At 42.7% G+C, this 288,358-nt stretch overlaps 5 protein-coding genes and 1 long non-coding RNA gene across 17 annotated transcripts; 3 read left to right on the forward strand and 3 right to left on the reverse strand.

Moving 5' to 3' along the window:
- Nucleotides 1-14,318: 14,318 nt before the first annotated feature.
- On the forward strand, nucleotides 14,319-73,723 carry RAB6B (RAB6B, member RAS oncogene family). The gene is made up of 8 exons (XM_082718992.1): nucleotides 14,319-14,763; nucleotides 41,033-41,091; nucleotides 61,579-61,632; nucleotides 61,830-61,935; nucleotides 63,565-63,676; nucleotides 64,665-64,758; nucleotides 67,595-67,661; nucleotides 69,243-73,723. Exons 1-8 carry the CDS (start codon nucleotides 14,694-14,696, stop codon nucleotides 69,305-69,307), a joined length of 627 nt encoding a protein of 208 aa, XP_082575118.1. The 5' UTR covers nucleotides 14,319-14,693; the 3' UTR covers nucleotides 69,308-73,723.
- A 3,052-nt stretch (nucleotides 73,724-76,775) lies between these two features.
- Nucleotides 76,776-99,733, reverse strand: SRPRB (SRP receptor subunit beta). The gene is made up of 7 exons (XM_082718961.1): nucleotides 99,493-99,733; nucleotides 98,624-98,718; nucleotides 97,712-97,789; nucleotides 94,315-94,397; nucleotides 88,710-88,846; nucleotides 87,500-87,554; nucleotides 76,776-78,034 (listed from the first exon to the last, which is right to left on the reverse strand). The coding sequence occupies exons 1-7, from the start codon at nucleotides 99,644-99,646 to the stop codon at nucleotides 77,821-77,823; spliced, it is 816 nt and encodes a 271-aa protein (XP_082575087.1). The 5' UTR covers nucleotides 99,647-99,733; the 3' UTR covers nucleotides 76,776-77,820.
- On the forward strand, nucleotides 98,725-99,954 carry LOC309858541. The gene is made up of 2 exons (XR_014308236.1): nucleotides 98,725-99,365; nucleotides 99,763-99,954. It is a non-coding gene; the product is annotated as an uncharacterized lncRNA (long non-coding RNA).
- Nucleotides 99,955-103,157: 3,203 nt separating this feature from the next.
- TF (transferrin) lies at nucleotides 103,158-132,367 on the reverse strand. Its single transcript, XM_082718950.1, has 17 exons — nucleotides 132,218-132,367; nucleotides 130,105-130,277; nucleotides 123,316-123,424; nucleotides 122,395-122,571; nucleotides 121,567-121,714; nucleotides 120,710-120,765; nucleotides 119,991-120,172; nucleotides 119,046-119,223; nucleotides 117,661-117,815; nucleotides 115,978-116,068; nucleotides 115,344-115,382; nucleotides 113,835-113,993; nucleotides 110,909-111,053; nucleotides 109,537-109,601; nucleotides 106,272-106,456; nucleotides 104,907-105,096; nucleotides 103,158-103,357 (listed from the first exon to the last, which is right to left on the reverse strand). The coding sequence occupies exons 1-17, from the start codon at nucleotides 132,258-132,260 to the stop codon at nucleotides 103,323-103,325; spliced, it is 2,130 nt and encodes a 709-aa protein (XP_082575076.1). The 5' UTR covers nucleotides 132,261-132,367; the 3' UTR covers nucleotides 103,158-103,322.
- Nucleotides 132,368-158,799: 26,432 nt separating this feature from the next.
- On the reverse strand, nucleotides 158,800-202,885 carry LOC309858465 (inhibitor of carbonic anhydrase-like). The gene is made up of 17 exons (XM_082718993.1): nucleotides 202,653-202,885; nucleotides 190,139-190,311; nucleotides 186,533-186,641; nucleotides 185,228-185,389; nucleotides 184,252-184,411; nucleotides 183,436-183,491; nucleotides 180,230-180,408; nucleotides 178,717-178,888; nucleotides 177,696-177,838; nucleotides 175,654-175,744; nucleotides 174,381-174,422; nucleotides 171,430-171,585; nucleotides 168,257-168,398; nucleotides 163,305-163,369; nucleotides 162,598-162,782; nucleotides 160,720-160,906; nucleotides 158,800-159,274 (listed from the first exon to the last, which is right to left on the reverse strand). The coding sequence occupies exons 1-17, from the start codon at nucleotides 202,693-202,695 to the stop codon at nucleotides 159,240-159,242; spliced, it is 2,100 nt and encodes a 699-aa protein (XP_082575119.1). The 5' UTR covers nucleotides 202,696-202,885; the 3' UTR covers nucleotides 158,800-159,239.
- A 13,177-nt stretch (nucleotides 202,886-216,062) lies between these two features.
- TOPBP1 (DNA topoisomerase II binding protein 1) lies at nucleotides 216,063-278,682 on the forward strand. Of its 12 annotated transcripts, none has more exons than XM_082719019.1 (29): nucleotides 216,081-216,284; nucleotides 216,901-216,991; nucleotides 218,760-218,894; nucleotides 219,409-219,573; nucleotides 221,231-221,374; nucleotides 222,222-222,403; nucleotides 223,471-223,667; nucleotides 225,441-225,620; nucleotides 226,308-226,477; nucleotides 229,491-229,654; nucleotides 229,802-230,049; nucleotides 238,002-238,318; nucleotides 239,000-239,172; nucleotides 244,359-244,570; nucleotides 245,836-246,122; nucleotides 253,052-253,225; nucleotides 253,317-253,426; nucleotides 258,322-258,445; nucleotides 259,028-259,174; nucleotides 259,293-259,395; nucleotides 261,561-261,753; nucleotides 263,111-263,331; nucleotides 264,358-264,524; nucleotides 264,759-264,867; nucleotides 266,418-266,581; nucleotides 267,369-267,506; nucleotides 269,847-269,936; nucleotides 270,115-270,276; nucleotides 277,949-278,682. In XM_082719019.1, exons 4-29 carry the CDS (start codon nucleotides 219,547-219,549, stop codon nucleotides 278,090-278,092), a joined length of 4,347 nt encoding a protein of 1,448 aa, XP_082575145.1. In that variant the 5' UTR covers nucleotides 216,081-216,284; nucleotides 216,901-216,991; nucleotides 218,760-218,894; nucleotides 219,409-219,546; the 3' UTR covers nucleotides 278,093-278,682. The 12 variants fall into 12 exon arrangements, with proteins under 12 accessions (XP_082575136.1, XP_082575140.1, XP_082575145.1 ...); XM_082719011.1 differs by having other exon boundaries at nucleotides 278,522-278,682; XM_082719020.1 differs by having other exon boundaries at nucleotides 226,323-226,477.
- Nucleotides 278,683-288,358: the final 9,676 nt, after the last annotated feature.

Consider the following 288,358-nt stretch of genomic DNA (forward strand, 5'->3'; position numbering starts at 1 on the left):
TACAGACGGTACTAGAAACCTCTACCATCAGGGGTGACCCTGGGTGACGCTGTGCTCTTGCACCTTTAAGCCAGCTTTGTCAGGCTGTTGGGAAGGGGCAATCATTTTCCAAAGGAGGCAGCTTCCATGCTGGCTCTGAAAGGGGATGGGATGATTTCTAGGCAAGGCCCAGCCCACAGGCAGTTTGCAGAGAGGTGGGGAGGTGGGGAAGGAAGCAGAGGAAGAGGAGCTGGGGCGGCAGCTGAGAGAGAGGCAGGTCCCAGGAAGGTTCTCTTGAGATGGGAGAGATCTCCTAGGGAGACTGAGAAGCCAAAGAGAAGTACAGCTGTCTGAGCAACCCTGGGAAGGAAGAGGGGTGAGCTGACGTGCCCTGGAGGAACCACAGCCCGAACTTCCACCGGCCCTGGAAGGTCAGTATGGCTAATCCTATCCTCAGAATGGAAAAAAATGAGGCCACCTTCTAGCTGTCACTTGTGCCTCCATTTGTTCACTTAGTACCTAATGCAGATGAGAACCAGAGATGACAAACACATGGTCCCTAGCCTTCAGGGGCTTATTAGGAGCCAGAATAAGACTGGCTCCTAAGAGGGCAAAGTTCAAGTGCTATGCCGCTCATTTGGTTGAGAGATCAGAGAAGGGGGTTGATCCAGGTCTTGAAGGATGAACTGGATCTCAAGAGACTACAAGGTGCAAAGACCTTCCAGGCAACGGGAAGGAAGCAGGAAAACCTGGGCAAGCTCTGAGAAACCATGGGCCACAGGACCCACGAAGAAGATCAGACATAAGACCTGGAGAGGCAGCTGGATCCAGGCTTAGAGGCTCTTGGAGGGTCTTGGAGGCTGGCTTACGGCAGGCTGTGAGTGGTAAGGCCAGCCAAGTCCTGGCTCCTCTGTCAGGGCCTGGGAGAAGAGCCTCAGAGCCCCAGCCAACCAATCCCAGGAAGGTGCTCCTAGCTCAGGGTCTCCTTCTGGAGTCTACACTGGAAAGGGGCACCTGAGTGGGCCATGCAATACCCACAGGGGGCTGCCTTACCGTACTCCCAGCACACACCAGCCCTGCCGCACACTCAGGGAGCCTCTACATTGTGCGCTTGAAGGAGCACCCATTTGCAGCCTCACCCTTGGTCAGTGCTCCAAAGCCGCCCCAGCCGAGGGTGGGGTGAAAGCTGCTCTGTGTCCATCCTTTCCCTCCCACCTCCTCCCTCTGACCATCTGGGCCCTGGAGCCCATGGAGCTGGGATTTGAAAGGCTTCATCTCCGGGCCAAATAAAGCAACTCATTTAAGTCCCCCATCGTTGCCAACCCCTTTATCTTTACTCTGCTGTCCATCAGTGTGAGATATAGGAGGTATCCCCCTTTTACAGACATCCAATCCTTAGAAGTGACCTCAGAAGTCCCAGATAGGGACTAACATTTGTTTAAACCTTGGTCCACATTACACCTCACTACCCCTAGTTTACAGAAGAGGAACAGGGATGGCTGGATGTGACAGAAGCTCTCCTTTGTGTCCACACTGGGAAAGGACCCAGGCCAATTTCACACTGTTTCTGTCTGGCTCCTTGACCCAAGGAGCCTCTCCGGACACATTGAGATTTCAGAAGGACTCTTGAACCTCAGGGCTCCGACAACTCAGACGCCGTCCCAAGTGCGGTAGAGAGGCGAGCACCCTGAATCATCACTGCAGCCCTGTAGTATGCCACCATTCTGCCCTTTCACAGACGAGGAGCCTGAGGCGCGGCGCACAGCGGTCTCGGTTGCATTTCTCTTCTTTGCCGTAAGGGGGCGCGCGCTGGACAGGCGGGCGCTGGGATCCGCTGAGAACGGGGCCCCGCCGGGCCGCGCTAGCCCTCAGAGTAGCGGTTGGCCACCAGAGGGCGCGCCCGTCCCTGGGCCCGGGCCCTACCAGGAGCCCCGTGGAGGCACCACGCCCGGTGAACGCAAGGGACGCGCCGCCCGGACGGCTCAGCGCGGCGATCCCGCACTCCGCCCGGCTTCTGGCCGCGCAGCTGCCCCCGCCCGGGCGCCCTTGGTCCTCACGCCCTCACGCCCACCCCAGTCCCGCACCGCCTACCCTGGCGCCCCGGAGTGGCCTGGGATCTGGGCACCAGCTCACAGCTCATGGCTGTAAGGAGATGTCCCTTTCTCCCGCTCGGCGACAAAGCACCATTTAGTCTGTTCATCTGTATTTTCAGCACGAATGTGTGGTGAACACATTAAAGAACACGGAAAGCAAAGGGAAAGATTCCGGGAAGCACCAAAGGGCGCAGGCGGCTTCCTGATGCTCTCTGACCTGATGTGAGCAGAGCGGGCACCCAGCCAGCCCGCAATGTGGAGTCCACAGCGTCACCCTCTGGGGACCACCGTTCCGCGGCTGCGGGGGCTCAGGTCCCCCTGACCCCTGTTTGCTCGCGTCCCCAGAGCACATTCGAGGGCCTGGCCCTGAAATGGGAGCGGGCGTCAGAGAGAAAGCTGTGTCTGTGTCCTGGGCATCGCCACCTGGAGAGTAATCCAATGGCCCATCCTGTAGAATCAGACATCCAGCAAGCACTGGGCACCAGCCTGTGGTGTGAACAAGACAAACAGAACCCCTTCCCCCCGGGGAATTTACAATTCAGGAAGCAAGAGAGACATAACCAAGAAGGCACGCAAATTGCATGGCAATTGCTAATAATCTGTTACAGGTGCAGCAGTGCCGTGAAGTACAGACAAATGGATACCTGCATTGGAATGCAGGGGGAAGAGCAGGTCCATGGGGCTTCCACAAAGCTCAGAGAGGCCAGTTGCTTGGGGTGGGGGGTGAAAGTGGGGGTGGGGGTGGTAGGGGGCAAGAGTAGAGGCCGTGAACTCCAGCTGAACTTTGAAGGCTAGGGCAAGTTTGTTGAGCAAGGCCTCAGAACGGGTTTATTCTGGGCAGAGTGGGCTGCAGGAGTGAAGGTTCACAGGTAAGAAAGCTGGGGTATGTTTGCCTGGAAAGCAGGGGCTGGGAGTGCACATTACAAGTTGCCGGAGCATAATGGGTGGTCATTGGACCACGCACACCCCCTTTAGCAACTGGATGCTGTCTGTGGGTAATGGGAAGGCATTGACAGCTTAACAGAGGCAAGATGCAACCAGGTTTCTGGGTTATTTAATAAAAGGCCGCTGGGGCTGCAGGTATACTTGGAAAGGGGAACCTGGCTGGCAAGGTGGTTTCTACGGAAAGAGGCCTCCTTCTTGTCGTTATGGCTGCTGGGGGAACCGGTGCTGGAAAAGATCAGGGCTGGGATGCTCTCGTGGGTCCAGAGTTGAGGGAAAGGCCTGTGAGCAGCAGAGCATCCCCGGCCCCACAGGCTCGCCGCAGCCCCGCTGTGTGCTGACCCCAGGGCTGGAGCTGATGCCAGGGCCAGAATGCACCTTGTTAGAAAGCAGATGTTGGGAATCGACGGTGTCTGGGTTCTGATAGGCCCACAGGACATTCCCGTTTTCAAGTTTGCTGCGAACGTGGGGAGTGTTTGAATTTTGGATTTTCTCTTGAAAAAACCTCTGGGCGCCAGCACTCCTGCCAGATGACAAGGGGTTGGAGCTGAGTACAGAGCACTCCTTTAGATGGTCCCTGTACTCCTAGGGTGGCTGTGGGGCCCACATCACCGGCTGTGGGTATTTCAATTTCCACGCATAAACACGCCCTGAAAGAGTCCAGGTGAGCCACTGAAAATCCAGGAGCCTGGCGGAAACCGCCTGAAGGGAGGCGCTTGAGAAATAAGGAGGCGGCGGAGGACTGCCGGCCGGGGGCGCTAGAGAGCGGCGTCCGAACTGAACTCCCCGTCTCTCTGGCCGAACCTCTTCTCCCTGACTCTCCCACCGCACTTCATGGCACCCCAGCCTTCTGGCTGATTGGACCCAAGGTTTGGAGACAGAAGAAAATAAAGGGGGAAAGCTTAGGCACTGTGGAGGCACGAGGAGAGGGGTCTGTGGTTCCAGCCATGTCCTGCTTCTGGAATCATGGTGGGTCCATGGTTTGGGAAGAATTCATTGAGCTTTCTGTACCTCGTGTCTTCCAGTTTGCAGAATGAAGTGCCTACAGGTCACGCATGTATCTCAGTTGGGCACCGCCGTAGCCCCACCATCAACCCCGATGGGGGCGAGGGGGGGGACACACAGAGTCGTCCTTAAAATCAAACTCACTTCAGATTTGATTTTCCCAAGGTTGCTTGAATTGGTGGTTCTGAGTACATTTTAGATTTACACGCATGGTTTTATTGTAAAATATTTTGCCATCTTTTTAAGTATTAGAAGTCTTTGTATTAAAATGCCCGCAAATGGAAAGCCTTTTCCATTATAAAACTTTTGCCAATTTACTTTTATATTTATAAATTTTTTTTTAACGAGGGCCGGTAGTACCATGTTGCAAGTTACCACCTGCCCTGTGATTTATTTCAGACGCAGATGGCTTTGAGCCAAAAGTCTGATTGTTTTAACTTAATAAAATAAATGATTTTTTTTTAATTCCCCACTTGCTCAGTCTGCACTGTCTGATAGGGCAAAAAAATTATGTGAGAAGAAATAGGATTATCAGTTTTAACATTCAGCATAAATTGTAATAACATTTTAATCTTTATTGTTTGAAATTCATCTGGAACTTAAAATGTTATAATTAATTGCTTTCTACCCCCAAAATATCTGCATATATTTGTTCTCTCTTGTCAGAGCACAATATTTACTTGTTAAATGGAAGCTTAATTATTAATAGTTTAATTTTATACCCACAAGCTACCTATTTCAAGAGCAAAGTTGTTTTTTTTTATAAAGTCCGTTCTCTACCCATAAATTTTTAAAACTTATTTAATATGCTTACACACATCTTGGAGTTTTAAAATCACACTCTTTCCCTTGGCTTTCTATAGGATTGCAAAAATGGGCCCCCTGGGGCTATAAGGACACTTGGGGGACAGGCAGGAAGAACGAAATGTTCATTAAGCCTTTGGTTGTTAAGATAATGAATCAGGAATCCACAGATTGCTGTACTGTTTATTTGAATACCCTTGGAATATTATTCAGCATCTCTGGGTAGATAACCTCATATGGCCGTGATTCATATGTGCTGAGTGAGAATCCCTAGAGACACACCCTCCTGTCACCTCCCACTTCACCGTGTTGGTGGGGAGCATCTTTCCCACTTAAACAATGGAACAACCCAATCCAGTGCCAGAAGAGCCTCTCAACCCACATGACTTAGTCAAGCATGGAGATCTTCGGGGGTGGAAAGCCAAAGGTGACTTCCAGAGAGGGGGTTACACACCCTGACACATACACAGTAAGCCCCTCCTTTTCACTCTGGCTCCTATATTGTGGGTCTTATCGTTGAAATGTGAATGATGCCCCCATACAAATGCCCTGTGCACAGTGAAGAAAAGGAAAGAGACAATGTGGTTGGAACTGAGTCTTGTTGAAACAAGTTGGAGCCAGATGCATGAGAGCCCTAGACTGGCCATTTGTGGATCAGCACAGCCCCTTTTGCCTTCCTGTTCTTACCAAGGATTCCAAACGGCAAAAACTCAATCTGGCCAGCACAGGTGTCTTCTCTGACTGAGGCTTTATCCTCTCTGCAGAGAGGCCTCACAAAGGGAGGCCTGAGGAAAGCCGGACCCTCTGCCTTGGCCTGGGACAGCGATGGAAACCTCCCAGGTGGGGGATTCACAATTCAGATCTGAGTACGGTGGCGGTGTCGCATTCCCAGCTTTGAGATGGAAACCTGTTTGAGGGAAGAGAAACTTTCCTAGCTTTCTTAATCTTATCACCTATGGTAAGCTGAATGTTAGCCTCCAAGGATATGTCCATACCCAAGTCCCTTGGAAGGTGTGAATGTTACTTTATATGGCAAAGACTTTGCCAGTGTCATTTAAGGATCTTAAAATGGGGAGCTATCCTGGATAATCTTGGCAGACCCTAAATACCATCACAAGTGTCCGTATAAGAGGGAGACAGAAGATCACACACAGAAGAGAAGGCAATGGGAAGAAGCAAGGAATCACTCTCCCCTAGAATCTTCACATAGCATAGCCCTAACAAGGTCTTCATGTCAACCCAGTGATCCTACTTTCAGACTTCTGGCCTCTAGAACTGTAAGAATAATTTTCTGTTCTCCTCTGTTCATCAGAACAAAGCCTGACCAAAGTGGTTGTCATTTGTTACAGCAGCCGTAGTAAGCTAGTATAAGACCTCTCAGCTAGAACCTTAAATTCACCTCGTGACCAAGTTTCTAAAATTTTGGTCCTCAACCCAATGGCTGGCGAGCTGGCATTTCCTTTCTATATGTGATTAAATGATTATACAGCAAAATCAGCCCCTCCTAGCTGCGCACTGGCAGGGAAGTATATCCTTAACATCCCACGAGATAAAGCTCCATGCCAGGGAGGCCAGGCGTCCTGTCCATCTGGCCGTGATTCCATAATTGCCCTAAAAGAGACTCTATGTGGGGTGCCTGGGTGGCTCAGTCGGTTGAGCGTCTGCCTTTGGCTCAGTTCATGATCCCCAGGTCCTGGGATGGAGCCCTGCCTCTGGCTCCCTGCTCAGTGCGAAGCCTGCTTTTCCCTCAGCTTGTGCTCTCATTCTTTTTGACCAATAAATAAAATCTTTAAAAAGGACTCTATGTTTTATTTTAGAATACATATGCTACAAATTCTTGCCTAATTATTTTTAAGGAAGAAATCTTACCTTTAATTTTGTATTCCCCAGGGGGCTCTCCTTAGTTTATAAACTCTCAGATTAATTATAAACAAGGTCGGAGGGGACATAGTCAAGAATTACTTGTCAAGTGGTTGTGAGCAAATCAATTTCCTACCACCAATACAGTTTGCAACTCAAGGCAAACATTCATAATTTTTTACAAGCATCTTGATAACTACTTTTCTCTACTGAACATACAAAAAAATAACACTTTTCCCTACCAAATACACAGAATAAGAATTGCAGTTTCTAAGGCCCAAGGAGAGGTTACATTCCAAAGAAAATTAATGGTAATTCTAGAGGTAGACGGCTGAAGATTACAGTGCGCTCCTGCAAATAAACTACTTAAGGTAATGATGACAAGACTAGAATAAGCAAGTGATTTAAAAAAATTTTTCTTTTCTATATGAAAGAAAACCAGTATAAGTTTTGTAAAAAGAATGCACACTTATTATAAATTATTCAAGCACCACATAGGGGTTAAAAAAATTCAAATGCCACTGTTCATAAATAATGAGCATTTACATTAGGAGGACCTTTTCATGTGGGTGTTCCAGAAAGGCTAGATAGATATACTGAAAGGTTTTGATAAATATGTGATTACTTTATATATGCTACTTGCAATATTATTACATTTAACTTCATTTGTATTTAAAACTGGAAGAAGAAATCAAAAGGAATCTAAAAGATTATATCTAATTATTATGTTAATAATATCTAATAGATAAAATTATATAATTATATATAACATACAATAGTTATATACATATTAGCTATATTAGATACTAGAGATTTTTTTACTAGGTATGGTTTTAGATATTAGATATATTTTTCTTAGGTATATTAGATATGAGATTTTTTTAAAGATCTTTTTATAATCACAAAAACAGATTTAGGGGAAAAACACATTGAAACTTCAGTAATTGTTTTTACATTCCGTACTTCGATTTAGGCATCATCCTTTGACTCCCTGCAATGAAAAATGAGGACCTCAGATCCAGAGCCTTCCTTTCCCTTCCCCCACATCTTCACTTATTGTGACATTAATATTCTTACATAAATAGTGCTTATATTTTAGTTCATAACTATAATTTGTAAAATGTTTTCTATTAATAGTTAAATGTTTTCTACTAATAGTTAATAGTTATCGTTGAAATGTGAATGATGCCCCCATACAAATGCCCTGTGCACAGTGAAGAAAAGGAAAGAGACAATGTGGTCGGAACTGACTCTTGTTGAAACAAGTTGGAGCCAGAAGCATGAGAGCCCTAGACTGGCCATTTGTGGATCAGCACAGCCCCTTTTGCCTTCCTGTTCTTACCAAGGATTCCAAACGGCAAAAACTCAATCTGGCCATAGTTAAATGTTTCCAAATCTCACCACAGCTTCTCTACTCTTGAAATCTTCCTTTTGATTTACAGAAATTTAACTTCAAGTAAAATCTTTATCCCCTCTCAGCTAGTGATATTTCTCAAATGTTTTTGTTTTCAAAAATACTTTTATTCAACAAAACTTCCCCTTAAATTTTTTACTCTAAATTGCAGCTTATGTTTTCTTGAAAATTTAAAAATTTTCCCAAGGCTTCAAGAAAGTAAAAGATTTTACTCAATGTAACACAGCTAGTGTGCAAAGTCAGAATGCAAATGAAGGCCCAATTTCAAATCTCACCCTGTTGTCATCTATCCATTATCCACTGCTCCCATTCGGCTATACGTTTGCTCATTATCCATCATTACTCACCTGTGTAGCCCTGTATCCATTTATCCATTTATCCATTATTTCACTCACACATACATGATACAAACTTACATACATACATAGCCATTCATCCATCCAGACATTCCACTGACTTCATCTGTCAATCAACTCATCATCCTCCCATGCACCTATCTATCCATTTATCCATACTAATTTACTCCAATATCCATCCATCCACCTATACATGGATACATAAATAGATACATCCATTGGTCCAGACATTCTTCTATCTCTCTACTCACCCATGGAGCCACCCTTTCCCAAATCAGTCCATTCCATCTCCCATGGATCCTTTTATCCTTTCTATGAATTCATCTGCTCGTCCAACCAGTGTATCTATATCCATATCCATAGAATAGGGAGTTGTCTCCTTCTAAGATTCTCTTTTGCTCTTGTTCCATTTCCCAGCCATCAAGAGAAGACCACAGCATTCCACCAGCACAATAAGGAGGACTGTGGGTCCCTAACTCTCTCTCACGCATACGAAAATCCTTGCAACAGAGATTGTGGGTTATGGTACCCTATTAAATATGGAGCCCTTCAGTAATCTCCCCAATAACTGAAACTTCTAATGTTCATACAGTAACGAATCCTCTCTTTATTGAAGAGTCCTTGGCGAAGATTACAACCTCAGACCATGAGGCAGAGTTTTTGCCCATATGTGGAATCCTTTAGATCTCCTCTATCATTGTCCTGATGTTTTCATCGCTGTCTCAACCTTCCATGGGTCCACCTGCTGCACAGATCCCTCGCCATCCACATGCAGTCACTGAACATGACTTGCTGTTTCTACCTAGTTTAACCTCACTTTCCCCACCCCCAGTGTCGGTGCAGCAGCCTGGATGCACCATTTGGTGGACCTCAGTAAGAACTGAACATGAGAGAAGCTCAGTGCCTCAGATGAGTGATTCACAGTTAGAATGATTAGATTGAGGCTATTCGTGACAAAGACAAGTCAAAACAAATCAAGAGAAAAGAGTATAGAAATAAAAACAAATTCTAAAGGCTCTCTTGCAGAGTGTCTTGAAAAGCAGAGATAAAGGAACTGTAACCAAACTTCGAGTAGAAAAAGAAAAAGGAGCAGGAGGAAGAAGAGGGCATTAATGACGGTGACAAAGAGTTCCAGGAGGAAGAGGAGGAGGGAGAAAGAAAGAGAGATAGTAGTGTCCTACAATCTAGAGAACTAGCCTTAGCTTCTGGTTGCTTCCAAAATAATTAGCAACAAAGAAATGACAGAGATGAGATAGAGAAACAACATAAGGACCGTGACTGGTTGCTGGGGAGAGTAAAGCTAGGGTGAACTCGTGTGAAAAGTTGATAGCAGTCTCAGGTGGGTGTAGCAGGTACAGAGATGGGCAGAGAAGACTGGGGACGGGGGACTCTCCTTTCTGCTCATTCCTCTCTCCCGTATTTCCCAGGGAAAGTGACTAGTGGCCTCTGCCACTGTAAGAAAGAGATCAGTGGGTATAGCCTGGCTGCCTGGGAATGTCAGAGTCATATCAGAGCCACGCCCAAGGTGAGATTCTGACAAAAACACACACAGGCTGACTAGGTGGCTGGGCATTTACTCTTCTGTCCCAATGTCCTCAAAATCCTCATGGATGGCAGATGACCATCAGTGGATGATCGCCTTGTGAATGGTGACTGATGGGTCAAAAGAGCTTGTCTTCTTTCAGTGCTGCTTTTTTCAAATAATTTAAAGAGGAATCCTGACTAGAGAACTTTCTCTGTGAAAAGAAAGCAAAAGGGATGCTAAGTAGCGACTCTGGAGTACCTGAGACTCTCCATCCTAGGGCTCATCCCCACTCTCCTTCATACTCACTGGAGGGAAAAAAGCAGACCTCAATCTTACTCTCCACCCACCCACCCCCGCCATTATCTGACCAGGCAGCTGATAACCACAAGAGAAACCTGAGTTCACAAGTCAGAGTCAGCGGAGACCTGGGGAGTAAAACCACTAAAAACATACATAACAAACAACACAATGCAGACCACAGACAGATCAACAGCCCAAGATAAGTATACAAAATATAACAAAGACTTTCAGAGACATGAGAGAATATTGCTAAAATTAAGAAGGAAGAAGGGATGCCTGGGAGGCGCAGTTGGTTAAATGTCCAACTCTCAATTTCAGCTCAGGTCGTGATCTCAGGGATGGAGCCCCTCATCGGACTCCATGCCCAGCGGGGAGCCTGCTTCTCCCTCTGCCTCTGCTCCTCCCTATGGCTCATTCTCATAAATAAGTAAACAAACAAACAAACAAACCTTAAAAAAAAAAAGAAAAGAAGGAACAAGAAGAACAAGAAGCAATCAAAGAAGACAAACCTGTGCCTCTTCTGATAGAAGAATAGGAAATTCATTCAGGGCAGCAAGACAAACAGGCACAGTTTTTAAAAACATACTTAAAGATAATGGAGAGAGAACAAGGTAGTAAAGAAGTGGCAGGGGAGCTTGGAGATCTTGGAGAAAATGGGAATTCAGGAAAGTATGCTCAGCATTTAGACTGCTTCTGCCCTGGAAGCATTTAATGATTCTGGACAAGTCAGCAATATTTGTAATAAGCAAACACTCGAAACAACCAAAATGTCCCTCTCCAATAGAGGGATAACTAACCGGTACATTCACACAGTGCAATAGTGCACGGCAGTAAAACGAGTCAGCTTCGACATTCAACACCCTGGGCACACGGTGGAGCAGAAGGAGAGTCAGAGGAGAATTCTTCCCAGAGGAGAATTAAAAGACCTTGTGAGGGACCCTTGTGGCAACAGAGATGGATCGGTGACAACACCCTAGCTGTGTCATTGTATTACGGTTTTGCAAGATGTTACCACTGGAGGAATCTGGATAAATGATACTCAGGATCTGTCTTCTTTCTTACAACTACTTGTGAATCTAGAACGACCTCAAAATAAAAAGTTTAATTTTAAAAATGTATATATATAATAGCAAAGGGATAAGACTAGCCAAGACTTTCTCAAAGAAATAACAAATATAGGGGAAGAAGGAGAAGCAGGTGACCTGAGGACAATCTTTGGAAAACAGTTTGTCTTAAAATCAAACATACTTGGTTCTATACCTCAATGCATCTACTTGATACATATCTTGGAAAAACTTCTCCCAGGTGCATCAGGAAGGACATAAAGAATGTTCATAGCAGCATTTGCAGTAGCACAAAGAAAACTCTGGGCATTTTCTGATGTTCATTTCCTGGTTTCCCTAATGTATGATGGCAACGGGAGATGGTATCACTGTGAATCTAAAATTATTTTAAATAAAAAAGGTTTTTATCTGGACACATTTTACTGGAAATGGTACAAAAACTGGAGCATACACTCTAATGTTCACGAAATAGCAGTGAAGACAAAAGAACCTCTGCTATATGCGTTGACAGACACATCTTAGGAACATAATGTTAAGAAAAGTCATAAGAGAGACTATATAGTTTGATACCTTACATGAAGTTCAAAAGACGCAAACAAAACAAACTATTGTTGAAGGATACATCCAAATGTGATAATGCCCAAAGAAAAGCCAGAGTTGTGCATTTCTGCCTTGAGGAGGGAGGAAGGGAAAAGGACGCAGGGGAGGGAAGTAGCTGGAGACCTCAGAAGTATTGTAGCATTTGATTTCTCCAGCTGGGTGGAATGCCCAATGGGCGTTCACAATGATAGGTTTTCTTTATAACTTACATATACATTGTACATATGCAATAAAAAACTTTAACTAAAAAAAATAAAAGAACACAAAGATACTATGTGGAAGTAACTCATTCTGGTAGGATTGCCAAACTGAGTGCCATAGTGGCCATGTTCCACAATGTTTTACCACTGGAAGAAAGCCTGTCTCCTCTAGGGCAGGTTATGGACAAGACCCCAAATAAGGGGAGACAAATAATGATAAAAGATGGAGAAGGAGGGGGACATGGGGCAGAGCAGACTCGGACTTTCAAGCACAATGACCACATTCTGTGAATAATACCAGTCTCAGCTCCAGCGACAAGAGCCAACCTGTCTTCTGTGCTTAAAGTGGGTGGAACTGGGTTTTCGTCTTTGAACTGAAGACCTGAGAGTCCCAGACGCATCCTGGCCCATAGTCAGCCCAGCTGGGTCTGACTTTGAGCTTCTAGGTGTGCAGAGGGGCGTGGGTCCCATCTATCCCTCGCCTCCTGTCATACCACCAAGACCAGGTGATCAGAGAAGGTATAGGACTTGCCCAGGCTTACCTAAACGATGGTCCTTTTTCTGTCACATTTCAGTGGCTTTGTCTTGACACTGACAATGTCCTCAGCACAGGCTGTGAGGGTGCAGGAAGACAGCCCCAGGTGGCAGTTTGCCTGTAACTCCTCTGGAATTTCAGTGGAAAGGGGGCTCAGGGGGAGGAAGGGGGGGCAGCATGGGAGCCTCCTCTCCTTCTAGAGCTTCCTTCAGCCCCAAGCTGGATGCAGTCACCCGAGAAGGCAAGAACCCCCAGAGCAGGAGAGTGGGAGTTTCAAGGGTGCCCCCGAGCCGGATGCCAGACACAGTGGGGTAGATATCCCAGAGTGCTGGCCTCCAATCCCTGGAGCTCCCAAGCAAGGGAGGCTCTGAGAAATAGAACAGTTGTTTTGATTTGCATTTTAGACATTCATTCAAACATTCAAAACTATTTACTAAGTTCTCAGGTCCCTGAGATTGTGCAGTGGACCTTCAACAGCTGCTGTCATGGAACTCACCTTCTAGTTTTCAAACAAGCAGTGAGAGAGGGACTTAAGATAAAAAAATCAGGGAGATAGGGAGATACCCCAGTCAAGCCATGGACAGCAGAAAGAGGATAACCACTGTCCTTTGGTAGTCTCTGGGGGTTGAGTTTGCTTCTCACTCTTCTCTCTCTGTGTACATGTACATGCCCATGCACACACACACACACACACACACACAGCTTGTTCCCAAATAAATAAATGTTCTTCGAACCGCTATAAAGAAGGAGACCATGTGGCACTAGGACGGTAAGAGGCAGTTTTGTGAAACCTCCATCAATGGGAATGCCTTACCATTGGGCTGTCCTGGGAGTGATCACAACACCTGAGCTTCTTGCTCTCACCCACTCACAACTGGTCCCATGTGCCTCAGTGGGCCAGCTGAATGCAGAGGGGAATGGGAAGCAACCCGGCCGTCCTCTGGGAGCTAATTATTCAGACACAACTAATTGCCAGGGCAAGCAGTGGCCTTGTCAGCCTGGTGGCCCCAGAGTCAGGAACTCCAGAGCACTGTCCAGAGATGGCCACGCTGATATTCAGGTATCCCACGGGACAGCAGATTTAGGATAAAATTATCTGTGGAGGCGGTTGGCTTGAGATTGGTGCACCTTTTCTGGTCCTCCTCTCTTGCTGGCGAGGTCTAACGGGACACCTATGACCTCACAGAGGCGCCCAGAGGAGGGACCTGGATCTAGAGAAGGGAGGGAGGGTTAGAGGCGCCATGGGGTCACAGTCAATTCAGTCTATCCCATACATGATCCACCACACCCTTGGTCTCCCCCATCCTCCCTTCCTTTCGGTCTTCTGGGTGGGGGAGCGTGCATCGGCGTCCCGGGAGGTGGAGGAAGGGACCGGCATCTAGGTTTTAAAAGACCAGAAACAAATGTCCCCTGACAATTTCGTGTCATTTCTCTGGATTTAAAGGAGGGGTCGAGGGAGTAGGAAAGACAGACGTAGACGGGCAGCGAGAGACGGCCGGGTCCGGGGGTCCCTCGGAGGCCGGGCCAGACGCTTCCCTACTGCCAAGTGCGGGTTCCGGGTGGGCGGGCGGACGCCCCCTGCCCCGCAGCGGCGCGAGCCCCGCATGACATCAGAGGCTGGGGAGCGCGCAGAGCGCAGGCGCCGGCGAGGAGGGAGACGGGAGGGGGGCCGCGGCGCGCGGCTCGGGAGAGCGCTCCTCCGCCCCGCGCGCCGTCCCTGCGCCCCGCTCCGCCCGCGCCTCGCTGTCCGCGCCGCGCCTCGGGCGTCCAGAGCGCGCCCCTCGCACAGCAGCGAGCGCCGCCCGCAGCAGCCCAGCCCCAGCCTTCTCCTCCGCCGCCGCCGCCGGACACGCAGCCGCAGGCCGGGGCCGGGACGCAGCTGGGGAGTCAGGGACGCGCGCAGCCAGCCCTTCCCCCTCCGGCTCCCGCACCGCCGGCCGCCTCCCCTCGCCCTCCTCCTCCCTCCCTGTTCCTTCGCTTCTCCTCCTCCTCCTGCACGGCCCGGCTGCCAGCACCATGTCCGCAGGGGGAGATTTTGGGAACCCACTGAGAAAATTCAAGTTGGTGTTCCTGGGGGAGCAGAGCGGTAAGTACCCCGCTTATTCTCTTGGCTTGGCGCTGAGTCGACCCCCGCCGGCACATCCTCCGCCCCGCCGGGGCCCCGGCCCCGGCCCGGAAAGGCCCCTCCAAGCCAGGGTGGAGGGGAGGGACGGGGATGTGGGGGTCGGGACCGGCTCGGGCGGGGCGGGGCGGGGCCGGGGGAGGGCTGGAGGGGGCGCTGGGCCCTAGGTGGGGGTGAGGGTGGGAGGTGGGGTGCGGGGCTAGAGCCGCTGCGGGGCCAGCGCGGCGGGGAGGCCGGAGGGCGGCGGCTCGCTCAGCCGCGCCGGCCGGGGCGTGAAGGAGCTGGGCTCGCCCGCTCCCTCGCAATGCGGCACCGGCTGCGGGCGACCGCGCAGGTGGCCAGGAGCCGGCGGGGGCCGGGGGAGGACGGGCGCCGCTCTTCGGAGAATGAGGCGGGGCCGGCGTCTCGCCGGAGGGCTCCCTGCGGACCCTGCCCGGACCCATGTTGAATGACAGGCACGTCCAGGCCCTGGAGCAGAGGGCCGTGGGGGAAGGCCGGCACCTGTCTCCTGTGGAAAGAGCGGGCGCAGGCTGCAAGGGAACAGGGTGCCTACCTCCCCCTGGCCTACGTCGGATTGAGCACGGAAGGTTCTAGACGCTGCCCGGTGCCAGCGTGTGCGAGCGTCTTTCGGGCTCAGGGTCTGGGCGAGGACGGCCAGGGTTCCCTGGTGCGAGGCAGATTTGGGGGATGGTACAGGGGTGCCTCGCACCGAGAGGCGGCGAAGCCTGGAGCTGGGCAGAGAAAGGACCAGGCGACACGCCCTGCCTGGCTTCCCAGCACCCCTCCTGAGAGCGCTGATGGCAGAGGAGTCTTCCCACCCCCACCACCTAGCTCACCGCCCGTCTTGGGGGAGGGGAGGTCACCGTGGCAGCCGGCCAGGGGCGGGCGAGGGGGAGGGGGAGACAGACGGCTTCCTTGCCGCCCAGCAGCCTCCCTGGGGGAAGCATCTCTGAAACCCGGGATGGGCCCAAGGCGGGAGGACCAGATTGAAGAGCGTGGACCCCTCTGACACCTGTAGGAAGGAGTGGTTCTCAGAGCATCTCTCCAGAGGCCTCTCACCTGGGGCTGCAGAGAGACCTCCTGGGCCTTGCCAGCTTACCTCAGGAACAAGGTGGCTACTGGGGATGGGATCCCCAGCGCTAGCTCTGCAGACCAGTCCAGTTCACCTGGTTTGGTGCCTATCTGTACTAGGGGCCAAGACACAAGCAACCTTAGGAGAACCTGATGGGCTCAGGGAACAGTGCTCACCTAGTGTGGGTACAAGTGGGTTGTGAAGTTCACATGGCAGTCTCCTGTGTTGCTGCTAATTCCCTGGGATGGATGGATCAGAGAAGGATGTCAGAAGGTCAGGTCCTAACAGGGGGATGGATCCTGGGACCAGGCTGGGTATTTCAGAACAAGATCAATTCAGCCAGCCAGCCCTGTGTCCTGGACTCTGAGCTTCTGATTCTTATAGAGTCCAGCTTCAGAGCTCACTATTTCCCATGCCTGAAAGGATTTCAGGAGTGTGTATCTCAGTGCTAATCTTACCTGGCCTGGAGCCCTGGGCTAGAAGCCTAATCAGGCAGCCTGGGAGTTGAATTCCTATCTGTGTTTCCTTGAGCAGATTTCCAGGCCTTTCTGAGCCTCAGTTTCTGTCTCTGTGAAATGGTTGTTTGAGGTTCTTATACTCCTTTATGTTCCCCCAGTGCCTCTCAAAGGGCCTTGGCCTTAGGGTCTCAGGAAACATTCATTTATTCTAAGTCTGAACATGCTTCAGTAAAGCACCAGGGCTTTGATGAGGAGAATGTCTCTTGTGAGTTTGAGTGAAAACTCTGGACTCCCTCAGAATCTCTGATAGGCTGAGGCCCCTGAGGATCCATGCCAACCCTCTCTGTTCCTAAATCACAGAAATGAGAGCTTAAGGCCTCAGAGATGGAGCTCCCACCTTACATGTATAGATTAGAGGTCTGAGGCACAGGGATGGGAAGGATTTGTGGAGAGTCCCACAAAAAGTGCTGTGAGTTCCCAGCACTTCTGGGGCTGGAACCCCATCTCCTGTTCCCAATCATTAATATGTCATTGGGAATTAAGATGACCTTGAATCAGGGAAATGAAGAATGGGGAAGTCTTCCTGAATCAAGGTCACTCTCTGACCAGACTTGTGGCTGTGACCTGGTGGGAATGCTGGGCTATTTGGGTTGGGGGCAGGGTTTGTGGGCCCTTGGAACACAAGTCATTAGAGACAAACAATCTGCCATCAGTGTGATTGGTTATTGGACCTGGTCCCTTCTGACTGGGAGCCCTAGGGCCCTGAGAAGCCTTCTCCTACTTGAGTGTATAGTGGGTTGTATACCTTCCCCTGGCTTCTATCCACGGAAGTCAGCACTTATATCCAGACCCATGTGACTCTAGAAGGCTCGGTCAAGCTCAGCTGGCCCATGTGTCTTTTGGGGCCCCTGAGTTAGGTGGGGGACATATGCCTGAGCCTGGGGGTGGGGGGATTGGGGAACTGCCTTTGTAGACACTGCTTCTGTTTTGTCTGCACTAAAGTTTTGTGTGTGTTGGTCCTTTGTGTCACTGCAGCCTGTGTATTGCAGGGAGCTTCTGAAGTCTGGCCCTCCCTCTACCCTGGCTCTCCCTCCCTATGTGACCTTGAAGGTCCGTCACCTTCTGTACCTCGGACATATGGGCCAGCTGAGCTTGACCGAACCTTCTAGAGCCACATGGGTCTGGATATAAGTGCTGACTTCCCTGGATAGAAGCCAGGGGAAGGGCCTGGAGGGATGTGGCCTTCTCATGTTTCTTGTGCCTGGTATAGTGGTGGCACCTCCCTAGGCTAGTAGGTAAAGATAGTTGGACTCCAAAAAGGTGTCCCTGAGCTGAAGCCCAGTGATACAGAGGACACCCTGAAATAGATAATCCCAGGAGGGCATGAAGCCTTCAGAAATACCAGGGCTTGGGACGCCTGGGTGGCTCAGTTGGTTAAGCAGCTGCCTTCCGCTCAGGTCATGATCCCAGTGTCCTGGGATCGAGTCCCACATAGGGCTCCTTGCTCGGCAGGGAGCCTGCTTCTCCCTCTGCCTCTGCCTGCCATTCTGTCTGCCTGTGCTCGCTCCCCCCGCCCCCCGATAAATAAATAAAATCTTTGAAGAAAAAAAAAAAATACCAGGGCCTGGTTTGAGTGGGAAGCCCTTAAGGAACCACTCTAGAGAGAACACCTGTAGCCTGTGAGAAGACCCCCCTCCTGGCAGCAGAATTACTGCTGTCTCCTAGACCATGGAATACAGGCTGGCTGGCAATGTCAGACTAGCAGGGGTGGGATTGTGGAGAGGACGGTGGACCCAGAATGAAGGGACTCCTTCCAGTAGGCAGGCGGTACAGTCCTGCTGGTGTTCAGATGGCTGTCCCAGGTCTGCTGGCCATGCTCTTGTGCTGGTGGCAGTAGTAGGGCAGGCACTCTGATACCCACGGTGACCCTTGATAACATCCAGACCAGATGGGCCGGTGTATGAGGACGGAGAGGAGGCCTGGGGGATACACGTCTTCCTCTGAAGTTCTGATGGTGTTCTGTGGGGGGTTAGGCTTCCCTCAGTGCATGTGAATGTGTCTTAGGGACTAAGGATGTGGACAGACCTGTGGGTGTTCCGGCCCCTTCTGACCTCCCTTCCCTGAGACTCCTCCAGCCAAAGCAGGAAGATTGAGGGACCACGACAAGTTCGGTCTGGTTTTCCAGGCTGAGGCCACATGACTGCGTCTCCCTCTGACATGCATCCTCCTTGTCCTGTCCCTGACAGTTGTGCTGCCGGAGGGGCCATCACAGGGAGCACAATGTGAATGGCGTCCCCAGAGTTGTGCAACACAGTGATTCTGCACATGGCTGCCTTTGGCCACTCAGTCATTTGTTCACTCATCTCTCTCTCTCTCCCTACCTCCCTCTCTCCCTTTCTCCTTCCATCATCCATTTATTCATTTAGTCAGGTCTTTGAGTATATCCCTGCCTCCCAGGACTTATGATCCACTGGGGAGTGCAGACATCTGTGGCTGTAATTACAGTAAAGGTCTCGGCATGCTCTGACAGGAAGAACAGCTGCCATGGAAGAGCCTAGCAGGGCGTCCCACCCACCTTTGTGGGCAGGTGTCAGAGATGGCTTCCAAGGCTTCAGAGGAGATGCTTCTGTAGGCAGCCAGCTGCTACTCCTTCGGTGGGCTGAGTGTAGGGAGTAGGTCTAATAAGGGGCCCACCCTCTCCAGGGGGCTTGGTCTGTCTTCCCCCTGCTGTGGAGAAAAAAGGGGTGGGGTGGGGAGCAGGAGGACAAGGGTATCTGGCTTGTTAGTGCTGAGTGGGGGCTTTCCCCCACAGTCATCTCAGTCCTGCGGTTAAGGAGTGGTCAGTCCTCCTCTCCCCTACCTCCCGCCCAGAGGGTTCCCTCTGCCCCACTCAAGGCATGGGTCAGCCTGTCCATTACCATCCACCGCACACCACTCCTAATCACACAGGGAGCCCTTTGCTGGCCTGGGCATTGTACCTAAGGCCCATCTCAGAAGTCTGCTCCCCGCCACCTCCCAGACCCACTTGCTCTGCTGTGGCCAGCCCACCTGGGCACACACCGTGGCATAGCTTTGGTTTCTTTCTGAGCATTTTTTAAAAACTATCACATCGTGCCCCATGACCTCTCTGTTGTCTCAGTCACTCTGGGTTTTCAAATGTTTATTAGCTTTCTTTCAGATACAAAACCTCTAACTGAATTTTAAGCCCCTTAAAGGTGAACTTGAGCATCTAAGAGGACCAAGTCTTAGCTCCTTTCCCCTCTTCCCATCTGCAAAGGGTTCATGCTCATTAAATATCTGCATTTAGAAATGATGAGATTATCCTCACTAGATGATAGGTACTGATAGTCCATTAAAAGTGAGGGGAGTCAAGGTAGCTTTGAAACCGGATTCTTCTTCCTGACACCTGCTGCTTTCTCAAGCCTAAAGATCTTTACTAGCAACACTTACGAATCTTTCACTGGAGTTTGGAGCATTGAGCCTTGGTTGTGCCCAATACAGTTCATCTCACAAAAGCTGAACTTCTCAGGGTACCCCCCATCCCCACCACCCTCTCTAAAGAAATATGAGAAGGCAGCAAGACCGCCGAGGTGGGAAGGAAGGGACATGCCCAAACCAGAGGTTGCCAGAGTTCACTTGGAGATCTGGGGTAAATCATCAGGTGGTTCTGTGCTTTAGCTTTTTGGTCTTGTTTTCTCTCCTCCCAATTTTTTTCCTCCCCTCTCAGTGGCTGGAATGATGGGGAGAAGCGTGGGTGTTGTGTATGGACCCAGCATGTTGGCTTTGTTTCTTTAAAGAGGTGTGCATGAGATGAGAGAGTCAGATGAGACCCCAAGGTGAGAATTAACCTGTTTTGGGTATAAGATAAGCATGGTGCCCTCGATGCTGAGAGTCAGAGACAAGAGAACTAACCAGAAGAGAAAAATGAGAGTGTTTGCATGTGTTCTGGTTCTGCAAATGTAATAGTACCATCCTGTGCCTGATCTGATTATCCTGATCATTTTTAGCTCCCAAATTAAAATACAGCAAAATAACCTTATCATCCTTTTGTTACTTATAACATCCCTGAAGTCAGTCCACGAATATTTACCCTTATAGGTGTTACCCTGACCTTGCAGACTCACATGGGGCAGACCTGAGAGTGGTAATTTCTGTGTCCATCCAGGCAGCAGCGTCTCTCCACCCCCCACCCTTTGTGTCTTCCACTGTTGCTGAATGAATGAACCATTGAATGTGCAAGGCTGTTTGGTCTCAGTGTAAATCACTTAGAGAAATTGTTGGGCAGAACCATTGATCAAGGTGAGAGGAGGGTGAACAGCAAAATCCATAGACATCCAGAGTGGACTGCTTGAAAAACTGTGCTGGGCATTTTCTCAATTGTCTGTCTGTCCTCCTTTTCCATTTATCAGCACAGAATAGAGAAGATGGGGGAGGTTGTCAGGGAGAAGTACCAGATACCCTCTGAGATGAGCAGCTTTGGTTAGAGCCAAAAAGACAGGCACCAGGCAGAGTTTCTGCTTCATGGGACAGGGAAGGAGAGGATAAAGATTTATAGTGTCTATGGACTCCTAGGAGGAGTTTCTTACTGTATCTTAGGGCTTGAAGCTTCCAATTTTCCTATTTGTTTCCATAACTATTGGTCTAAACTAAGTGGAATCTTCCTAAAAAGTAAATGTTCACTGCTGTGAATACTTTATCGTTTTAGTGAAGTGATTTATTTTTAGTAAAAAAGCGTATTTATCCTGGGTTCTTGGTAACAAGACCAGTGGGAGCCCAGGTGACATGACCACGTGTCCTGGGCAGGCCCAAGGGACAGGCCAGGGTACAGGAGAAAACAGATGATACCCTGCACCTAAGGGCAGAAGAGAGCCTTAAAAGCCACGGTTACTTCCAGGAAATGCACTGGAGGACTGGCAGTCTGATGCCCTGGCAGGTGCTGTGGGTAGTGAGCCAGGGAGAGAGGAAGACTTGAGTTGTGTGCATTCTGTGCTAGAGACCACAGGTTTCTTCCAGGGCCTGGGTGGACAATTGGTGAAGGGACATGATGGCTTACTAGGATTTCCCCAGAGAAGGGGGCTTCCAGTATTGGGTTAACCGGCTCACCCAGGTTCCCCTGTGGCTGTAGATGAGGTGAGGGCAAGTCACAGAGGCTGGCCTTGAACTGGGACTTGATTCTGAGGGGAGTGGGGAGCTGGTGGAGGGTCCTCAGCTGGGAAGTGTCACAGTCACATCTACACCAAGGAAGGATTCTTCATTCTAACAGCTTAGAGAGGATGATGGATGGGAAGGGGTCCAGAACAAGTCTTCCTTTCCTGGTAAATGGAGCTGACTCTGCAGGGTTTCTGTGTTCTTCCTCCCGGTAGCAGTTAGGAATACTTGCTATTCCCTAGGCTCCACACAGGGTACTTTCTCCCTAGTATCTTGTGATAGATGTGAAAATTTTCCTGATATGCAGATCAGGAGACAGAGGCTCAGAGAGAGCTGGTCATGGCCTCAGACTCACTGCTAGTATGGCAGCATTGAAGTTGAACCCAAGTCACTATGAGAAACCCATAGTGATCTGTTGGACCTCATGCCTCAAAGGCAGGTTCAGACCCTGTTGTGGGGAAGAGAGGACAGAAGAACACCGAGGCTTTAGAGACTTGAAGTCTGCAATAAGTGTGTCCTGGGGAATTACATGCCAAGATCTTTGCTGAAGATTGGCCAGTGGATCACAGCATGGGGGTGAGTGGGAAGAGGCCTCTGATTCCCCTCGGCTGGAGAGAGACACTGGGGCAGGGAGGAGGACAGGGGGATTGCTCTAAGAAGTAAGCAGGATCTCGGTGTGGGAGTCTGCTGGAGCTGGATTGCATATCAGACCCTCCATTCTTACACAGAATGAACTGCTGATTTGGGGTGGTTTGAAAGGAGTTAGTTGTGTAGAGTGTGGGGCGGCTAAGGCCTTCCCAGGTCAGCCCTGCATTGCCGTATGGAGGTAGATGCCATCCCTGTTCTAGCGGAGAATTCCTACGCAGGGAAGAACCAAGTGGCTGGCTTTCCCCTGGTCTGGGGTCACCCCTCTCCTGGCCTCATTCTCCCCCAGGCCTGGAGATATCAGGGCCCTGGAGACTCTGTTCCCGTTCGGGGGTCAGCCAGCAGCAGTCTCTAGTTGGATAAGCCCCAGCCATTCTCTGGCTTTCTTGATATATCCTCAGAGGGTACTGGGCTGGGTGACCATTCAGGCCCATGGAGCTCTAACTCGGGTCCTGGAATTCAGCGCCAGCATGGGGTATGATGCCAAGCCAGTAACACTCCCAGCTGGGAGACAGCACTGCTGGCTAGAAAGGTGAGAGGGACTGCAGAGAGGAAGGCATGTAATCACGGCCGCTGCTAACTGTCTCCCCCAGAACTTCCCTGGCCAGGCCCCAGTGCAGCGTCCTCTCCAGCCTGCTACCTCCTCTCCTGGGAGGCCTTCCTGGCCCTCCTCCCTGGTGTGCCCCCAGGGTGCTGTGGCTCATCCCCTCTGATGGTGTGTTTGACTCAGGTTGCCAGGCAACAGGGATGGTGCTGTCCTGCCCTTCCCGCTGGCAAGCGGTTATTCCTAACTGTACAGAGAGGACCTTTTATTGAGATAACAGAAAAGGGGACAGCTCCCAGGTACTCCTACTCCAGGACACCTCTTTCTGCAGTCAGTGGGTGGGTGGTAAGCAGGGAGGGCTGGGAAATGGCTAGCGCCACGTGGAGTGTATGCAGTGTCCCTACCCGGCCAGCCCCAGCGCCTGCTCCAGCCCCATCACCTACATACTCCCTGTTCCTGTTCCCTGCACTTCCGCCCATTCTCTGGGTGGGGCTGGGACGGAATAGGACCACCTAGCTGATTTCCCTCACCAGACAGCAGGGGTTGCAAGAAGATCAATACATCCATGCATGGCTCATGGTAAATACTCAAGTCATAGGTAATTTTGTTAATGAAACAGTGATCACAGTCCCTCCTTTTGTAGATGAATGAGAAAGAAAGAAGTAGGGGTGGAGGTTTTGAGAATCACTGATGGGTCATTTTTGTGTAGTGAGCTGCAGAGCCCACACTGATCTGATCTGATCACACTGTGATCTGATGAGTGGAGCTGCATACCCATTTTATAGATGAAGGAAGTGTGTCTCTGAGAGGGAACAGCTTTTTCACAGATTGAAGGGCTCAGACTGGAGAGCTCTGACTGTGCCCTTTGCATGAGAGACAGGTCCCTCTGAGGATGGTGTGCTAATTCAGAGAGACACGGAGAGAATGTTCTGTTCTGACCCTGTTGATGAGCGAGGAGTAAACACTGCGCAGACTGAAGAGCGTAAAGCGAAGCATTTCAAACAAGTGTTTCTTGTTTGTTTCAGCATCCGGTGAAGGGAGCGGGCTAGGGGGAAAGAATGGAGAAGGGAGAGCCGTGGAAGCATTGCGACGGGGGGCGGGGGGTGCTGGCACTCCCCCAGACACGGACGGATCTAGGTGTGTGGTCACAGGGCTCCTGGAGCAGCACCAAGGCAATGGGAGAACCAGGGTGGTTTGCTCTAGGTGACGGCACCTTCTAGCCCAGGTGCTGTCCAAACAGAATGAAAGGCTGGAGGTTCCCACGGAGGCACTGATGTGTACTGGCACAGGAGTGCAGGGACCTGTGTTTGGGTCTAGGACAAGGTGAGCAGCGGGGACTGCACCTGTGGAGGGCTGCTGACCTCCAGCATGGCAGAGCAGGGATGGAGAGGGGCTCTCACCTTGTCTGGTGCAATGAGAGAGGATGCTCAGCAGTCGTGCCCCAGTGCTGTGCTTTGACGAGCAGTGTCAGCCTTGTCTCTCCCTCTCTGAGGCGGGTTGGCTCTGCCCTACTGGGACCCTGCAGTTCCCAGACTGGGTGGCTGTGAGCAGGGTCAAGTGTTAGGAGCAGGAGGTCTTTGTTTAGTTCTGCTCTTCCCTGCGTAGAGCACCTCTGAGAAGGGCTTCTTTTTAGGAAGGAAAAAAGGCCCCCCTCCCCCCAAATTAGCTGAATTTTTAGAATATTAACAGATCCTACCTGTAGCACCAGGAACCAGAAGTTCTCTGATTCTGATTCATTAGGTCCCTCCTTTCCTCCCCCACAGCCAGCCAGTGTGCCGCAGGCTGCTGCCCAGATCAGAGTCTGAAATGCAAGCCTGAGGAAGTGCCAGGCCAACCACCCAACTTGGTTCTCGCCCACCTACATCAGAAGAGGGCAGAATTCCCCAGGCGGGGCCAGATCCCAGCTCCCTCCTGCCTCCATCGTGCCACAGAAGGGCTACTCTAAACCAGGGTTCTAGTTTGGATGGTGTCAGCACGTCTGTCCACCTTGGCTTGGGAGGGCTGGATGTGGTGTGTGAGAACTGGGCAGAGCAGTGTGCAAATGCCCAGTGCAGTAGACACATCAGGGGTCCAGCCTTCCTCCCCTCTACCCCCACCCAAAGCCTCTCTCCGGGGCTGGTAGCTTCTTTCCTGAGGCAGGGAGGCCCATGAGGTTCTGTTGTAGACGACCAGCCTGTCACCACTGTGGGAGAGGAAGCAGAGGCTGAGTGAAGGGTAGAGATGGTATCTCTTAGGAACATATGAATGTGAGATAGTGTGTCACATGCCACCTCAGGTGACCCCGAGTGAGTCGTGATCTGGCATAGCCCCTCCCCTCGAGTGCGCATGGAAACTGAGACTTGCTTCTACCCAGTATGGTATGGTAGAACTGGTGGATGTCCCTCCCATGGTTGTTCCTGTAGAAGAGTCCTCTTGCTGGCCTTGAAGAAGCAAGCTGTCTTGTGTGAGAGGGCCTGGAAGGGGTTTTGTGGCATGGAACAGTGAGTGGGCCTCTAGCAGTTAAGGGTAGCCTCTGGCCGGCAGCCCCAACAAAATGGGGGCCTAAGCCCTCCAGCCACAAGGAACTGAATTCTGGGTCAGCAGTCACAGGAGCTTAGAAGAGCTTGGACGCCAGGTGCCAGAAAAACGTGCTGCTACCACGCTGATACCATGATTACAGCCTTGTTAAGACCTTGAGTAGAGGACCCACATAAGCCGTGTCCAGACTTGTGGCCACAAAAACCGTGAGATAATCAGCAGTTGTTGTTTTAATCCACTAAGGTTGTGGTATTACATGATAACCAATAACTAATACGATGGGGTAACGTTTTTCCAGGAAGGAGACACCTTAGAGATGCCCTAGTTTTGCAGACAAGGATTTGGAGCATCCAGGGTGGGGCCAGGACCAGCTCCAGGTTAAGCCGCTGGCTCAGGCCACCCAAAGGGAGTGAGGGAGGCCCCTGGGACTGGGGCTCTGGTTCTTGCTCTGCTGTTGCTTTCTTCATGTGGCCTTGAACAAACCCTCCTGCTCCCTGAACCTCCATTTTCCCCACCACATGCTGGATCATGTCACATGTCAGGGCTGGGTCAGACTTTCTCTACCTACCTTCTTGCCCTGATGTGGTATTTTGCAGCCACTCTGATCTGTAAGCCTTCTGGGACCAGGCTTTTGCATCTTCATGCAGTTTACTCCCTGCTGCTCCTTGGCACTTTTTGTGTTGCATGTTTCCACTGGGACTTCAGGAGGCAGGATCTCCTTGTCCTGAGCACACTTCCATAAGCCTTACAGGCTCAGAGAAACCTTTGAAGAGATCTGGCTGTGAACCAGAAGAGATCTGGCTGTAAACCAGGAGAGAAAATGTGTGACCATGGCCCTGGTGCTATGTGATTCTGAGCAAGTGGCCCCTCTTTTCTAACCTCACATCTCCTCAGCTCAATGAGGGACTTGGGCAAGATTAACTCTAGAGTCCTTGATGGCTCACAGCACTTCTGGTGCAGCTTTTTAGAGGGCTTAATAGAGAACCAGAACTTGTGGGATAGGAACTGGATGAGCCTGGCTACCATCTCCTTGTCCTGGGACCCAGACATCCAAGTCCAGAGGGCACACCTCAGGATTAACTCCACTCCCTCCCTCTGCCTGGCCCTCAGGTCATCCCAGGGCCCCGTCAGCAGTTGTCCCTGGTTCACAGGGGCTGGAGACATAGTGTTCTTCTCTCCCTACTGGATGACCCTGTGTCCAGTCCCAGGCCCAGGGCCCTGGAGATCTAGAGCACCTTCTCTACCTCAGTAACAATGATGCCGATATCTCGACTTCACCAGGAGTGAACCCTGAGTAGGTGACCTTGAGTCCCTCATGAGAGCTTCTTTTGTTGACTGAAGGGCAAGTTCTGTATATCCATTCTTCCCTTTCCAGCTGGCTCTAGAGGTGCAGGGGCTGGGATTCTGCCTGTTGCCTCCTTATCAAAGCAGCAAGGTGAGCCTCTGTGTGAGGCTGTGTGAGGGTGTACACAGGAGAGGAGGAGAAGCTGGGGCCAGGAAGAATGCCAAGAATAGTTCTCTGTGCTCATGGACACCCATGGATGTCAGCCCAGGGTCCTCTGAGGGGCCTGGGCATCTGGGAAGGTGCCCTGCCCACATTAGCCTGCAATCTAGACACCACTCTCACCTCCTGAGTGAGCTTGCTCTCTTGACCAGACCATAGCAGTGCTCCCATGGATGGGTAGGTGTGGGTCCACCGTCTCAGGGCCACTCTGACTGGACCTCAGCTGACAGCCTTGGAAGCATAAGCCATGCCTCTCAGCACTGCCTGCTCATTCTCACTACCCCACTCTTCTCTCTCTGTTAGTGAGGCTTTTACTGTCAATGACACCAGCAGTTTGCTTCGGGAAGAAGGGATAAACATGAGCACAAATACGGCTTTGCCAGACTCTGTGCTGTGGATGGGCCAAGAGTTCCTATCAGTTCAATAAACGACCAGATTGCTTTAACACCGGCCTTGTCAAAAGATCGTCTGGTGGTGGGAATTTAGCTTGTGTTCCCTCTTTCTCTCAAACAGACATACATATCCTCACTATGAATCAGTTTTTCACAGCATGAGTGCAGCTACTCAGGCATGCGGACACGACTAGCCTGTGTATGGTCTGAATGGAGTTGGACTGAGCCTCGGGTCATTCTGTCCACCCTGGGCTGGCTCTCCAGGGAAGCCATGGCAGAGGCTAACTGTGTGCTGTGGGTGGGGGCTCCTGATCCGAGCAGGGAGTGGAGGGTGGCTAGTACTCAAAGCTAGCAGGTGCTGGTGCGGCTGTTGGGACCTGGAGGGGAAACTGCACCTTTTTTGAAGCTGACAGGAGTCTCTGAGATGACTCAGTGAGGCAGAGAAGGTACAGACAGTATGTGCACTAGTTGTGGTTGGGACAATCTCTATAGTCCACAAAAGCTGTGTGGTCAGATCTCAAGTGGTTGTCAAGAAGATCCCACAGATGCTGTCTCAGTTTCACAGCTAAGACACCAGGAGAATCAGGGAGTTTCGATGCACACTAAGGCTTCTGGTGCCTGATGGATTGAGCATGGCTCTGTGTCTGTGTGTGTGTGTGCGTGTGTGTATTTGCATGCATCTCCACGCACATGCATGCAAAAACAAGTGGTGGTTTCACACAGGCTCTGCCCACTGAGCTGATCTGTCCAGGCTTGCTCAGTCCCCTGGCCCATGGTTAGAAAGGCTCCTGGTTTTCTGTAAAAGACTAAGTTGATGCCAAGTCCAGTTATATTCTGGTTTCTTAGGAAAACTTCATGTTTACCAGAATGTTTAATAAATCAGAACAAGCCATTTCCTGAATGTGCCAGGAATCTGAGAGACATGGATGTGTGCACATATGCATGTTGTTTAAAAAAAAAAATCACCATATTTCTTTCTTCCTTTAACTTTTTATCTTGAAATAATTTTAGGCCTTTAGAAAAGGTACAAGAATAGTGCAAAGACTTCCATGTGTGTTTCACTCAGAATGTTAACTTTTCACTGCTCTCATAGAATTCATAATGTGAGAGGTGAGGATAGGCATTTCTACCTACATTTTATATATGAGGAAGCTGAGCCCCAGAGAGGATAGTAACTAACCTGAGATCACATAGCAAAGAAGTGGCAGAGCCAGGACTCAAATCCAGATCCGCCAGACTTTAAGTGCATGTAATATGTGTGATGTAAGCATGATTATGCAGGTGTCCTGTTCTTCTGCCCAGAGAACTTACTTTCTTGTGTTACAGGTCTCCTAGCAGAAATTGTTTTGGCATTTGATTCCTTTTTGTCACCTTCATTTTTAAAAAGATTTTTGCTGGGTATAGAATTCTGTGTTGACAGTACTTTTCTTTCAGTACTTGAAAAATGTCATTTCATTTTCTTCTTGCTTGTGTGGTTTTTGAGAAGGAAACATAAATTTTTTTCTTCCATGTTTTCTTAGGTCTGTGATCCAACATATTGTTATTTTTGTTTACAAAGTCAATGATCTCTTAAAGATTTTTATTTTTTTTAAATATTTTATTTTTAAGTAATCTCTACACCCAGTGCACAACCCTAAGATCAAGAGTCACATGCTCCACCAGCATGCCAACTGAGCCAACCAGGTGCCTCCAAAGACTTTTTAAATAATATGAAAGAAATATTTAATTCAAATAATATGAAAGAAATATTTAACCACATATTAACAATTCCTCATGTTCATCATTCTTTAGTGTAGATCCACATTTCCATCTGGTGTCATTTCACTTTCTCCTGGAGGACTTCTTTTAATGTTCCTCATTGTGAGGGTCTGCGGGTGATGAAATCTGTCAGTGTCTGAATGTTTGAAAAAATTTTTATTTTATCTTTGGTTTTGACAGATGTTAGATAATATATATCTGAGAGTTATGGTGTTTTAGGTTGATAAATTTTTCTTTTTCAGTACTTTACGGATATTGCTCCATTGTCTTCCTGCTTGCATTGTTTCTGAGGAGAAATTGCTGTCTTCTCATCTTTGTTTCTATGTACATAATGTATCTTTTTTCTCTTACTACATTTATGATTTTCTCCTTATCACTGGTTCTGGCAAATGGATTGTTATGTGCATTGGTATGGTTTCTTTCGTGTTTCCTTTGCCTGGAACTCATTGAAATTTTTGGATCTGTGTGTTTATAGTTTTCCTCAAATTTCAAATATTTTCAGTAATTATTTCTTCAAATATTTTTCTCTGTCACTGCTCCCCTACACTGCTCCTTTGTGGACTTTAATTACATATATATTTGTCCATCTAACATCATTCCACAGCTCACTGGGGCTCCAACCCCTTATTTCTATTCTTTTTTGTCTTTGTTTCATTTTAGATATCATCATGTCTTCAAATTCATTGATCCGTTCTTCTGCACTTAATCTGGGAGTAATCTCTTGTTAATCTTAGCTGGTGTATTTTTAAATCTCATACCTCTAGAAGTTTGATTTGTGTCAGTAAATGTCTTCTACATCTTTACTTAACTTTTTGAACATATGAAATAGAGTTATAGCAATTTTTAAATGTCTTTGTCTGCTGATTCTAACATCTGCATCAGTTTGGGACTGGTTTGATTGTTTTTTTCTTCCTCATTGGAGATCTATTTTATTGGGTCTTTGCATGCCTAGTAATTTTTAATTAGGTTTCAGATATTGTGAGTTTTACCCTGGTGTGTATTGGATAGTTTTTGTATTCCTATAAATATTCTTAAGATTTGTTAGCTGGGACTAGAGGGGTGCTCACCAGAGTGGGGCTAATTATTGCCTACTTCTGAGGCATAGCCCAGTGTCCTGTAAATGATGAGGCTTTGCACTCTAGCTGGTAGAAACAGGTACTACCCCCAGGCCTGCGTGGATGCCAGGCAATTTCCTTTAATTCATTTGAGTGGTTCTTTCCCCAGCCTTGAGTGGTTTCCTTATATGCATTTGCTGATCCATCCTTAGCTGAAGACTGAGGATGGCCTGGAATTCTCTTTCTCTCTATGCATCTCCCTTCTCTCCAGCACTCTGTCCTATGAACTCTAGCTGCCTTGTTTTCTCTGGACTTCTGAGCATGATCTCCTCAACTCAAGGAGTCCACCTGGCTCCATCCTTCCTGTGCCATGGCCTGAAATGTCCTCAGAACAACAATTTGAGGGCAGTTGTGGGGCTCATGTCATTTGTTCTGTGTTTTTCAGGTTTTACTATTCTTCATTGCAGGGTCTTGGAAATCATTGTTTCATATATATTGTCTGTTTTCTTATTGTTTCAAGTGAGATGATAAATCTGGTCCCTTTTATTCCATCTTGACCACAAGCCAAAGTCCTGGGCCTTTGGTTTTCATTTAACCATTTACTCATAGGAAACACTGGTTTGGACTCATGACTGTGAACAGTGATTTGGGCAGGTGGTGTCGTTGGGGCTGGTAGCACCCTTGCTTTTCATCAGTGATGTTCATCCTGTTGATTATATTAGCATGTAATTCAACGGGCCACATGATTTCTGCCCTTCAGACTCTTTTCAATAACTTTCTGTTGTCCAGCTTGTATAAAAAGTTTAGTATTAACAACTAGTTTGATTAATCTCATGAATATCATGAATGTTACCATTGGTCATGATTTTTGTTTGTTTTTATTTTTTTGGTTTTTGAGATTTTCTTTCTTTCCTCCCTCCCTCCCTCCCTCCCTCCCACTCCTTCCCTCCCTCCTCCTTCTTTCTTTCTTTCTTTCTTTCCTTTGCCTGCCAGGGTGCTCAGATAATTTCTTAGTCTGACTTCTGGAGCTGTTAAGATGTTATAATATGTACTTTTGTAAACAAACTCTTTGCTCTAGCCTTCTCTTTTTAGCTTACTTGTCTTTTGCCTTATATCCCTCTCAGAATTCTCAGTTGCAAGCAAGAGACATCTGCTTTTACTATCCAGCTGATTTGAGCAGAGCAGACAATGAATGTGAGCAGTGATTGGGAAGTTCAGAGTCACTGGGAGGGTCAAAGGACCAGGCCTAGAGCAGCAGCCTGAGTCACACCAGGACTGATCCAGGAGGAGGCACTGTTCCTGTGCTGGGTACTGGTATAAGCTGATGCTGAACCTCACATCAGGGCTGCCTCTATATGCAGAACCAGGAGGGAGTCTCCCCCACTCCCAGAGATTTATGTTGGCCATTTCTAGGGGGGTCTCATGTGAGGGTCCCATAGGAGAGCCAAGTCAGGTGCCTATAATACAGCTCCAAGAAAGGCCCTTTACTGGGGAGGATGGTTTCGGACCTTCTTAGATGTAAGAGGGGTGTTCAAAAAGATTGGGAGGCTATTCAGTATTGTTACTGATAGGTAACTACTATATCCTGATACTATTTTAAGCAGATATATTTTCAAAAATAACCAATAACACTTTTGGAGGAAAAAAGTCAGGGAGAAGGGGGTAAGCCAGGCTATCCAATAAGCATAGGCACTTCTCACACGCAGCAGTCACATGCAGATAGCACAGCCTCTCCCTTTGTGCCAATGCCCCCTCCCTGGATCCAGTGCCCCAGCCCTCTCTCCAGACAAGACAGCCAGAGAACAGCCCCTTTTTGGGCTTTCAGGGCTCCAGGCCAATTGGGGCGGCAGTGGGGATGGGATGAAATGTTTGAAGGTTGGCAAAAACCAAGGTCAGAGAGACTCTGGCCTAACAGGAGAGGAGCTCATGTTGGTGCTTTCATTAGGCTGTATTTCAGGCTTGGTAAGCATTTGTCACCAGCCCCAGAGCAGAAGCAGACCTGTAAGACCATCTAGCCCAACCTCCCTGGAATAATGACCTCTTAGCCTAGTGAATGGCAGAGCTGAGATGTATGTTGGTAGGGGGCCAAGGGAGGGGATGGCACCCCATGCCCCTGATGCAGAGTAGGCTCTCCTAGGATCCCTGTGCTTGCACATGGGAGACAGGGATGGATGGAGGACACTGGGAAAGAGAGAGGGGCAGGAACAAGTCATGTTCCCAACTGGAAGAGGAGAGAAGAACTCAGCCAAGCCAGCCCCAGTCATTGTCCTGCCGACCCCTCCTCCCACTCCTTTCTCCCTCCTCTGTTCTGTCTTCCCTGGGTCCCTCAGTGAGGCCCAGGTGGCTGAGCGTCCTCTGTCAGAGGGAATTAACACACTTAATTAAAGTGTCCAATGAAGAGCTTTGCATATTTCTTAATTACTGTCTGAGTCTTTGGGGGGATGGTTTGAAATGGGATTTTTCACATTTCCTCATTTAGCCTACAGTGAGCCAGCTGGCCCCTTAGGGCTCAGGTAGGAGCCAGCAAAACCCTGGTCTAGAGCTGCCTTTCTGAATGTGGGGTGGCAGGGTGGATATGGCATGGGGAGCCTGGCCCCTAGCCCTCCAGTCTTATCAACCTTGCAGGGAGGTTAGAGTCGACCTTTCTGTTTTGTGAAAACAGTACAAAAGGAAATGAGGGTTAGACAGATGTAGCTTGGCGTCTCACTGGTTCCTCTCATCACTGTAGGACGCAGGCGTTGTGCACCCATGGGCAGGCCAAATGGGGGTACTTTGTGGGCATGGGGATGCAGGGGAACAATGGAGTCCTCTCTCCAGGCCCCTGCAGAACAAAGATACTGGCCCAGGATGGCCCGGGCTCCTTCCTAGCTGCAGGGCAAGGACTGAGCCCTTCAGCAGACAGGCCGTCCCCAGCACGCATACAGCTTGTGTTCTGGAAACTGAGCTGATGGAATACCTGAGTCACCTGGGTCTAACATAGGAACGGGTTATTGGCCTCAGCTGTGGGGAAGTAGATTTGCCTTTTCAGTCCCGAGGGCCACCTTCTGACAGCTACAGACATTCTCTAACCTGGGCCTGGCTGTGGGCCAAGGATACAGAGACCCTTTCCCTGGCCTGCGGACTGCTCTGCTAAAAACACAGGTATCAAAGAAGTGGGCAGCCTTTCAGGGTGGCCTAGAAATGGCAGGGGGCTCTTCCAGGTCTTTCCTGCCTCCTACTCGGCCTAGCTCTCTGGTCCCACAGAATGCCAGGCAGAACCCCACCATCCAGCAGCATCCCGTAGCTGATGTGGGTGGTAAATGTGAGTGTGTGGCCTAGGACAGATTATGGGCCAAGCTTCTGGCTCAGTGAAAGGGCTAACCTGTGGGCAGTTCCTGCTCTGCCAGGTCTTGCCAGACCTTCCATGAAGTCTCCAGCTAATTTCTTGTGCTCTCCCTCATGTTCTGCCCCATTTCTGGTCCTCACAGCAATCTCTCCACCACATCCACACCTGCCATGGAGATAACAGGTGGAGATAACAGGGGCCCTTCATGCAGGGAGACAGTGTTAGAGCAAAAGTCTGGGGGCTCAAGATCCACTCAACTATCAGCCTATGACCGGGGCACAAACCAAGCCCGGGGGCCCTCATTGCTGCTGACCCCAAGGTCCTGGGAGGTTTTGGCTTCACATGATCTCCATGGAGAAGTGTGGGTGACAGCTGTATGAAAAGGATACCTCAGCCTCACATCCCCAGCTCTATCCAGCCCCTCCCCTGAGGACCCTGTTCCACCTGATGCCCTGTCCCCACCAATTAATACCCAGCTCAAATGGCCACCTCTTTCAGGCGATGACTGCAGTTCTCCAACTGAGTGGCCTTGTCTTCTGGTCGGCTCTCAACCATCCCTCCGAAGTTGCTTGGCCCATTAGGAATCTGCACCTGAACAGTTCCCCCACTGGAGCAGGGCACGGGAGAGAGCAGAGGTGCACCTTTCTTGCTGGGAATTCTGTGCCACCCATGGACCTGGCAGAGTAAGCCCCCAGTGTGTGTGTGTGTTGAGTGGGTAGAGAGGCCTCTGCAGCTACTTAGAAGCCACCCAAATGTATGAAGGTCTACTTATCTGGGACCTGCCACTGAGATGGGGACTGGAGCCTATGGGAGGCTGGTGGAGTGAGGTCCAGTTGTGTGCTGGTAGCTGATTGTGAAAGGCCAGCATTCAGTCTACATTGCACTGGTGGAATTTCAGGGCATGTGGGACTGAGCTCATCTGGACACGTTTGCAAAACCTCTGGATCCACAGTACACACTTGGGTGAGAAAACAACTATTTTATGATAATGACAATCACGAATAATAAGTTTAGATTCTCAGCTCATGAGACTGAAAAATTATTACTAATCATTTGTTAATGGTTTTCTTTCTGGATTAATGCTGTCATTTGTGCTTTGGCCTGACAATTAAAAAAAAAAATCTTTAATGGGTGACCTGAATCCAGGTGACTTGACTCCTCATCCAGTTTACTTAGGCTTAAAGAATGGCTCCATTGTCTGCTGGTCACAAAGCCAGGTGACAGAGAGGTGTCCCAGGCTCTCCTGTGCATCTGACCTGTCACTAGGTCCTGCTGTCCCTAGCTCTGTTCTTCCCAGCGCAGCTGTCTCTGCTTTCACTGAGATCTGCTGTCTTTTGCTGGACTGCTCTTCCCAGTCTGGCCCCGTAAGCCATTCTACCCAAAGTGCTGTTAAGTTTTCTTCCTGAAGCACAGCTCTTTTGCTCTGATTACATAATGCTGTTTTATATAAACACCCCAAAACTTAGTACCATAAGACAATATGGATATTTACTTTACTCAGGAATTTGTATCGTTTGGGCAGCTCCTGGCAGGGAAGGTGTGTTTCTGTTTCACTGACCATCAGCTGATGGCTCTGAGGCTGTGGGCTGGTGTCACTGGATGGCTCCCTCACCCACAGATCTGCTGCTGGTGGGGGGCCTCCATTTCTTGCCAGGTGGACGTCTCTGTGTGGTCCTCCCTCAGGTAGGCTGCCTTGGACTTCCTCACAGCATGGTGGCTGTGTTGAAGGGACAGCTTCCAGAGCATGAGAGAGCAGAAGCATTCCAGACAGAGGCTGTGCCACCTTTCCTAAACCAGCCTGGAGAGTCACAGTGCCATTTCTGCCATACTCACAGGCCCACCCAAGTTCACCCCTAGACAGAGTGTCGGTGGCACCTTGTACAAAGAGCATGGGGATGGGGAATATTTGGTGAGCCGTCATGGAAGCTAGGAACGGCAACCCCTGTTCCCACCGCCTCTCTACTTGAGACCTTTCAGCTGGATATAGTATTCTGGGCTGCATGTTTTTCTCGTTTAGTGCTCTAAAAATATCATGCCAGCTCTTTCTGGCCTGCCAGGTCTCTGTGGATAAGTCAGCTGCCAATCTAATATTTTTACCATTGTATGTTACAGACTTCTTTTCCCGGGCTGCTTTCAGGATTTTCTCTTTGTCACTGAGACTTGTAAATTTTACTATTAGGTGACGGGGTGTGGGCCTATTCTTATTGATTTTGAGGGGCGTTCTCTGAACCTCCTGAATTTTGATGCTCATTCCCTTTGCCATATTGGGGAAATTCTCCCCAATAATTCTCTCCAGTATACCTTCTGCTCCCCTCTCTCTTTCTTCTTCTTCTGGAATCCCAATTATTCTAATGTTGTTTCGTCTTATGGTGTCACTTATCTCTCGAATTCTCCCCTCGTGGTCCAGTAGCTGTTTGTCCCTCTTTTGCTCAGCTTCTTTATTCTCTGTCATTTGGTCTTCTATATCACTAATTCTTTCTTCTGCCTCATTTATCCTAGCAGTTAGAGCCTCCATTTTTGATTGCACCTCATTAATAGCTTTTTTGATTTCAACTTGGTTAGATTTTAGTTCTTTTATTTCTCCAGAAAGGGCTTTTATATCTCTCGAGAGGGTTTCTCTAATATCTTCCATGCCTTTTTCGAGCCCGGCTAGAACCTTGAGAATTGTCATTCTGAACTCTAGATCTGACATATTACCGATGTCTGTATTGATTAGGTCCCTAGCCTTCGGTACTGCCTCTTGTTCTTTTTTTTGTGTTGAATTTTTACGTCTTGTCATTTTGGCCAGATAAGAGTAAATGAAGGGGCAAGTAAAATACTAAAAGGGTGGCAACAACCCCAGGAAAATATGCTTTAACCAAATTAGAAGAGATCCAAAATCGTGAGTGGGGAGAAAGGGGATAAAAAAAGGTTCAAAAAGGAAGAAAGAAAAAAAAAGAACAAAGAAAAGAAAAAAAAAAAAAAGAAAAGAAAAAAATTTTTAAAAAAGAAAACACCTGAGAAAAATGTAAAAAAGAAAAAATATATATATTAGATAAACTAGTAAAAAATCGTTAAAAAAGAAAAAGGTAACAGTTAAAAAAAAAAAAAAATTTACCCGAAGGCGAGAAGAAAAAAAAAAAAATGAAAAAGAAAAAATTAAATTAACTGCAAGACTAAAAAAAATCACAGGAAAAAAGCCATGAGTTCCGTGCTTGGCTTTCTCCTCTTCTGGAATTCTGCTGCTCTCCTTGGTATTGAAACCGCACTCCTTGGTAGGTGAACTTGGTTGAGACCTTTCAGAAGCTGCTGCCGCCCTTGGGAGAGAATCCATCCTTTTGGTGTGTTCCCTGCCCTGCGGGTCTTGCCGCTCTCCGCCTTCCCTTCCTTCCTTCCCTCCACAGCTGGGCCCAGAGATAGATTTTGGTTTAAATCAACCCACTGGCCACAAAGAGCTTCCTTGAACAGTATTTGTCACTTGTGCCTCTCCTCACACAGGGTCGGGCTCCATTATCCCTGAGATAAAACTCAGATGTGAAGACCTCACAGTGTGTCCCCCATGGCTCCTAGACACATTTCTGCTCCCCTTGATCTATTGCCTCCCTTGTCACATGAGTTTTGTGTCTCTGCCTCTCTGCCTTGCCTCACACTGTTCTCTCCACCTGTTACACCCATTCTCCCTCACCCTCCTACAGCTCGGCAACTGCCCTGCCTGTGGCCTTCCCGACTGCCCAGCCACCTGGGCCCGTTTTTAGCAATCTCCTGCTTTGCTGCCAGTCAGGACTTTTCATAAACCAGCACAACGTCGTGCTTGGGGTGTGGACGGTGGCAGCAGATCTTGCTCCAGAGCTTACCAGCTCTGTGACTTTGCGGCAGTATCTAACCCACTGGACCATGATCGGGGTTCACTGAGGGAACCTAAGTTAGGCAGCACATTTCTTGTCTGGCACTGAGTAGAAACCTAGTTAGAGAGTTGGTCTCCTTTGTAAAGACTCCTGGCAAATGCTCAGTAATGAATTTTCTCACCCTCATTTGGTTGAAAGAGGAAAAATGCATCTCCCTGCTTAATCATGTGGGACTAAACTACCAGAAGATACTGCTGAGCCATGAGCAGAGAGAAGAGCTCAGTAACGATATGCCTGGTTATTGAATATAATCCTGCCAGTGGAGCTGAATCTTTGTCCTCAGAATCAGCTCTGCGTTGCTGCAGTGGTGTCCGTGAGCTGCTGTTGGGAGGCGTGTGGGACAGTGTGACCTTGAGAACAGAGCTGCGAGGGGAAGCCAGCAACCAGAGGCGGCAGGAGCTGGTTGGAGGCACAATGTGGCTGCCCCTTGCAGGCCTCCCCCGCCTTTGGCGCAGTGGTAGTGCCCAGTCAGGTGACGCTGCGGCTGTCCTGCCACCCTTCACCGGGAGAGTGAGAGAATAGGCTGCTGAGGAGGTGGGTGATGCAAGCTCTCCGTTTGCAGGGTCCCGAAACTTCCACCCAGGGCAGGGGTGGAGGGTCTGAGCCACATTATCCAGGCAGCTGTGGGCAGAGTACGGGTGGTCTGGGGCGAGCTCTGAGGCAGTGAAGAGGGTAAGCTTCTGCTCTGAGAAATGAGGAAGATGGACCTGGAGGAACAGAAGGAAATAATTCCCTTTGGCAACAAATCAGTAATGAACCTGTCATTCAGTCCAGGCCTGAGGCCAAGTGCTGGTTCCCAGGTGTTCAAGCTCACTCACCCTCACATGCTGAGCCCACCTCGTGTCTCTCACTTCCCAGTCTCTGACCTTTCAGATTGGGTCAAGCAAGACCCCAGGGGGGCAAAGCCCCCACCTCTATCTGGTCCTAGGAAAAAGGAGCCTTGGCTTGGTGGGGCCATTTCCAGAATCCTGTGACATCCATGGTGGTGGTAGCAGTGACCTGGAAATATCCCAAGACCCAGTGTGACCCCCAAGATGCTGAGGCAGGTTAGGGAGAGGAGCTTGTATCCTGCCCCAGCCTGGCCTCACTCAGTCTGGCTCTGGGCAAGTAGTTGTCAACTCATTTCCCCACGTGTGAAAATGAGGTTGATGTGAGCACCTGCTTTGGAGTTGAGACCTAAACCGTGTTAAGGACTTGGTGTGGGGTTGCTGCAGGCACAGAATTCCTGCAAGCTTCCAGCGGGGAGGGGTCTCGCGTCCTTTGCTCACTGCCGTGAGGTAAATCTGTGCCAGATGCATGCCTGGAGCACACTCCAAATACGGGAGGGGCTGCCCGTCATGGTTATGGGGGAACGCCAGGAAGCTCTGGCAGGACTCCACACCTGAAATTTCCTCCTGCACAACCCCAGGGAACAGCTTATTGTCTCGGGGCATTCTTCTGCCACCTGGCAGTCACCCAGCCAGCCAGCTCCCCAACAGCGTGTGGCTGCTGTCTCGAGATGGGTAACTTGGCCTTTGGAGCCCTAGCAGGGATTTCTAAGTTCCCAGCCACGCCATGGAACCTCCCGCTCTTCTAGTGACTTTCTGCCATTGCATGCTCTCCTCCCTGCCTGCATGGCTGCCCTAGGGAAAACCCAGGGCAGGAAGAGAGCTGGTGTCATCCTTCCTTCTCCCCGTCCTGCTCCCTGATGCTCACCCCTTTCCCCCAAGATGCGAGATGTGGTGTGTCACCACCTGGGGAAATTACTAGTACGCCCTGCGACCCCTCTCTTCCTGAGGAGGTTGTAACTTTCCACTGTCTCTTAGAAAAGGTGGGTGCTGTGTTCTCTTTGATTTTTGTCTGCCTCTTGCTGGCTCCGGGTTTTACTCTGTGGTCCCCTGAGCCCTCTCCAGCCAGGCCTTTCTGTGCGGGAAACCTCCATTTCTCACCTTCATGTGAAAGGTAAGGGGAGATTTAAAGCAACTAGGATGCACCTAACCAGATTCATACCTTTCAGGTTCCAAGTTAGATTAGAAGACATCATGGGTCTGTTACTGCTCACGCCAGAGATATTTGGGATAGAAATGTGGCTCTTGTGACGCCAGCTGGGATATGAGCTGGCACTACCAACTAGAGCTGGCCTCAGATCCCCGGTTCAAGGGCATGGCCCTGGGAGACTTCCCCTCGCTCCAGATGCCAGCCACAAGTGGGCTTCCCAAGAACACCACACTGACCAGCTGGCCGCAGAGCCTCCTCAGGTTCCATAATTTATCAGAGCAACTCAGAGAACTCCAGAAAGTGTTCTACTTACGACTATAGTTTGATTACATAAAGGATGCAAATCAGAAACAGCCAAATGAAGAGACTATGATGGGCAAGGTCAAGCCAGTGGCTGTGATAGTGGTTTTTTTTAATCTGATATTCTGGAAATTATCTCAATACCTCCATTGCCTGCTGCCTCCTTCCACTTTTAAGCATTTCTTATGTGCCCAGCACTCCTCTGTTTTAATTCTTAACACTGCTCTTTGAAGTCTTTGATGTTATTGTACCCACTTTAAAATGAGGAACTGAGGTCCATAGGAGCATGGCCACTTCAAAATGACACAGCTAAATAGCACCCCAGCTAGGATTTGAATCCAGCTAATCACTTCTGGGTCAAAGATGGGGCCATCTAAATCTGCCCCAGTCTGTCAGACATGCCTTCTGGCTAGAAGACGATACCTTTCCTTTAGAAATGTTGGCTGTTGGAAGATGGTTGCTTGTCTCTTACATGGTGTAGTACTAAGACTTCAAAACTGGCAAAGGACCCTTCCCGGAGGAGCCGAGTTGGGTTGCCCTGCTCCATCCAGGCAGTGAGCAGCCCCCCACCAGTCCCAGCCCAAGGACATCCCACCAAAGAATCAGGGAGAGGCAGAATAGAGAACCTTCAGGAGCTGATTTTCTTGCTTTCCCTGCCAGGGTCATCTATCTCCAGCAGCCCAGAGCAGGAGGGGCTCTGAGCCAAGCTCAGCTGGGCTAGCCCCCCACCCAAGTCTCCCAGGCCCATGGCAGAGACGTGATGGGACAGTGTAGAGAAGTAGTCTGTGTTGGGTCTGACCCAACAGCTGTTCCTTTGTCACCCTTCCTCCCCTCCCAGATAATGAGAAATGCAACCATAGGTATTTCTGCCACTGCCAGGCCCCAGGGGACCTGCACAGGGTTAGGTCAGAAGCCCAGCCCTGCAGTTTGGGAAATTAGCAGCATTTGTGGAATTCCCAAGAGCCTTACTTGATTTCTCTCAGCCTTGCCAGTGGTTCTTGTTTGGAGGGTGTTACTGCCCCTCAGAGGGCTTCTGTAAATGTGGGAGGGGGGTCTTGGATTGACACGTGACTAGGGATCCTGCCAGAATTTACCTGGCAGGGTCCAAGGATGTTAAACATCCTGTGAGGAGCTAGACCCTCAGGCACACACTACAAAAACCAGTCCTGCCCTTGAGCCACTAGGGGGGTAGTCCATTTACTTCCGCTGCCCCTCCAATTCCTTGGAAAGCCATCCTCCTTACCAGTCCCCAGGCTGAGTGAATGGGGGAAGAGAGCATGCCTCCATCCCAGCTTGTGGCCAGTGGCAAGGATATATTTCCAGGTGGACGTGGGCCCAAGTGAGCAGGGCATCTTGTCTTGCACCAGCTTGCTCTGATTCTTCATATATGGCTTCTGGGGGTCAAAGAAGACCTGGGTGTGGGCGGTGAGACTTCTCCAGGCAGGGGAGGCTTCCTGCTTGGTGCTGGCAGGAACTCCCCTACAGCCCACCTGGTAGAGCCTTGGCCACCTCACCATGGGACACCCATGTGGGACATTTCCTCCTTTCTTCTAGGCTTTTTTGGTTCCTTATCCATTTGCTTCACATGGTATGTGTTTAGAGGAGTCTAGCATACCTGCTCCAGCTGAACCCCTCTCTTCTTCTTGTTTTGCAGTCGGGAAGACGTCTCTGATCACGCGGTTCATGTATGACAGCTTCGACAACACGTACCAGGTGAGGTCCTGGGTGCCCCTGCCTCCCCAGCGTGTCTGCAGCCGGGATGACCACCTAGACCCCATGCCAACATCTGTTTTGTCTCGGAAGAGCTTCCCCTCTGTGTGCTGGGCCCAGCCCACTAAAGACCCAGAGCCCTTTTGAAAGTCCAGACCTTGATAAAGGAAACACTTCCAAGAGGAAAATTCTAGAAACAGAGAGGACACGTTTCAGTCTCTGTTCTCTTGCTCCCCATGGACAGGTCTAAACCACCACACTGTTTCGTTACTTAGAGTGTCATCATGTAGAGGAGAGTGGATAGGCAAGATGTGAATTGAGGGAGATGAAAATTAGAGCAGTAAGAGAACTTGCTCCTCAAGCATGGTTATGTTGACTCACCCCTGCACACAGAGGCATGTGTGCACAGTGGCTGAGGTACTTCCTTCCTAGAGAGGCTGGTTGTGATGGGGTTGCACTGCTCTGTGAGGGCAGGAGGCTGGGCAGAGTGACCTCTGTAGCTCCTGGCTCTTGAGAATGGTCTGGGGCCAACCAGCCCAAAGACTGAGCTCCTAGGATTCACTGACATTGCACTCTGCTGGCATTACTGGTGAGTCTGGAGGATCATGCAGATAAAGGAAGTTTCCCCTGCAACTCTAGCTTTTTGTGAAATGCACAAAATTGAAAATATTTCAACTATGTTTAGGGGGAAAAAATATATTTTCTTTCTTAACCAAAGGACAAGTAATCATTTTATAAGCCAGTGGGTTCTGTAAGCTATGAGTTCCAAGAGATGTTAGCTGATGTCACTTGAGTGGGAAAGGTAGGAATGAAGGTTTGGTGCTTATACAGTTATAGGGAACACTGGTATACAAAAGTCAGTCGACTTTCCTGCTGCAGGACTTCTCAAGGCTTTTACTACATCGATAGATGGTTTTGATTTGCTGAAAGAGGGATATAGTGTGCAGGATCTCCCAGCGGTGTTTGATCATGGGATCCTTTTGTTCCCGAGTCCTCAGAGGACACGTATTTATAGCACAAACTGGGGACTGCTGTGCTAAGAGGTCCCTCTGCTTCCCCAGACTTACACAGGATATGGAGCGCAGCTCAAGGCAAATGACAGTTCTGTGTCTGCTCCTTAGACTCTCTGTCTCCCTCAGGACCAGTCATCGTCTTTGCCTCAAATACACTCTTCTCTGCCTGCTTTAATTCCCTGCTTTTCCTCTGCTGTGTCTAAAACACCAGATAACTAATGGCCTTGGGAAGAGTTGACAGAGGATAAGAACATGCGGCTCTCAGAGGGGTCCCTCAGTTCTCTGCAAAACCCTGGGCAGTGGCTTTAGAATGTCTGTCTTGGCCATACTTTGTGTTCTTTCCAGGCCAGGGCTTCCCAGAGGCCCCCATAAGGGAGTTCTGCCACATCAGTCTTCCCTTGAGATTACAGTTCTAACACACTTCAGTTCTGAAGTCTAACTGGAGATGCATTTATGTGTGTGTGTGTGTGTGTGTGTGTGTGTGTGTGTGTTTGTGTGTGTATGTTTGTATGCAAATGACCTGGCAGATCTTATTTTGATTATTTGATTTTTTAAAAATTCTAAGTTATTGATAATGCCTCTCATTGGTGTCCCACTGAAAACAACGGGACTCTTGGCTGGCTGCTGTTCTTGGTGCTGGGTAGCAGCAACTATGGCCCCAGGGCCTTTGCAGTGACTGTGATTCTCGTGTGCATGGACCAAGGCCTCAACTCCTCCCCAAGCCCTTTGAGTTTCTCAGAATCTCCTCCTACCTCCTCTCCGGTGGCCTCTCCTTTGGCCTGCTGCTTGGCCTGCACCCGTTGGTCCCATGGTTCTCTCTGCTTGCTGCTCCCCACATGAGCCACAGTCACACCTCCACACTTTGGCTCTAGTGTCACCTCAGCTGGAATGGCCTTCCCCCTCTGCTTCTCTGCTGTGAGAAAGTCTTCTGGCTCATCAAGACTCTGAGCACTTGTTTGCTCTGTGGGTGGGGCCCTCCCCCCTCCCTCTACTCTGGAGCCCTCTGGCCCCAGCACCTTGTCTTCAGGCCTCCTTTAGTCTCCCAGTTCACAGGAACTCCTGTGTGCTCTGGCTCCTTGGACGGGCTCTGCGTTTGACTGAGGTCAGCACCCCTCAGATCTGCCCCTGCATTCGTAGGCCCAGCACAGAGTCTGGACATCGCTGGTGTCGAGTGCCTGCTGGCACCAGAGCGGCTCGGAGGAGCACTCTCTGCCTTGGTTTTCAGACCCCACCAGGCCAGGAGGCCACAGAGGCCAGATGTCTTAGCATGAAGGAGAAAAAGCCCAAAGGGAAGCAAGACCTTGCCCACCGTAGGCTTTTTTGACTTTTGTTATTGCAGCAGATAGAATTTCTTTCCCAATGCTCTTTACGATGATAATTAGGCTGGGAGGCCAGGGATCCAGTTCTGTGCATACACAGGCCATTTTAATGAACTCTCTGGAGAAAGAGGGGGAAATGGTATTGTTTATTTTGTTTATCTTAAGATGGTGGCAGAGACATTTGGGAAGTAGACAAGATCCCCAGGGGCTCTGGGAAATGTTGCTAGTTGTCCCTGGCCTCTCCCCACCAACCCCCTCAAACTTCCTCTCCATCAGCTGGCAGAGCCCCCTACCTCCCCATTAGCTGAGACATTCAGTTCCCAGGATAGAATCATCCCTCCCTCACTCCCATCCTTTTATAATTCTCTGGCTCTGTCTCTCATCCCCTGTGTTTCTCATTCACTCATTCTGACAGCAGGTGTTTCTCTAGTGCCTTCTCTGTGTCTGGAGGGACAGTGGGAGACCATGGCCTGGCCGCAGAATCTGGTCCTGCTCTCAGCAGGGGGACAGGGAGTAGGGGGTTCAACCTCATCCTGAGTGGCAGTGCATGAGGCCTCCTCCTCCCTCAGTCTGGTGCTGGACAAGCCTGAGGCCCTGAGGGGCTGGCCTGAGGACTTGTGAGGACCAGGGGCATGCAGAGCTGGGTTTCCTTGTTCTACCCCTTGGAGGGGGCCTGTCTGCCTAGCAGGCCTTGGGGGGATGCCACCTTGTCAGCTGGTGGGCCTCAGGAGACGGGGTCTCCTGCCACTCCTGCCTGGCACAGCCCCTTGTTCTCTTGACACATTTGCTAACCAGCCTCTCACCACCCCTGCCATCCCCCCATCGAAATCCACTTACCTGATTAAGCCCCAAATCAAGACTTACAGCCTGGTGAGATGAACTCTGCAGTAATTCTCTTGTACAGAACCCCAACTAAATAACTGCTTTCAAAAGTTGTTGTAGAAGACACCTGCTGCTGCCTGTACTGTGATAAGACTTGACCCTCTGCCTTGACCTGCAGGCCTGGTTCTTGGGCTGCCTTTTGGAAACCTGAACTAGCGGCGTGATGAGAGGTTTCCTGCCCCTGCAGCGGCCACTGGGAGGGGAGACCAAGATTTGGGAACAGTACTCTTCTGGGGTTTCTCATAGGTCCCTCAGAGGCTCTCTGTCTTGGCTGTACCTTAACATCACCTACGGCGGAGATGGCCCGGAGATCCATAGGCTGGCTCAGGCAGTAGTGGTTTTCAATCTCTGAGGTGACTGAGATGACCTTCTAGCCAAGGCCTGAGCCAGCAGCCCGTCCCTAGACCTCCCACCGCAGCACAACTTAGGAGGTGGCTGACCTAAGCGGCTGTTCCTAGGAAAGGGTCCCGGCCTATTGGAGCTTACTCAGCTGCCCCAGGAGCACAGGACCCTTCCTGGAGGACTGAGAGGCTTTGCCCATGCTGGGTCACTCCGGGGATTTCACAGAGCCTCTGGGAAAGGAACTGAACAGCAGTGACTGCTGTGCCGGCACAGGCCGAGGGATGCCCGAGGAGCCCCTCACTCCTCAGCCATCTGCACTGTTGTTACCAGCCGCTCTGCCTGAGGCTTTTCTCTCACCTCTGGGCTCTGGATTTGTTTCCAGGGCTGCCAGAGCAAATGACCACATACTGAGTAGTTTTAAACAATAGAATTTAATTTCTCACTGTCCTGGAGGCTGGAAGTCTAGAGCCACACTCCCTCTGAAGTTCTCCCCCCAGCATCCTGCAGCTGTAGGCTGCAGACCCTGTTGTCAGGCTGTGAAGCTCCAGTCCCTGCCTCCGTCTTCATGCCGTCTTCTCTCTGGGCCTCTGTATGTCCTCTCCTCTTCCTGAAAAGACACCACTCATTAGACTGAGAGGCCTCTTCTAAATGCGGGGTGGTTTTTCATCTTGAGATTCTTAACTGCTTACATCTGCAAAGACCGTATTTCCAAATAAGGTCCCATTCTGAGGTTCCAGGTGGATATAAATTTGGGGTGGGACATTCTTCAGCCCACTACGGCACCTCCCAGTCTGATCTTAGTGGGGACCAGACCTTCTGGCCTGGGCCTCGGCTCCATCTGGAGCTTCAGACAAATCAGGGGTTGGTGGCTGTTCTGGTGGGCACAGAAGGTCCTGCAGGGGAGCGTGGGACAGTTGGACTGTAGCTGTGCTGGAGGGAGGAATGATTATGTGCTGAAGGAGAAGCCTTTGTGGAAATCCCAAGTGTGATGATCCATCACTGTGTGTGTGTGTGTGTGTGTGTGTGTGTGTGTGTGGTGGGGAGGGGTCTGCCTATGGCAGTGGAGGATAAGAGTAGGGCCTTTGTGTGGGTTATTGGCAGGCTGCATTTTGATGTTCATGGACCTTACGCACTTTTGCCTTTATGGGTACTTTGGTCCTTCCTTTGTTAAATATATATATACATATATACGTATATATGAAATTATATTTTACAGCTGTTGTTGAGAACATATAATCCCAACTAGATTCATTATTATATATTTTTATTATGTTCACTTTTCTCTTGATTTTTAAAGAAATTAAAAGTCAAAAATATTTTTATGGTCCCCTAAAAAGTACCCTGTGCCCTAGGATCTGAGCCTGCCCTGCCTCGTGGATACATGTGCCTGGATGCTTGGGCCTGGGGAAGGCCCTGGAGGCTCAGAGGGACTTGGGCTCAAGAGGCAGGAAACTGAGAGCTATTGAGGGTTCCTACTGTGGGCACTGATGGGATCAAAGATTTCAGAGTTTGCAGGAGACAGATGCAGAGCGCTGGGCTGGGGCAGGGTTGATGGATGCAGGTGGGGCTCACACAGACTTGGATGCTACTGTGTGGGGCAGAGCAGGGAGGAGTGTGACGGAGCAGTTATGCAGGGCCACATGGGAGGTGAGTGAGGGGCCTGGGCCAAGCACAGAAACACCAAGGGCAGCGGAAGGCATGAATGAAACAGAGAGGGTCGGTGGATGCAGAAGAGGGAGGGGCTGAAATGGGCCCTAGGTTTCTGTCTAGATACCTGGGAAAACCGTCAGTGCCATCAGCTCCAAGAAAAACGAAGAGGTGAGTGGGAAGGAATAATGGAACAGCCAAGGGAAATGTTCGAAAATGACCATTACATTGGACAGACCCTTGAATGGTTGCGTGGAAGCTGGATTCCCAAAGCCCTAAGAACTGATGAGTTGTGGATTGGAGTGTAGAAAGGAGGTGGGGGACCAGGCTGAGGGACCTCTCTTCACAGAATCTAAGATGCCACCCATCCACATGGGGTGTTCCAGGAACTGCCCAGCACCTGGGGAAGACAGGGATAGGATCTTCTGCCCATGGTAGAGGTGGTCCGAGTGGGGTCACACACCGAGGAGACTGATGCAGTACATTCCCTCTTACCTTAGCTCACTCTTTCTCCTCCAGAATGATGCTGCATACTGAGGAGGTCTGGGGTAAGAGCCCAGCTCTGTCACTTAGCTCAGAGACTCTCGGCTGGCATCCTACTTTCTCAGTATTGCAGTCTCTTTTAACCTGGAAATTATTTGGATAAGATTTAACCCCTATACGACCTAGACCAGTTGCCTCTAACTTTAGCGGTAAGAATGTGGATCATTTGTATTTCGACCATAGCTCATCACATGGGTCTTAAAGTCTAGATGATGGAAAACCACAGGCCGACAGTACCGTTGGCCTAGATGTGTGTCATGGTATACTCTGTAGGGAAGCAGAACAGCACAAAACCTCACCAACAACAGCAACGGCTCTACCTCCAGCTAGGTCGATAGTGACAAGATGGCGCTAACAACACCTCCCTAATGGAGTGCCTGGCTAGGACATCGTGCCCCCATCCCCACCGTCCCTGTGCTTACCCCCGGGGAGGGATTGGCAGCTCTGCCAGATGCTGCTGTGCTTCTGGCAGAAGCTGGACCTCAAGTCCTCACTTAAGTCTAGCAAGCTGATGATTTTATTATGTTCGTAGAGTGGGGTTCCATCTTTGGAAACACTAAGTTCTGTGGTCAAAATGGGAGGCAACAGTCCTATACAGCAAAATGTTCTGAATGCCAGGCTGCTTGGCAAGATGTCCATGCCTTCGGAGACCCGCTGGGGTGCCACCAGTCACCCACGTGCTCCATCTGGAAATGATCTGGTTCTGGACTGAGGGTACACCTGCCCTGGCTCTGAACTCTTGTCTTCCCTGCCCTCCTCTCTCCTCTTCCTGCCTCTCTTCCATTGAGCATATACAAATTAGGAATGTGGTCCCCTCCTAGTACGGAACGCTGACTAATGGTGGCTTGAGAAGAGGGGTTGAAGTTGTCCAGGTGCACGCAGTCATGGGGAGGACTTGCAGGGGCACTGCTGCACAAGTGTGCTGTAGTCCCTGGGCTCTGGTTCCCACTCTGGTGCTCCTTCTGCTCTGTGGGTTCTCATCTGCATGCAGGCTGGCTGTTGCTGCTCCAGACATCACCTCTGCATTCAGGGCAGAAAAGGAAAGCAAGTGCTTCCCTGGAATGCCCTTGCTCTCTAGCAGACTGCAGCTTCAGTCTTATTGGCCAGAATTGGGTCACCCGACCACCCTTAGCCTCTGGAGAGGCTGGGAGAGCAGAAGATCTCCATGACCTTCTTTAGGCAAGTAGAGGAATAAGAGGTGACTGGTAGGTATTGGTGAGTCCACCAGCAGTGCCTGTTATGCTTTATAAGTTAAAGGGGCTCATGATGCCATTCTCTGCCCCAGATGTCAGCAGTCTGTCCTGTTCACTTTGTAGGTGACCCTTAGATGGGTCTTAGACACCCTCAAAAGTCCACCACTTGGAGCATCTTTCACCCTGTTAAGGAGAGGGCTTTTGTGCTTGGACCCTTTTGTGGCCCTCAGGCCACACATCCCTGGCCATCTGCATGGCTTTGAAGGGATTGACTGATTCTGATGAAATTTAACCCCTATATAAGTCAGAAGGTACATACTGTTTGGTTGACCTTTCAGACTACAGGAGATAAAAGACCAATTGATATAGATACTTAAATTGGGTGGTGACAGGCACAAGCTACTCTCCACTGGGAGGACAGTGGCCCCCAGACTGTGCAGACTCTGAGGCTGAAGTGGCTGAAAGAAGCCAGGTACCTGTGCCGTGGCCTCCTGAGTCAGCGTCTACTCCCTCAGAGCACAGTGCTGAGCTGCTGGCAAGGACAGACCCTGACCAGCATGTTTTCCAGAGGCTACCGCCTCCTTCCCCCACAGCACCCACTTGCCAGTCTGAATCCGTAGTTCTGCCAGCCTCATTTGCATGCTAATTTGCATGACTCTACCCTATACTCTCATCTGATGGTTGGTACAGAGCACAGACAGCAGCTTCATTGTCAAGGGCTTGTCATGCCCAGCTGCTTTCTGCCACTTGTGGATGCTTCCCCAGCCATGGGCCAAGGCCTGGCCAACGCTAGAAAAAGACACACACACACTCCTTTTCAAGATTTCTCTTCCTGAGAAGAGTCTTGAGTCAATTTATGCAAATCACCATGCAGATTTCCACTGCAGACTTTATTACTGTGTCTTGCCAGAACGTGGATGCTAAATTATATTTCATCATAGAAGCATACAACAAAAAAGATGTCAACAACTGCCTTAGGAAACATCTCTTTTCTTGGGGATCCACTGGGCCAGTGGCTGTCTTGTGCAGAGGGAGATGTACAACGGACCATCATTCTGCATGGTGTCTGAGCCCCCGCTGACACTGTGTAATACCACCTTCTTCTGAAGTTGTAGACGCAGCTGGGAAATCTGTGTTTGCTAAGATTTCTCATAGTTTGTGTACAATGAAATGCCTGCCATTTTTCATAAGTAGTGCATTTTGTAAGCATGATACTACAGGAATAAATAGTGGAGTCCAGAGCACAGCCCATCCTCCTGGGGGACAGGCAGCAGGCAGCACAGCTGAGGACTCACAGCTGAGTCCATGGGGATCATGGACTGACAGGAGAGCCCCTGAAATCAAGCCTGCCGCTCATGTGTCTTGATATCCTCTTTGCATTCCTGTGGCATAGTTACCAGCAAGACTAATTTATTTATAAGAGGAAATGAACAACAGAGAATGCATACGTTGACTCAGACTTCATGACAAGCTGGAAGAGAGATGTGGTCTCCTTTAGAATCCAGTCAGCCTTTCCTACAGGGAACACTAGTTTATTAATAAGGGATGTTAATAAGGATTGTAAGCACAAAGTTTTCTAGAGCAAGGGAGCTTGGGAAATGTTGGGTTCCGTGTAATTGTTCATGTTTCTTCAGTGCAGGACTTCTCAGAAACTTTACTGTGCCAGCATGTTTTATGGCTCTCCACTAGGAGTTAGAACATGCAGCCTTTCTCAGAAACACTTGATTACAGTTTACCTTTGTCCTGTAGGTTACCGCTTGGGGATGTATTTCCAAGAGCCAAGTCTGAGAAACGTGGGAGGGAGGGTCTTCTCCATGGCAGGTTTTTACAGCTTCTCTCAGAAATGCTCTGGTCAGTTGGTCAGCCTTCATTTTTGTATATGCAGAGTACCTGTGTGTAGTCTAACTCATGTGATCTGCAGTCCTTCAAGGAGGCTATGATAATCCCCGTTTTAGAGAGAAGAAGTTCCCAATCCAGTGTTTTTCCCAGCCCATCACAGAGCACTGGCAGAGGTCACTGAAAACAGCACATGATCCCACCAGGTCCGTTTAGCTGCAGCTTCTGGAACTGGTCATGGTCAGCCCAGGGAGGCACCGAAGGAAGCCTACGTTTGCTGGCAGAAATCTACCCTTGCCCCCTCCCCAAGAGCCTATGAAGGCTCCTGATCATTCCAGCCTCTGAGCCTCCTGGCAGCACAAGGTCTGTGGGCATATCGTGGATCTGGGCTTTACCTTCAAAGCAGAAGTGACTCTCCCCATCCCAACTCACCCACACAAGCACACCACACCCATTCCTACCCGCATACACATACTTATACCTGCAAATGAATACGTAGTTGCATGGGCACGTGTGTATCTCCATTGTGCAAGGGTCTACCCACACATGCACACGTTCCCATCAACACACACCACCCTCTGTGACATGTGCTGGCCTTCAAGAGGGAGTGTGGGTTGTGGCAGGTAAGAGGGAATCACAGAGGATTCTGCCTGGGTAGCTAATTGTTCTGTTTGCTTGGTGTCCCCCATCATCCTGTCAGATAATTTCTGTTGTTCTGTTTTTACACTCACTGTTCCAGCTGCCATGTGCTGTCAAACCTATCAGTGATTTTAAGATTTCAGATACTTATTTTTCAATTCTAAGTTTGTATTTGGTTCTCTTTTATCGTTTCTCTTTCTCTGCTGAGATTTTCTTAAAATCTGCGCCTTGAGCATATTTCTCTATATACTTGAGCATAATTATATTAGCTACTTTAAACTCTGCTACTTTAAACTCTGCTACAGTATCTGGGTCACCTCAATGTTGGTCTCCACCTGTTCTCTTTTTCCTTGAATATGGTTTGCACTAAAGATGCTGAGTACATCAATATTTATCATCTACATTGTAATTTAGACTGTGGATTATGTTTCTTCCTTCGGAAGAGTATTGGTTGGACACAATTTCTCCATTTTCTTCCGTGTAGTAGGCACCACGTTTTAAAGTTTTATCAGATTTGTTTGCTTTGTTTTGTTTTCAGTTTTAGGTAGGCTGCTTGAGGTCTGCTTGGGTCAGTCAGAGATTTGGGCAGCTTTCACATGTAGAATTTGGAGTGCCCTCTCTGTGACTTTCTCATGTTTAGGATTTCCCACATTTTCTGGCTGTTGTGGTAGCTTTGGGATTTGACTTGTTTCTCAAATAGCAAGACTGTGGGTGTCTTGCCAAGTTTTAGTGACCCCTGGGCTCCAGCCAGGGCTGCCCTCAGTCATAAAAGCAGGAATCTCACCCAGGGCTGTTCCCTTTTTTAAAGTTGACTCCCCTCCAGTTTCTACCTGCTTTTGGTCCCTTTGCGGTGCCTTCAGAGAGTTGTTGGTTGTATTCTGTTCAGAGTTTATGATAGCAGTCTGCAAGAGGCTTGGTCTGATAGGAGCTCTGCCGTGACAGAAATCAGAACTCTCCCATTCCCTCCATCTGGGGCTTTTCTCCCCACATTTCCCATCCTCCATACACCCCCATTTTCACCTGCTGGAAAGTTTGTATTCACTCGAGGACTTGTATAGTTCAGAATCAGGGTCCCCTTTCTCTTAGAGTCCTTCTTACGGTACTGGTCCTTTCCATCTGTCAAGGACCACAGTTCTGTGTGCTGTAATCTTAGCTCCTCTACAGGGTTGGAAGTTCAAAGCTTAATCTGAAACTCTAAATAAGCATTAACCATGGCGAAGAGCATTCCGGGGGAGGGAATGGGTCTTCATGGGCAGGAATGGGGGCTCGTTCTGCTCTGGGCCTAACAATTAGTAGGCATTCGAGGATGAGAAAGTGAATGAGTTATTATTTACTCACAGTGTTTGCCAGAAAGGAGCTGCCCAGGGCCTGAGAGAGACGGGCTCCAGCTGGTGGTGGTGTGGGGCCAACTGCTTGTGCCTTGTGTCTGGGAAAATAGATGATGCCAGGGAGCTAGAGATTTTCTGGTAACCAAGGCCCAGTAAAGGCCATCTTAAAAGTTCTTGTTTTTGCTCCCTCCTTAGAGAGCCGCCTTTTGTAGTTCTCGTTAAAATGCAAATGAAGTTCCTCTTAAGTGGGCTCTGCTGAGCTATTATGGCTAATGACCATAAGAGTCTGACAATAAGAAGCCAGACACGATGTGACCCCCATGCAAACCCAGTGACAGCTTCAGGGCACAGTGACAGCTTCAGAAATGAAGGGATTTCAGGAAGCAGAGAGAGTACAGCCAAGTAGTCAAAAGCAGAGGCTTTGCAGTCACGGAGACCTGCGTTCAAATCCTGCTTCTGCCACACAGGGCACCTGTGTGACCTCGGTTTCTGGGTGAGCCTTGGTTTCCTCATGAACAGCACCGTCTGCATACATGGGCATCTCCCTCTGTCTCTCACTCCAGGAAGGGAATGTGCCCCTCCTTCTGGATACCGCAGGCTGATTACAGCCCAAGCTCAGAGACTAGGCAGTTGTTTGCAAAACTTCCCTGCACAAATGAATTACCGTAGGCTTATTTGGAATCCTGGTCTCTGAAGCAAGTGACCCATGCACTACATGTTGAATCCCTGGCCAGTAGGAGAGACTGACTGGTATGAGATCTTCCCTATTTCCTATAGCAACTGTTAAATGAGAGGCCCTGGGGCCAACCTGAGGGTGCAGAAAGTGACTTGCAGAACAGGACTTGCAGAGGAACTGAATCTGAATAGGTTTTAGCCACATGGAAGAACATTCCGAGGAGGGAACAGTACGAGATAACACTAAGAAATACAAAGTGACTTGTGTGTGTGGTGTCTTGACCAGAGCATGGTCAGTAAAGTATAAAGTAACAGCTGGACACGAGAGGAAGTGAGGGCAGGCCCTGAACTGTTTGTAGACCAAGTGAAGCATTTAGACTGTTTCCTAGGGACAGGGGGAGGGAAGTGATCAGATTTATGTTTTAGAAAGCTAACCCTCATGCTGGATGACAGATTAGTTATAAGGGGGAGGGCCTGAGGGCAGAGAGACCAGTTAGAAAGCTGTTGAGGTTATTCAGGTAGAGAAGTTGGAGGTCTGAACCAGGGCAGTGCTAGGGGGATGCTGAGAACAGAGAGGCGAAATGCTCCGGGGTGAAGCCATCAGCTCAGTGATTCTTCTGACATGAGGGAGCAGACGAGAGAGCAGGCAACCAGCAGGGACTCGGGAAGACTCGCTTGGCTTGGATACCTGGGGTGGTAGCGGTGCTGTTCATGGAGGGAGGAGAATTGAAGCTGGTTTGGAGGGAGATGGTGGGCTCTGTGTGGGACACACTGTGACTAGGGAGATGTCTAGTGAACAGCTGGATGCCTGGACTTGGGGTGCAGGACAGAGGTAAGGCCCAGGATGTGGACTGAAGCTGGGAGAGTAATGAGGTCCCCTGACACAGAACAGGGAACGACAAGCAACATGTTAGAGAAAGGAACAAGTTCCTAGGAGAGATCAATGAGGAACAGCAGTTAGAGAGGCAGGGAAGCCAGAAACAAGTAGTATCATGAAATGCAAAGGAAGGAGGTGTGCCAAGGAAAAGGACTGGTCATCAGGGTTAAAGGCATCAAACAGAGCTTCGCCTGTAAGTGTCCTTACAGTTTGGAGATGAAATGGCTCCTGGCAACCATAGCAAGAGCAGCTCCAGTAGGCAGAGGACAGAAGCCATGCCACCCTAGTCAAGCAGCAGGTGGGAGGGGAGGAAGGGGAGCCTGGGTTTGGGGTCCTTTTCCAGAAAGCATATCACTTGAAGAGTAGCTAGAGAAACATTTAGTGACAGGGACGTGAGATTTCTGAGAACACTTCTTGAACAAAGGCAAAGAGTGAGTAGTGCATGAAAGATTGAAAATACAGAAAGGAGATGGCTGACAGAACATCATCTGGGAGGAGGGGGCCAGGGACAAGGGGACCCGCAGGGAGAGGCTGGCTTTGAACAGGAGGAACAAACACTCAGAGTCCAGAGGGATGTGGGGTAGGGCTGGACACTTGTAGACAACTTTGCAAATACCCTTTTCAGTTCTGGTTCTGCCATTGGCAGCTGTTGACCTTGAGCAAGTAACTTAGCACCTCTCACTCTCACTCAGGTGTCTTAGCAGTGGCGTTTGCATACTGAGGAATGTAGCTCATAACAGAGGTTATCAGGAATACATGAAGTAGGGCATGTCAAGTGCTCTGCACGATAGCTGGCAAAGGCTAAGTACTCGGATGTTTCATCATCGTACCATGTTTACCCCTGTTATTGTACTAAAGGTAAACAAAAGGAATTGAAGTGCTTTATAAATAATGTTGAAAAGTAGGACTTGAGGCCATTTCTGAGAAGGAGCCACACTGAGGACAGAAGAAGAGGGGAGAATGTTATGAACTGTTGCTGATATGGGTGGAAGTTAGGTGGTGATCAAAGACAAGTCACCTGTTTTTATATTTACCCATAGATTTACCATTTGTGGTACTCTTCTATTCCTTCTTTAAAGATGCAAATGTTCGTCTGTGACATTTCCCTTTAGCCTAAAGTATTTCTCATAATTAAGACTCACTGGTGACAGATTATCACAGCTTTCCCTTATCTGAAAATGTTTTGTTTTTCATTTCTGAACAAAAGTGACACTGGCTGTGGAATCGTAGGCTGACATAATGGTGGCGGAGATACTATTTCTTTTGGAACTTGATTCTTTTCCATTGTCTTCTGTCCTCAATTGTTTCTGATGAGAAGTCAACCATCATTCTCGGCATTATTCCTTTGTACAAATGTGTCTTTCTGTTTTCTTGCTGCTGTCAAGGTTTTCTCTGTATCTTTGGTTTCAGTAATTTGACTATGACATGCCCATGTGTGGTTTTCTTTGTATTTATCGTGTTTTAGGCTCACTGAGCTTCTTGGTACCATGGGTTGATGTTTCTAACCAAATTGGAGAAAATTTTAACTTATTTTTTCAAAAATCTTTTTGCTTATTCTGTCTATTCTCATTATGAGGCACCAATTGCATGTATAGCAGATCACTTGATACTGTTTAGCTGTTCAGGAGACTTCATTTTTATTGTATCTTTTTTCTCACTGTGTTCCAGTTTGAACAGCTCATTTTAGCTTGTCTTCAAGTTCATTGACCTTTCTTCTGCAGCATTCGAGCTGCTGTTACAGAAATCCGGTGCGTTTTTATTTCAGGTACTGTATTTTGTAGTGTTGAGATTTTCAGTTTTTGTTTTTAGAATTTCCATGTATCTCTTGAAATTCATCATTCATCTTTTCCTTTGTATTTTTAAAATATATATAACAAGCATTCTGAAGCCCTTCTCTGCACATCCAGCATCTGGTTCATTTGGGAGTCTGTTTTCTTGATTATGACTTGAATTTCCTCCTCTTCACTTGCCTAAACCTTGTTTTATTGCATAGCGGACATTGTAAAAACAGGCATACCTTGGAGATACCTGCAGGTTTGGTTCCAGACCATGACAGTATGAAGCAAATGAATTTTTTGGTTTCCCAGTGCATATAAAAGTTATGTTCATACCACACTGTCATCTATTAAACATATAATAACATTATGACTAAAAAATAACATACATAACTTAATTTCAAAAACTTTATTGTTTTAAAATGGTAACCATCATCTGAGCTTTCAGCAAGTTGTAATCATTTTGCAGGTGGAGGATCTTGCCTCACTTTTGGTTGCTGCTGACTGATCAGGATGGTGATTGTTGAAGGTTGGGGTGGCTCTTAAAATAAGACAAGGAAGTTTGTCATAGCAGTTGACTCACTGATAAACAATTTCTCTAGCATGTGATGCTGTTTGATAGCATTTTGCCCACAGTAGAACTTATTTCACAGTTGCAGTCTGTGCCCTCAAACCCTCCTGCTGCTCTATCGGCTCAGTTTAGTGGTATTCTCAGTCCCTGGTCATCACTTCAACAATCTCCACAGCATCTTCACCAGGAGTAGATGCCATCTTAAGAAACCCCTTTCTTGGGGCACCTGGGTGGCTCAGTGGGTTAAGCCTCTGCCTTCGGCTCAGGTCATGATCCCAGGGGCCTGGGATCGAGTCCCACATTGGGCTCTCTGCTCAGCAGGGAGCCTGCTTCTCCTCATCTCTCTCTCTGTCTGTCTCTCTGCCTATTTGTGATCTCTCTCTCTGTCAAATAAATAAATAAAATCTTTAAAAAAAAAAAAAAAAGAAAGAAACCCCTTTCTTTGCTCATCCATGAGAAGCAACTCCTCATCCGTTCAAGTTTTTCGTGAGACTGCAGCAAGTCAGTCCTGTCTTCAGGCTTCATTTCTAGATCTCATGCTATTTCTACCACATTGGCAGTTAGCTTCCTCCACTGAAGTCTTGAATCCTTCAGAGTCATCCATGAGTGCTGGAATCAACTTCCAACCTCTTGTTAATGTTTATATTTTGACCTCTTCCCATGAATCACAAGTGTTCTTAATGGCATCTAGAATGGTAAATCCTTTCCAGAAGGTTTCAATTTACTTTGCCCAGATCCATCAGAGGAATCACTATCTGTGGCAGCTAAAGCCTTACAGAATGTATTTCTTAAGTAACAAGACTTTAAAGTCAGAATTACAACTTGGTCCATGGGCTGCAGGATGGATGTTGTGTTAGCAGGCACAAAAACAACATTAATCTCATTGTACATCTCTATCAGAGCTCTTGGATGACTGGGTGCATTGTTAATCAGCAATAATATTTTGAAAGGAATCCTTTTTGCTGAGCAGTAGGTCTCAACATTTAATATTAGTATTAGTATTACAATATTTAGTAAACCACGTTGTAAATAGGTGTGTCATCCATATTTTTTTGTTCCATTTATAGAGCACAGGCAGAGTAGATTTAGCATAATTCTTTAGGACCCTAGGATTTTGGAATGGTAAATGAGTACTGGCTTCAACTTAAAGTGACCATGTGCACTGGCCCCTAACGAGAGAGTCAGCCTATCTTTTGGAGCTTAGAAGTCAGGCACTGACTCTAGCTACGAAAGTCCTAGCGGCACTTGGGTGGCTCAGTTGATTAAGCATCTGCCTTCAGCTCAGATCATGATCTCAGGGTCTTGGGATAGAGCCCCACATTGGGCTCTCTGCTCAGTGGGGAGCCTGCTTCTCCTTCTCCCCCTGCCCGTCCCCCTCACTTGTGCTCTCTCTCTCTCAAATCAATCAGCCAGTCAGTAGTTAGCTAGATGACCCTAGATGGTATCTTTGCATAAGGCTGCTTCGTCTACCTTAAACATCTGTTACTTAGCGCAGCCACCTTTGCAAGTTATCTTAGCTCAAGCTTCTGGATCTCTTGCTGCAGCTTCTACATCAGCACTGGCTGCTTCCCCTTGCACTTTGATGTATGGAGACGGCTGCTTCCCTTAAACCTCTGCTAACTTCAGACTTTTCTTCTGCAGCTTCCTTATCTCTCTTAGCCTTCATAGAATTGAAGAGAATTAGGGCTTATCTCCATATTTTACTTTGTCTTAAGGGAATGTTGTGGCTGGTCTGATCTTCTATTCAGACCACTAACATTTTCTCTGTATCAGCATTAAGGTTGTTTCATTTTCTTATGGCCCGTCTGTTCACTGGAGTAGCACTTCTAGTTTCCTTCAAGAACTTTTCCTTCGTTTACAACTTGACTAACAGTGTGGTGCAAGAGGCTTACCTTTTAACCTATTTCAGCTTTTGACATCCTTTCTAACTAAGCTGAATAATTTATAGCTTTTGATTTAAAGTGAGAGATGTGCAACTCTGCCTTAGAGGCAATGACTGCAGGTCATTAATTGGCCTGATTTCCATATTCTTGTATCTCAGGGGATAGGGAAGCCTGAGGAGAGGGAGAGATGGAAGAATGGCCAATTGCCGTGGAGTAGTCAAAATACACACAACATTTATCAGTTAAGTTCACTGTCTTATATGGGTGCAGTTCATGGCATTCCAAAACAATTATAATAGTAACACCAAAGATCACTCATCACAAGAGTACCAGAAAAAATGTAATAATGATACAAATTTTGAAATATGAGAATTATCAAAATGTGACACAAAGACATAAAGTGAGCAACCGTTATTGCAAAAATTGCCCCAGTAGACTTGCTCTACACAGAGTTCCCAGAGACCTGCAATTTATGAAAAACTGTTTTCTGCAAAGTACAATAAAGTGAAACATAGTAAAATGAAGTGTGCTTGTAATAAGTTATAGAGATTCCTAGGTTCTGTTACTTTCTTCTGAAGAGTGTTGAGTTTTATTTTAATAGGCAATTAAATTATAGACAGCTAATCTTTTGGGGGGGGATAAGGGGGCAGGGATTATCTGCCATGTTTAAATTTTGTTAAGATAGGTCACTTTCGGTTTTTCCCTCAGTCTTCTGGTGTGACCCTTAGTCCTGAGATGATAACCTTCCTCCCAAAGCCAGCCCTTGTGGTTTTCCCATGGAAAGCCTGAGGTGTTTACCAAGTCCTTCTAACTTAAATGATTAGGAAGTTAACCTCAGGGGAAAAAATTGGTTAGATGTTGGATTGTACCTTGTTCTCTTTCCTTCCTTCAGAGATTGTAACTCTCCATTTTCTGTCAGCTTTTGATTAGTCTTCAGTGCTTAAAAGTTATTTCTTGTATTTCTCCACAGTTTTGGAATAGTTATCTGTGGGAGGGTTAGTTTGATAGAAACTACACAGCCATTATTTAAACTAAACATAGGAATACATTTTGGGGCCAAGCTGATGGTTCAGTCATTCCCAGGGACAATGTCTATGTTTTAGCAAGAATCTGTACAGCCATGGGAAGGTCTGCTGTGGCTCAGTGGCCTAACTTGCTAGGGACAGAGTGGTCCAATTAAGGAATCAGAAGTCTCTATGATGTGGAAGAAGCATGAAAGTGGGACGAAAGCGGGGAGAGAGCTGAAGAGGGAGGAGGTTGGCATCTTCCAGACTGTTTCCTCAGTACCACTCATGTGGTCAGGCTTTTGTGAGGAGCGACGGAGATAAAGTGTGTGGGTGTCCAATAATGGCATTTATGATTGTGGAGGCCACTGAGTTGAGCTTTGCTAAGGCTTGGTCCAAATGGCGTAATTCTTGTCATGTCATCTGATGACTTCTCAGCCCTCCATGGAAGTAGATGTGGCTTGTGCCCTCATGAAGTAGATTGGGGTTTTCATTGTTACACTGTCCTCAAGAATATCACTATGTCCATGCTGCTTACCTTTGAGGGATATGTTTCTCCATGGTTCTTTGCTCTTTTGGATAGACTGTTGTTAGTCTGTGTTAAAAGCAATCAAAATAATAGTAGCTAAAGCAAAATAGAAGTTCTGTTCACTCTCACCCAAGTGTGGGTGTAAGCAGTCTAGAGCATTGAGGTGGCTCTCCTGGGTCAGGGACTCAGGCTTCCTCCATCTGGTTGCTCTGTCATCACTCCTATATCACCTTCATCTGGATGGGCCAGTATGACTCACCACCATCTCTCTACCTGTCTTCATTCTAAGCCACAGGAAAGGGAAAGAGGGCAGCTGTGAGCATGTCACTACATTCCATCACCCCATGAAGGACCCATCCCAGGAGATGCATACATCACCTTTACATCCCACTGACGAGACTTTAGCCACCTACCTGCAAAGAAAGCTGGGAAATATCACCTTTATTTGGGGCAGCCATTGACCCATCTACACATCTAGAATCCTATTACAGTGGAAAAGGAGACTGCATGTGGAGGACAGCCAGCAGTCCCTGCCACCAGTCCTTGAGGTCATAACACCCAGTCTTCAGCTCCCGGATCACTTTACTGAAGGATCTTGGCACTCCCTGGGGAGCCCAGGGAGCACTGATGAAGTGAGAGATTTCCACCTGGTCTGCACATTTCTCCTTAAGGGTATACGAAGATGAGGACTGTTGCACTTCATTCATTAGTGATTGTTAACATGACTTAAGGAACAAGGCTGGGTCCACAAGCCACTTGTCAATTCCAGACTTGTTGCCCAGTGACTACACCACATAGGAAAGGTGTGCCAAGCTGGGGCAGAAAAAGCCCAAGTGTTGCGAAGCTTTTGGTGCCAACCCTTCCAGCTCTGCCCCTGACTTGTAAAGTCACACTAGGTGTGTATCCTCTAACTTCCCTGATCTTTCATCTCCAGAGGGGTTGGATTACATTATGTCTAAGGTGCGTGCCTAGCACTCATGTTCTAGAATTGTGAGATGCCTCAACACTCCACAACTTTGCATTAAAGCAGGTTTCTAGGTGGATATAGCTCCTTTAACTCCTTTGTGGAATGAGTTGGAGGTCCCAAAGTGCATGTATGCTTGCAGACAACCTGGGACCTGTGGACGTGGATATTTCTATTTCCTCAGGCTTCCCTGGGTTGTGGTTTTTGTAATCAGAAGTCGCTGCACAATTTCCCATACAATTAAGCTTATTTTTAGTCTTTTATTTTTGTTTTAAAATACTCTAGTTCTACCTCTAGAACTATTATACTTTCATTGTAGAAGATGTGGAAAATAGAGGAAGTTAAAATGAGGGAAGAAAAAAAAAAAATTGCCCATAATGTCATTATTCACACTGGTGTTATTAAGGCTTTAGTGTATGCCCTTCATTTTAGTATCTAAGAAAATATGAAGAATACTTCTACTTCAGTTCGTCACATTGGGGTCACACTATACATGATGTTTACAACCTTCACTTGATAACCTAATTCCTCAAATCCTTAAATATTTTTCAAGAACATGATTTTAAATGGCTGCTAAGAATTCTAATCTCATGGGTGTGCCACACTGTACTGAATCAGTGCCCTGGGCTCTCAGTCCATGTCTGAGTCTTCGTTACTAGGAACTGCATAGCAGTGTCATCTCCATTTCACACCAACAGCATTGAGCTTCTATCATAGATGCTGTGGGGCAGGTGAGCCCAGAGAGGTTGGGTGGCCTGCCCAAGTGAGTGGTGGGTCCTGGCCATCTGGCCACAAGGCTGATGGCACCTTGCCCAGCTGCCTCTGCCCAAGGCCAGGAAAGAGCACAAAGTTGTGGCATAGTTTGTGTTGGGGACAGTCGGCTCCTAATATGTTGGTTTGGGTAGGAAAGAGTGCACTTTCCCAGGAAGATGCTGCTCCAGGTGGGTTGTGATGGCCCTGAGGAAGGCCAGCTGCTCTCTGCTGCCCACACAGCAGCAAGCTGCCCTGATCCTCACTCTGTCCCTGCCTACTGGAGGCAGAGGTGAACCCAAGTCTGGGTGCCTGAATCTCAGGAGCCTCGAGGGGAGGCTGTGATTGTGGGAGGCAGGTGAGACCGCCCAGCCCATTCTCCTTGAGGACCCCACCTGAGCAGGGCAGGAGATACACCTGCCAGTGGCCTTGACTCTGAGGAAGCCTCTTCACCTGGCTCTTGTCGCCTTCTCAAAGCACTTTTGTCACTCCCTGAAAACCCGTCCTCATCCTTACTTAACTCCAACCTGCTTCCTCTGAGAGACATGACTGGATTCACTGTTGAGTATGAGCAGCAGGCAGGGACAGCAGAGCAGGACCTGCCTTAGGCTTGGCACGGGTATCCCCTCTCTTGCTGGCTGTCACTGTCTGGATCACTGAGCTTTTGCCCCTTTGCCTGAGACCTTTCCATTTTAACCTTTCCTTGTTTTTCTCTAATAGGCAACCATTGGGATTGACTTCTTGTCAAAAACCATGTACTTGGAAGATCGTACGGTGAGTGCCTGACTTTAGAACCAGAAGCACAGGGAGGGCTCCTTTGGACTTAACCATCTGGAGCCTTTAGCCGGGCACCACCGAGAGGGCTCGTGCCTACCACAGAGCTTGCAGTGCCCACATCACAGAGCCGGGGCCTTCCCCCGGCCCCACCCCACCATGAGGATTACCCTGACCCCCTGCTCTCCTTATGACAGGTGCGGCTGCAGCTCTGGGACACAGCCGGCCAGGAGAGGTTCCGTAGCCTGATTCCCAGCTACATCCGGGATTCCACCGTTGCTGTGGTGGTGTATGACATCACAAGTGAGTTTGGGCCTCAGGTGCCAGAGGGAGGGTGGCTCACAGAGGCTCCAGGGGGTGTGTGTGTGTGTGTGTGCGCGCACGTACATGCACATGTATATGCTGTGTATGCTTGTCTTCTCACTACAGGAAGACAGGTGCTTGCTGTAGGGGGTGAGCTGCCTTCCAACACCAGCATGGGTTCCAGCCTCACCATCCTCCTGGGACAGGCATGGGTGTATGGGATTGAGCTGGCCCTGCCCAGAGCGGGGGGGCAGGGAGGGGTGCTGTGTGTAGAGGTGAGCAGAGATGAGGCTGGCCTGCTCCCACCCCTCTGTGCCCCCTTTGGCCCTGATGGCCAGAAAGACCCTTATGGAGCGACTTGTGTGTGTGCATGTGTCAGGTTGGGGGAAGACACTGGTCTCTGGGCCAGCCATGACCCAGCAGCCATGGTTTTGTCAGGTGACATGCCAGCTCCTCATAGGCTCTCCTGGGAGGGGAGGCCGAGCGGGTCGGAGAGCCGAGGGTGGGCTGCGCTTCCCACACAGTGTAGCTCTTCTGGCTGGGACAGCTGTTCCTGAGAGAACTGCACAGCCTTGAGGAAGACTTATGGTGGGGGGAGGGAGAGGGCCTGGTGAGAAGCCTCAGCTGTGCGGACAGGTGTTAACAGAGCACACCTGGTTAGCCCTTGTGCTGTGCCTACACCTGTGCAGGGAGGACACCCTGGGTGTTGTCCACAGCACTGAAATCACATGGGGAAGCACGTGTACCCCACTACTTTAAGCCCACTGCCCCAGGCTCTGCCCATCTCCTCTCTCCATGCTTCCCTCTGACCACACACCCCCTCCACCTTGAGTACAGGTGGGAGCTGGGTCCTTCAGCCTGGGTTTGTGCAGCCTGATGTGAGCAGGAGGGAGAGCAGGCTGGGGGAAATGGAGGCTTCCTGGGACAGGCTTCCTCCCCCTTCTCAGGTGCATGGGCTGCTGAGTAGTGGGCATTGCCCTTGCGGCCACTCCCCAAGGTCTGTCACTCACATCTTCTGACTGAGGAGAGGGCTGCCCTGAAATGGACTTACCTCTCATGGCTTTTGTCTCTCCTGGGGCCACCTTCCCCTCCTCTTACAGATCGAGGGTTCTCTTCAGAACTCACCTTTCCCAGTGCCACCCCCCTCAGTGGGAGACCACTGTATAGGCCCTTCTCCCCCAGGAGCTGCTCTGGTTCCCCACCAACACACACACATGCACACCTGTTTCTGAGCTCAGCCAAGTCCAGTTGGCCTGGCTGCCAAGCACCATTTCTCACACTCCACTCTGCCCCATGAAGTCAGGTCTGATTCTCAGGTGGGCCCCTAAAACCACTAGTCCATGCAGCAAATCATGACAGTGACCTTCCAACAGGGTGACCCCCACAACCTGGGATCGTTCAGCAACATGAGGGTCTTTCAGGGCCCTGGGGCAGCAGCTGCCCAGACACACATGCTCCCCCCGCCCCCCCACTCACCTCCCCACTGCTAGAAGGTCCGCACTCACCGGTCTGGGTGTGAGGGTGCACAGTCTCCTCCCTCCTGCTCCTGGTCTCATGCTCCCTCCCACCTCTGCCCTCTACTGCTCAGGGTGACTCTCCCTCTATTGTCTCCCCACTTTCCACCTCTAGATCTCAACTCCTTCCAGCAGACCTCTAAGTGGATCGATGACGTCAGGACAGAGAGGGGCAGCGACGTCATCATCATGCTGGTGGGCAACAAGACGGACCTGGCTGACAAGAGGTAGGTGTGCAAGGTGCAGGGTGCTGGCGGGCCCAGCCTGCAGTCCCCTGCAGCTCCTCCTAGAGAAGGAGTTCTGGGATGCAGGAATGTTGAGTCTGTGCTTCTGACCTGTCGCCGTGCATCTGAGAAGGGTCCCCTAGGGACACTGGAGGCTTTGCGAACGCCTGGCAGACCCTTGCCCATGGCAGTGGCTCAGCTCTGAGGCCCCACCTTCCATGGTCTGCAGGGGCACTGCTCTGCGAGAGGGCTGCACAATGGCTCGGGGTCTGGGGCCCAGCCATGGCCACGGCACAGCTGCAGATGTCAGTCCTTCGGGCCCCCATTGGCTTCTGCTTCTGCTTTGTGTCTCTGTCCCCATGAAGTGCCCGTGCCCGTGAATGGGCAGAATTTCCTGTCTGTCACTGAGTCTCCAGTGTGCAGATATGGCTGACTCAGGTGCCGCTTGCACCCATTCGTTCACTCACATCAGGGGACCCAGCTTGGTCAGCTAAAGCAACAGGTTCTGGACCGCTGGCCTTCTGAAGTGTCCTCTGACCATCTACACGAATATCCGACTCCAAGCCTGCTTCATTTGAGGTCTGTCCTTGAAGTAAGGGAAATGGGACTCACAGCCCAGTTCTACTGCTAAGTGTGTCTCCATACAACCTGCAGGCAGTCGCTTTTAACCTCACTGTCCTGTGGAGATGGGGACTGATGACACCACCCAAGGGGCGCTGTGTGGCTGGAAGAGCTTTCTAGACATAGATGCACACAACTGTTAGGATGGTTTACTGCCTGCTGCAGGGCCTGCTCCTGAGCTGAGAGGCACCATGGAAGGCAAACCTGACAGGGCTGGGGCAGGCTGGTGTACTGCTGTGGCCCCGTGTCCTTTGTCCTGTACCCAAGACCTCCTCATCTGGACCTTAGTCCTGGACCTAGGCCTCCTCATCTCATGCTGCTCCCTCTGCCTCTACCAGGGACTCATTTTCCCCTCTCCCCTTACTCACAGGCAGATAACCATCGAGGAGGGGGAGCAGCGCGCCAAAGAACTGAGTGTCATGTTCATTGAGACCAGCGCCAAGACCGGCTACAACGTGAAGCAGGTAGGACGCACCTGGTGCTAATCTGGCCGAGGGACCATGTGTGGCTTCTGGCCTGGTCCTTCATGGGCCCAGCTCCAGCTTGCCCTGAGGGACTAGTGCAGATTGGGGCAAGCAATCAGAGCACCCTGAACCCCACCTAATGGGAAACAAGCTAACTTCTAGCGTTGGGAAAGCACGAGAGAGGGCAAGAGCACTCACTCTGGGGGCTGGGGGGTGTTTGGACCATGTCCTCGTTACATCACACAGCAACCAGTCACGGGCCTTATAACGTGCCGGGCATCCAGCCACCAACTTCCAGGAGAGAGAAGCAGCATCTCTCTAGCATCTTACCTCACTTGGGATGGGGGTGTGGGAATTTCAGTCCAACCAGCGTTTGTGGGTTCATGCCTGGGGACTAGCAAGTGCTCAGAGCTGTGGAGGGCCAGGCAGGCTTAGAGAAAGGAGCCCACCCTGGTGCGACTGGAGTTTACAGGGGGAGAAGCCTGGGGAATCACCACAGTCAGAGAAGCCGTGGAGGAGATTATGGCCAACCCTCGCAGCCAGGGGCTTCCCTAGGTCCGTGGACCCCCAGGGACGGGAGTCCACAGCTCAGGGGCCTTGCATAGGAGAGAACTGCCCCTCCATCTTCATGCACCTCTGCGGCTCTTCAGCACCTCCTTCAGCCAGGAACGTGGGCAGCAGGATGCTGCTGGCTTGGGCAGAGCACAGACCCCAGCCGTTATCTTGTCCCCTTGCGGGGTTACGGGTCTCTTGGTGTTTACACGCATTGCTGCTCCAGTTCATGGGGGTGATTAGACCTGCTGCCAGAAGAATGCTGGTGCATAACCAACTGGTGTCTTTAGAGATTTTTCAAGTGCCTTTCAGTTCTGAATGGGTTTCTCTATACTCCTGTGTCACTGACGTCACCCACTTATGAGGAGACCGTAGGCTCAGCAGACTGCCAGGGAAGTCTCTGGTTCACAAGAGCTTAGGAGCCCCTGCCTTCAATGAAGAGAGTGGGGGGCTGTTCCAGACCAGGGTAGCATGCAAGCAGAGGTGCGGCGGGAGGGGTGCTGTGGCCTGGGGAAGGGATTCTGAGTGCAGAGCCTGGCTTGGCGGGGTGTCTCTTCCGCCCAACCGGCCCCAGCAGCACCTGGGAGCACTACACAAGCTGCCCATCAGCTCTTGGCCTGGAGATAATGGTAGTTCACCCAACAGGGGCAGCGCCCATGGCACTGGGGAAGGTGGCAGAAGAGCAGAGAGACAGATGAGGGGCCCTCTAGTCCCCAGGCCTCAGTGCCTTCCTCCCCAGTTAGAGCGCCCTCAGTGTGGCTCTGCTCACTTCCATGCCCTTCCCAGTGCCACTGAGGTGTCTCTTGGAGCAGGAGCTACCTGTCCCTGGAGGCATGTCGGAGGCAGTGGGTTGCTGCTCTCTGTGGCCCTCTCTGTGGAAAGTCCTGGGATGTGGGGAAGCAGTGGGCAGCAGTCCATAAGGCAGGCAGCTTCTGCCCTAGTGGTCGGAGGCAGGGAGACGCCAATGCCTCCCTTTTCAGAATGCTCTGGAGCCCAGGTGATGGTCTAAGCACGAATTACATGTGGTTAGGTCAAACTCTGTGGTTCTGAGGAGTCCTCATGCAGTGTAGACTCCTGGATTCCAAGCCTGATCATAGCTGCTCCTGGAGCCCCACCTGTGACCCCAAGAGTTTCCTTCTAATTGGCAGGTTGGCCACTGGCAGAGGCTGTGACCATTTTGACAGATAGGCAGGACATTGCCACCTGGGGCAAGGCCATGAAGGAATTACCAGGCCTCTGCAGCCTGGCTCACTTCTTCCCGCCCCACTTCAGAACAGCCTCTGCATCCTGCCCAGAGGGTCCCATACCCTCCCAGGCCCACCAGTGACTTCCCCACCTAGATCCTCACCACCTTTGGCCCTGCCATTTAGCCTGGGTGCTCCCACAAAGCTGGGCTCTAGGGTGAGACCATGAACAAGACGCACTCTCCTTATAGAGCTCACTGAGTCCCCAGAGCTGGCTTTTATGGGGGGAGAAGTGAGAGCGGGGAGTATTCAGAATCTTCTGGTGCCTTATACTAGTGTTTTGTACTTGACACCTCCTAGGTTCCATGTCTTCCCTGACATCCCTGCCTACCCCCTCCCCAGTGTGCATGCCCACATGTGCGCACGCACACACGCACACACACACCACACGGTTCTCCCTGTGCACTTACACAAACTCACACAGACACCGCACATTCACATGCACATTTCCACTTATACATCTCTACACACCACATACACATCACACTAATACCCATACCGAAACAAACCCACAGCATCACGAATTCACATGCTGTATGCTTATTCTCTTGGAAGTCTCTCTTTCCGACATGACTGTGTGGCCCTGGCTCCCAGCACCCTGCTGTGGACTTGCAGGACCCTTCTGAGCAGAGGGTCATTTGTTTCAAGGGCAGGTCCAAACTGGGGGACCAGGTGGGGGCAACCAAACTCAGGCAGTGGGACAGAAACCTGCCTAAGGCTTGCCTCACAGGGCCTAGAGCATTTTCTGCACTGGGTTAGGTCCCTTACAGTCAGCATGACCCACACTCAGCCCCTAGTGACCCATGAACCTGGTGACCTCAGCCGTTGCCTGAGATGCCTGTCAGGGCCCAAACCTATGACAGGCCCTAGGGGCAAGGGAGAAAGGAGTTTGGTATAGCCCCTGCCCTCCAGGGCACAGTTAGTGGGACAGACAAGAGAACACGGCCCTGGGTCAGGATTAGAAGAGGTGAGATGGTGGAGACAGTGTGGGGCAGGAAGGATGGGGCCAGGGGCTCATCCTGTGTCTCCTCCCTCTCTAGCTCTTCCGACGTGTGGCATCAGCTCTGCCTGGAATGGAGAATGTCCAGGAGAAAAGCAAAGAAGGGAGTATCCTTTTTCCTTTGATAAGTGAGTGAAAGATGTGCTAGAGAAGCCATTTATCCATTGACGTATTCACTTAGTACTTCAGAACAGTGAGCGAGCCCTTGCCTGGTCTCCAGCCCATCTTTCTCTGCTGAGAGGTATGGTGTGGGCCCGCCTCTGGACCGGGACAAGGCTGAACTCCAAGGGCTTTAAGACCTCATCCAGTTCAAACAGTCTAAGCTTCTACTTCCAAAACAATGCTGGGGCTGGGGTGGTGGGGGGGCGGTGCAGGGCTGTGGACCAGATGGATGTGAATGTCTTTGCAGGGTGGGGAGTGAGAAATAGTAACTGCCCAGGTTCGCAGTGAGCATCACTTTGTATTCCATGGGTACCAGTAGACTCTCCACTGTGTGGAAGGATTCTATACACCCAGAACATGGTTTAGCCTAGTCTGCATGAGACCTTCTCCCCAGCAGAAACCCCCTTCCTGTGTCCTGCCTACTTCCTCAACCCGGCCCTGCACAGCCCTGGAATGCCCACTACCCTGTGGGACAGGGTCTGCACGCCACTCGCACAGCCCACCCCCAAACCTCAGACCAGACCCCGAAGCAGAAATGGAGGTTCAGAGAGGTAGTCCGATGGGCCCAGTGGAAGGAAGTAGGAAGGCAGGCAGTTTATTCTCTGCCATGTTGCCAAAAAAAATGTTCATGTATATATACATGAGGTAAAAATGTTATGTAGGTGTAGGGAAAATAAAAATAGGGAAAGTCAGAGAAAGTCATATTCAAAATATATGTCTTGGCCAGAGAGTGGCAAGGAGAGAAAAGGGGGTCTTTAGGAGAAGTGTGGCTCTTTATAGTACATAGGCCTGAAACAGGGGCCACGTAAACATCCCTAGGATGGCCACAGCAGGTCCCACAGCAGCACTTCCTACACTTCCACCCTGTCGGCTGCCCTGGGGGTTCCTTCAGCAAGCCCGCTGCCCTGTCAGCCTGCTGAGGGCGCGGGGGCTACCTGGCTCTGCATTTTGAAGCCATTCTTTGGGTGGTTCTGATGGGTGCTCCTCCCGCCCACAGTCTCAGGGCACCAGTGGGATGGGCTGGAGGCCTTTCCTGGGGCTGTACCTTCCCCCAACAGCATCCTCAGAGTCTAAGTGACACTCTGACTAGAGCTCGAGGGGTTAGTGTGTCTGCGACTGGCTAGGCCAAGGCCCACCTCGCCCTGGGCTGAGATGTGGGATTCATACCTGACCAGCAGGCTGTCCACTTCAGTGCACTTGAAGATGGAAGGGGTTGCTGACAAGGCTGAGGCACTGGTTACCAAGAAGGCTTCTGAGGAAGGGCCCGTGGTGCTGGTGTTTGTGCAGTCATCCCACAGCCCAAGACCAGCTTTGCTTCAGGAGGATGAGGGGGAGGGCTTGTGGGAAGAAGAGGGGTGGAGGCTGGTGACACTGCATCCTTCCTCCCCAGGCCCAGCAAAGACAGGAGTCCTTAGGTATTTTGTGGAAGGACGGAGGATCTGCACAGGGCAGCTGAGGGGTGCCCAGGGACAGGAGCCAGGTGGCAGCTTCTCATCAGTCATCTTCCTTAGCGCAGCCTCCCGCAGTGATTGACATCAAGCTGGACAAACCCCAGGAGCCCCCAGCCAGTGAGGGCGGCTGCTCCTGCTAATGCAGCCTGACCTGCCGGCTTCCTTTGACACTACTCGCTTGTTGTGTTGCTTCCTATTGGTTAGCTTCCTAAGGGGGGTGGGAAATGAGCTTATCAAGATGGGAGGATTTTTCTTTTCTCTCTGTCTCTAGGAGTAGGGTGGGGTGGGGAGGGAGGCTGGGCATCAGGGATCACGTCACTCTTAACAGCTGTTACTTAAACAACTATTTTTTGGTTTGGTTGTAATATATTGTACTTTATTAAGATTGCCAAAAACTGTTAAAATTTAAAAAAAAATTTAAATCATGTGTATACAACTTTTTGCCAGATAAAAATGTAGTCATTTTTATTTAAAAGATGTGCTTTTTGTTTTTGTATATTTGTAAACTTACAGAGAACCTTTTCCACACACCTCCTCCTTCCTGCCCTCTTTGAATGGTCATCACCTCTGCCCTCCTTCCACCCTAGCCCGATAAATTACAATTAATGGGGCAACTTAATTAGGCTCCAGTCCCAAGCCCCACCCACCAAACAGGCCCTACCTGGTTAAATCAAACAGTGAACAAAATAGCCTCTGAAGAGGCAACTTTTAACTCTGTCCTCCTCCTGTGGCCAGAGTGGGACATCAGCCATGGCCCTGAGCTGAAATTAAGGCCTTGTGGATGGCAGGGAGCCCAGCCAGAGGCCTCACTGGAATTACTCCTGCCTCCCCCCATCCCTTCCCTGATAAGCCTTGAAGGCATGGAGGGCAGTTGCCTTGCATCCTGTGCCCTCTGTGGCCCACTCAGTGACTGGCAGAGCAAAAGGTCATCGGAAGGAAGGATGGGGTGCTGTTGGCAACTGTGGGCTTGTACAGGTCTATCTGTGGTTCATAGCCTTGGGGCACCATGTGTGTTTCTGAAAATGTTCTAACCAACCTTCCCAGTAGTCAGCACCCGTGTCTGGGTTGAGTCTAAGGAAACAGCAAAGAGAAATTCAGTGTGTATTGCCCTGAAGCCCTCGGCCTTGCACGCCAGGGAAGCTTGAGCCTATATCGCATGGTGTATGTCTGTGACTGGGGAAGGGGGTGTGGATTCCGGTACCACGACCTTGAAGATGCATGTTCAGATTCTTGGTTGCTAATACCATTGAGCACTGTTCTGGAAAAGCTGACTTGCCCCACTGGCATCAAGCAGTTGTAGTCATTGTGCATGTACCTGAGGATATTGCAGCCGCGCTCTGGTTGCCTGAGGGTGCTGCTGATGTGGGGTTTCCAGAAGGCTGCCCAGAGAGCCATCCTTGCCATTTTGACTCATTTCTGAGAAGGGCTTAGTCCTGAGGGCCTATAAAATCTCTGAAGAGAATTCTAAGGGAATGCAACCCATTTGGCCAGCATTCCAAATAGATCCAGGTTTACTGAACCTGACCCTGCGTAGAGCCAGGCCATAGGAAGCAACTCTGGCTGAAGCCCATAAACCCTGCCCTCCCAAGCTGGCATGGCCTCTGCCTCCAGGCTGCTGTTGGGCATGTCCTAGGTGAGCTAAACGACCATCTGGGAGTGGGAGGGGGGAATTCCTCCACAAAACAGGACTCTAACAAGTTATTGCAGTGAATTTTGGAACTTCTCAGAAACTAATCCAAAATGGCAGCCAATAAGTGGACAGGACTCACTGGTATTTGTCCAGTGGGCCTGTCACACACTCTCAGCTTAAGGAGATTGTGTATGTCGGAGCTGATCTTTAGAGAGGAATTTATCTTCAGGTGAAGAAGAGAAGTAGGATTCTCACTGAGCTCCTCTTCCAGAAGGCAAAGACTGATGTACGAACGTAATTCCAGTGTCATGTGTTTAGTTTTTATATGTGTGTACATAATTATATATAGAGATAGACTTGTGTATACACCTTCCACACACACATTCTCACAGAGATACATGTGCTCAGTGTATATTCTTGTTTTTCCTGCTCTCAAGTTGGAACTTGCATTGTGATAACAGTTTTGGAAATTCAAAAGTACTGCAACGTGTTGAAATAAGAAATATTTACTATTGTCAAAAAACTTGTGATTGTCTTGCCATCAATAAACTAATGCATATAGATGTGTTCAACTACAGGCAAAAATAGCCATGGGAATATGTGCACCATTTTTCTCTATACTTATATGCATAGGTGTGCATGCCCCTGTGGGCCAGTACCCCCAACCACGGCACCCCCGCAAGTGGTGCTTGTTGAAAGAGTGCTTACTTACCTTGTGAGAATTTATAAGAGTCCACAATATAGCATCCGGCCTGGTCGGCAGTGAGGGCCATTGCTTTTGGCCTCTGGGACAGTCCCATTTGCTGGGATCTGCATTGGGTCCCAGTAAATGAATGAATGGTGGATTTTAGTTTTCTTGGTACTAAAGAGTAGCTTTTCTGAAACATTCCTGTAAAAACAAAGCAGAAACTCAGTTCCCTTCTCATGTGCACACATAGTTAAGGCACCACGAACATTTTTCTACCATCATAGCCTGGGAACAGTAAGAGATGCAGTAGATAGATGTCACATGGCTTGACGTGGCCTTGGTGAGCCCTGCCTTCCTAGCATATACACAAGGTCCTCTCTTGAGTCCAGGCTCTCCCCAGCCCTGTGGGCTTCAGGCAAGGGCAGTTGTCTCTCTTGCCATCCTATCTTAGTGGTGCCATGCCATTCCGGGACCCTCCTTCTCTCAGGCCTAATTTCCACCCCTCCCTTCCTGGGCTGTTGAGGCAGCCAGATCTCTTGCATAGAAGTGGGCTGGTTCCCTGGCTCTCATTTTGAGCAGGTACCATCACTGTTCTCTTGCTTGTAGGTAGTATCTTGACTTGGAGTTAAGGTCCAGTAATAAAATGGTCAGGTTCCCTTGAAGAAAAGGGGATGAAACTGCCTCCACATCCCCAGCAAGTGGTACAGCCCTGCCAAATCCAGATGGGCTAGCCTGAGGCAAAGCCGTCGTTCAGTCCCTCTTCCTAAGGACTAGCCCTCACCTGGGAGATGGCCAGAGTCCTCCTCTTCAGGCTTTTTTTTTCCCTTGGAGTGGGGGCAGTCTCAAAAGTTGTCAGTTAAGCTCCTATTTCCACAGGTATTTGAAAAAGAGTGTAAGATGCAAGAAGCAGATAGCGTATTTATAAGTGCACACACATGCCAGAAGAAAGGTGTGATGGCAGCAGCTTAAGTGTGAGAACTGCCGCGTGGAGGCCACGGTTAGCAAGCTGGGCGGTTAGGAGCAAGTCCCTCTTGGTCAGAGGCCTCTCTGCCATCATTGTCCCCGCTCTCCTGTCAACATCCTCAAACATTCTGGAACACTCCTTGGTCTGCGGAGCAATGGCCAGGTCAGTTCGAGAATCTCAGGCAACAGAAACAAGAATGAAAATGGCAGTTAAATGTACAGACCTCTTTTGAGTGCAACGTCTTTGGCCTCCTGATGGCAAGCCGGTGCTGGGAGCGCCTGCCCTCAAGTATCAGGTGTGACACCAGGCACCGCTGGCTTCGGTGTCCTGCAGGCAGAGCAGCCTCATTCCTTCACATGGCAGAAGGCAGGTGAGGATGTTAGGATGTGAGAACAGGTAGCCAAGGGTTAAGTCCCATCCTAGCCACGTGAGGGGCAGCAACAGGTTTTGGTGCAGCAACCAAGCAGGGCCATATGCTAATTTCCAAACTACCTCTCCCCCGATCACGTGAGGCATCACCACCTCGCTATAGCAGCATGACACGGAGCTCTTGCAACCCTTCCTGTCTCACAGGCAGGAAGACCAAGGCAGAGATGGGCCACTTGCTTTTGGTCATCCAGCAAGCCAGAAGCCATCAGAGCCAAGGTGTTTCTGTTCTCTATCTATCATCAACCTGTGTGTGCAGATGTGATGGTGCACTTACACGTAAAGGGCTGCCGGGCACGGGTGCTCCTCAGACCACCTCTACTCTGGTTAGGACTCTGGCCAGCATAGCTGAGTGAGCTGGGAAAGAATGCATGTCCATTTCACACTCCTGATTGCCAAGAAGGGCCAGTCCCCAAGTCCACTCTGATTGTCATGGGCACCCAAACACCAGGGCACCCTCTGAGTTTTTGTTTGAAATGAACTATCTAGGTGTTCCGAAACCTTGGGCTCTCACGTGTAAACTCTCTGGCGCCAGACCCCTGCGTGGGTGACATTCCCCGGAGGGCATGGCTCATCCTTGCAGTGGGGTTGGGAAGCTTCCTTCCAGCAGGAAGCTTCCAGATGCGGAAGGCCAGCCTGCATCGTGTGGTGTGTCAACTTGTCCTCTCACTTTCCCTCACCCATCCCTGGAAAGCGATTGGCCATGAGGAGCACAGAGGGTGGCATTTCCATCTTTTACTGGCTCAGCAGACATAAATGGCCACACTGACTTTACATAAAACTGTGTAAAATGTGGAAGACTCAGCATGTTGATCAAACAATAAACTGTCCTGATTCTCAACACAAAACCTCTTGTCCAGTGTTTCTAAGTGGTGCAGTCATATATGGGGGGCTAGTTGGGGAGGGGGGCACTGTGCCAAACCAGATTTCTTCACATGCTTGCTCCACAAACCCTGGTCTCCCGTCTGGGGGTCTACCACCCAATGCCCTTTGCTTCTTCCTCTTCTTCACCTGGGCCCTTCACATCCTCAGACACACTAATGAGGCGAAAGCCTCACTCATTTCCATCATCTCCACTGTCTGAAGGCTAATGGAAAGGGAAGCCCCAGGCTGAACTGAGACTCAGGGCTGTGTAATAACTTCTTTAATCCCTGGTCCCCACTTGCCACGGCTGGGGGTTTTGAAGGGTGGGGGCAGGGACTGAATCTTTCTCCCTTCTGGTGATGTCCAGAAAGCCATTAAGGTGAGCCTAATCATCCATCCTGGTGTGATACCAAGCAGCCACATACCCCCTCCTGCTTTTCCCCACACTGATTAGAGAACATCCCTGAGAGGCCCCTTCAGGTATCAGTCATTTCCAGGCTAAAAGATGCCCTGAAATCCTCAACAACTGTGAGACCAATCCAGAGAGGACACAAAGGCCAAGATCAGGCCCAGAACTGCTCTGGCCTGAGAATGCTGGGAATCCTGGAGCTATGGAGTAAGCTAAGTTCACCAGGTCTCATTTTTTTGAGTTCAACCTCACTACGTATTTTTCCCTTTTGAAGGTTCTAAAGTTTCTGGAACACCCTCCTATCTGCCATCTCAGAGAAGCCACCTCTAAATTAGGAGAGACAGGAAATGGATGCTCTGTCCGCTAATCCTCACTTCTCTGGCTGCCAGATGTAAAATGAGGTAGAGGGGTCCAGGGGATAGCAAGGGGGAGAGGCTTGACAGCCGAAGTGCACACGCTTGTACAAACCAGACTGAAGCCAGAGGCAAGCTCTTCCAAGCCCGCAACCATTTCCCAGGATTACTGTGTTCAGGATAACAGGACTTGAGATAGCAAGGGGAGGAAAAATGTAGGACACAGCATCAACATAACCGTCCAGCAGCCCCGGCCCTTGCCAGAAGAACGGAGCACCCTGACATTCCCCACACAAATATGAAGATGACAGAGGGTTGGTGATGACCTGTCCGAAGGATGCTGCTCGAGGTGGCTTTCCTTATCACTGTAGCTGCATTGTGTCCAGTGAGCAAGAGTGGAGAAAGCAGCTTTGATAATCCTATGCTTAACTGTATTTAGAAATACCAAAGTACACCAATACACACATATACCCAAAATACCACAAACACACACACATTTCAGTTGAAACACAATAATCTCAAGTCAATGCCTCACACCTAAGAGGACCCCAGGGGGACACGAATCCCAGGAGGTGCTGAGACAGAAGCCATGGGAAAAAGTAAGTGTCACTCCCTACTAAGAACTGCTGTTGCTGACTCGGACTCCAGCAAACGGGCAGGTTACTGGCAGTGGCGGGGCTACCAAGGCCCCAGACCCCTCGGAAAAGGGCTTGAAAAAAGAGCTGGAATAAACAGTAAGGCCAACAGTACCCCGGCCCCTCAGTCTGCACGTGTTCCACACCCCATGGAAGACCCCATTCCAGAAGCAATGGTGTGCCCACGGCATATTCATCACAGCCACCCCCCACACACACACACATAATGGCACCTCCCCTGCATCCTGCACCTCTCCCTTAGCAAGGAATGGGGTTATTTGTATCAGGTGGCAGCTGGCCTGTGAGCAGGTGTCAGGGCCCATACACATCCAGTGGCTCAGACACTGTTGTGTTCCCAAGAAAGAGCTGTTTCAAGCCACAGTGGTCTCATCTTTGACCCATAGCTGTGCCGCGTCTGCCAGTCCCCATGGCTGAACGGCTTCAGGGCCACAAGAGGATACCACGATTAGAGAACACCACATGGGACCTCTTGGAACCCCTTCCCAGCACCCAAGAACTGGTCTCCACAATCTCCCCCTGGCCCAAATGCACACGAATGGGATAACGAGAGCACAGGAGTAGGAAGCAGGATGAGAGCACCTGGGACGGACTCTGACACACCTGCTTGCTTACTTCCCACCCTGTGAGAAAAACTAAACAGGACATGTGGCCCCAAGGACTTAAAAATCCAGCTTCTTGAAGGCACGTATGGCACTCACTCCAGGGCAGGTGAGTATGTAGGGCGCTCCTAGGAGCTCCTGTCTGCTGGGCACCACACATCATTCTGATGCCCACTGGCATCTGAGAATCACTGCTTGAGAGAGAACTTGACTTTTTTGGTGTATTGCTTCCTCCAGTAAAGCAAACAATTTATTAGCCAGGAAAACAAAACGAAGCTGAGCACACATGCCTCTTAATGGAAGCATCAAGCCTCTGATTTTTATTCACACAAGCACCTACTGTGACTATGTGAACGTGTCACATGCATCACATTCTCTGTTGATTTCTGGTTCATTATTCTTACCTATTTCCTTAAATTACTGCTGGCTAAAAAGGACAAAAACCAAGAATCCAAAGGATGGTAAGAACACAAGTAGCAATAAGGCTTTCAAATAAGAACTCTGCGTGGGTCAAAGCCCACTGTCTTCTCCATTTCTGCCCGCACTTCCTCCACAAGTGAGCAGCAAGGCGTAGGATCCAGGGCTGGGGGCAGAGGGGAGCTGGAGGGCTCTCACGCAGAGCTGGGATGACCCACAGGCAGGCAGGAAGGCAGAGGCTTGGGCTGTAGTGCACAGACAAGGGGACTGCACTCCCTGGGATGGTTTCAGCCCCATGCTTCTATCTGACTCTCCCTGACCCCTCACAGCCAGGTGAGGTGCCCCTGTTGTGCGCCTGCCGAGCCCTGACACCTCTCCTGTCCTGGCTCTGACCACACTGTTCTGGGACCAGCTTCTCCCTCACCTCAGCTACTCCTGTCTCCTCTGAAGCTTTAGTGTGGCTTGTCCCTGAGTGTGTGAAGTAGGGACAGCAGTTTGTCCCTGTGTATGCTGCAATCCTCAGGCCCTGGAAATAATGGAGCTCAGCCTGTACCCTAACACATGCTCCCAGTTGTACTCACTCTACCATTCCACTCAATTGCTCTGAGCCAGACATGTTGTTTATTTACCAAGAAACGCATTAATAATTTATAAAAGCCATTAAAAAAAGTTAACATTTAAGAAGACAACAAAGAATACCACTTTGAAAAAGCTGACTTTTCTTTCAACGATGAGTGAATATGCACTTTAAAAAACTATGGAGAACTTTTTAAATTCGTGTGGGTTCCACAGCATTCTAGCTCCTAGTATAAAATAGGGGCTGGTCAAAGAGTATAGAAACGTAGCCCCAGAGCCCTCAGCCATCCAAAAAACCACACACAGCTTCTAAATCTTTATATACTCCTCAGTTAAGGGACGCCACGAGAGCACATCAGATGCTCGCCATGTGGGGATTTAGCATTTATAGTTCTATCATCTGGGAATGACTCCAGGGGTTCAGGGCAAGTTTTTAAAACCTGAGTGCTGTGAGGGTGGAGTGTAGACAAGTCACCACGTTGATGAAGAACAGACCCACTGTCAACACAGCCTTGCTGTTTCCTACCTGTCTTCTTCATATGTCGGGAAACCGCATGGTAACTACACACACACACCTCGGAGAAGTCACAAAGGACTAGATGACGTACTGCCCATGAACATCAAGGGCAAATGGAATCAACTGGTTCCATACACAGACAGGTTTGTTTTCAGGAAAAGGGACTAACACACAGAAGCAGAGGATAAGAAACTTTTCAGATGATAACCGTACTCTCATGATAATATCCTCTCTATGTGGATCCACTTGTTATGGTCACAAAGACCTTGACCCTAGGTCAAGCATTTGCTAAAGGGACATGACATAAACCTTAACCAAGGGAAGAAACACAGGGAGGTAAGTGATTAGAAAACACTGAGGGAGAACTAAACTGAAAAACAAAAATTCCAAGTTACTTTCAACAATAATTTGTTTCCAGAACAAGAAAATGTTTCTAATTACATTTCGTACCCATTCTTTATCAACTTCTTTATCATCTCCAGGCTACCAAACCCTTTTCCAAAACTGTGGGCCACACATATTCACATTAATGTCCTGAGCTCTGGCCCTGCCCCTCAGGCGATTTTCGCCAGCCATTTCTCCAGGTCCTGGATGTCTGCGGAGCCCGTGTCCCCTCTTCCACCCTTGGCACTGCACTCTAGGAACTCCACTTTGAGGGGCAACTGTGAGAACTCAAATTCTTTGCCTTTCTTTCCCAGCTGAGCTGGGGCAGTGCTGGAACTGTCCAGTGTGCTGGGGGCAGCAGAACGGGTGACTCGTAAAGTGTTGCTGTGAGATGAAAGAAAAATGAGTCAGGAAGAGAGCAACAGCATTTATATAGCAACTAAAGGCCTTAGGAAGCCACACACATTCCTAAACATTTCAGCACTCATTTAAGTACCTGACATACAACTGTCAATTACACTATTAAGACTTCGATTAACCCCTTGCATTCAGAAATTGCTCTCAGACAAAAGAGGCAGGGGTCTAGCCAGACTTGGCTTGATAAGAGCAGATCGCTCATGTGCCCAGGTCATACCAACCTTCTCTCAACCCAGGGCAACCTTATCCCCTTCCTCTAACATCATCTGCATGATGCCATTTTTGAACATATTTTTTAAATACATGCTATAAATGTTAAAGTAACTTAAGTCTCTGAAAGTTAAGTGTGGGAAAATACAGTATTTATGTTTATCACGAGTCTATGTGGATACAGAGCTTAGTAAATCTACAAACTCCAGATTCTCATATCCAGTTTGGGCACAATTACTATTCTCCAACCTCTTTACCCAGGAAAACCTTCCCAAACTTAAGTTGTCTTACTGCCACCTGCTGGCCCCAAAAAAGAGTGCACAGCAATGCTCCCGCGTATACTTCTCCCGCCCTTTCTGCAATCCAGAAGCCTTGGAAAACAGGCTCCCAATGTGCTTTCTTGGAGCTGTAAGACTGCATGAAAATTCGTGAAGAATCTCCAGGAAAAACTGATACCTTGGTTTAGAAACACACACACACACGGTAAAAGTACTTTAAAAAATAATTAATACAAAATTCAAGATACTAAATTCAAGATTAATAGGGAGGAGCCGCTAGAGCCTTCTAATAAGCAAGGTGGTGGGTCCATGGGTATTCATTTTAATATTCTTTAAATTCAATTTATGTGTCATGTATCCCTTTATATGTAAGATATTTTACAATTAAAAAAAAAAAAAAAACTTAAGAAGGATAAAAGGCCAAACATCACCTATATTCAGCTCTTACCATAAGGCCATGTGAACATAGCCTTTTCAGAAGTTTTTCAGAAGACTATGAAATGCTTCAATGCTGACAGGGCCGAATTCTCACATTAATTAAAAATCAGACTCCTGGGGCACCTGGTTGGCTCAGTTCTAAGAGCATGAGACTCTTGATCTTGGGGTCATAAGTTTGAGCCCCAAAATGGGTGTAGAGATTACTAATAAAAATAAACTTTAAAGATCAAATCAAATCTGATTTCTAATTTAACTGATGTTCACCTTCCCAACTTTTAACATTTTTACCTCACTACCTTATAATATAGCATTTCTGTCTGTATTGCTTTTCTATGGCTCTTTAGAGTGAAAAGCAAATGGACTAAAGAAAATAAATTTTTTGAACCTAGGAAGACTTGGACTATACCAGAAGAAAAAGCCAAAATGGATACACAAACATTATGATCACTTTCCCCCCCAATTCCCAACAATTGCACCAGAATTTCTGGAAAAACCAAATCATCTAATTGTTCTAATTTCCTTAGCCTAACAACAAGCAATTTATAGTCTTAAGAGAGTGACCATCAGAAGTAAGGGAAAAATGATAAACATGCGATTTCAGAAGGGACAGAAACCACTGACACTGACATCAGCAAGATGGCAGAATAGGGGTTTCCAGCACAAGTCTTCTCACAGAACCATCAATTTGAATAAGCACACACATGCATGAGAGAGCAGGCATCTGGGTCCAAGATTACAACTGGGTGTTACACAGAAATAAGAAAGGATGGATTCGGGCGCCTGGGTGGCTCAGAGAGTTAAGCCTCTGCCTTCAGCTCGGGACATGATCTCAGGGTCCTGGGATCGAGTCCCACATCGGGCTCTCTGCTCAGCGGGGAGCCTGCTTCCTCCTCCCTCTCTCTCTGCCTGCCTCTCTACCTGCTTGTGATCTCTGTCTGTCAAATAAATAAATAAAATCTTAAAAAAAAAAAAAAAAAGAAAGGATGGATTCAAAGAGGATAGGAAGGACAGTTTCACATTACCCACGTTACTTTTCCTGCAAGCACGGAGAAATATGCTTCACTTGGGAGAAGGCCAGTGAAGTAAGCACTCACTAAGCCACAGAACTCAGCACCAGGCTGACCGCCCCAATGGCCCCAATCTACTCCTATGGGCCCAAGCTCCAGGACCACCCCAATGGACCCCAGCACCAGACCTGCCCCAGTAGACCAGGCACCTGGCCAGGCCACGCAAGTGGACCCTGGTGCCGGGCCCACTTCCATGAACCCAGACAGTAGACCCACATACCCATGGACCTAGGAGCCAGGCCAGTCTGCCAAAGCACTCCAGCAGCAAGCTGGAGTTCAAAGGAACAAAATAAAGAACCAATAACTGACCTTAAAGAAATGGAGATCTATGGAATTCCTGACAAAGAATTCAAAATAATCATTTGAAAGTTCACTGAGCTATAAGAAGAGAACAGACAACTCAACAAAATGAGAAAAGTAATATATGAATAAAAATAAGAAGCTCAGGGCACCTGGCTAGCTCAGCTGGTAAAGCAGGAGACTCTTGATCTCAGGTTGTGAGTTCAAGCCCAACGTTGGGCATGGAGTCTACTTAAAAAAAAAAAAAAAAAAGAAGAAGCAACAACAGCAGCAGCTCAACAAAGAGATGCCATAAAAAGTTTTTATGATACTCTAGAGCTAAAGAACACAATTGACTGATGTGAAAAATTCAGAGATCTTTAACAGCAGCCTTGATTAAGACAAAGAAAGAACCAGAGAGCCTGAGGCAGGTAATTTGAAGTTACCTAATGAGAAGAACAAAAAGAAAAAAAAGAGTAAAAGGAGACTAAATAACTTATATCACTAAAGGAATCAAATACATGCATTATGGCAGTCCAAAAGGAGCAGAGAAAGACAAACAGAAAACTTATTTTTAAAGAAATAATACAGAAAACCCTAAATCTAGAAAGGGAAATGAACAGGTAGATCCATTAAGCCCAAAGAACCCTACATAGATTAAACATAAAGAGAGCTTCACCAAAACACACTATAATCAAACTAACAAAAAAACAAAGACAAGAGAATTTTGAAAACAGCAAGAGAAAAGACAACGGTTACAAACAAGGGAAACCCCGTAAGACTAAATTTCTTAGCCTTAGCAGAAAGGCTGTATGATAGTACAGAATGGAATGATATATTCAAAGTGCTGAAAGAAAAAAAAGAAAAAAATACTGAAAGAAAAAAAACTGCTACCAACAATACCATACCCAGCAAAACTGTCCATCAGACATGAAGGAGACAAAGTTTCCCAGACACACAAAATCTGAAGGAGTTCATAACCACTAGACCTGCCTTGGAAGAAATGCTGAAGGCAGTTCTTAAAGGTGAAACAAAAGGACACTAACTAACAACATGAAAACATAGGAAAGTATAAAACTCACTATGACAAATTCAGAATACTCTAATACTATAACAGTGACACATAAATCACTTAAGTCTTAAGTCTACCATGAAAGCTAGAGACAAAAGTATTAAAGATAACTATGGCTACAGTAATTTATTAATGGATACACAATATAAAAAATGAATGGTGGAGGGGTGCCAGGGTGGCTCAGTCGTTAAGTGTCTGCTTTCAGCTCAGGTTATGATCCCAGGGCCCTGGGATCGAGCACCTCAACGGGTCCCCTGCTCTGCGGGAAGCCTGCTTCTCCTTCTCCCACTCCCCCTGCTTGTGTTCCTCTCTCCGTCAAATAAACAAATAAAATCTTTTTAAAAAAAGACGTGAACTGTGGATAAAAATGTGAATTGTGGAATCAATAGTATAAAATGAAGGGAAGAAGTTAATGCATGCAATTTTTGCATGCAGTAAAGCTGTTATCAGCTTAAAATAAGATTACCAATACTATGTTTTATAAAAGTCTCATTATAATCACAAAGAAAAAACCCATGATACACAAAATAAAGAGAAAGGAATCTGAGTATAACACCACAAACAAATCATTAATAAATGTAAATGGTTTAAATTCTCTAATCAAAACTGAGTGGATGAATGTATTAAAAAACAAAATCAAGATTGAACTATATGCTGTCTCCAGGACACATTTTAGATTAAAGGTTCTAAGTGAAGGGATAGAAAAAGACATTCCATGCAAATGACAACCAAAAGGGCAGGCCTGGCTATAACTGTTACATCAAAACAGACTTTAAGTTAAAAACTGTCACAAGAGAAAAGCAGGTCATTATATAAAAATAAAGGGGTCAATTCATCAAAAGGATATTGTAACCATATATGCTCCTAACATCAGAGAATCTAAATACATAAAGCAAATATCAATAGAACTAAAGGGAGAAGTAGATATCAACACAGTAATAGGAGGGGATTTAAATACCACTCTTCCAATAATGAATAGATCATCCAGACAAAAATCAATAAAACAACATATTTGAACAAGACTATATACCAAATATTCCTAACAGAACATTCCAGCCAACATTTGCAGAATGCTTTCTTTTTAAGTGTACATAGAACAGTTCTCCAGCATAGATAACATGTTAGGTGACAAAACAAGTTAACAAATTTAAGACCGAAATCACGTCATGTATCTTTTCTGACCACAATGATATGAACCTAGGATTCAATAACAGAAGGAATACTGGAAAATTCACAAATATGTGGGGAATTAATAACACATTTCTGAACAACTAAAAGGTCAAGGAAGAATCCAGAGGCAAATAAAAAAATATTGAAATGAATGAAAATGGAAACCCAACACACCAAAACTTACAGGATGCAGCAAAAGGCAGTTCTAAGAGGGAAGTTTATAGCAATAAATATCTAGTCTAGGAGAAAAGAAAGATCTAGATAAACAAACTAAGTTTACACCCCCAGAAACTAGAAAAAGAAAATACTAACCCTGAAGCTAGCAGAAGGATGGAAAAAATAAACATCAGGGCAAAAACAAATGAAATACAGACTAGAAAACAATAGAAAATATCAATGAAACTAAGAGGAGTTTTTTGAAAGATAAAATTGATAAACCTTTAGCAAGGAGAAGACTAAAATTAATAAAATCAGAAATGAAAGGGGTAATTACTCAACAGACATACAAAGGATAAGAGTCCATTAACAAATTAGACAACCTAGAAGAAATGGATAAATTCCTAGAAACACACAACATACCAAAACTGAATCTTGAAAAAACAAAATCTGAACAGACCAATAATGAGGAAGGAGACTGAATCAATAATCAAAAACAACCAGCAAAGAACAGGTGAAGACGTGATGGCTCACTGGTGAATTCTACCAAACATTTAAAGAAGAATCAACACCAATTCTTCTCAAACTCTTCCTAATTAAAGAGGAGGTAACACTTCCAAACTCATTTTAGCTAGCCTTCCCCTGATAGCCAAGACAGATAAGGATACTACAAGAAAAGTATAGGCCAAAATACCTAATGAACATAGGTACAAAAATCCTCAACAAAATACTGGCAAACCAAATTCAACAGTACAAACATTAAATGGATTGTACACTAAGATCAAATGGGATTTACTCAAGATGGAAGGACAGTTCAACATATACAAACCAATAGAGGTGATACACCACATTAACAGGATGAAGGATAAAAATCATACAATCATCTCAATAAAGAAAAATCACTTGACAAAAATCAACATCCTTTCATGATTAAAATGCAATGAAATAGGCACAAAAGGAATATAGCTCAAAATAATAAAGGTCATATATGACAAGTCCACAGAAAATATCATATTCAACAGTGAAAAGCTGAAAGCTTTTCCTCTAAGATCAACACAAGGATGTCCACTCTCATCACGTGTATTCAGCATAGTACTGTAAGTCCTAGAGACAGCAATTATACAAAGAAAGAAATAAAAAGCATGAAAATCAAAAAGAAGATTCTCTCTGTTCACAGATGACTTAATCTTATATATATAAATCCCTAAATCACCATCAAAGAAAAAGAACTACTAAAAAATTTAGTAAAGTTGCAGGATACAAAATCAACATACAAAAATCAGTTATGTTTCTATACCCTAATGATCTATCAGAGAAATTAGGAATTACCAATCCTGTTTACAAAGCATCAAAAATAAAATACTTAAGCATAAATGTAAACCCTAAAGTAGGCAAATGATCTATATACTGAAAACTATAAGACATCTGTGAAAGAAACTGAAGACATGAATAAAGGAAAAGATATCTTTGTTCCTCAATTAGAATAATTAAATATTGTTAAAATGTCTGTATGATGCAAAGTCCTCTACAGATGCAGTGCAATATCAGTATTCCAATGGAATAATTTTTTGCAGAAATAGAAGAAACAATGATAGAATTCATATGGAACCACAAAAAGACCCATAATAGTAAAAGTAATCTTGAGTAAAGACAAAAAAGATGAAAGCATCACACTTGCAGGTTTCAAATTATATAAAAAAGCTATAGTAATCAAAACAGTATGATACTGACATAAGAAGACACACAGACCAGTAGAATATAGTGGAGGGGCCAAAAAATAAACCCACACATACAGTCAGTAAACCTTTGATAAGGATGACAAGAATATACAATGGGTAAAGGATAGTCTTTTTAATAAATGGTCCTAGGAAAACTGGATTATCTATAAGCAAATGAATAAAATTGGACCTTTATCTTATATTGTACACAAAAATCAACTCAAAATGAATTAAAGACTTATACATAAGACCTTAAGCCACAAAAACCCAAGAAGGAAAACCAAAGGAAAAGCTCAGTGACCCTGGTTGTGGCAGTGAGTTTTTGGATATGACACCAAAAGCATACGCAACAGAAGGAAACATAAATGTGATTGCTAATTTAAATAACTTCTGCAGAGCAAAAGAAACAATCTGTAAAATAAAAGGATAACCTGGAATTGGAGAATACCTGCAAACCATGTATCTGATAAGGGTTAATATCCAAAATATATAAGAAACTCCTACCAGTCACTAACAAAAAAAAAATAATAATCCAATTGAAAAATGGACAAAGGATAGACATTTCTGAACAGACGTTTCTCCAAAGAGGACACAAATGCCAATAAGTACATGAAAAGGTACACAACATAACTAATCATTAGGGAAATGCAAATCAGAAGCACCATGAGATATACCCTCACACCTGAGATAGTGACTAACATTAAAACAAAACAAACAAGTTAAGTTGTAGAGATGCAGACAAAAGGCAATCCTGGTACACTGTTGGTGGGAATGTAAATTGATACAGCCACTATGAAAACACCATGAAGATTCCTCAAAAAATTACAAATAAAACTACCATATGATCCAGCAATTCCATTTCTGGGTATTTATCTAAAGGAATTAAAATCAGGTTCTTGAAGAGGTAATTGCACTCTCATGTTCATTGGAGCATTACTACAAGAGGCAATATATGGAAGCAACCTAAATGTCCATCAAAGGATAAATGGATAAAGAAAATGTGGAACATACATGCAATGAATATTATTTAGCCCTGAAAAGGAGGAAATCCTACTATTTATAACAACATGGATAAACCTACTATGCTAAGTGATATAACAAACCCAATTAAGACAAATAATATATAATCACACTTACATATGAAATCTAAAACAAACACATAGAAGCAGGGTAGAATGGTGATTACTGGAGTGGGGGGAGAGGGAGAAATGGGGAGCCTTTGGTTATTAGGTCAAAAGTTATAAAGTTTCAGTTATACAGGGGTGTCTGGGTGGCTCAGTCAGTTAAGCGTCTGCCTTCGGCTAAGGGCATGATCCCAGCCCATGTTGGGCTCTCAGCTCGTGCAGGGAGGGAAGCCTACTTCTCCCTCTCCCTCTGTCCCTCCCCCCACTCTCTCTCTCAAATAAATATTTTTTTAAAAAAAGGTTCACTTATGCAAATAAGTATATACTAGAGATCTATATAGCATAGTGTGTACAGCTAACAATACTGCACTGTATACTTAAAATCTGCCAATACTATAGATCTTAAGTATTCTCATGAAACACTGTTTCTCTCACTTACCCTCATACAAACACAAACAATAAAGAGAGCAGGAGGAAACTACAAAATAATGGTATTTTTAGGGTCTCGATGGTGGTGATGGCTTCAAAAGTGGATACTTATCCACAAATGCATGGAGTTGTACACATTAAATATGCACGGCTTTTTACATATCAATTGCCCCCCATAAAAGTGTTTAAAAAAATCTTTTTTGATATTCAACTTGAAAGCAGGAGGTCTTTGATAAATCTGACTGAACCACTAACTTTACTCTTCTATTCATATATTAAAAAGTTTAAAGCATATGGAATTAAATAGATCATTCTCAGTTAAAAGAAAAAAGAAACACAGAAAATGACAGACCAGGTCTGATAAAATTTTTCTGTAAAAAACCATAAATTAAATGTTTTGGGCTTGTGGGTGACATTTAGTTTCTGTCACATATTTTTCTACTTTTCCTGTTTTTTTAACCTGCCCTTTAAAAATGTTAACCTATTTCTTGTTTGCACACCCTGAGCAGGAGTTTGTCAACCCTAAGCTCCTGAGTACAGGAACCACATCACAGTTCCCCCTACAGCCACATCCTGAAAGCAGGGCTTGCCATATACTAGATATTAAATGTATAAATGAGTAAGTAAATCCTGGTGGGGAAAAAAATGTGCTCGAAGTTGAATATTTTTTAAGATTTTATTTATTTGAGAGAGAGTGCATGAGCAGGGGGCAGGGCAGAGGGAGAAGCAGGCTCCCTGGAGAGCAGGGAGCCTGATATAGGGACTCTATCCCAGGACCCTGGCATCATGACCTGCTCCAAAGGCAGACACTTACCTGACTGAGGCAACCAGGTGCCCCTCAAAGTTGAATTTACACACACACACACACACACACACACACACACACACACACAAAAGTCTACATAACAGCAGCAAAAAAAAATTACTTGCTTCATATAATATTGATGGTAGCTCCCGGGTAAGCAAGCTGTAGCTAGCTCTTATAAACTGGGAGAGTATAGACATGCTAGTAGATTTCTTAAAATTCAAAAAGTTACAGCTCACTTTACAAATTTTTAAACACTAAAATAAGCTAAATGATATTGCAATGTAGCTAGAAAATGATAAAATAAGCTATAAAATAGTATAATAGATTTTTAAATTCTTTTAAAGCATTCCTTATTTTGTCAACAAAAATTTCCATGGCTTTCAAATTTTTTAGTTTCTAAAACCTTTCATATCTACTATAAATGAACTAGAAACAGTGGGAAAATAAATTGAGCTTATGGTCTCAATAAACCTGAGATTTTCTTTCCATGAATTTTTAAAGCATCCATAAAATCCCACCGATGCCTTTTAGAATTCCATTAATTTTGTCAATTATTTAACAAATATATGTCACACTATTCTTTGGGCTATGATAATTATATACAACCAAAGACCTTAAGCAATATATTCAAATTTCCTAAGTGTTAAAATCTACATTAATCAATATGACTTATTCATACTTACAGTTCTTTCTCAAGCTGCTGCTGAATTAACTTTGCGGATTTTGCCATTGTAATGTCTGTAAAGAAATAAAGACATTGTTATAGTTTAAACCGGAAAGGGTCTTTTCCCAAGACCTCTTGCACATATGGAAAATTCCAATTTAAACCAGTAAGTTTCTACCCTCCCCCCCCTTTTTTTTTCCTAAAGAGCTTTTTACCATTAGTAGCTTAACTACTAAAATAAGCTTTCTAATTTTCAGGTATGGGTTTTCCTATAATAATGCTTACAAATATATTAAGTTCATATCCCTAAAATTGACTAGTTCATGAAAGTTTCTACATCTTACAGACCTTTTAAATCAAAATATATGTAAGTCCAGCTAGCGTATCAGAGAGAAAACCTAAGAGCTTTTTGATTGTAAATAGAAACATCCTACTTGTCATATAAAAGTAAACTAAGCACATTTCCAGCTGATACTAAGATACTAAGTCACTTAATTGCTCCTTGGTAAGAGAGGAACACCCTCTTTGCTGGTTTGGCTTCCAGCAAAAGCCAAATAAATATCACCTTCTCTCCTACACCAAAGAAAAGAAACCAAGAGGCCAGTAATGATCCTAACACCACTTCCTGATTAGGCATTGTTAGGGTTATAACTACCTGATCACTTCTGACAAATGCTGTAGAATCAGAATTTTAATCTGAAAGAAGACTATAAAATCAACTAGTTTATCTTATGCTAGAGATAATGAAACTGAAGCCTCAGATTACTGGGTGTGATAGAAAATGTTTAATGGTTATGAGGTTAAAGAAAACACAACTTGTGCAAACAAAAACCCTCCTTGATAAAATGTGCTGGAAGGTAAATGTGTCTGAAAAGACAGACGGTCCCCTGGCCCTCCACAATTGTGTGTGATAGGACATACTGTCAATCTGACAAACTTAACTTGGTAAATAAAGTAAAATGATTTATAATTTTGTGAAATGTAAAACACTGTATCAAAGAAAAACTGGTAACAGACACTCCTTAGAACAGACTGGTAAAACTAACAAAATTAATAAAAATTTTTTTAAAAACCTAATAAAAATGCAGGTATATAAACAACTTTTAGATTTAAAATCCTTCATAGTTCCTTAACAATCATCTCTCATCCTCAATAATAACAAATGTATTAGCTCTTAATAGCAATCCCAGAAAAATCTCAATTATTATTGCTGGAAAACATGATGGCACCTTGCTTATTGCAGGCGATTAAGAATGATGGTGTGTTCTTCAGACTCATACTGTCGATGAGGACTTGATACAGAAACTCTGCCACATCTTTCACCTCTCGCTGGAAGGCTGCACTGTCCACAACAAACACAACAGCCCTGGAAGGAGGAGAAAGAAAAACCAGCATGTAAGCAAGCAGGAGTACAGCATTATACTGAAAAGTTATATCCTTAATTTCATCCAATTCAATCCTAATTAGTAACACACAGCAGGCTCAAATGCAAGTGTGCACACATGTAATCATACCATACAAATACTCATTTAACAAAGGACTACTGAGGAGATGCCAAGTGTGTGCATTTTTGGTTAACTATGTATTTCTGATGACTGTACAGTTTGAAATTTTTTTATCAAGTTTTATAAAAATGCAAAAACAACAACAAAAAACAAAGGACTACTTAGTGTTAATGTATTATCAATAAATAATCCAAAAAGTTAAAAAAGGAAATCATGCCTGCCCCCCAAAGACCAGGAAATTGAAGGAGCAGGAGGCTGGCTGAGGACAAAGCAAAAGCTGGTGCCTTGCACCCCTCCTTCACCCGCTCCCCTCCATATGTGTAGCATTCCTCAGGCACCCCTGACTGACATAAAACGATAAATAGTTAACTTGCAGAGATCACAGTCCGGCAAGGTAGGAGTCTCCCTTGGTTTGCAAATGTCCTTGAGATTTACAACAAAGAAGTTACCTTATCAATAGCCCTAATGTCACCCTCCCCTCCATGAAAAACCGAAGGAGGCGGAGGTAGAAGGAAAAGTAAATAAAGTTAAATTTCTTCTAAACCTAAATCTCATTAACAAGGATGCTTCATAGCAGGAATGTAACATTCCACCAGGAGACTCCCAATTGTCTTTACTTGATAGTAACCAGGCCTTCAATATCCTGATAGTGCTTTTTTCCGCATGCGTGGGCTAACCGGCCAGTTCTGCTTCTGTAAGATTGCTTTGTCTGCTTTCGCACGCGGGTCCCCTGACCCAATCCACTGACGCCAAGTATGCCTGTTCAAACTATCAATCAATCAGCTCAGCCCCACCCGAAACTTGTTTGTACCTGTCTATAAAAACCCTGTACCAACCCAGCTCTGGACCTCTCCGCATTATCGGCAAAGAGCCGCGCAGAGGTCCAGGTTCGAACCTGCAAGAACCTGCAATAAACGACCCTTGCTGATTGGCTTTGACTCACGTCTCTGGTGGTCTTTTAAGGTGGGGGTAATATTCAATTGGCATTTCAAAATCATCATATACAAAACTATGTCATAAAATGCTAAAACAGACCTATGCACCAACGGGAACAAACAAGAACATTTACATGAGAATAGGTCAAGATGACTTAATGGAGGATGTCAACAACTGGGCTGAATTTTAGCCAGACAAAAAAACTGGGACACAGACTGCCTGGAAAGTAGTATGTGCAGAGCACAATGGAGTGGAACATCGTGGCCTACAGAGCTCAAGGTAGGCTGGTACACAAACCTCCAGAGTTTGTGCCCTTCTATTACAAAGAATATTGGTGCTTCATGGAAGACAGATAAATCTAAGAGGGTAACCAAACTAGAAGCACAGTGACCGGGCAGGGCCCAACCTAAGGCAGCAACAGTGAGAATCCTCATGTGGCACAAGTAAAGAGGTATCAAAGCTAAAGCAAAACAGTCCAGGAGAAAGAGCAGATAACAGACCAGGGTTTGAATGCTCAGCAATAGCTGGAAACGAGCAATGGCCAACATGCAGTCAGGGAGCTGGAGCTGAACCCTCTGCACAAAGCCTACAACTTAAAAGCTGTCTAGTGGAGGTGTGGGAAAATAATGCAAAAGGAACTGAAATACCAGGCATCCTGTGCCACACAGATTGGGGGTCAGGGGTATGAATTTACTCTTTCGCGGCATAAGATGCAGAAAGATTTATATAAAAACGGGGCCAGATTCGATGAACTCCAAGAGCCCCCAACAGAAGGAAATATGAACCCATTCTGGAGAGAGGCTTTCATATCCTATAGCAATAAAAAACAGCACCCACAACAACAAAATATTAGAAACACAATACCATTTATATTATCATCCCCCCCAAAATGAAACTTTGGTATAAATATAATAAAATATATACAAGATCTATATGAGGAAACTACAAAACTGATCAACAAAATGAAAGCAGAACTAGATAAACAGAGATATTCCACCATCACAGATAGGAAGACTAAACAGTTTCAAAATGTCAGTTCTTCCCAACTTGATCTATAGATTCCAATGAAATCCAATCAAAACCTTAGTAACTTCCGGCAGATGTTGACAGACTGATTCTGTAATTTATATGGTAAGGCAAAGGACCCAGAATAGCCAACACAATACTGAAGAGCAAAGCTGGAGGACTGACACTGCCTGACTTACTATGAAGCTTTAGTAATCAAGAAAGCATGGTCCTGATCAGTAGAGATCAGCAGAACAAAGTCCAGAAAGAGACACCTACTATGGTCCCCGACTTAAAACAGTTCAACTTAAAACTTTTTACCTTACAATGGTGCAAAAGCAATATACATTCAACAGAAACCATATTTCGGATTTTGAATTTTAATCTTTTCCTGGGCTAGCAATATGGAGTACAATCTCATGATACTGGGCAGCAGCACTGAGCCACCATTTCCAGTCAGGCACTGGATCAAGAGAGTAAATGGTAAACAACCATTCTGATTTTTACTTTTAGTATAGTATTCAACAAGTTACATGGATATATTCAACACTGTATTATAAAACAGACTTTGTGTTAGATGATTTTGCCCAACTGTAGGCCAGTGTTAAGTGTTCTGAACACATTTAAGGTAGGCTAGGCTAAGCTCTGACATTCAGTAGGTATATTAAATGTATTTTCAACTGGAGATATTTTCAACTTACTATAGGTTTATTAGAATGTAACCTCATCGTTGAGTAAGATCTGTACAACAGAACAAGATATCTTTTCAAATGATGCTGGGACAGCTAAACACCCACGTGTAAAAAAAATGAATACATACAATGAACAGATACAGACCATATCCTTTTCACAAGAATTAACTCAAAATGGATCACATATCTAAATGTAAGCCACAAAATCATAAAAATCCTGAGAGAGAACACAGGAGAATATCTAGACATCTTGGGTCTGGCAATGATTTTTTAGATACAACACTAAAGGCATAACTCATGGGGAAAAGAGTATAAACTGAACTTTATTAAAGATCAAAATTTCTGCTCTACAAAAGTCACCAGCAAAAGAATGAAGATGAATCAAAGACTGGGAGGAAATATTTGCAAAACATATTTCTGATAAAGAACTTTATCCAAAATATACAAGGAACTCTTAAAACTCAACAATAGAAAACAACCCAATGAAAAAATGGGTCAAAGATCTTTAGACACCTCGCCAAACAAGATCTATAGACAGCAAATAAGTATATGAAGAGATGATCCACATCCTATCAATGTCATCAGGGAAATGCAACTTAAAGCAGTTACATATCACTATGGATCTACTACAACGGCTGAAATCAAGAACTCTGACAACATTAAATGCCGGGTAGGATGCAGAGCAACTCTCATCCATTGGAGTATGAGGAACACTCATACATTGCTGGTGGGAGTGCAAAATGGTATAGCTACTTTGGAAGACAGTTTGGCAATTTCTCACAAAACTAAACATATTTCTTACCATATGGCTCCACAACTGCAATCCTTGATATTCACCCAAAAACTTATGTCCACACAAAAACCTGCACACGGATGTTTACAGCAGCTTTATTCAGAATTGCCAAAACTTGGAAGAAACCAAGAAGTCCTTAATAGGTGAGGGGCGCCTGGGTGGTTCAGTGGTTTAAGCCTCTGCCTTCAGCTCGGGTCATGATCTCAGGGTCCTGGGATCGAGCCCCACATTGGGCTCTCTGCTCAGCGGGGAGCCTGCTTCCCCCTCTCTCTCTGCCTGCCTTCTGCCTACTTGTGATCTCTATCAAATAAATATATAAAAATCTAAAAAAAAAAGAAGTCCTTAATAGGTGAATGAACAAATAAACTGTGATACCTCCAGACAATGACATATTATCCAGCACTAAAAAGAAATGAGCTATTGAACAATGAAAAAACATGGAAGTAACTTGAATGCATATTAGTAAGTAAAAGAAGCCAACCTGAAAGGCTACCTACTGTATGATTCCAAATATTCTGAAAAAAAGTACCATGTGGGGACCATCAAAATATTTAAGTAGCTGTCAGGGTTAGGGAACAGAGGGATGAATTAGCAGAATGCAGAGGATTTTTAGGGCAGTGAAAATACTCTGTGTGAAACTATAAATGGTGAATATGTCATTATACATTTGTTCAAATGTGTAGAAATATACACCAAGAGTGAATCCTAATGTAAAACAAAGACTCAGAATGATTACGATGTGTAGGTGTAGGAGTTTATCAGTTGTAACAAATTACTCTGGAGAAGGATGCTTATAACAGGAAAGGCTATGCATGTGTGTGGAGTGCAGAGTAATATAGGAAGTCTTTGGACCTGTTGCTCAATTTTGCTGTGAACCTAAAGCTGCTCAAAAAAATAATCTTTTTTTTTTTTTTTTTTTTTTTAATTTGCAGAACAGACAGATTGCTCATCACCACCATCTTGTGGGCAAGGAAGCAACAACAAAATAAAAGTCAAGACATCTTCAAAACTAAGGAAAGAAACAACTGCCTCATTCCATCAAACCTAAGATTCCACCAATTAAAAGACACATTATTATTTCAAGTACTACTAAGAAAGGGAAAATACTACCAAGTAAACTATGACACAAACAACTATAACTAGCATTCTAATTTCACAGGCATTAAAATATTTTAATATCAATTAAATGTGGTATATTGATTTTCCTCTTAAGTTCTTATCAGTGTTAGAGACAAAACAAGAAACAAGTATCTTCAACTGCAGCACAAGAATTTTAAGAGTAACATTAGGACAATAGTAAAAGAAATATAAAAATTTGTTCTCTACTTTTGAGACACTAAATTTAGGTAATTTAAGAACAGAAATATATAATGTTGGATTTAAATAACTTCTAGGATTTCACCTAGACTTCCAATTCATTTTGCAGATTTTAATAGTTCCACACATTAAAATTTGTCCTCAAAGTAAATGAAAAATTTACTAATATGGTGAGGGTTAACACTTTCTGAACACTCTTAAGAAATACTTTTAGGACTGCCTGGGTGGCTCAGTGGGTTAAAGCCTCTGCCTTCAGCTCAGGTCATGATCTCAGGGTGCTGGGATCGAGTCCCGCATCGGGCTCTCTGCTAGGCCGAGAGACAGAGAGCCTGTCTCTGCGTAGCAGAGAGCCTGCTTCCTCCTCTCTCTCTCTACTTGTGATCTCTCTCTGTCAAATATATAAAATCTTTAAAAAAAAAGAAATACTTTCAAACATTATCTCATAAAATCTTCATAAAATCCTAGTACAGGTGGGCTTGCAAACCAGAAATGGTTGACTCCAGGGTCCATGCTCTTTTCCCCACCAGTGCAAGTATGGGTGGCACTGATAAGAGATTCAGGCAAGTTCACTCCAAATCCTACTTACCTGGCTGAAGCCTTAAAGCGCTCTAAGAACTGAAGTCTCAAGCTCTCATGGCCTGGGAGATCAATCAAGGTCAGGCTAGTGGCCTAAGGATGGCAGCAATAACATTAAGTCAGTGTTTTGGTCCTGGCTCACATTCACAACATAAACTTCTCATATGAGATTTCAGGTACCAGAACAGCATCCATTTTTATCAATGAATCAAAAAAATGTTCACCATAATTAATTAATGAATCAAACAAATGTTCACAAAGCATCCTGTATTTATAAATCATTAGTAGAGGCTCCGGGGATTTAACAGTGAGCAAAAACAAATATAATCCCTATTCCAACAGGGTTTATAATATAATCAGAAATATCAACATAATGTAAAATTACAAATAAATATAAAATTATAACTTTGATAAATGTTCCCAGGGTATGTGAGAAAATGACCCTCTCTGGGGGAGTCATGGAAGTGTAGTCCACCTGAGCCTGGGGAAATACATTAGTATGAATAAAAACAAAAACATGTGAAAACAGCAGTAAATATTCACAAACTAAATGATGTGACAGGAGATCTATACTTTATTATATACCATGTTACCATTACGGGACCTTTGTAAAAACAAAACATTCCTTTACATGTTCCACTATAATTTAACTTTTGAATATCTGACAACTAGACACACCATTTATTTGTTCCAACTGTCAATATTTCATGTCAATCATTCAAACAGTGAGGTGTTCTGCCCATACTGAGCTGACTCATTAAGCACCCACCTAAGAGCTATTCATTTCAGGCCTTGAGCTCAGGTTCAGTGTGGATGTAGCTGTGCTCAGTAAGACTCTGATATAACCCTGGTGCAATTACCAGGCTTCCGAACATTTCTCAGATGCTCTACCTCATCCATAGCCAGCCTTAACCACTGTTCAGCAGGAGGGAGTCAGTATCATGCACTGATCTCACATAATTATAGTTGGATTCATTATGAGCCATCATGTAGTCTGTGCAGTCTTTTATGGGTAAAAATATGATGTACGGTAGTTTTTAAAAAAATCCTGACAAAAGTCTAGGGACATTTCATTATCACCACTATACCACCACAAGCAATTCAAAAGACACAATATTGGACACATTACTAACTTGAGAGAGACAGACTACATCCAAAACATATGGGGGGTTGGGAGGAGGTAATAAAGAAGGGAGGAATGCTCTATATTTTCTTTTTTCTTTTTTAGAAAGAGCACACATGAGTAGGCAGGGGGCGGGGTCAGAGGGAAAGGTAGAAAATCTCAAGCAGTCTCCATGCCTAGCAGAAAGCCATACGTAGGCCTCAATCTCATAACCCTAAAATCATGACCTGAGTGGAAATCAAGAGTCAGCTGCTTAACCAACTGAGCCACCCACAAACTGTTACATTTTCAGTAACAATATGCAAGTTTTATATATAATGCTAAGTTTTCCAAAAGGAAAAAAGTAAAAAGATACAAAGTTAATTTAATAATATATATTATTGGGGTGCCTTGGTGGCTCAGTGGGTTAAGCCTCTGCCTTCGGCTCAGGACATGATCCCAGGGTCCTGGGATCGAGCCCCACATTGGACTCTCTGCTCAGCAGGGAGCCTGCTTCCTCCTCTCTCTTTCTACCTGCCTCTCTGCCTACTTGTGATCTCTGTCAAATAAATAAATAAAATCTTTAAATATATATATATATATATATATATTATTTAACCCAACATATCTAAAGTATCTTTTAAACAAGTAAAAAAAAAAAAAAATCAAGAAATTGTTGATACTTTACTTTTTCATCCCAAGTTCAAGATCTGGTGTATACTTTACATTTACAGAAACCCTCAATTTGGACTAGTCACATTTCAGATGCTCAATATGTCTCACACAGCCAATGGCTATTCCATTGTAAAGTAAGGGTCTAAAGTATGCCCAGGAATATCCTACTTAAAAAAATCTGGCACAAGTCCTCCAAGAATTAAAGATCTCCCAAAACTGACCTTTCAAAATCTAAACTCTTGGGAGTTTAAAAAGGACTGGGCTAAAAAAAGTACCAGGAAAGATCTCTTAACCATTCTCATTCATTCGTCTATACACCTACCCCTCCAACCAGCCCCCAGCCTTTCTTCCACTCACCAAATACTTATTCATTACAATAGACTTGGCAGTCACTATCCATACTCTGGAGCTAAATAGGTATATAAAAAGTTCTTCTCATGATTTCCTTACTGGCATTTTTAAAATATACTCATGTATACTCTTTAGGATGTCCACTGCAACACTGTAAAAGCAAAAGATTGTAACAACAAACTAAATGTTTGTTAACAGAGTTCTTAAACAAGAACTTAATTGAATAGTGCAGCCACATAATGGAATACTATGTGGCTCACAAATCAACCAGGTGGTACTATGTGTACAAATGAGGGAGAAAAACAAAACAACACAACTGTATTAGTCATATTGTTAAAAAAATAAAATAAAATAAAATATGGAGCACCTGGGTGGTTCAGTGGACTGAGCACCCAACTCTTGGTTTTAGCTAAGATCCTGATCTCAGGGTCCTGGGATCCAAACCCAGGTCAGGCTCCATGCTCAGCAAGAAGTCTGCTGGAGATTCTCCCCTCACCTCTCCCTCTTCCCCTCTCCTGGCTTGTGCATGGGTGTTTTCTCTCTCTCTCTCTCTCACACTCTCTCTTGCTCTCTAAAATAAATAAATATTTTTTTAAAAAATTAAAATTAAAATTAAAAATTAAAAAATAAAATAAAAAACCTAAAAACAGTGGGCAGAACAAAGAGTTAAGAAAGAAAATAATTGGGATGCCGGCTGGTTCAGCTGGTAGAGCAGGCAACTCTTGATCTCGGCTTTGTGGGATCAAGCCCTGTGTTGGGTGAAGAAGTTACTTAAAAATAAAATCTTAAGAAAAAAAATTAAGAGATATATAGATAGGTTTGCATATGCACAGACCATCTGAAGAGCCCATAGGAAAATAGTCAGTTATTACCTCTAAGGAGAAGACCTAGTAGGGACAGGAAAGGCAAAATTACTTTTCACTGAATATTCCTTTTAACCTTTTGAATTTTTGTCCCATATACATATATTACCACTTCAAAATATAAAGGGAAAGGTTTAATGCTCACCCTCTAGAACTCACGGTAAAGTTGGAAAGAAGACATAGAAACAAAAACTAGTAAAATGATAAAACATCAGTGTGTATGAAGTACAACAAAACAGGGGATGGCAAGATTGCTTGGATGACCAAAAGCAGAATTTGTCACATGAACTCTATCTATCCATAAAAATAAGCTACGAATGGTACCTAAACCATCAGACTAATTCATATAACAAATATCCTTCCCTGATGCACCAAAGTAAAATTGTCAGACTCCCAACATTCTACAAACCCCTTACCCTGGTATTGTTGACTCTGTACACAGCAGAGCTGTCGGTGATAGATGTCTGAGTGTCTCTGTAAAGGCCAGTTAACAACTGTAAAAAAAAAAAAAAAAAAAAAAAAAAAACAATTTGAGGGAGATCAGAGTAAATATATAAATAGCAAACCTAAAGAGAGTAACTCTCCAGTTGGTCAGGTCAAATAAATGAATGTTGCTTGCAACAACTGTTTTTCCCTTGTAGAAAAATCTAATTCATTGCATCTATATTCCCTGCTCCACGATGGGAGAAAAAAAAAAAAAACCAGAAATAAAAAACCTAGTTTCAAATCCTTACTGGCCAAATTCACCAAATGTCCATTTTTAATCATCACAAATGATTACAAGTTATATTTCTGTAGTAGAAAGGAAATAATTTATCTTCTCAAAAGGAAGAATAATAAGAAAACCTCTGCTACTCTCCATAATGAAAAATTGTTTAAAATAGTAGGTTAAATATTAGTGAAAAGATGGCTCAGTGGCCCAATATGTCAAAGAATCAACCTTTTAAAAAACTTCCTTGACAAGTTCTCAGACGAGTTTGTTAAACAAGATTATACACCCTATACAGATCACTGTCTTCTCTCTCTTCAGCTGTTCTGGCATCCTTGGACACCACAGGAAAGTAGTTCCATAAAACTATATAACTTTTGAGATAAATACTAAATGTTAGTAACTGGCAAGTCAAGAAAACAGAAACGGTCAAGAAATCCCAGTTTATGAATTTTTCAAGAGCCTGTTCAACTTTTTCAAGTCTTTCCAAGTGAATCAAGAATTAACACCCCAAATTGTATCAGCTTCCTTTCCAGAATGAACTACGACCACACAGGAATAACGATATGGCCTAACATTTCCTATTAACTTTAGAAGAGGTGTAAATCAAAGCATTTACTCTGACAAAGAGCAATGTTTTCCCAGAGTCGCACAGGCCAACAAAAAGAACAGCTCTTTGACTGCTCCTTCTGCTCCGGATGAACTTCCAGAACACTGCGGAATAGAGAAAAACAACCAAAATTATGCCCTGATCATCAACAGTACACCTGTATTGTTGGGGTAGGGAAATAACAGAAGTTAATCACAGAACACCTCATTCTTTTATTGTTTTCACCATCACTATAATCATTACTATTGTTAGTGTTACGGGTGGGAGAGTCCGAGCTGAGTGAACAGAGGTCTGGGTTCTTGGATTCCCATAAATGTGATGTTGTGCCCCCAGGCTTTCAATGTGTAACCCACTTATCAATGTCCTTGCCTCCACCTCCTAACTAACCGCCTACTCTATCATTAGGGACTCCTCTAAGTGCCAGCCACTATCAACTGTCAACCCTTCGGTGTCTGCGTCTGTGTTGTGGACTTCTCAAGTGCAATCTTGACTTACTGTGTATCCCCAGCGCCCAGCATGCAAATTTGGAGTGAAGAACGCGTGAGTCTTGGTAGTAAGAGCAAAGAAGTGGGCGGGGGCGGAGGGGTCCGGGAGGAGGGAAGGACCGCGCGCTCAGGCGTAACAGGGTCCACAAAGAAAGAATAACCCGCGCCCCCAAGGACCAGGACGTCACTGCAAGTGTCGCAGGGAATCTTCTTTAATGGAACGTTACTCCCCGTGCTTCAGGAAGCAAGGCAGGCTGGTATAAGAGGTGAGTCTCCCTTCTAAATGCCTCCCAGGTGCCTCCGCCGCCCCGCAGCCGCGGTCTGCACAAGCCCAGTCCAAACTCGGAATCCCGCCGGCCGTACACCCGTCAAAACCACCCACCGCCTCTTTACCCAGCGTCAGCAGCACCGCGAGAATCGCCACCACGGCTGACAGCAGCGTTGGGTCCCTCTGCTGCAGCTCCTGCCGCAAGTAGTCTAGGTGGGGCTGGAAGGCTCCCCCGACACTGCCGCCATTCGCCACCCGCCGGGTGTCCGCGGAAGCCATGGCTGAGCTGCGTGGTCTCCAGCGCCGCGAAAGCGACGTGGCCCTAGACTCTGCGCAGGCGTCCGAAGCGGAGCATCACGGGAGTGGTAGTCCTCAATTTATATTTCCTCTTTCAGGGGCGGGGATTCCGAAGGTCCTGATGGGAGTTGCAGTTCTCTTGCGCGCTGTTTCCACCGAACCAGCGGCGTTTCGCGGAATTTCACGAGGGACCTTCTTATCCCTTAAGATAGGAGTTGAATATCGCCTCCCTCTTCATGGGTATGGACGAAATGATGGATGAATAAAATGAATGGCTTAAGAAATCTTTACTGAGAATTTCCAGTCTCTCCCTTCCCGAGGTGAGTCTTGTGAGGAACTCAAGGATTACACAAATATTTCATCTGAGTATAATGTGGCATGGGATGTGACGGAGAATGTACGGTGCGATATGGGAATACAGAAAGGGACCTATAATCCTTCACTGGTTCAGAGAAAAGCTCGTGGAGGAAAGTGAGAGGAACTGAGTCATGAGGGATGGGTCAGCCTCTGCAGGTGTAAAAGGAGAAAAAGTGCTCTATGTAGAAGAAAACGAGCAACTCAGTGTCCCTATCCTGTAAGTCTAGGGCTGCAACTGAGATTTCGACATTGTGGGAAGCAGCTAGGAAAATCGGTGCGTGGGGTGAAGCTGTTGAAAAGTGCGGCTGTCGTTCTTGCCCAGAGTGGACAGCCTCTACTTCTGCCAGGCAGGTATGTGGGGCCAAAGTGGCCTGTTTTTCCAGAGAAGCCAGAAGGGAAATGTTCCACTTTTCAAATTTCAGCAAGTAATGAAAAACACTAAAAACAAAAACAAACAAACCCACTACCACCAACAACAATAACAAAAAAAAATTTGTCACCCAAATAAAACACCTTGGGGGCCCAGAAGGGGCCCACCTAGGAGCTGCTAGTTTGCAGTCTGTCACTAAGCTGATGTCATTTCAGCGGAAGTGGCAGGAGATGAAGCAGAAAAGTTGGCAGGTATGACCGGAAATGATTGTGTGCTATGCTGAGGAACCTAGACAATATCCAGAATGGGATAAGAAGTTTCGGTTGGGGGTAATAGAGATGATTGGCAGATAAATGGAGAAAGGTGATTTGAGAGAGGAAAGACTGAGGCAGGGAGACCAGCTGGGAGTTGTTGCTGTGTTTTGGCAAAAGATGTGCCGGGTCTGAACCAGGAAAACAGGTGTAGGTGTGGAATGAGACCAAAGATCTGAAAGATGTGTAGAAGGAAAATAGGATGTGGTGATTATTTGGGTGTGCTGAGTTAAGATGGAGAGTTAACAAGACTGCATCTGAAGTAGTTGATGTTTTGTACTAAAAAGAATAGAGTGCATAAAGTGAATTAGAGGGGTTGAGGTCATAACCAGAATGAAAATCTCCTCTCTTTTCTATATATTGAGTTTCAGGTGCCTCAGGGCATTTAAAAATCTTGTATTAACCAGGTGATAGAATAAACAGATGTAAAGTCTCAGCAATAGGTGCTATATTTTCCTTCGAGTTTCAGGCATAAGTAAGTTGTCATTAAAATCAGGGACGGAATGAAAAGTGAGGAGAAAGGAACCCACAAAGATACCTAAAAAGGAAGAGTCAGTGGCACAGAAGTAAGGCATGTCCTGGAAGTGGTCAGCAGCAGCTCTTGTAAGAAAGGGGCTCCTATGATGAGGACTTGAATGAAAAGCGAACTTGGAGGGAAGAGTGAGGGGAGAAATGGAGAGGAGGGATGGGTTTGGAAGCAAGTGTGATAGATGGAGAAGAGGGTTAGACGGTAATTGCTAACATTAATGAGTGCTTGCTAGTGCCAGGCACTGTTTGAAATCATTTTAATTTATTAATTTGCTTAATCCTCACAGCAACCCATTATTCTATTTTACAGAGGTAAATGAGGCAGGGGTTAAATAACTTATCCATTAAGCCCAGGCAGTGGGCTCCTTTATGCTTAACCGTATGCTCTAACATAGTACAATTCATTTTCCAGGCATTTCATTGATGAATGTAGGCAAATAGGGACTCTAGGTTAAGAAAGGGTACTTAAGAGGTGAGGCTAAAGAAAGTAAACCAACTACTTTATTTTCAATTAACATTATCAGTTAAGACTATCAGAAATGACAGTAATTTTACCACGTTCTCTTTTTCTTTCTTTCTTGTGGTCCTGGGCCCTGCTCTGTATCCACCACCCACAATGTGCGTGCACACACACACACAAACACACACACACACACATGCAGAGCTCCTTTACAATAACCATTGATTCCTCTGCTAGGAGCTAAAAGTGAAGGGAAGGAGGAAGAGCCAGACGGGGGAACATCTACTGTTACTATCGCAACTGTGTAAGAATTTTTAGTCAGAGCTATGTGAATGAGAAAGATCTGCTTTGGTGGTAAAGTTTGGGAATGATGAAAGAAAGAAGGTTTTAAGAAGACACAGACTTTTTTTTTCCCCCCCAGTATATTTCCTGGGTAAAGTCAGAAGAAATGGGCACGCCTTCCACAGTCAAGTGGGAAGGTGGTGTGGTTCTCAGGAATCAGAGCAGGAGAGGATCAGCTGCTTCCTGTCCTCTCACATCTGCACCAACACACACTTCCAGGAGGTATGTGGAGATGAACCCAGAGGAAGGACAGGCGGATACTGACTGCTGCTTGCTGAAAGTGTCATGCTTCTTCTTCGTCCAAATAGCAAATGGAAAGTTACAATGAAATAAATGCAGTGACACAATTTTTCCCATCTCTTTTATTAATTAAAATATCTCATTTACCAGACATATTTTTCCCTCTTCTATTCCCAGTAGCTCCAAAGCATGGTGGAAACGATCTTATACTCAGGGACTCCAGTCATGTGATTGGTGAGTGGTCAGCAGTATCAAATGCAGTTAACAGACTCAGGATTGAAAGAATTAAAATTGGTTTTCACAGTTGGCAGATAGGCGGTGACCTTGGCCAGGGTAGCTGCAGGGAAGTGAGTAGAGCAAAAGACTGGTTTCTGGGTATTCAATCATTAATAAGTGAGGCGTGGAAAGAGTGAGGAGACAAGGCAGTGACTACTGTGGGAATCAGGGTCAAGCGATAATTTCAGATGTTCCAGTGGTTCACTTTTCTGACCTGCTAGAATCAGGACCTGATTCAATATACCTGATGAAATTCATTTAAAATAATTTAAAAATATATGTCTTCTATATTCTTTTTCTGTCCTCTTCTGAATACTCCATCTCAGTATCTCACTCTCCTTCCTAACCCCTCGCTAGCAACACACACACATACAGCCACATACAGTTGATTCTATTACAGTAAGCATGCAGACCCCTTTCAGAAAGAATTTCTACTTGAACTGTACCCAGGAGGTGTGGCTGTAACACCAAGACCAAAGCCATGGAAGGGGTCAGATGAACATTAAACTCTGAAGGAAGGGCTCATTTGCACATGTATTTAGTCAGTACTCAAAAAAAAAAAAAAAAAAAAAAAATCCTCCCAAGCCAAACATTTAGAAGACAATGAAGTTTTTAAAAGATAACACCAATAATAATTTTTATTTTATGTTCTACAGAGGTACCACCGCCGAACTGTGAAACCAAACAAACCATTCAGGCCAGTGAGACCCAGAGGGAAGCTTATGGGTTATGAGAGCTCCCATCTCCATCTGGTGTGGCTTCATCTTTTGGATTTTAAAATCTGTGGAAATTGCAGGCCTCCAGGAGTTCTGTGGGACAGAGAAGAGAGGTAGGGCAGTCAAAAACCTATTATATTTATTTTCTGTTGAGAGAATGATTAGTTAAGCCTGATATAAAAGCACTCAGACCCATTGGAGGACTGATGCGTGGACCGGGCCGTTCTCCCAGTAGCCTTCTCCACTTGCCTGCACAGCTCCTGTGTCTTTCTGGGCAGTACCACACAGCAAAGATGGTAACATGGTTTCCCTGCCCTGTATCATCCCCTACCTTGTGTCTCATAGGCAGGGCTCCCACACCTAAATCCATGTAGCTGGGAGGAGCCTGGTAGGACTGTCCTCTCTGACCTCCTTAGAGAGGTGAGGAACTAATACAGCAAGCACCTAGAACATGCCAGTTTCCATTGCTAGGGTCTAGAGAAGGAGCAGAGAAGAGCAGAGCCAGACTTTCTACCCTTATGGAGCATATAGGGTAGGTGAATGTAACCTAGGTGTTTACAGCAGTGGCTCTGGGTAAGCACATTTCTTACATCGGAATTATGGGACCCTGGCACAGACTTGCTGAATCAGTATCCCCAGGGCCTGGGAATCAGTATTTTAAGGACCATGGCTCACTTACATGCACACAAAAGTTATAGCACAACCTCCCTCCAACCACATGTTCTTCTCCCACATCTTCCAAATGATTTTCAGTGATTAAATGATGTCCAACATAGTTATAGTGCAAAGGTGTGTTTTATTGTATTGTAATGCTTAGAAAAATTGTGTTCTAGATGAGCAGTAGGTATGGCAACTTTATGGTTATAAAACTTGTCATTGTTAAGCTCACAAGAGTAATGCTGTGTAAAAGAACTTTCTGCGATGATGGAAACTTTCTCTTTGCTCACCTATCTGGAGCTGCGTGTAGCCACTGAACACTTGAATTGTGGCTGGTGTGGCTGAGGTACTAAATTTTTAATTTTGTTTAATTTTAATTAATTTAAATTTAAATTGTCATAGATTATTAGAGGCTACTGTATTTATTGGATGATGCAGCTCTGTATAAAAAGGAGTTTACTGGGGCACCTGGGTGGCTCAGTGGGTTAAGACTCTGCCTTCGACTCGGGTCATGATCTCAGGGTCCTGGGGTCGAGTCCCGCATTGGGCTCTCTGCTCGGCAGGGAGCCTGCTTCCTCCTCTCTCTCTCTCTCTGCCTGCCTCTCTGTCTACTTGTGATCTCTCTCTGTCAAATAAATAAATAAAAATCTTAAAAAAAAAAAAAAGGGAGTTTCTGCAGAGCAGTGGGCATGGGCACATGCAGCTTCTTCCTTGTCTTAGTAATAATATGGAATTTCTTCATGTCTGAGTGGTTCATTACCTTAGTGCCCTGAGCCTGTGTCTGCCTTACCACCTACCCATACAAGTAGCCTTTCACACATACGGGGATGACCGTGTTCTCTCATCATCTCATCTTGCCTATTTCCATTGCTCATCCCGGGAGGGCCACAACCCATTCCTCCTTATCTACCCACCACCCAGAAATGCTCCCCGCTCCCTCCCCGTGTTTGCATATCAGCTTCCCCCATGCATTCCCCTTACTCACTTGAGGTGGAGCACTGTCTCATGTTAGCAACAGCTCTGACATACGCTGCTCCTAAGTAACTTTCATATGTGGTGCTTTCTGGAAGTTTGGCCAAACATTTTGTGTCGTCCCTGAACAGAAGGTCCTTGGTTTCCGAGTGGAACAAACAAAACTTGCCTGAGCAGTCATTTCCATTTCCTCCAAACATAGTCTGTCAAATGGATGGAAAATGCATGAGGACCTGTGGCAGCGAGCAGCTGAGAATACAAGGATGGGGCTGAGGGGGATAGAAGCTGGGAACCAGCCCTGGGACGAAAGGGAGGTGTAGAGGATGCCTCAGGGTGTTTCCATATCCTTCACCTGGCATTTACCCATTTTTGGCCCCAGCTTCATACTTTCTTGAGGCCCCAGCATCCTCTATGGGGTTCATCCTGGTCTCACCTCCTCTGGGAGGTCCCTCCCACCCACCCAGTCACTCCTTCCCCATTTCATTGGTTATGGCCTCGGGGACTGCTTCCAGGAAATGAGAGAACAGAAACATGTCCCTTCCAAGTAATTACTGTCAAAAAAGATAGTAAATGTGATCCCCTGCCCCCAATGAGAGGTGGTACAGATAGTTGTTAAATTTCATGTCTGACTGCATCTTTGATCCTATCCTACGAGGCTTAACTCTAGATCTTGTAGGATTATAATGAATGAATGTAGGATTATAATGAAATGATGAATATGGAATGTTTTACATCTAGCACCTAAAAAATGTCCATTGAATGCTAATTATTATTATTTACCTTAAGAGGACCCACAAAGATATGCTACCTTAATTTAAAAAAAGAACAACTAATGGCAGGCAGGAAGCTGTTGTTGAGGGGAAAATGATGTTTGTGGGTAGAGGATGCTTAGAATATTCAAGCAGCCTCCCCCACCCCCACCTCCCTGGCAGAGCTGCCCTGGATTGATTGTTCTCCCCAGAGGGCAAGCTCCCTGAGGACAGGGATCCTGTGTTTTTCTGGCTGTTGGAATGGTTCTTGGACTCTATAAACAAGAGAAATACAGTCCACCTTTCATGACTTATATCATGGAGGGCTGGCACACGGGATCACTCTCCTTCGTTTTCAAAAAGGACAGAGGTGGAGAAAATTGAGTGTATCACAGAGCAAGGTCAAGGTTGAGCAAGAAAGCAGTTGTGTAGACCCAAAACAGGTGGATCACATGGAACCTAATCTCCAGTGACCTGGAGTTATAAGTAGAGCTGAGCCTAAGAAATCCAGCCTCCCTATCTTAGTTTCCAGAAAGAGAATGCTTGAGTATGGGCTGCATTTAGCACTGAACTCCCAAAAATAATACCCACCCAGGAGGAAAGAATGGGAGGCCCTGGCTGGTCCATACCTGCTGCTCAAGTAATGTTTTGCTAACACAAGATGCCTTATCTTTCCGTGAGACCACAGCATGATTTGGGGCCTTGGCTAGGAAACAGTTGTCAGCGTCGCTCACAGGCTTCCTACTGCCATCAGGGCACAGCAGCTGGAAGTCTTTTTCCTTCAGATTCTTAGCCCAATCTTCAGTGTTCCTTCCTGGAGACAGAGAAAGTGGGTCAGTCACAGCTTACAGCTTTGGTCAAGGTGCCCTCACTGAGGGGAGGTGACCAACCCACGGACTAGTGAAGGACCTGGGGCCATTGGCCAGCAGAAGTACACACACTGGGGTCACAGTGATGTGGAGAGGAAGAGACACTCCCATCTACATAGGTCAGATTCAACTCACACTCAACCAGGAATTCCCAGCAACCACCTCTTCCAAACTAACCGCCCCACCTCACCAGGAGAAAGTGAGCTATATATTCTTGGATGATGTTCAAAAACATCTTCATTTCTACTGAATTCCAAAGCATCGGGGCTTATTTCTTTACCATATGAAGAATGCGACCCTCTAAGCAGGCTCATAATCTCTGTGCAATACCATCTGGCATTAGCAAGCAAAAGACCTTTCCCAAAGGCCCTTTTGTAAACTGGACGAGTGTTCTAAATCTGACACACTCATACTGGTTCTAGATGAAAATGTGCACATGCCTCTGTGCATACAGATCCATACCCTTTTCTTAGCCCCTAGCTTCATGATTTCTGTATTCTCTCTGAAGAAAAGAAAATCACACCCATTTTCAGGTTTTCAGCTCCTTCCTCCTGAGGCAATTCTCAAATATGTTTTCCCAATTTTTAGTTCTCATCTAAAAGGCAGAATTGCAAATCTTTTTCTTTATTTAATGCTCATTTAATTTTTTATCTGAGCAACTAATATGTGATTTCACTATCATAAAATTATGTATTATATGTAAAATAAAAATACCTCTTTGCCTACTCTCCTCAAATATATACTTACAGTTTTAATAGAAAACTCCAAATTGCCTGTGCCTCTCCCACAAGTAACTTCATACATCTTTGCTCATCTTCTAATATTTCTCCTTCCCTTTCTTACCAGTCCCTCTAACTCAGCTCCTTCCAAATGAAACCCACCATCATTCTCTCCAAACCAATTCTGTTCCACTTCATAATGTAAGAATTTACGCAATACTATGCTGCATGCCTTCTGCAAGCTGCAGTCTTATTGGAGGAGGAAAACAGCTCACATACCAAATATATATATATATTTTGTGTGTGTGTGTGTATATATATATATATATATATATATATATATATATCTGTACCCATATATATATGGGTACAGATAACAATATGTATAATATATTATGTGCTCTACAAAATAAAATATATATAATATTTTATATTTTGTGGAGCACATTCTGCATATTATGTGAGCCAAACCAGCTGGGTGAGAACATATTCATTAGGGAGAGCTGGCTGGAGGAGGCATGGTTTTAGGCATGTAAGGTGTGTTACACATACCGCTGTACTGACCACCAAGAGACTAATCAGGCCTGACTGGCTGGGCATATGATAAAGTCCTCAACAGGGACAGAGACTGTGAGAAGAAGAGTGGATTTTGAGAGAACTATGAGGAATTTGGGCTTACAGAGTTTGAGATTGCAGTGCCAGTGAGCTTTGTACATAAAACTGGCCACATGGCAATTAGAGACTCTGGGATGTTACTTAGATGGGAGGTTAGGCCTCTGCTGTATGTTGCCGTAAGGGTATAAGGCTTTTGGGTAGAGAGGTGAAGCCAAAAGTAGCCCCACTCAGAGGAGTACCCCCCCAAAATTTTTTTCACTCAGGTAGTGTTAAAAAAATTTTAACACTCAGGTAGTAGGAAAAAAGACAGCCTTTCAAGGAAAAAGCAGAAATAATAGGAGAGAAGAAAGAAAAATCAGCCAACACAGTATTCCTTCAAGTAAGCACTTAGCAGCTTCTGTGTGCCATTTAGTATAGTTAGTGTTGGGATATAAGAGGGGAAAAAAGAGCTCAAAAGAGTTTCTGTGGCCACAGTTTTTTACAGAATGAGATGAACCCAATAATGCTAGCCACATGGACAGAAGATTCTATTGTGGGATGGATGCCATCTGAGAAGGCTTCTCAGAGGAGTCAGTGCTGAGCTAGTTCACTCTAAGTGAGTTTCTGGGAAGAGCTGAGGTTGGGCACAGGGACATGTGAAAGGAAGTGAGGTAATATCTGCCTGGCCTGTAGCGGGTTCTCTAAGCAGTTAGTGACACAGAGGGGGTAGGTGGAATGCTCATTCTTGCCAACTTAAAAAAAAAAATTGTTTGGTATTTCAGTGTCACAGCATCTAATATTCACCCACTAGTTTTAGTAATGCTTCTTGCTTGAAACAGTTATTACTATATTATTTGCCAAATGATAGTTTTTTAACTTCATGATTATTTCTACATTTATTCTTGTTCTACAATAAGGAAGATCTTTCCCTTCGCCTTCATTTGTTTAATCAGGATAGACTCATGTATTCCTATGTTCTTCCTACTTAATTCTTACTACCATTATTATTTCTTTTAGTGTTCAAGATGTCCCAGATTTGGCCAGTAGGGGGGCTTTAAATGGCTCCTGTATATTTTGACATATCCCAACATCTTCAGCACAGTGATCCAGGCTCACCTTCATTTTTCCTGCCCAGCCATAGAATCAGCTATTTTTCCAAGGGGCCCTGGCTCATCCTATTGGACAATGGTTCTAGAAACCAACATCTTGGTGTTCATTCCCACTGGTGTACTATTGTCTCTATGTGTTTTGGGGGGACCTAGAATTTATTTGGAATATGTATTGGACCCAGAAATATAGGAAATAGTTTAACAGGACCTTTTGGTAATAATTCACCCAATCTGAATATGGACTATGAACACAGTGAGTATTAAATCCATGTTTGTCTAAATTTCCTGATCTTGGTAATCACATTGTAGGTAAGTAAGAGAATGTCCTCGTTCTTGGGAAATGTGCTCTGAAGTATTTAGGGGAAAGGCAATGTCTGCACCTATGGGAAGGTTCCTGGAAGAGAATTCAGAACCACCAGAACCTCATGCTCCTCACTATTCTGCTTACCCCGATAAACTTTACCTCTGTCTTTACTGAACAAACAGATTGAGAATCAGAGCTCTGGAAACTAACAGAGTCCATAACACATCCACAAAGACATCCTGAGCATAAGTGAGCCCAGCAACCCCAATTTGTGGGGACAGAGGAGCATGTGAATGTACCTTCAGTGTTCTGCATGACTGTCTGGTCTTTCACAAAGGCCACATCTCCCTTCTCCACCAGACACCTGCAGAGTGCCAGACAGGGAGAAAGAAGAGAGCCGGTCAGAGACACATGTGTCATTCAGGAGAGTCAGCTTGTAGACCCAGGGCTAACCATCCGATTTCAGCAGTTGTGACTCTCATTCTATCACTTAGCTTACATATCACTCATGTAAGTAATACAGACAAGAAGAACCTCCAGTTTGCTTTGTGGTCATGCAATCTCAGTTCCCACACACTGAATGCTAACTTTTGGCACAGTAGAGTTACAGCATTTCCCTGTCATCAAATAGAGGTATTAGAGGGGCAGTATTCCATTAAGGTGATTACCTACTCACATTCTACTTTGTAAAAATTGGAAACTTGTGGACTGTGAATTGCATTTGCACAAACTCACAAGGTGGCTCTAACTGGAGAATTAGGATAACCTTTGTTTTCTCCTTCACAACCGAGAAGCTCAATTACAATACCACTATCATTGTGCCATAGATGGACTCCTGAATTACTAACACAAGTCTGGATCAGAAAAGACAATTAAAAAGTAATAAGGTCGGGGCGCCTGGGGTGGCTCAGCAGGTTAAGTGTCTGCCTTTGGTTCAGGTCATGATCCCAGGGTCCTGGGATCAAGCCACATATTGGGGAGCCTGCTTCTCCCTCTCTCTGCAGCTCCCTCTGTTTGTTCGTTCTCTCTCTCTCTGTCAAATAAATAAATGAAATCTTAAAAAAAAAAAAGATAATAAGGTCATAAAGTGCACAGGTGTCTTTATAAAAGTAATAAACACCCCATGAAATAGAATTGTATTTGGAAATGTAGAAATCATGTTCTTTACTTTTGTACATTCCCAGGTGAGTATGGCTGGCTCTAGGTTCCCCAAAAGTGCATGGAAGAGCATTAACCAGAACCCTGACTCCTGTATTCAACTATGGCAGGGTTTCCTCACCATGGCAATAGTAACATTTTGAGCCATGCAATTCTTTATTGTAGGGTGCTGTCCTATGCTTGTAAGATGTTTAGCAGCCTCTACCAATTAGATACCAATAGCACCCAACCCCATTTGATAATCAAAAACATCTCTAGACACTGCCAAAATTCCCCCAAAGGGGAAATCGTTGCCTGTTGAGAATCTCTGATCTGCACTGTTCTGCCAGTCTGGAGAGTGTCTTGTAGGGGCTTGGATGCTCCTTCACACAGGCTTCTACAGATGATTGCTAACTGTGGCACCCTAACACATGTAAGACTAATAGGCCAGGAATGAAAGACTCTCACCTTAGTCCCTAAAAAGAAATCTTGTCAGGGCTGTGTTTCTATTTGGGTCAGGGTTAAAATACTCACCTGAAAGCCCCTGTGTAGCCATAGTATCTCTCATGGTTATTGGGAAGACACTCCTTTCCTGGACTGCTTGCCGAGCCAATACACAGAGCACAAAGACTGGAATTTTGCATAGATCCAGGGGCACAGCCTTCCTGGAAAAATTTATCTGTACAGAAGGACAAGAGTAGGTCAGCTTCTCCTAAGTCAATATGAATAGCCTTCATCTAATACATAACAGGTGTGTATGGCCCAGGATACTTGGAACATATTCAGTGACCTGCCACCAACTCAGGACCTGCCAGGCTGTAGGCTTTAAAAGGAAACTTAATTGAGGCTGAGAATAGAAGTTAATAGACCATTATAATTCAGGTAGAGAGGATTCCATGGGCACCCTATATGTGTCACCACTTATCTAAAGAAAGAAGAGAGGGAAATTACGTAAAAATTGACTTAAAAGGGATAAAATTGCAAGTCTCATTCTGCAAGCTTGTGCTACTTATTTCCAGAAATCTCCTTCCCTTGCCTTTTTTTTTTTTTTAAGTTTTATTTATTTGAAATAGAGCGAGAGAGAAAGAGAGCACATGCAGGGCTGAGGGGCAGAGAGAGAGGGAGAAGCAGGCTCCCTACCAAGCAGGCTCTATCCCAGGACCCTGGAATCATGACCTGAGCCGAAGGCAGACACTTAACCAACTGAGCCACACAGGCATCCCTCCCTTGTTATTTTTTAGAAGAAATTTTGCTAGAACTTTAAACTCTGAACTCAGTTAAAGGCTAGGGGATTTAACTCACAGCTTAGTTGCTCTCCCTTGGCTGTGAAATTGCCAGGAAGCTCAGACAAGCAGAGATAGTGCTGTTGCTGGTGGGGATCCAGAGATTTCTGGATATCACCCCCGCCGCAGTTTGCTTCCTCTCATGTCAGAGAACACTCCAGGGCAGAAATCTGGTCTCATCTCCAAGTCCCCACACACAGGACTTGTCTGATTCATAACTGTCTTTAGAGACTTCTTCTTTTAAAGCAGTTATACATATTTGGAAGTGGTAAGGGGGAAGCTGATGTAAATAAACATTAGAAAACATTTGTCTGGAGCACCTGGGTGGCTCAGTCGGTTAAGCATCTGTCTTTGGCTCAGGTCATGATCCCGGAGTCCTGGGATCAAGGCCCACATCAGGCTCCCTGCTCAACAGGAAGCCTACTTCTCCCTCTGCCCCTCCCCCAGCTCATTCATGCCATGTTTCTCTCTCCCTCTCTCTCTCTCTCGCGTACTCTCAAATAAATAAATAAAATCTTAAAAAAAAAAAAAAAAGGAAAGCAAGCATTTGTCTGTGGATAACTTACATGTAGACTTTTCATACCTGAGGATATTCAGAGGACATAAAATTAACTGATTTCTCATCCCTTTCAAGCGGTCTAGATGTTGGGCATTCCCTCAGTGAGACTGTCAAGACCTTAAAGAGATCGACACACTCACATTTCTAGCTCATAGGCTTAAAAGCCTGTGGGAGGGATTTTCCACCCAACAGCCATTTGGATCCCCTGTTCCTTAGTAACAAAGACTTAGTTGTTTTATTCTTTTAATTTTTTCTCTATTATTTTTTATTGAGACATAACTGACATACAATATTACATTAGTTTCAGGTGTTCAATGTGATTTGATGTTGCAATATATTGCAAAATGGTCCCCACAATAGGTCTAGTTAACGTCAATCACCATACATCATTATAAAATTTTTTTCTTGTGATGAGAACTTTTAAGGTCTACTTTCTTAGCAACTTTGAAATATGCAATACGGTATTATTAACTATAGTCTCCATGCTGTACATTACATTCCCAGGAGTTATTTAGTTTATAACTGGAAGTTCATACCTTTTGCCCCTTCACCTATTTTGCCTGCTCCACCATCCCCCACCTTTGGCAAGTGTCAGTCTGTTCTCTGTATCTTTGAGCTTGGGATTTTTTTAGATTCCACATGTAAGTAAGATTATACAGTATTTGTCTTTCTCTGCCTGATATATTTCACTTAGCATAATAACCTCAAGGTCCATCCATGTTATCACAAATGGCAAGATTTCTTCCCTTTTTATGGCTGAATAGAAGTTTATTTTGTTTTATATGTATATAATGTGTATTATATATATACATGTATATGTATATGATATTTTCTTTATGCATTCATTCATCAATGGATGGACACTTAAGCTATTTCCATATCTTGGCTCTAGTAAATACTGCTGCAATGAACACAGGGATGCATATGTCTTTTTCAATTAATGCTTTCATTTCCTTTGGATGAATACCCAGAAGTGAAATTGATGAATCATATGGTCATTCTATTTTTGATTTTTAAATAAAGGTCAAAATAGGTGTGGCAGAGACATGCCCAATAAAAGATGACATTCCTGAACCTCTTTGACAACCCGGTATGACTATGAGTCTAAATTCTGAGCAATGAAAATTTCCTTGAAGTAACTGATTTTTATTTCCTGGATGTCTTCTTTAATACAATAACCACAGATGACATATACTTCAAGTTGTCCTTATTCCTTGCTCCTGGAGGCTGCCTGAATAACAGACGTGAATGTCAACCATGGTTGACCTTGAAAACAGAAGCTGCAGGCTCCGAATGGTGGCTCAGAAAGAGATAAGGAGTCTAGGCTTCTAATGACCATATCAATCTTGGACTGCTCAGCTGGTCCTTTTCATGAGAGATGAAAGTAAACATATATCTACTGAAGCCATATATGCAGCCAAGAAGAACCATTCTGATTCAACCCTACCATTCTGATTCAACCCTACCATCTCTTTTAGATATCTCCTTGAGGTTCACTTTGACCAAAATTTACTACTAAAGAACCAGGGACACAGCATTTTATTCCATACTACTCTTTTCCCAGAACACCTCTTTCCAGCCTGGCCCTGATCACAGCATCCTCCCAGGATTCACTTACCAAATTCACAGTGGTTGATCCTGCTGTAGAGTAGGCCCATGGGGATGTTCCAGCCTGCCGTTCTTTCTACTGCGGTATGGCAGGACTTCTTGCCTTGCAGATTGTTCCAGGTGAGGCTCTCATCTGCTGATGCCTTAACTACAGCCACAGCCTTATACCCTACAAGAAAGACACCAAAAAAGAAAGTATTAACATCCCTAGGCCCTCCAGAGAATGTCTGCAATCAAAGCCTGCCATCTGCCTGTGAAAGCAAAATTATTCTAAATCATTCCTTCTGTTTTTGAAAGGGTCTTTCCCAAAACTGAGATGAAGTACCAGTCACTCTGTCAGATGGAGATTATTCTGAACATTAAAAACAAAATAGTAAGAAAACCTCATCATCAAAGGAATGGCTGGTATATAACACTTCCCTAAATGCATAAAACTATGAAAGTTATAAACTAGCAACTCACCCTTCACTGTGGAATATCAGAGGAGTGGATCCTGAGAAGCACGTGACTCCCAACATTTTATACAATAACAATTAGGGATTAGGGAAGAGTAGTAAGTGACCAATAAACTACAGGGAATATTCTGGCCAGGTATTTTGGGATATGGAGAATACGGTTTGCACCAAAATAAATATATGAAGTATAAATTCAAAATAAGACAGCTGCCATCTTTAGCAGAAAATACTTGTTGCTCCTTAACTGCAAATAGAAGATCAACCCATGATTTCAACTTTTTAAATGAGCTAATTCAGTCAACTATTTACAGCAGAAAACAAGAGATGCCTTATCAAGACTTACCAAGAACAAGTCTTCCTATTTTTGGCCAAAGAGCCTGGGTCCTAGAATGATGGGGAAAGGCTAAGAGGTTGTACTAGGGGAAGTCACAAGGACAGACTTGCACACTAATGACTGGGAAATGACCAGAGAGGTCTGAGCATTGGGGTTGTGGGACCCAGTGATCACCTTGGCAAAATTTCCTGTCTAGCTCCTGCCCCATCTTTCCAGATCCACCCCCCCCCACCCCGACCAGAGCACCAGCTGAGAGCCAGATTGGCCTGGGTTCCTGGGCCCAGCCCTGGCTGGGAGGCTCAGTAATTTCATGCTCCTAGACATCTGCCTGTGTGAGCCTCTCTGCTCAGCCCTGCCAGGCACATATAAGCAAGACTCCCTGGCTGGTATAACTCTTGTCTAAAACTGTGCAGGCCTTATGTAATGTGAAGGAGTTGGGAGTGCTGGGGAGGGTGTGAACTTGCTTGCAGGATGTAGGAACCCTGACAACTTGTAACCTCTGTGAGCTTTTGGTCCTCTTAGACATCCTTAAAGGATTAAATGAGAAATCCTGTGTGTAAGGCATGGCAAGTGTAAAAGAGTAACCAACATTATCAGTTATCATCTTTCTGTGGTTCTTTTGCATTCTAAAAATTAGTCTCTTCCATTACCTTACCTACATTTGATTTGAATTTAAACATACCAAAAAGCAATACAAATTAAACTCATGAGGTTACCAACCCCAACTCACCTTCCTCTACTGTGCTGCTACATTGAGGGCCTTGAGTTTCTGGAGGAAAAAATGAAGAAGTCATTAAGCATATGTTCTTTGGAAGTCATGCCATTCCCATGTGCAGCTCAGAATAAAAAGAACCAGGAAGACAATCTATATTTCACCAATTCCTAAACAGTCCAGGCTGTCTGGATTATACAAATTCACTTTTGCTCACTGGCCTCTGGAATTTAGCCCAAAATTGTAAATTTCAAGTTTCTTGCTCTGTTTGACCTGTAGCCACAGTGGTGCCTGCCAACTATACTTGAATCCCTATACCACGGCAACAGAAGTGTGAATTTGGGAAGCAGGAAGACCTGCCAGGAATCCCAGCTGAGAATCCCAGCTGTCCTTTGCAGAGGTCCCCTGTAGCTGGAACTTCCCAGTGCAAAGATTCCAATCCCCCTGGTGGAAGGTGTGATGGAAGACTCTATCCTTCAAGACGAGTGTGGGGATTAGAGATGAGAGAGCCCAGAGTCTAGGAAGTAGGAGGTGCTCAGTAAGCAAAAGCTTTCTGGCCAATGTGGTATAAATCAGGCTATGATTTTCCCATTTCCTCTCTCCCTGGTGTGGAGGAAATAAAACACAGAGAGGCACGCCCCCTCCCACTTACTGTAGTTCTCTGCCAGGACAGGCACCAGACCGCACTGGCCCGCTATGTAGATGAAGCCCCCATCCAAGCTCATGGCATCAGCCTCTCCTTTCTGCAAAAACACAGCACATTACAACAGGTGAAAAGAGGCCATCTCCTGTCCTATCCACTCTTCCAACCATTTCCTTAAGGCAGCTTTCCCAGCATAGGCCATGAAGGCCCCAGGAGAGAGCAGGTGCTGTGCCAGACCCCCAAAGGTCTATCACCAGGAATACCCAGCAGAGAAAATAAAATGTACTCTCATTTTCACCCGAACCATGATGAACTAAGGATTATTTTGGAGTACCTTGCTTAGTTTCTTCAGGAGCAAAGACCCAGTTAGTCCTCCTGTTCTCTCATAAGATGCACTGTCCCAGAGATATTTCCACAACAACTTTCTGACACCAAGGGTTCTTATTTGTAAGACAGATGAGTGGAGTCAGGGACAGGAGGCTACGTCTGTGGCATAGAGCACCTTCTGATGGGGGCTTGAGTCCCGAATCAGGCCATGTGGATGAGTGCTCTTTCAGTGCTTGGTGTAGACAAAGTGCTAATGAGTAAAATATTCTCAAATGATCTATTTTTCAGGTTTATAAGCCCTGTATTATAGAGATGCTTAAATTCCACAAGATTACCAAGCTTTCCATTGGGCCTAGAAATCTACTTTCTAGGAATATACCATAAAGGAGTAATCAAATATGTGGGAAACTATTTGGATTAAAAGTACAAGTGCAAGTGTGATTCATACAATGTAAAACATGCACGTATAATTGATAACAGAAAAAAAAAACAAACAGAAACAGACTAAATGATGTTATAGATAATGTGGATAAATGGCTAAATGGATTGCATCACATCCACGCTCTGAAAGAGATTACATTAAAAGATCATGTTTTGGGGGTGCCTGGCTGGCTCAGGTGGTTCAGTGTCTGCCTTCTGCTCAGACTCTGGGATCAAGTCCCACATCAGGCTCCCTCCTCGTCTGCTTCTCCCTCTCCATTTCCCTCTGCCCCTCCCCCCACGCATACTTGCTCTCTCACTTGCTCTCTCCCAAATAAATTTAAAAAAAAATAAAAGATCCTAATTTAGAAAAATTATTTGTGACATAAGAAAAGCTAACTAGAAATCAGGTGCAAATATATAGTAAATTGTGCATCTGATATGATCCCATTTTACAGGGTTTTCTCTGAGTTAGAAGATTACAAGTACTTCTCATTTTCTTTTTGTATCATTCAGGATTTTCAAAACTCTAAAAGCAAACATGGAATGCTCACGATCATGGAATGATCTTGTGATCACCTAGCATCTTATGAACGCAAAGCTAAACTTCTACCTGCTTGTACAATCAGCAGCTCTGTCAAACCTGTCATGGCACACCACGGGTCTCAGGCACACTCACGCCATGGTCCAATCTCCTGTAAGTGGACAAAGCTCAGAGTGCCCTCCACCCTGTGCTGACACCTGGAGGAAACAGAGACCTAAAGAGCCCTTCAGATCCATAAGTTCAAAAGTACTGAAGTTTCCATAGGGCTGGGCTCCCACATGAGGGCAGGGTTCCTTGGGAACCCGGGTTTTTATATCTTTCTCAAGAACATTCCCTCAGCCTTAGGGACAGGCAGGCAGCAGGGGCAGAAATACTGCTCTACGAAGGCAGGAGTGACATACCGCGATCTTGGCAATACAGTCTTCAGTGGACTCTGCTGTTTCACACTCTATTTTCCCTTCACTGTTTATACTCCACTCATCACACTTGACCCTCTCATGGTGACCTATGGCACACCATTTCACTTTCTTGCATTCATCCCTTGGGGTATCCGGGCCTAGGACATAAGAAAAAGAGCCAGATTTCAGATGAAGCCCCAGAAGTTCCTGCTGGTTATGAATGCTGCTAACTGTCTTTATGAAAATGCTGGGATTTGCCAGCAATATACAAACAGGTCCCATTCCAGGAATTCATTATCTTAGAAAACAAAGGCAGTATCAATCTCTTTGTTGGCTTCTTACCATTTAGATATGGCTTACAATAATCTCTTCCTAGATGCCAACTTTCCTCCCAACCCCTCTATCCCTTCAGGCTGTTTTGGGTTTTTTTTTCCCTTCTTCTTCTTATTTTTGAAATATCACTTAACCATCTGGGTTGTTCTTACTTATATGTTCATTATTTTTTGTCTTCTCCTTGTGGAGAACATAAACTCAGCCAGGGCAAGGGCTTATGGCACACTCCTTGTTCAAAGGCAATGCCTGGCTTGTGTTCACTGCAATTAATGTCTGCTGAGTAAATGGCCATCTATTGACTGACAGGCTCAGTTCAAGTCGCTGCCTTAAGGAAGCCTTACCACAGCTCTAGGAGCTATTTTTCTTTGTTTTCATGGTCTCATCACACCATGATATTTTGTTTTATTGTGTTTGCTTTCCCTTCTTCTGAGCAAATCTCTCATTTTTAATCAGTCATTCAATAGAGTGACTCTTCATAGAATGTTTGTCTTCTCTGCTGGTGAGAAAGTTCCATGAGAGCAGAATCTAATATATGTTTGTCTCACCATTGCATGCCCAGCACCTAGCACAGTCTATGGCTACATGATCAATAAGTGTCTGTTGAATGAATGAATATAATCAAGCAAACATCCAATGACCCAGGGAAATTCGGGAGCAGGATCAAGCCGTCTAGAGCACCAGCTTTGCGCACATTGGTCATCATACTGGCAGCAAGTGTGCAAGTCCATAGCAGTTATATCCTATTTCACTTACTTTGTGCCAGGCTACTTGCCTCCACAAAGAGGGTCGGGCCACCCTGATTTACACAAGGAAAATATCGCTAGTATCAACCCAAGTCATTTTAAGCATGAATTTCCTTCAATGACTTCTGGTGATGTCCAGGCCCATCTCATGATGACTGACACCATTTAGCATCAGTCTGACACTAGGCAGCAAGGCAGGGCAAATAAATGTCAGGGTGCGCTTTCAGTACCTGGAAAGCATCTATTGCTGGTCCTTGCCCCCACCAGGTTTCCAGGCTCCAAAATGTCACATGATTCTTTCCCAGTACTTACGCACATCTTCCCTTAGATTCCGAAGAGCAGTGACATAGTCATAACCCAGGTACAGCCAGGTGTCCATCTTAGAGGGAATCCTCAAAAACCCTTGGGCAGAGTCCTTAAACAGCAGGTCCTTCCCCAAAGGTGAGCCAAAGAGCTGGAAGGCTTTAGATTTGTCTTTGCCATAATGTTCCTGTGTATAGTAAAACACAACAGTGATTGGCTACAGCAGCAAGAAAGGCTGTGAAAGGGGAATAAGGAAACAAAACCCCAGAGAATGAAATTAAAACCATGAAGTTGTCAAGATTCCAGGAGAAAGGGCAGTCAGACCTCCTTCTCCACCCAGCACCATCCCCATTCCCAGCCTTCTTGCAGTCATGCAGCAACCTATTTCACAGAATATGTTTCTGTGCCTGTCTCCTTGGTTGGGCTGACCGCTCACTGAGTCTAAGAAATGCAGTCTCCTTCAGAAGTTGACACTGTGTGGTTACCACTTCAGCCCTTGATAGACAGATGGGAGGGCTGGACGAGAGGAGGTTGGCTCAGGGCTGGCATTCTGATGCTCTAGGGAAATAAACCTGGCTGTGTTTGTGCCTTTTTTGCAGTTAGGCTGAGAGGACATTAGGAAAGAGATCATTTCCTTCTGCAGAGGTCATGGAAGGCCTTATGGGGGAGGGAGTATTTGCCCTTGGCCTAGAAGTCCTAGTTTAGATGGAAAGAAACAGAACTAAACAATAAGGAGCATCTTTATGTCACTAGGCAATCATGCAGGACTAGGTTCTGTACGACTCTGAGTCCCCACTGGGCACTTTTAAACAAATAGATGAATGTGGCACATTTCCCACTATGTCCTTTAAAAAAAAAAAAAAGTTATTCCATAGTGACAAAAGGGAATGTAGGAAAATGCCCCAAATCCAAGCAGGGACTACTAAGCAGGAGGGAGGACAGTGAATTCAGTACCTGGGCCTGGTTGAGAAGCTCCCAGATCAAGTCTTCCTTGCCCCCCACACTTCGGGCCACAACAGCATGGGAAGGGACACGGGCCAGGTGGCAGTCCTTATATTTATCTACTGTCATCCTCTGCAAGGTGTCTGGGCAGAGCAGCCTATACTCATCCCGATCAGCTTCGTTTGGCAGGTTTTCTGGGGGAAGAAAGCCTGGATGAGCCAACTGCAGATAGGACAGAGTCATGAGCTCTGTAGTCTCTCTCTTCATCTCTTGCAATCCCAATGAATTATAGAATGTGCAAGCTGAAATACCTAGAACAAACACTGAGGGCCAGAGCACATAAGGGAACTGACTTGCTTGAGATCCCACAGCCAGTTATAGGCAAGAAAGCGTCTGATGCCTAGTACAGGGGTAACTGCCCCATACCCCACAACATGTCTCATCTCAGCAGACCAACTTAGGCCAAGTTTAGCCAGATGTGCCCCCAATCCCTTGCTGTGGCAACATTGACCAGGAAGAAGGGTCCCCATGTCTAGGAGTTTGAAGGATGGACAGAGCCCCAGGCGTCCAGTTGTAGACTCCATAGGTACACAACTCTGCACAAGTAGAAACCCAAGCAACGATAAAGGAGGAATACAGTATGCTTATATGTGACCACTGTCCATGAGAAGGGGTACAGGGCGGGGGCGCCCACTGCCTGGAGGGAATTTGTAGATTCTCCTCTTCCTTACCGAACACTGTTGAATGCTTGACAAAGGCCACATCCCCAGCATCATCCATCAGACACCTGTGGGAAAAAAATACATTAAGAGGATTCCTGAATGGCAGGCCCTTCACCTCAGGCTTGAGGGTCTGTCTGGTCACACCATCCAGCCTGGGACAAGGGCAGAGACCAATGGAGGCCTCTATGAGACCCATAGCTGAGGAAGCACTACAGGGCACTGATACACCATGAAGATGAGGAGCGATGAGCTCATGGGAACTAGAAATCCCTTACCACATGCCCCATAGTAGCAAAAAAAGTCAATGAAGATATTTTAATAGAGAAAAGAGATTGTAAATTTCTGAAATGGAAAATAAAGACATAGAGTCTCCCAAGAGAGGAAATGTCCCTTGGCTGGCATCAAACTTTGTATATAACGAAGGTGAAAGAGTGAGAGAAAAATCAGCCACATGAGCTGTCAGCACAGGGGCAATGAGGGAAGGCCGGAGAGAGTGCATTGAACAGGAGAACCTGCTACAATAGAAAGCAGAGAGTCAGTCACTGAAGAATGGTTCAAACACTAGGATATGCCTGTTTCCTTAGGCTCTGCCCAGTCCAGCGAAAGAACACACTGGGCAGGTTCCAGGGCTCTGGGGAGTTAGAAAAGATCTCCAGGAGAGGGGCTCCCTTGTCAAATGTCACATAAAAGGTATATGCACTGGCTTGGCCTGGAGAGTCTCAGCTGGATCACTGAGTCACTGCAAGGGCATTAGGCCTCTGGATGCCTCTTTGTAGGCTGGGCTCTGCTACGGGCCAGGTAGGGTCTCCCAGCCCAAGGACATTGGACAGTTTGGCCATCATGGAGCAGCAGCTGGTCTCACTCACTTGAAGGCACCTGAGTATCCGAAGTATGGTTCATGGTTAGAGCAGGCACACTTGTCTGCCCCTTTCCCCGCACACAGTTGACATAGTTTGGGAAAGGCTGTCCGATCTGCACAGGGAACACAGCTGCCCGCGAAGAAACTGGACACCGCTGTTCAACATAAGGCATGTAACACAGGTCATGAGCCACCCTGGGCACAAGCAATTATAGCTCCCAGTCTAGGGTTTTTAGGGAATAGAGAGTGACTAAAGGAAAATGAATACACCCAGTCTCAGCACACCCTTGCGTATGTTCACTGATCAAGATCAAGATTTTCCAAAAGGGATGAGTTAACATTTGTCCTCTCACCACCCTCCCCAAGAACCAGACCTGTGCTTGCCACTGACCCAGGCCTGTCTCAGGTCACTGTCAGACTGGAACAGCTCAGAGAGAGGTCTCCTCTGGGAGTCATATCTGAGAGATGGGAAACCCAGGTAGGTGCAAGCCAAGTTCATGGCCAGCAGATCAGCCACAGATAGGAATGAACCCCAGGAAGGTGATCAGTAGGGCCCAGCAAACTTGGCCCTGACTGAAGCCCTCTGTTGGGCTTGATGACCTTCCCCCCCCACTTCTCAGGGTAGCCTTTGGTTGGGTGTTAAGAGCTCAGAGAAGAAAATCAGCTGACACCTGCCAAGGGCTGCAAGTATGGCAGAACTAACCAGTTTAAACCTGGTGAACCTCCTCCCTCCACCCCCCAGACTCATCATACACGATCACCTGATCATGTCTGAGTGATCCCAGTGTGGCCTGTGTAGGCCTGCCTGATAGCAGTCACCCTCTTGCCTTCTTACCCTTCTGAAGAGAGTCGCGTGGCTCAGGCAGTTTCCAATAAAGTAAGCCCATAGGGATGTTCCATCCAGCAGACCTGCCAAGGCCTGTATGGCAGGACTTCTTGCCTTCCAGCTCATTCAGGTTGAAGTTACTGCTCTTCTTCACCAAAGCCACAGCATAATACTGGGTTTTTTGATCTGCAAAAAGACAATGTGAATGAAAGACCCTTAACCTTGGCCACGGGGAAACATTGCTCATCATTACTGGGTTCCTGAGTAAAGAAAGGGAATCCACAGGGCACTATGTTGGGTTGGCTCACAGAGGGCGAGAGATCAGGAAAACCTGCCTAGACTTGCAGGGGGAAGAAAGAACCACAGGGAGAACTTTTGCAGTAATAGCCCAAGCAAACACAGGGGCAAGAAGGCCACATAAACATGTGGCCCAAATACTTTTTGCCTACCATGGCCCTGCAGTGTGTCTGCCTACACATACCAACCAGGCCCACAAGGAAACTGAAGTTGTAGCACAGAGACCACATTTATTCTAAGCACTTCCTGTTCCCTGACACAGGCCCAGGGAAAGCTGGTTTCTCTCAGAGGAGATTCAAGGCTATTGGGGCTCCAAGTATGTACTGTGTATCTCTAAACTCTAGTGGTTCAAGTCAGGTTGTGCACAGTCTGCTCTGTTTCTCCAGGAATCACATTTCATAGCCCAGAAGGTCAGTGTCAGGAGCACCAGTCCTCAACCATCCCAAAGCCCCAGAGGCCTTGAGTTGTGCCTATGGCAGCTGATAGGGCCTCTCATTCCCCACTGACACCCAATGGGAAATGCTTATCAATATTTTTTGTCTACATTAGCTGCCTGGGCAAAACACACTCAGCATCTACCAGGAGGAGAACAAGAGCCACAAACTCTCCCCTGGGTCCCCAGGAAGAACTTACCTCCTCCTGACTCATAGAACTCTGCCACTACAGGCTTTAGGTTGTAGGGATTCAGGCCCGCCTCAAACACCAAGCCTGCATCCAGTGTCACAGCATCTGCTTCATTTGCCTGTAAGATAACAGACCAGACCCTGATGAAGTCCTTACTTCTGAGGAAGGGCTACCTATACCTGGGCAAGTGAGGGTGACTGGCAGGCCTTCTTGGATCAGAAGGGGCCAGAAGAATCCTCACCTTGGCCCAACTACACATCACACCAAGGGTTTCAGTTGACTTCACCTTCGTGGTAAGAAGATTTGGCCACCATTTTCCTATTCCTCCCACATAGAGTAAGGAATGGATTATGTTTTTCTTTCCCCTGGTAAGGAGTCTGGTTCTTGGCCCAGAAACCTATGTGTGGTCTTTCACGATCAACATGAATTAGAAGAGCTTTTCCTGGCAGACCTCATGGGGGAAAGCTGCCCTCCCAACCCTAGACTGGGTACAATACACAAACACAACAGACATTAAGGAAGTTGCAACCATTCTCTTACACATATTTATACTGCGAGCCATATCTATACTACATACTCATACTACATTGCTTTCTTCGGTAACCTCTTTATCTTAAGCCTTCTGCTGAGGTCTTCCTCAGGCACTTTCCAAGCCCTTCTTATGGGGATGGGAAGCCTTAAAGACACTGTGTCCACTCTGATTCAGTACTCAGTACTTTTTCTTCCTGTCCTGGGACCCCATAACTACAACAGTCTTGTTCAAGGATTTGATACTTTCTTTGGGCTTTACCTCTCACTTATACTATGAACTAAGGGTAAAATGCTGATTATTATTTCTATTATGGCTCATTGTTTGTTTAATGAACTATTCAGATATGTCGAGGTCACCATTGTTCAACTCAGCTCCATTTTACAGTTGAAAAACTAAGGCATGGGAAGTTTGTTACTTCCCCAGGCTACATAGCTAGTAAGTCATGGAGCTGGGATTTAAATTCAGGTTGTCTGGATTTATTTCTTCCATTACAGTTACTTGCTGGATATTTAGTTAGCTAGTTAATCTTGGAGCAACTTTTAAGGGTTGGTATTGTTTTTGTTATAATATACATCAGATAAAATATACTATTTAACCTTTTGTAAGTATACATTTCAGTGCCATTAGATGCATTCACATTGGTGAAGAACAGCTGTATTCCACAACTAAACACCAAATATGAAGCAATCTTTGTGTCCTCCTTGGTATCAAAAAAGTTAAGTACAACCTCTAGCCTCCCCCCACCTACCCCACACACCACAGAGTAAAAACAAATAAGCAAACAAACAACTTTTCCCAGAGCAGTGAGACTGGGGCTTTATGGCCAAGACACCAGGATGCTGATCAGGCATCACTATGGCCTCAGGGGCAAAGGAACCAAGGAGCCAAGGCCTAATTCATGGGATCTACTAGAGCAGCAGAGATTCCAAGGGGAACCTGAACCAGCAAGGAGGAGGAGGATTAAAATCAAGTATAACCCCCACAGGTGCAGATAACGGCACACAGAAAAATATAAACCACAATGCCTGAGTGTCAAGAGGACCAAAACACTCGAGGGAGGTTGAAGTTGTCTGATGCGTTGAGAAGAGCTGCCTGTGAGGGATTTACTTTTCTATACAAATTGAAGGCTGCAATCAGAGTTAAAGCATAGAAAAGGAAATTATCAGAAATAAAAAGAAAAATTATTTGAACTGGTACATCTAGAAACAAAAATATAACTATTGAAATTAAAAAGTGATGGAGGGAGGGGGTGGCTCAGTGGGTTAAGCCTCTGCCTACAGCTCAGGTCATGGTCTCAGGGTCCTGGGATCCACATCTGGCTCTCCGCTCAGCGGGGGGTCTGCTTCTCTGCCTGCCTCTCTGCCTAGTTGTGATCTCTCTCTCACTGTCAAATAAATAAAATCTAAAAAAAAAAGTGATGGGGCGCCTGGGTGGCTCAGTGGTTAAGCCGCTGCCTTCGGCTCAGGTCATGATCTCAGGGTCCTGGGATCGAATCCCGCATCGGGCTCTCTGCTCAGCAGGGAGCCTGCTTCCTCCTCTCTCTCTCTCTCTGCCTGCCTCTCTGCCTACTTGTGATTTCTCTCTGTTAAATAAATAAATAAAATCTTTAAAAAAAAAAAGTGATGAATGGGCAATAAGTTGATTAGACATGTTAAAATTAAGAATTAGTGAAGTAGAAGCTCTATCTGAAAAATGTACTCTAGATCCTGCCAAAAAGAGGTATAGATGATGGAAATTATGAAAGAAGGATTAAAAGGTTAGATTAAAGAAGACCCGATATGTGTCATCTTGGAATCCTGGAATTTTTTTTTTAAAAAAGAGACTGAAACAAACAAATATTTAAAAAGATAAGGGCCACAAATTTTTCAGAATTGATGAAAAACACAATTCCACAGACCCAATATACAGTAAGCAGGAGAGGTACCAAGATTTTCACAACTGCAAATTAATCATAGTGAATCTATTGAACATCACAGACCAAGAAAATGAAACCTCAAAATCAGTCAGAGATGACTGAAGCAATAACAGGATAATACCACTCTTCTCCACAACTACAATGGAAGTCAGGAGACAGTGGATAATATTTTAAAACAGGGTAAAAATGTCAAGCTAGAATTATACATTCAGCAAAACTACCATTCGTGAGATTAAAGCATTTGTAGAGGAAACAAGCAAACAACTGAGAGAGTTTAACACCAAGATATTGGCTCTAAAGAATCCCCCCAAAATATATATATCAAGAAGGAAACATATCCCAGAAGGATGGTCTGAAAAATGAGAAGGAATGGGAAACAGACTAAATGGCAAAAATATAGTTAAATCTAAATATTCCGTCACTCTTTCTAAATTTTGGGGTGTGTGGACACACACACATAGACATAGACCCACAAGCCCCCCACACACATATATTTTTATATAGTGTCTACAAATACGTGAAGTATTTACATTGTGGGTTTTAAAAAGATAGACATAAAATATTAAATGGTAATATTTAAACAGGGAAGAGGGAAGTCTGAGCGGCTGCTTCCCAGGGTCATTTTATTGTTTGAGAAGGAGGGCCAGGATTATTTTACTGTAATACACTGGTAAGATAAAAGTATGTAGTAAAAATTTAAGGAACTCAAAAGGAATATAAATAAAGTGTTTAAATTCATTGCCAGTAGGTGGGAAAGTGGAATAAAGGGAAAACAATGCAAATGAACACACACATGTGCAAACTCAATTTTTAAAAATCAGAAGAGGAAAAATCAGAAAACAAGGGAAGGCTGGACTAAAATAAAAAAGTAATATGGCAGAATTATGTTTAAATTTACCAGTAATAATAATAAAATAAATGAGATTTCATGTAAAGTAAATAAATCTGATTGTCAGACTGTATTAATAAAATCCAGCAACAAACAGCTTTCAAAAGATGCAGTTGAAGCAGGAGCAACAGAAAACTGAAAATGAAGGAATGAAAGAAATCACAGGAGCAGACTACTAAGCAAAGAAAGTTGATGTAGTATGTTAATAGAAAAATAGAGTTTAGTCAAAAAGCACTGCCAGATAATTTCATAAAGATAAAATACCAAATTCACCAAGAATGGTATGGATTTTTCACTCATATGCTGGTGGTAGGAGTAGAAATTGAAATAATCACATTAACGGTCACTCCCCAAAACTACACTCCAAAAAAAAGGAGGAAAGAGCCTGGATGTCCATTCACACACACACACACACACACACACACACAATGGAATAATACTCAGCCATCAGAAAGAATGAAATCTTGCCATTTGCCATGACATGGTTGGAACTAGAGGGCATTATGCTAAGCATAATAGATCAATCAGAAAAAGACAAATACCATATTACATCACTCATATGTGGAATTTAAGAAACAAAACAGATGAACATAGGGGAGGGAAGGAAAAAATAAGAGGAAAACAGAGAGGGAGGCAAACCATAAGAGACTCTTAACTATAGGGAAAAACTAAGTGTTGCTGGAGGAGAGATAGGTGGAGGATAGGGTAACTAGGTGATGGGCATCAAGGAAGACACTTGATGTAATGAGCACTGGGTGTTATATGCAACTGATGAGTCACTAAATTCTACCCCTGAAACTAATAATACAGTGTATGTCAATTAGATTGAATTTAAATTTAAAAAAATTTTTTAAAGAAATGAAGGTAACCAACTACATAGGTAAATTAAAAAAAAAAAAAAGGAAGAACATTGAATTGGCTTAAAAGTCAAACACTGCTGGCAGGAATGCAAGCTGTACAGCCACTCTGGAAAACAGTATGGAGTTTCCTCAAAAACCTAAAAATAGGGCTACCCTATGACCCAGCAATTGTACTACTAGGTTTGTTATTTACCCATAAGATACAAACATATTGATCCAAACGGATACCTGCACCTCAATGTTTATAGCAGAAATGTCCACAATAGCCAAAATATGGAAAGAGCAGAGATGTCATTCAACAGATAAATAGATAAAGAAGATGTGGTGTGTATACATACAATGGAATATTACCCAGGCATAAAAATGAAATCTTGCCATTTGCAAAGACGTGGATGGAACTAGAGGGTATTAGCTAAACAAAATAAGTCAGAGAAAGACCATTGTCACACGATTTCACTCATAAGTGGAAGTTAAGAAACAATACAGGATCGTAAAGAAAGGGAAAGACGGAATCAGAGAGGAAGACAAACTATAAGAGACTCCTAACTATAGGAAACAAACTGAGGGCTGCTGGAGGGGAGGAGAGTGGAAGATTGGGTAACTGGGTGATGGACATTAAGGAGGGCACGTGATGTGATGAGCCCTGGATGTTATATGCAAGTGATGAATCATTGAACTCTACCTCTGAAACTAATAACACACTATATGTTAATTCATTTTTTTTTAAATCAAACAGATTTGGCATTGTCTTAGAAGACAAATACATATCCCATGGTATAGCAAATCTGCTCCTACATATATATATTGAAGAGAAACTATTAATACTTGTGTCCTAGGAGATATGTTAAAAGATATTTGTCGGGGCGCCTGGGTGGCTCAGTGCATTAAGTCTCTGCCTTCGGCTCAGGTCATGATATCAGGGTCCCGGGATCAAGCCCCATGTAGGGCTCTCTGCTATGTGGGGAGCCTGCTTCCCCCTCTCTCCCTGCCTGCCTCTCTGCCTACTAGTGATCTCTCTCTCTCTCTCTGTCAAATAAATAAATAAAATCTTAAAAAAAATTTTTGTCAAACCCTGATTAGAATAACCAAAGGCTGGAAAGAACCCAAATGCCTAATGACCAGAAAAGAAAAAATACATTGTGTTATACTAACATAATGGACTATTGTGGGCTCTGAAAATGAATGAACAATAGCTATATTCAACAATGTGGGTGAATCTTAGCATAATATTGAGGAGGGAAAAACAAGGAGAAGACAACATATAGTAATGCCATGTTTATGAAACTTTTTATGAATCAAAACCATATAGTCATTCACACATACTCATATACATCTTAGAACTAAAATACAAGGCAAGAAAGTTATAAGATTGAGAATGGATGGAGAAAGACATCGGTAACTCTAAGTAGGCCAGTGGGTTACACCACACTACGTGGTTGTCATTCCCATAGAATCCAGTGCTACCACACAGCAGCCCTAGAAGTAGGCTATTGGTACTGATGAAGTTTTGAGAAACTGTGTTAGGTTCTTGGGTAGTATCATTTTATATTATCAGCAATTTAAAAATGAAAAGGGGCATGCATGGACTAGAGCTAAACAAGTGTCACAATTCCAGGGTGATCATTTAAAGCATGATCATAACAGATCCAACTAAAAAACACACACAGGCCAGTTGTTTTTACCAAATCACTGACTCCTTCAGTCGATCATCCTCCGTCTGGCTGAATCTACCTTTCCCACCTCATTACTCCTCATTTCTCCTTCCTACTTGCTCTACTCCTTCACCCCGATTTCCCTACAGCAACTTCAGAAACTCCTGCTCTGCTATCTTGGGCCGTTTGCACAAACTGTTCTTCACTTCCTGACGTATTCTACCTGTGGCACCCAGCAGGTGTACCCATGCTCATCCTTGGGGTCCTAGTTTCACTGCTTCCCTGTCAAGGAGGTTGTGCCTGACACGCAGGCCAAAGTAAGTTTCTTCTGAAAGTCTCTGTCAGAGCATTGTACTCTTTTCCTTCATCGTATATCACACACTTTGAAATTTACAATTTATTTGTTTGCATATTTTTCTTCTCTCCCCACTAGAATGTTATCTTGTCAAGAATAAGGGCCAGATGTGTTTAAATTCCCCACTGCAGCCCCATTGCTCAGCACAGGGTCTGACCCCCATTCAGATGTGCAGGGACAACAATGAAGGAGTGAAGTGTTTTTGGAAAATCTGAAAAACAAAGACATCAGCAACCATCTGCTGTTGGCACTGTGTTCCTCTTCTCCATGAGCGTCATTCATCTAGTCCCCGTGATGTACCACGAACTTCCAAAACAATGTCATATGGTAATTTTGATAGTAAACATTCTTGTTTTTTCCCCTGAATTCAGAGAACTTGGTGCCTCAAAATGGTCTCCTTTTCAGAGTGTGTTGGATTTTGTTTTTAAGACTCTTTAAAGGTATCTACTCCAATTTCCCTTTCTGAAGTGACTTTATTAGCACTGGGGGTTGACTGTCCCACACACCAGCCTCCCACCTGAGTAGAGTTGTTCCAAAATGTCAGAAGAGAAGGTTTGGATTTTATTCCACTCTCTTTTAGGCAACAGTGGCTTACCCAAATGGCCTTGATGCACTCAAGGTAGGAGGTTTTCTTCACACAGCTGACAAAAGGACCATTTTCAAGGACAGTTTTCATATTTTCCATGAAACTGGAACACTTACTGGCCTCATGATTTGAGACCGTGCACCATCTCACAGTTTTCTCAGGGGAGACAGCCAGACACAGCCCTAGGAGAAAGAGGTCAGAGGTTGTGTTAGTGAGAGAGACAGAGCACCCCCTGAAGGCTCTTGAAGTCTCCATCTCTCCCAACCTGTCCTCCTCCCATTCCTCCTATTAACACCCCAGCGCACAGATTCCATTGCCTTCTGAGGCTGGGGACAAGAGAATGGAACCCTAATGGTCCCCTAGTCACCTGCTTACCACCCTATGCTAGTCAGAGGGATGCTGGCTTGACTATCAGCTCTTAACTGGAGACCACAATAATCTGCTTTTCTCTGTTTTCCCTGCCTCCTTATCTCACCATCATGAGACTGCCCTGGGACATAAGCCTCATCAGTGTGACAGAGCATTTTCAGCCACTTGAAGGCATTGGCTCGATATGACAACTTGGGGAAGCTAGCAAGGTAGGAATTACCATCTTTTAAAGATGATGGAACTGGCCTTAGAGAGTGATGCTTTACCTAAGGTCATCCAGCCTGTTAGTGGCCAAGACTGGCCTAGAAACCAGGTCTCCAGCCTTTGGTCTCTGCCCAGGGAAGAAAAGAAGATGACATTCTGAGTTATTTTCCATCTGCTTGGCCAGTAGGTAGGGGTAAATGACTGATGAAATAATGAATTTGCCTTTGAATCTCGTCTATCATCCTCTGTTCCAGGAATAAGTAGAACTCCACATATTCAGTGGCTCTTTCTGTTTCCAGTGACCCCTCCCTCAATTTTCATCAGTCTTTTGGGCTGCCATTAGCAGCCGTGTCTGCAGCTATTAAAATCATGTGGTTGCACTGCTCCCAAAGACCTCTTTTTCATCTCCATGTTCTGTGGAGAAGAGCACAGGGCTGACTCAGGGAAGCTGATGAATATCCACAAAGCGCAAAGCAGGAAGTGGGGAGGGCAACACTTCTCCAGGTTGCGTAAGGAGGAGCCACTGTGAAATTACTGTCCCAGCCACCCTTTATCCCACCTCTGCCCATGAGAAGTCATGGGAGGCATCAGGATTCAGTGGCAGACACCCCTGCCCCAACCCCCCCCCCCAACCCCAAACTGCCCTTCCTGAGGTCTCATGGGCAGGAGTTTGTCCTGAGTCCTGCATTTACCTTGCACAGCCCTGTGAGGTGCTTTGAGGGTGGGAGGGGACCAGGGCCAAAGGCAAGTAATGCAGGGCCAACTCCCAAGGGTAAACTTTTCCAGGAGAGACAAATAACGAAACACAAAGCTCCAAAGGTATAACGAATGCACCAGGAGAGGCAGAAGTTAAAGAACAGAGGACGCCAAACAATCTCAGGAGGTGATGCGTGTAGCAGAGGGCTTCCAGTTACAGACCCCGCAGCACGGATGTGTGCACAGACTCCACTCCACTGGTGCTTGGACCCATGGCCTCATTTACCCTCACCCAACTCTCCCCGCCCCAGCCTTCTCACTGGTGCAGACACAAGAAGCCTGGATTCAAATATGCTTTGGATCCGTCAGTGGCCCTGCTTCTTAGCAGGACATCTTCAGTGCCAAGGGCACCCAGGGGCCATCAGACCGCCAAGGATGGGGGCGCAGTCAGATTCAGGAGGGCTTGAATGCCATTTTTAGCAGTTCAGACACAACTCAGGAGACCTCATAGAAGGGATCTAATAAACCATGATGGAAGTGCTCTTATTGCATTCTAATACTAAGGGATTTACTGGACAACAAGGAGGAGAGCAAGGAGAGGAAGCAAGGAAGCATGGAGGGCACGAAAAGGGGCAGAAGCACTAGCAGGACAAGCAGCTGCGCGCAGGCGCAGAGCTGACCCTAAGGCAGTTCTCAACCAGGTGCAGGGATGCGGCGGGGAAGAGCGAAGGAAGTTCTCTAAGCTTTCCAACCCAAGCGTGGATGGAATCCCGGAGCCTGTGTGGCCGAGTGGAGGGTGCAAAAAAGCTACCGAGCTGGCGACTCTGGGAGCCTTCCCGGAGCCGGCACTCACCCAGGACCGCGCAGGCCAGCAGGGTGCGGACAGCAAGCCTCATCTTCCTGGGTCTGTGTCTAGGAGCCGGGAGCACAGACCTGTGGGCTTCTGCGCCGCTTCCCCGCGTCCAGTGCCCCTTTATGTCCGGCCCAGCGGGCCAAGCAGAATCTTTGACCTCCTGTGTTTGCGCAGCCCGCTTGCCCAATCACCCCCATCCCTCCCCCTTCATTCCTTCCCCTGGCCGATCACCTCATTTCCTGAGCTCCGGAGAGACCCACGGATGGAATCCAGCACAAAAATGCTGATTGTAAGGGAATTAAGGAAAAATGAACCCTTTGTTAATGTGCGCTCTCTCTGTGCCAGGAGCAGGGCCACAGCGGGGCTTGGGAGGGGGGGCGCGTGTTGGGGAGGGTGGTTCTGCTCCCAAATCTTGGGATGCTACTAGAGCTGGTCCTGCACCAGTCTTACACATTCATTCCATGGATAAAAGAGGGAAGGAACTACCCTAGATCCAGACTAAAGATGCGGAATGACAAGCAAAGACCTTCCTTACAGAGGATGTCAGAGAAGATAAAGCTGGCGTCGAGTCAACACCCTTCACTTCTTCCCAGCTGTCCCCAGAAACACTGCTCCTGGGCTCTCAAAGGCCCTCCTAACTGAGGCATTGCTCTCCCCTGATATGCCCCACTGATCTAAAACTTCTGGACTGAAAACCTTCCTTCCCTCCACGCAGCCTGACAGACACCTCGGCCTAGGGACAGAGTCACAGGGGAGACAAACTCTCTCCCACAAGATGCTACCCAGGAACGTGACAAAGTCTAGAGACTCAGAACAAATCGACACTCCAGCCCAAAGCAACAGGTCCAGAGGAGGATGTAGCCTGGTCTCAATGCCTGGGTCATCCCTGGCTCCCTCCAGTTAAGTGGTTTCCAATTGGCTTTGATTGCCCATCCTTATCAGGAAACATAGTGAGCTTATACATTCTGTGTGTGTATTTTTTAAACTAATATATTGTGTACATTTCAACCATATGAGGAATAGAAATTTATGAAGCAATAAAGCAAAGATAAAACATTCTTTTTTTAATGTTCCTTTGTTTATTCTGCCTTGTATACATTGAATAATATCTCAAGGCAAAATAATACACTTAGGGAAAGGGCAAGGGTCCTGATAGTAGACAAAAGTCAATACTCCAGAAAGTCCTCAAGATAATTTTAGGTTTCTCGAAAAGTTACTTACCCAGTCTGATCAGGTGATTGTGGTTTGGGGCTCTAGCTACACTAATTAATCTATACCAGGCCTAGAAGATGTCAGTATCGTCATTTTATTTTTGTTCACTTGTGTTTGTGTTATCAGAATCATCTTCTAATTCTAGTTTCTTTGCAGAAATCTTTTTAAGGCACTTGTGCATTTTATGAGGTTTGGTGAGTTAAACCACATCACATCATCTGTACATCCAATTTCCTGGGCACACAAACACCACAAAATAGGGAACGACAAAAGCCAAAAGCAAAGGACAGGTCAGAGAGTCACAAACATCCAGCACCCTCTTTCCCACCCCTACCCTTTTGAGGTGTTCCTCACCTTCCCTCAGGACACTTCAGAGGCTCTACAAGACCTGTGTCTGTCTGGCCTACAGACCAGTGGGAGACAGTGCCAATCCTCACACAAAATAGTAATGTATGTCCATTTGTTAATCTTTTGTATTAAGAATAAATACAATTGGAAGTCAGGCTATATTCTTCCACACCTCAGTAGATTGTCTCACATACGAGGGGTTACCTACACCCCACTTTAGAAAGTATTGCTATAGCGGGGACTTTCTGTTTACAGTAGGGACGGAAGACAAGCCTAACCAGGCTGCCTCACCACTGAGGAAGAGAAGCTGCTGCTTGCCCTCCCTCTGTCCCTGCCCCTCATGGACACTCCTGCGTAAGCCATGGAAAACCCAGAATCATGGCAGGAAGGGCATACTCCTACTTCCCCCTGCAGCAGGTGTATTAGGGGGTGACCTCTCTTCCTGTGGGAGACCTTAAGGTACTGAGATGAAGACAGGAGGAGAAAATGAGAAGTCCTGGCTGGGAGAAGCCTCCTGTGGAGCTGATGCCTCCTGAGGCTGTGCACAGAGCTTGCAGTGTCTGCTTAGAAGCAGGAAGGAGAGTTGCCCAATGTTGAATAAGCCACAAACTCAGGGAAGCTCCATGGAGGGCATGGAAGACAGAGAGACCTTGATTCTCGCCCCTGGGCCCCTAGTGCTCTTACTCTTGTACCAGAGGGATAGTGAGCCTTTCCTGAGGCAGTTCCTCCAGGGTCAGACCCACAGCCAAGCTTGAGCCCCTTACAGGGAGCACCTTCTGGTCAGTGTGAGAGACTCCCTATTAAAGATGAGGTGAGGAAACTGAGGCTGTGAGGGGTTAACACCTGTCCAAAATCAACTAGTGAGTCAGATGCATAATCAAGCAGTCTGGTTCCAGAGCGCATGTACCCATCCACCAACGACAATGACTCTCCCAGGAAACGGGGACTTACAGAGACCAAGGGACTCATCGAGGCTCACATTGAAAGGACAGACAGGGTCCTCTCAGCCTTGCCATTTCTTCACAGACACACCACCCCACATTTCAGTTTGCAGAGGGGCTTGTCCTTCTGGAAGTAGCCTGAGTGCCCCAACTGCAGAACCTCAGGTATGCACCAATTTATTGTGCTCAGATGGAACAAAAGTATCACATTTTCTGTCCTTCCATGTTCCAAGCACTGTTCTGGGGCAAGATCTTTGTGATCTTGACCAATTACCTGGAGAGATGAGGTCAGTTCCTCATTTTTCAGATGTGGACTCTATACTAAAATGACAGCTCCTCCTTCACAGAGCTCTAGGACCTGAACTCAAATCTCCTAAGTCTGAATAGAACTCTTAAATTTCAGTGGGACTGGGTCTCTTGTAGAAAGAGCTGAACTTGTGTGTACGTGCAGGGGGTGAGGGGTGGGTTGCTGACCTAAAGGGATGGGCAGGAATGCATTGGCTCTCTGAACCAATATTTGTTGTTTCCAAATGTTGCCTCATTTACAAAGAAGCAGAGCAAACAAAGAACTTCTGTCTGGTTGAACCAGTCCCTCTCCGCCTTCCCCCTCATTGCTTTCTGCCTAACACCAAGGCTTCTCCTCTGAAAGACCTGAGTCTGGATCTTTGGTAAGGTGGTGATCAGTAGCCTGAGAACTGATGCTCATAGACCCGCTATCCCACAGACCACTGCTCAGGGAGAGTGCAATGAGAGAGGTGAGAACCAAGGGCACTGTCCTTCCTGAAAAATGTCAGGCGGTTGAAATGCCACACACCACCAGCTCTCTCTGTCTCAGTCCTATCCCTCAGAAGTCCCTGGACAAGGGAAGATTCTCAGGCTCCCATTCTTTTCCCAGAGGAGTCCACAAAAATATCCTTTTCACAAATAGTCCAGGGCTAGACAGCTTCACTAATGAATTCTACCAAACATTTAAAAAGAATTTTAACAATCTTATATATACTTTCCCAGGTAATAGAAAAAAAAAAAAAAGGAGCACTCCCTGACTAATTTTTGAGGCTGGTAAGTATAGTTTGAAAGCAAAAACCATCAAGGACATGATATAAAAATATAAAATATAAATATGAAATATAAAAAGAAAGTAACTTTTATGAACATGGATGTAAAAATTCCAAGCAAAATGTTAGCAATATCTAAAAAGGATACTAAATCATTAGCAAGTTGGATTTATTCCAGGAATGCAAGTTATCTTTTGAAAAATCAATCATTATAATTGGTCACATTAACAGAATAAAGGAGGAAAATTACATAACCGTATCAGTCAGTACAGGAATAGCATTTGCTAAAATTCAGCAACCATTCTTTTTAAAACCTCTTGGCAGATTCATCCTAGGAAACATGTTTAATCCAATTGTGTGTGTGTGTGTAATATATATAAATACTTTAAAGAAATGTTCTCTTTATATATATGAAATCTTCATACTCAGTGGTAGAATGGTGAATGAAAGCTTCCCCTTTGAGATCAAGAAAAAGTTCTACTCTTATCATTTCTATTCAACATTTTACTTGTGGATCTTGCCAATCCAGTCATGTACGAAAAAATATAATATGTAAAAGAATTAAAGAGAAAAAAATAAAACTCATTTTCTTCTTAGGTTTGCATTAGAAGGAACATGAAAGTGACTTGTTTCATTATCAATTCTGTTAACTTTGCTTGGTTAAGGTGGTATCTGACAGATTTCTACACTGTAAATTTATTTTCCTCTTAATTAATGAGTAGTTTGTGGGAAGATATGTTGACACTATTTAATATTTTATTCCTCCTCAGACAGGCACTGCTTAGTTTCAACATTCATTGAGGTCTGTTGCCTTGATTAGTTATTACTATATTGGTTGCCAAATAGCGATTTTTCTGTTTATATCATTCTTTGTGCTTTTATCAATTGACATTCTAAAGTAAACAAGTGCTTCCTGTTTTCCAGTTATTTATTTATTTCCTTTTATTTGTTTTTATCAGCATGGACTCAGGGTTCCCATCTTTCTCAGTGGGTTATAATCCTTTACTATCATTTTTTTATTGTGGTAAAATACATATTACATAAAATTTATCATATTAACCGTTTTTAAGTGTGCAGTTCATTCATGTTGTTGTGTGACTGTGACTATCTATTTCCAGAACTTCTGTTATCTTGAAAAACTGGAATTCTATATCCAGTAAACAAAAATTCCTCATTTCTCTCTACCCCTAGCCCCTGGTAACTACCCCATTATTTTCTGGCTTTATGATTTTAACCACTCCAAGTGCCTCATTTAAGTGGAATCATACAACATTTGTCTTTTGTGATTAGTTTATTTACCGTAATGTCCACTATTCATACATGTTGTAACATATGTCAATAATTTCCTTCTTTTTTAAGGCTGAATAATGTTCCATTCTATGTATTTACCATATTTACTTATTTATTCATCTATCAGTGAACACTTGGGTTGCCTCCACATTTTAGCTGTTGCAAATAATATGTCTATAAACATGGGTGTGTAAATATCATTTCAAGACCTTGCTTTCAGTTCTTTTGAGTATATAGTCAGATGTGGAATTTCTGGATCATGTAATAATTCTTCTTTTTAAGTTTTTATTTAAACTTCAATTAGTTAATGTACAGTGTAATATTAGTTTTAGGTGTACAATGCAGGGATTCAACCCTTCCATGCAACATCTGGTGCTCATCACAAGTGCACTCTTTAATCCCCATCACCTATTTCACCCATCCTTCTACCCACCTCCATTCTCGTAACCCTCAGTTTGTTCTCTGTAGTTAAGAGTCTGTTTCTTGGTTTGCCTCTCTCCCTCCCCCCGACCTTTGCTCATTTGTTTTATTTCTTAAATTCCACATATGAGTGAGAGCACACAGTATTTGTCTTTTTCTGACTGACTTATTTCACTAAGCATTATACTCTCAGCTTCAACCATGCTGTTGCAAATGACAAGATTTCATTCTTTTTAATGGTTGAGCAATATTCCATTGTATATATACACCACACCTTCCTTATCTATTGATCAGTCAATTGATACTTGGGCTGTTTCCATACTTTGGCTATTGTAGATAATGCTGCTATAAACAGCAGCATTAGTAGCCTTCCCAGTGGGTATGAGATAGTATCTCATTATAGATTTGATTTACATTTCCCCAGTGATTAGTGATATTGAGCATCTTTTCATATGCCTATTGACCATTTGTATAATTTCTTTTCAGGAAAGTCTATTCAAGTCCTTTGCCCACTTCTGAATTGGTTATTTGTTCTTCTGTAGTTGTTATTCTTCTGTTGTTCCAGGTTGTTGTTGTATCCCTTTGAATTACCAGTATTTTTGTATTCTTTGGGTCAATACCTAGTAGTGCAATTGAAGAATCATAGGGTAGTTTTATTTTTAAATTTTTGAGGAGCCTCCATACTGTTTTCCACGGCGGTTGCAGCAGTTTACACTCCTACCAACAGTGCAAGGAGGTTCCCCTTTCTCCACATCCTCACCAACACCTGTTGTTTTTTGTTTTTTATTTTAGCCATTCTGACAGGTGTGAGAGCATATCTCATTGCAGTTGTTTTTTTTTTTTTCCTTTAAGAAAGATTTTTTTAAAAAGATTTTATTTATGTATTTGACAGACAGAGATCACAAGTAGGCAGAGGCAGGCAGAGAGAGAGGAGAAAGCAGGCTCCCCGCTGAGCAGAGAGCCCGATGCAGGGCTCGATCCCAGGACCCTGGGATCATGACCTGGGCCAAAGGCAGAGGCTTTAACCCACTGAGCCACCCAGACACCCCTCATTGCAGTTTTGATTCGTATTTCACTGGTGATGAGTGATGTTGAGCATCTTTTCATGTATCTGTCGGCCATCTGGGTTGACTTCTTTGGAGAGATGCCTATTCATGTCTTCTGCCCATTTTTAAAGTAGATTATTTGTTTTTCGGGTGTTGAGTTTTATAAGTTCTTTATGTATTTTGGATACTAACTCAGATATGTCATTTGCAAATATCTTCTTCCATTCTGCAAGTTGCCTTTTAGTTTTGTTGATTGTTTCCTTCTCTGTGCAGAAGTTTTTATTTTGATGTAGCCCCCATAGGTTATTTTTGCTTGTTTCCCTTGCCTCAGAAGACATATCTAGAAAGAAGTTGCTATGGCTGATGCCAAAGTAGTTACTACCTGTGTTCTCTTCTACAATTTTTATGGTCAAGTCTCACATTTAGGTCTTTAATCCATTTGGAATTTATTTTTGTGTATGGTGTAAGAAAGTGCTCCGGTTTCATTCTTTTGCAAGGTGCTGTCCAGTTTCCCAACACCATTGAAGATACGATAATTCTATGTTTAATTTTTTGAGGAATCTCCCTAGTGTTTTCTATAGTAGCTGTACCATTTTACACTCCCACAAATGGTACACAAGATTCTAATTTCTCCACACCCTTGCCAACATTTATTACTTTCCAGGTGGTTGTTGTTGTTTTTTTTAAACAGTAGCCTTCCCAGTGGGTATGAGATAGTATCTCATTATAGATTTGATTTACATTTCCCCAGTGATTAGTGATATTGAGCATCTTTTCATATGCCTATTGACCATTTGTATAATTTCTTTTCAGGAAAGTCTATTCAAGTCCTTTGCCCACTTCTGAATTGGTTATTTGTTCTTCTGTAGTTGTTATTCTTCTGTTGTTCCAGGTTGTTGTTGTTCTTCTTCTGTAGGAGTTCTCTATATATTTTGGATATTAACCCCTTATCAGTTACCTGATATGCAAATATGTTTTCGCATTCGGTGGTTTGCCTTTCAATCTGCTCATAGTGTCCTTTGTTGCACAAAAGTTTTAATTCTCATTAAGTTCAATTTGTCTATTTTTGCTTTTGTTGCCTGTGTCTTGATGTCATATCAAAGAAATCATTGCCGAATCCAATATCATAAAGCTTCTGCCCTATGTTTTCTCCTAAGGTTTTTTTTCTACTTTTAGGCCTTAAGTGTAGATCTTTAAATAGTTTTTAGTTAATTTTTGTATATGATATTGAGTGAGAATCCAACTTCATTCTCTTATGTCTTCGTACCTGGTTTTCCCAGTCTAGTTTATTGAAAAGACTATCTTTTTTTAATGTCCTTAGCCCCCTTGTGGAAAATAATTTAACCATATATGCAAGTGTTTATTTCTGGGCTCTCTATTCTATCCCATTGGTGTATGCATCTGTCTTCATGCCAGTACCATACTCTTGGTATCTGTAACATATGGTAAGTCTTGAAATCAGGAAGTCTGAGTACTCCACCTTTGTTCTGTCAAGAGATTTTAACTATTCAGGATCATTTGAGATTCCATCTGAATTTTAAGATTTTTTCTATTTATGGAAAAAAAAGTTGGGATTTTAGTAACATTTAATCTGTAAAATGTTTGGGGTAGTATTTATATCACAACAATATTAAGTCTTCTATTCCATAAAGAAAGAATGCCTTGTTCCTAATTGCAGAGGAAAAGCTTTCAGTCTCTCACCATTGAATATGATTTCTGCTTTGGGTTTTCATATATGGCTTTTACTGTATTGATGTAGTTCTCTTCCACTCCTAGTTTGTTGAATGATTTTTTTGTCATGAAAGACAAAATGTTGGATTTCATCAAATGCTTTTTCTGTGTCAATTTAGATGATCATGTGGGGGTTTTCTGCCATTCTGTTAATGTGTATTACAGTAATTGGTTTTCATATGTAGAACCATCTTTGTATTCCAGAAATAAATCCCACTTGGTCATGGTGTATAATATGCTGCTGAATTCAGTTTGCTAGTATTTTGTTGAGGATTTATTAATCAATATTCACAGGGATATTGATCTCTAGTTTTCTTTTCCTACAGCATCCTTGTCTGGCTTTATATCATAGAATAAGTATGATATCATATAATAAGCCTCAGAATAAGTTAGAAAGTGTTCTTTCCTCTTAATTTTTTGGGAAAAGTTTAAGAAGGATTGGTGTTGGTTCTTTAAACATATTGTAGAATTCACCAGTCAAGACATCAGATCCGGGGTTTTTTGATGGTGGGAGATTTTTAAATACTGACTCAATCTCCTTACTAAATAAATATCTATTCCAGTGTTCTATTTCTTCATGATATAGTATTTTTTAAAATATTTTATTTATTTATTTGACAGAGAGAGAGAGAGAGATCACAAACAGGCAGAGAGGCAGGCAGAGAGAGGGGGGAAGCAGGCTCTCTGCTGAGCAAAGAGCCCAATGCAGGGCTTGATCTCAGGACCCTGAGATCATGACCTGAGCTGAGCCAAAGGCAGAGGCTTAACCCTCGAACCACCCAGGCACCCCATTCATGAAATAATTTTTTTTTTACAAAAAGATTTTATTTATTTATTTGAGGGAGTGAGAGCGAGAGAGAGCATAAGAGAGGAGATGTTCAGAGGGAGAAGCAGACTCCCCATGGAATTGGGAACCTGATGTGGGACTTGATCCCAGGACTCCAGGATAATGACCTGAGTCGAAGGCAGTTGCTCAACCAACTGAGCCACCTAGACACCCTATGATATAGTCTTGATAGGTTTTGTGTTTCTTGGAATTTGTCCATCTCATCTAGATTATCCAATTTGTTGACATGCTATTATTCATAATAATCTCATAATCATTTTTATTTCTTAAAATCAGTAATGTTCCTCCTTTCATTTCTGATTTTAGTAATTTGAGACTTCTTTCTGTTTTATTCAGTCAGCCAAGCTAAAGGTTTGCAATTTCATGGATCTTTTCAAAGAACAACTTTAGGGTTCATTGATTTTCTCTAATTTTTCTGTTCTATTCTCTATTTCTTTCATTTCTACCATAGTCTTTGGTATTTCCTTCCTTTTACCAACTGAGGTTAGTTTGCTGTTCTTTTTTCTAGTTCCTTAAGTTGTGAAACTAGGCTGTTGATTTGAGATCTTTTCATCTTTTTAAATGTGATTATAGCTATAAATTTCCCCCTTAGGACAACTTTTGCTGTGTCCCACATTGTGTTATGTTTTCATTTCGTTCATACCTAAGTATTTTCCAATTTCACTTGCGATTTTTTCTTTGATCCATTGATTGTTCAACAATGTATTGCTTAACTTCCACAGATTTGTGAATTTCCAGTTTTCCTTTTGCTATTCGTTTGTGACTTCATCCTATTGTGGTCGCAGAAGAATCCTGGTATCATATCTATCTTTTAAAATCTTTGAGACCTAGTGTATTGCTTAACATATGGTCTGCCCTAGAAAATATCCTATGCACAGTTGAGAAAAAATTGTATTCTGTTGTTATTGGATAGAGTGTTCTGTACATGCCCCTTTGGTTTAATGAGTTGTTCAAGTCCTCTATTTCCACACTTATTTTCTGCTTGGTTGTTCTGTCCATTATTGAGAGTGTGGTATTGACATCTCCAACTATTATTATAGAACTATTTCTGGAGCAGCTGGGAGGCTGACTCTGGACTTCAGCTCAGGTCATGATCTTGAGGTCTTGGGATTGAACCCTGCATCAGACTGCAAGCTCCGTAGGGAGTCTGCTTAAGGAGTCTCTCTCCCTCTCTCTCTGTCCCTCCCCTCACTCTCTTTCTTGCTAATAAATAAACAAATCTTTTTAAAAATAAAAATTAGGGGCGCCTGGGTGACTCAGTGCATTAAGTGTCTGCCTTTGGCTCAGGTCATGATCCAGAGTCCTGGGATCGAACCCCACATCAGGATCCCTGCTCAGTGGGGAGCCGGCTTCGCCCTCTCCCTCTATCCCTTCCTGCTCCTCATGCTCTCTCTCTCTCAGACAAATAAATAAAATCTTTAAAAAATAAAATAAAATAAAATAAAAAATTAAAATTAAATAAAATTTTTAAAAAGAACTATTTCTCCCTTCAATCCCATCAATTTTTACTTCATATATTTTGATGGTCTGTTATTAGGTGTATAGATGTTTATAAATGTTACATATTCTTTCAGTGTTGAAATTTTTATTAATGTAAAATGTCCTTATTTGCCTCTTATAAACTCTTTTGATTTAAAATCTACTTTATCTGATATTACAGTCAATGCTGCTCCCTTTTGGAATATCTTTTCCATCCTTTAATTTTCAATCTTTTTGTGTCTTTGTATCAAAATAAGTCTCTTGTCCAGTGTATAGTTGAATAGTGTGTTTTTACCATTCTGCTAAGTTGTTTTTTGATTGAAGAGTAATTCATTTGCATTTAGTAATTACTGTGATAAGAAAGGACTTACTTCTGACATCATATTATTTGTTTTCTATATGCTGTATAGCTTTTTTATTCCTCTTTTCCTGCATCACTATCTTCATTTGTGTGTGGATGGGTTTTTTTTTTTTTTTTTTTTTTTTTTGTAGTGAAACATTTCAACTCCCTTCTCATTTTCTTTTGGATTTATCCTTTTGGCTATGTATAAATATAGCTATTTTCCTTATAGTTACCATGGAGATTACATTTAACATCCTAAAGTTATGATTCTTGTTTGAATTTATGTAATCTCGAGTTCAATAACATACAAACACTGCTTTTTTACAGCTTTATTATCCACCCCTTTCAGTTGTTGATATCATAAAATTACATCTTTATACATCATGTGTCTAAAAACAAATGGGATCACCTGGGTGGCTCAGTCTGATAAGCATCTGGCTCTTGATTTCAGCTCAGGTCAAGATCTCAGGGTCCTCAGATTAAGCCTGCGTTAGGCTCTGTGCTCAGCAGGCATTCTGCTTAAAGATTCTCTGTCCCTCGGCCCCTCTCCCCACTTGTGTGCGTGCACTCTCTTTCTCTAAAATAAGTAAATGGATCTTTAAAATAAATAAAATAAAATAAAAATGAATGAATAATTGGGTTTTAATGCATTAGTTTCATATGTATATGTAGAAAACAAAATGTAAAGTTACAAATCATTTTTACAGTACTAACTTTTATAATAATCCATTTATTGTCTTTTACTGTGATCTTTATTTCTGCATAAGATTTCATGTTATCAGGTGCCTGAATGGCTCAGTCAGTTAAGCAACAGCCTTCAGCTCAGGTCATGATCCCAGCATCCTGGGATTGAGTCCTGCATGGGGCTTCTGTCTCAGTGGAGAGTTTGCTTCTCCCTGTACCCCTCCCTCGTTCTCATGATCTCTCTCTCTCTCTCTCTCAAGTAAATAAAATCTTTAAACACACACACACACACACACAAAACACATTTCAAGTTATCATCTAGTGTCCTTTGATCTCAACTAACATTTCTTGTACATCTAGTAGTAACAAACTTCCCTAGCTGCTGTTTTTCTGGGAATGTCTTAATTTCTCCCTCATTTTTGAAGAACAGTTTTGCTTTGGATGCACGGTTCTTGGTTGAAAGTTTCTTTTTTTCTTTTAGCATTTAAATATATCAGCCCACTGCTTTCTGGCCTACAAAGTTTTTGAAGATGAATTATTAATTCAATAATAATCCATCAATTATTCAATAAGATTAATTAATATTAATCTTATTAAAGATTCTTGTATGTGATAAGTCATTTATCTCTTTCTGCGTTCAATATTCTCTTCTTATCTTTGGCTTTTAATAGTTTGGTTATTATATGTCTTGGTAGGGGGTCCCTACGTGGTGTTTATTGAGCTTCTTGGATATTTGTATTTATGTACTTCATCAAATTTGGGACACTTTTGATAATTACTTCTTCAAATACTTTTTCTACTCCTTTTTCCTTTCCTTCTGTGGCTCCCACAATGCATATATTGTTCTGTGTTTGATGTCCTACAGGTCCCTTGGGCTCTGTTCATTTTTCTTCCATTTTTATTCTTTCTGTTCCACAGATTCTATAACTTCAATTGTACTATCTTTCAGTTCACTGATTCTTTCTTCTGCCTGTTCAAATGTGTCTTTGGATCCCTCTGGTGAATTTTTACTTAAGTTATTTTACTTTTTCAGCTTCAGAATTTCTCTTTTGTTTCTTTTTAAGTTTTCTTTTTATTGATACTTCTACTTTGTTTATATTTTGTTCTCTTGACTTTCTCCACATCTTTTAGTTCCTTGAAAATTTTTAGGATAGTTGTTATAAAGTTTTTGTGTAGTAGATCCATCATCAGGTCCTTTTCAAGAACAGTTTCTGTTGGTTTATTTTTTTTTCCTTTAAATAGGCTATATTTTCCTGTTTCATGGTATGCCTTGTGATTTTTGTTGTTGTTGTTGAAAACTGGACATTGAAATCTAATAATGTAGTAACTCTGGAAATAAAATTCTCTTTCTTCCCCAGTGTTTCCTGGTGTGTTTGTTTTTGTTTGTTTGTTCATTTTTATTGCTGTAGGCTGTTTCTGTACCAAGGAGCAGATATAAATAAAAAGTTATACTCTATGAGCAAATAATCTTCGAGAAAACAGGAAAAAATATACAGTGGAAAAAAGATAGTCTCTTCAATAAATGGTGCTGGGAACACTGGACAGCTATATGTAGAAGAATGAAACTCAACCATTCTCTTACACCATACACAAAGATAAACTCAAAATCGATAAAAGACCTCAGTGTGAGACAGGAATCCATCAGAATCCCAGAGGAGAACATAGGCAGTAATCTCTTCAAAATCAGCCTCAGCAACTTCTTTCAAGATATGTCTCCAAAGGCAAAGGAAACAAAAGCGAAGATAAACTTTTGGGACTTCATCAAAATCAAAAGCTTCTGCACAGCAAAGGAAACAGTCAAGAGAACAAAGAGGCAACACACGGAAAGGGAGAAGATATTTGCAAATGACAGTACAGACAAAAGGTTGATATCCAGGATCTATAAAGAACTCCCGAAACTCAACACACACAAAACAGACAGTTATATCAAAAAATGGGCAGAAGATATGAACAGACACCTCTCCAATGAAGACATACAAATGGCTATCAGACACATGAAAAAATGTTCATCATAATTAGCCCTCAGGGAGATTCATATTAAAACCACATTGAGATATCACCTTACACCAGTTAGAATGGCCAAAATTAGCAAGACAGGAAACAACATGTGTTGGAGGGGATGTGGAGAAAGGGGAACCCTCTTACACTGTTGGTGGGAATGCAAGTTGGTGCAGCCTCTTTGGAGAACAGTGTGGAGATTCCTCAAGAAATTAAAAATAGAACTTCCCTATGACCCTGCAATTGCACTACTCTGTATTTACCCCAAAGATACAGATGTAGTGAAAAGAAGGGCCATCTGTACCCCAATGTTTATAGCAGCAATGGTCGTGGTCGCCAAACTGTGGAAAGAACCAAGATGCCCTTCAACGGACGAATGGATAAGGAAGATGTGGTCCATATACACTACGGAGTATTATGCCTCCATCAGAAAGGACGATTACCCACTTTTGTAGCAACATGGACGGGGCTGGAAGAGATTATGCTGAGCAAAATAAGTCAAGCAGAGAGAGTCAATTATCATATGGTTTCACTTATTAGTGGAGCATAATAACAAATAGCATGGAGGACATGGGGAGTTAGAGAGGAGAAGGGAGTTGGGGTAAATTGGAAGGGGAGGTGAACCATGGGAAACTATGAACTCTGAAAAACAATCTGAGGGTTTTGAAGGGGTGGGGGTGAGAGGTCGGGGTACCAGGTGGTGGGTATTATAGAGGGCACAGATTGCATGGAGCACCAGGTATGGTGCAAAAATAATGAATACCGTTATGCTGAAAAACAAACAAACAAACAAACACTTATGGTCTTTTTTGTTCCTACTACTTTCTCTGGGTTTGTGCAGTAACTTTCTAATTTCTCCAGAACATATCATTGCTTTTGGATGCTCAGCCTTAAATGTATGGGTCTCAAAAGAGAGAAAATCTTCAAATTCTCTGGACATCACTCGGAGGAGGAAAGACTTGCAACAATGAAAGGACGTGAAATAACAAAGTCTTCGCTCCTCTGTATCTGCACCTCCATGTTTAGAAGCAACAATCAGTGACCATAATACAGATATTTGCATGACAGGATCCTTATTGCCCACTCTGGCTCCCATAGCTGTATGTAAGGTTCTCTGAAATATGTGCAAACCTGCCTGATGCAGGGTGGGAAGAAGAGAATGGGTATCCAAGGTAAAAACTGAAGTTAATGGCAATTTGTCTTCCTTCTAAGACTTCTCCTAGATATTGGAAGCCTTCAGTAGACTCCAAAATTCCAGAGTAGCTACATCAAACAGATCTTACCAGTATAATCATTGTCTGAGTGGGGAGACAGTTTCCTGGTGCTTTCTAGTCTGCCATCTTCCAAGAATCTTCCTCCTCATTTATTTTTATGTTCAAATTGTAAATTTGGCCACTGGGTGGCCCTTCAAGCTTCTTCCTGAGTATATTTCACAAGCCCCATTATTTTTTTTTATAATTTTTTATTTTTTATAAACATATATTTTTATCCCCAGGGGTACAGGTCTGTGAATCACCAGGTTTACACACTTCACAGCACTCACCAAAGCACATACCCTCCCCAATGTCCATAATCCCACCCCCTTCTTCCAAACCCCCTCCCCCCAGCAACCCTCAGTTTGTTTTGTGAGATTAAGAGTCACTTATGGTTTGTCTTCCTCCCAATCCCATCTTGTTTCATTGATTCTTCTCGTACCCACTTAAGCCCCCATGTTGCATCACCACTTCCTCATATCAGGAAGATCATATGATAGTTGTCTTTCTCTGCTTGACTTATTTCGCTAAGCATGATACGCTGTAGTTCCATCCATGTTGTCGCAAATGGCAAGATTTGATTTCTTTTGATGGCTGCATAGTATTCCATTGTGTATATATACCACATCTTCTTGATCCATTCATCTGTTGATGGACATCGAGGTTCTTTCCATAGCTTGGCTATTGTGGACATTGCTGCTATAAACATTCGGGTGCACGTGCCCCTTTGGATCACTACGTTTGTATCTTTAGGGTAAATACCCAATAGTGCAATTGCTGGGTCATAGGGCAGTTCTATTTTCAACATTTTGAGGAACCTCCATGCTGTTTTCCAGAGTGGCTGCACCAGCTTGCATTCCCACCAACAGTGTAGGAGGGTTCCCCTTTCTCCGCATCCTCGCCAGCATCTGTCATTTCCTGACTTGTTTGTTTTAGCCATTCTAACTGGTGTGAGGTGATATCTCATTGTGGTTTTGATTTGTATTTTCCTGATGCCGAGTGAGGCCAGCATCACCTTAATCCCAAAACCAGACAAGGATCCCATCAAAAAAGAGAGCTATAGACCAATATCCTTGATGAACACAGATGCGAAAATACTCAACAAAATACTAGCCAATAGGATTCAACAGTACATTAAAAGGATTATTCACCATAACCAAGTGGGATTTATTCCAGGGCTGCAAGGTTGGTTCAACATCCGCAAATCAGTCAATGTGATACAACACATCAATAAAAGAAAGAACAAGAACCATTGATACTCTCAATAGATGCTGAAAAAGCATTTGACAAAGTACAGCATCCCTTCCTGATCAAAACTCTTCAAAGTGTAGGGATAGAGGGCACATACCTCAATATCATCAAAGCCATCTATGAAAAACCCACCGCAAATATCATTCTCAATGGAGAAAAACTGAAAGCTTTTCCGCTAAGGTCAGGAACACGGCAGGGATGTCCATTATCACCACTTCTATTCAACATAGTACTAGAGGTCCTAGCCTCAGCAATCAGACAACAAAAGGAAATTAAAGGCATCCAAATCGGCAAAGAAGAAGTCAAATTATCACTCTTCGCAGATGATATGATACTATATGTGGAAAACCCAAAAGACTCCACTCCAAAACTGCTAGAACTTATACAGGAATTCAGTAAAGTGTCAGGATATAAAATCAATGCACAGAAATCAGTTGCATTTCTCTACACCAACAGCAAGACAGAAGAAAAAGAAATTAAGGAGTCAATCCCATTTACAATTGCACCCAAAACCATAAGATACCTAGGAATAAACCTAACCAAAGAGGCACAGAATCTATACTCAGAAAACTATAAAGTACTCATGAAAGAAATTGAGGAAGACACAAAGAAATGGAAAAATGTTCCATGCTCCTGGATTGGAAGAATAAATATTGTGAAAATGTCTATGCTACCTAAAGCAATCTACACATTTAATGCAATTCCTATCAAAGTACCATCCATCTTTTTCAAAGAAATGGAACAAATAATTCTAAAATTTATATGGAACCAGAAAAGACCTCGAATAGGCAAAGGGATATTGAAAAAGAAAGCCAACGTTGGTGGCATCACAATTCCGGACTTCAAGCTCTATTACAAAGCTGTCATCATCAAGACAGCATGGTACTGGCACAAAAACAGACACATAGATCAATGGAACAGAATAGAGAGCCCAGAAATAGACCCTCAACTCTATGGTCAACTAATCTTCGACAAAGCAGGAAAGAATGTCCAATGGAAAAAAGACAGCCTCTTCAATAAATGGTGCTGGGAAAATTGGACAGCCACATACAGAAAAATGAAATTGGATCATTTTATTACACCACACACAAAAATAGACTCAAAATGGATGAAGGACCTCAATGTGAGAAAGGAATCCATCAAAATCCTTGAGGAGAACACAGGCAGCAACCTCTTCGACCTCAGCCGCAGCAACATCTTCCTAGGAACAACGCCAAAGGCAAGGGAAGCAAGGGCAAAAATGAACTATTGGGATTTTATCAAGATCAAAAGCTTTTGCACAGCAAAGGAAACAGTTAAGAAAATCAAAAGACAACTGACAGAATGGGAGAAGATATTTGCAAACGACATATCAGATAAAGGACTAGTGTCCAGAATCTATAAAGAACTTAGCAAACTCAACACCCAAAGAACAAATAATCCAATCAAGAAATGGGCAGAGGACATGAACAGACATTTCTGCAAAGAAGACATCCAGATGGCCAACAGACACATGAAAAAGCCCCATTATTTTTTAAGCACTTCACTTTCTGGAAGATTAAGACATCCAGGCCTATCTTGTAGTTTCTACATCAGTTCTGGAATCTGTTTATGGAATCTTGCTTCTCTAAGAAACGTTATCCTTTTAATATAGAATGGTATTTAAGAACCAAAATCTGGGTTGGTTGGAAAGAAACTGATACTAAGATCTTTCGACAGATAGCTAGGAATACACACACACACACACACACACACACACACACACACACATCTACATCTATTGTCCTCTTTCTTTTTTTTTTTTTTCATTTCCCTCTTTCTTTCTCTCTCTCTCTCCAACCATGAATTCATACTGATTCCTCCAATTCCAATTGAACACCACAGCAAATCTTCTAGTTTTCTTCCTCTCCATATTTGCAGCTTCCTTCTCTGACAGAGAGGAACCTGAATCCCAATATTGTCAATATTCTTAGCTCTTTGCCCACTTCCTCTGTACATAATCAATCTCCTGACCTCCAGCTGCCTCTTTGCCTTGGACTCTTAGGCTCTATGACCTCTGGCCACCTCAAGGACAGGAAAAGGTGGAGAACAGAGATATATTTTTAAACTGAAGAAAAGAACAAAAAAGGGAAGGAAAGAGAGAAAGGTAGGGGAAAAGGAAGTGCAAAAGGGGAGCCTTTTTATCTGTCTCCATGCTCACAGGGTACACTGTGAAGGGCAGATATTAGGATGTTTTATAGACTAAGGAGTAACTGAGCAGAGGTGGTCAGCATCATTCAATTTTACAAAGCTCTGGACTTCTTTTTTGAATTCAGTCATTCTTCTGTAATATACTGGGAAAGACTGCAGACTGTCCTCATTTAAAAATCTAGAAATATCCATTCTTCAAGCAAAAGAACTTCCCAAGAAAACCCTTTCCTTGTCAGTATAATGTTCAACCTAAACCAGCTGTACCTGACCTCTAGGTCAACAGGTGCAGAGGCCACTGACCCTGGAGCTGAGTAGACTCTGGAAACTTTCATGTGTAAAGGAACAAAAGTCACTGGTCAAAGGTAGGCACTCAGGGAAAGCTGGTCTTCTCTAGCATGCCATTTGAAGGACACCTGGAGAGGCTTGGCAAAGATGGAAACAGGGTTAGAGGTCAGGGCCAGGGGCATAGATTAGAGCTCCATGGCAGGGCTGGTTTCAGGAAAAATTGTGAAACAGGTAACAGATTAGAGAAGCTCCTTCAGTCCCCACTCCAGAAGCTCTTCTGACAATTGGTTTCTTCCTCACCACAAAGTGGGATACTAGGGAGTATGGAGAAAGGGTGCAAAATTTTGAAAACATGGTATAAAGTGGGCCAGGACACTAGAATGTCAAGGATTCTGGATTTTAAATAAGGGAAGGATCTCAGGTATAGGAATCTGTTCCTAGAAGTGGAGTTTATTTCCAGATTTGTATTTGGAAATCATCTACCCAGTGCAAAGCAATAATGTAGTGGTGATAAAAGTAGCATTAGATAGTGATAGAAGTAAGCATGAGAAATGATCACAACTGCAAAGATTAGAACAAGAAAAGAACATGGCCCCTGGTGCTCCCTGACTTGGAACACCACTAAAACTAGTGTGGTTTGGTCATCTACTTTATACATTCACTTCTATAGAATAAGACTTTTAGTTATTCAGTGAATTAGGCAAGTTACATAACGCTCAGTGCCTCCGTTTCCCATCTAGAAAGTGGGAATTATTATACCTACTTCATAGACTTCTTATGAGAACTGAATTCACAATTAAAGTAAATCACCTAGTACAGTACCCAGAACATTATTCTCCTTCTAAGTCCTATGTACATAACACTGTGATCCCAGCCCCTCAGGTCACATCATATCAGGGAATCCTAGGTGCTTGTGGACCTCTAGATCCTAAACAATGTATCATAGACAATATACCAGGCAGAGCCTGGCAGCTTTATTTTATCCATAAAACTGGTGTACAGACAAAAGGATGCTGTGCGCTCCTTTTATTTACCTGTCCATTTTTGAGGGCAGGTACTGAGTATTTTCATGTGCAGTCCATGGAATAAAATGGGTATGAAATTGGAGTCAGAGATTCCTGGGTTTAAATCATAGACCACTTAGAACTTACATGATGTTGGAGAAGTTACTTATCTTTTCTTACACTTTGTTTTCTCATTAGTAGTAAGAATATGAGGGATGCCTGAATGGCTCAGTCAGTTAAGTGTCTGCCTTTGGCTCAGGTCATGATCCTGGGGTCTTAGGATGGAGTCCCTCATTGGGCCTCTTGCTCAGTGGGGAGCCAGCTTCTCTGCCTGCAGCCCCCCATGCTCGCTCGCTCTCTCTCTTTCTCTCTCTCTGACAAATAAGTAAGTTTAAAAAATTTTTAAAAGAATATGAAAACCCATCTTCTAGGGCCATTTTGAAGTCTACTCACTGTGCTATTAAAGTGTTGGCCCAGTAGATAGCAATGACTATCATAATTACAAAACAGCTAGTATGGACTAAATACTAACAACATGATCAGTGACTTAATGAAGTGACCCTAGATAATTTTTTAATGGCTTTGTCTATTGCTGATGGTCCCTTTGGCAAAACCCTGCAAGACCATTGAATACAATGATTTCATTTTACAGAGAGAAAAACTAAGGCCCAGCCAGAGGACATAACTGGTAGGGTGGCCAGCAGGGCAGGTAAAGCTAGAACCTATTTTGCACTCAACATCCTGTGGTATCCCCCATCATCCTGTAACTCATTCATATTTTCTTCCAAGGTTATTTAGGTATTTCATTTCCCATTGTTTTTTCACCAGGAGAAGCCCAGTCCTGAGATCTTCAGGTGGGCCCATGAAAAGTGGCTGGTTGAGCTGAGCATAGTCTAGTAGTTGTGGGGCAAAACAAACAGATCACTGGTCCCTCTGCTGCCCCACTGCAAATGCCACTGTTTGATGTCCCTGCTCTCTGTGGGAAGAGAAGAGCAAAGTTCACCTGGTTTCCCAGCTGTTCCAAAGTAAACCTCTGGCTTACACAGATCTGTAGAGAATTGGTGTCAACTGTTAGATTCTACAATTGAATGATTTCAACGTTTTAATTTTTTTAAATATTCCCACAGATAGGCCTTATTTGTAAATATGTACAACTTGTCTATATGTACGATTTAGTAAGACTAATTAGCTCCCTAAGGTATCATCTGCCTAAAAACAGGTTAACTAGCCTCTATCCTCACTCCTTCACTCCAGAGGAAAGTGATATGAGGTCACAGAAAAATCACTGCACTGGAGCTATAAATACACAAAAATTGTAGGTCAAGTAGTGTGTGTGTGTGTGTGTGTGTGTGTGTGTGTGTGTCTGTGTGTGTGTGTTACTAAGGTTAGAGTCCTAGGATTTTATTACATCTGAAATGGGTCCAGTGGTATCCTCATTATGTTGAAACATGAAACATTAATTATATGCTCTGGTCTTTCCAAGTTCTTAAAATTCAGAGAAAGTAGATGTAGTTGTACATGACAACTCTTCCCCAATGCCAGTGAAAGGTCTCTGCTGGACCAGGATCTCTGAGCTCCTGCCTTATGCCACTGAAGATTACCCATAGATTTGGCTCTTCTGATGGGAAAAATTGGCAGCAGAAATTCAAGCTACACAGAGCCAATAGTCTCTGAGGCTTTGGGCAAAAGAGCCTGAGGACTTTGTAGCTGGTGAAACTCCAGGAGTCTTCCTGGAAGCACCAACATAAAAGATAAGCATGCAGCGGGCTTCTGGGGGCAGCCTGCAGGGAGATGACCTAGGAGTAGATGTGAAAATACCTTTCCTAAGAGGGACCAAAGGATCCGGAGCAATCTGGATCTATAAGTGGAATCAAAATTGCACAGAAAAGGCATAACGAGGATAAAGGAACAAACAAGGTCTAGACCAAAGTAGAGAAGGGAATAAAACCAAGAAACCAGAGAAAGCAAGCTATTGCATTTTAAAATAATGCACAAAATGACAGATAAGGGATATCTGTGAAGTAAGAAACCCTTGCCTAAAAACACACTTATTCTAAAAGTCCAGAGAAGCAAATTTCACCTAAAGTTGAACAGAAAGTACCATGGTCAAGTACCATACAAAATTAGTACAAGGAAAAATAACATGTATACAGACCAATGAATTTGGCCAGAAAGATCTGCCTACAAAATAGTTAAAATCTGTGATCGATACAAAGGTATGAAGAGAACTGGAAATAATGAAGATGTGGGTAGATATTACAGATTTCTTTTTATCATTTAAAAATTTCATTAAAAGATAATTGATACTTGATATAAAAATAATAAAAATTATTGTCGAGTTTCTAATGTATGCAGAGGTAAAATATATGATTGTAAGAACACATGAATAAAAGAGGGAAATTAGTGGGGGTTGTGCAATCAGCTTGAGCTGGCTTCCAAAAGCTGATTATATATATCTCTTCTAAACTCTGAATTCACTGACATCACTTTGGTAGCTTGAAATCATCTATATAAAACTGTTTACTTCATGAATTTGGTAAATGTTACAAATCAGGACCTTTTTTTTTTTACCTTAAAGACCTGCTTCTTAAAAGTTTATCCAGAAATCACTGACAAAAGTAGAGCTATAATATTACAGGATCTTACGTTATTCACAAAGTGATATAACATTATTTTAAATTTATTTTTTATTGAAATATTATTAACATACAGTGTTATATTAGTTTTGGATGTATAATAGAATGACTCAACAGTTCTGTACGCAAGTCAGTGCTCATCAGGGTAAGAGTATTCTTAATCCCCTTCATCTGTTTCACCCCTTCCCCCACCCACATCCCCTCTGGCAACCATCAGTTTGTTTTCTGTACTTAAGAGTCTGTTTTTTTGTCTCTTTTTTCTTCTTTGTTTGTTCATTTGTTCATTGTTTGTTTCTAAAATCCGCATATGAGTTAAGTCATAAGGTGTTTGTCTTCTCTGATTGACTTATTGTACTTAACATTATACTCTCTAGGTCAGTCAATGTTGCTGCAAATCGCAACATCTCATTCCTTTTTAGAGCTGAGTAACAGTCCATTATACACATAGACACACACCATACTTTCTCTTCCATTCATCTGTCGATTAACATTTGGGTTGCTTCCATATCTTGGCTATTGCAATAAACATAGGGTTGCCTCTATTCTTTCAAATTAAAATTTTTATTTTCTTTTGGTAAATACCCAATAGTAGAATTACCAGATCATATGGTAATTTTGTTTTTAATCTTTTGAGGAACCTCCATACTGTTTTCCACAGTGACCGCAACAATTTGCCTTCCCATTAACAGTACATGAGGGGGTCCTTTTTTCCCACAGCCTCGCCAAAATGTGTCATTTTTTTGTCTTTTTAATTTTAGTCATTCTGACAGGTGTAAAGTAATGCCTCACTGTGGTTTTGATTTGCATTTCCTTGATGATTAGTGATGTTGAGCATCTTTTCATGTGTCTGTTGGTCAATTGTATGTTTTTTGGAAAAATTTCTATTCATATTTTATGCCAATTTTTAATTGGATTATTTGGGGGGTTTTTTGGTGTTGGATTATTTTGTTTTAAAGATGGTTTCCTTTGCCATGCAAAACCCTTTTATTTTGTGTAGCCCCGATAGTTTAATTTTTGCTTTTGTTTCCCTTGCCCGAGGAGACATATCTAGAAAAAATGTTTCTACAGTCAATGTCAAAGAAATTACTGCCTATGTTTTCTTCTGAAAGTTTTATGATTTCAGGTTTCATATTTAAGTCTTTAATCTATTTTGAGCTTATTTGTGTGTATGGTGTAAGAAAATGGTCCAGTTTTATTTTTTTTGCTTGTAGCTGTCCATTTTCCCCAGCATCATTTATTGAAGAGGCTGTCTTGGGGCACCTGGGTGGCTCAGTGGGTTAAGCCGCTGCCTTCGGCTCGGGTCATGATCCCAAGATGCTGGGATTGCATCCCACATCAGGCTCCCTGCTCAGCTGGAAGTCTGCTTCTCCCTCTGCCTGTCCTTACACCCTGTTCATGGTCTTTCTCTCTCTCTCTAGCGTGCTTTCTCTCAAATAAAGTCCTTAAAAAACAAAACAAAACACGAGGGCGCCTGGGTGGCTCAGTGGGTTAAGACTCTGCCTTCAGCTCGGGTCATGATCTCAAGGTCCTGGGATTGAGCCCCGCATCAGGTTCTCTGCTCAGTAGGGAGCCTGCTTCCCACTCTCTCTCTGCCTGCCTCTCTGCCTACTTGTGATCTGTCTATCAAATAAATAAATAAAATCTTTTAAAAAATGACATAGAAAATGGGCAAATAGTGAATATTAAAAAATTGTTCTTTGAAAGTTTGATAACTGTTGATAAAAACTGTAACTAAACTGATCAAGAAAAATGAATAGAGAAAACATGAATTACTGCTATGGAAAGTGAAAGAATAGGTATCATCACACAACCTATAAATATTAAAAGATAGTAAGGAAATATTTTGGACAAGTTTATGGCAAAAATAGACAATTTAGATGAAATAGAAAAATTCCTTGAAAAACACAAATTTTACAACTCTAGATTTTCACTGGGTCTTCTTTAAGCCTTACACTTTTTTCTTTGTTAAATTTTTATTTTCATTTAAATCCTTGGGAATGTTTATCACAATTATTTTAAAGTTCATTGCCTGTATCTGATAAAGGACTAGTATCCAAGACCTTCTCAAACTCAATACCCCCAAAAAGGAATGATCCAGTTAAGAAATGGACAGAAGATATGAAATGATATCTTTCCAAAGAAAACGTCCAGATGGCTAACAGACACATGAAAAGATGCTCAACATCACTCTTCATCAGGAAATACAAATCAAAACCATAAGACACCATCTCACACCTGTCAGATGGCTAAAATAATAACACAAGAAACAGATATGGGCAAGGTTGTGAAGAAAGGGGAACCCTCTTGCACTGTTGATGGGAAAGCAAATTGTACAACCACTATGTAAAACAGTAAGAAGTTCCCTCAAAAAGTTAAAAACAGAAATACCCTATGGTCCAGCAATTGCACTGCTAGATATTTATCCAAAAGATACAAAAATACAGACTTAAAGGGGTACACTCACTCCAATGTATATAGCATTATCAACAATAACCAAAATAAGGAAAGAGGCAAAATGTCCATCAAATGATGAATGCATAAAGAAGATGGTGTGTGTGTGTGTGTGTGTGTGTGTGTGTGTGTGTGTGTGTGTGTGTGTGTGTTTATAGTGGAATATTATTCAGCCACCAAAAATAATGAAGTCTTGCCATTTGCAACAACATGGATGAATGTAGAGTGCATTACCTAAGTGAAATAAGTACATTGGAGAAAAATACCGTATGATTTCAGTCATATGTGGAATTTAAGAAACAAAACAGATGAACATATGGGAAGGGGGGGGGAAAGACAGGGAAACAAATCATAAGAGAACCATAGAGAAGAAACCATGGAGGGAGGTGGGTTGGGGATGGCCTAGATGAGTGAAGAGTATTAAGGGGGGCACTTATGATAAGCACTGGGTATTATATGTAAGTAATGAATTACTGAATCCTACTCCTGAAACCAATATTACATTGTATATTAACTAACTAGAATTTAAATAAAAACTTTAAAAAATTTTAAAATCAAGTCCATTGTCCAAATACCATCATCTCTTTGATTTTTAGGTATGTAGGTTTTTTTAAAAAAGGTTTTGTTTATTTATTTGGGGGGTGTGGGAAGGGGCAGAGGAAATCTCAAGTGGAATCTTTTTTTTTTTTAAAGATTTTTTATTTATTTATTTGACAGAGAGAGATCACAAGTAGGCAGAGAGGCAGGCAGAGAGAGGAGAGGAGGAAGGAGGCTCCCTGCTGAGCAGAGAGCCCGATGCGGGACTCGATCCCAGGACCCTGAGATCATGACCTGAGCCGAAGGCAGCGGCTTAACCCACTGAGCCACCCAGGCACCCCTCTCAAGTGGAATCTTAAGCGGTCTCTATGCTGAGCAGGAAGGCAACATAGGGCTCCATCTCACAACCCTGAGTTCATGACCTGAGCCAGAATCACGAGTCTGGCACTTAACCAATTGAGCCACCCAGGAGCCCCTCTAGGTGTGCTTTTATTGGTTGATTTTTCTTCTGACTCTGAGTCACATTTTACACTTCTTTGCATATCTGGTAATTTTTGCATTTGATGCTGGATATTACATAAGCTACATTTCTGAATATTTAGATTTTGTTGGCTTCCTTTAATGCATTGAGACTTATTTTAGAAGGCATTTAAGTTACTTACAGATCAGCTCATCCTACCAAATCTAGTTCACTCTCAGGGCAGGTATAGAGCAGCCCTTAGTCTACAGCTACTTTATTTATCCTCACATCTAAGGTCTGACCTTCAGTCAAATCTTTAGGTGTTCAATTAGATTTCTTCACTCTGGCTATAGTAGGAGCACAAATGATTCCTAGCTCTGTGGAATTGTTCAGCTTGCAGGTCTCTCACAGTTATTCTTTGTCTAGTCTTACAGATTTCAATTTCATTCTACACTCACGCAGATTGGTATTTCACCAAACATTCAAGGGGACTCTTCTAGAGGTGTCTTCTGTATACAAACTCCAGTCATCTTGCTTCTCTCCAAGCTTTTATTTGTTTCCTCAACTAATGTGACAGGCTTTCTTGGGTTCCCCCTCCCTGTGCCATGATCTGGAAATTTCCTCCAGGCAAAAAGTAGGGTCATCATTCTGCTTACCTCTTTTCTTTCCCTTATCTCAAGGACCAGAGTCCTGTGCTGCTATTGTCCAATGTTTAAAAACAGTTGTTTCATATACTTTGTCAGTTTTTTAGTTGTTTATGGTAGGGGGCAAGACTTGTACTGGTTACTTTTTCACAGACATAAGCAGAAATCCACACTCATGAAACTACCATTTAACAATATGTAACTTAGGGTCCCAGTCAATATTTATTGAGGCACTACCACAAGCTGCAAGTATGGTAATACAAGATATGGCAAAGTCTCTGAAAAGAAACCCTTAATTGAGTCCAGTAGGTAGTAGGGTTAGATTTTTGTAGTAATTTTAATGTCTTCCAAGTAATCTGGGTCAGGATTTTTATTCCCCTTGACATTATGAATTTTAAATGTTCAAATATATTTTTAAAATAAACAAACTCATTCCTTATCCCTGTTTTTATTGTGTAAGTCCTCGATACTGTACATACTAGTGCATTTTTTTGCACACTTATAATCACCACTCAGACTCACTTCAGACAGATTTATTGCTTCAATTCTATATAGGTGACTCAACTCTTGAGTAAATTAAAGAATAGGGAGGGAAGACGAGCTTGTTTGGTACATTTTTTTAAAAAGGTATAATTTAATAGATATTTAATTTAGAAGCATAACTCAAGCATAAAGATCAGTTTTCTCCCCTCAAAAAATCTGAGGACATATAATGAGTTTTCTAATGAGGACATATAATGAGGACATAAGTTTTCTAAGCAGACACAATAATTTTTATTCATTGTAATTTCTGTTTACTTTAATTTTGTATCAGTTACAGCACATAATTATATAAAACGACTGAAGTTAACAGAGGCCCACATGCAGACAAGTGAGATGTGTCCCCACCGTATTTGCAGGCACTGAGCATTTCTGTGGTTGCCCACTTTGATCGGTTTTTAATGTACATGGAATGTACAGGCGTCCTGAAGTTCTGTGAAGCAAAACATAAAAGACAGACTTACAGGTACATCCTGTGTTTACTAAACACGTTTCTATTCCTGTTTTCTAAAAGTAAATGCTAGGTAATGATTTTTTTTAAAGACTTTATTTATTTATTTGACAGAGGGAGAGAGAGAGAGATCACAAGTAGGCAGAGCAGCAGGCAGAGCAGCAGGCAGAGGGAGAAGCAGGCTCCCGCTGATCGGGGAGCCCGATGGTGGGCTTCATCCCAGGACCCTGGGATCATGACCTGAGCTGAAGCCAGCCACTTAACTGACTGAGCCACCCAGGTGCCCGATTTTTTTAAAATTCTCTCTCTCTCTCTCTCACTCTCTCTCTGTCTCTGTTTTTCCTAACTGACGTCAGTGCTATCCTTAAATATATTTTCTGTTCTTTTTACTTTCATCATCTTTAACATACGATGTAATTCAACAAAAATTCAGGCACGCTCCCAGAAATTTGATTATCCCAGCTCTAATTTTATTTCTCCAATTTAATCCTTTTTTAGGCAACTATACATTCACACATTATGCCATTTGAAAATATATATATATGTGTGTGTGTGTGTGTATATATAACTAGAAAGGGAACGCTATAGTGCTAACTATAGTTACAGTTTCCATTAATATTATTTATACATTGTACTTAAAATCTTTCAAAATTGGGGGCGCCTTGGTGGCTCAGTGGGTTAAAGCCCCTGCCTTCATCTCAGGTCATGATCCCAGGGTCCTGGGATCAAGCCCCACATCGGGCTCTCTGCTCGGCAGGGAGCCTGCCTCCCCGTCTCTTTCTGCCTGCCTCTCTGCCTACTTGTGATCTCTGTCTGTGAAATAAATAAATAAAATCTTTAAAAAAAAAATCTTTCAGGGCGCCTGGGTGGCTCAGTGGGTTAAGCCGCTGCCTTCGGCTCAGGTCATGATCTCAGAGTCCTGAGATCAAGTCCTGCATCGGGCTCCCTGCTCAGCGGGGAGCCTGCTTCCCTCTCTCTCTCTCTGCCTGCCTCTCCATCTACTTGTGATTTCTCTCTGTCAAATAAATAAATAAAATCTTAAAAAAAAAATCTTTCAAAATTGATTCTCTATGAGTGATACATAGGGGTCATTTCCCAACACTCTCCCTACAATGAAGGGCTCACACATGTGTACCTTTTCATTTTGTTAGGAAAAAAATGGAAATGTACAAGTAAACAAGTTCAGTTTCCAAACGATCTCAATTGCGCTCTCTGTCTCCTTTTAACGATTTGGTCTTTTTTCAGGTATTCCCTTATACTGTTGTCTAATTGACAGTGTAGGCTCACATCCTCCTGCTCACATCCTCACATCCTCCATCTTTGTTCTCCTATCAGTACTGGCTCAAGGCTTGGCACACAATGGTCCTTAAACATATTCACCTGCCCCCCCGCCATGGTATTGTTCCTTGGTGTTCTATTCTACTCACCAGAGTGTAAGCATTGTCCCATGTTAGCAATTGTCCTAAGATACTCTGGTCCTAAGTATTTTCGATAGGATGCTTTGTCCTGAAGGTTAGCTAAACATGCCGTGTCATCGCTGAAGAGCAGGTCCTTAGTTGACGACTGAAACATCTGGAACATCCTGTATTCAAACCCATCTCTTCCAAAGAGTTCCTGCATCAGACAGATAGAGAGTGAGCAGGAGCACCAAGGAGCACAAGGTTGTGTATTCTACCTCAGAAGATCTAAGTCTGCTGCACTGCTCAGCTCCAGCCCCTGGGAGACCTGGGACACAGTAAGTCTCAGAGGCAACATGAATGGCAAAAAGCATGGTCTCTGGGTTCAAATTGTAGCCCTAGCTTTTCCTTGTCACCTGACTTTAAGAAACTTCTTTACTGAGCTCAGTGAACCTCGGTTTACTCATTTGTAAATGGAGATAATGTATGTAAAGTAACTGCTTAATAAAAGAAGCTTCCGTATACACTATGGAGTATTATGCCTCCATCAGAAAAGACGAATACCCAACTTTTGTAGCAACATGGACGGGACTGGAAGAGATTATGCTGAGTGAAATAAGTCAAGCAGAGAGAGTCAATTATCATATGGTTTCACTTATTTGTGGAGCATAACAAATAGCATGGAGGACATGGGGAGACTGAAAGGAGAAGGTAGCTGAGGGAAATTGGAAGGGGAGGTGAACCAGGAGAGACTATGGACTCTGAAAAACAACCTGAGGGTTTTGAAGGGGCGGGGGGGTGGGGTGGGAGGTTGAGGGAACCAGGTGGTGGGTATTGGGGAGGGCATGTATTGCACGGAGCACTGGGTGTGGTGCAAAAACAATGAATACTGTTATGCTGAAAAGAAAATTTTTAAAAATGTAATTAAAAAAGAAGAAGCAGCAGCTTTGAGTTTTGTGGTCACAGTATCACAATTCTGCCTATCATGCTGGATATTTTCAACTTCCTGGGTCGTGCTACCTGTCTTCCACTGCCCAAAGCCCTTGCTGCCTGGCCTCTTCTATACTCTAGATCTGTCCTAGGCACCTGACCGTTTCCATCTTTTCTTCCCCTCCTCTCTTTTTCTTTGTTCAGCCCCGGACAGCCAAGGGGCAAGTTGTGTTTTGGGAGACACATGCCTTCAAGTGTCCCTAATGAGGAGCCTTTTGTTTTGCCAGTTCTCCCTGGGTTGTAGTCCTCTAACTGGGACGTGTGGGCAGCATATGCTAACACATGGATTACTCATACAGGGTTCTTCCAGGAAGGGGTATACAAAGCTGAAAGGCAGATGAGGCTTTGGGTTTTCTTAAGATCATTTGAATTGGGCATCCTGCTACTTCATAACCCCTGTTGTCTGCCTGTAGAAGTCATGAGTTGTCTGAATGTTGGCTCTTGAACTTTCAGGAAGCCTAAAACAATGCTCAGTCCCTGCCCAGGTTCAGTACTGCCTTGGGTCCTACACTAAGTCAGGTAGAGTAGCCTCCTTTCCTCACCCCCGTGTGAAGGGCACTAAGCCATCTCCCTTATTTCTATGACAGAAGACGCAAGAGACAACTCATGGAGGGACTGAACAAGTCCAAGAGGTACCAGGAGTCTGTTCAGAGAGGAAAGTTAGTCTCAGGAAGACCCTTCAGATACTCACGTGTCCAAGGCTCTTTCAGTCCACTTTGATATCCTAGACAGCCCCAGAGCACAAAGTGAACAGAGCCACCAGCTAGATTTCTGATTTCAGAGGCAGAGCTCTGAGAATCTGTTCCACTGCCCAGGGAGAAAGGATATGAGACTGGGCTGGGTGTGCCTGTCAGCTCTGGAGGAGATCTGAGCATTCTGTTTGGGGGATATGTGGAAGGACCTTCTGTGTGCCCAAACCTGTTGATTGAAGAGTATCCTGCGGACAAAATCTGCCTTATCTTTCCTTGAGACCACAGCATGATTTGGGACTATGGCCAGGTGGCACCTTCGAGCTTCAGTCACAGGCTTCCTGGTACCATCGAGGCACAGCAACTCAAAGTCTTCCTGTTTCAGATCTTTAGCCCAGGCTTCAGGGTTCTTTCCTGGGGAGAAGGAAGGCCGGTCAGCCACAGCTGACAGCTCTGGTCACAGTGCCCTCCTTGGGGGGATGTGACCAACTACCAATGTCTGGGAGAATCACAGAGACACAGAAAAATGAAATAAAAAAACTTTAAAAATAAAACAGAAGAAAGAGAAAAATTTATGGTTATAAATTCATAGCCTTTCCAGTTAGTGCGTTTTCAGTCCCGTTAAAGGCAAACATTTCTTTAACAGGCCTGAAAAAGCAACAGCCAGAAAGATTGATAAGTTGAACTACATTAAACATTAAAATGTCTGTTCATCAGACACCATTAAGAAAATGCAAAGGTAAACCTTTCAGAGAGAAACAAGATATTGTCAATACATATAGCAGACAAAAAGTATCCAGAATATATAAGGAATGCCTATAAATGAAGAGAGTCAGCCATTCTTTAATAAACTTCCCCAGTTGTCTGACTGGGAGTGACTTTCCAGGAGAGACTCAGATTTTTTCCAAGGGAGGAAATGACAGCATAGGCACATACCATCAGTGTTCTGGAAGACTGTGCTCTCCTTCACAAAGGCCACGTCTCCCTTTTCAACCAAACACCTGGGCACAGCAAGGGTCAGGTCAGTGAGGAGCGTCAACAGGAGTGGGAAGGAGAGACACCCAGAGAGAATCACCTAGAGGCTCATTCACCCTCCACTAGAACCACAACGAACACTGGCCACATCCTTACACACAACTGTAACACTTGGGCTGTCCCTGAGAATTAGAGGGGAAATGTAATCAAAAAGAGAAACCTGTTTATTTTGTTCCTATTGTAGATAACCACTGTTTTGTTCCTTGTTTTAAATACTGATTGGTTTCTCCAGAGAAGATGTTTGTGTTCTCCTATGAACAGGGATATTCAAGGATGACTCTCTGGTTGGATCAAAACTCACACAAGAGATTAAAATCAATGTCTAGTCAGTCTTAATGATCACTAGTGAATTTGCATCACCAGGTATATGTTCACACTTAATTGCAGAACAATTTTTCTCTTTATTTAAGGTCCATTCTTCTTTTTTTTTTTTTTAAGTATACACAGTTTGCTGTTTTTGTAGGATTTTTAAAAAAGATTTTATTTATTTGACAGACAGAGATCACAAGTAGGCAGAAAGGGAGGCAGAGAGAGAGGGGGAAGCAGGCTAACTGCTGAGCAGAGAGACTGATGCAGGGCTCGATCCCAGGACCCTGGGATCATGACCTGAGCCGAAGGCAGAGGCTTTAACCCACTGAGGCACCCAGGTGCCCCTAAGGTCCATTCTTTATGAGAAATGTCGAACGCATTAGCAATCAGTTCTAGGACATCCAATCAGTTGGCAACTGACATTAGTGATCAATTATCAGGAGCCCCTCTCCAGTTTTCTCTCTCTCCTAACTTCAGGTCCCTCTATACTTAGCTATGGTCAATTACTCCCATTCAATTTTCCTAAACTCCCTTTGCCCTATTTCTTTCTTCTTTCTGTCCTTCATATAATCCCAGTCCTGAATACATATGACAGTCTGCCTCAGGTGTGTCTGTACTCTAGTAGGGAGGCAGACCAGAGACTCTCCTGACCATTAACTTCTCCTGGGCATTCCTGCTTTCCTCACTCTACTCTAGATCTGTGGTTCTCAACGTGTGGGCTGGGATCAGCAGCATGGGAACCAGCTGTGAACCCGTCAGACATGCACACTCTTGGGCCCCACCCGGAGACCTATTTCTGGGTGTGGGGCCCAGCAAGCTGTGTTTTAACAAGCCCCCTAAGAGACTCTGTGCTCTAGTGGTGAGAACCACTCTTTCAGATAGCCACCTCTCCACTCCATAGAGCAATTACTAAAATGTTTTCCAAATTCCCGCATGCCTCTGTCTCACCACATACCCTCTCCTCAACACTCACTCTGACATGTGCTCCTGCTTCCCGGAGAAAACACAGATATCCTCACATGGGCTTCCTTCCAGCCTCCCTCTGCCAAATCTGCCAGCCCAAGTCTCCAGTGCGCTTCTCCTGCCCTCCAGACACAAAGAAGGAGTGAAGGTCTCTCTCAGCAAAAGTGTCCCTCCAGGTGCCCTGCATCCCAACCCCGCCCACACTCTCAGGCACCTTCTGATAGTGATCCTCTTTCTCTTATGTAATTGTGGTCTTTCCCTGATCACTGGGCTCTCTTTATCAGCATTCATATACCTCTTTTCCTTTTTGAAAATCAATAATCCCTGTTTGATCCCACACGGCCCTCCGCCATGGCTTCTCTCCCACACTCATCCAAACACCTAAAAGGAATCTTTGCCCTTGCAATCAGCACCCCTTCACACCACCCTCACTGAGGGTGAGCTTTTCAGCCTGCCAGTCAGCTTTTGGGATTGACTCACTATTGAAGCTGCTCCTACCAGATCCAGGAGCCACTTTGCCACACTCATTTTATTTGCTCTCTCAAGTTCATCTTTCCCCCAGTTTGAAATATTATCTTCGTTATACACCAAATATAATGTGTCCATGTATAAGTCTTTGAAGTCTAATCTCCATTGATTTGTCATTCTTGCACACAAACCTGTCTGTACTGATCATAGTATTAAAGTATTATGCAGTATTATAATGTGATTTTTATATCTAGGAAAACAAAATTCCCCTTGTATAATTTAATTTAAAAATTCTTGACTCTTGTTTGGTTTACCAAACATTAATACTTTGAGAACTGACTCCTTTCCTCCATCCCCCCCAATCTATCTGGTCACAGTGGAGGCAGCTACAACTTTACAGTGGAACTTCACTGCATGAGTTGTGTGAACATGAAGCTTTCAATGGGCTGACAATCCCATTTCCTGGGAATTGGGATGAATACATTAGGGTCTGTGTTTGACTGCTTCTTTATAACCGAGAAGCTGTAATAATGCTAGTCATAGACATTTCCTTCCATGTAGGCTGAGAAACAGAAAACCATCCTGTGGGGAAAGAAGATGCGGCATCTCTCTTTAGAGAAAAAGGAAGAAGAAGAAAAGAGAGGGAGGAGGAGGAGGAGAAGGAGAAAAAGAAGAAAAGGAGAAGGAGGAGGAGGAAGTGGGGAGAGGAGGAGGAAGAACGGGGGAGGAGGAGTGGGTTCCCTTATACTAAGCATTCATTCATTGTTTATCTGAAATTCTAATTTAACTGGATGTCCTAAATTTTGTTTGGCAACTCTCGCCTTAAAGTATCTTGGCTCACTCCCAAGGCTCAAGTCTCTTGCCTTCTAAAGAGGAAGCTCTTTCAACAAAGGAGATTTTATTTATCTTATTAAAGGAAAAAAGACATTAAACAAGTACATAAAATATATAGTATTCTAGAGAGTGAAAAGTGCTAAAAAATAAAACAAGAAAGGGGGATATAGAGAAGGAGAGAAATGGGAAGTTGCTGGAGAGGGAAGTGAGTTCAAGAGAGATTTTACTTACTTACTGATGTTTAAGGTGAAAAAAACAGCATCATGTGTGGATGCTGGTAGAAATGACCAAATGACCTAGTAGAGAAAATCCTGTGATGGTGCAGCAGCAAGAGGGGAAAAGTGCCAAGCAAAGCCCCTGGCCAGGCTGGAGGAGAGGCTGGTGCAGCCATGGAATAGGGCTGAGCTAGAAGACAGCCAGGTAGCCGGTGAAAAGGAGGGAGGGCAGTGGGTTAGATGTGGCAGTGGGACGCTGTGGCGTTTCCTTGGATTGCTTCAATTTTCTCTGGTGAAGTAGGAAACAAAGGCATGACAGATGGAGGCAGATGTGTTGGGGGACTGAGGAGAGGACAGAGGATGGACTCATCTTCTAGAAAGGTTGGTGGTGAAGGCACTAGGCACACATGCACATTTGAGGTGGGCTCTCCTTACTGTAAAGGGAGGCCGGGCACCCCAGCAGTGCAGACCCCTAGTGGTGGAATGTCAGACCTAAGCAAGGCCTGGTGCTTTCGCCAGCAGAGGGACAGGCACTTGAGGCTAGACACAGAGGAATGATTATTGTGGTTGGCTGTGGAATGTATGCTGGGTGTGGAGGGGATAAGAATATGAAGCAGGGAGAGACTAGGGAAGAGTTGGCAGGGTGGGTGGGGCACAAGTCAGTAGGAATGAAGAGCTGTTGGAGTCAGGAAACCCACAGGAGTAGAAATGCAGGTAGGAGGTTGTGGGGAGAACTAGCCATCTGAAGCTAAGATTGTTCTGTGGGGGTTGAACTTCATTTGAGGAAGAGGGTGGGTTTTGTTTCAAGACAAAGCTCTAACAATTCTAAGTCCTCTCTGATATTATCATATTAGCACCAGTAAGACCATCAACCCTAATGCCATGTAAAAAACAAAAAACAAAAACCAACCCTACTTGAGCCTAGGTTTCATGTTCAGTGTACATTGATGTTGTGGAATCTGAAATATGTCATTATATATGGCTTATGAAAGAGACACAACTTTGGAGATGGCAGGACAAATTCGTCTGGCAGTGTGACAAATAAATAAAGGGGTCCATCCTAGATGCTCACGTGTTCTCCAGTTGCCCCACAACCCCGATTCACACAGCATGCCTCCTGCCTCAAAGGGTCCCACGCTGCTCAGCATACTTAGAATTAACTCTACTTCCTTGGTCAGGCCGATAGGGCACTAAGACATATCCAGTGCCTCAGCTCCAACCTGTGCACACCCATACCCCCACCCCCACGCCATGACTCCCCTTCAGGGCCTTCTGTTCTGGCCTCAGACACAGCGTGATTTGCCCTGCTTCATGCCTTTGTCCTGGCTGTTCCTTCTTCCTTGATACGCTTCCTTCAGCTTTTCTCAGGCCTGATTCCCTCCCAATATTTAATTTTCAGCTCACACAATCCTGCTTTTCGAGGCCTTCCCTGACCACCATTTCCAAAACTGTCCCCTACCACAAAACTGTCCACTACCACACCACCCCACCTTGGTTTCTTTGTAGCAGTTAGCACAGTCAGGAAGTGAGTGGCCTTGTTTATGTTCATTGTCTTACCCTCTTGAGAGGGGGGCAAGGGAGCTACTTGTTTCTTGCTGCTATGACCCCTCTACCTAGACCAGTGCCTGCCACATTAATAGTTGCTCAATAAAGTTTCCTGAAGGGCTGAAGGTGCCCAGGAATATCTATTTTTTAAATGTACTCATCAGCCAGGTGTAAGAAGCACAGGTCGAGTGCCCATCCTCTGATTTTAAACTGGAGCTCTGAAAGATTCTATGACCTGTCCACAATCGCAAAGAAAAAAAGTGGACCCAGGGTTGTGAACCTGCACCCCTCATTCTTGCTTCTCCTCAGGGACCCTAAGTCAGCTGGATCTGCAGAAAAGCACTCCAGAAAGGAGCTGGGCTTGACTCCTTGGGGCCAGTGGGAATTTGGGGTTCTATTTTCTAATTCTGGTTCTCCCTAAATGCAGCAGCCAGATCCTGGAGTGATGGAAAAGATGAAAGGACAAGAGGTTCACTGGGTTGGTGCCCAAGAGGAAGGTGGTGCACAGATACTACTTGCCTGAATGCCCCGCTGAAGCCATAGTATCTCTCGTGGTGGTTGGGAGTACAGGTGTGGCCTGGGCTGCTGCCACCACTGCACAGAGCACAGAGCTTGGAATCCGGGTCCGACCCAGGGGCACAGCTTTGACTGAAGAATTCATCTGTGCAGGAAAACACAGTAGGTCAGCTCTTCTCACCTATGTTAGCAAGAAAGCCTCCGATTTTGTCCCTAGAATTCCTTGAATGATGTAGAGACACATTTAGGGATTTGGTACCATATTATTACAAATAAGAACATTACAGAATTAAAAAAAGTTGCAACTAGAGCAAAGTAAACGGCACTGGCTGAAGTTGGGACAAGGGTCTGTGGAACAGAAGTGGCACAGGGCAGAGGTTTAGAAGTACACACACAGATGTAATCCTAACAGAGAACAAAACTGAAAGCCCACCCAGTCGAACCTCTCCCACATTTTTCCTGACCTCTGCCGCCCTTGCCCTCCCTTATAGGATAATCATCTTGACTCCAAATCCAGGAAGGAGCCAAGAGGCCCAGATGCCAAGCCCCATATCGGGCCCCAGGGCACTATGGTGAGGACATCATATAGGTCCCATGCTTCTGGAACCCAAGCCCATGAACAATAGTCATAACTCAAGTAGCCACACTAGTGAATTTGTACCCCCAACCCCAGCTTGCAATGGGAAAGAATATGTTCTATACAGCTTCACATAAAGGAATCTTGTACAGACCTGGGAATAGGGGAGAGACTTCAAGTTGAGAGAGGAAGAATGAATAGCAATTACTCAAGAGAAGGGTGAAAGGACAAGCGTTTCCCAGACAGGGAGCAGCATCTGTGAAGGCCCAGGCAGGGGTGGGGGTGGGGGCAAGGATCACAGAAAGGTTAGTAAGAGGCCATTGGGCTAGACCACCCAGTGCAAGAGTGAGTGGAGAGGAGGCAAGGTCCAGACCCACTTTTACACCTTTGTGTAAATTTTGTTCTTTTTCCTTAGAAAAATGAGGAGCTTCTGAAGGGCTACAGCAATGCTGGGACAGGAGTGGTGGGCCAGATATAGCCAGATGTGTGCTTCACAAGGACTGGTCTGCCAGTGGGATGAATGGAATCCAGGGCAGATGCGGGGTGCAGGCAGCAGGTTACTGTAATAGTCCAGGGGAAGTGAGAGCAGCTTGGACTAGAGTAGCACAAGGGGAGGGAGACAGTGGAAGGGGACATCACTGGTGATGGATGGGTACATGGAGGATGACAGCTTGGTTTCCTGCTGGGGCAAGTGGATGGACCGTAGGGTCCTCCACTGAGCTAGACAGCTCTGGAACAGACTTAGCGGAGCTGATACGTTCTGTTTGAGCTTAATGTCTTTTGAGAATGACTTTTTTTGATAATAACTAAATAATGTCAAATATCCAGTTCAATATACACAGGTGTGGAGGTCAAAGAGAGATCTGTGCTAGGGATAAAGACACAACAGTTATCAACATATAGATTTAATATTAATAATAGTAATAACAGCAAACATTTATCTAGAGCTGGCTATGTGCCTAGTTTTTAATGTTTAACAGGATATTTTTTTTAAGATTCTATTTATTTATTTGAGAGAGAGAGAGCACAAGACAGGGGAGGGTCACAGGGAGAAGCAGACTCCCTGCTGAGCAGGGACCCTGATCCAGTATTCGATCTTGGGACTCCAGGATCATGACTTGAGCTGAAGACAGTCCTTTAACCAATGAAACCACCCAGATGCCCATATTATTTGTTTAGATGGCAAATGAGGCTGTAGGCATGGATGTGATTGCCTGAGGATTGGGTTTAGAGTGGGGGAAGAAAGTTGCTTTAAGCAATTAAAACATTTATTAACCAGGTTGGGAAAGGGGACTTTGTAGGGGTAGGAGAAAAATCAAGCCAGCATTTTCACAGAAGTCAGAGATAGTGTTTTAAGGTGATCTGAAGAAAGAGAAGTCATAGAGGAATGGACTGGAGCAAGACCTTCCAACTGAGCAACATGGAGGTCACCAGTAGCCTTGACCAGAGTCCTTCCTATGGAATGATGCAGAGAAGCCAGAGGACAGGGAGTGGAGGAGTGAGTGGGAGATGAGTGGCTCAGACCATGCTGCTAAGAAGTCTGGCAGAAAGGAGGAGGAGAAACAAATCAGAAACCCAGGGAGACTGCTGGGAGAAGGAAGACTTTAAAAGATGGAAAACACTGGGGACGTTTAATGTTGAAAGAAATTGTTGGCTATACCCGACAGAGAACTAGTAACCAAGGGTATGAGGCTCTAGGGAGGAGAGAAGGGGAGGCGCCTACACCCAGAGTACAGGTGGAGGGAGGCTGAGCAGATACAGCCATGAGGAGCCCACAGCTTTGGCAGTAGAACGGTGAGGGGGAAACTTTGACCATTTCTGATGTCTATTACAGCTGAGATGAGTCATGTGCTGAGAAAGGGTGGTAGATGGGTGTGGGCTGGAAATGTGTGGACAATGAGGACATTAGGGTAATTATTGGGAAGTGTGGGGGTGTGGAGCAGCGACACAGTTTGGGTGTGACTGCGAGAGGCCTGCTGAGGCCAGTAGCTGGACCATTTCCAGTGGAATGAACTGTTCTACCCCATGACTTCTCCAGCCATGTTTAGCTGCTAAGGTGCAGAGAGTGAAGAGAGCAGGTGATGGTGCTTGTGCAGAGGTGCGGTTTGTCAGATGGCTGGGAAAAGCAGGGTACCAGGAGACTTTTAGGTAATGGCAAGAATACTGATAAAATGACAAATACGAGAATCTGAAGGAGATAAGGATGCAAGTGAAAAAGCACTCAAGGACTTACTCAAGGTATATGGTTTTAGGTTTTTACAAAACAACCAATCTGGTTTATATGGGAAAACAACACACACACACACACCACTCTTGCTATGCAACCCAGGCTTGTTCCCTGAGCCCATTGTAACACATAAAGAGTAGGGCATTTCCCTGATATCTTCCCACTGGACCAAGCCTTTCCCCTCAGAAGTAAGGAGGTGAGGAGAAGAGGGAGCACCTGCTCAAGGAGAGGCGAAGCTCACCTGTAATGTCTGCCCAGCACTTGACCCCCCCTACCCATTCATGCCATCCCTTGACATTCCTTGCCACTGAACTGAACTCCTGTACAGGCCAATGGAAGGGGCTGCCGCACTGCCTCCCAGAACACACTTACCAAATTTACAGGACCCGGTTTTGTTGTATATTAAACCCATGGGGACGATCCAGCCTGCGGAAGTACCAACTGCGGGGTGGCAGGACTTCTTGCCTTGCAGAGAGTCCCAAGTGAAGTAGGGATCTGATTTCTTAACCACTGCCACGGCGTAATGACCTTGCAACAGAGATATCAAAATGCAATTTCAGTAGCTCCAGAATCTTCTGAAAATGTCTTCTAGAGCTGCTACAGTTAGACTCTGCCTGCCACTCTCCCAGGGGAGGGGAATTAGTAGCTTGAATCCCTCACCTTGCTCTAGCAGAAGACTCTCCCAATAATTATCATTATTAGGTATGGGGCCAAACAGTCTGACACTACTGCTCTCCGGACGTGTCTACATATGTGCATCCAGAAATATTTACACATATTTTTCAGTGGACTCCTGCTTACATTCTTTACTGAAAGATGCTTTATTCTCCCTCAATGATAAACTGATTCAGCAAAAGTGGATGCAGCTGTCTCATTCTGTTTACTGGTTGAATCTAAGTTACGTTCCACCGTATGGAAGTGCCATATTTTGTAATCCCCCTACTGGTGGGCACTTCCGTTGTGACCCACTTTGCCATATTACAAGTTATCTATGTAAATCTTGTACATACATAAGTGTACCTGTTGAAATATTTCTGTTGAAGTCCAAAAGAAAGAGCTTTAATAACTCCTTTTTTAAAGTCTCTGATTTTCTAGATTTATAACATCATTTTCTAATAGTGACAATTTAATCTCTTTTTTCTCCAATATTAAAAATATGTTTCTAATCTTTTCAGTCATACTGCATTCACTTCCAAAGTAATACCAAGTGTCTTTGGTAGGAGTGAGACTTCTTCTCATGTTCTTGATTCTAATGGAACACCATGGGTATTTGGTATATTCTTATCTTAATACTCTGTAACTGAATTATGCATTTTGATGGAGGCTTAAACAGCATATCTGAATTTATAAGAAAACTAGAATCCTAAATCTACAGAACTAGATGATAATGTGTCCTCCACCACCACTCCAAACCCCCCTCCCTACTACACTTCCTTTCTTGCCATCATGGTTTGGGTTTCTACATAGTCAAACCTGGAAAAATTGGAAGTGAATGTGGCAGGTGGAAGACCTGCCTTGCCAGTTACTTCCTAGGACAAGTCACTTAGTGTCTAGGATCCTCAGCTTCTCCTCAGTAAAATGGTGACAATGATACCCATCCAGGGGGATTTTCGGGGGGATCAGATGTGCTTATATGGGCACATTGTAGATTAGGATATGACAGGGAGGTTACGTTGATGGGTTTCCAACCATGCTGCTAGTGGCACAAGCAGTACCAGAGCCCCTCTCTCAGTGAAGCAGATTCTCCTGAAGCCACAGCTAGCCCTGGCTTACCAGACTGTGCTCTATTACACCGTCTGGGAGCCAAATACTATTACAATGCCTTTCCGGAGTTGTAACTAATTCTGCACAAATGGCACTAATTATTGCCATCTGGGTGTGTGTGTGTGTGTGTGTGTGTGTGTGTGTGTGTATCTATCTTTGTCTTTGTTGTTGATCCCCCTCTGTCTCTACTCAAATCTAACCTCCTCCTTCTCAGCCAGCCACCCTGAACTGTCTTCTAAGCATCTTTGGTGACTTGCATTTGTGTATCACTGCAGTTCCTGGAAATTTCAACCATTCTTGAAGTGGAGTTCTTTCTGACTTCACATATTCTATACTCAGTAGACTGCATGGCTGACAAAATGCCAGCCCTTAGGGCTGGGGATGAAGATACAACTCACTGAACACTGTTAGCCATAAAAGCAGAGGGGGACAGGGATAGCATATCCTGGGGCTTGGGTCCTGTGGCACATGGAGGAGAGCTGCTGCAGGGGAGCAGCTCTGCACTCTAGAAGCCTTGGTGGGGTGTGGGCCTGCAGGGCTTCTGTGACCCTGTGCTCAGCAGGAACTGGAGCTCCTACTGGGGCTGTGGTGGCCCAAACCCACCCACCTCCCCCAGTTTACCTGTCCCATAAGAGAGGCCAAACCCAAGTGAAAACCTGTTTTTATCCCAGGATCCTCCACCACAGTTGTTTTCAAACCCCAGTATGCATCAGAGTCAGCTGGAGGGCTTGTTAAAACACAGAGCAGTGGCCCGATCCTTGGAGTTTCTGACTCAATGGATTCAGGTGGAGCCCAAGAATTTGTATTTCTCACAAGTTCTCAGGTGATGCTGATGCAGCCAGTCCAGGCACTACACTGGATTGAGAAATACTGCTCTGTTTTTCCAAGATTACATACTTCAGGGACAGATCCAGACCCTCCCTGCCTATGTAGACACACAGACAAAAGAACCTGTCACCTCATCTAAAGACAAGGTGGATGCCTCCGCTGTTACAGTCAGCTGGCTGAAAGCTAAAAGGTCGAGCTCATTTTCCCCCTCTTCTTCATTCGAGCAGCAGGGACTCTCCTCCTATCCTGAAGCATCCACTTGGCCCAGAATGCCAGGAATGGGCTCCTGCCTCCTGGGGCAGAGAAGGGCAGGCAGCATGTGGCAAGGAGTAAGGTGGTGTGTCAGGAAGGGCAAGGGGCTTCCAGTCACACCACCTCTTCTCAAGCCCAGGGCAGCCACTCCCTGGCTGATGGCCCTGGGCCTCACTTTCCCCATCCACACAGGATAATGATGCCCACAGCCTGGAGGACTGCTGAGGACAGTAAATGGGAATAGTGCAAGCAGGAGTCCTTTGTTGTCTGTGAAGAACCCCACAAATAGTCTTTATCACCATAGCTTTGTGACACATCTGCTCCTTAACAATAAGCCATAGTGATGGTAGCTCATCCTCCTTGTTTTTATTTTATTTTTTACAACTCTAGTCACTTTGCTTCATTTTTAAGATTTTTCTCACCCTCTCCCCAATGATGGCCTTTACCTTTGAGCCCCAGTGTTACTGATGCTGACTCACCTGCCACGGGTGTATTTACACACGTAGACCCATCTGCAGGCACTGAAAAGAAAAGCAATCGGTATACATGCCATTAAGCTCTCATATTGCTCAACCCAAAGTCATGAGCTTCTCAGTCTCAAGAGTGAGGAATGAAATAAGAAACCCGCTAAGCAGTTTGTCACTGGTTCTCAACAAGCCAAGATTCTGCAGGCCCATTTAACCCCCCTCCCTGACCTTTGCCTTTGGACATTAGGTTCTGCCCCAGAATCTCCCCCACTCTCAGGGAGCTGCAGAGAAAGAAAAGGAGATGCCCTTTGAAGAGGGGCAGAGACTACTGAAGCTCTGAAAAAGATCCTTTTGCATTAGCGGTGTGATTCAAGCCATCCTGACATCTTCCTTCCCTTCAGAGATCTGGATTGTGGTAGGCAATCATTATATTCTTGCTATGCTGGAGGGGGAAAAAAATGGCCCATGGAGTCAGAAAACCTGGATATGGTCTTCATTCTACCTTGGACAACTCATTCAACTTCTCTAAGATTAGAGAAGTTTTTATAAGAGTTTTTATATCAGTACAACTCTTAGTTTTCTTATCAGTAAAACGGAGTTACCATTATTTACTTCACAGAGTTGTTTTGTTTGAAGGCTAATGGATGGTTTCTTGCTCACTGCCTAACAGATGAGGAGCTTGATAAATCATATTGGTGAAATTTTCTTTTCCCCAGCTTTATTTATTTTTTTTATGTGAAAGGGTCCCCACTGAAGAACATGACCTTGTAGCCTCACCCCTCAACATTCCAGTGCAGCTGGGGTGAGTTAATTTTGGACTAGTAAATTTAGCAAAAGCATTGAACGAGGCACATGTGGCTGTGCCCCTCTTCATTGAACAGTGGGGAGAGGGTGGTTTAGATCTTTTCAATAATGCTCTATGACAATATGCTTTCTCCTCTGCCTTCAGCCATTGGGTAAGCAAACAAACCTGTTCTCCTGAATTAGTGGGTAACTCTAATTCCAGGGCAATTTGGCGAGCCCTGAGGCCAGCTCTGTACCATGACCTCCAATATCACCTTTTTGGTAATAAACATCTCTTTTCATCTCTTTCTGCCTAACTCCTGTGTCTATATCTTTATTGGTTCTGATTCTGGGGAAGGAGGATACTATCTGCTAGCCTCTCCCATAGTTAATTGTTACCTCAACAATGAACTAGATCATTTCTCTTTCTTTCTATGTCCACGCTGTTATGTCCATGGCCCAGAGAAAATAAAACACTGACAGGCACCCCCCTTCCACTTACTGTAGTTCTCTGCCAGGACAGGCACCAGACCACACTGCCCCGCTGTGTAGATGAAGCCTCCATCCAAAGTCATGGCATCGGCCTCTCCCTTCTGAAGTTAAGAAATAAATCAGTAGTACAACAGTGAAGCTGCTTCCTGTCTCACTGACCCTCGGAGGTGTCTATCCATTGGCTTTATGTCATATGCCCTTTTGATTCATCACATCATGGACCACCCAAAACTTCTGTATCACCATGGGGGTTAGAAAACTGGACATGATGACCCAGGAACAAGTGCCCAATCCAGATCCTGCTCCCTGGCATCTTCGAGCTCTCATTGGACCCATCTTGAGTCCTGGTTATGCCCTCACCACGTTTTCTTTGTGACCACTGTCACTCAGTAATCTATATGTCCAGACTCAGGGGTTGTATTTACTGTTTCTCTTTTTAAAGGTTTTGTTTATTTATTTATTTGTTTGTTTGTTTGCGAGTGAGAGAGAGAAAGAGAGAGTACCTCATGTATTCCTCACAAAATCCAATAAGGTAAGTACTATATAATTCTTCCCCTTTTATACACTGGTGAAGTAAAGCAGAGGGAAGTTAAATAATTTCTCCAATAGATAGTCACTAAAACTAAAACTTAAACAGTTCAAGTCCTTAACTCCTGCTCATAACCAGTATACCACACAGCCTCTTGGACCTGACTATACCAAAGGACACATACTTAAAAACTGTTCTATACACATTTTTTTCAACCATCAAATGGGCAGATAGGCTCATTGTTAGGATTAAATGAGTTAATGTGGGACACCTGAGTGGCTCAGGCAGTTAAGCGTCTGCCTTCGGCTCAGGTCACGATCTCGGGGGTCTGGGATTGAGTCCCGCATCAGCTTCCTTGCTCAGCAGAGAGTCTGTTTCTCCCTCTCCCTCTGCCTGCCACTCCTCCTGCTCATGCTCTCTTTCCCTCCTTCTCTCTCTAACAATAAAGAAATAAAATCTTTTAAATAAATAAATAAATAGATAGATAAGTTAATGCAAGTTAAGAGCTCATAAACATGTTTGGCACATAGTAACTAACTTCTGAGATATTAACTATTATTATTTTTTATGATATATCCAGAAATATTGAGGTTATAGAACAAAAATCTTCAATCCCATATCATCTACACTACCAAAGGATTTGCAAATAATTAATATATAAGCATTTAGAAATCAGTTAAATAAATTGAAGCAGAAATACTTGGTGGAATAATGTGCAGCCATTAAAAACATTTTAAATGACTATTCCATTTCCTAAGAAAGTGCACCTACTGTGCTGACTTTAAATAATAACAATAGATAACATTTATTGGCTGCTTATTATATGCTAGGCAATGTTCTGAGCACTCAAAATCATTTAATCCTTAAAATTGACACATTAAGGAGACTGTATAAATTTCAAGATCTTAATGTATGGGTTAGTCTTAGGAAAGTTTATCAAAATAAAGATCTTCTTAAGAAGAATGTATATCTTCTGAGTTTGTCAATTTTTTAGTCTTTTATTATAAATTTATTTTTTCTAATCACAAAAATATTATCTGCTCATAGAGAAATGGAAAGTTAATAACACAATTCATAACTCAGAAATTATGAGGTAATGATCTCTGAGTTATAAAGTTGTAAATGATTTTATTTATCTTTCATTTCTCTTCCAGCATATAATATTTTTAGCACCAAAAACAATTATACTTACAACTCAAGGATTAAGGTTGATTTGCTTTCATAATCCACAAAGGCCCTGACCACCCCCTGGGATGTCACCCCACTTCGTGCAGCTCCCAGGCATGACCATACTCAAGAGCTCCCAGGACTCCAGAGCTGAGCACCTAAGGAGTCTGAACCTTGGGCCAGCCTGAGCTCTAGTGGCACATTTCAGTAGAGCTGGGTGGGCCTTTGGAGGGTGGGAGCAGCACATAACAGGTGCATCTTAGTCTCATAGCCAAAAGGAAGACATATGGGAAGAGGGCAGAGAGGCCATATGTCTGGGTGTCCAGGCCCAGCTATGGAGGTGAGGCGCTCCTTACTGTGATGGCGGCGATGCAGTCCTCAGTGCTTTCCTCTGTGGTGCACTGTAAAGCACCACCGCTTACAGCACTCCACTCATCACACTTGACCTTCTCATGGTGGCCCACTGCACACCACAGCACCCTCTGGGGGTCTTCCACACCTAGGACAGGTGGAGAAAAGCCAGGCATCCAAAAGGAGTCCAAAGATGTGTCTGGGAGCTTAGCGCCACTAGCTACAGAAAGGCTGCCCAGTAGGGTCCTCACTGACAGGAGCAGAGTGGGCATGTCTCAGGCCCACAACATTGCTCATTCCTGCCTATCATCCTCCAGGAGAAATGCAGAACTCTGCACCCAGAAAGAGTAGTGAAGGAAGAGTATATTCTCACCTCCTTGAGAATGTCCTCCTGAGGAGAGCCCTGTCTGAGCACCAGAAGGTCAGGACCTTCCTGAGTTTGTTCTGACAGGACTGGGTTCTCCCAACCAGTAGCATTCCCCAGTTGGTAGTTATGTGTACTCCTTTGGGTGGGCCTGATCGCTCCCCACCCCCATGTCTGCTCACCAGAGTATGCCACATCTAACACAGTGGCTTTTGTGGATGCTCATTGACTATTGGTTGACTAAATGAAGATGAAAGTAAGGGAAGAAAGAAGAAATGAACCATAGGGATCTAGAGGAAGGCAAGAGTTGGAAATTCACTCCTGATAGCGGCAGAGCCATGTTCCCACTTCAGTTTGGGATGTGCTATTTTCTCCTGTCATATAAACCGGCCACTGGGTGGGGTATCCCTAATTAAAACACAGGAGCAAGAACCATCATTACTTCAAGTTGACTCTAATCTGAAGGTCTTCAAAACCCTTTCGTGATCTCATAATTCAGGCCTTTTCCCCAGCTCAGCAGAAAATCCCCTCACTAACCCAGTGCAGCTGGTAGCTCCCTTGGGCTCCACTAGCCAATGACGGTTGGATAAGGTGAGGTTTTCAGGCACTGGGGAAGCCTCTTTGGCTTTCCTGCCTCTGCTGCCCTCCCAGGACTTACACACCTCTCCTTTGATGTTGAGTGGCAGCAAAATATTCATATCCCACATATAGCTTGGCATCCATCTTAGGAGGGATTCTTAAAAACCCACGGGTAGCATCTGTAAACAGCAAGTCCTTCCCATGAGGAGAGGCAAAGAGCTGGAATTCTGTTGACTTGTCTTTTCCAAAATGTTCCTGTTCAAAGGATAAAAGAAAAAGAGAAGGAGGGAAGCTGGTGAAGCAAGGGGAAGGGATAACAAACCCCAAACCAGACAAGGAAAACTGGAAGCGAGAAAATATGAGCCCTTGAGAGCTAAGACAAAGCACCAAGCCCACCGAAGCCCTGGTGGTTCCTGGGGTTCTCCTACCTCTCTCCAGGGAATGCTCTACCCAAATCCCAGCTGGTCTTCCATGAGCAGCTTCAGGGAAATGGCCAGGGACTGTTCCCCAAGATCCACACCAAGAGGTATGGTTGCCATGTCCCATGCAGCTGCCCTTCTCCAAGGGCAAGTTCCCACAGGGCAGGCAGTGAAGGCTGCCTGTCTCCTGGCCAGCCAACTGTCCCAAGAAGCTCTGGAGATCTTCATCCCAGAACATCTGGTGATCCAACACCTGCCACTGAGACTGGAGGTCAGGAGTCCTGAGCTCCTCTCTGACCTCAGGCCTACCACTAAAGGACCAGCTGGGAACTTTCTGGCCTCCAAAATATGGAAGCTCAACTCCTAAGCTCTTTCCACTGTCTATCTGCTTTTTGCTTTTGTGTCAGTTCTATGTGAAAAGACACCCGCTGCCCTCATTGGCAAATAATCCCCTCCCTTCCTGGGGGTATGCACAGCTTCCTACCTAGGGCTCAAGAATCTCCCCAGATATACCCTGCAAATCATTTCCTCTGTCCTCTACAAAGTATATGATCTGTGTCCCCAAGGTTGTACCATTTCATCTGGTGATAATTGTATGTGTACTCATCAAGGCCCTTACACTTGTCTGGAAGCAACTCAAGGGCAAGTCATTGTCCACTTCATCTCTGGACCTCCAGTGCTGAGCAGAGAGCACCAACAGAGCAGGGACAGGGAATGAATGAGGGCTGGCCAGGAGATGCTGTCACCAACACCAGAAAGAGAGAATGCTCATGGCTAGGGAACCTGCCACTGAGGAAAGTGAGGAGGGCAGGATTCCATGGCAGTAAGATAATAGCGCAACACTCCATGGAGGAGGGGCATCTACTCCGCATCCTGAAAACCCCTTTAGAACTGAAGAGAAAAAAATGGAGCAATGAGGCCCTTCTATGGAGTCTTTGGTCCATGGAGTAGATGATGCCAGGTGAGGGGTTCAGAGCCTCTGTTGTCTCTGACAACACAGACTGAGAGATTTTTCGGTGAAGCAGATGATGTACGACATGGTTCTTGCCCTACACCCAAAAGAACTTTCAGAGTGGCTAGAAGAGAATATAAGAAAACGCCCCAAATCTAAGCAGAGACCCACCCCCACCCCCGCCATATACACAAAGCAGGAGGTGAGGGTAGAAGGTGGGAATACCTGGGCCTGGTTGAGTAGCTCCCAGATCAAGTCCTCCTTGCCCCCGACATTTCGAGCCACGACAGCATGAGAAGGGAAGAGGCCCAGGTTGCACTCCCTGTATTTATCCACCGGCATCTGGCTGTTGTCTGGGCAGAGCAACTTATACTGGTCATGGTCAGGCCTGTCTGCCAGGTTCTCTGCAGGAGGAAAGCCCAGATGAGCCGACTGCAGGCAGAGCCATGAGCCGTGGTCCCTGCTGCTCCCTGAATCACAGACTGACCTTGTTGTAATTACTTTTGAGGCCCTGCTCGTGCCCCAGGGCCACAGAAGCAAGCCAAAATCAACTTTTGTGTCCTTGTAAATGCTCCACTTGAACGGGAACAAAGTATATTCAGCTAGCCAGTCCCCAGACACAAAGCCAATTCTGAGCCCTTACACCCCAGACAAGGTTGCCTGTGTGGCCCCAGCCAACCAGATACATTGTATTTGTTTCTGCATGTCATGTTCTTTACCCTATAGAAGCTCCCTGCCTTCTGCCCCATTTTTCAGTTCTCCAAAAGGAGACCGTCCACTTTGTGAAATGTTCAAGCTTGTTTGTATCACCTAACTTGTCTCCTTTAATAATTTTTTTAACACAAAGAGACTGAAAGAGAATCTTTTCCAAATATGTTTTATACCTATGAAGAATCTGAGGCCTCAGGAGGCCAAATGGCCGGTTCTCATTGCAGATAGACACAGGGCTAGGAGGCACCCTTGCCCAGGTCCCCTCAGGGTATCCCCACATACGTGTAACTTTCTGCTATGAATGATGATAGCAAATGTTTTCTGAGCACCCACAGCACACCAGAAATGGTGCTGAAGGCTCTCCAGGCTCTGTTTCACTTAATCCTCATAGCAACCAGGGGAGGCCAGGAATAGGATGATCCCCTAGATGAGGAGACAGGCTCAGAGACTTAAGGTGACTTGTCAGCTGGTCTGAGGTTGATGCATCGCCATGCTAGGACAGTCCAGGTCTCCCAACTATAGCAGCATCCGCTCCTGGAGGCAGAGGCTGCTGGGGAAAGGTGGGGAAGAGTTGAAGGAGGCCTAGGGGTCCACTTGGCATACTCTATATGTAGAAAGAAGACCAGAAAACCTTGTGAGGAAAACAGGCACTTTGGTTCCCCTTGTTTAGGTATTTGAAGGTATTCTGGGTTGAATTGTGTCCCCTGCAAATTTCCATGTTGAAATCCAAATCCCCAGTACCTCAGAATGTCACCTTACTTGGAAACAGAGTCATTACAGATGTCATTAACTAAAGATGAGGTCCCACTAGAGTAGTGGGGCCCCTAATCCAATATGACTGGTGTCCTGATAAAAACCACACACACACACACACATACATATACACATGGAGAATGTCACATGAAGGGAAAGAAGTAGAGTGGGGTGATGTGACTACAGCCAACGAACTCCATAGATGGCTGGCAAACCACCAGAAACTAAGGGAGAAGCAAGGAGCCTCCAGAAGGAACCAACCCTACCCACACCTTGCTCTTGAACTTCTAGGCTCTAAAACTGTGAGACAATAAATTGCTATTGCTTAAGCCACCCAGTTTGTAGTGCTTTGTTATGGCAGCCCTAGCAGACTCGTAGATGTCTATGGAGTTCATGCATGATCATACTAAAAGAGAAGGAGTACAATTAGTTATGGTAAATGGTTACGCGTTTACTTAGTAGGTTGTAAAGAAAATACTCTTTAAATCTTTATATTGAAAGAAAAACTTACAATGATTTAGTAATGTCAGAATTAAATTAAAAGAATGAATATGATCCCATAGCTTCAAAAGAAAGAATTCTCGACATCAGTCACTCAGGGGCCCAGTGGTGGAAGCAGCTCCCCACCAAGCTTCATTTGCACCCCAAAAGCCTGGTGGATCATCATAAACTGCTACTTAAAAGGCAGTGAGTGATCTTAAATATTAGCAGACAAGTGACTTCCAGCAAAGGTCCAGGACACTCTGGGACAATATGGTATTTTCAGAAAATGAAGATGTTTTCAAACATTTCAGGGTGGGCATTAGAAGATGCTGGCCCCTGGCAACATAACTGCACTCACTGGGGTGCCCACAGGAATAACAATGACGAGGATCTGGAACAACTTGAGTCTGGGAGACAGGACCCCTAGATGACCCCACTCATTAAATGTACTGATAATAGGAGAGGCCTCAATTGCCAAAATGCTAACAAACCAGGTCAGTGTGTAATAATGAAGGGGGAGTGAATTGTGAACAGCTGAACAAGGCAACAAAGGACACGGAGCTCCCACTTCATGCTAGAGAAATACACTAGGTTGTAAGGAACTAAGGCCCATGTAAAAAGTGAGGGCTTGGGGCACCTGGGTGGCTCAGTGGGTTAAAGCCTCTGCCTTCGGCTCAGGTCCTGGTCCCGGGGTCCTGGGATGGAGCCCCGAGTCGGGCTCCCTGCTTGTCAGGGAGCCTGCTTCCCCTCCTCTCTCTCTGCCTGCCTCTCTGCCTGCTTGTGATCTCTGTCTGTCAAATAAATAAAAATTTTTAAAAAAATGAACCTAGAAAACTAAATATACATTTGGTTTAAATATCTTAAGTGATATAAGTGTATTTTGTATCTGATAGAAATTTAATTGGTCAAATCTCTGTAACTTCAGATTCTGTAACTTCAATTTGTCTTAAATTTATGTTATTTTTTTCTTTCTGATCAGTTGCCCAAAACCCTTAAAAGCGCTTTTTTAATATAGAAACGAGAAAGAAATATATTTTTGTCCACAGTAATAATGCTTTGGCAACACATCTAATTGTAGATATGCTAATAAGCTGGGAAATCATTATAATTTGTTTGTTTAAGGTGTTTATAACATTTAGGAACCATTTATACTGAAGCATTTGGGAGAGTGTGATTACATTTGAAATGGATATTGCAGTGGCTAAGCGAATTGAGTTATTAAATTATTAAAATTTGTTTCATTTTATTAATTAATAAATACTAATTGTTACTGTTTAGAAAATTTGTTTAGTAGATTTACAGACTGAACAAACTAAACACTAAACAAAGTACGAGTAACGGAAATGGTTTTTGTATAGAAACTCTCCTATTCCATTAAGGGTCTTGTCCTCACCCATCTCTAGATGTAGGGAAATTTTCAGGCCAGAACTAGCTGCTCTGGCCAGGGGATGGCTCCCATGAGTCTTCCTCCATCCAGCACTTACCAAACACTGTCATATGCCTCACAAAGGCCACATCCCCCACACCATCCTGCAGACACCTGAGGAACAAGACAGCAGTCGTTAGGCCAGTCCCCATGATTTGCTCTGCACTGACCACTGCTTCACAGGGCTTTGCCCGCAGTTTCCCAGGCTTCAGTGTGTCCTCAGAGGCCATGGCTCTAGCTGAGGAGCCTTTATACCTCCACAGCCAACCTGAGTCTGAAGCAGGCAGGAGCTTTGTAAGTCATAACTCTAGGGGGAGAGATGAGAGGGCAACACCTTCCCCTTCCCCTTCAAAGGCAACCTAAAGCGACTAGTTTTTGTTTTTGTTTTAATAAAGGCTTATAGCCTAATATTGAGGATAAAAACTCGGGATAGCCTTGGATTCCTGGACTGTTTTGTTCTGCTTTTGAGCAGTAGCCTTGTCTCTTGTGCCCCCCTGCAGGGGCTGAGGGAAAGGCAGGCACATGTTTATGACACAGAGAGATGCTCAGGAAGAGAAGCAAGCAGGGAGGTCCTGGCCTTTGGCCCAGCTGGAAGCCCAAACATGTGTCTGTGAATCCCAGAGTCCCAGATACAGTTTTGTCCCTTCAGCCCTCCTTGGTCCAGGAGGGTAACACACAGACCCTAGGCCATAGAGAGAGAAGAGGGGCTCCCACACAGTAGACTCCTCCTCAGGATGGTTAGGAGTGAGAGCAGGCCATGGGTTTCACACTGATACCCCAGGTGGTCTGGGCAGGCTCTGTGTTCACTTCCTGCACCTTAGTTTCCCTGGCATCAGAGTGAGGAAGAATGGGGGGGGGGGGTATCCCCACTCACTTGAAGGCACCAGCGTAGCCGAAGTATGGTTCTTGGAAAGAGCAGGCACACTTGTTTGTCCCTTTCCCTGCACAGAGTTGACACAGCTTGGGGAATACCTCCCTGTTCGCACAGGGGACACAGCTCCCGGAGAAGATCTTGGCCATTTCTGCTGTGGCTGCTTAACAGAGACATAAGGAACCTCAGAGCATGAATTGGCTGGACACCTCCAGGTTGCATGTGAGTGAGTGAGTGGCCCTATATGAGAGCCCAAGAGGCTGAACACACTTCCCAGGACCATCCTGAGGAAGCAGATGTGCAGAGGTGGCTGACAGTGCCCATGGCTGAGGAAGTGGATGGCCCAGGGTGTTCAGATATCACACTGACGTGTGGCACTCCCTCTGACCCCAGCAGCCTGTTGTCCTATTATAGGCAAAACATGAATGCTGCAGAGCTGGCAGGCCTCAAAAGCACAGAAAGACTTTGTAATCATCTTCCAAATGCTAAAGAGGTACCCTAGGCTCCCTTGGCTCTTCATAACTGAACAAGAAGTATACACAAAAGAAATCATGGCTCCAGTCCACTCCTCTCTTCTTGGCCTCATCCCAAGCCCTTACCCCAGGCACAAAGGCCGGACTGCTGACGGTGTGGCTGTAATTCCCAGTAAGCCTTCCTGGGAAGCAAAATGGAATTGTCCTTTCTCATGAGCCTCAGTGACCTTCCTTGTCAAGCCAAACTGCTGGGGTTACAATGAGTTCGGGGCTGTCAGGAGCTCAGAGACCAAGGTACCCTTGCTGAGAGAAGACACAGCTCCCAGTTCCCAAGGGTTGCTGCTGCAACAAACCTAGCTGATCACACTTAAAGCAGGCTGTTCTCACCCCATCTCACAGTTCCTGAAACTGGTATGCTGGATAGTGGTTGTATGGCCCCACTGCAATCCCTGCGGGCGACTGGAGTAGGAGTCCTGCCAGAAGGCACCCAGCCTCAGCCAGCTTACCTTCTTCAACAGAGTCAGAAGGAAGAAGTATCCGGATGGGGAGGTACCACCCAGCAGACCATCCTAGGCCCGAGTGGCAGGACTTCTTGCCTTGGAGCTGTTTCAGCTGGAAGTCGCTGCCCTTCTCCACCACAGCCACAGCATAATGCAAGGTTTGTGGCTCTGCAAAGGAGCAGAGAGAAAGAAGGGCCAAAGGAAGATACCACAGTCACTAGCTAATCTTCCAGAGGGCGTGCAATGGGCAACTTGAGGGAAATCCTAGGGTCTCCACCATCCCCTGATGAACAGGTAGACAAAGAAAAGAAAAAAGCCAGGGCACCTGGGTGGCTCAGTGGGTTAAAGCCTCTGCCTTTGGCTCAGGTCATGATCCCAAGGTCCTGGGATCGAGCCCCGCATCGGGCTCTCTGCTCTGTGGGGAGCCTGCTTCCTCCTCTCTCTCTCTCTCTCTGCCTGCCTCTCTGCCTACTTCTGATCTCTTGTCAAATTAATAAATAGAATCTTAAAAAAAAGAAAAGAAAAGAAAAAAGCCTTTGATTAGCAGAATAGAGGGAAGTCCCTTATTAAGGCAATAAACGCTAGTGTCTTTTTGCCAACCCCTTCAAGCCAGTGGAGACACGGGGGTGGGGGTCCCCAGCTATTATAGGGCCTGCAGGGCATTCTCAGGAAGATCTTCAGCTCCCAGTCATTGTGACGTTACTGTTTCTCCCCAAAGGCTTTTCTCCCTTCTCAGCTTCTCCGTCTGCAGCCCAGACACAGTGGTGAAGGTCTGGGAGGAAGGATGCAGGGGTACCCCGGGATTTTGCCAGGGCTCTGCAAATAGGAGTCCAACTGAGGTGGGCTGTGCTCACGCACACACTGATGACACTAATGGACAAGTACAGGGAGGAGGCAAAACCTTATTCTTCGACTCCCCCCCACCAAACCTCTTTTGACAGCATTCACAAACCCATGTTCTGTAGCACCTGCAGGGGACTCAGCACCAGGAAGAGCCTGTCCAGGTCTGTGTGTCTCCAGAGATGGGCCTCTCAATGGCGCAGCCCCACGGGTAGGTGATGGACCCCAGAAAGCCCTGCCCCCCTTATCCAGCAGCACCAAGGGCACTTCCATTAGGATGCACACAGTTCATAGCTTCCCAGGGAGAGTCAGCATTCCAACCCTTATGGGTCAGTGTAGATGACACCCTCTTTTGATCCAAAGAGCTCCAGCAATTCTATTCCCTTCAGGTGAAATGTTGGCAGAGACCCTGCCTTCTCCCCCATAGCTGCAATGTTAAATCAGAGACCTGGGGCCCCAGGAAGAACTCACCAATGTTTGACCCATGGAATTCTGCCACGACAGGCTTCAGATTGAAGGGGGGCAGCCCCGCTTCAAGCACCAAACCTGCTTCGAGGGTCACAGCATCTGCTTCATTGGCCTGAAATAGAAGAGACCAGAACATGAAGGGAGCCCTAACCTAGCCCTCTGCCAGGGATGACTGACCCAGAGATATTGCATGGGTCAGACCTTCTTCTCTCCCTAGTGTCTGCTTGAATGTCACCTTCCCAGCAAGGCTTTCTCCAGCCACATCTTAAAACTACCACTTCATGTATGAATGCCGGACTCCCCTTTGTTTTTTCCTTAGCCTTTATCAACCACCTGAGAAGTTTTCATTGTTTATTGCTTGCTCTTCTCTTTGGAATGTAAGCTCTACCAAGGTGGGGACACTTGCATGCGTGCATGTGTGTGTGTGTGTGTGTGAGTGTGTGTGTGTGTGTGTGTGTGTGTGTGTGTGTTTTCCTGCTGTACCCAGAAAAGCACCTACTACAGGTAAGTGCTCAATAAATGTTTACTGGGTAAGCGAATGAGCGAATTATTGAATATTTCTATCCATAAGAAGTCAGGGTTTGCACTCACAGATCTGGATTCCCTCTTCAAGTATCTGTCAGCCCAGCATTCCTTCCTTCTTGTGAGAAGCAGCCACCTCACAGCCTCTTCTCAGAAATGACATTGGATCATTTCCCAACCCATCATGGAAATCATTTTTTAAAATTCATTTATTAATTGACATTTGAAGTAACCTAGGCTTTTTCTGAATTTAGTGTTGCATTTCTATATACTTGCCTCCTTTTTCCCTATCCCATCTTTTTCTATGTATGTATTCATACTTGGGTATTTATATATTTATGTTTATGTATAATTAATATCTATGGGTTGCATGTATCAGAAACCAACTTAAATTCACTTGAGAAAATGAGGGAGTTAATATAAAGGTAAAAGGAAAAGAAGGCCACTGGGCCTAGTGAACACTGCCAAGGTCAGAAGCAATTAGAGACAGCGGTTTCAGTTTACATCCATGGGCTCCAGGTCATGCCTGAGGTTCCAGACTGTTCTTGCTCTTCCTCCACTTTACATACATCTCCCCTTCCTGGTTGCCTCCTCCTCAAGCTCCAAGAGCATTTGCAAAGACAGTAGTGCCACAGAAAGTGTTTAACCTGCTCCCACAATTGTATAAGGTCTAATTCTTGTAACGAATCATTCCCCCCACTCATCGATGAATTAGAGAAAAATAAATAAAAGTTTGTGGGCATGTTTGTGACCCTTACTGAATATTTCCAGAGTGTTTTCCAGAAATAACACAGAATTTATCATTTATAATGCCAATAGCAATGTCTCCTACTGTCACGGAAACCTACCAGCAAAAAAATGCTATCATTTAAGAGATGTTACTACATTTCTAGGTAAAAACTGTTACTTTAAGAAATGGCTCTATTTGCACTTATTTGCATTTGATTATTAAAAAGAATGAACACAGGGCATCTGGGTGACTCAGTGGTTTAAAGCATCTGCCTTCAGCTCAGGTCATGACCCCAGGGTCCTGGGATAGAGCCCTGCACATCGGGCTCTCTGCTCAGCAGGGAACCCGCTTCCCCTCTCTCTCTGCCTGACTTTCTGCCTACTTGTGATCTCTGTCAAATAAATAAATAAATAATCTTTTGAAAAAAATACAAAAAAAGGATGAACACTTTTCCCTTATTTTTATATTATTTATTACATGTAATTTCTGTGAGTGGTTTGTTTATAGCTTATTATTCTAAGCATTTCTTATATATTTAAATGACATCTTTATCTAGTTTTTGCCCTAGCTGGTTTGTCATAGCTGATGTGAATATATTTTCATATGCTTAAGGCTTTACATTTTTTTTGTCAGAGATCTATAATTTTTACATTTCCAAGTTTATCTACCTCTGTGATTTATCTTGTGATGTCTATCTTTATTAGTCAAATTGAGTCAAACTGAGAGCTTGTTTTGGTAAATGGATTAAACATTCCACTTGATTTTCCTTGTTAAATAATTACCCAATTGTCCAGCTAAAGAATCTTTTCTTTAGCCATTTGTTTAGAAAGTTTACTTTATCATATATAAATCTATATAAATCCACATGTATCTTACTTAAATTTATTAAACCTAGAGCCCTAGTACTCTGATGTTGGGTATTGATCATAGTTGACATCTGCCTCATATCACATAGACAAGGAGATGGATGAATGTATGTAAAGAAAGCTGCGAATATATGCAAATTTTGTTCTCTTCCAGGTCTCTTACATCTACACCAGGACCCTGGGCTCTGTAACATTGCTACTTTAATATTTTTCAAGTTTCAAGTAGGTCTCATCCACTCCCATGCTTATTTTCTTTTTCATAATACTATTTATTTCCTCATCCATGTGCTTTTTCTTAGGATTTTTATATTTTTATTTATATATATTTATATATATGTTTATATATATATATATAAAATATATATTTTAAAATAATATATATTTATTTATATATATTTTTATTCAATTGATTCTTTTAAAAAGACTGTATTTTGATGTAAATTATATTAAACTTATTCTTTGGCAAGATATACAAGTATATGATATTTAGTCTTCCCATTTAGGAATATGACATATATTTTAATTCATTGATAAATATTGTTTGTTTGTCCTGGACTTTTGTATTATAACAATTTTACAGATCTCTCTGTGATTTTTTTCCTGAAATGTTTTTCTATTATATTATAGTAGACTATGTTATAGTATAATAGAATTATAGTATATTGTTTTAAATGAAAATGAGTTGTAATTTTGGGCTACTTTCCCCCAACTAATGACCATTATTATACAAAAATGACATTGTGATATATTAATTAAATTTATTTATTAAATTTAGATCACCTATTCACAATTAGAGTAATATTTTTCTTGATCCCACTGTATATTCCAGGCATGCAATCATCTGAAAATATGAATATTTTATTTGTTTCTTTCTATCCCATATGCATTTTGTATCTTTTTGCTGGGAAATTCTAAAAACAATGTTAAGTAATAAGGGTAAAACTACAAATTCTTGTTTTTGTTTTTTTTTAAAGATTCTATTTATTTATTTGTCAGAGAGAGAGCAAGCAAGAGCGAGCACAGGCAGACAGAGTGGAAGGCAGAGTCAGAGGAAGAAGCAGGCTCCCTGTGGAGCAAGGAGCCAGATGTGGGACTCAATCCCAGGACGCTGGGATCATGACCTGAGCCGAAGGCAGCTGCTTAACCAACTGAGCCACCCAGGCATCCCTACAACTTCTTGTTTATTTCTGACTCTTTATGGGTTTTCCAGTGCAGTCTGGCTTTGCTTTATCACAGGCATTTTCAATGAATCCTTCTTTATTAGTTGTTTAATTATTATTATTGTTTTTACTATTAATGAATGTTGAGCACCTATATTATTTTTCTACACACAGTCCCTGTACTTTCAGGTCTTCAGCTTATTTCTTTCTCCTCTAAAGCATGGTCTAGTTCCTGTGGGAAGAAAGTTGTTCTGAAGCAATAAACAATAACAAGCACAGAGAAAGGAAGTATGAATTTTCTTCCACTCTCCTGTTGGCAGCTGCAACTTACCATAATGGCCTTGATACATTCGAGGTGAGAGGTTCTCTTCACACAGGTGATGTGGGGACCATCTGCTGGAAGGACTCTTTTCATATTGGCACTGAAACTGGAGCACTTACTGGCTTCGTGATCTGAGATGGTGCACCACCTCACAGTTTCCCCAGAGACAGCCAGACACAGCCCTAGGGGACAGAGGCCAGAACTGTAAGGCACCCACAGCACTCATCTTTCTCTGCTGGTAGAAGAGATAAAAGGTAATAAAGGGTTCGTTGAGTGGGATAGACAAAAATTGGGTTAGCTGCATGGCTCACGTGAATTCTCAACTCCTATTTCACTGATTATGCCATCCCCCTTGGAGAAAAAAGCCAAAAGCACCCCCCAAAAGTCAAACACAGAATTACCATATGATCCAGAAATCCCACTCCTCAGTATATATCCCAAAGAATTGAAATTGGGTATTCCAATATACATACACAGATATTCATAGCAGTACTATTCGCACTGGTCAAAAAAGGCAGAAACATGTGGGAGGCCACGGTAAGGCTTGAGACGAGGACCAAACCAGGCCCTGACTTGTGCCTCCTTTAAAGGCTGAATAGCCGAACAAAAGGCTTAGGTCGATAAAGTCGAGTAGCACTGAGAAAGGGTCTGTGCTATGTGTTGTGCGCTCACCTACATGACTTCCCACACGTTTGCTAGTCAGATAGAAATGATTTGGCCGGGGTCATAAATTCTTGGCTGGTCCCTAGATAATGGGAAAGCTTGAGGGTTTTCTGTGCATGTTGCAAACTCTTTAGTAATCAGCTAAAAATAGATACTTTCTTATGATTGTTTCTGTTAGCTATATAATGCCTTGCTGCCTTGAATAAACTCGGCACTATTGGACATCCTCTTTGGTGCTCCTTCTTCCCCCATCTCTTTGTCTCTTAATTTCTTTTCACCATCCTCTTACCCTCACATTCCTGGTTGATTTGTCACGCTGGCCGCAACAGAAACAACCCAAATGTACATCAGTGGATGAATGGATAAACAAAATCTGGTCTATCCAAGCTGTGAAATATTGTTCTGTCAAGAAAAAGAATGAAGTCCTGCTATATGTTACACATTGGTGAACCTCAAGATTAATATGTTAAAGGAAAGAAACCAGATATGGAAGGCTATACATTATATGATTCCACTCACATGAGCTATCTAGAATAGGTAAATCTATAGAGACAGAAAACAAATTGGTGGTTGCCAGTGGCTGGGGGAGAAAGGAATGTGTACTGACTGCTTAATGGGTACAGGATTTTCTTCTGGGGTGATGAAACTGTTTTGGAGCTAGACAGAAATGGTAGTCCACACAACACTGTGAGTATACTAAATGCCACTGAATTATATACTTTCAAATAATTGATTTGATGTTAGTGCATGTCACCTCAGGGAAAAAAAGATAAAAGAAACCTATGGGAAGGAATCTTGAGCCTACTGAATTAGTCTTTCTTTTGACATTGGATATGCTAATCTTACATGACACTAAATGCTGGGGCATTTAAATCAGTATATGTTTATTTCACTGGCATTTTAAGCTATAGTAATAAGCATAGAGAATATTACAAAGGTAAAATGTTCTTTACAAATCTGTAGTATTTGAGCCAAAAGTTATTTTAAATAAAATACAGAAGAATAAAGTTACAACAGTAGCAGCTCCTCGGTTTTTATGAAGTCCAGTGTATTTGAACTACCCAAGTCTGACGGACTCCAAAATCCGTACTGCCTTTTAACTCTAAGTAGGAAATATGAAAAGAGATGGGACAGGAAATGCCAAACTACCTTAGACAGAATCGCACTCGAAAATGGCAAATGGAGCCCCTCAACCCTATCTGAAAAAGCTTTCCATAGCCCAGGGAAGGGAGAGCAAGCTACAGAACAGAACTCCAGAGGCCATGTGCCCGTGCAGAACAGAAACATTTGGAGTATTAGGAAATAATAAAGACTAGAGCAGAAATAAATGATACAGAAACTTAAAAAAAAAAGAATAGATCAATAAAACCAGGAGGTATTTCTTTGAAAGAAAAATCAAAAAAATTAATAAACCTCTAGCCAGACTTATCATGAAAAAAAGAGAAAGGACTCAAACAAAATCACAGATTAGAGAGAAAAATAATAACCAACACTGCAGAAATACAATCATAAGAGAGTATTTTGTGAAAAACTATGGGACACCTGGGTGGCTCAGTTGGTTAGGCTACTACTGCCTTTGGCTCTGGTCATGATCCTGGAGTCCTGGGACCAAGTCCCTTGTCGGGCTCCCTGCTCTGTGGGGAGCCTGCTTCTCCCTCTGCCTGCTGCTCCCCCTGCTTGTTCTCTTTGTCTCTTTCTCTGACAAATAAACAAATAAAATATTTTTTTAAAAAAGAAAAGAAAAACTATATACCAACAAATTGGACAACCTAGAAGAAATGGATACATTCCTAGAAACAGATAACTACCAAAACTGAAACAGGAAGAAATAGAAAAGTTGAACAGACTGTTAACCGGCAAAGAAATTGAATTTGTGATCAAAAAACTCCCCCAAAACAAAAATCCAGGACCAGATGGCTTCACAGATGAACTCTACCAAACAATTAAAGAAGAGATAGTACCTAGAACAGACCAATATCCCTAATGAACATAGATGCAAAAGTTCTGAATAAAATACTAGCAAACCGAATTCAACAACACATCAAACAATCATTCACCACAATCAAGTGGGATTTATTCCTGGGTGCAAATGTTCTGCAATACTTGCAAATCAAGCTATGAGAAATGATACATCATATCAACAATAGAAAGGATAAAAACTATATGACCATTTCAAAAGATGCAGAAAAAGCATTTGACAAAGTACAATACCCATTCATGATAAAACAAAACAAAACAAAACATCCTCAACCAGAGGCTTGGGTGTCACAGTCAGTTAAGCATCTGTCTTTGGCTCAGGTCATGATCCCAGAGTCCTGGGACTGAGTCCTGCATTGGGCTCCTGCTCAACAGAAAGCCTACTTCTCCCTCTGTCTGCCACTCCCCTACTTGTGTTCTTTCTTCCCACCTCTCTCTCTCTCACTGACAAACAAATAAAAATCTCAAGGAAAAAAAAAAAAACCTGAACAAAGTAGGTTGAGAGGAATATGCCTCAACATAATATAGGCCATTTATGAAAAACCCACAGCTAACTTCATCCTTAATGAGGAAAAACGGAGCTTTTTCACTAAGGTCAGGAAAAAGACCAGGATTTCTACTCTCAGGACTTTTATTCAACATAAAACTGGAAGTCCTAGCCACAGCAGTCAGACAGCAAAAAGAAATAGAAAGCATCCAAATTGGTAAGGAAGAAGTAAAATTGTCACTATTTGCAGATGACATGATACTATATATAGAAAACCCTAAAGCTTCCACCAAAAAACTGCTAGACCTGGTAAACAAATTCAGTAAAGTCACAGGATACGAAATCAACGTACAGAAATCTGTTCCATTTTTATACACCAATAATGAAGCAGCAGAAAGAGATGTTAAGAAACAATCCCATTTAAATTGCACCCAAAATAATAAGATACCTAGGAATAAACCTAACCAAAGAGGTAAAAGATCTGTACTCTGAAAACTATAAAACACTGATTACAGGGGCGCCTGGGTGGCTCAGTGGGTTAAAGCCTCTGCTTTCGGCTCAGGTCATGATGCCAGGGTCCTGGGATCGAGCCCCGCATCGGGCTCTCTGCTCAGCAGGGAGCCTGCTTCCCTCTCTCTCTCTCTTCCTGCCTCTCTGCCTACTTGTGATCTTCCTCTGTGTGTCAAATAAATAAATAAAATCTTTAAAAAAAAAAAAACACTGATTACAGAAATTGAAGATGACACAAAGAAATGGAATGCTCATGGATTGGAAAAACAAATATTGTTAAAATGTCTGCACTACCCAAAGTAACCTACACATTTAATGCAATACCTTTCAAAATACCAACAGCATTTTTCACAGAACTAGAACAATAATCCTAAAATTTGTGTGGAACCACAAAAGACCCCCAGGAGCCAAAGCAATGTTGAATGTTGAAAAAGAAAAGCAGAACAGGAAGCATCACAATTCTGGACTTCAAGTTATATCACAAAGTTGCAGTAATCAAAATAGTATGGTATTGGCACAAAAATGGACACACGGATCAATGGAACAGAATAGAAATAAACCCATAATTATGTGGTCAATTAATCTTTGACAAAGCAGGAAAGAATATCCAATGGGAAAAGATGCTTTTTTTTTTTTTTTTTTTTTTTTTTAAGATTCTTTCCATCTGTTTGACAGACAGAGATCACAAGCAGGCAGAGAGAGAGAGGAGGAAGCAGGCTCCCTGCTGAGCAGAGAGCCCAATGCGGGCTCAATCCCAGGACCCTGGGATCAGGACCTGAGCCGAAGGCAGAGGCTTTAACCCACTGAGCCACCCAGGCGCCCCAAAAGATATTCTCTCTAACAAATGGTGATGGGAAAACTGAAAAGCAACATGCAAACGAATGAAACTGGAGCACCTTCTCACACCACACAGAAACACAAATTCAAAATAGATTAAAGACCTAAACATGAGACCTGAAACCATAAAAATCCTAGAAGAGAACACAAGCAATAACTACTTTGTCATCAGCCATAGCAACTTCTTCCTAGATACGTCTTCTGAGGCAAGGGAAACAAATGCAAAAATAAACTACTGATGGTTCACCTCCCCTTCCAATTTCCCCCAACTCCCTTTGGGTTTTGAAGGGGCGGGGGGTGGGAGGTCGGGGTACCAGGGGCACCGATTGCATGGAGCACTGAGTGTGGTGCAAAAATAATGAATACTGTTATGCTGAAAATAAAAAATAAATTTAAAAAAATAATAAAATTAAAAAAAAAACTACTGAGACTATATAAAAATAAAAAGCTTCTGCACAGAGAAGGAAACAATCAACAAAACTAAAAGGCAACCTATGGAATGGGAGGAGATACTTGCAAATGACATATCTGATAAAGGGTTAGTATCCAAAATCTATAAAGAACTTATACAACTCTACACCCCAAAACCAAACAATCCAATTGAAAAATGGGCAGAAGGGGCACCTGGGTGGCTCAGTTGGTTAAGCTTCTGCCTTTGGCTGGGGTCATGAACCCTGGGTCCTGAGATTGGGTCCCACATCCAGCTCCCTGCTCAGGAGGGATGCTGCTTCTCCCTCTCTTACTTCCCCTGCTTGTGTTCTCATTCTGTGTGTGTGTGTGTGTGTGTGTGTGTGTGTGTGTCAAATAAATAAATAACATCTTTTAAAAAAAGGACAGTAGGGAGACAAATCATAAGTGACTCTTAATCTCACAAAACAAACTGAGGGTTGCTGGGGGGAGGGGGTTTGGGAGAAGGGGGCGGGATTATGGACATTGGGGAGGGTATGTGCTTTGGTGAGTGCTGTGAAGTGTGTAAACCTGGTGATTCACAGACCTGTACCCCTGGGGATAAAAATATATGTTTATAAAAAATAAAAAATTTTAAAAAAAAGATTAAAATTTAATACTTATTTATAATAATTCTTAGTACAAAAAAAAAAAAAAAAGGACAGTAGACATAAACAGACATTTCTCTAAAGAAGACATCCAGATGGTCAACGAACATGAAAAAGATGTTCAACAGCGCTCATCAGCAGCAAAATGCAAATCAAAACTACAAGGAGATACCAACTCACACCTGTCAGAAGGGTTAAAATAAAAAACACAAGAAACAACGAGTGTTGGCGGGGATGTGGAGTAAAAAGGACACTTGTGCAGTGTTGGTAGGAATGCAAACTGGTGCAGCCACTGTGGAAAACAGTTTGGAGGTTCCTTAAAAAAGTTAGAAATAGAACCACCCTACAATCCAGCAATCATACCACTGGGTATCTACCCAAACAATAGAAGAACACTAATTCAAAGGGATACATGCTCTCCTATAGTTAAGGCAGCATTACTTACAACAGCCAAAATATGGAAGCAGCTCAAATGTCCACTGATAGAGGAATGGATAAATAAGATGAGATAAATAGATAGGTAATGGAATATTATTCAGCCATAAAAGGAATTAACCCCTTTAACAGAATGAAATCTTGCCATTTGCAAGGACATGGATGGAGCTAGAGGATAAAGCTAAGCAAAATAAATCAGTCAGAGAAAGATAAATACCATATGACTTCATTTGAATGTGGAATTTAAGGAAGAAAACAAACATGCAGAGGGGAAAAAATGAGAGAGAGAGAGAAACAGACTCTTAATTGTAGAGAACAATCTGCTGGTTACCAGAGGAGACGGGTGCGGGGATGAATGAAATAAATAATGGGAACTAGGGAGTACACTTATGGTGATGAGCACTAGATGATGTGTGGAATTGTTCAATCAATATATTGTACAAATAAATAAATGAAATCTTGAAAGACATTATTTGAATCTCTCTGAAAGGAAGCTCAGAGAGAGAGAAAAAAAAAGAGAGACTGAAAAACCAATAAAAAGAGACTATGTGACTTTTCACACAATGTCAAGTGATCTAACATACATGTAAATGCAATCCTAGGGGAAAAGGGGAAAGGGGCCTGAAAAAATACACGAAGAACAATTTGTCCACAGTTTTTCTGGGCAATGTTAAGAAATGTTAAGAAAATGTTAAGAAAACTACAAACTCATAGTTCTAGAGCAACCAGGTAAAAGAGACAAATTAAGTACAGAGGAACAAAGATAATAAATATCACAGACTTTTTGTCAGAAAAATATCATAGGCTTTTTGTCTGTGACTTGCGTGTACAAGTCATAGACAAAGGAATAATACCAACCAAGTGTTAAAATAAAAATAACCCGCCAACTGGAGTGCCTGGGTGGCTCAGTTGGTTAAGCATCTAACTTTATTTTGGCTCAGGGTCATGACTTCAGGGTCCTGAGATCAAGCTCCACATAGTCTTCCGCGTTCAGCTCTGCCCCTCTCCTCTCCTTCACACTCTGTCTCTAAAATATATAAAATCTTTTTAAAAATAAGTAAATAAATAAAGCAGGAAGCCCAGAACCAGAAGTTCTCACACCTTACCACTCCTTGTCAATTGCAAACCCCAACAGGAAGAAACATATACTTTACTACCTCAGCAGGAGGAAGAGATTTTCTCTATGCCAAGCAACAGCCCAGCCGATAAGAGACTGTCACAACTTGGCCACTGAAAACCCACTATGCTCAAAATTTCCGGTTTTCTCCAATGGTCTTCTTGTTTATAATAGCACCTTCCAACTACCCTCTTTCTCTCTCTCTCTTTAAAACAAAACAAAACAAAGCAAGCAAGCAAGCAAACAAACAAAACCAAAATCTCCTGTCTTTTGTTCTCTAGTCTTACCTACGGTTTTGCCACAGCTTACATGCCCTGAAATATGATTTTCTGCTATTCCCAAATTACCCATTTTTCCTGGTAAAATAACTGAGAGTGGTGGGTTAACACTTCTCAAAATGATATATATATTAAATGAAACCTCAAAAATATTTCAAGACTAAACTCACTTTCTATAGTAATTGACAAGCCAATTCAAAAATGTGTATGTATACACAAAGTATCTAAATGGCCAAACCAACCCTGAAGTAGTACCATAGAATTGAAGGGCTCATTCCACCTGATTTCTAGATTTACTATAAAGCTACTGTAATCAAGACAGTGTGATATTGGCACAAGGAGAGACATACAGCTTAACAGAACAGAACAGAGAACAGAGAGTCTAGAAAGTAACCCACATTTATAGGGTCAGCAGATTTCCAACAAAGCTGCTAAGGTAATTCAGTGGAGAAAGAATATCCTTTTTGAAGACAAGTCCTGGGAATGCCTGGGTGGCTGTAAGCATCTGCCTTCAGCCCAGGTCATGATCCCAAGGTCCTGGGATAGAGTCCCTCATCGCGCGGGCTTCCTGCTCAGTGGAGAGCCTGCTTCTCCCTCTGCTCAATGTTCCCCCGCTTGTGCTCTCTCTCTCTGTGTCAAATAAACAAAATCTTAAAAACAAAAACAAGTCCTGGAATAACTAGATATTCATGTGATAAAATGAATTTCAACATTTACTTGAACCATACACAAAAACTACAAATGTATCATAGATCAAAACAGAAAAGCTGAAGCTATAACAAATGTAGTCATCTGGCATGTGTACCTCAATGTTTATAGCAGCAATGTCCGCAATAGTCAAACTATGGAAAGAACCTAGATGTCCATCAACAGATGAATGGATAAAGAAGATGTGGTATATATACACAATGCAACACTATGCAGCTATCAAAAAAACGAAATCTTGCCATTTGCAATGACATGGATGGACCTAGAGGGTATTATGCTAAGCAAAATAAGTCAATCAGAGAAAGACAATTGTCATATGATCTCACTGATACGAGAAATTTCAGAGGCAGGGTGGGGGATCGTGGGGGTAGGGAGGGAAAAAATGAAACAAGATGGGACTGGGGAGGGAGACAAACCATAAGAGACTCTTTATTTCACAAAACAAATTTAAGGTTGCTGAGGGGTGGGTGGGAGGGATAGGGTGGCTGGGTGCTGCACATTGGAGAAGGTAGGTGCTATGGTGAGTGCTATGAATTGTGTAAGACTGATGATTCATAGACCTGTACCCCTGAAGCAAATAATACATTATATGTTAAAAAAACTTCTACAATAAAATAAAATAAAACAAAATGTTGCAACTTTGGAGCAGCCAATTATATTTTTAGGGAGGACATAGAATGTAATAACCAAAACATAAAAATCTGGTAAATGAACTTGGTCAAAATGTAAAACATTCATTCTACATAGGATGGTGTTCAGAAAATGAAAAGAAGCTAAGCTACAAACTTGGAAAAAATAATTGCAATACATCTATGTGACCAAGGACTTGTATCCAGAATATATAAAGGGCTTTTAACTCAGTAATAATCCAAATAACCAAATTTTAAAAATGGGACAAGATTGGAACACATAATTCATAAAAGAAAATACATGAGTGGCCAGTAAGAACATAGAAAGACACTCAACATCATTGTTCATCAATGAAATGTAAAGTAAAACCATGGTGAAATACCACAGCAGAAATGGTTAATGTGAAAACACTGATAATACCAAGCGTTGGTGGGAGGCAGAGGAACTGAAATTCTCCTACATTGCTGGCAGCAAAGTAAAATGGTACAACTACTCAACAAAATTTGGAATTTTCTTAACTAGTTAAATATGACCCAGAAATATTACTCCTAAAAACTTGCCTAAAAGAAATGAAAACCTGGGGTGCCTGGGTGGCTCAGTCTGGGAAGTATCTGTCTGCCTTTGGCTCAGGTCATGATCTTAGGGTCCTCAGATCGTGTCCCTGAGCAAGAAGCCTGGTTCTCTTTCTGCCTGCTACTCCCCCTGCTTCTGTGCTCTCTCTGACAAATAAATAAAATCTTAAAAACAAAACAACAAAAACAACAAAAAAAAAAACAAGAAATGAAAACATGTCTACCCAAAGATTTATACAATAAGTTCATAAGCAGCCTTATTCATAATATCCCCCAAAAGTTTATCAACAGCTGAAGAGGTAGACAAACTGTGGTAAAGCCATACAATGGAATACGGCTAATCAATAAAGAGAAACAAACTTTGTAACATGCAACAATGTGAATGAATCGCTAAACAATTGTGCTGTGTGAAGCCAGTCATGATAGACTATGTACTGGGTGATTCCATTTATGTGAAACAGCAAAACTTATCTATAATGGCAGAAAGTGGGAATGAGGAGGAGGAGGACACTTTGGGAGTGATGGAAATGTTCTATACCTTGATCATGGTGGAAGTAACATGGGCAGGTGGAGTTACCAAAATTCATTAAACTACATGTATACTTAACAGTGAGAGAGACAGAACACAAGTAGGCAGAGTGGCAGGCAGAGGGAGAGAGATAAGCAGGCTCCCTGCTGAGCAGGGAGCCCAATGTGGGACTCCATCACAGGACGCTGGGATCATGACCTGAGCCAAAGGCAGCCGCTCAGCTGACTGAGCCACCCAGGCATCCCAGTAAAAATTATTTTAAAAAAGAAAGAGAAATAGGGCACCTGGGTGGCTCAGTGGGTTAAGCCGCTGCCTTCGGCTCAGGTCATGATCTCAGGGTCCTGGGATCGAGTCCTGCATCGGGCTCTCTGCTCAGCAGGGAGCCTGCTTCCCTCTCTCTCTCTCTGCCTGCCTCTCCATCTACTAGTGATTTCTCTCTGTCAAATAAATAAATAAAATCTTTAAAAAAAAAAAAAAGAAAAAAGAAAGAGAAATAGAGACTACAAGCCAGCTAGCCTAAGCCAATTCAATAACACTCCATGTCAGTCATGTGACAATTTCAAGAAAGGACATTCAGGGCCCACTGTTGATATTTCAGATGGATCCCGGGAGGGAAAAGCTGCTGGTGGCCACGTGCTCACCGCGTGGAGAAATCTCATAGGCTCCGGAAAGGCTGAGGTAGAAGGGGGAGGCCAAAGTGGACGTACAGACTGTTCTGAACCTTTAGTTCTTGGCTTTTGCAAGGTCTACTAATAACAACCCCCCCTCTTCTGATCTTTTTAATTTTAAACTGTTTGGTTGCCTTTCTGGCATTTGCCATCAGAAGAGCTTTTGTCAGAAGAGAACACTGAGCTTTGAAGAAAGCACTTCCTAGACTCCACCCTGATCCATATCCAGTGCCTAGTGGGAAGGACCGTGGCGGTGTGGGAATGGGGGAGAGGTAGGCAGCTCTTGCCTCTGGTTTGTAAATAAAGAGCTGATTGGGAAATGAGCTTTCATTCAGTGCCCTGACATTGCCAGGAGAGGAGATAGAGGAAGAAAAACACACACGTCCTATCCAGGAGGAACTGGGGAGCAACCAAGGGCCTTCACTCTAGATTTCCTGGTGGCTGTAGGTGGAACACGGCTGTCCACTACCTTTCCAGCCTTTCCCAGCCCCAGCAGATCTGGCTTGTGTGGCCCCATGTGGCAGTGGTAGGCCAGGGAGGGCCCACCATCGCGCTCCTTGCCCTTCCTGCCTTGTTTCCCCCTGCCATCCCCAGGTTACCCCTCTCCTCAGGTAAGACACCTTACCACTCCGGAAGTTATTTAAAGCCGCCTCTCCCGCTACCCCCTGCATGTGTTCCCTCTCTCACTTTTTCTCTCTCTGTCAAATGGATGAATAAAATCTTTAAAAACAAACAACAACAGCCTGAGGCCAGGCGGAACCAGGGCTAGAAAGAACCAACACTTGTTGAGCCTTGGTGGGGGGGGTTCATATGCATGAGCCCATTGACCGTGTACCACGACCTACCTTCCTTACAGTTACCCAGCTGAGAGCCCTGCATGTGTTCCCTCTCTCACTTTTTCTCTCTCTGTCAAATGGATGAATAAAATCTTTAAAAACAAACAACAACAGCCTGAGGCCAGGCGGAACCAGGGCTAGAAAGAACCAACACTTGTTGAGCCTTGGTGGGGGGGGTTCATATGCATGAGCCCATTGACCGTGTACCACGACCTACCTTCCTTACAGTTACCCAGCTGAGAGCCCTGGGCTCCTTCTATTCGACACAGGAAGGAGTGCCCTACATTTATGTGCAGGATTTTTACCAGTGATACTCACCTGTGTCTAGAGCTCTATCATTAGGTACATTATCTCATTCCACTTTTGCAGTGTTGGTTGTGAAAAAGAAATTGCTACTGAACTAAGGAGGAAACCAGTTCAGAGAGGTCAAGGCATGGCCCAGAGTCACACAGAACTGAGTGGCAGGTGGATCCTATTCTAGCATGATTGCTTTTCCCATATGTTCCTCTACCTCTTCCTTGTGTGGTAAGGATGGGAGATGTTGTACAGTTCAAAGCAGAAAAACCCCTTCTTGTTAGATACCTGACAGGTCAAGAATACCTAACACTAAGCCCCTCTCCTACTTAATGATAACATAGTCATGAACCCTGGGGAAAATCCCTTCTCTCCTCTGATCCTATTTCCTTGGCTGTGAACAGGAGCAACAGCTTCCAGGCCAGGTGTCATAAATCTTTTCCGGAATGGGCTAGTGAGTATTTTAGGCTTTGTGGGATATATGGTCTCTGTAGCAACTACTCAGTTCTGTCCTTGAAGCCAGAAAGCAACCACAGGTAATACTTCATCTGAATGAGTATGATTGTGTTCCAATAAAATTTTATTTATAGATACTGAAATTTTAAATTCTTATAATTTTCATGTGTCAAAACTATTGTTCTTTTTATCTTCTTTCAACCATTTAAAGATGTAAAAAGCTATCCTTAGCTCCCCCAGCTGTACATCAGGAAGCAAGCCGGATTTGGGCCCCTGCCCTAGGCTACAAAAGTTTGTTGGGTGCCTGCGAGCACCACCGGGCAGAAGCACCTTGGGACCAGCCAGGCCCTGGGCTGCTTCCCGACTCCTTAGACCCAGGCTGTGCGGGGTCCCTCTACGACTGACCCTCCACTGGCACCCAGTCCGGGTCTTGGAGAGCAAGACCCCACCGGGCTCCCAGAGCGCACTCACCCAGGGTCCCTGCACACAGCAGGGCGTAGATAGCGAGCCTCATAGTCCGCTGCGGGTAGGCGACACTGACTCGTGGCTCCCTGCGCCTAAGTAGGCGGCAGTGTGTTGCGGAGGGTATGGGTTAGGGTGGCGGATCCGCCTACTCCGAAGAGTTAGCCTTTTGGGCAAATCACCCTCGCCACACCCCCCGACCCCTCCCAGGGGCCGTTCGCCTGCAGCCCGGGCCCTCCGCAGGGCTGGAGCGCGGCAAGCTTCGGGCTACGCTCCCGCTGACCCGCGGCCACCCCCTCGGCCCAGCTCCAAGAGCCGCGAGGCTGCACCTCTGCTCGCGGGAGGGGGTCGGCCTGCCGGAGGTGCGAGTGGAAGCAAACTCGGACTCCGCTGCACTGTCGGCCTTCTCAGAGACGAACCGAGGCCAGAGGCAAGTGATCCGCCCGACTCCCAGTTTAGTGACTAGAACGTCAGTTCCTTGACCCCTGGGCCATCATATAGCCAAGCAGCTCTTAGATGTTTGGAAAAGACAGACTCCATAGGAATGGGGATCCACAGGATGAAACCTAGGGACTCTTCCCCCAGTGAAGCATGTGCACACTTACGCACAAAGTTTCAGCACAATTTTCAGGAATCACCAGACTCTTCTTCGAAAGCTTCTCCGCAGCCCACTCCAGGTCCCTCCCGGAAGCCCCTCTTGTAAAAGACACGGTTCTGTACAACCCTCTGCTGAAGGCTAAGGTCAGGTGAGACACTGAACCTGAGAGGGCTGCTTCTGCTTGGTCCTGCCGCCTACAGCCCAGTCCTCCTGAAGTCTGTGAGCTCCACTTGGGGAAAATTTAGATCAAGTTTTAACAACTTTTGCTGAAGTATAATAAACATACCTAAAACTTTACACATCGTAAGTGTACAACGAATTATCGCCAGGTGAACACATCCATATAACCACCACCCACATCACCAAACAGAGGTGGGGGGGCCTGGATGGCTCAGACGTTAAGCTTCTGCCTTCCCTCAGGTCATGATCCCAGGGTCCTGGGATGGAGCCCCACATGGGGGTCCCTGCTCCGCGGGAAGTCTGCTTTCCCTCTCCCACTCCCTTGCTTGTGTTCCTGCTCTCACTCTTTCTCTCTCTCTCTGTCAAATAAATAAATGAATAAAATCTTAAAAAACAAAACAAAACAAAACAAACATGAACAGAGCTGGGATGGTCCCCTGGTGCCTTCTTTCAGTGGCTTCCCATTCCCCTGCAAAGATATACGTTATCCTGACTTCTAACAACATAGACAAATGTTGTTGATTTTTTAACATTATAGATATGGAACCATATAATACATACAATTTTGTGTCTGGCTTCTTTCATTTAAGTTTTTATTTGTAAGATTCCTCATTGTTGTTGTGTATAGCTGTCCTTCATGTGTTTTCTGTGTTGCATATTATCCCATTCTTTATCTTTCTTTTTGGTGATAGTAGTTTCTAGTTTGTGCTCTTATAAAGAGCCAGTGAGTGCTGCTGTGAACATTCTAGCACATGTCTTTTAGTTCATGTAGGTATGCATTTTGTAGGATATTTCCTGGGAAGAGTAATTGCTTGGTCATAAAGTAGAAGTATGTCTAATACTTACTACCAAACAGTTTTGCAAAGTGGTTGAACCAATTTGCACTCCCAACTTAAGAATATGAGAGCTTGGGCGCCTGGGTGGCTCAGTGGGTTAAGCCTCTGCCAGCAACTCAGGTCATGATCTCAGGGTCCTGGGATCGAGTCCCGCATCGGGCTCTCTGTTCAGCAGGGAGCCTGCTTCCCTCTCTCTCTCTGCCTGCATCTCTACTTGTGATCTCTTTCTGTCAAATAAACAAATATAATCTTTAAAAAAAAAAAGAAAGAAAGAATATGAGAGTTTGGTTGCTCCACATTCTGTTTTGGTAAGAATGTTACTGGTTTTACACTCTAATTTTGAGTTTCTCTAATGGCTAATGAGGCTGAGCATCTTTCTATATGCATATTGGCTGTGTGGGTGCCTCTTGTATAAAGTATTAGTTCAATTCTTTAGCACTAAATATATTTTAAATAGGCTTTCATCGAATTAAGTTTAGGGATTGGCAATACAATTATTCAAACTATAAACCAAGGCTTGTCTAATAAAGCATCCTTGGAATAGGGCTTTAAGAATGTAAGACTGCGATGGGCGCCTGGGTGGCTCAGTGGTTAAGCTGCTGCCTTCGGCTCAGGTCATGATCTCAGGGTCCTGGGATCGAGTTCCGCGTCGGGCTCTCTGCTCGGCAGGGAGCCTGCTTCCTCCTCTCTCTCTCTGCCTGCCTCTCTACCTACTTGTGATTTCTCTCTGTCAAATAAATAAATAAAAAATCTTAAAAAAAAAAAAAAGAATGTAAGACTGCGCTATATTTTTTGAACCCATCATAACTATTTATTCTGCATCCTCCTCTTGTGTGCAAAGGATGAATCTTTGCTAAGTAAATATTGTTTGTTTCAGTCCCAGTCAAGATTGTAACAAATTCTTCCCTCTGGCAGAGACTGACCCTGCCTTCACTGAGGCCAGAGATAGTCCTGAAGGAGTTAGAAAAGATTGTAAATCACAGAATTCACAAGGTCAAGGGCATGAGATCATGATATACAAACCTGGGCTCTTTTCTCTCTAATACACATGCACATGGGCATGCGTGTATGCATGCAGACACACATACACACACACACACACCTCAAACAGCTTACCCTCTTCCTTCTGTACCTTACAGACTTCACCATCTTTGGACAACCCAGTGGGAGCTTGTCCTAATTCCTCTACCTCTTCACACCACCTCTAGACAACTGAGTTAAGTTTTCAATTTAAGGGACATACACTGTCTCTCTCTGTGTACCAGATGACTAGGGACAGGGTGGAGTGAGGAGAGGACCCCTCACATCTGGTGACCCTCTGGACGTTGGAGCAAAGACCAGCTGGAGCCCACTGAGAAAGCATATGAGCCTCAGTTACACAGGGACTGTGCTTTCCAGAGAGGCAGTCAACATCCCTGCTGACCATAGCCTATCTGCTCTTGAGCTGGAAATAACTACATCTTTCTGGGCAGAGATTAAAGCAATCTCTGGACCAGTGATCCCTGCTGAAGAGCAACCCAAAGAAAATGATGAACAAGTTCTCACTTTGCTGAGATGCTCATCAGGATGTCCCTGGCATAAGATTTGCCCTAGAGACTGCTAAGAGGTAAACCCTTCCTCGGTACCTGCTGTGATAATGGCATACAAGACCTGAAAGCCTGCTACATCCACCCCATGCTGAAGACATGAGAGGGCAGAGGTTCTAAGAGGGGTCTCAGCTACTTCTCCTTGGAGTCAAGGAATTCTTTGACCTTTAGAATTTCTGAAAATGAGAATAAGAGTCTCTTCCTTTGTCTAATCTAGAAGAAAAGGAATTTATATAGTTTTTTAAAAAGATTTTATTTATTTGACAGACAGAGATCACAAGTAGACAGAGAGGCAGGCAGAGAGAGAGAGAGGGGAAGCAGGCTCGCCACTGAGCGCAGAGCCCAGTGCAGGGTTCGATTATGACCTGAGCTGAAGGCAGAGGCTTAACCCACTGAGCCACCCAGGCACCCCAAGAATTTATATAGTTTTAATGCAAACCTTTTATTGAACTTGAACATACGCATAGTGTATAAATCGTAAGTGAGCAGCCCATATGGCCAGTATTCAAATAGAAAAAGGAAATATTACCAGTACCCTACAAGACCCCTCCACCCCTGCCTTATAGCCACCAATGACCAATGGTCACTGTTATTCTGTTTTTGAGCACCATCACATTTGTGCTCACATTTGTCAGCTCTGCTGTTTCATATATATCCTGAGGCAGATTTGGTTAAATACTACCGCAATAAATATCACAATGAAGAGATTTAAATGAATTTGTGGTTTCCCAGAGCACATGAAAGTGATGTTTACAGTATTCTGTAGTCTGTTAAGCATGAAATGAGATTATGTCTATCAAAATGTACATACCTTCATTAAAAACACTTCATTGCTTGAAAATGCTGTCCATCATCTATACTTTCAGTGAGTCATAATCATAGATTCCGGATGACTGTCACAAATATGATAATAAAGTTTGAAATATTGTGGGAATTACCAAAAGGAGACACAAAGACACACTGCAAGCAAATGCTGTTGGAGAAAAGGGCACCCACTGCCTTGTTCGACGTAGGGTTACCACAAACCTCCCCTTGTGAAATATGACACACAGTAAAACTGTGTGTCACTGTGAAACACAATTTAAAGCAAAGTGCAATAAAATGAGGCATGCCTTTATTATAGTTCTCATTGCTCGGTGGTTTTCCAATGGTGAACATATCATTGAGTATCGATGGAAATTTGGTTGTTGCTTTTTTTTTTTCCAATTTAAGGCTATTACGAAGTAATACTGCTGTAAAAATTCTTGTATTTGTCTGTTGCTGAAGATGTGTATGCATTTCTATTGATATAGTAACAGAATGCAGTTGCTACATTCCAGGGTACACCGATATTCTGCTTTAATAAGTGCCAGTTTTTTAATGTGGTTGTACAATTTCCACTCTTCTACATCCAACAGTGTATGAAAGTTCCAGTTGCCCCATGTCCTTGTTAATATTCAGTTTGGAATGAAATAAAATTTATAAATTTAAATCTTATTTAAATTTTAGCTATTCTGGAGTACATGATGAAGTTCATCATAGTTTTAATATTAATTACCCTGATAAATAATAAAGCTGTATACATTTTCATGTTTATTGGCAAGTTAGATAACTTCCTTTGGGATGTGCCCATTTTTCTATTGGATTGTTCGCTTATTTTTTTATTGAGTTGTAGGAGTTTTTTATATATTATAGCTATGAGAACTTTGTTGGATGTATTTCAAATATTTTCTCCCATTTTGTGGCATACTTTTCACTCTCTTAATAGTGTCTCTTGGTAAACACAAATTTAAATATTTCTGATAGAAATTTCAACATATTCCTTTATGTTTAGCACTTTTTACATACTGTTTAAAAAATCCTTGCCAGTACCAAGTTCATGAAAATGTTCTGTTTCCTTCTGAAAGCTTCATAGATTTTACATACCCCTTACATTTAGATCTAGAATCCACCTGGAAATGATTTTTAAAAAATACATAGACAGATTATTTTCCAGTCAGTTTAAAGAGAAATTGGGTTAAAAGAAGCAGGTGACTTGTTTTACTGACTTTTATTCCCCCCTTAATATTCACTCATTAAGTCTCCTTGAATTTTATTTTTTATTTTTTTAAAGATTTTATTTATTTATTTGTCAGAGAGAGCACAAGCAAGGGGAGCTGCAGGCAAAGGGAGGATTAGGCTCCCCACTGAGGAAGGAGCTGGATGCTGGACTTGATGCCAGGACCCTGGGATCATGACCTCAGCTGACAGCAGATGCTTAACCAACTGAGCCACCCAGGCACCCATGTCTCCTTGAATTTAACAAATGATATATAAGCCCTTTAATTTGTACTATATAACTATAGTTATAAACTAAATAACTTGGTGAGCTAGCATAATGTCATAGAAGACAAAGTTCAGCCACATGGCCTAGGAGATTTTAGAATTGATGTTTGTGAATGGTGTGAGATAGGAGCCTATATTCATTTTTCTCCCATGTATATGTCCAATGCACCCAGCACCATAACTGGAAAGATGATTCTTCCCTTATTGTACTTTAATATAAACTTTGTTCAAAATCAGGCAGTTATACATATGTTTCAGGACTCTCCATTCTGTTCTACTGATCAGTATATCAAGCCTTCCATTTATATCTCACTGTCTCAATTTCTATAGCTTTAAGTCTTGCAAACTCATGACATAAGTCCTTGGTTTCTTTCATCTTCAAGAGAGACTTGGGTTTGTTTGTTGTTACTATTTTGGCTTTTGCCATACCATATAAATTTTAGAACTGACATGTCAATTTCCAGGAAAAACAAAACAAAACAAAACAAAACAAAAAACAACCCAACCCTGCAGATACTTGATTGGAACTATCCAAAAAAACAGATCAGTTTGGAGGGATTTGACATCGCCACAATATTGACCCTTGCAATTCATGAACATGGTATATCTCTGCAATTATTTAGGCCTTCTTTACTAGTTCTTCTCTTGATAATATTTTGTAGTGTTCAGTTTAGGGGTCTTGAACATCCTTACTAGATTTGTTCCTAGATAGCAACTGGTTTTTGGTACTATTATAAATGGGGTCATGATTTTAGTTTATTTACCACTTGCTTGTTGCTGGTATATTAAAAAAACAATTGGTTTTTGTATACCAACCTTGAATTTAATGATCTTACTAAATTACATTATTAGTTATAATAAATTCTTTTGGATTTTCTGTGTACATCCTTGTGCCTTCGTGAATCATGTTTTTGTTTCTTCTTTTTCAATTCTTATAATTTTATTTCTTTTTCTTGATTTACTGCACTGACTGGGACTTCTAGTACATCACTACATAGAAGTACTGATAGAGGAGGAAAGTTTTCAATAATTCATCACTGGGTAAATGTTTGCTAGAGTTTTGTTTCGTTTTAGATATTATTTATCAGATTAAAGAAGCTCCCTTCCTTCCTGGTTTGCCTATTTTTTTTTCTTTAAATCATGAATGAAAGCTGAATTTTTATCAGGTTTTTTTTCTGTACCTATGGAGATACTTATATGATTTCTCCTCCTTTTTCTGTCGACATGGTGAACTACTCTGACTTCTAAATGTTAATCCACTATTACATTCCTGGAATAATCTCCACTTTGTTGTTACATATAATGCTTTTAATATATAGATGAACTTGAATTTTAAATATTTTTCTTAGGATATTTTGTTAGGATATTTTGAATCTATCTCATCTTTTTTTTTATGAGAGAAATTAGTCTTCAATATTACCCTCATTTTAATATCCCTTTATGTTTGGTTTTAAGGTTATGTCTCTTATCCTCTCCCTTTTCTATTAATTTGGCACCTCTAAGTCTCTAATGCCCTTAAATAAATGTTTTATGGTGCTTTATTCACATCTTCTAGATGTACTCCACAAGAGCACAATTCGTACATAAGTTACTTCTTCATGAAAGAAGCACAAGTGAGAATTATGTTATCTACTAGTTTCTAACATTTATTTTTTAAGATTCTAGTATATTACTACTGGATTAATGAGTTTCATGGGTTATGGTGCTCATTTATAACTGTTTCAGCTCTTCCTTCATTCATTCATAACTTTGAAAGGAAGTAGGGTCTATAAAAGTAGGCATCGCATTTTTGTTGTTCAACATACTAATCCTAATGTTGGAAAATAGTGTCTGGTAGGGCATCCAGATGGCTCAGTCAGTAAAGCATCTGACTTCATTTCAGTTCATTATCTCAGGGTCCTGGGATCAAGCCCTGTTTCAGGCTCCTCATTCAGTGGGGAGTCTGCTTGTCCCTCTGCTCCTCCTCTGCTTATACACACTCTCTCAAATAAGTAAAATCCTTTTAAAAAGAAAGAAAATAATGCCTGGTGTTATATAGGGCCCAAGAAAAGTATCAAATAGATGAATAAATGCACATAAATGATTGTCTCAAAAATGGATTAAGCAATCTTGTCTGTAGGCCTTTGGACAAAAACCAAGTAGGGTCAAGAGATGAACATTTCTCCTAAGGTTAATGATCTACCTAAAGCTAACACAGCCTGAATCCAATAGGGCAGAGGTGCCATCTGACCTCTGAATGGAGCAAACTGTGAAAATGTCCTATGTACAGGAACAAAGTTATATTGCAAAGGAAGAACATCCAAAGTACTAAAGCCATCTCTGTTGCTTTGGCACAACCTCTCACAATAGCAGAGCAGAAGGTAGGAAATTATATTGTGGGAAACAATATAAAGACTTCATGATGGCCTTTGGAAAATTAGGAATTTGTAAATTTTTAAAAAGATCTTATTTATTTGACACATAGAGAAATCACAAGTAGGCAGAGAGGCAGGTGGCGGGAGTGGGAGGAAGCAAGCTCCCCACTGAGCAGAGAGCCCAAATGGGGGGTTGATGCCAAGACCTTGAGATCATGACCTGAGCTGAAGGCAGAGGCTTAACCCACTGAGCCACCCAGGCACCCAGGAATTTGTAAATTTATCATGAACTGTGTACCAGGCACTGAAATAAGTGCTCTTCAAACATTAATTTATAGTAACCCTATGAGTAGATGCTATTATTATCCCTATTTCATAGAGGAAGAAAGTGAAGCACAGAGAGATTAAGTAACTTGTCCAAAGTCAGGCAATAGTACCTGTCAGAGCCAGGATTCAAACCAGGCAGCCCACTTCCATAGTCCATGATCTTCCCCATGTGGTCTCTAGTGTTTGTCTCTGGAGCAATTTTACTCTCTCTTCTTTCCAAGGGCCTTTGAGGTAATAAAGACAATTTTTGAAGTGACCACACATTTGTGAAAACCTTGCCAAGTTTAGATTGATTAGGTTGGTACCAGTTACCATAGAAGTTGAAGCTCCAAATCTCAGTGACTTAACATAATAGAAGAAAGCCCAACTGGCAGCAGTGGTGGTGATTTGTTAGAGAGGCAGGGGTGAAGAGTTCACCTGCTCAGCTCTGGTCAGTCATTCAGAGATCAAGACTGAGAGAGTCTCTGCTATTTGCAACATGTGGCTTCCAAGCTTGCCCTGTATGTTGACATCCAGAGTAAGGAAGCGTGGAAGATAGTACAAGAGGTTTTCATGGACCACTTCTACCTATATTCTTTTGGCTATAACTCAGTCACATGACTTCACCTAGAGTAGATGAGAACTGCAATCCCTTGCTGGACAGCATCCCAACAACGACACACACCATGAAAGGGAAACACACATCTTGTGTCTTTTATCTCAGTTTGAGTTCCCACAGAAAACAGGCTCTTAAATAAGACTTTTCAAGTGTTTTATTTGCTAAGTAAAGAAACACAGGTAAGAGGATGAGAAAGGGAAAAGAAAGCATCCAAAGCTAGATTTGGTTTACCTCTGGGAACCAGAGTAGAGTATCCCAATTGAGAAGTTTGCAAAGAAGAGTCTGTGTACACCTGTCAGTCATGGGTCATAATCTCACCCTCTAACCTACTGTGTAGGTGGTAAAGCAGACTCCTGGCATTGGAGAATGCCTTTATGCAAAAAAACACAGATGCTGGCAGTTGGAAGTTTGCCAATGTACTTACACATTGAAGGGATATGTCTGAATCACTAAAGGTCTGCTACAGTCTCTCCCAGAATCGACTTTATGGCCCAGTGACATATGGACTAAAAAGACAAGTTGCTTCCCCCTCCTTAGCCCTGCCCAATCACATACCTAATACACAATGGTGGGGCAGGAGCAGAATAACTAAAATAAAACTCCCTTTCAGAAAGGGGAGGAGTAGAGAGAGACCTATAGCTGTTGCTAGTCAGGATCAACTTTGAAGTTCTACTAGGCAGTATTAGGTGGTTCCTCTGCCTGATTAGATTCAGATTCTGCTCTCTGAAAGTAGATTTTTGATTCATTGCACTCTCTGGCATCTCCCTCTGGGAGGGTCTTCCTTCTCCATTATCTTCACTAGCTACATCTGGATTGGACATTGAGGAGTTTGTGCTCCTCAGGGGCTGTATGAGTTTTCACCCATTTCCTATTGTGCAAGCTTGAAGACTGTCAAAGTTTGATTCAAGGTTTCTGGCTGCCTTCACAAAGCAACTATCTGAAAACCTTAGTATCCTTTGTATCTATTTGCTTCCAGTCAGTCCCATGTATTAGTCATCAACCTTGAACACAGGGCAAGGGGAAGTCCTGACTGATTAGCCTGGTGAAGATGCACGAGACACTTTTAGAGCATTTTTTACTTCCACAGATAGTAAAAGAGAATAAGCCAAAGGTGCCAGCTCCCCAGCTCCTTGTCCCACACACCAAAAGGGATGACACTGAAAGAAAACAGCTGAGGACCACAACCTGAGTTGTCGGGAAACCCATCACCACGGAGCCAAATGTAGACAGCAGTCAAGTGGTTCTGTTCTGAGGGGTGGTGCAGAAAGCCCCATTTGTCATCAGAATCTGGGAGGCTATGAGAAACTATCCATCACCTTGCTAAGGGAAACAGAAGGACAAGTGAGAGGTACCTCTGAGCTAGCAGTTCCACAAAGGCCTCCCATCCTCTCATGTTCCAGCAGGATCACAAGGTGTTTGGATGCGGCACCACCAAATATGCCGCAATTCCAAACCCTTTCCTATATGCATACATGCAAAATTGCCAGGGAGTCATGGTAGAGCCTTCCCCCTACAGCAGTAGCCACACACACAGTTCTCCCCTAGACCAACTTTCAAGCCTGACTGCTGTCTTGGTCACACATCTCTCTCTCTCGGTTGATGGTGCCTATCCAGCTTGGATGGGACAACCATACTCTCAACTAGATCCTTCCCATATGGATAGGTTGACATTTGTTTTGACATTTGTTGTGCAAAACCTCTCTCAGGTTTATCTCTTGTTTTTATGGCCCGGATGTAGGCAGCCTTTCTAACCTTGCAAAACCCTACACTTTTGGATTTTCTTAATTCCCTTTTATTTTTCACATACAAAAAACAATTCTTCTCTGAGTTTGTCTCTTTCTTATAGTACCTAATTAAATGCGGCCAGTAGCAACATGTGTCACTAACATTTCATTTTATTTTCTTTCCCATGCACCTCAGTAGACTCAATATGCTTATGCTTTACTTTCTAAGTTACCGAATACAACAATTTATTTTTTTAAAGGTTTTATTTACTTATTTGACAGAGAGAGACACATTGAGAGAGGGAAAAAAGCTGGGGTAGTGGGAGATGGAGAAGTGGGCTTTCTGCAATGCAAGGAATCCAATGTGGGACTCGATCCCAGGAACCTGAGATCATGACCCTAGCCGAAGGCAGACACTTAATGACATCCAGGTGCCCCCGAATACAACAATTTAAACAAATGTTTTGCCACTGCAAAGATGGTTTCTGCAGAAATCAAGATCATTTACTAATCTCATTTTTAAAGATATAATCCCTATCTCTTTTTTTTCTTTAAGATTTATTCATTTATTTATTTGACAGAGATCACAAGTAGGCAGAGAGACAGGCAGAGAGAAAGGAGGAAGCAGGCTCCCCGCTGAGCAGAGAGCTCGCTGCGAGGCTCGATCCCAGGATGCTGGGATCATGACCAGAGCCACCCAGGCGCCCCTATAATCCCTATCTTTATCCATTTACTGTACTAGAATCTTAAATATAAAACCCTATCCCTCAAAAAAGTACATACTTTTAGTTTATTAATTTTCAGAAATCTTATTTATGTAGCAAATTATAATAAGAAATACTCATATTCTCTCCATTCATATTTTAAAAGTAACTATTTTGTCATATTTGTTTCCTGTATTTTTTTCATTCTACAGACAGTTAAATATCAAGCTCCCTTTAATCCTACACCAAGTAGGGTTTGGAGTGTCTGACTGTAGATGACAGAAGTGCCCAAGAAGCAAGAAGACCCTGAATGCCAGAGAAGGGAAGGAAAAGTTAATTCTGAACCTCATCTTCTGAGGCAGCAGCCTGTGGAAAAATCACAGCTATTCCCCATTTTCACCATAACTTTCATGGACCACAACCCATATCACCACTTTCATTTTTTCCTCAGAGATGCTTTTCAGGCAAACTTTTATGGGCATCAAAATCAGCTGGCAGGTTTATTAAAATAGAATGCCTGGACCCACATGCAGAGTTCCTGACTCAGCAGGTCTGAGGTTAGGCCCAAGAATTTGTATTTCTCACAAGTTCTCAGGTGATGCTGATGCAGCCAGTCCAGGCACTACACTGGATTGAGAAATACTGCTCTGTTTTTCCAAGATTACATACTTCAGGGACAGATCCAGACCCTCCCTGCCTATGTAGACACACAGACAGAAGAACCTGTCACATTGTCTATTCTAAAGACAAGGTGGACATCTCCACTATTACAGTCAGCTGGCTGAAAGCTAAAAGGTCGAGCTCATTTTCCCCCTCTTCTTCATTCGAGCAGCAGGGACTCTCCTCCTATCCTGAAGCCTCCACTTGGCCCAGAATGCCAGGAATGGGCTCCTGCCTCCTGGGGCAGAGAAGGGCAGGCAGCACGTGGCAAGGAGTAGGATGGTGTGTCAGGAAGGGCAAGGGGCTTCCAGTCACACCACCTCTTCTCAAGCCCAGGGCAGCCACTCCCTGGCTGATGGCCCTGGGCCTCACTTTCCCCATCCACACAGGATAATGATGCCCACAGCCTGGAGGACTGCTGAGGACAGTAAATGGGAATAGTGCAAGCAGGAGTCCTTTGTTGTCTGTGAAGAACCCCACAAACAGTCTTTATCACCATAGCTTTGTGACACATCTGCTCCTTAACAATAAGCCGTAGTGATGGTAGCTCATCCTCCTTGTTATTTTATTTTTTACAACTCTAGTCACTTTGCTTCATTTTTAAGATTTTTCTCACCCTCTCCCCAACGATGGCCTTTACCTTTGAGCCCCAGTGTTACTGATGCTGACTCACCTGCCACGGGTGTATTTACACACGTAGACCCATCTGCAGGCACTGAAAAGAAAAGCAATCGGTATACATGCCATTAAGCTCTCATATTGCTCAACCCAAAGTCATGAGCTTCTCAGTCTCAAGAGTGAGGAATGAAATAAGAAACCCGCTAAGCAGTTTGTCACTGGTTCTCAACAAGCCAGGATTCTGCAGGCCCATTTAACCCCTCTCCCTGACCTTTGCCTTTGGACATTAGGTTCTGCCCCAGAATCTCCCCCACACTCAGGGAGTTGCAGAGAAAGAAAAGGAGATGCCCTTTGAAGAGGGGCAGAGACTACTGAAGCTCTGAAAAAGATCCTTTTGCATTAGCGGTGTGATTCAAGCCATCCTGACATCTTCCTTCCCTTCAGAGATCTGGATTGTGGTAGGTGGTGCTCACATTCCGGTTGTATTAGAGGTAACAGGACCCTGTCTGTGGAGTCAAAGACTTGGATACAGTTCTAATTCTACCCCTTAAAGCGTGACCTCACATCCTTTAACTTATTGAAGCCTCCGTTTCCACATCTGTAAAACGGAGATACTACGATTTGCCTCATAGAGGGGTGGTAATACATGGTTTCTCACGTACTGCCTGGCGAATGGCAGGTGTAAAATACTGCTTGAGGAAACCTAATTTTCCCTGGGGTTTCATATTTCGATGTGTTAGGACCGCGTCTAAGGTACTCCTAGCTTGCGGCCCCATCCCCTGAGCCGTAAGCACTTGGCCTACTCCCAGCGGGGCCCAAGCAGCCCCTTCAAAGCCCTAAACCTGGGCAACGCCTAAACCTGCTGGCAACAGCGCCACGCCCACCGCCCCACCCCCACCTTTGACATCTCGGCCCGCCTCCCTCAGCTGCGGACCGCGTCACTTCCGCAGGAAGAGGCGGGCGCGTCCGCGCGGTTGGCGCGAAAGTCGGTTCGCCGCCTCGGCAATTTCCGGGTTTGGCGTTTGCTTCGGGTCGGGGGCGCCGCCGGCTGCGGCGGGTGTGCGCCGGGCTGGCGCCCGACCCCAGCCACCGCCCAGCAGGCCGCGTGCCCCTGCACTCGCCTCCCGAAGGCCCCCCCCAGGCTCCACCGAGGTGAGTGAGGCACGGAGAGAGGACCCAGCTCCTTCCCTACCCCAACTGGGGGGTCGCGACACCTTCTCTGGCCTTCGGGGCCCTTGTTTCCCGCCCGTGTAACCGGCCCTCGGACCGGCGGGTGGGACTTTGACGCCGGACAGGACGTGGCTGCGGTTGGACCGAGAGCCGGGCCTCTCTGTGGCAGCTGGCAAGCAAGAGCATTCGGCCTTCTGGGGGCATGGCCTTGCTAACCGGCTTCCACTTTTCCATTAAAGTCCGTTTACTGCGGGGTGAACAAACGTCAGGGGCCTTGGACAGTTTCGTTCGTGGATCCTTGAGCTAAGTGCAATTGAATGCCCATTGGCCTAGGGGGTCTTAGAGCCCCATAACAAAGGGTCCGAATGTATTCAATTTAGGGACATTAATTTTGTTCTCTGGTTTGCCAGGATTGGTGTTGTCCTCTTTTTCCCTGACTTTGCCCGCATTCCAGCGTTTCTTAGAAACTAATGAACGAATCCATGGACAAGGCCTTGTCTTTGGGCATTGTTGTCTGCACAGAAAAGTAGATGCTTTTAGCTTTTAACTTTATACATGATGTGTTTTGTCCTTGATAATAGTTCCTTTATTTTGACAGTTCAAAAATGTCCAGAAATGACAAAGAACCGTTTCTTGTGAAGTTTTTAAAGTCTTCAGATAATTCCGAATGTTTTTTTAAAGCACTTGAGGTAAGAATAGTTGAAAATGCCTTGTTTGATGCTGTGAATTCTTTTTTTTTTCGTTTTTAGTGTTTTTGATTTTTTGGACTCTTTATGTCTTAGTAATTTATTTTCTTACTAGTTTTATTTTAATGTACATTAATATAGATGTGCCATTACATATTTTTGGATTGATGTAAATATATCATTATAATTATTTTGGGGAGCATGAAGTCTATTACTTTTTTTTTTAGGATTTTATTGGATAGAGAGAGAGGTGAGAGATCACAAGCAGAGGGAGAAGCAGGCAGAGGGAGAAGCGGGGTCCCGGCTGAGCAGAGAGGTTGATGTGGGGCTTGATCCCAGGACCCTGAGATCATGACCGAAGGCAGACACCTAACTGATCGAGCCAGCCAGGCACCCCATTATGACATTTATATTGAAGTTAGCAAATTTGCTATTCTTGGACATTACATTGCTTTCTATGTCTACTAACTAGAGTAGACCTTTGTATGCTGAAGAAATTTGAATCTGTTATATACTGGTTACACTTCATTTTTTTGTAGTTAAAAGTATGTTTCACAGTATACAGTGTAATATGAAAAGATGTGAGGGGTATTGTAGAGCCTTGCTACTTACAGACCCCAGCAGCATCAGTGGAGTTGGAAGTGTAGAACCTTGGGCCCAACTCAGACTGACCAATTAGATTCTGCATTTTAACAAGATCCTCAGTGTAATTCCTGTATATATTAGAGTTTAAGAAGCACTGTTGTAGCAGGTTTTTTTTTTTTAAGTTCATTCAGCAAATAATTACTGAGTGTCATGACCTGTTAAGCACTGCTGTAGTACTTGGGATACATTGGTGAGCACAGCAGGGAAAGACCCATACTTTCTCAGAGCTTACCTTCTGTTTTAGCAGGAGGACCTAGACATAAATCAGAATAAATGAGTGAACTGTATAATATGTTACATGGGGGCTCTGTGCTATGTGAAGAGAAAAGAGCAAAACAGTTTAAGGAGGTCTAAAGGATGTTTGTTGTGGGAGAAGGGAAGGTTATAATCTTAAGTAGAGTGTGATTGGTGAAGGCTTTATGGAGAAGATAAGTACACTTGAAGGAGATGGGATGGTTAGACATGTGAATGTCTGGGGAAGAAGCTTTCAGGCAGAGAGAACAGCCATACACAGGTCCCTGAGAAAGTACTTGGAGTGCCTACCCAAAATACAGTGTGGCTGTAGTGTAGTGAACAAGGGTTGGAGGAAGAACATTAATGGGTGCTTTAGAGAGTAAGAGTAAAGAGGTCATGTAAAGAGCCTTAAGAGCCATGGTAAGGACTTCGACTTTTTCATTTGAGCAATCTGATTGAAGTGAGGGATCAAGTCAGGTGAAGACTGGGAAAATATTTCATGGAGTGAGAACAAGAGCAGAACCTCTAACGAGTTTATGCGAGTTTATGTGTGGCTTGTTCCAGACCTAGCAAGAAACAAGAAGTGACTAGAGAATGGTAAGCAGGGGAGAAAAGATGTAGAAGGTTAGAGTGGGGAGATAAGCAGGGGCCAGACTCATGACCTGATTTGTATCATTAAAGAGATTACTAGTTTCTGTATGGAAAATTGATTTAAGGAAAGGAAAAGGAACCACTTTGTAGACTTCTGCAGAGGTCTAGGTGGGAGATGATGGTAGCTTTCAATGGGATAAAAGATTGGATTAGAGATGGATTTTTGAAGATAGAGTTCATAGGACTTAAATACAGGTGAAAAATTTCAGGTGCACTCTTTCATTTTTTTTCTTTCTTTCAGTCAATAAAAGAGTTCCAATCAGAAGAATATCTTCAGATCATTACAGAAGAAGAGGCATTGGAGATAAAGGAAAATGACAGGTCACTTTATATCTGTGACCCTTTTAGTGGCATTGTCTTTGATCACCTCAAAAAGGTTTGCTAACTTTTCGTGTGTTCCTTCTGTAGTCTGATTTTTGTTGGTTTTGCTTCAGTGGAAGCAAAAACTGATCATGAGGTATTATATAGATTATGAATATACTAACCATGAGGTATTATATAGATTATGAATATAGAAGAATTTTTTGGTTTGGGAGACCAGAATTATATTTTTAAAGACTAATCGTGTTATGATAGGCTTTTGTTATATGTAATTTTTATATTTCAGGATATATAACTTCTCTAAGCTTAAGTCAGTAAAACACTTTATTGACGGAGTTCTGCCATACTTAAACTCAGTTTGATTGCAAGATTTTCCATAAAAATTTGGGAAGGACCTCAGCATAATGCTTGGTTATTTACTGTCTTTCTTATGTGCTCTTTCACACACAGTTTTCATATCTGTACCTTGTAGAGAGGGTCTGAAACATTATATGCCTAAAGGAAGCATTTTGGGGATGAATATTGCTGATATACCAATGAGCCATCTTATTTCTTTTTGTTGATTCCAGAGTCTACTGACTCATTACTTTTTTGGTGTCTGGACAAGAGAGAAGCATTGAAATAAAAGTAAACTGGCTGTAATTCCATCCAGATTACAAAGAAGTGATTCTTGTTTGAAGGAGAAGAAAACATAGAAGAGTAGATAGATGCAGTATCTGCACAATTTATGGAAGGTCTGTGCCCACCTTTGCCAAAAGCATTGTTGGTCTACCCTCCTTTTGGAAATAACACACCTTGTCAGATAGAATAAATAGCATTAAAATAGCATTAAAAACACATTTAAAACAGTCATAGGAAAACACATTTTCCTATGACTGAACAAAAAGGTAACAATAATTGTTTACCGTGTGCATCTTTAAATCAGTCATGCCCTGGTGACTTTGGCAACCATATGCTTTTTAGATCTGACTTGAATGTGCTGATATTGAGCAAGACTGTCAACTTTTCCTAATTCAGTTATCAGTGAAAATAAAAGGCCATTTTTAAAAAAAATTTTTTTATTGATTTTCAGCATAACAGTATTCATTGTTTTTGCACCACACCCAGTACTCCATGCAATCCGTGCCCTCTCCAATACCCACTACCTGGTTCCCCCAACCTCCCATCCCCTGCCCCTTGAAAACCCTCAGATTGTTTTTCAGAGTTAAAAGGCCATTTTTAATAGCCTCATAATATCTTTGAGAAATACTTGGAAAGACATTGAGTTAAAGACAAAGTATTTAAAACACAAATGTAGAAACTGCCTAGGGTTTTTGAATGTTTGTGTGACAGAATAGGTATTTTAGAAGAGGGTTAATTAGGCTCTTAAACATTTGGACTGCTTGGTTGGCTGGATACTTCATTTAAAAACTATATGGATTTTCACAATTATTATAGCATAAGTCTGTTATTCCTATAACCTATCATTAAGACTGTTTGTTTCTGATATTAAAATTTGGTGGTGGGATGCCTGAGTGGCTCAGTGGGTTAAGCCGTTGCCTTCGGCTCAGGTCATGATCCTAGAGTCCTGGGATCGAGTCCCGCATCGGGCTCCTTGCTCAGCAGGGAGCCTGCTTCTCTCTCCGCTTCTGCCTGCCTCTCTGCCTGCTTGTGTGTCTCTCTTCCTCTCTGACAAATAAATAAATAAATAAATCAGGTTTTTTTAAGAAATTAAATAAATAAATAAAATTTGGTGATTGAATGTGGCTCTTAAAGCTTATTTCTTTTGATAGCCTGCATTAATTGCCTGTGTATTTAATGTGTAGAGTCTCTGAGAAATTATATAATGGTCCTTATTTTGTCTTATAACAATTTAGCAGTGGTCTTCAATTTCTGTAAAGAATTGCTAAGTATTGAGGCGCCTGGCTGGCTCGGTCAGTTAAGCATCTACCTTTGACTCAGATCATGATCCCAGGGTCCCGAGATCGAGCCCCATGTTGGGCTCTCTGCTCAGCAGGGAGCCTGCTTCTCCTTCCCCCTCTGCCTGCTGCTCCCCTTCTTTTGCTCTTTCTCTCTCCCTCTCTTTCTCTGTCAAATAAATAAATAAAATCTTTAAAAGAAAAAAAGGGAGGGCCTGGGTGGCTCAGTGGGTTAAGCCTCTTCCTTCAGCTCAGGTCATGATCCCAGGGTCCTGGGATTGAGCCCCGCATCAGGCTCTCTGCTCAGCAAGGGGCCTACGCCCCCCTCCCCACCCTGCCTGCCTCTCTGCCTAATTGTGATCTCTCTGTCAAATAAATAAACAAAATCTTAAAAAAAAAAAAAAAAGAAGGAATTGCTAAGAATTACAAAATGTAATTTTATAAGCTAGAGGTCTTTTCCTACATACTAAGCTTTCTCCCTTTTTTTTTTTAGCTTGGCTGCAGAATTGTTGGCCCTCAAGTAGTCATATTTTGTATGCACCACCAGCGATGTGTCCCAAGAGCTGAACATCCAGTTTATAATATGGTTATGTCTGATGTAACTGTGTCTTGTACAAGCCTGGAAAAAGATAAAAGGGTAGGTACTGAGAGGAATATCATGATCAATATATTTATCTCCACACTTAATCTTTCACTGCATAGGAGACACTTTGAAAGACCTTGTACTCGGTGTTCATGACTTAAGGTCTGTATACACCAATGTATAGCTTTTCTATTTTAATGAAATACAAATAGTGGAATCTGTTTTATTGAGAACTACTTGAAAGAAAACTCTCTTTTTCCCCTGAGTCTAAGTCATATTTTTCCATAATAGATGGTTGATCTTCTTTAAAAAAATGTTGATGGAGTGCCTGGGTGGCTCAGTTGGTTAAGCTTCTCACTTTGGCTCAGGTCATGATCTCAGCGTCTTGGGATCGTTGGGCTCTGAGCTTAGTAGGGAGTTTTCTTCTCCCTTTCCCCCAACTTGTGCTCACGCTCCCTCTCTTGCTCACTTGCTCTCTAATAGATAAAATCTTTAAAAAAATTATTTTAAAAAACATTGGGAGGTAGAATGGGCTGTGGGTTTAACATTTGCTATGAGGAAAGAAATGCTTTGACAGTGCTAAAAGAGAAAATACATATTTTTATATATAATGTATATAATTAATATTTTTAAATATATATATGCACAGTATATTATAGAAGCAACATAGTTTAATAAACTCATGGAGTTGAACAACTATATGAAAGTAATTATTTTAAAATTTATGTATAATTCATATTTATCTTTATCCAAAAAGTAATTTGATTATTTAACTTTATAGTGGTGAGAAACATTTGTGCCTTCAAGCTAACAACAACAAAAGATACTTGAGTTTTTGTATAAAAAAATGGAAGAGGTATTGTTTACTTCGGTATTAATGTATTTTCTTTTGGGTTTACAGGAAGAAGTTCATAAATATGTACAAATGATGGGTGGACGTGTATACAGAGACCTTAATATATCAGTAACTCACCTTATTGCAGGAGAAGTTGGCAGCAAAAAATATTTAGTTGCTGCAAACCTAAAGAAACCTATTTTGCTTCCTTCTTGGATTAAAACACTTTGGGAACAGTCACAAGAGAAGTAAGAAAGACATTTATGTGTTTTCTAGATTTGAAAAAATGATACATTCAATCATTTTGGCATATTGTGGGTTATTACAGGGGAGGTTTTATGTTGTCCTGTTGGGATTTGTTATTCAGGGACAAAAAAAAATGGGGTTATTACTCTTTACTGAAAATAAGCATAATCTGCAAGGTCTTTTCAAGGTGTAAGTTGATAAGTAGAATAGGCTTTTGATTTAATACTAGTTACAAGATAACAAATGCTTTGACAATAAAAATTGCTTTCAGCAGTAAATGCCTGTAAAATAGTTGAGAAGATCACTGTGGCAACTATTCTTAAGTTGCATTATCCTTCTACTAGGTGCTAAGATGGAGAGTAAATTAGTCATTTTTGACAGTCGTATTCCCTCACAAAGGTGTCTGTGTAAAGTTGAATATAAACATATGTCAGCCATTAGGATGTGGTCATTCAGTAAATGTTTATCAAGTTCGTTTTATGTACCTGGCCTGAGCTAGGCTTTAGACATATATACTAAGCAAAGCAGGATAGCATCCCTGCCTGCCCCTGTGGACCTTAGAAATGGGCGTTTTTCCTAGTCTTTTTTCAACACCATCCAGCACATTCTAAACCTGTCTCCACACTGGTACCTTTAATCTTAAAAAATCTGTCTTAAATGGAAAAAGAATGACATTTTTGTTAGTATTCTGCTAAAAATTATTGCTTATTATTTATATCGTATGATGGAAGGATAAAAAATCCATCTTTCTAGTAGGCAACCAAGGTCCTTTGAGTTTTTAAGTAAATTTACACGTAAAATTTTGGAAAATATACGACTTTGACCAGCATGAACTCAGAAGAGTTAATGAAATAACATTTTCCCTTAAAACAGTTTTATTTAAGAAGCTCTATCTAAAATACTACTTTTTAGATGAGCAGATAGTGTTATTTTGAGATTCAGTTCCCCTTTTCTAAAAAATGAGGAAAGTATTAGTGATTTCTGTTGTTTGTCATTATTCTTCTGATAAATTTTAAACCATTTGGTATATTAATATGTTAATTTTTTCCTTGTTACTTATTTTTTCCAGAAAAATAACTAGGTATACTGATGTAAACATGGAAGACTTCAAGTGTCCCATTTTTCTTGGTTGCATTATCTGTGTGACTGGCTTGTGTAGCTTAGACAGAAAGGCAGTTCAGCAACTCACAATTAAGCATGGAGGTCAATACATGGGACAACTGAAAATGAATGAATGCACACACCTCATTGTGCAAGAACCAAAAGGTAAAACTATGTTTCCCAAATGGAAAAAATGCAAAATTTTCTCTAGTATTTAACATTTTAAGATCTTTACAGAATAGCTTTTGCTTCTGATGTGTTAAAAATCTCATATTTTTTCCCCCTAAAATCTTAGAAAAATAGTTTGGTTCACAAATCTGTAGAAAAGTTACATGACTATCCAGGTTTATCCAGGTCATTGAAAAAATATTTTTTTCAATTTCCAGTGGTTTTTATTGTTTGATTTTTTTTTTCAAAGTTTGCTACATAGGTACCAAATAATTACAAAATAAGAAATTTGGATGAATAGCAAAAAGGCTAATAGATGTAGCTAAATTACATTTCTTTCTAATGATAAATTTTATTTTATTTTATTTTATTTTAAAGATTTATTTATTTATTTGTTAGAGACAGAGGGAGAGAGAGCAAGTTAGCACAGGCAGACAGAGAGGCAGGCAGAGGCAGAGGGAGAAGCAGGCTCCCTGCCGAGCAAGGAGCCTGATATGGGACTCAATCCCAGAACCCTGGGATCATAACCTGAGCTGAAGGCAGCTGCTTAACCAACTGAGCCACCCAGGCGGTCCCTATTTATTTATTTTTAACATTTTATTTATTTATTTGACAGAGAGAGAGATCACAAGTAGGCAGAGAGGTAGGCAGAGAGAGGGGGAAGCAGGCTCCCCACCGAGCAGAGAGCCCAATGTGGGGCTCGATCCCGGGACCCTGAGACCATGACCCGAGCTGAAGGCAGAGGCCTAACCCTCTGAGCCACCCAGGTGCCCCTCTAATGATAAATTTTAAAGGCTTGGCTTAGTTTTTAATTGAATGAATCTGATTTACTGGATGAACTAGAAGTTGTAACTTGAAGATGCACCTTGCAGAAGAAAAATAAACTACCAATAAGAAGAATTCCTTAAAATTGTGTTTAATTTTGGTGTCCTGAAATGTTTTTATCTATTTTGGAAGATTTTTTTTTCTTTACAAATACCCTTAAAATATATACAAATTGATGAGAGAAGAATTTTGTTAATGTTTTTGTTATTTATTTATGTCTGTGTTTTATTAAGCTACCTAGATAGCAAAATAGAAAAAAAAAAAAAACCCTGCTAAAATTAATTGGTAATTGTCCTTAAATCAGAACTTTGTGTATGGCCAACTATGATATTATAATTGTGAGTAGAGTTGATTTCTGAACCTGAAGGCAGTTCATCTCTTTGCTCTCAAGAATGTCCAAAAAAAATCCTTTTTGTGTTATTGTTTAGTACATATTGACCTCAATTTCTCTATGGCACTGTTTCAAAATACATTGTGTTAAAAAAGTTGTTTTAAGGCAATAAAAAGATCTATTTCTTATAATATGCCTGTCTGTTTGGACTTCAAGTCAAATCCTGTTGACATTAGAGTAGACTATTCAAAGCTGGTATTTTTATATTGTGGACAGTTACAGTCTTTACAGTTGTTTTATTCAGTCTTACTGAAGCCACATAATTCTGAGTTATTCCCATGTTACAGATTAAGAAACTGGTTTAAAGAAATTAAGCAGTGGAGACTATACTCAAACCAGGTCTAGTATTTCAGTCACCCCATATAAATTATGCAATTTTAAGAGACAAACCCCCTTGCATACAGTATATAACATACTGTTTATATAAGAATAATTACTGGTAACTTTAATTTTGTTTTGGTGAGTTTTTTCCCATAACCGATCATGCTTTAATATTTCCACAAAGATAGATTTTAATGGTTTACATTTCTCACTATTTCTTAATGATGTGATAGGTCAAAAGTACGAATGTGCCAAGAGATGGAATGTACACTGTGTGACCACGCAGTGGTTTTTTGACAGTGTTGACAAAGGTTTTTGTCAGGATGAATCCATATACAAAACAGAGCCAAGACCAGAAACAAAGACTGTGCCTGATACTTCAACTCCTACTGGCCAGATCAACACAGTTGATAGTAAGTTTCAGTGGGATTAAAGCAAACAGTCATTTTTACCACCGCTTTCTTTGTAAGAATTGATGTAAATAGGATCAGTGAGATATAGTAGGGAATTCCATGCTTTCTTGCTATGCTTCCAGGCATAATTATGTAATAGCTAAATTGTATGAAAACTAGTCCAGAATTCTAGGTATTTCTTTTTATAATGGATGTATATTTTCTTTCATACCTTAGTTTAATGCAAAAGATGATTAAAGAAGCTGAGATTACTACGAAGACTTAAAAAAGAATTTTTCTAAACCTGACTGGTGGACAAATGTAATACATTTTTATTAGTTTGTTACTATTATAGACCATCTATATTCATATAAAATTGAAAACCATTTCTATTTTGTACATGCCATGTTAGAATTTAGCATACGTTATACTTTTTCCTTTCCTGGACCCTACAGCGAACAACTTCAGATTGTATATGGAAGCAAGCCACTATTAAATGTATTAAGTATGTTTTTATTTGAAATAAGATATGAGCCATAGTTTCATTTTCCCTTGTCATGCTTGGCCACCAAGATTGAAATAAAAATATTTGATGCTTGCTTTGGAAATTATTCACAGCCCTTTGTGTATAAGAAAAACTAACCTGTAGGAAAATAGGTAATCACTATTTTATCTCCATAAATTTTTACATCTTTGTTTGGTATGTAGGTCGTACTCTTTCAGATGTCAGCCATATTTCCAACATCAATGCAAGTTGTATAAATGAATCGATATGTAATTCAGTTCTTAATAGCAAAGTGGAGCCTACACTTGAAAATCTGGAAAATCTGGATGTCAGTGCATTTCAAGCGCCTGAAGATTTATTAGATGGTTGTCGGGTATGTCTTTATTATGTAATACCTCAGTGATAATGTACATCAGTACTTCTAGCCTGACTTTGAAGACCCCTCAGAGTTGGGCTTATTCCTTATCCATGTAAACTCTTGACTTTAGTCAAGCAGATGTAAGCACTGGGCCACATCTGTCCATAACTGTCATTTATTAAATGTTATTAATATCCTAGGCTGTGCTAATCAGTTAATATATATTGTTAATATGTTGTATGTAATCTCATTTAACTCCCACAAATAACTCTAAAATGGATATTACCCTGAAACAGGCTTGTTCAGTTCTTGTTCAGATTCACACAGATATTAATTAGACATCCATCTACTCCAAATCCTATATTCCTAACCACTAGACCCACTACTTTGTTTTATGTCTCTTGGGCTACCTAATTTTTTAGTGTATAAATAAACTATCTTATAAGTGCCTTGATGGAAACCTTATATGCTGTAGATCTCCTAGAGCTGAATTTTAATAGATTTCTACTTGTAGAGTGAATAGGCTGTACATTTGTTGATAAAACATCAATTTATTGTCAGAACAGAAAGTGTCTTATATAATCTTTTATCCTAGACTCTGGTAATTATGGATATGACTTTGTTTTTTTAAGATTTATTTATTTTAGAGAGGACACCACAAGAGGAAGGGGCAGATCTCAAGCAGACTCTGCACTGAGCATGGAGTCCAGCAATGCAGCTTGATCTCAGTATCCTGAGATCATGACCTGAGCTGAAGCCAAGGTTAGACGCCTAACCAACAGGGCTTCCTAGACACCCTTAACTTTTAGTTATTCTTACAGGAAGTTTATGATTCCTGATTTTTGTTACAGTATCTTCTAATAACAGAGGTTATTTAGTTTGGGATATAAATGGAGTTAGGAATAGATCTGCCATTCTTAAGAAAATTTTTTAAAGACATATAAAATACAGATGAAAAAGCTTTATATTTATTAAATTGGTTTAAATATATACATAGTGATACTTAGAAATAAATTATTGCATATAATCCTCAAAGTACTGTCCTCAGCTTGACCTAAATTTTCTTGTGTAATCGAGCATGTAAAGGATATCTCAATTTATAGGTGAGAACACTGGTTTAAAGAGCCTAAGTAACTTATCATGGGCATGTAGTTAATTATTGGCCTCTGAACCAAAATTTACACCCAAGTTTTCTGAATCAGATAAACTCCCGTTTATTTCTTTTTTTTTAAATTATTTTTAATTAACATATAATGTATTTGCCCCAGGGGTTACAGGTCATGAATCATTAGGCTTACCCATTTCACAGCACTCATCATATCATATACCCTTGCCAATGTCCATAACCCAACCACCCTCTCCATATCACCCTCCCCGCAGCAACCCTCAGTTTGTTTTGTGAGATTAAGAGTCCCTTATGGTTTGCCTCCCTCCTAATCCCATCTGTTTCATTTTTTCCTTCCCTACCCCCTAAACTCCCCACCCTGCCTCTCAAATTCCTCATATCAAGCAGATCATGTGATAATTGTCTTTCTCTGATTGACTTATTTCACTCAGCATAATACCCTCTAGTTCCATCCGTGTCATTGCAAATGGCAAGATTTTATTTCTTTTGATGGCTACACAGTATTCCAGACACACCACACCACCTCTTCTTTATCCATTCTTCTGTTGATGGACATCTAGGTTCCTTCCATAGTTTGGCTGTTGTGGATATTGCTGCTATAAACATTTGGGTGCACGTGCCCCTTCATATCACTACATTTGTATCTTTGGGGTAAATACCCAGTAGTGCAATTGCTGGGTCGTAGGGTAGCTCTATTTTCAACTTTTTGAGGAACCTCCACGCTGTTTTCCAGAGTGGCTGCACCAGCTTGCATTCCCACCAACAGTGTAGGAGGGTCCCCCTTTCTCCGCATCCTCGCCAACATCTGTTGTTTTCTGACTTGTTGATTTTAGCCATTCTGACTGGTGTGAGATGGTATCGCATTTCCAGTTTCTTTTTTTTTTTTTTTTTTAAGATTTTTTATTTATTCATTTGACAGAGAGAGATCACAAGTAAGCAGAGAGGCAGGCAGAGAGAGAGGAAGGGAAGCAGGCTCCCTGCTGAACAGAGAGCCCGATGCGGGACTCGATCCCAGGACCCTGAGATCATGACCTGAGCCGAAGGCAGCGGCTTAACCCACTGAGCCACCCAGGCGCCCCCCAGTTTATTTCTGTAATTTAAATTTACAAGTAGTGGGACGCCTGGGTGGGCTCAGTGAATTAAGCCGCTGCCTTCAGCTCAGGTCATGATCTCAGGATCCTGGGATCGAGCCCTGAATCTGCCTCAGAATCCCTGCTGAGCAGAGAGCCTACTTCCCCCTCTCTCTCTGCCTGACTCTCTGCCTACTTGTGATCTCTCTGTCTCTGTCAAATAAATAAATAAAATCTTTTTTAAAAAAAAATTTACAAGTAATAAGATCTTCAGCATTTAAGGAGCTACCTGCATTTTAGATATTGCTATGCACTAGTATCCAGAAGGTAACTGAATTCTAGCTTCCATTTTATTTAAAGCCTCAAAGTACTTACCTGCTGTCTACAGTGGGTAATAATACTATAGGATTGTGAAGAAATAATAAAAAATACAAATTTCAGAATTGTTGGGGCACCTGGGTGGCTCAGTTGGTTAAACATCTGCCTTTGCTTCTAGTCATGATCTCAGGGTCCTGGGATTGAGCCCCATCTCAGGCTCCCTGCTCAGCCTGGAGTCTGCTTCTCCCTGTCCCTCTGACCCTCTCCCTAGCTCCTGCTCCCATTCGCTCCCAACTCTATCTCTCAAATGAATTTTAAAAATCTTTTTTTAAAACAATGTCGGAATTGTTAAAAAAAAGTTTCAGACTATACTCTATTTTTAATGTATTAAATGTACGCAGAGCTGTGTATTTACACACAGTGCATTTGGATATATATTTTTAATGTGTTCCTGTTGAGAGAAGCAAACCATCTTAAATGCATTAATCAAAGTAAATATTTTCTTTCTTTGCAGATCTATCTTTGTGGTTTTAGTGGCAGAAAGCTTGATAAACTGAGAAGGCTTATTAACAGTGGAGGTGGAGTTCGTTTTAATCAGCTCAATGAAGATGTGACTCATGTTATCGTGGGAGATTATGATGATGAATTGAAGCAGTTTTGGGATAAGTCAGCCCACAGGTTTTGTCAGTTTTTAATTCAAAGCAATTCCTACTCTAATGATTTTCCTTAAAATTGCCTATCCATGCAATTATGGAAACTGCATGGCAAGTGGGATGATAGTCTTTATGGTTTAAGCTAATAAATAATTATGTACTATTTTTGCAGGCCTCATGTAGTAGGAGCAAAATGGTTGCTAGAGTGTTTTAGTAAAGGTTACATGCTTCCTGAAGAGCCATATATCCATGCTAACTACCAGCCAGTGGAAATTCCAGTTTCAGATCAGCCTGAGAGTAAAACAGCCCTTTTAAAAAGGAACAACAGCCTGTCTAAGAAAAACTTGGCTCCTGATGAAAAGCATGAACAAGCTGATGAAGATCTGCTCTCTCAGTACATAAATAATAACCCAACAGTAGGTAAGAAATAGTCGATGAGTATTTACAGTCATTAAGAAATGTTTTAATAGCTTAATACATACACGTGATTTCTGCCAGTTTTTCTGGCAGAAGTTAAACCTTTTTCTTTCTTTAATGTTTTATGTTTGTTGCTCTTTCTAAGGCAAAGCCTGGGGGGTGCTGAACCCTCTGACTGCCTTGTCTCTCTTCAACTCACTGCCTCCTCTTTGATCTGTTTTATATGCCAGCATCAGTTTGTTAGTCTGAGTTTGTAACAGCATGAATTTTTCTTTTTAAATTTTTAAGATTTTACTTATTCTTTAGAGTACATATAAGGAGGGCGAGGCAAAGGGAGAGGGAGAAGCAGGCTCCCTGCTGAGCATGGATCCCAGTGCAGGGCTGGATCCCAGGACCCTGAGATCATGATTTGAGCTGAAGGCAGATGCTTAACAGACTGAGCCCCCCAGGTGCCCCATGTAACAGCGTACACTTTCATTTTAACCTTGTAATTACCTCTTACTTGGTTATTGTGATCTTTAATGCATACAGTGCTGCACTGTACCACAACCTCTGTATATAGTCTTCTCAGTTTGAGAAGGAAACTTGCCAGTGAAGAGTTGTGAGCAGAATTTCTTCTTAAGAAAAAATTTTTTGAAATATTTAATACAGTGAAAAGGATGTCAAGAATAATGTGATGAGTAGCCATATACTACTACATAAGTATAAGAAAAATAGAAATATTCTGCTCTACCAAAGCCTCCTGTGAGTCTCTCCATTTTCCTTATAGTTTACGTGTGTGTGTGTATATATATATATATGTATCTATGTGCAATAGAGATACTCATTTTGTGTATATTTTAGTTTATATAGATGATATACAGTATGTACTCTTTTGCTGCTCCCCTCCAACCATGAGAAAAATTTAACCAAGTAACTGATTGAATATACCACAGTTTATCTGTTTTCCCACCTTATAGACATTTTTATTGTGTCTTTTTTTTTGCCATTGCAAACAGTACTGCTGAGATTGTTCTTACCTATGTCTCTCTGATTGCTCAGAGGTTTCTTTACATGTACAGGATGCCAGGTTTGGTCTGCTCTGTATAGATTAGTGATGCACATGTGTTAAACTCCTCCACTGTAATGTTGACTGTGACAGTTTCTCCATGTAGTTCTGTCAAATTTAGTTTTTTAATATATTTTGATGGTTTTTTTTTTTTAAGATTTTATTTATTTATTTGACAGACAGAGATCACAAGTAGGCAGAGAGGCAGGCAGAGAAAGAGAGAGAGAGGGAAACAGACTTCCTGCTGAGCAGAGAGCCCGATGCGGGCCTCGATCCCAGGATCCTGAGATCATGACCTGAGCTGAAGGCAGCAGCTCAACCCACTGAGCCACCCAGGCGCCCTATTTTGATGTTTTATTACATCATGATCCTCATTTTTCTAATTTTGTTTTTCTTAAATCTGTTTGTCTGATATTAATAGAACTATCCCTGCCTCATGTGAGTCAGTATTTATCTGGTATGACTGACTTTTTCTTTAAAACTGCAAATTTGGTCGCTTTACATTTACTGTTACTTGTGATATATTTTTATTATTTTATACCATCTTATTTCATGCTTTTTACCCCATTTTTCTGTGCCTCCATATTTAACATTTTGCTTCCTTTTGGATAGCTTGAGTTTGCCCCCCTCTCACCTCAATCTCCACCTCCCTATCCTCCCTCTACTGATGTAGAAGTTACATCTATTTATATATATATATTTTAAAGTTTTATTTATTTACTTATTTGTTATAGAGAGAGAAGCGAGAGCAAGCACAGGCAGACAGAATGGCAGGCAGAGGCAGAGGGAGAAGCAGGCTCCCCGCCAAGCAAGGAGCCCGATGTGGGACTCAATCCCAGGCCGCTGGGATCATGACCTGAGCCGAAGGCAGCTGCTTAACCAACTGAGCCACCCAGGCGTCCCACATCTATTTATATTTTTAGTGATTACTTAGAACTAGAATGTGCATCATAACTTGAAATCTAAAGTTAATCAGAATTTTTTTCTTCATCTTGAATAATACGAGAACTTTATACACTATCTTTAACAGCACTGCTAATCATACTCCCCTACATACACTTAATTTATGTGTTTTGGACCAGTATTTTCATTGTCTTTTTTAATCTGACAGACACATGGGTTTTATATGGTCCATACTTGTTTTGATTTACCAACATGTTTAGCAATTTCTTTGCTTCTCATTCTTTGTTGTATCTGAGAATTCTCTTCTGGAATCATTTTCTTTCCTCATATAAAATAATATCCTTTAGAAATTTCTTTAGTTTCTGTTAACATCTTTCTGTCATTATTCTTAAAAAATAGTTATGCTAGGAATACAGCAATGTAATATCACCTCACACATGTCATAAAGGGTAAAATAAAAAAACACTAGAAATAACAGGTGTTGGCAGGGATATGGAGAAAAAGGAGCACTTGTACACTGTTGGCAGGAATGCAAACTGGTGCAGCCATTCTGGAAAACAGTATGAAGGTTCCTCAGAAAGTTAAAAGTGGAACTACCCTGTGATCCAGCAATCACACTACTAGGTATTTACTCAAAGAATATAGGAACACCAGTTTAAAGGGATACATGCAGCCCTATGTTTATAGCAGCATTATTTACAATAGTCAAGATATGGAAACAGTCCAAGTATTTAATGACTGATGTATGGATAAAGAAGATGTGGTGTATGTGTATACACACACAGGAATATTATTCAGCCATAAGAAAGAATGAAATCTTGTCATTTGCAATGGCATGGTTGGAGGTAGAGAGTATAATGCAAGCAAAACAAATCAGAAAAAGACAAATACCAAGTGATTTCGCTCATATATGGAATTTAAGAAAGAAAATAGGCAAGGTGGAAAAAAAAAAAAGATACAAAGCAAGAAACAGACTCTTAATTATAGAGAACAATCTAATGGCTATCAGAGGGGACAGGGGTGGAGGGATGGGCTCAATAGGTGATGTGGATTAATGAGTCTAAAGACCTAACTAAAAAAACGTTGCTATGGGCTATGTTAAAGAGGTTACTGCCTGTGTTCTCGTCTAGGATTTTTATGGTTTCAGGTCTCAAGATTTGGGTCTTTCATCCCTTTTGTGTATGGTATAAGGAAGTGGTCCAGTTTTATTCTTTTGCATTTAGCTGTTCAGTGTTCCAAACACATTTTGTTAAAGAGACTGTCCTTTCCAATTGCATATTCTCTCCTGCTTTGTTGAAGATTTATTAATGACTATGGTCATTAATTATGGTCATTAATTAATGACCATATAGTTAAGAGTTTATTTCTGGGTTCTCTTTTCTGTTCCGTTGATCTGTGTGTCTGTTTTTGTGCCAGTACCATCCTGTTTTCATTGTTACAGCTTGGTAGAAATCTGGAAACATGATGCCTCCAGGTTTGCTTTTCTTTCTCAAGATGCTTTGGCTACCAGCAGTCTTTTGTGGTTCCACACAAATTTTAGGATTGTTAGTTCTAGCTCTGTGAAAAATCCTATTGGTATTTTGATAGGGATTGCATTAACGGTGTAGATTGCTTTGGGTAGTGCAGACATTTTAACAATATTTGTTCTTCCAGTCTATGAGAGTGGAATGTCTTTCCATTTCTTTGTGTCGTTTTCAATTTCTGTAATCAGTGTTTTATAGTTTTCAGAGTACAGGTCTTTCACCTCTTTGGTTAGGTTTATTCCAAGGTATCTTATTATTTTGGGGTGCAGTTATAAATGGGATTGTTTCCTTAATTTCTCTTTCTTTTCTGCTGCCTCATTATTGGTGTGGAGAAATGCAACAGATTTCTGTATTTGATATTGCTTTTGCTTTGTTGTTGTTTTGGGAGATTTTTTATATTTTATTTTTCCTTTAACTAGGCTCACACCCAGTGTGGGGCTTGAATTCATGACCTGGAGCTGAAGAGTCACATGCTCTACTGACTGAATCAGCCATACAACCTGTACATTGATTTGGTATCCTGTGACTTTACTGAATTCGTTTATCAGTTCCAGCAGTTTTTTGTGGAGTCTTTAGGGCTTCCTGTATATATAGTATATTATCTCCAAATAGTGAAAGTTTTAACTTTTTCCATAGCCAATTTGGATGCCTTTTGTTTTTGTTGTCTGATTGCTGTGGCTAGGACTTCCTGTACTGTGTTAAATAAAAGTGGTGAGAGTGGACATCCTTGTCTTATTCCTTGTTAGGGGGAAAGTTCTCAGTGTTTCCCCATTAGATGTTTGCTATGGGTGCTTCATATATGGCCATTATTATGTTGAGGTATTTCCCTCTAAACCTACTTTGTTGAGAGTTTTTATCATGAATGAACATTGTGCTTTGTTAGATGCTTTTTCTGCATCTATTGAAATGATCATATGGTTTTTATCCTTTCTCTTATTGATATGATGCATCACATTGATTTGTGAATATTAAACCACCCTTGCATCCCAGGAATAAGTCCCACTTGATTGTGGTGAATGATTTTTTAAAAATATATTGTTGAATTCAGTTTGCTAAGTGGGGTGGGTGGTGGTTGCAGAGGAAGAGGGAAAAGCCCAACATGGGCCTCAATCCCTCGATTCCAGGATCGTGACCTGAGCCAAAAACATCCACATAACCCACTGAGTTAGCCAGATGCCTCATGAACCCCCTCCTTTTTTTTAAGATTTTAGAGAGAAAGTTCACAAGCAGAAGAAACAGCAGGCAGAGGGAGAAACAGGCTCCCCACTGAGCAAAGATCCTGATGTAGGACTCGATCCCAGGACCCCAGGATCATAACCTAAGCCGAAGGCAGACGCTTAACTGTCTGAGCCATCCAGGTGTCCCACATAAAAACCATTCTTAACTTACAGGCTACAGGTCCAGTTTGGCCCTGAGGCTATAGTTAGCCACTCCTGTACAAAGCACCACTAAAGTTTTCAAAAACTAAGTTTTTACCTTTTTTTTTTTTTAATTTTAGTTAGTGAACATACAGTGCAATATTAGTTTCAGGAGTAGAATTCAGTGATTCATCATTTACAACACCCAATAGTCATCACAAGCACCCTCTTTACTTTTTTTTTTTTTTTTTAAAAAGCAAGTGCCCTCTTTAATACCCATCACCCATTCAGCCCATCTCCCATCCACCTCCCTCCCACCAACTCCCAGCTTGTCTTCTAATCTTAAGAGTCTCTTACGGCTTATTTCCCTTTCTCCTTTTTTTTCTTTTCCCTGTTCCCCAAATGTTCACTTGTTTTCTTAAATTTCACATACGAATGAGATCATATGGTACTTGTCTCTAACTGACTTATTCCACTTAGCATAATACACTCTGGCTCCATCCATGTCATTGCAGATGGCAAGATTTCATTTTTTTGATGACTGAGTAATATTCATGTGTGTGTGTGAGTGTGTGTACACACCACATCTTCTTTATCCATTCATCTATTGATGACATCTGGCTGGGCTCTTTCCATAGTTTGGCTATTGTGGGCATTGGTGCTATAAACATTGGGGTGCAGGTGCCTTTTCAGAGGAGTACATTTGTATCTTTGGGGTAAATGCCCAGTAGTGCAATTGCTGGGTCATGGGTAGATCTATTTTCAACTTTTTGAGGAACCTCCAAACTTTTCCAGAGTGGCTGCACCAGTTTGCATTCCTGACAGTGCAAGAGGGCTCCTTTTCTGTGCATCCTCACCAACACCTGTTGTTTCTTGTATTGTTAATTTTAGCCATTCTGACTAGTGTGAGGTGGTGTCTCATTGTGGTTTTGATTTGTATTTCTCTAATGATGAGTGATGTTGGCATTTTCTATGTCTGTTAGCCCTTTGGATGTCTTCTTTGGAAAGTTATCTATTCATGTCTTCTGGCTACTTCATTGCTGGTTATTTGTTTTTCGGGTATTGAGTTTAATAAGTTCTTTTTTTTTTTTTTAAGATTTTATTTATTTATTTGACAGAGAGAGATCACAAGTAGGCAGAGAGGCAGGCAGAGAGAGAGGAGGAAGCAGGCTCCCTGCTGAACAGAGAGCCCGACGTGAGACTCGATCCCAGGACCCTGAGATCATGACCTGAGCCGAAGGCAGAGAGGCTTAACCCACTGAGCCACCCAGGCGCCCGAGTTTGATAAGTTCTTTATAGATTTTGAATACTAACTCTTTATCTGATATGTTATTTGCATCTATCTTCTCCCATTCAATAGGCTTTTAGTTTTATTGTTTTCATTGCTGTGCAAAAGTTTTTTATCTTTATGAAGTCCCAGTAGTTCATTTTTGCTTTTGCTTCCCTTGCCTAAAGCAGCGTGTTTAGTAAGTTACAAGGCCAAGGTTAAGAGGATGTGGCCTGTGTTCTCCTCTAGGATTTTGGTGGTTTCCTATCTCAACATTTAGGTCTTTCATCATTTTGAATTTATTTTGGTATATGGTGTAAGAAAGTGGTTCAGTTTCATTCTTCATGTTGCTGTCCAGTTTTCTTTTCCCAACACCATTTGTCGAAGAGACTTTTTTCCATTGGATATTATTTTCCTGCTTTGTCAAATACCAGTTGACCATACAGTTACGGGTCCATTTCTGGGTTCTTTGTTCTGTTCCATTGATCTATGTGTCTGTTTTTGTGCCAGTCCCATGCTGTCTTGATGACTACAGCTTTGTAATAAAGCTTAAAATCCAGAATCATGATACCTCCAGTTTTTTCTTTTTCAAAATTGCTTTGGCTATTTGGGGTCTTTTGTGGTTCCATGCAAATACTAGGATTGTTTGTTCCAGCTCTGTGAAAAATCTGGTGGTATTTTGATAGGGATTGCATTAAATGCATAGATTACTTTGGGTAATATGGACATTTTAACAATGTTTATTCTTCCAATCCATGAGTATGGAATGTTTTTCCATTGCTTTATGTCCTCTTCAATTTCTTTCATAAGTGAGCTCTACTTTTCAGAGTATAGATCTTTTAACTCCATAGTTAGGTTTACTCCTAGGTATATTGTTTTTGGTGCAGTTGCAAATAGGATCGATTCCTTGATTTCTTTTCCTGCTGCTTCATTATTGCTGTATAGTAATGCAACAGATTTCTACACATTGGTTTTATATCCTGCAGCTTTGCTGAATTCGTGTATTAGTTCTAGCAATTTTTTGGTGGTCTTTCAGATTTTCTGCATATTGTATCATGTTGTCTGCAAATAGTGAAAGTTTGACTACTTCCTTGCTATTTTGGAGCCTTTCATTTCTTTTGTTGTGTGATTGCTCAGTCTAGGACTTCCAGTAGTATGTTAAACAGTACAAAGTTTTTACCATTTAAACTTTTGGTCTTGATTCATCAGTGCTTATCCATATTAGGGATTATATATTTTGTTACTGACAGTTATGTTTTTTTCTTCTCCTTATCTGTCAGCCAATTTCATTCTGAAATGTAATAGTTGAAACTATTTGCTTGAGTCCTTCATCAGTTCTCTTAAATCCATATTGTAGTAACTAAACAGCTGTAATATCAATATGAAAATTTTAGGAGTTTTTGAAAAATAGGTAACCATAAAAAAATAACCATAATTCTCTTTATTATATTCATACAGTTATTTCCATGTGAAGGCTTGATCATGTAGGCCTGTTACTTCTGTTTTTTTCCTTAACAATATTTTCTCAATTCTTTTGTGAATTAGCGAAACCAATTTTGGGACTGAGACAAACCCAAAGAGTTATTGGAGTCCCCTAATTTTCAATTAATTGAAGTTTCTAGTATACTAGGAATACCTGCAACAGTGACATGATTGCTCTTGTCATTCCTAATGGAAGGTGGAAATAATAACTGTATTCTTGGTAGCCAAGAAGATGGGGTGGGTTTGTGTCCTTTCCTTGGGGTTTATTTACTGAGCCTTATTTTTTGTGAGTGGGGTTACTATTCTCAGGCTTCGTGTTACCTTAAAATGTAAGATAAATCCTCTGCTAGAAAACATTTATTTTTCTCTTTCAGTTGAAGCTGTGAAGTCTGAAGTTGAGCCCTTTAATGACTCTACTCATATTTCTCTGCCAGAAGAAAACCAGTCTTCTGTCACTTGTTGCCTCCCTGACACTTCTACAATTACCGAAGAAGGTTTATTTAGCCAAAAGAGTTTCCTTGTTTTGGGCTTTAGTAATGAAAATGAATCTAATATTGCAAATATCATAAGAGAAAATGCTGGAAAAATCGTGTCCCTTCAGAGCAGAATTGTTGCTGATTACGCTGTGGTTCCTCTGCTGGGGTGTGAAGTAGAAGCAACTGTGGGAGAAGTTGTCACAAATACGTGGCTGGTAAGAAGACCCTGTAGCAGTTGAAGTGTAGTGTTGAAGGATAGCAGATGCTGAGAGTGTTAATGATTATTTCCTAGGTGAATTGGTGTTTGAGCGAGATTTAGGTTTTGCCTTTACCCAAGGGAATTGTAAGATAGGAAAATGTACAAGCTTCTTGGCCCCAAGCCTGGCAGAGTAGAACTTATTATTTCCCTGGGGCCACAGCAGCAACATTCCTTCTTAAGAAGTTACCCTAGGTCATCTCCTACTATTTCAGTCCTCCCTGTTGTCTCACAACCAAAAGCATGTGTGCACTTTCAGATTATTCTTTTTTATTTTGTTTATTTTATTTTTTGTTCTTTTTATTTCTTATTATATCTTTTTAATTGACTGAACAGTGATAATTTCATCATTTTTTTACTTTCCAAGAGTTAAGAGGAAAATTTATAAACTAATACTTGGGAAGAAATTAAATTTACAGCAGTATTTAGTAAGTTAAATGATAAACCTGCCTGATCTTAATATCCTGTATGGTGAATTAATTTTTTTAATATCATGTGAAATGTATTGAGAATGAGCATATACAAGGTTATCTTAAATTGCTTTTCATGTAAACTCAAATTACTGGTAGTGTAAAAACCAGTTTTAAACCACTGGCCGCTTATTTCAGGTTGGCATTCTTGTGTTTCTTGTTTCTAAAAGGTAACCTGTATAGACTATCAAACTTTAATTGATCCAAAGTCAAATCCTCTCTTCATGCCAGTCCCAGTGATGGCAGGAATGACTCCTTTAGAGGATTGTGTTATTTCATTCAGCCAGTGTGCAGGAGCAGAAAAAGATTCGTTGACATTCTTGGCAAATCGCCTTGGAGCAAGGTATGTAGTATTTTTTGTGCACCTGCTATCATGGTGTATTTTCTATCTGTTTTGACTTATTGGTGAACATTCAAATTGAAATTGGGCCAGGTGTCTTTATAATATTTATGGGTTGGGTATAGTGTACCTATATGATGGCTCAGAACTACTAGATGGATAACTGGCAGAGGTTCAGACCATGGGCATTAGTGCTCACCTACCAGCAGAGAGAATGTGTAAAGCTCATACAAGGGCCATTACTGAATATGGCATATCCAAGCTTTATTCCCTTCCATGGGTCCATTTGGGAGATTTATTTTTTTTCAGTAATGAATACTTGGGAAGGAAAAAAAAAATGGACTTGAAAGTTACTTCCAAAATCCAAATTAATCCAGCCCCTCAGTTAACCTTAGGTGGTAACTGTTTTAAAATGAAGTAAAAAACTGTTCTAACAGTAAATGTAAAGGAACTCAACTTTTATATTTAAAAAAAAAAGTTCTTTTTTTTTTTTTTTTAAGATTTTATTTATTTGACAGACAGAGATCACAAGTAGGCAGAGAGGCAGGTAGAAAGAGAGAGAGGAGGAAGCAGGCTATCCGCGGAGCGGACAGCCTGATGCGGGGCTCAATCCCAGGACCCTGGGATCATGACCTGAGCCGAAGGCAGAGGCTTTAACCCACTGAGCCACCCAGGCGCCCCCAAGAAAAGTTCTTTTAGATTAGATCTTGAAGCAACACTTAAAATGACTTTAAAGAGACACACCCAAAACAAACTGATTCAGAACATCTGAAAAAAAAAAAAAAAGAAAAAAGAAAAAGATGGGCAAAGGTATGTCAAAGAAATGCAAACAAAAGGAAAGGACTGGTTGCAGTTCTAATGTCAGACAAGTTTGGATTCAAATGAAGAGGCATTAAATAAGAAAAAGAAGAGTGCTATAAATAGGTATTCACACTGAAGTTAAAATATATATATATTTATTTGTCTTATTCATAAGACAAAACAATAGGAGATACAAGATGGAATCAGCAGAAATACATTACCTGTAAGACTTTAATTCCCATCTTTTACTTCATGAGAGGTCCTATAGAAAACAGGGAAGGGGGCGCCTGGGTGGCTCAGTGGATTAAGCCGCTGCCTTCGGCTCGGTCATGATCCCGGGATCCTGGGATTGAGTCCCGCATCGGGCTCTCTGCTCAGCAGGGAGCCTGCTTCCCTCTCTCTCTCTGCCTGCCTCTCTGTCTACTTGTGATCTCTCTCTGTCAAATAAATAAATAAAATCTTTAAAAAAAAAAAAAAAGAAAAGAAAACAGGGAAGGATCTAGATTTCAATAGCATAGACATAAAACATACCATTTCATGTGCCTGTAGAACACTTATAAACATTACCTATAATGAAACTGGCCACAAAGAAAACCTCAGTAAATTCCCTAAAATAGGAAGAGTGCAGACCATACTCTCTAATCATGAATAAAGACTAGAAATGAATAGTATAAATAGAAAATGAAAAGACCCTATAAACTGGACATTTTAGAACTATTTCATAACTCTTGGTTCCAAGTGGGATTCAAACCCATTTATAAGCCTAGAAGTCATTTATCAACACAATGGTAATAAGCAATCCCAGTGCCCAGATTGTATCCTTAAGTACCATTTCCTGCTAAAAGAAACTAAAATGTAAAGAAATGATTAATTCCAGGGGTGCCTGGGGGGTTCAGCCCATTAGGCATCTGCCTTCATCTCAGGTCATGATCCCAGTGTCGTGGGATTAAGTCCTGCTCAGTGGAGAGCCTGCTTCTCCCTCTGCCCACCCCCCATATCTGTGCTCATACTCATGCTCACTTGCTCGCTCACTACCTATCTCTCTCTCTCTCTGCACTCTCTCAAAGTCTTTATATGTGTGTGTGTGTGTGTGTGTGTGTGTGTAAAAATTTACATATATATGCATATGTATAGTCTTTATATAGGTGTATTATATGTATACATGTATGTACATATTATACGTATATATACATACACACACATGTGTGTGTGTGTTTATTTATTTATTTATTTTCCAGATCTGGGGCAAAAAGGTGCCAGTGAGTCTGGAACATTTTGTCAGACCAGATAGCAAGGACTACTAAGAAAGTTGCATCAAAGGACCTCTGCAGGCCAAAGACAGGACAATTTAAGTACCACTAGACAGAATAATGGCAGTGGATCCAAACACATCAAATAATGTTTAAATCATAATATTATAATAACACCAGACAAAGCTAATTGGTCATATTTGAAAGATGCTGGGAAACCAGCCAGTTCTTTTGAAAGCTGTTAGAGAAAGGATCAAGTATTTATCCTGCCTTTCCTATGTAATCTGTATAAGAGTACCATAATAATGGATAAGACAGAGTTTCCCTTTAAGAGGTGTTCCAACACCCTGGGGATAAAAATATATGTTTATTAAAAAAAATTAAAAATTTTAAAAAATATAGGTGTTCCAACAAATAAATGAAGAAGGGTGGGGTTATAATTCCTAATGAATGAAAACATCTAGGCCCTGAAAATCAATAATCATGTAATAAAGAGGAAAACAGACATCATGTGCCTCCTGATGAACACACGGCCACCTTAAAGTGGCCTTACAAAAATGATAAAACCTCTATCTGATGAAACCTCTGGATTCAACTACTGATTTATAGGAAGTAGGAGAATAGCATGTAAACTATAGCACAGAAATGCAATTAGCAAAATTCAGGCTCTGAGATAACTTTATGTTATAAATAATACAGTGTCTTCAACAAATATCTATTAAGGGGATAGGGAAAGAGGATGGATCTTATAACTAAAAAGACAAAACTGTAGTGTTTAAGAATGCACTATGTGATAAAACTAAAGAAAGGTAAGGAAGTTATTGCCATAAATATCCAAATAGATTATAATCACCAAGTTTTGTATTTCTTTTCTCGCTATGTTCTGTATTTGAATTAAGCTAAACAATGAAAACCTTTTTTTAAAACTGAAGTTGCAGAAGATCTAGAAAGTAACAATAGCAAAAGTATGACACCAGGTTCCATGGGGTAAACTAAAGCAGTGCTTGGAGAAAAACTCCATAAAGTGGCTATGTAGCAAATTAATATACAGAAATCATTGACCTTCATACCAGCCAGTTAGGAAAGTTGATGAAAACTAAGTTTACAATGAGAGATAAAATACCTACCAGAAGGTTTAACATGAAACTTGCAAGAGCTACAGAAGCTTATAAAATGCTATTAAGGAAACAGTAGAAAAGATATCCATGTTCTCGGAAAGAAGATTATAAAGAAGTTTCTATTGTCTCCTATATTACTATATAAATTTAACATCCCAGTTAAAATGCTGCCCAAATTTTTTAGGGATAGCATTAAGCAAACTAAATTCTTGAATTCATAAGTAAAGTTTAGCAAGCAAGAAAATCATAAAAATTCTAGAATAGTTATTTAGTTATTAGTTAATAGTTATTTAAATATATTTTGTAATTAAATATATTTTGTATTTAAATATATTTTGTAAAACCTCACTAAATAGTAGTGTGGATTTTATAAGTTGCAGAAAGTTTAGTGAGTGAACAGAAAGTCTAGAAATAGACCCAAATACAAACAGGTTATTTTTGGGGTGCCCTGGTGATAGTTAAACATCTGCCTTCGGCTCAGGTCATGATCTTAGGGTCCTGGAATTGGGCCCCACATCAGGCTACCTGCTCAGTGGGGAGTTGGACTCTCCCTCTCCTCCTCTCCCTCCTCCTGCATGTGCTCTCTCTCAAATAAATAAAATCTTTATTAAACAAAAAAGTGATATTCCAAGTCATTGAAGAAGAGAGATGGCTTATTCAGTAAATAGGATTCAATAAAGTTAGAGCCACATCTCATACCATAATAAGTACCAAATGGATCAGTGAGTTAAATGTGAAAAATGAAACCATGAAATTGCTAGGAAAAATGTGGGAGATTTAAAGCATCTTAAAAGTGGAGAGTAGAGCATAAAACCTAGCAGTTGTTAAAAAAAAAATTCTGTTTAAATGTTAAGTGGTGGACTTCTCTTTCTGCCCCTATGTTCTCTGTGTTTAATATCTGTCATCTTGAGCAAGTCACTTAATTCTATCTTCTTTTTCTTTTTCTTTGCATTTTTTTAAGTTAACATATAATGTATTATTAGCTCCAGGGGTACAGGTCTGTGAATCGTCAGGCTTACACAGTTCACAGCACTCACCAAAGCACATACCCTCCCCAATGTCCATGATCCACCCACCCTCTCACTTAATTGTATCTTTTCCCAGGTTGTATCTTTACAATATTTTGTAAAAGGAATGCCTGGATGGCTCAGTGGGTTAAGTATCTGCCTTAGGCTCGCATCTTAATTCCATGGTCCTGGGATCGAGTCCCAGGTCATAATCCCATGGTCCTGGGATCAAGTCCCACATTGGACTCCCTGCTCAGTGGGGATCCTGCTTCTCCCTCTGCCTGCTCTGCCTGCCACCCGCCCTTGTACTCACACACATTCTCTCTCTCTCTCTCTCTCTCTGGCAAATAAAATCTTTCCCAAAAACCCCCAATATTTTGTAACATACTAGTACTTCCCAAATATTCATAAGAGATTGTGTCTGAAAATGCTTTGCAAAGACATAGTGGACTGGAAAGATACAGTGTATTATTCATACCCTTTCTGTGCTCCCTAGCTATTCCATGCCTCCTTTTGGGAAGAAAGACCCAATATGGGTAGGTGATGACTAATTAAGGAGGTAATTTTCCTGATTAGTTCTTGAAAGTCTAGTTTAATTTTCTTAATGTTTTTATAAAAACTTTTACTGTAGCAATACATTTTTACCTTAGAGTAGTCATGTAAGAGGGTTTAAAAATATATGAGCTTTTTTTTTTTTTTTTAAGATTTTTTTTATTTATTTATTTGACAGAGAGAGATCACAAGTAGACAGAGAGGCAGGCAGAGAGAGAGGAGGGAGCAGGCTCCCTGCTGAGCAGAGAGCCCAATGCGGGACTCCATCCCAGGATCCTGAGATCATTACCTGAGCTGAAGGCAGCGGCTTAACCCACTGAGCCACCCAGGCGCCCAGTATATGAGCTTTTTATCAGCGAGTATTATACATAGAAGTCTAACAACAGTTGTATTAGAAACTTCTTCTTAGCTTGCTCAGTTGTGTTTATGACCATTTGTTTTTATTTAAATATAATTTTCAGCGTTCAAGAATTCTTTGTTCGCAAATCCAATGCAAAGAAAGGCATGTTTGCCAGTACACATCTTGTATTGAAAGAACCAGGTGGTTCTAAGTATGAAGCTGCCAAGAAGTGGAATTTACCAGCAGTCACCATATCTTGGCTGTTGGAGACTGCTAGAATGGGAAAGAGAGCAGATGAAAGCCATTTTCTGATTGAAAAGTCTGCTAAAGAAGGTTAATACTTTTATCTTGTCCTTTTATATGTATTATATGTATTTTTACAATTTGATGGTCTCTGGAATATGAATATGTTGAATCTTGTTTTTAGAAGTTCACTGATTTCTAGTTTTCACATTGAGTGTTGTGCACTGCTGTTGAGCATTCCTTATTTGGTGGCAAAATAAATGTGTTCATAGCACAGATTTAATTTTTATCTGCTCTCTAGTACAGGCAGTGTCTGAAAGCTGGAAGATACAAAACAATCTGGAAGCATTCTGGGGTCTCAGTGTTTGAAGTCCAAATTTGTGGGCTAGAATCCCATTTATTGTTTCTTCTGTGGCTCACATTGACACACCGTGTCATTCATGTGCTCTCTCTTCCTCTCATCTTTGGACTTCTGCATCTTTTCTCTGGCCCACCTCATGGTTGCCTCTTTGTCCATATCTTTCAGCCCTCCAAGCTTGGATGTTATTTTCCGTTGGGAAGCCTTCCTTGACTCCCAAGTATGGCCTTTGTCTTGCCAAATCTCCCTCCATTATTCCCTTTAAACCTTTGATCTCAGTGTTCTAATATCTAGTTTGCTTTCATGTCTCCCTACTCAGTTACAAGCTCTGAAAGGGCAAAGAATATGTGTGTCTTGTGCATGATATATTTCCATTGTCTAGCATTGGACCTGGCATGGCATAGCCATCTAATAAGTGTTTTTGTTAAATATTGAAAAAAGACTGGTGGGAGGACACAGTAGAAGATGATGGCATCCCTGGGCAAACTTCAATAGCTTGGGAACAGCTCTCAGAGCCATTATTGCTTACCCAAACAGACTGGAAATTTTAGAACTGAGGCAAAGTGATACCTAAGTCATATTAAAATATCACTAAGAACTTTATAAAATCTTCACTGTAGTTGTTAACTCAGAGTATATGTAATTGTTTTTGGTTTTTTCCCTTAATTCTGTCATTCACCAAGATAACACTTATATAATATTTGGCAAATCATGAAGTTTATTAAAAAATACTTCAAGTTAACAATAAAATGAAACAGGAAATCTAATTTCATTAATTGTTTCAGTTGATGTTCTGTGTTTAACTCAACATATATTTTAATGTATTATTTGGTTTGTTTCTTGGAAAGTAGATATATAATTTTGTGATTTAAAATGTACTTGAGAATTTACATGAAAACTAATAATGAGACATAAAAATAGCACTTTGTGTATTCATCTTCAGAGATAAAAGATGACTAGTGGCTCACATTTGTTTCTTCTCGTTTTAAATCTCTAGAACAAAGTGTGGAAACTGAAACAACAAACAGGGTGAATCTAAACCCAGGTACTCCAGAGCATCCTGTTGCACACCTGGAAACTCATAGGAAAACAGCCGTCACGCCTTTAGATATGAACCGCTTTCAGAGTAAAGCTTTCCATGCTGTGATCTCACAACATACCAGACAGGTTTCGGCCTCCCCACCAGTGGGACAACCACTTCAGAAAGAGCCCTCCTTACATCTGGATACACCATCAAAATTTCTGTCCAAGGACAAACTCTTCAAGCCTTCCTTTGATGTGAAGGTAGGGATTACAGAATATGGTCCTTGAGTTAACAATTAATATAATTCATAGTATATGAAGTAAATAGTTATAATATAACTTATAATAATAAGTTAATTGAAACTCCAAATTCTGCATCACCTCTAGTTTGTGGTAGTAAGTTCTCCAGAGATACTGGCAGATCATATTATCGAGTCCCTCCATATACTTGGGGTTGAGATAAAAGCGGGAGGTAAAATGGTGTGAAGTCGGGACTGGGTTCAAGTCCTACATCTGTCATGAGCAGTATGACTCTAGGCAGATTATTTAACATATCCAAACATAGACTTTTTCTTTTGTATAAAGAGGATATCACTTGCTCTGAAAACTCACAGATTTATCTGAAGGATCAAATGCAATGGTGTGATGAAATAGTTTTATTAACTATGATATAAACCCATTGCTACTTATGTTTTGATTCTAGCAGTATACTCAGTGCTTGCTCTCCAAAAATGTGTCTCTTATCACCTTATCTTGCAGTCACTTCCCTTGAAAAGATAGGTTAAGTCTGCGTCTTTGTTTGATCTTCTGAGCACTGGAGGATGGCTCCCTTTCTGAGAAATTCATTCCCAGATCAAGACATTATTTGGCAATAAACGGTTTCCTCTTATTCCCCCAAAATGATTTTCTTTACTATTCCTTTAGTAGCTGTTGGCCTTTCGAATGGCTATTGAAATCATTGTTTATGATTCTTTTTATCCATGAGTCTTTGCACTGTTATTATACTACTCATCTATTGGAGTTTTGCTGGTAGGGTATTAAGAAGCAAGGTTCTGGGACACCTGGGTGGCTCACTCAGTTAAGTGTCTGACTCTTGATCTCTGCTCAGGTCTTGATCTCAGGGTCTGGAGTTCAAGCCCAATATTAGGCTCCATGCTGGGCATGGAGCCTATTAAAAAAAAAAAAAAAGCAACATTCTAATAATTTTTACTGGTGTGTTAAGAAGTAGGTTATAGAATTTATAGATTGTTCATCTTCAGAAAATAAATATAAATTGATACTTTGGATAGTTTCACTAAGCAAAACCTGTGCTCGAAAAAGTAACTTTTTGTGCTATGATTAACACTGCTCATTATGCCTTAAGAAATAGAGAAAAATCACTGGTTTGAGACCTGAGATCTAGAATCAGCCTTCTCCTTTGCTTCTTGCTGTCTTTGAAAGAGGTCAACCTCTTTGGGCTCCATCATCTTTATCTATAAAATCATAGGGTATATCTAGATGATCTCTAAGGTCTCTTAGCTCACAAACTTTTTTTTTTTAAGATTTTATTTATTTATTTGACAGAGGCAGAGAGGCAGGCGGGGGCAGGGGGGGGGGGGAGCAGGCTCCCTGCTGAGCAGAGGGATCTTGACCTGAGCCAAAGGCAGAGGCTTTAACCCACTGAGCCACCCAGGCACCCCCCACAAACTTTTTGAATAGTAGATGAAATGACACTAGTAGGGAAGAAAATAAGAATATTCCCTGTCATTGACACTGTTCTTCTTTAGAGACCTTGCAGAAAGCTGATGGTTCTAAATAGTCTCAGTGAAGACACAAAACATATTTAAAAGTTTTATTATTTAGAGTCATAGTTCACTTAGGAGTGTTTTTTTCTTTTTCTTTCTTTCTTTTGGGGTGGTGGTTTGGGGACTTTTATCTTTTTGGTAATACATAAAATGGTACTTCGTCTTACAATCAGTGCTTCTTCAAATTGATGTAATATGGTATATTGAACTTTGTACTCTGAAAACAGAAGGGGCCATAAAATAATCACAAAATTGAATACATTAGGCCTCATATTTTAAAAATCTCCTATTTAATTTTAAATTGGCATCAGAGAAGTACAGCAGATGTGCTGCTAAATGATATGTTAAAGTTAAGTTAAAGTTAAAATATGTTAAAGTTAACAGCTGGAAGGCTACTGTACATGTTCAGAAGATCATTGCCAGGTACCTTAGAGCCTTCCTTATGCCTCTCCTTCATCACTGTTTCCTCCTTCCTCCTGGAGGTAACACTCCTGACTTCTAACACGAACTTTGTTATCCTTGTTTTTTTTACTTTTAAATATTATATATTATGAATATAATATATATTCTTTTTTTGTTCAGCCTTTGTTTGAAAGCTGTGTCCCTGTTCCTTTAACTTTAGTTCATTGATTCCATTGCTGCAGAATATTCCATTAAATGAGTATACCATAATTGAGTGCTGTGAAGTGTGTAAACCTGGTGATTCACAGACCTGTACCCCTGGGGATAAAAATATATGTTTATAAAAAATAAAAAATTAAAAAAAATGAGTAGTCCATAATTTACATTTAGATGTAGACATTCTTGTGCATGTCTCTTAGAATATGTGTGCATGCATTTCTTTTTGGTATATACCTAAAAGTGAACTTGCTGGGAGAGCAACTTTAGTAGAGACTGACAAATTGTCAAAGTGGTTGTACCAGTTAATAGTCCTACTAGTAATGTGTTGAGCACCCAGTGTTCCCCATCCTTCTTAATAAAGAATTATAAGGTTTGAGGTTATTATTGTTAATATTGTTTTTACTTTTCACTTGGAAATAATTTCTTTAAAATGTTGCAAAATAAAAATACTAGGAGGAATACTCATATACCCTTTGTTCGGAAAGAGTTTTCATTACTTTCCAGATGGAAACACTTTTTATTATTTTATTACATTGTGATCAGAGTGTTGTTTATAATATTTCTACGTCATAGAACTTACTGATGTTTGTGCCCTGATATATGTCAATTTTTGAGAACATTGCTTGATTTTGTGAGAACATTTTATGAGCAGATATATTCTCCAACATGGATAGTCTTTGCTGTATACAGGCATACACACAAGATCGAACTTCTTGATAATGTTGTTTAGACCTTTTATATCCTTTCCTGTTTTTTGGTCATTTAACTCACTCATACTATGTGTTGTTTTTAAGTTTCAATAATATGGTGTGTTTCTCTTTCTTGGATCTTGTGTGGTTTTGTTTTTAGATAGATGATTGGTGTATGTTAACTAGTACATAGATATTACAACTATTAATGTAACTTGAAATGTGTTCTTTTTCTCATGTAATACTTTCTGGCTTGAGGTCTACTTTGGTATCAGGATTTCAATCCGTACCATTTTATGATTTTCATTTGCATTATAATCCTGTGTAATCCTTCATTTTAGCCTTTGGAGATTGCTGCATTTTAAAGGTAGAATTGAGCATAGAATTGAGATTGGCTTTATGAGCCATTTAAAAAAATCTTTTCCTTTTGGGGTGCCTGAGTGGCTCAGTGGGTTAAAAGTTAAAACCTCTGCCTTCGGCTCAGGTCATGATCCCAGGTTCCTGGAATCGAGCCCCACATCGGGCTCTCTGCTCAGCAGGGAGCCTTCTTCCTCACCCCCCTCTGCCTGCCTCTCTGCCTACTTGTCATCTCTTGTCTGTCAAATAAATAAATAAAATCTTAAAAAAGAAAAATCTTTTCCTTTCAACCAGGTGACTTAATCTATTCACATTTAATATGATTTCTATTTGGTCTCAATTCTGTCATATATTATAATTAGTTTACATTATGTATGTATGTATGTTACATGTTTCTTCAGGTATCATGTCCTCTGTTTTTGTTTTTGTTTTTGTTTTCCTTTTATTTAGGAAAGGGTTTATTAGTTTTATTCTTAAGGTGCCCTTAAACCCCTATCTTAACCTTATGTCAGTTGTAAATTATATGATTTGACCCCTACTACTGTTGCAGTCAGTAATCTTATTCTGGTTCCCCATTTTCTCTCTTCCACTGTTTCTTTTTTCCTTCAATTTTTTATAAACATATATTTTTATCCCCAGGGGTACAGGTCTGTGAATCATCAGGTTTACACACTTCATAGCACTCACCAAAGCACATACCCTCCCCAATGTCCATAATCCCACCCCCTTCTCCCAACCCCCCTCCCCCCAGCAACCCTCAGTTTGTTTTGTGAGATTAAGAGTCACTTACTGTTTTTAATTACATTTATCAACTTTGTCAGAAGATAAAATGTTTATTTTTTTTTTAATGATTTTATTTATTTATTTGAGAGAGAGAGAGAGCAAGCACGAGAGGAAAGAGATCAGCGGGAGAAGCAGACTCCCTGCTAAGCAGGGAGTCTGATGTGGGACTTGATCCCAGGACTCCAGGATCATGACCTGAGCCGAAGGCAGTCGCTTAACCAACTGAGCCACCCAGGCGCCCCTGTTTATTTTTTTTTTTAACCCATGAACCTCACCCTTGTTTAGTCTTAACTCTACAATCAAATATGTGAAATGCTTACTGTCATTAAGGACGAATGCACTACAGGAGGAAGTGCATCCTCTAGAATATTTGAGAAGGACATATGTACAATATTTCCCGAGTTCTGCACATTCAAAACCTTTACCAGGGCCTTGTTTATTCAACAGATTGGATGTATTGTTCTTGGTTTGCATTTTTTTTTCTTGAGTTTCCTGAAAATGCTACTCTACTGCTTCCTTTCTTTGTATATGTTTTTGAAATTTCTGATGCCAGTCTAACTATGTTGTTTTTGTAAGTTATTTTATCTTTTTTGCCAGAAAGCCATGTGGCGCTTTCTTTTATCTTCAAAATCTAATGATTTTACAAGGGTATGTGTAGATAATGATTGATCTCCATCAGATTTCCTTAGTACATGGCAGGTGTTTAAATGTTTGGAATTTGAATCCTCTAAATTTTTGATCTGAGAGAGTAGATGAATGGAGCTCTGGTCAGCTGAGTTGAATGGAACAGGTTGGGATCAAGGCCTCAGACCGAGAGTTTGTATTTTCAACACATAAAGTTGGAGATCCCTATTAGACGTCCAAGTACTGTTGTCAGATAGGCAATTACATGCATAGCTTGAAGTTTGGATAATGATCTGGGCTAGAGAAAGAAATTTGGGGATTTGAGTTTGTAGGTAGTTATTCAAGCATTGTATGAAGTTGCAGTAACTGAAGCAGTATGTCATCACATGAGTACTCATATTGATAAACAGGATTACACCCCACAGATTGGAAAATGTATTATATGATAAAGGTAGCATTCAAATCAGGCAGCTGAGTAACCATCTGAGAAAACAGTTGGGATGAAAACTCACCCCTTACACCAGAATAAATTCCAGAGGATTAGATATTTAAATATAAGAAATGAAGGCATAAAGATTATAGGAACAGGCCATGAAAGAGTAAGTTTTTTTTTCAGTAATGCTAGTGTTAGGAGGACCTTTTTAACTATAACATATACCTCAAAAGAAATAAGAGTCATAATGAATCTGACAGCATTAAAAAATTCTCCACATTCAACTGCAGATTTTATAAATGTACAATAAAAGTATTTAAAAATTTTCCATGGCAAAGTGGTGATGCAACATGGGGGCTTAAGTGGGTAGAAGAAGAATCAATGAAACAAGATGGGATTGGGAGGGAGACAAACCATAAGTGACTCTTAATCTCACAAAACAAACTGAGGGTTGCTGGGGGGAGGGAGGTTAGGAGAAGGGGGTGGGATTATGGACATTGGGGAGGGTATGTGCTTTGGTGAGTGCTGTGAAGTGTGTAAACCTGGTGATTCACAGACCTGTACCCCTGGGGATAAAAATATATGTTTATAAAAAATAAAAAATTAAAAAAATAAAAATAAAAAAATAACTAGGTAAAAAAAAAATTCTCCATGGCAAAAATTGGCAGCAAATTGAAAAGAAATGTGCATATATCTCAAATGTATATGTATGCATATAAACTCTTAGAAATATATTCAGACAAGTGAATAAAAAAAGAAAAAGCAGGGCCCCTGACTCTCAGTGTCAGCTCAGGTCACTATCTCAGGAACATGGCATCGAGCCCTGTGTCTGGGTCAAGCTCTGCTTGAGATTCTCTCTCTCCCTCTACCCCTCCCCCAACAGTCTCCCTCCCTCTAAATAAATAAATAAATAATTTTTTTTTTTTTTTAAGACAAAGTAATGGGGAAAATGGGCAAAGTTAGGAAGAGATAGCTGTCACAAAAAAATTAAATGGAAATATTATATTCATAAAGATGTTTAATCTTATTTAGTATTAAAAGGTGGAAAATTAGAGCATACAGTTAAATTTTTTTAACCTATCAGATGGGCCAAAAAGAAAAATCTGATTACCCACTGGTGCTGTCAAACATGTTAGGAAACATTCTAATGCTTTGTTCATGATGTGAACAATGTCAGCATTGTTACATAAATTTTGCTTAAATGTTTCCTTTTGCAAAATAATGTGTGTATAAGGTTGTTCGTTGCATCATCATACTGGCAAAAGATTGTTAATCTAAATATTCATCAGTTGAATAGTGGTAAATCCAATCAGCTGTGTGCATGGAATACTATACAGATGGAAAAGAGAATGAGCAGCGCGGCCTGAATAACAGTGGCCCCTTCGCATGAGGGAACTGTAGGTGACATGGACACAGGAATATATTTTGTCCTTTTGAGGATTTTTCACAATTCTCAACTCCGTCAATTTATTAACCTTACAGGTCAGATCTTGCTTATATCCATCCTTGCTTGCTTCCTTCCATGTTTATTGTTCATTCATTTTGCTTAATTTTATTTGCACCTCCCGCTCTGAGATTCAGCCCAAATGTGATGAGCACAGCTGAAAATGTGAGCATGTTGTGAGTCTCTTTGGACTCATTTGCTGAACAGTATGATAAATTTTTTTTTTTAATTATGTTCAGATGCAGTTAATACTTCATTCTTTTTGTTTGAAAGAAAACTGGAGGAGGCTAAAGCTATAATCCAGTTAATTTTGAGGTTTATCTCTTCTCTCTTTACCTCTCCCTTCCTCTTTCCTTATACTATTTACCTTCCTTTTTCCTTCTGTCCCATCTTCTTCCCTCCTGTCCTTTTCTCCTCTTCCTCCTACATTTCTTTCTCCCCTAACATACATATAGGATGCACTTGCAGCCTTGGAAACTCCAGGAGGTCCTAGCCAGCAGAAAAGGAAACTGAGTACGCCACTTTCAGAAGTCATTGTCAGAAACTTGAAACTTGCTTTGGCAAATAGCTCTCGAAATGCTGTTGCTTTGTCTGCCAGCCCTCAGCTGAAGGATGCCCAATCGAAGAAGGTAGAATTAGATCTCTTATTAAAAGCAAATTATAGATAAAATATTTCAAACAATAATAGTTGACCTTATGTCTTTTCTTTTCCATGGGCAGGAAGAAGCCCCCAAACCACTTCACAAGGTAGTGGTATGTGTGAGTAAGAAACTCAGTAAGAAACAGGGTGAACTGAATGGGATTGCAGCCTCTCTAGGAGCAGATTACAGGTAGGTGACACATCTTTCTGTTTTGGTACTGATATTGTCTAAACATATAGGAAAACCTAAACCTATTGTGTGCATTCACAAAGGAACATTTACTTTGCCTTTTAACATGCCATATTGTCTGCAGTATCTCCAGTTGATTTGTCATTTACTTCAGCCTTGGAAAATACCCTTTCCAGTTATCAATTCACATTGATACGTGTATTATTTAGGGTTTGTGCAACCCATATGTGAGAACCTATTTTGTACCACTCACTATTCTAGAAACTTGGGTTCCATGAATTATGAGTACAATCTAGAAGAATTCTTGCCTAATGTATTTAATAAAAGATTCATAGGTATATTGACTTATATGAGGTGTGAGATTAAGCATATTTGTACCTTAGTGTGTTTCAGAGTAGAGCTCTTCTGTGAGCAGTACTGCAGCCATCCAGGCATTCAGTGGTCTTTTTGTAGACTGGTTTAATTTCTATTTATTTTCACTGCTTTTGGAGACAGAGATTATCATATCTGCCCTCCACCTGACAGCCAAGCTAGAGACAGACCTCCAGCAGAGATGGCATGTGTGCCAGGGATTGAGAGAGCCTTACCCGTGCCAGCCAATCCTGAGTCCCTCGTATTCCACTGTCTGCGGTGCTACCTTTCTTGATCGCTTCTATTCAGCCATTTATAGATAACATAATGATTGGTTCTACAAGTCATAGTTTGAGAAACACATTTGGCTCTATCTTCCCTTTTAGTTAAGTGTTATTTTGGTTAGCTTGCTATTTGATAGATCAGGAGAATAAAAATAAAATGTATCTGAGAGAGTTAAAAGCATTTTAATGTGTTTAGTATATCTGTTGTAGAAAAGAAAAAGTTTTTTACCTTTTAGAACTAATAATTATATTACCTGCTTTGTGTATTATTATATAATATCTACTATATGATTATATATTATCATATTACCTTTTACCAGTTGCTGAGCTCTTAGTATGAGCCAAGCTTTATCTATCTCATTTCATTCTCAAGAGTCTTGTGAGGGTATGTGTATTTGTCAAAATTGAACGCTTTATTGTATATTCACTTGGCATCTGTACTTGATATAAGACATAAAAGGAACCTGTAGAACTTGACTTTTATTAAGACTTAAGATGATAGTCCTCGGGCACCTCGGTGGCTCAGTGGGTTAAAGCCTCTGCCTTTGGCTCAGGGTCATGATCCTAGGGTCCTGGGATCGAGCCCCACGTTGGGCTCTCTGCTCAGTGGGGAGCCTGCTTCCTCCTCTCTCTCTGCCTGCCTCTCTGCCTACATGTGATCTCTCTCTGTCAAATAAATAAATAAAAATCTTAAATTTAAAAAAAAATTCTAGTCCTCTTAGTGTGAAAATAGAATCTGTTACTGAAATTGGTAAGTAATTCAGATTTAACTGATTAAAAGTTTGCTTAAATCCATTCCTTGGGACACCTGGGTAGTGCAGTCAGTTCAGCCAAAACTCTTGGTTTTGGCTCAGATTGTGATTTCAGGGTCATGAGATTGAGCCCTACACCAGGCTCTGCACTCAGCAAGGAATCTATTTAAGACTTTGTCTCCCTCTCCCTCTGTCCCTCCACCCCTACCCCCAACTCGTGCACATGCTTACTCACTCTCTAAATAAATTAAATCTTTAAAAATCTATTCCTGAAAGGGATTTCTCAGACTTGGTGTTAGATGAGAGAGAAGAACACTTTAATACGTAGAGGTTACAATATGTAACCTCTGTTTATATATGTTTATAGAGTAATGTGTTCTCAAATGAAAACTGTCCTACTTTTTCCCATCCATAAACTAGAACCTGAACATCCTGAAGAGATTACCTGACACACCTCCTGCTTCCCACTGTTAAACACCTAGGCCAGAGCTCCTCAGTATGTCATAACATTACCTCTCCTAAAAGGATTTCACAAATATGACTTTTTTTTTTTTTTTAAGTAAAGCACCACACCCAATGTGGAGCCCAATACCGGCTTGAATTCATGACCCTGAGATCAAGACCTGAGCTGAGATCAAGAGTTGGACACATAACCAACTAAGCCACCCAGGCCCCCCATACTTAACCACTTTCATAATTTTAATAAATGAAAGTTATCAGAAGGCACAGAATCATAAAATATATGTTTAGTATGTAAATGCCTGTGGCTGATGACACTGGAAGAAAACAGAGTATTCATATGCTTACATACATATGTAAAATCACTTAAAATACTAGAGCCCCAAGATCAAACAGATACAGAGACTCAAGATACCATGAGCAGCATTTCCTTTGGTAACAGGACTTTACCAAGATTTGTTCACAATTGGGCAAAGTTACAAATTAAGCAAAGTATAGTCTTCCATCAGTTGCTCAGTAGTTGGATGTCCTATATATTAGTGTATATTTAAACTGGAAAAAAAAAACCAACAAAAAACCTACTTGTGTTTTTAAGTAAAATAGGCCTCAGGCTTATCTAATTGTAAACAAACTTTTTTTTTTTTTTAAGATTTTATTTATTTATTTGACAGAGAGAGATCACAAGTAGGCAGAGAGGCAGGCTGAGAGAGAGAGGAGGAAGCAGGCAGGCTCCCTGCTGAGCAGAGAGCCCGATGCCGGACTCTATCCCAGGACCCTGAGATCATGACCTGAGCCGAAGGCAGTGGCTTAACCCACTGAGCCACCCAGGCTCCCAACAAACTTTTTTTAACCTCTGAATTTGTGTCAGGACATTAGAAAATCATGCAAGATATGGGATAATTGTATTTATAACTGTTCCTCAGAATTTCTAGCATCCCTTGAACTTATTAAATGCTATTAGCGCCCCTCATCATATAAACACATTATTGTAACAACAAAATCACTCCCACATATTTACAAAATAGCTTGTAAAGTAACAATTTTGCTGAAAGCACTGATCTAGACCAGAGGGTCAGCCATCTGCTTTTGTGAGGTTTTTTTTTGAATACAGCCATGCCTATTAGTTTACATATTATCTATGACTGCTTTAATACAAGGCAAGAGTTGAGTAGTTATAACTTTTTACAATTGCAACTATAACAGCTTTTTGCCCTGCAAAGTCTAAAATATTATCATTTGGTCTTGTGAGAAAAAATTTGCTAATTCCTGATCTAAACCATCTATGCCCATTGACAGTCTGTCGTTAAAGGATCTCCGAGGACTGAAATTCATAGTTTCCATATCATCACAGTGAGGCATGAAGCAAGATGAATCGGGCAGATACGTTCCTCTATTTTTTTAATTTATAATTTGTTTAAGTTTGTATTATTTTCCCTAACATCAGAAGTGGAAACAACTATTAGACTAACAACTAAATCAGGCAAGATGTTCTTTACCCCTGTTTTTAAGGAAACACAGACAATAGAGTAGGAACTAGAGATGTTTATAATTTAGAAGGAAATATGCCTTCTTAATTTGTTTAACTTGGCTATTTAAAAAGTTCAGAGATATTTCTTATTTAGTAAATGGAAAGTGTGTTAAGTGTCCATGATGAGAAACCTCTATTTTGGCGATTATATTCAGAAATATAATTTTTACTTTTTTACTTTCTCTTTGGTTTTTACTTGATTTTAAGAAGTATAATATGTATTTAACAATTCTTAGATTATTTTCCTAGGTCAGGAAACCATTACATGGGAAGAATCAGGAGATTGTAGGATAATGTAATCCTTTTTTTTTTTTTTTAAAGATTTTATTTATTTATTTGACAGAGATGACAAGCAGGCAGAGAGGCAGGCAGAGAGAGGGGGGGAAGCAGGCTTCCCGCCGAGCAGAGAACCTGATGCAGGGCTCGATCCCAGAACCCTGGGATCATGACCTGAGCTGAAGGCAGAAGCTTTACCCCACTGAGCCACTCAGACGCCCTGATAATGTAATTCTTAAGAGTATGGGTTTTGAAGTCAAAACTGGCTCTGTCACTTACTGAATATTCTTAAACATGTTACTTAACCTTCAGTGTCCTTATCTGTAAAGTGAATATAATAATATTAATGTGTTGGGATTGTTGAGAGGAATGGCTGACATATTATAGAAAAAGCATAGTTTATGGGCACCTGGGTGGCTCAGGTTGATCGATTGCCTTCGGTTCCAGTCATGATCCCAGAGTCCCAGGATTAAATCCCACATCGGGCTCCTGGCTCCGTGGGGAGTCTGCCTCTCCCTCTGACCTTTTCTCCTCTCATGCTCTCTCACTTTCTCTCTCTCTCAAATTAATAATTTTTTTTAAAAAGAACATAGTTTATTGTGGTGCATATAGCAGATGTAGAATGACTAGTAATTGCCAATACCTGGAAGAGAGATTGGATGCTTAGCCTATTTTATTGATTTGAAAATACCTTTATTGTTACTCTAAGGTGATACTCATTGTAAAAAAAAAAAAAGGAAAGAAAGAAAATTTAAACAATTCAAAAAAGTATAAAGAAACAAGTAGTATTTTTTTTTTTTTAAGATTTTATTTATTTATTTGTCAGAGAGAGAGCGCGAGCGAAAGCGAGCACAGGCAGACAGAATGGAAGGCAGAGTCAGAGGGAGAAGCAGGCTCCCTGCGGAGCAAGGAGCCCGATGTGGGACTCGATCCCAGGACGCTGGGATCATGACCTGAGCCGAAGGCAGCTGCTTAACCAACTGAGCCACCCAGGCATCCCGAAACAAGTAGTATTTTGAAAGACTGCCCTCCAGATATTTCTCTGAACTTACATACTTAGAGATATGTATGTAACATTTGACAAAAATAAATAAATTAAATAAATGGAGCCTGTCATTTAACGTCCATGTTTACTCTAGATCGTGAAAGTTTTGTGAAGGTGAATATATTCCATTCACAGTAATGATCATCTTAAACTCAGATATTTCTCTTAGTTATTTGTTTTTAAAAATTTGGTTGTTTCAGATGGAGTTTTGATGAAACAGTGACTCATTTCATTTATCAAGGCCGACCAAATGACACTAACCGAGAGTATAAATCTGTAAAAGAAAGAGGAGTACACATTGTTTCAGAGCACTGGCTTTTAGAAGTAAGCAAGATTTTTTTTCCTTCCCTCTCTATTAAATGAGAATGTTTACAAACATTGTTTTGAAGACACAAACCAGTTTCCATGTATGTAAACAAGTTTGATAACCTTAGTTAATAGTGCACACTTCATTTCTTTGGCATTAAAAACTTAAGATCAGTCCCTAAATACTTAACAACTTCTTAATGGGTACTCTTTCTGATTTCTCTGATTTCTCTGATTTCTTTCTGATTTCTGAAATTATGTGAAAGATAACATTACTGTAATTTAAGAATTAATTTAGCATGCCAATGCAGTTTAGAACTACTTCTTTGCTTTCTGAATATTTCTAGAAGTATGAATGATTCCTTGGCAAAAGCAAGGAATGAATTAGATCTTATTCTTAAGTGTACATGACATTAAAATTAGAGCAATTTTGTCATTTGTATGATGGTATATTTCAGTATCACCTACTTTTCAAAACTTTAATTCTGCAAACTTTTGCCACCTTAGGATGTAATATATTGGTTGTCCTTATTCTACTTCATGTAATTTATTCACTAAGATGTTTTTCAGTCCTGTTTAAAGCATGCCGTTGTATTGCAGTGTGCGCAAGAATATAAACACCTTCCTGAATCTCTTTATCCACATACTTACAATCCCAAAATGAGCTTGGATATCAGTACAGTGCAAGATGGCAGACTCTCTAATAGTCGACTACTCTCAGTGGATTCAGCAACAAAGGATGATGAGGTAGATAATATGGATGACACATTTACCCCCTCCTTAAGCTGAATGTCTAATCATATGGTGCTTTGAAATTTGATGCAGTGACTTGGTTTAAGACATTGTAACTTTTCTCCTTAAATAGCCAGATCATTTGCCTGTAGAAGAAAACGATATAGACAGCGTGGCCACCAGTAACAAAGAATTAGCAACATCAAATGGCGGTGGAAGGAGTGACTCTAAAGGAGGTAAAATATTTTAAATTACAAAAAAAATTTGTTTACAAATATATTATCTTTCATACAGAATGCTTCCGTTGCATAGAAAAACAGTTGTTTTCTGTGTCGCTATAAAGCATGCGTTTGAGGATTGAATAGCTTTAGTGATTTGTAAGTGTCAAACTTGTGAAATCTGTGGAACTAGGTATTTTATGGAGGTAGTGTGATAGCCCTATTTTGCTAAAGGTAGGTGGGATTGGTGGTTTTGTGAAGATTTCTTCTTCAGTTCAGTTCTTTTAACTTCCAAAAAGCTTTGGTGTATTATACATATGACATGGTTTAAAGGTATGGAAGGATGCATGAAGAGTTTCTCCGACCCTTCCAATGTTTTTAGTTTCTTAAGTTTTTGAGTTATTAGAGTTGTTTTATGCATACATAATCATAAGTACATATGTTCTCCCCTTCTGCACTTTAAAAGATATATATAAAGGGTAGACATACTATATATGCTGTTTTACCCTTTGATCCTTATCTTTTTTGCTTAATAGTTTAACTTGCGGAGTGTTTGATTTTGGTACATGAGCTTCTTTGGTCTTTTTCTTTTTTCTTTCCTCTTTTCTTTTCTTTTCTCTTTTTCAACTGTCTAGTATTCGTTGGGTTGACTGAGGAGAAGAAGAAGCTATAAAGCAACCAAAACTGATTATTTGAAGTTTTTAGGATTGCAGTCCAGGTGATATAGTCCACTGAAACTCCTCTAATTGCAAGCGGGGAGTACAGGCTTATATAGGCAAAAACCAGATGGCTATATAACTTGTTTTGAAAGAAATATGATTGGTGCTGTCAAAATTTGTTTGTTTGTTTTTACGATTTTATTTATTTGAGAGAGTGAGCAAGAGAGAGAGAGAGAGCACAAGCCTGGTGGGGGCAGAGGGAGAGAGAGGAGCAGGCTCCCCACTGAGCAGGGAGCCCAGTGGGATTCGATCCCAGCATCCTAGGATCATGACCTCAGCGGAAGGCAGACATTTAACTGACTGAGCCACCCAGTTGCCCCTGGTGGTGTCAGAGTTTGAACTGACTAATACAAGATTATCATTTGGCTAACAGGTATTAACATCTCTCCTTCAGTTCAAAATAGAAGGATATGTTCTAGGAGGTGTTGGAGTTTGCAGTTGACAAGTCGCAGTTGACAGAAGTTAGCAATTCATGGTGTTCTGAGAATTGAAACAGGAGACTGTGTGCTGGCCCTACTTCCTTAGCGTCCTTTGACTCTTTTTTTTTTTTTTTTTAAAGATTTTATTTATTTATTTGACAGAGAGAAATCACAAGTAGATGGAGAGGCATGCAGAGAGAGAGAGAGAGAGGGGGAAGCAGGCTCCCCACTTAGCAGAGAGCCCGATGCGGGACTCGACCCCAGGACCCTGAGATCATGACCTGAACCGAAGGCAGCGGCTTAACCCACTGAGCCACCCAGGCGCCCCTTTAACTCTGTTTTAAGTAACTCTCTTAGCAGTGCTTCATTTTGAATCTTCTTTCACAACTGTGTGAATGGCCATTTAGCCTGTCCCTTTTGTGGGCAGCTAGTTTATTTCTGATTTCTTGCTATTACAAAGAGTGCTCCAATGAATAACTTTGTATCTAGATGTCCTATTTTTAATGGATTAATATTGTCTATTTTCCTTACTCATCTTATCCTACTAGAGCTTTCCTTATGACTTATCTATTTGGTTAGTCCCACTCAGTTCATTCCAAAAATATTTAATTTAGTGCCTCTTTCTATATTTAATCTACAAGGAAACCAAAGGTAAATACTGTGGTCTGCTTTCAAGGACCACAGGGGGAAAATCACATATGTTAATTCCTGGAGTGCACCTCAGAGTGTGGTACATAACACAGGAGAGGGTGACAAGCAGGCAGAGAGCTCTACAAAAGGAATAATCACTAGGTCTTAGCAGTGTGTCTTAGTAGAACTTCTTGATTTTTTTCATACGCAGTTATCCTGGTAAGGACTGCCTTTGTGTTCTGCAGTATTTGCAGTATTCCTTGTCTTAGTGCATTACTATAATGTGTAATACGTCAATAAATGTCAGTAAATTTGTGTTCAGCCAGATCTAGACAAAACAGTTAATGTGTATGAGATGCGATAAAAAAGAAACTTAAAACAAGAGAAAAAACTTAATTGTTTATGTGTTTTCAAGCTCTGACACAGACCTTGGAGATGAGAGAGAACTTTCAAAAGCAGCTGCAGGAGATAATGTCTGCTACATCAATAGTGAAACCCCAAGGGCAGAGGGCTTCTCTTTCAAGAAGTGGTTGTAACAGTGCTTCTTCAACCCCTGATAGCACTCGATCTGCCCGCAGTGGGCGAAGTAGAGTCCTGGAAGCACTGAGGTATGTACCTGTCACTGATGGTGGAAAGGAGTGACTCTGACTTGTGAGAAAGGTAGTTCATTATTTAGGTTCCTACTGCCTCGGTTCCATGAGTTAAGCCTAATTTTGCACCTTTCACCAGGGGTGGGGGTGGGGGGGATTGCGATCTGCAAAGCCAAAGATTAGACTATCAGGATCAGGAAAAGTGTTATACACTGGGCTTTGTTTAGTGCAAACTAAATATATTATGTATTGGTTGTGTGGCCTTTTACTGGCTCACTTTTCCTTCCTCCTTGGCTTTTTCTCCTTCCCTCCCTTGTTCCAAGCAGTTCTAGAATTCTTAACTTTGGGATAGGAAGCAGACAAGGGTTTGTTCCATACAAAGCAACTGTTTTCACGTTATGGTATGATTAATATTTTTATTACCCCCCACCCCGAGAAATGATTTTAAGATCCAGTTTGCCTCCTTTGCAATGGATTCAATCAGTAATTCTCTCTGTTCTGTCATGTTAGTGTTAAATAATATTAGTTCTAAATTAAAGTTATTTCTTACTAGAACTACAGATATTTTGTATACATGTGGCTTTTTATTTACTATACTTCAGATCATGTGTTGTCATTACAGAGACCCTAAATCTTGTGCCAAGTCAGAGTAGATAATTAAACTCAGAATAAAAGGCTATCTTCCTTGTTTTTGAGGCAAATGAACTGTGGGGGTGCCATCAGCTTTGGTAAATTAAATTTGCTAAGATTCCACTTACATATATATATACATAGAAGGAAAATAGTTGGAATTATATTTACTCTAGTGAAGTTGCTAAAAATAATGACATAAAACACACTTCACTCTAGTTCAGTATATGGCTGCTCTATCTTAGACTCTAGGAAGTTTGGTTACCAAGAGCCAAAGGGACCTTCTTTTAAGGCAGATTTTATAGTACTAATTATAGTTTTTATTATTTCAAGTGATAAAAATACAACATCTCATAAGCAAAGTAACCAGTTTTCTGAACATTACTATGTTTCCTTAACCTAAGTCTGTATAATTAGAAGAAATTCCATTTTTAAATACAGCAATCATTTTAGAATTTTAGAACAATTTCTTGACAATAAACTTTCCCCTTTGAAGTTTTAAATAAATGGAAATTTAGTCAAAAATGGTGTTTCCTTTTCTAACTAAAATATTTTGTTAGTTTCTGGAAGAAATATTTTAAAAAGAAAAAATGTCCCAAAGTGCATTTACTCAATATTTGAGGTAGCTTACTCTTTGCGGGCTTATAAAGGTGAGCCTCAAATTTGCCATCTACCTTATGGAATTTATGAGTATAGATTTTGTTGTAGTTAACTGTTTATCAAAATTGTCGCTTTTATTCCTTAGGCAGTCACGTCAAACAGTACCTGATGTCAACACAGAGCCCTCCCAGAATGAGCAGATCATTTGGGATGACCCAACAGCCAGGGAGGAGAGAGCAAGACTTGCCAGCAGTCTGCAGTGGCCTAGTTGTCCCACACAGTATTCAGAGCTTCAGGTTGACATTAAAAAATTGGAGGACTCTCCTTCCCAGGAGGCTTTACATGACTCAGAAATTGCTAAACAGGGTAATGAAAAGAAATCTATTCATTTGTTTGTATAAGTACTTGTTAACTTCTTCAAAATAGATAAGCATATCGCAGTTCTCTGCATTACACATGCAAACAAACAAAAAAAAACTTGCTAGATATTTCTGATTTCTGTTTAAATATAAGAGAAAAATTACTATGAATTGAGGTAACTTGTTAGTAAAATTGAAAAATATATTTTGATTCTTAAATTTGGAAATTGAGGATTGGGCAGTTTTTTCCATAGTTTTCCCTATTGTTCTTCCTCTCATTCTCATCCTTTATTTGTATCATTAATGTTTGTTTACTTCCCAGTCATCTTATTTTCATCTAAATCTTCTAAATTCCACCCAGCAGGTACCTACATTTGTTCTTTGGATTTGTGTGTGTTCCCAGTTTTTTCCCCTTGGGCTTTACCTTGAAGACAAATTGATTCCTGTCTTTCATCTTTGATCATCTTTTTTCCCCCCATTTTCTCATATCACATGGTTATGTCTCTCCCCTAGGTAGATTTTCTCCAAGTGTAACATGACTTTCATTTTACAAATTTGGGTTACATTGTTCTGATGAAAGCCGGGTAGTTAAAAGGTTGGGAGGGGCACCTGGGTGGTTCAGTGGGGTAAGTCTCTGCCTTCAGCTCAGGTCATGATCTCAGGGTCCTGGGATGGAGCCCCCCATCAGGCTCTCTGCTCGTCAGGGAGTTGGCTCCCCCCCCCCCCCGCCCTGCCTGCCTCTCTTTCTACTTGTGATCTCTCTCTCTGTGTCAAATAAATAAATAACATTTTTAAAAATAAATAAATAAAGGGTTGGGAGGAGCCCACAGATAACACCACTTGCCTTTTTAAAAAACTAATTAATTGCATTTATTTATAAGCTCTAGAAACAGGCTATTTCTTTTTGCATGTACTTTTCACACCAGAATTTGTGTTTAATTTCATCTTGGTTAAGACAGATGAGAGTATTTGCCTCAATTTGTTCTTAGTCATATTTGGATAACATCACACTGCAGCATTTTATTGCCCTCAGCTGTCTGTGATCCTGGAAGCGTGTGTGTGACTGAAGCTCCAAAACTCCCAATCTCTGAAGAACTGGAAACACCGGTAAAAGACAGCCACCTAATCCCTACACCTCAAGCACCCAGTATTGCCTTCCCCCTCGCCAACCCACCAGTGGCTCCACATCCTAGAGAGAAGGTTAGTTTATCCTTAGTATGATGAAAACCTTTTTGATATTGCTATTATGCTGCATTAGAAATTTGCTGGTACCACTATTATGAGTTCGCAAATGTTGAAAACTGCATTTCTCTGCATCCTATTATTTCTGTATTTGATAAGTCAAAAAACTAAAAATGTCACTTAAAAGAACCATGTACCTGATTGATAACCTTTTTAATGTTAATTTTTTCTAAAATAAAACTTTCATTTCAGATTATAACAGAGGAAACACATGAAGATTTAAAAAAACAGTATATATTTCAGTTGTCATCTCTGAATCCTCAAGAACGTATTGATTATTGTCATCTGATTGAAAAACTAGGTACAAGTATTTTAAGTCAAAAATGTAACCTTCCTTGGAAGTCAATGTAGTTGATGTCATTTGTAAGATGTACAAATTGAGAAAAAAAAGATGGGTGGGGCACCTGGCTGGCTCAGGTGGTAGAGCATGTAGTTCTTCATCTTGGGGTCATGAGTTTGAGCCCTATGTTGGGTGTGAAGTCTACTTAAAGTAAAAAATCAAATAAAAGATGGGTAACTTAAAAAAAAGAAGAAGATGGATAACTTGTCCTGAGTGGTATGTATTGACTCAGCATTAGAACTTTGACTTTTTTATACTTCTAAATCTAAAGTCATAGGATTTAATGGGTCATAGGATTTAAAGATTTAAATTGAAACCAATCATTAAAATGATTTAAGAGTCTCTTTTGCTACCTTGAGCTTTTGTTCCTTGATGAAATCATTGAAAGTACAGACTTAAAATACAACTGCATTTCTGTGAAGCTGAAGGTATGGTTATACCCAGAGAGGAGCTCCTTCTTAGGTAACATTCTTACTCAATTATTATCAGACTCCATCTGACATCCTGGAAGCAGCATACTAGACAGGTAACCTGGTGCTTCTCTAAGCAGTACTGTCCAATATAAAGAGAGCAAAGGCCACTAATTTTAAACTTAGTAGTAGCCACAATTTAAAAAGGAAAAAAAAGTGAAATTAATAAAGCATATATTTTATTTAAACTTTACATGAAGTATGTTCAACATGTAATCAATATAAAATATCAGTGACATTTTGCCCTTGTAGCACATCTCAGTTTAGTCTGGCTATGCTTCAGGTGTGTGACAGCTATGTGTGGCTAATGGCTACTGTATTGGACAAAGTAGCTCTACAGAATTAAGGAACATATAGGGGGAGAACTCAATCTGACAGCTTCATATAGAGGAAACATTAAATAATGGTTGTTTTCAATGACGGCCCTGAGTCGTCAAGAAAAGATTAAATGTTACTTAGTGCTGTCCTGTTAAGAATGTGGAAAACTATGATAGTTGTTTTTTTTTTTTAATATTTCTGTCAAATACAGTCATACAGTTGAGAAGCTGTGTTTCTTGGAAACTAGACTTATGTGGAACACTGTTTCCTGGTCCCCCAATCAATTAGAGTTATAAATCAAAATTGTTCAGCTTTACCTAGAGCTTCCAGAACAGAAGAAGCTGCTTTATTTGCCTGTTTCCTGTATTTTGTTCCATCCCTGTAAACTCTGGACAAGAGTAATATCAACTAACAGAGAATTGTCTAGAAGAAGATAGAGAAGAGAGGCGGATGAGGACAGATTGTGCTGTTGTAATTGAGTCTTGAGTAGAAAGGTTTTGATACTAGAATGTGCTCCCCCTGCTTGTGCTTGCTCGCTCTCTGTCAAGTAAATAATTTTTTTAAAAATATATTTTATAAAAGTATATATATATGTGAAGTAAAAATAACCATCAGTCAAGGCTTTTCGGGTTATTTGGTGCATTTTATTTATAAATAATTTTATGCTGAGTTGACATGTTTTTCCTAGGAAGAAGTTAAGAATTCAGTTTTTCTCTACTTTAGGTGGATTAGTAATAGAGAAACAGTGCTTTGATCCCAATTGTACACACATTGTTGTGGGACATCCACTTCGAAATGAGAAGTATTTAGCCTCAGTGGCAGCTGGGAAATGGGTGCTTCATCGCTCCTATCTGGAAGCATGCCGGACTGCTGGACACTTCGTACTGGTGTGTATTCAAGTTAATATGAAGAATCATTTTTCATTAAAAGTAATTGTCCTAATAATTGATTCAAGCATCTACACTGACCGTTCATATAATTGAAATAACCAAATATGACCAATTAGATGATACCAATTTTATACGATTCACATTAACAAAGCAAAAAAATTCAGAGATCACAGTCTCAGATTCTCGGTTATATCAGTTTTGTTTAATTTTAATCTGGGTTTGTTTGTTTGTTTTCCTCTTTGGAATAACAGAAAATTTCAGGATTACCTCATTGTAAGCTTTTATCTTTACTGCCAGCCCATTAAATATTAAATTGTCTGGGGACACCTGGGTAGCTCAGTCAGTTAAGCTTCTCATCTGCCTTCCGCCCAGGTCATGATCCCAAGTCCTGAATTGGCTGCTTGTTTAACAGGGAGCCTGCTTCTCCCTTAGCCCCTCCCCCCGCTCCTGTTCTTGCCTGCTCACTCTGTCTCTGACAAGTAAATAAAATCTTTTTTAAAAAAATGTTCTTAAGAGAACATTTTTTAAAAAATATTAAATTGTCTGTAATATTTTGGTCCCTAACTAACCATCATAGTAATATCTAATTAAATGTCAGAATATTTGACCCTCCCATGAAGCCAAATTAATGTATATTTCCTTCCTCTGTGCTCATAAATTGATGCTTATTTAGTGCTCTGTATTTATAACAATTGAATGTGTAGCTTTTAACTCCTACATGATTATGGACTCCTTGAGGACATATTGTAGGACCAGATCCAAGTGTATTGTACTAATTGTCTAGGAAGAAGACTATGAATGGGGAAGTAGTTCCATACTTGATGTTTTGACTGGAATCAACGTTCAACAACGAAGACTAGCACTTGCAGCAATGAGATGGAGGAAGAAACTCCAGCAAAGACAAGAATCGGGCATTGTTGAGGTATTAACTTAATATATGGTGATAGAAACAGCATTCATTTTCATGACTATTACAGATTTTAATTTTAAGAGAATATGCTTATTAACAAAATAAGAATATTCTACTTGTCTTTTATGCTTTGTTGATATACTTAGTTTGGGCATTCTAAATTGGGCTTACTGTTAATTCCTAATTCTTATATTCATGATTGAGGAGGAGATGTATATAACATTGATGGCTCTTTTAAGAGTATATGTGTAAGGGGGGCTCCTGGGTGGCTCAGTCAGTTAGGCATCCAGTTCTTGCTTTCAGCTGAGGTCATGATCTCAGGGTGATGAGATCAAGCCCTGCCATCGAACTCCTCGCTCAGCTGGGAGTCTGCTGGAGAGTCTCTCTCCCTCTCCCCCCACACTGTGCATGTGAGTGCTAGCACATGCTGTCCCTCAAATACATAAATCTTTTTTTAAAAAAAGTAAAAAGAGGGGCGCCTGGGTGGCTCAGTGGGTTAAGCCGCTGCCTTCGGCTCAGGTCATGATCTCAGGGTCCTGGGATCAAGTCCCGCATCGGGCTCTCTGCTCGGCAGGGAGCCTGCTTCCCTCTCTCTCTCTCTCTCTCTCTGCCTGCCTCTCCATCTACTTGTGATTTCTCTCTGTCAAATAAATAAATAAAATCTTTAAAAAAAAAAAGTAAAAAGAAATGGTAAAAAATAATTTAAATATATGTGTAAAATGTGACCCATACTATATTTCTTCCAAAGACTCTTCAGCATCTACCTTCAGGGGTTCTTAACATGGGATCCACAGACTCTCCTAAAGGGGTTGTTGATCAGACTCAGGAGGGCTGTTTATACGCTTTGGATGGGGCAGGAGAATACATCCTTATTTTTCCTCATCTCTAATTGAAAACATTTCCTTTTATTATAGAAGTCTATAACAAATCACAAACTTTTAATAGTACCTATGATTTTACCCCAACAGAAATATATCTTTGCTTTGCATTATAATTCCAAGCATCTTGAGATATTGCTTATGTTCACTTTTTTTTTTTTTAAGATTTTTTTATTTATTTATTTGACAGGCAGAGATCACAAGTGGGCATAGATGAGGGGAAGCAGGCTCCCTGCCGAGCAGAGAGCCCAGTGTGGGGCTCCATCCCAGGACCTGGGATCATGACCCGAGCTGAAGGCAGAGGCTTTAACCCACTGAGCTACCCAGGCGCCCCTATGTTCACTTTTTTTAAATTGAAATATAGTTGATACACAGTGTTACATTAGTTTCAGGTGTGTAACAGATTTGACAACTATATATTATTCTTACCACAAGTATAGCTACCATCTGTCTTTACCACTTTAAAATTATAATAGCTATCCAGCCACCATTAGGTCTTTAATTTAATTCATTAATACAGAAGCATACCTATTGTGTCACAAATTTGTAAATATTTTGATTATTTTTAATAAAATTTTTTTTGTGGGGCACCTGGGTGGCTCAGTGGGTTAAGCCTCTCTGCCTTTGGCTCAGGTCATGATCTCAGGGTCCTGGGATCGAGCCCCACATCGGGCTCTATACTCAGCAGGGAGCCTGCTTCCTCCTCTCTCTCTGCCTGCCTCTCTGCCTACTTGTGATCTGTCAAATAAATAAATAAAATCTTTAAAAATAAAATAAAATTTTTTTTTTGTAATTCTTTACACTTCATGTTAAAACCAGTATTTTAAAACATTGTTCATATGACAGAAATTACATTTCAATAAAGCTGTTTCTTTAAAAGAATTATTTACAGAACAGGTCCATAGGTTTCACTGGGCTGTCAGAGGGGTCCGTGACTCACAAAAATGTTAGAAACCCAAGTTAAATAATCTTGTGTATTGTATGCTTAGCTCTCTACTGTGTCCAAGCTCTTCTTAGCCTTAATTCCCTTCTTTTAGAGTAATTCCACTGGCTTTTGTTGATTGTAATTCCGTAGTGAGATATTTTATAGTTCTGATTGAAAATAGTAAATATTTTCAAGAGAAATATAATGGGGGTGTCATCTAATCTGAGAAGTTGTGCATTAAGTTCTACCCTGGATTAATTATAAGAAAAAGTACAAGAAAAGACTAGACAAAAGTGAAGTTGCTTTATTTTATGTTAATCATTAAAACATTTTCCTTCATTCCTCAAGTATTTATTGATGGCCTACTGTGTGCCAAACACCATGGCTATGTGTTTCACAGTATTCTGACCAGAGACAGTTACCGCTGTGGCAGATGGTAAAGGTTATAAGATTATTTGTTGACATAAAACTAAATTTATAGATAAAATAATGTATTTTTTGCATTTATTTCCCAAATAATTTCAACCCTGATTATTTTTTCATTTGTAGGGGGCATTTAGTGGGTGGAAGGTTATCTTATATGTTGACCAATCCCGAGAAGCAGGATTCAAACGCCTTCTTCAGTCAGGAGGAGCAAAGGTTTGTATTGAGTCAACTTGAAGAATTTTTTTACACAAATTATTTTCCAACCAAGATTGCTATGATCAGTTCTTGATTTTCAGTACTTTGTGAGATGGCGGTCCTTAAGTACAGATTATACAGCTGAATACTTGGGGGCATCCATAGATTGTGATGCTTCTTACTGTTTTTTCTTTAGGTACTGCCTGGTCATTCTGTACCTTTATTTAAAGAAGCCACACATCTCTTTTCTGACTTCAATAAACTGAAACCAGATGACTCAGGGGCTAATATAGCAGAAGCTGCGGCCCAAAATGTGTACTGCTTGAAAACAGAGTACATTGCTGATTATTTGATGCAGGTTTGTAAGATTTTGTCCTTGATTTCCTCATCACCAGAGATAGGCTTATCTGCATAGGGATGTGACTACATAGCAAAACCCTTGGCTTGTTTATTAATAGAATGTTCAGCTCCAGTTGTGCTCTATACAGTCCCTTTCAGTTTTATTCTATTTTTTATAATAATACATATGTAAACATTTAGCTTGGAGTTAAACGAGGCAGGTATAAAAATCTAGGTACCTCTGAAAGTCTTAAAAGTGCCCAATATAATGTTAGAATATTGCTTTTCACAAATAGCTTGTTTTTATTTGAATGGACAAAGAAAAATCTTTGTCCTAAACACCTAAAATACCATTAGGAATCAGCAAGGTATGACACATGATAATAAATGTCTTACTACAAAGGATTTCAAACATAATGGTATAGAAATAAGGGGAAGCCAAAACTCAGCCTGCTGTATAATTTTTGCTGTTTGTGTTTGGGAGTTTTTCAGGATATATAGAAAGAATGGCTAAAACGTAAACAATGAAATTTTTGTCATAAAGCAGTGGGATGTACTGATTAGGAATCAATAAGCCAATACTAACTGCTAAAAGCACCTAAATAACTTTTTTAAAAGCTCAAGTTATTTTTTTCTCTGCTTTTCTCAGGGTTGTATTGTGTGTTGGGCACTAGATGTCTGGAGGAATGCAGATGGGGAGTGGTCTGCTCTGTATTTCTACGTCTGAGCTCATCATTGCCTACCTAGCTCTCAGATGTAGGTCAAAACAGAACACTTCTATGGGGCAAAGCTGCAGACTAGGGAAGGGAGAGTAGTGACTTCATGTTCAAGTTCATGGTCAAGATAAGCCAAGCACAAGTAAGACTCTTGAGATAGAGCCACCCCAGTGTTCTGACCTCAGGATAAATGCAAGGGGATAAGAGGGGGACATTAATTAAAAAGCTGGGTGCAGTGGCTGCAGGGATCTTGGTAATGACAGCATTCAACATGTCCTTAGCCACACTGCTCCTGGATGGTCACCCTCTATTTCAAACTGATGTCATCCCAGGATCTCCAGTCACCATTCTTTCTCTTCTCATTTGGATCTCCTGTTTCTGTATGCCATGTCATCCTGATCAGCTCTCATTTAGTTGAAGGTCATCTTGTAGTAACTTCTTGAGAAAGCTCATGGGAGATAAACTGAGATTTTTCTATGTGTGAAAATTATTTTTTCTATGATTACATTTCTCTTATCATTTGGATGGGCATCAAATTCTGGGTTGGAACCTATTTTCTCCTTAGACTTCTGATCACTTTTCTCCTTCTAGTATTGCTGCTGAGTAGTTAAAGCCATTTTGATTTATAATCTCTTATGTGTAACTGTAATCTATTAGGAAGCTCTTTTTGTCCCTAGTTTTGAGATTTCAAAATGATAGACTATCATGAGGGTCTCATTGTTATGCCACACATGGTAGGCCTCTTCTGGTTTGGTAACTTGTGTCTTTTAGTTCTGGGAAATCTTGAATTATTTTAATAATTTTTTTTCCCTCCACTTTGTTTTCTCTAGTACTTCTGCTACTTGTATATTGGATTTTCTTATTTCATAACTATTTTTAATCTTCACTTTTTGAGAGGTTCCCTCAGTTCAGTCTTTTTTATCAGGTCTTCATTTTGCTATCATGTTTTTAATAAGACTTTTTTTATTTTTTGAATTTACATTTTAGTATTTTAATAACACCTTTTTTGTTTCATAGATGTAATACCTTCTCCTGGATCTCAAATGATTTACTGATTTTTTTTTTTTTAACTTATTCCGGTATATTCTCTATCCACTAAGCTGCATTTTCCTCTTTCTTTGGGTCTTTATCTTCCATATTAGAGGAAGTTATTAGATTAAGAGTAGAGTATAAAAAGCTGATTGGAAGTACTGAGCACACAGTTGGGTCTTGGCAGTTTTGATCTGGATGCAATAGTCTTGGTGGTCTAGTTGTTGGGGATTGTCTTCTGGGTTCATACTTGGGTGTACTTCTTGAATTGTTTCAATTTATCCAAAGAGGAGTCTTCCAGTCTGCCTGAATGAGGAATCTGGGCACCTTTTTTTTTTCTTAATTGATGACATAGGACATTAATTTCAGATGTTCAGCATAAAAATTGTATGTATTCATGACTGTATATGCAAAATTATCATCATACATAATGACAGATTTTCTTTCTTGTGATAACTCCCAAGATTGAGGCTTTTAGCAACTTTCAAATATACCATACAGTCTTAACTGCTGTACTCACCATGTTGTATATTACATCCTCAGGATTATTTATTTTATAACTGGAAGTTTGTACCTCTTGTTCACCCTTATCCATTTCCTCCAGCCCTCACATCTTGCATCTGTCAATCCCATCAGTTCTTTGCATCTGTCCCGTTTGGGGTTTGGGGTGTTTTGTTGTTTTGTTTTGTTGTTTTATCTTTAAGATTGTATTTATTTATTTGACAAAGAAAGCACAAACAGGGAATGCAAGAGGGAGAAGCAGGCTCCTTGCTGAGCAGGGAGCTCAGTGTAGCACTTGATCCCAGGACCCTGGGATCATGACCTGAGCCAAAGGCAGATGCTTAAGCTACTGAAGTACCCAGGCACCCCTATTTTTTATTTTAGTTTCCATGTATAAATGAAATCATCTAGTACTTGTCTTTCTTTTTCTGACTTATTTCTCTTAGCATCATGCCATCGAGGTCCATCCATATGGCTGTAGTTGGCAGGGTTTCCTTAGCTGAAATATTTTTTATGGTTGATTAATCCATTTGTGTGTGTGTGTGTATGAATATGAATTTTCTTCATTCATCTGTCAGTAAACACTAAGTTTTTCATATCTTGGATATTAAAGATTAAATTTATCATAGTGTTAATAGTTTCAGATGTGCAATATAATGATTCAGCAATTGTGTACATTGCTCAGTGCTCATCAGACTAAGTGTACTCTTGAGGTATGTTTTTTAATTTTTTGAAGAAAAAAATAATGGCTGCATCAGTTTACATTCCCACTAAAAGTACACATCCTCATCAACACTTTTTGTTAATAGCTATTCTAACAGGTGTTAGGTAATATCTCATTATGATTTTGATTTGCATTTCTTTGACGATTAGTGATGTTGAGCACCTTTTCATATACCTGTGACCATCTGTCTTTGGGAAAATGTCTTCAGATCCTCTGCCCCCCCCCCCCTTTTAAGATTTTATTTCTTTATTTGACAGAGAGATCACAAGTAGGCAGAGAGGCAGGCAGAGAGAGGGGGGGAAGCAGGCTCTGGCTGAGCAAAGAGCCCGATGCAGGGCTCTATCCCAGGATCCTGAGATCATGACCTGACCCAAAGGCAGAGACTCAATCCACAGAGCCACCAAGGCGTCCCTCTCTGCCCATTTTTTAATCAGATTGTTCGGGATATTAACCCCTATCTGACAGATGACTTACAAATATTTTCTCCCTTTCTTAAGTTGCCTTTCCTTTTGCTGATGGTGTCCTTTGCTATGCATGAGCTTTTTAGTTTGAGGTCTTCCCACATGTTCATTTTTGCGTTGCTTTTCATTTTGGTGTGAAATCCAAATAATTTTTACCAAGACCAATGTCAAGGAGCTCATGACGTATGTTTTCTTTTGATTTTATGGTTTCATGTGTTAGGCCTTTCATCCAAATCTTTTTTTGTTTTTTTTTTTTTAAAGATTTTATTTATTTATTTGACAGAGAGAGAGAGATCACAAGCAGGCAGGGAGGCAGGCAGAGAGAGAGGGGGAAGCAAGCTCCCCGCTGAGCAGAGAGCCCAATGCGGGGCTCAGTCCCAGGACCCTGAGATCATGACCTGACCTGAAGGCTCAGGCTTAACCCACTGAGCCAACCAGGTGCCCCTTTCATCCAAATCTTAATCCATTTTGAGTTTATTTTTGTATATGGTTTAAGATAGTGGTCCTGTTTCAGTCTTTTGCATGTAGCTATCTAGTTTTTCCAACACCACTTACTGAAGAAACTGCTCTTCCTATTCTATGTTCTTGGCTCCTTTTTAATTGATTGTGTATACCTGGGTTTATTTCTGGGTTTTCTGTGCTGCTGATCTATGTGTCTGTCTGTCTGCTAGTACCATACTGTTTGGTTACCATAGGTAAATAGAATTTAAAATCAGGGAGCGTGATGCCTCCAGCTTTGTTATCCTTTCTCAAGATTGCTTTGGCTATTTGGAGTCTTTGTGATTCCATACAAATTTTAAGATTGTTTTTTCTACTTCTAGAAAAAATGCCATTGGAATTTTGTTAGGGATTGCATTGAACCTGTAGATTGCTTTGGATAGTGTGGACATTTCAATAGTGTTAATTCTTCCAGTCCATGAGCGTGGAATATCTTTCCATTTATTTGTGTCATCTTCAGTTTTTCTCGTCAGTGTCATCTAGTTTTCAGTATACAAGTGTTTTTATCTCCTTGATTAAATTTGTTCCTAGGTATTTTATTCTTGATGCAATTGTAAATGGAATTTTCCTTTATGTTTGAAATGGCTTTCTTTTAAAAAGAGTATCGTTGGGTCTTGACTTTTTATTCTTTAGTCCATCATGTAATTATTGGTATGATTGGATTTAGGATTTTTTGCAGTTTTCAATTTGTTTCTGTTCTTATATTCTTCCTTTCTTGCCCTTTTTTTTTGGTTGGAGGCAGGGTGCATTTTGCTCTATAGATTACAATATACTTAACTTTTTATGGTCTAGCTAGAATGATATTGTGCCACTTCACACAGAATGTAGAAATCTTGCAGTCACATAGGTTCCTTTACTTCCCCTGTCCTTTAAACCAGGGGCCAGTAAACTGTAGCCCACAGGTCAAACCCTGTCCACTGCCTGTGTTACTAAGTTTTACTGGCACACAGCTCTATTCACTCATTTATGTGTTCTCTTTTCTGCTTTTGCACTCCCACAGCTGGCCTGAGTAGTTACAACAGAGACTGTCCCAGACAGCCTGAAATATTTAATGTCAGGTCCTTCAATGTAAAGCAGGGGCCAGCAAACTTTCTGTAGTTTGTTGTATATTTTCCATCAGTCTCTTACAGTTCCACAGAACAGTGTTCTGCCTTAAAGCAAAACTTGCTTAAACAGTCCTATGTAGGGCACCTGGGTGGCTCAGTGGGTTAAAGCCTCTGCCTTCGGCTCGGGTCATGATCCCGAAATCCTGGGATCCAGTCCCGCTTTGGGCTCTTTGCTCAGCAGGGAGCCTGCTTCTGTCTCTGCCAGTTTCTCTGCCTACTTGTGATCTCTGCCTGTCAAATAAATAAATAAAATCTTTTTTTTTTTTTTTTAAATCTTATGTATTTCGAGGGAATTAAAAGGAATAATGTAGTCATATTTATCCTATCTGGTATCAATTTTCAATTTTTCTTTGTTCCAAAACTTTGATTTCTAGTTTTTTATTTGATTTTATGGGACCAATTCTGGTTTTCTTTTATTTGAGAGTGTCTATTTTACCTTTATGCTTGAAGGATTTTGGGGTTTTTTTTTTTGTAGGGCATAGGATTTAGGGTTGATAAAGTTTTTTCTTCTACTAAAGATTCCACTTTCTGCTGGCCTCCATTACTTCTGAGAAGTCAGTAGTAATTTGAATTCTTCTCCTGTATGCAATGCAGTATCTGATTTTGTTTTTTTTTCTGGCTGTTTCATATCATAAATATATGGTTTCTTTATATTAATCCTGCTTCATGTCTGCAGGGTTTCTTCAGTCTGTAAACTTCTCTCTTTAACCAAATTTGAGAAATTTTGATCATTACTTCTGCTCCATTCTTTCCTAATTTAGTTACTCATACCTTTTGAAACTGTCCCACAGGTCCCTCGGGCCATGGTTACTTTGTTTGCAATCATTTTTTTATTTTTTTGATTAATTCCTATTTATCTGCCTCCAGCTTCACTGATTTTTGTTATTTTTATTCTATTCTTAAGCCTATTCCATGAGATTTTTTAATTAGATACTAAAATTTTTTTTACATCTAGAATCTGTTCTTTATTATAGTTTCTATTTGTCTGCTTTTTCAAGGATAAGAGCTGCTTTAGTATCATTTTCTACTATTTCCAACATCTGGGTCATGAGCAAGATGTGCTGCTTTTATTTTGAGGTAATTGTAGCTTTACATGCAATTGTAAGAAATAATACAGTTCCCCCAGTGGATAACATCTTGCAAAAACAGAGTACAATATTAAAACCAGGATGTCGACCTGATACAGTCCTCCTTTCCCCTCCGATTTCCCCACTTCTACTTCATGTGTCTGCCACCACAGTCAAGACACAGAACAGTCTGTCACTACAGCAATCTTTCATTTTGCCTTTTCTTAACTACACCCACCTCCTTCCCTTCATTCTCTTCTCCCAGCGGTCTTTTATACCAGTTAATCACTAATCTGTTGTCAGTTTCTTTAAATCTTAAAATGAATCAATATAGTGTATTTTTTTTTTTTTTTTAGCAAAATTATCTTGAGAATCATTGAGGTGTTGCTTGTATCAGTAATTTTTTTACTTTTCATTGCTGAACAGTTCAGATATACTACAGCTTAACCATTAATGTATTGAAAGACGTCTAGGTTGTTTCTACTTTGGGACTATTATGAGTAAAGCTGCTATGAACATTTTTTGCACAGGTTTTGTGTGAAAATAAGATTTGATTGCACTAGGATAAATTCCTAAGTTGTGTGTGTCCAGAGTGGTCATAATTTACTTTCCTACCAATACAAGTGATCCAGTTTTTCTGTACCCTAACCTATCATTTGTCACTTTATTTTAGCCATTTCAGTATGTTATGTCATAATCTCTCATTGTGGTTTTAATGTGCAGTTCCATAGAATGCCTTTGGTGTGCTTCCTAAATGTCAGGGTAGTTTCTTTTCAGATATTTGGGTCAGAAGTCGTCATCAGGGAAGAGTTGAATCAAAAGGCACTTAACCCAGTATTTTGTGATTCATTTTCATGTTATCCAGTCTGCCATCTAGCTAGAAAATTAAGTTTTATCACACTTGTAATAAGGAGGGGAAAGGTCCTTTAAGGTTGGGATGTGGTTGTGAGGAAGAGAAGTGCAAAGATTTTCTTTTCAAGGTTTTTTTTATTTATTTATTTATTTATTTATTTATTTATTTATTTAACAGGCAGCGATTACAAGTAGGGAGAGAGGCAGGCAGAGAGAGGGTGGGGAAGCAGGCTCCCTGCTGAGCAGAGTGCCCGATGCAGGGCTTGAGCCCAGGACTCTGGGACCATGACCTGAGCTGAAGGCAGAGGCTTTAACCCACTGAGCCACCCAGGTGCCCCAAAAGTGCAGGATTAGAGGCAGTGTATGAATTTTTGCTTTGCTACCTGCCAGTTATAAAAAAAGGTTAAATAACATATCTTATTGTAAAATGAGGAATAACAAATACCTATCTCACATGTTTTAAGATTAAATAAAAAAGATTTTTAAAAATTGAGAATATAAGGTGTCACATCTTAACCATACTTCGCAAATGAAACCATTATCAAGATCTAAGCTGGCCCAATTCCACCTGAGCTATACATTTTTTTCTGATAAAATGTGAGATTTTGTCATACCAGTTCTGTTCCCTAAATGTGATGTGCTAAGTAGCATACCTTAAAAGACCAATTTTAAGTTTTTCTGGTTAAAGAGCACAGTCAAGGAAAAAAAACGAGCATTTTTTTTTCCCTCTTTTATAGGAATCCCCTCCTCGAGTAGAAAATTACTGTCTCCCAGAAGCAGTTTCGTTTCTTCCAAATAATAAGGAACCTGGGCCTGGATTATCACAGAAGAGGAAAGCTCCTACAGAGAAAAATAAAATCAAACGACCTAGAGTAAACTAATAATGTTTACTCTTCAGTCACCAAACATTAGTATTTTAACTATAAAGCCTGAATATTACTGTCCTGGATTTACATAGTAATTTAAAGACCAGTGTCTGAAGAAGAATTCAGCTTCAGAGTGTCATGATGACCTTGCTTGTAGTTTTTAACACCTGAAATTTTAATCACTGAAATATTAACTGTTTTACCTGAAATAACAACAAAACACAAAGCCTTAGCTAGCTTGTCATTAAAGTGCATTGAAGGTGTATGGGGCTGATTATTTATTTTCTTGTAAATATCTGAGACTGTAGCTTAGTGGAAGCTTTAGTAAGGTGATAGATTTTGCCTTAAGATGTCCGCTTTAATTCGTAACAGTAAGGAAGTTGTCAATTGGGATTTATTCATAATTTCCCTGATTCTTCTCACCCCTTTCCCTCTTTTTAACAGGAGCCTGAGTACAAGGTTTAATGAGGAACTGAGGCTTTAAATTTAAATATGTGTGAGTGTATATATGTATATGCATGTTTGTACAGATCTCCATGATGTTTGCCAAGTTTGGGCGCCCAAACTTGGAAAATAAAGACAATAAAGAATAAAAGTAACTCATACAAGTTCAGGTAAGTTTTTAAATGCAAAGTATTCTGGTGTCCATTCTCTTGTTGAAGCATTAAATGATTGTAAGATTTAGTTTGAAAAGCAAATTGCTGGGGCACCTGGGTGGTACAGGTGGTTGGGCATCTACTCTTGGTTTCAGCTCAGGTCCTGGGATCAAGTCCCAAGTCAGGCTCTGGGCTCAGCACAGAGTCTGCTTGGATTCCCTGTCCCTTTCCCTCTGCCCCCCTCCTTCCCTAAAATAACTTGAAAAACAAAACTCAATGAACTGCTAGTTATATTTCGGATGTTTGTTACTTACGTAGGATATTCTGTTCCTGGGTTAAAAACCCTTTTATTGGAACTACAAAATTGCATTAGCCTTTATTAATCTAAATGTAAACACCAAATACTACATGTGTTACCACAGTCCTGGAAATGTAAGGCTACCTCATTTTGCTGAAAGGAGGAACCAGAATCAGAACCATGATTTTGATGTAAATAGTCCCATTTCATGACTCTTTGAAAGGCAAACTCAAGTGGCAAAGGGTTGAAATTCTTAACCTGGACACAAAACCCCTCAAGTTTTTAGTCAGATCTTCCTCTAAATAGAGAGAAATAGTAGTGGGGGTTATCCCGGCCCTTCAGAGGTTTTGGCTTTGAACTAAATTCACAGCTCAGGACAAAAAGTCCTACACAGCCAAATAGATAGCATTGTCATGGAGCCATGCCCCATCCCCAAACAAAAACACCCAATCTGCTTTTACCGGGGCCATTTTGTGTGAGTGGAGTCTTTTCACTAGCAGTTTGCAGTAAGTTTCCCTGAATTTCATCCTTTAAATTCTTTGAAATAGTCACTACTGTTCAAAACGATTTCAGGTGCAGTCTTTTAAAGAAAATGTTAGATCCTTTTTCTCTCTAGCCCAGATAAAATTACATAATGTACCATTTTCTTTTCTGCCAAGATTATGAACTGGTTTTTTTTCAGTCAGTTCTTAAATAAATAGTTTACAATTTTAAGACTCCAGCTCTCACCGGCTCCTCCTGATTATTCAGAATCTCTACATCAACCATTTCAAGCTTTGGCTTCCAAAGCTTGAATGCAAGACCTTACATGCAAATAGTTCTAAGCACGGGAAGTTCTCTCATTTAAGAAGGAAAGAAAGCTTTCCTTGATTATTCTTCGTTTTTCCTCAGAATTGCTACAGTATTTCAATGTGACACTTCAATTAGAATCTTATATTCCTCTGTGGGTTTTTATGTGCATCAGTCTGATGGCCAACATTCCTTAATTCAACAAATATTCCTTAGCATATACGTAGTACGTGGGATTCAGGAGCAAACCACCTTTAGAAAGCATGCTTTCTCACAGAGATTAGAGAGGCAGGATCTGTATTACAGACTGAACTGTGCTGCACATACATACGTAGATTCAGAGGTTGCAGCCTAATCCCCATAGGGACAAACTGGAGTAGGGCTTTTAGGGAGGTAGTTAGGTTAAGCAGGATTGTACAGCTGGGGGCCCTAATTCAGGCAGCTCATGCAGGACTAATAAATATTACAGCGCAAAGATTCTTAACCTGGGGGCCATCATGGCTAGAATGGGCATGGGCACAGTTTGGTATACGTGCATTTTCAGGGCAGAGCTCAGTTTTACAACTCAGGTCTGATTTACCACCCAAAAAAGACAAACCACTGTTAGAATCTAAACCTAAATCTAAACATTTCACCCAGCAGTGCTTTAACACACATCGCTTTATATCAGGAGTTGGTAAACTTTTCTGTAGAAGTCCAGATAGTCAACATTTTAAGCTTTGTGAGCTGGGTCTTTGTGGTATTGCGTCCCAGCCATTCTTAGCTCAAAGCCATACAAAAATAGGCAGTGGGCCATAGTGTGTCGATTCCCACTCTGTAATCCTAAAAAGACTTTTTAATCTGGATCTGTCAACAAAGTAAGCCAACCAGCTCTGTTTCCACATCTCAGTATAAACCTTACCTCTAGTGCAGCAACCCAGGATCAGGAGGGAATTTGTGACCCCAAGCTTCTCTCTAAAAGGTGAAGGTTTTGAACCCCACATCTGGCACCCCAACTTTTAAGACCTACCCCTCAGAGATGAGCTCCCAAAACATCTAGCTTTGAAAGCCAAAGGGGCTTGCTTCCACGAGCCCACATGACAACGGGAATCCGAGAAACAGCTTCTTAAGGGCTGACATGGACCCATCCACTCTGGAGCCCAGAGCAGATGCAGCTGAAAAGTGCCCCGACCTTTTGTGAGAGAGGCCTAGTTAGCTTATCTTAAAGCTTCAGCCTGAGGGGCAGGCATCCAATTGAAGAGGAAGGACCTACTTAAATACTGTCCAAAGTCTTGAGGCCTGGCAAGCGCCATCTTGCGCTCTCCCTCTGCCACACTCCCAGCCACTACTATTTCCCGGAAGGGAGTTTGTTTACACGTTTAGTGCTCTGCTTTAATGTCTGGTGCCCCAGTTTTTGCAGCAGCTGCCACCCAGAGAACACCTCTTGATCACCTGGCTCCTGTGGGATGGTAACAAAAGCAAAACGGTTCTTAATTGGTTCTTGCCTCAGCAACTGAAATTCAGCTTCAGGCTTCTTGTGAAGGAGGCCTGGTTGCTAATCTTAACGCTTCAGCCTGAAGGACAGACTTCTAACATCTAGAGGCCTGTGGGCACATTCCTGCCCCCTCCCCCTGCCCCACTCCAGGTTACTGGCATCTCCCAGGAAGGAGCTTATGCGCTCTTCTGGTGCCCATGTTTGTGTGGCTTCTGTCCAGAGGACATACCTGGTCACCTGGCTCTGGTGGCCAGCAAGGCTTACATTCACAGATCTTGTAGCAAATGCAGAAAGTTATTCACTGGGTACCTCCTGGGGCACAGCATGGGGACAGCAAACAAACACACCCACAGTCTTTCTGTGAGAGGTCTATTAGCTTAGCTTTGTAGCTGTGGCCTGAGGGGCTGGTTTCTAATTAAACAAGAAGCTAAGATAAGGACCAACTACAATCCTTTCCAGGGAACTCTAGAGCGTAGTAGTATCTTCACACGCTCCCTCTGCCTAGCGCCAAGTCATCAGTATCTCCTAAACAGGAACTTGTGCACACATCTTGTAACTGTGAGAGGCCAATTGGCTTCCTTATAACTGACTTTAGGAGCTGGCTTCCAGTTAAACCCACATCTGGAGGCCAACTATCATCTTCTGCAGAGACCAGGATGGGGGTCCAGTGGGCACCATATTTTCATTGTCCCTCTGTCTCACCCTAGGACACTGGTGTCTTTGAGAAAGGAATGGGTATATACATCTGGTGCTCCAGCATTTATGGCAGACCCTGAGAAGATCCGTCCCACAATAGCTGGGTTGTGGCTGGTGGGGCTTCTGTTCACAGGTTCAGTGGGGCAATAGCAAAAAAAAAAAAAAAATTTTAACAGGCGATTATCCCAGGACTCAGTGCAGAGGAAGCAGACAGAAGTGCCATTTCCATTCCCCTGGAAAAGGTATATCTGCATACTTTAAAAGTTACCATATGAGGGTCTGGCTTCCAATCAGAATTTAGGTGCTGACCAAGATCCTCCCTTTGGGATTCTGATAGTTCTTGGCACACTTCAGCTACTAGGAGTCACTGATAATAAAGTAGGCTGCTTGGACAAACTGTTCAAGAGACACCCAAGAGCTAGCACCAGGGTTGAACAATGAGGATCATCTCCTACACAAGACTACACCTTCAAACTGTGTTATCTAATTCACAGAAACTAACAGAGACTCAAAGAAAATGAAGAAAAGGAAGAATACATTCCCAAAGGAAAACAAACAAACAAAAAAACAAGATAAAACCTTAGAATAACACCATAATGAAATGGAGACAAGTGATTTACCTTGTAAAGAGTTCAAAATAATGGTCATAAAGATTCTCGCCAAGCTCAAAATAATGAAGTTAAAGTTTCAACAAAGAGAAAATATAACAAAGTACCAAACAGAAGTCACAGACCTGAAGAATACAGTAACTAAAAAAGTACAATAGAGGCACACCTAGGTGGTTCAATTGACTAAACATCCAACTCTTGATTTTGCTTGGGTCATGATCTCAGGGTTGTGAGATCAAGCTCCTTGTTTGGCTTTACACTGGGTGTGGAGCCTGCTTAAGATTCTCTTTCCCCGGGGCACCTGGGTGGCTCAGTGGATTAAGCCGATGCCTTCAGCTCAGGTCATGATCTCAGGGTCCTGGGATCGAGTCCCGCATCGGGCTCTCTGCTCAGTGGGGAGCCTGCTTCCCTCTCTCACTCTCTGCCTGCCTCTCTGCCTACTTGTGATCTCTCTCTGTCAAATGAATAAAAAAAAAAAAAAAAAAGATTCTCTTTCCCCGGGGTGCCTGGGTGGCTCAGTGGGTTAAGCCACTGCCTTCGGCTCAGGTCATGATCTCAGGGTCCTGGGATCGAGCCCCACGTCAGGCTCTCTGCCCAGCGGGGAGTCTGTGTCCCCCTCTCTCTGCCTGCCTCTCTGCCTGCTTGGGATCTCTCTCTCTCTCTCTCTCTCTGTCAAATAAATAAATAAAAAACCTTAAAAAAAAAAAAAAAGATTCGCTTTCCCTTTCCCTCTGCCTGCCTCCCTCCCCTGCAGTCTCTCCATTTCTTTTTTTTAAAGATTTTATTGATTTATTTGACAGACATCATAAGTAGGAAGAGAGGCAAGCAGAGAGAGAAGAGGAAGCAGGCTCCCTGCCGAGCAGAGAGCCTGATGTGGGGCTTGATCCCAGGACCCTGAGATCATGACCTGAGCTGAGGGCAAAGGCTCTAACCCACTGAGCCACCCAGGTGCCCCTCTCCCTTTCTTTAAAAAAAAAAAAAAAGTATACTAGAGGGGTTCAACAGGAGGTTAAATGAAACAAAGATCAGAGGGCTCAAAGACAGGAGAGTAGAAGTCATTGAATCAGAGTATCAAAAAGAAAAAAGTGATTGTAGCTTAAGGGACCTAGAGGACATCATCAAGAAAACCAATATATGCATTACAGGGCTCTCAGAAGGAGAAGAGATGGGGGCAGGTGGGAGGGATGGAGTAGTGCAGAAAACAAATATGAAGAAATAATGGTTGAAAACTTCTCTGACCTGGAGGAGGAAATAAGCCCAGAGTTCCAAATAAGAGGAGCCCAAAGAGGCCCACACAAAGACACATTATAATTAAAGTGTCAAAAGTTAGAGACAACAAGGGGGAACTTGAAAAGATGGTGGAGTAAGATCCTGAGCTCGCTTCCTCCCACAGACACATCAAGACTACAGCTAAATATAGTGCAACTCACTCTGAAAGTGACATGAAGACTGGCAGAACAGCTCTTCCACAGCTAAAGATATACAGAGAAAGCTATATTGAGAAGGTAGGAGGACAGAAATGTGGTTAGGAACCAAAATTCCCAGTGTGGCCACCCACAGAGGATTATCACAGGTACAAAGATCCTCTCTGAGGAATGAGGGGTCCAATCTCCACATCCAGCACACCCTGCCTTGGGCATCTGCACTGGGAAGGCAAGCTCCCTTAAACTCTGGCTTTGAAAATCAGCAGGGCTGAATTCTGGGAGACCAGAAGGATATAGGAAACTGGGACTCCATTCTTAAAGGCAAAACATACTATATCACTCACTCTGAGAGCCATCACAGAGGCAACAGTTTCAGAAGCACCTGGATTATATGTGAAGGAGATTGATTGACCATAAGGCATGTGCCAAAGGGGCAGGGATCTCTAAGAACTTTCTCCAGGGATGGAGGTGCTGACACACACCATTTTTCTTGCCCTCCTTCAACCTAACTGCTCCATTGTTGATGGGAGCCAGTCTAACCTAGCTAGTGCAGCTCACCCCACTCAGCATTTCCCTCCATACCCACCCCACTCACCCTGGCAAGGTGCCCCTCCAAAGGAACTCCTGCCCAGCCACATCCAACAGCTCTGATTGAGACCAGCATCCTTCCATAGTGACTACTTTGGAGTCACTTTGTGACAGCCCTTGCTGGGACCAGCAGGGAAAGGGAGGCAGGACCAGCAGGGAAAGGGAGGCAGCCCTGCCCACAAACATACCAAAAATTGTGGCAAGGACTTTCAGGGAGCTGTATGGGAGACTAACCTCACCCAACAGCGTACACAAGCAGCTACAGCAAGGTCTCTCAGCAGGCTATGCTGGAAGCCAGCTGTACCCACCAGCAGGTCTGCAGCAGTTGCGGCCAAGTCACAGAAGGACACACCCAGTCCACACATGGGAAGCCCTGGCAGTGGCCTTCTACATAAGGCCACTACCTTTAAGACCAGGAATATAGTTGACCTAATTCACAGAAACAAACACCTGGTGTCAAAGCGAAGAGACAGAGGAATAGATTCAAGATGAAAAAACAAGAACCTCAAAAGAGAACAAAACCAAGATAACCAATCTACCTGATAAAGATTTCAAAGTAATAGTCATAAAGATGCTCATCAGATTTGGGGGAAGAGTGGGTGAATTCAGTGAGAACTTCAACAAAGAAAAAATATAAAAAGAACCAATCAGAGCAGAGGAATACAATAAGTAAAATGAAAAATACACTAGAGGGAATCAACAGTAGATTAAAGGATGCAGGACACATTCGTGATCTGAAGACAGGGTAGTAGAAAGCAACCAAGTTAAACAGCAAAAAGAAAAGAATTTTAAAAATGAGGATCGGTTAAAGGAACCCTGTGACAATTTAAAACATACCAAAATCCCATTATAGAGATCCCAGAAGGAGAAGAGAAAGGGAACCAGAAAAGCTATTTGAAAAAAAATAAGAACTAGAAACTTCCTGAATCTGGGAAGGGAAACATAGATCCAGATTCAGGAGGCACAGAGATCCCTCACAAATTTAACCCAAGAAGGTCCACACCAAGACACACAGCAATTAAAATGGAGCAAGGGGTGGGGAGGTGATAATAAGAGAATTTTAAAGGTTGCAAGAGGGGAAAAAAAAGACAGTTAACTACTGAGGAAACCCCCCGCCCCCCGTAAGGCCATCAGCTGATTTTTCAGCAGAAATTTGCAGAACAGAAGAAAGTGGCATGATGTTTTCAAAATGCTGAAGTGGACAGATCTGCAGCCAAGAAGACTCTATCCAGCAAGAGAAGGAGAGATTAAGAGTCCCCCCCCAACAAATTAAAGGAATTTATAACCATTAAATGAGCCCTATAAGAAATGTTATGGGAGACTCTAAGTGGAAAGCAAAAATTGAAACAGTAAGAAAAATAGGAAGCACAAAAAAAAATAAATAAATCGTATCTGTAAAAATCAGACAAGAGGAGCATAAAATAAACAACAAAATATAACAAGTAACAAAATGTGGAAAGGAGTAAAGAATGAGTTCAAAATTAAGTAATATAGATTTGTTATATGCAGAAAATGTTATATATAAGCCCAATGGTAACCACAAATCAAAAAAACAGTAATAGATAGGCAAAAAATAAAGAGTACGGAATCAAAGTATATCACTAAAAAAAAAACAAGACAGCAAAACATGAAAGAAAAAGAAGGATCAGAGGGAAAACTACAAAACCACAAAACAAGTAACAGAATGGCAACAAATACATATCTATTAATAATTAGTTTGAATGTAAATGGACTAAATTTGCTCCAAGCAAAAGACATGGTGACAGAGTGGAAAAAAATATCAAGACCCACCTATATGCTGCCTACAAGAGACTCATTTCAGACCTAAAGACACTTGCAGATTGAAAGTGAGGGGTTAGAGAAACATTTATCATGTAAATGAGTGTTGAAAGAAAGCCAAGGATCAGGGCACCTGGCTGGCTCAGTTGGTGGAGCATGCAATTCTTGATTTCAGGGTTATAAGCTTGAGGCCCCTGCTGGCTGTAAAGATTACTTAAAAATAAAAAAGAAAAGAAGGATGGAAGGAAGAAAGAAAGCCAAGTAAAAATACTTATATCAGACAAAAGAGAGTTTAAAACAAAAAATGTAAAAAGAAATGAAGGACATATATAATAATAATATGTAATAAATAACAATAAAGGGGACAACAACAAGATATAACAATTATAAGTACTTATGCACCCAACTTGAGAGCACCCAAATACATAATATAGTTAATAACAAATACAATAATTTCAGAACTTTAATATACTACTTACATTGATAGGTCATCCAAACAGATCAACAAGGGAACAGTGGCTCTGAATACATACTGGACCAGATGGGTTTAACAGACATATTCAGAACATTCTATCATCTAATAGCAGTATACACATTGTTTTCAAGTGCGCATAAAACATTCTCCAGAATAGATCACATATTAGACCATTAGGCTACAAACAAAACCTCAACAAATTCCAAAAGATCAAAATTGTACCATGTGCCTTTTCTGACCACATGCCATGAAACTAGAAATCAAACACACACACACACACACACACACGCACACATACACACAGTCCGGGGAGATCATAAATACATACAGGTTAAAGAACATACATTTCAACAATGAATGAGTCAATCAAGAAATCAAAGCAGAAATAAAAAACTACATGCAAACAAATAAAAATGAAAAAAGAAGTCCAACACCTTTGAGATGCAGTAAAAGTTGTTTTAAGAGGGAAGTTTATAACAATACAGATCTAACTTAAGAAGAAAGAAAAATCTCAACCTAACTTTACATCTACATGAGATAGAAAAAGAACAATAAACAAAACCCCAAACCAGCAGAAGGAAGGAAATAATAAAGATTAGAGCAGAAATAAATGATACAGAAGCTATAAAAACAATAGAACAGATCAATGAAACCAGGAACTGATTTTCTGAAAAGATCAACAAAATTGATAAACTACTAGCCAGATTCATCAAAAACAAACAAGCAAACAAACACACACAACAACTGGGAGAGAGAGACAAAGGACTCAAACAAAATCACAAATGAAAGATAAATAACAATCAACATAACAGAAATACAAACAATTATAATACTATGAAAAAGTGTATACCAAAAAATTAGGGGCACCTGGGTGGCTCAGTCTGTTAAAGCATCTGCCTTTGGCGCAGGTCATGATCCCAGGTCCTGGGATCAAGCCCCACATCAGGCTTCTTGCTGAGCAGGGAGACTGCTTCTCCCCTGCCTGCCATCCCCCCTGCTTGTGCTTGCTCTCTCCCTCTCTCTCTGTCAAAGAAATAAAGAAAAAAAGAAAGAAAAGAAACAAATAAATAAATATTAGACAAACTAGAGAAATGGATAAATTTCTAGAAACATACAAACTACTAAAACTGAAGCAGGAGACTTCGTGAAAGACCGCTTCAGGAGAGAAAAACAAGATGGCCAAGGAGTAAACCTAAATTTCCTCTGGTCCCAGGAGTTCAGCTAGATAATTATCAAACCATTCTCAACACCTACGAACTCAACAGGCAATCCAAGAAAAGAACAGTAACAACTCTATGAATAGAAAAGCAACCACTTTCTGGAAGGTAGGACTTGTGGAGAAGTGAATCCGAAGTGACAGACGGGAAGATAGATGTGGGGGGGTGGGCACGCTCCCAGCAAGCAGTGGAGCAGTGGAGCACAAAACTTTAAAAGTCTGTTCCACTGCGGGACGTCGCTCCAGTGGCTAAGAAGGGGGGACACACTTGCTGGGACACTGTGGTCTCAGGATCCTCAGGGTCACAGAAAGAAGGGGGGGACTGGAGTGTTGCAGAC

The sequence above is a fragment of the Mustela nivalis genome (genome assembly GCF_964662115.1).
Source record: "Mustela nivalis genome assembly, chromosome: 1".
In the NCBI taxonomy this organism is placed as follows: Eukaryota; Metazoa; Chordata; class Mammalia; order Carnivora; family Mustelidae; genus Mustela; species Mustela nivalis.

Bases quoted from the DNA above. Each gene is read 5' to 3' on its own strand.
- TOPBP1 (XM_082719010.1), top strand. From the start codon at position 216,908: ATGTCCAGAAATGACAAAGAACCGTTTCTTGTGAAGTTTTTAAAGTCT. The intron at 244,571-245,835 runs GTTAATACTTTT...TTAAATCTCTAG, and splicing joins TGAAAAGTCTGCTAAAGAAG to AACAAAGTGTGGAAACTGAA. The intron at 269,937-270,114 runs GTTTGTATTGAG...TTTTTTCTTTAG, and splicing joins TTCAGTCAGGAGGAGCAAAG to GTACTGCCTGGTCATTCTGT.
- LOC309858465 (XM_082718993.1), bottom strand. From the start codon at position 202,695: ATGAGGCTCGCTATCTACGCCCTGCTGTGTGCAGGGACCCTGG. The intron at 177,839-178,716 runs GTGTGTAAGTCC...CACCTGTCCTAG, and splicing joins CACTCAACATCAAAGGAGAG to GTGTGGAAGACCCCCAGAGG. The intron at 159,275-160,719 runs GTGAGTAGAATA...TTTGCTTCACAG, and splicing joins GGGACAATGCTTACACTCTG to AACTTCAGGACGCCTGTACA.
- TF (XM_082718950.1), bottom strand. From the start codon at position 132,260: ATGAGGCTTGCTGTCCGCACCCTGCTGGCCTGCGCGGTCCTGG. The intron at 123,425-130,104 runs GTAAGCCACTGT...GTTATCTTACAG, and splicing joins AGTGCATCAAGGCCATTTGG to GCAAATGAAGCAGATGCTGT. The intron at 105,097-106,271 runs GTATGGACCAGC...TCCATTTGACAG, and splicing joins AAACATTACTTGAGCAGCAG to ACTATGTTTGGAGGAAATGG.
- RAB6B (XM_082718992.1), top strand. From the start codon at position 14,694: ATGTCCGCAGGGGGAGATTTTGGGAACCCACTGAGAAAATTCAAGTTG. The intron at 64,759-67,594 runs GTAGGACGCACC...CTCCCTCTCTAG, and splicing joins CCGGCTACAACGTGAAGCAG to CTCTTCCGACGTGTGGCATC. The intron at 67,662-69,242 runs GTATCCTTTTTC...AGCCTCCCGCAG, and splicing joins GGAGAAAAGCAAAGAAGGGA to TGATTGACATCAAGCTGGAC.
- SRPRB (XM_082718961.1), bottom strand. From the start codon at position 99,646: ATGGCTTCCGCGGACACCCGGCGGGTGGCGAATGGCGGCAGTGTCGGG. The intron at 88,847-94,314 runs GTAAGTAGGATT...TCCTCCTTCCAG, and splicing joins CGCTTTAAGGCTTCAGCCAG to GGCTGTTGTGTTTGTTGTGG. The intron at 78,035-87,499 runs GTAAGTATGAAT...TTCATCTCACAG, and splicing joins CAGCAGCTTGAGAAAGAACT to CAACACTTTACGAGTCACCC.